Source organism: Phocoena sinus, chromosome 21, assembly GCF_008692025.1.
Source record: "Phocoena sinus isolate mPhoSin1 chromosome 21, mPhoSin1.pri, whole genome shotgun sequence".
NCBI classification, from domain to species: Eukaryota; Metazoa; Chordata; class Mammalia; order Artiodactyla; family Phocoenidae; genus Phocoena; species Phocoena sinus.
This window is the reverse complement of record NC_045783.1, coordinates 22,787,191-23,075,548: the sequence shown is the minus strand read 5'-3', so window position 1 is coordinate 23,075,548 and position 288,358 is coordinate 22,787,191. Positions and strand designations below refer to the sequence as shown.

Below are 288,358 nucleotides of genomic sequence, written 5' to 3'. Positions count from 1 at the left end.
ATCCCTTAAAATATATCTGGTTCCTGCAGGATGGAAGATCCTCTAGGGTCTCTTCTGAAAATATACTGGCTTTTCCTAATCTGGATAGACTAAGGTGAGCTTTTCCAGAAAAGAAGAAATGGGCCACCATCAACCATAGGTTCCAACCTTGAACAAGGACATCTGCACCCCTTCACCACCACTTGAATATCCACCCAACACACCCTCCAAAGAAATAAAAATGCAGCTTGTTTTACTGCATTATATTCCTTAAGTTAAACTCCCTTTGCAGGGCTATAAAGGCAAGTAAAGTATATTCAGAGATGCCACAAACAGAAGCGATAGAAAGTATATTGTTTAGTATTGTTTAGAGGTAAAGACTCTCAATATGTCACACAAAGTGTTTATATTATGTGCACATCAGACTCACTTTCCTGTTTATCTCTATGTGGTAGACTACACCAGTTAAAAGTAGGGCTTTGGAAGCAACTGACAAAGGATTAATCTCCAAAATTTACAAGCAGCTCATGCAGCTCAATAATAAAAAAAAAACAACCCCATCCAAAAATGGGCAGAAGACCTAAATAGACGTTTCTCCAAAGAAGATATACAGAATGCCAACAAACACATGAAAGAATGCTCAACATCATTAATCATTACAGAAATGCAAATCAAAACTACAATGAGATATCATCTCACACCAGTCAGAATGGCCATCATCAAAAAATCTAGAAACAATAAAGGCGGGAGAGGGTGTGGAGAAAAGGGAACCCTCTTGCATTGCTGGTGGGAATGTGAATTGGTTCAGCCACTATGGAGAACAGTATGAAGGGTCCTTAAAAAACTACAAATAGAATTACCATATGACCCAGCAATCCCACTACTGGGCATATACCCTGAGAAAACCAAAATTCAAAAAGAGTCATGTACCAAAATGTTCATTGCAGCTCTATTTACAATAGCCCGGAGATGGAAACAACCTAAGCGCCCATCATCGGATGAATGGATAAAGAAGATGTGGCACATATACACAATGGAATATTACTCAGCCTTAAAAAGAAATAAAATTGAGCTATTTGTAATGAGATGGATAGACCTAGAGTCTGTCATACAGAGTGAAGTAAGTCAGAAAGAAAAAGACAAATACCGTATGCTAACACATATATATGGAATTTAAGGGAAAAAAATGTCATGAAGAACCTAGGGGTAAGACAGGAATAAAGATGCAGACCTACTGGAGAACGGACTTGAGGATATGGGGAGGGGGAAGGGTGAGTTTTGACAGGGCGAGAGAGAGTCATGGACATATACACACTAACAAACGTAGTAAGGTAGATAGCTGGGGGGAAGCAGCCGCAAGGCACAGGGATATTAGCTCGGTGCTTTGTGACAGCCTGGAGGGGTGGGATGGGGAGAGTGGGAGGGAGGGAGACGCAAGAGGGAAGACATATGGGAACATATGTATATGTATAGCTGATTCACTTTGTTATAAAGCAGAAACTAACACACCATTGTAAAGCAATTATACCCCAATAAAGATGTTTAAAAAAAAAAAAAAAAAAAAAGTAGGGCTTTGGAGTCAACCAGACTGGAATCCAATCACTGGTGCTGTTGATAGTTTAATTGGGACTTTGAACTAAGTGTTTAATCTTTTAAGTCTGTATTTTCTTATCCATGGAATAAGGGTAACAATATCTTCCTCATGGAGTTTTGTGAAGTTTAAATGAGAGGATACAGAAAAAATTAACCTGAAGAATGTTACATGACACACACTGAATCAACATTATCTGTTATCATAGTGCACACACTGTGGAAACAAGAGTGCCTGTCCCGTGGGTGAGTAAACATTGCTCAAAGTTTCCAAGGACCCAAACTCTTACAGTCTATCTTTCTGGGTTCTAGAGCCCTTGACTTTTCAGGAGCCAGAAAAGTAACGACTGATTACTTGGTGTCCATCCAATTCCACCCCCGACCCCATCCCACCTCCAATGAATGAGCAAACAGTACATTGTCATAAAGAACTGGATTTTATCATTTAGGGTTTAACTCAGATCACAGGAGAGCTGTCCTTAAGAGAACTCTGAACAATAAAAAGTTGGCTTAACATTTTTTTCTAAAAGCCAAAATAGTCTGGAAAGTTTCGCAGAGAGGGTAAACGTTTGAAAAACTTCCATTTGTCCGGGTAAAAAATTTACAAAGTCCACTAACGTCAGCTGCCAGACCAGCTTCTCCAGACAAAAAGATAGAATCCCAGCTGCAAAAGGTTGCACCAAGTGACTTGAGAGTTCCCAACCACTGTTTCCAGATCATTGTGCTGAAGGTCTCAGGGTCACACAATTTGGAATTTGTTACAGTGATGAACAAAGCGCATTTCCTATATCCCACAGCAGTGAGAAATGTCAGCACATAAGGCACTTCTGTTCAAAACGAACACTTTCCCACCAATACAAGGATAGAGCCATGCAGATTGGCTTAATTCCAGCTCACTTGATATGGTCTGTAAATTCCTCCACTATGTTCCTGAAAGGAGTCTATGAGAATACATGCAGTACCCCACCCCACCCCCGGCTTTTTCCCTTTTCCCCTCACTCCAGCCCTACCATTCCCACCCCACCTCTACCGAATAACATTAACTTAAAAAACAAATAAATAAGGTGCCTCACATTTGTGTGATAAATTTTCCTAAAAGTAGGCTGTATATATTATCTGTACTAATACATATATATATTATTTTTCAGATTCTTTTCCATTATAGGTTATTACAAGATATTGAATACATTTCCCTGTGCTATACAATAGGACCTTGTTGTTTATCTATTTTATATATAGTAGTTTGTATCTGCTAATCCCAGACTTCTAATTTATGTCTTGCCCCACCTCTCCCCCTTCGGTAACCATAAGTTTGTTTTCTATGCCTGTGAGTCTTTCTGTTTTGTAAATAAGTTCATTTATATCATTTTTAAGGTTCCACCTATAAGTGATAGCATATGATATTTGTCTTTCTCTGTCTGACTTACTTCACTTAGTGTGATAATCTCTAGATCCATCCATGTTGCTACAAATGGTATGATTTCATTCTATTTTATGACTGAGTAGTATTCCATTATATATATGTACCACATCTTCTTTATCCATTCATCTGTTGACGGTCTTGTCCAATACTTTTAATGCAAAACAGTACCTGACCAAGTCTTCCTGGCATATATACTTCTTAAGACAAGAGAATGACTGATAACTGTAGCACAGATTAAGGTTATCCAACTGCTTTTGCTCTGCTTTTGATTTCACCTTGTGTTTTTTTAAAATTTCCTAAGCTAATTTTCCTATTAGAAGAAGAAAAAAAAAAAGAATCACTTAGTCACCAGTGCATATGAACTCAATTGTTATTTGTATCCATGTATCAATCAGGATAAATTAGGTTATGCTGCGATAACAAAAACTCTCCAATCTAAGTTTTGTTTATTGCTATCACTTACATGCCCATCATGGGTTCACAGCTATATTCTGCTCATTGTATGATTCAAGGATCTAGAGAGATGAAATTCCCATGACCTGAGTGTTGCCAGTCTCTGCCAGAAGGAAAGAGAGAGAGAGCTGTAGAGGGTCTTGAACCAGCAGTTAAATGCTCCAGCTAGAGTGAAAATTGGTCTGGTTTTCCAGTGACTATCCTGGTTTAACACTGTAAGTTCCACGTCCTGGGAAACCCCTCAGTCTCCAGGAACTGGGATGGTTGGTCACAATCCTGTCCCACAAGTGACATATCATTTCTATTCACAACTCAATGTCTAGAACCAGTCACATCTTCACCCAACCACAAGGTGGGCAGAAAGTAGAATCTGCATATGTGACCAGAAGAGGAAAGAAGAAGAAATATTTGCCAAGGAGGTTAGCATAATCCCTTTCCATAACTTGGTATTCTGATTTATAAGTCACTCTCTCATGATTGTTTTTTCTCTTTGCTTTTGATCATAGGGGAACTTGGCTCTATAAGTAAATTCTGAATTTGCCTCACCGTACTGAATTCTTACCTCTGTGCTGAGTGATGCAGGAGCTGTAGAGATAACTAAGGTCTAAGCCCTGCCCTTAAAGAGTTTAAAATTAATAGGAGAAATAAAACACAAACATAATGACATAAGATGGAAACAGAAGTACATACATAAAAGGGGCTGAGCCATGAAGAGGAAGGAGGGATCACACACAATAAGGAAGACATTCAAAAGAGTAATCCAAGAGGAATTGTATTAACCTTGATAATGTTCACCAGAGATGTAAACATCTAAAAAAAACCAAAACCATAACATCAAGCCCTCTAGGAAATCTTGCTCCATTAATCAAACCCTCCATCAAATCCCCCAGAATGTAAGACTTTAAAAACTGATCCCAAAGGCTAGGCTGGTTACTTAAATGTTATTATCCTGAGCTTCCTATTTTCCACACCCTTGGCAAACCAGAAAAAAACTTTCATTTTTTCGATCAATAAATAGTTATAAATGCTGTGTTGTTCTGCTAGCGTTATTTTCCACATGACACTAGCAGAACAACAGGCTCCGTGTAGGTTTAGGATATCTCTTCCACACTCTAGAATTCTTCAGTAACATCCCCTATGAGTGGAAGTTAGCAGTGCCATGTGCGGGTGTTTTGCCCTGTGATAACTACTCTTAATTAAAATGACTAAGCGCCTAGCAGGCAACTTGCAACTAACAGGGGAGTTGTCATGCTTGTCATCACATCTAACTCACCAGAGAGTCAGAAACAGATCAAAAAGAAACTGATCATTTCTGGCCGCCCCTTCTTCCAGCCAGATTTTGGTCAAGTGATCCTGGGAAATGGTATCTGAAGAGGGGTGAAGCTGACATGCCTTTCTGCACTTTTCTCCAGGATCTCAGGGGGATCTGTCACCCTGATGACTAATACTTGAAAACGTGACCATGGGAATCTGTTTCACAACTTGATTGAGAAAAGGCCAAATACAACATGGTATAGGGACTGTCACTTGTTTGAGGGCCTGGTGTCCCTCAGCAAAAAGGCAGCCAGCAGCACCTGTTCACCTTCTTGTTGGACAGTATCTTTTACTCTCAAGTGGTTATTACAGGAGTCTCCCCTAGTCAGGTCCCCTCCAGAAACACAACAGTGTCAATAAACAGAGTCTCTCAAAGGTCAACTATCTGTTAGGCTGTGCTCCATATACAAGTCTGATTAGTCAAAAGCTTTGGAGGAAATCATTTGTCAACTGAAAAAAAATTCACAACCTAAAAATTGAGACTTATGTTTTATTCAGTGGACTTACTGAGGACTTAAGGCCGGGAGACAGCCTCTCAGATAGCGCTGGGAGACTGTTCTAAAGAGGCGAGGGATGAGCAAGTATATAGGGGAGTTTTTGCAAAACAAACAAGCCAACAAACAAAAACAGGTGGTCAGAACATCAAAAGATTACTACTAATTAAAGAAAACCAGACATCTCAAGTTACTGAATTTAGTGCGTTTCTATGTATGGGAAGATGTAAGAATCTAGGTTTATTGAAATTATTCCTTTGATATTCACCTGAACTATCTAGGGCCAGTATCCTGTTTTTCTCTATCCTGAATCCCCTCAGGGCACACCATTGTGGGTAGCTGCAGAGGCTCAAGGCTTGGTGGCAGGCAACCTGTTTTTCTGTATCTTGAATCCCCCTCAGGGCGCACCATCAGGGGCCACTGCAGTGGCTGATGGTTTGATGGCCTCAACATCCTTTGTTTACTGAAATGGCAGGTGACAATCTTGGTCCACACATCCATTCACAAATACCCCTCAGCTCCCACTAGGTCAGACACATGCTAAGCCTGGGGCACCAAGGTAAGTGAGGTTTGGTCCCTGACATCAGGGATCCCTTCTGACTCACAGGGTAGACAGATAAAAGGAAGTCAGCATAAGGCAGTAAGAGCTACAGTAGCTCCAGGAGCTTGGTCCCAGTGCAGTGCTGGACGGGGAACAGCTTTTGAGCTGGTTCTTCAAGCGTAGGTAGAATTACAACAGAGAAAGGGGGGCCTTCTTGGCAGGCCAAACAGCATGGAGGTGATGGCATGGCATGTTTGAGGAACGGCAAGAAGTTTTGCAAGGTAGGAACATGTTGGGGGAAAGGGGAATGGAGATTTGCTCCTTCCTTCAAACAAAGACCTATTAAGAATTTTATACTTGGCTTTGGGCAACAGAGAACAAGACAAAGTTTAGGCTCTCAAGATTTCTCCTTCTCTTGGAGGAAGAGAGGAAACAAGCAAACAAATGAGAAATGTAAAAGAATTTCAGATAGAGATGAGGGCTAGCAAGAGAACAAAACAGAATGAAGTGATGGAGAGGGAGAAGGACATGCTTTAGAGAGGTGGTCAGAGACAGCCCTGAAATGGGGAGGGGACATCTGGAACCGAATGTGAAGGAGGCAAGTCCAAGGAGAGAGTTTCCAGAGAGAGGGCATGAGCAAATATGGAGATGGTGAGAGGGACACACTTAGCTTCACCCGCTAAGATGATGGCTTAGAAATTCAAGTTTTTATTTCGAATTGATTTTGAAGTTCTATTCAGTCGGAGACCTTTTAACATACCTAAAACTTATGTAAATAATCCCTGACAGAGTTAAACATCAACCTTTTATACCTATGTTCTTCTAAGATGTTTATATTAAGAATTTTCTAAAGAAAGTTGATTTGCACCACCACCTATCCAGTCCCCCAAGAAAGGAGGTCAGGGTTGATCATGTATAATCCAAAGAGGACTAAAAAAGAAAATAATAGCTTCGTATCTAGAGTGGAAGGAATCTTTAAAAGTGGTCTAGTCTAACCCTTCCCCTTCACCCCCATTTCACAGATTGGAAAAAACAAGAATCAAAGCGGGTCACAAACTAAATCAATGGCAGAGCTGGAGCCAGAGAGAAGCCAGGTCTCCGACTTCCAGGTTTAATGCTCTTGCCAGTTTGTTTGTTTGTTTTTCTAAAGAAAAACTCGGGCTTTTAGCCAATAGTCTACACAACTGGACTAAGAAAGGATATTTACCATTCTCATCTATTTCAATTTAAACAGAATCACAAATAAGAGAGGGACAATTACACGAGTCCATCTGTGAACAATCTTGGAGTCTATTGAACCCACCTGTATCTGTCCTTCCCCTGCCCCGACTCCTCCTGTAGGTACTGCAACAGCCCCTGCGATCGAGGGCCTTTACTGTATACTCAACTTCAGACTTGGAAACATCAAACCTAAAATAAATAATTATTCTGCAACGGAGCCGGAGACCTTAACGTGGAAGTGTTCCTTCGTCTCAGTGGAGAATTCTCTCCATTTTTCTTCACGAGAGGATAGTAGCCATTAGAACGTATCTGCCTTGAAGGAGTTGAAAAACCACCCCCAACCTTTCCATATGGAAAAAGAAGAAAATATTTTGCCTTGAGAAACTTCTGGCATTTTCCTTTTCCCAGTTGTGACCTACGCAGCCTGAGGAAAGCCAGTGTCATGCAGACTATTTCGGTACCTCTAATCCCAATGCTGGAAAAAGCACAATTACATCAAGTCAAAGGAGAGAGACTGAACCACAGGTTGTGTTCGAACTGGGTTCCACTGAGTTTTGTGGTGAAAAGGGAGTCCTGCTTCCTACACAGGCTTTGTGGGTTAATTCATAAATGCTACCCTTCCAAGCCCTGGAACTTCCTCCTTGTGATTAAAGTCACCACAAAGTTTCATGATTGAAAAGTCCGCTTTGCCTAGGATTTATTTAGATTTTCCTCTGACACACTGTCGCTGACTCTGCAGCTCCAGTGGGAGTTGTACAAGGAAATTTACCCATAAGTCACAAAGCCAAGCTACTATGACAGGTGGAGGAGAGCCATTTGGCAAATTGTTTGTAAGACACTTTCCTTGTGTTTGTTAAATCCCATTTCCTTGTAAGTCACCTACCAGGAGACCTAGCACACATGGTTTAACCAGTTCTGAAAGTCCCCCCAAAGCTTTCTACATTTATCAAATGCAGACTTAAGAAGGAAGACTTAGATTCTTTCAGTGTTAGGATTCTTAATCGTGGCGTTATGAAAGAGATCCAGGCATTATGAAACAAGCTCAGAACCTTCTAGAACTTCCACTAACTGACGTAACAAAACCAGCCAACTGCCTTCCTTGGAGTTTACAAGAGGTTGAGAAGAAGGGGAAAGAGAATGATACATACACACACAGATGTGTGCACATACCGACATACATACGCACACACACACATACACATGCATGCACACACACACACACACACATACACACACACACACACAAGGTTCTCGCAGACTTAAAGGGCAGAACCAGAGTTCTAAGATGGTCATCCCACAGCACATCATTTCTCCTGGGATGCTTTTTTCTAATGAAAATTAAAAGGCCTCAGGCTCCCATTCCAGCTGATAGTGGGTAGGGAGCAAAAGCCATTAGGCAAAAGTCTCATCAAGCCCAGAAGGGTCTTCAACTAGCCATCCATTTCATTTCAAAGCACAGTTTATAACTCTCTAGTTGTTCTCTTTGGGCCCTGGGACTACGAAACGCTAAAGGACTTTAAATGTGTCTTGGGTTAGAATCTGAGAATTCATAGTCCCTCTTTCTGACTTTGGTTTTCATGGATGACTTAATTAGCTAAGCCCACGTTAAGCCCACGTTGACTCTTCGGGTTTGGAAGAGCACAGCTGAGCTTTACCCCACACCCTACAGCCCAGCCAGCCGCCCCCAAGTGCCTGCCCCCTGCTCCCCTTAGCCTCATCCCCTCCCGATGCCAGGACCGCAGGTGTGGTCCCCTCCCAGGTCCAGCTGCTCTGACAGCTCAGCTGCTGGCGGTGGGAACTGGGGTGTTGACAGCTGTCGTTACCCAGAGCTCCTGCAGAGAGACAGATGCCAGGGGTAGAGACCTACAAAGTAGATACAATGTGTTTTAGCAAACCGATGTGGTGTCACAGGGAGAAGTCACAGAACAGGAGTCTCTGGCCAGAGGTGAATGAGGGGTTCCAGCAGCACCTCCAGAGCTCATCTGTCCCCCGCATTTGGGAGGTTTCCCACCTCTCAGCTCACTCCAACTTTTCATAAATCCCCTCCACTCCAGGCTGATCCTCATGAATCCTTTAGCTCTGGGGAAACAATAGGAAAAGACGCTGGTTATATCCTCAAATACCTACGGGCCCAGCATCTCAGGGGGGAAACGTCTGGCTTAAAATCAGGGACTGTGCACTTTCTTACTCACTTTCTCTACCTTTTCAATGAGGACAGCGGCCACCCCACGTCTCCTGCCTACACTTTTACTACCTCACAACCTTAGCTTTGGAGAAAAAGGATTTGTTTATTTTTAAAGAAAGATATCTATGAATATGATAAATTGGAGGAATTGGGAAGTTTAAAAATTGAACAGTTTTGTTTCACATAAAGTAACCAAGACCTAGACATTTTTATGCTGGCCCCTCAAGATAGCTTGGTGCCCATGATGTGTGGTGAGAAGTTATTTTTCCAGCAGCTGTGTGCACTTGTATAGTTAATTTTTTAATTATCTATGTTGATAAGGACTAGAGATAGTCTGATGACCTGAATCCTGAATTTATTGCATTTGATTGGTGCTCTAACTTATTTTCAAAGCAAATAAATGTCATCCCATTTGCTCCTCTCATCGGTAATCTGAGGAGATCAAGAGACTTAACTGCTCGAACTACCATACGACCCAGTAATCCCACTACTGGGCATAGACCCTGAGAAAACCATAATTCAAAAAGAGTCATGTACCAAAATGTTCATTGCAGCTCTATTTACAATAGCCCGGAGATGGAAACAACCTAAGTGTCCATCATCGGATGAATGGATAAAGAAGATGTGGCACATATATACAATGGAATATTACTCAGCCATAAAAAGAAACGAAATTGAGCTATTTGTAATGAGGTGGATAGACCTAGAGTCTGTCATACAGAGTGAAGTAAGTCAGAGAGAGAAAGACAAATACCATATGCTAACACATATATATGGAATTTAAGGGAAAAAAATGTCATGAAGAACCTAGGGGTAAGACAGGAATAAAGACACAGACCTACTAAAGAATGGACTTGAGGATATGGGGAGGGGGAAGCGTAAGCTGTGACCAAGTGAGAGAGAGGCATGGACATAGATACACTACCAAACGTAAAATAGCTAGCTCGTGGGAAGCAGCCGCATAGCACAGGGAGATGAGCTCGGTGCTTTGTGACCGCCTGGAGGGGTGGGGTAGGGAGGGTGGGAGGGAGGGAGACGCAAGAGGGAAGAGATATGGGAACATATGTATAGGTATAACTGATTCACTTTGTTATAAAGCAGAAGCTAACACACCATTATAAGGCAATTATATGCCAATAAAGATGTAAAAAAAAAAAGAGACTAAACTGAAACCCAGATGTGGTCTGTCTCACAGGAGTGGTATGGACTCAGGTTTTCTGTTTATTCGATGTTTACAGTTTCATTGACCTCCCATGGAGATGCTCCAGGCCACTTTCCCAGCCACAAGGTCAAAGCCCATCTCCATCCATTTACTGGAGCTGCTGAGTGACTTGAAGCAACGCCCCTTGTCAGATCGAAAGAGAGAGTCAATAGATGAGAGAAACAGGAACAAGAAGAAAACAGGGTCTCTCTGGAGGGTCTTCCCCTGGTTCCAAATATGCCTGTCCCTCCCAGCCCTCCCCTCGTCCACCGTGTCCAGCCCCAAATGATCAATTCTCAACGTATCAGGTTTTAAGAGGTAGGACAGAACACTGACTGTCAGAGTAGTGGGTAGACAAGACCAGGTAGTTTACCGATGCGGTAGTCACAGTCGGGAAATCAGAAAGGCTGATCAACACAGGATGCTTCTTCGTTCTTGGAATTTGAAGAGGAAAATTCAGAACACAAAGTGTTCCGCATGCAGAACCGTGACACTATAGGTCCTGGAAAGCAACGTGCATGTTGAGAGAGAAGGGTGGACACAGGAAAAGGAAGCAGAGGATCCATCCAAGGGCCTGTCGCATCTGCCTGCTGTCTGCCCCCCGCCTACCTCACATACTTGGGACCTGGCTGCATGAAAGAATCTTTAGGAAGACAAGTATTTAAATGTGGACCACGAAAGAAAGACACGTTTGCAGTTTATCCAAGGCATTTGCTTCTTTCTTCTTTGCTTTACTCACAATATAATAGGCCTCTGTATTAGTTGGGAAATATACACAAACACAAAGTGTCCCAAAAGAGATGAAATTTGTGATAAGGGATATGGTACATAAGGAATGATGGTACGCCCAGCAATCCCACTTCTGGAGATTTGTTCTACGACACAACCTGACAAGTATACAGATGTACCTTTACATTATTTATAACAGCAAAAAAACTGGAAAAAACTATGGATAAGACATGTTATATCTACAAAACAGAAATAGAGTTACAGATGTAGAAAATGAGCTTATGATTACTAGGAAGGGGGGGGCGTCAGGAATATATTGGGAGATTGGGATTGACTTACACACTCCACTAAATATAAAATAGATAACTAGTAGGGTCTTCCGTGGCAGTCCAGTAGTTAAGACTTCACCTTCCAGTGCAGGGGGTGTGGGTTCGATCCCCAGTCAGGGAGCTAAGATCCCACATGCCTCGTGGCCAAAAAACCAAAACATAAAACAGAAGCAATATTGTAACAAATTCAATAAAGACTTTAAAAATGGTCCACATCAAAAAATAAAAATAGATAACTAATAAGGACCTACTGTATAGCCCAGGGAACTCTACTCAGTACTCTGTAATGGTCTATATGGGAAAAGAACCTAAAAAAGAGTGGATATATGTAAATGTATAACTGATTCACTTTGCTGTACAGCAGAAACTAACACAACATTGTAAAGCACTATATTCCAATAAAATTTTTTTTAAATAAAGACATAAGTTAAATATATTGTAGTATATCCACAGAACAGAATATTGTGGAGCCATTTAAAAACAATAGTGTTAAAAAAATTTTTTATTAATAAAATAAATTTTAAAAATAAAAACAACAGTGGGAAAACAACGACCTTGCAAATTTACATGTTGACATAGTTAGATGTCTCCAACATGTAAGTTTAAAAAGTAATGGCATTTATAGTATGATTCTATGGTCAGGTTTTAAAAAAAAATAGGCACATATGTGTGTGGTTTAATTTTTTCAAAAAAATTTATTTATGTATTATATTTAACCTGAAAAGACTAGAAGAACACACACTGAAATGTTAATGGTAATTATGGGTGGGCGTGGAATTCTTCTTTATCTACAGAATGTCTTTATTGTCAACTTTTTATAATGAAACACATGCACACAGAAAACCAATTTTCATTTGTAGGAAAGCAAAACCTGGGCTTCTGTCCGATGAGTCAGTGGGAGCCCTGACATCTGTGCTCCAGAGCACACGTGTTGTGCAAACCAGCTCATGGGGTGACACGTGTCGGTCCTCCCTGTGTGGCATGTGGCTACTTTCCGATGCCTGGGAGGGAGGAGGCTCCGAGCATTCTGCTACTGTCCCCAGCTGCTTTAGGGGACAGACGTGAAGATTTGTGATTTTGGTCACTCCTCAGAGGAAAATAAAAACAGCAAATGAGTCAGAGACACTGCTACCCACAAGGAAAAATAAAATGAGCCCCCAACCTCAAATACACTCCTCTGAATTTAGATGCTGTATCATTTTCCCCTGGGGTCAAGTTCAAAGTGATGAAAGAGAGATTCTGAAGATAACCTCTGGTTTCAGATGCACAAAGACCAGATAACACAAGGCTTTATTTGAGTTAAAAACAAACAGAAAAGGAGAAAATGTTGTCTTGTGACATTTTATGAGGACATTGCCTTCATTTTCTTTCTGTCCACCCCACGCAGGCTGGCTGGTGGGCTGTGGTAGTTTCGTCGTTTCTCCAGACAAGGACTGGACAGGCAGATAAAACCTCTCCAAGGTGGTAAAGGACTGGGGGGTGATGGAGACACGGAAAAGAAAGATAAACAGGAACAAAACAGGAAGCTAGGAAACTAGTATCCAAGTTGGGTTGGGAGCATTTGTTTTATTCAGCTGAAGAGGCAGTGCTAGGCTCCAATTCTGAAAGCCCCGTGCATCTAAAGCCCACAACTTAATAAGAAAATGGGAAGTCGAGAGGCGACAGAAAATTGGCGTGTGTGTGTAAAACGATGAACTCCATTGGTGTATGGGGTGTAAAGGAGAGTTAAAGAATCATCTAGGATTCCTCACGGAAGGAGGGAAAGAAGGAAATCGAATTGCCCTCCAAATCCTCTGCAACAAAAAAGATTCTCTTTCTGGAAGCAAGGCAAGGGATGAAGAATGCTCCAGGTATGCTCAGGTCAGGCCCTGGAGAGGGCGGGATACCTGGCTGGTAGGGGGTGGATGTTCTGATGTCAGAGGCTTTAATGTGCTTCCGGACAGGACGACATAAAAACCTTTACCTCTGTTAAGTCAGAGAGAGGGTGTGGGAGCCTCTCACCACTCCCAGTTTCATTTCCTGCTATTTCCCCTCCGTATGCCCATACACCACCTTAAGAAACACAGCTTCATCTCTAAATGACTGTCCTGGCCACAGGTCTTATCCAGCTAGCTGACATGATTTTATCAAAAATTTTTAAATCAGTTAAAAAAAAAAAAGTTCTTGAACAAACTGCAACTAACAGTTTATGAAAGCCACACATTTCTACCACCAAATGCTATAGTCCTGGGAAGTATATTTTATTAGCCCCTATTTGGATGGGAAGAGCATGAAGCTCAGAGAAGCTGAGTAGCTTAACCAGGTCACACAGCTTAATAAGGGGTAGAGTTGAGTTGTGAATCTAAGACTTATGTACAGTGGATTCGCCACACATTCTGACATCCTTGGTGGGGTGATAGGGTCTTAAGGTTAGAATCCTAAGAGTGTGAAGTGAAGACTGCCAGTATACAGGTCATAATGATTAGAAAGGCTTCTGAAACCCCCTCCTTGTAACCTAACCATAAAGTCACTTGGGTGGCCAAAATGGAACGGTGGAATCTGTTCTGTTGGGTCCTTCCCAGCAAATGGCACCAGCAGACAAGTTTTGCCATATGAAGGCACAGGAGGTCATTTATTGTGAAATGAACCTATGACACATTATTTCAATTTAGAAGCAGATTTTTTTTAAAGGTAAAGTAATAATTAAAAAGCATTTTAAAGCAGCACTTTATTTCATTTACTGAAAGCTTCTAATAATGTGTCTGGTTCTTAGCTGGGTTAACATTATTATGTAATCTACCCCACAAGGTTCGATGATCATTAATGTGCTGATGAAGAAACTGACCAGCTCAGAGAGGCCATCAGGTACCTTTTAGGAAGGGGCCCAGGGGTGATACCCCCAAATGTAAGCGCTAGATCAGACTCATGACCCATCCAAGAGCAGAAGGCGGACATTTTGCTTGTATTATGAGTAAGGACATTTCACAGGACACCAGGGCCAGGTTGCCGGGCAGCCCCAAAGGCGATAATCCCAAATGTTTCCAGCCATCCTCAATAACCTACTAAAGATCTAGCACTCATGATATACTTGATCTGTTGTGAAATACTTGGACCTTTGATCTTCAGCCACTGAGAGTGGGTTACAGACCCATAGCTGGTGCAGGGACCAGGATTCACAACTCAGCTCTACCCCTTATTAAGCTGCACCAACAGAATTCCCAAAGATGTCAAGGTAACTGACTCAGTTCCAGGTTCTAGTCTGTTAACTTAAGCAGATGGTGAGGTTTTGCGAATTTCACAATGACCCCTCACCACTTGAGCCTCCATTGCCTGCTGTGTGCAAGCAGGGCTGGCCGCTGCCAAGGCCCCGCTTAGATGGCCTGGGAGCCGGTGGTTCCGTGCTCACCCACATCCTCCCAGCCCCAGTGCTGTCAGCCGGTTGGCTCCCGCGACCCCCTCATCATCTGAGTCACCCTCACTCAACATTCTGTCTGTAGGAGGGGGTGGGCCAGACCACCCCCACTATTCAGTCCCGGGGGACACTGGCTCCTTCCCCAGATCAGCCTTCTTTCCTGAAGGCTCTTGGACTTGTCTAAACCATGAGGTAGGAAACCTCATCAAATGCATTATTCCTGGGTAATGGCATCCTCTGAGGGTCTCAGGTCATGGGCGTCTGGAGTAACTTTGACGAAAAACTCTTGGGGAAATATCTTCAAGGAGAATTTCTTGGTCTACCTCTTTTGCTAAATTTCTCTTCTTCTGTTATTTTCTATAAGGGAACATTTCTAAAAGAAGAACATTTTCACTTTTTTTAAACTTAAGTAATTCTCCCACTTCCCCATAAAGCCCACTCTTTGGTATCTCTGCTTTCTTTTTGTATCCTGTCAAGTTTCTCCCTTTTCAGTCTTTGGATGCCTTAAGAGGAAAGGGTAAGGAAGGGGACTAATGTTTAGAAGCTCTTTGTGCTAGTTATTGTGTACACACACACACACACACACTCACACAATGTGCTTATTTTATACACATTTATTTTATCACCTTTAATCCTCACAGCAAACACTTAGAGGGTATTATCATTGCCATTTTACAGACGAGGAAGCTGAATCTTAGAGAGGTTAAGTGACTTGGGTTTGGTCACTGCCCCATTGCTTGTATGGTAATTTCTCTTGAAATACTTCAGTAGAAACAGTATGATATTTGGACAAGATCCGTGTAATGTATACCATGTGGAGCCGTAGCTAAGTGTTCAGGGACACAGCGGGAGCCAACCCTCCAGTGTGGTTAACAGATCAAGTGCCCTAATCAAGAATCAGTACCTTCAGAGGTAGTTATTTAGCACTTAAATTACAGCATGGGACTCTGCACTAAAGATTTTATTAATGAGCATAAGGGATGCTCGAAAGATTTCTTCTGTTTTCTTTTTTTCTTTTTGGCCGTGCCATGTGGCACGTGGGATGTTAGTTCCCTGACCAGGGATACAACCCATGCCCCCTGCAGTGGAAGCGGGGAGTCTTAACCACTGGACCACCAGGGAAGTCCCCTAGAAATATTTCTGTTGATGAAACGAACGGGTGATGTATTCTCAAATATGTCATTGGTTAGAAATATGACACAGCCTCCAGGGCCCTGGCATAAATGAGGTGTAAAAAGTGGGCTTGTCCAGCAGTTTAATGCCAGAATTTAGCCTGAGACTGACTTTCATTGTCACTGGGAACACCTATGGGGAAAAGGACACCAGCCCACTTATCTATTCTCCCTAGAGTCTCACCTTCTTTCCAGGTGGCCCTTGCCATTTGCCCAATGGTCAGCCTGGCTTCAGTGCATCAGCAACAGTCCCCCGATGGGGGAGGGGCAAAGCCAGAATCTGGGACCAAGTCCATCTTCTCCAAAGCCCCCGGCCTCTAGAATGAAAGGACGAAGGTCAGTGAACAAAGAGAACCATTTGAAACCAACGGTTCTGTCAGTCAGCAAATAGGAAAAGAACCCTTTTTATTGACTGAACTGTCTTTAATCTTCAGGATCTTCCATAAAGTGAATCCCTAGAAATCCCCCTTATGACGTAACTTCTTTAAAGGTCAGGCTGAATGGGTATGCCACTTTAAGCCCTAGCAGGAAATAAAGGATGTTCACTTTAAGCGTATGTACTTAGGGCGCCTCATGTAGAATTCAGCGCTGGGCCCATAAAAAAGGGGAGTGCGGTGGGAGGGAGAAACCACAGACACAAGTTTCTCAGTGTTCCTTTTCAAAAGGTCAACTTTATTTTAATTCTGGTGTCCCTGGGCCCAGCCAGGGAAACGTACCCTCCCCTTTCATGCGGTGTAAGACTCCAGGCTGCTGCTGTTTCCAGCAATCAGATTGTCCAGATCGTCAACAAATGCTTATTTTTAGCCCTGGAAGGATGAGAATTTCCCATCCTTCCACCATCCTCTGAAGGCAGTGGGGCCTTGTGTGTGAGTATTATCCACAAGGATATAAAGCAGAAAATCTTTCAGACTTTTTTTTCCATCTACACCGACAGTTGACCGAGAGCATTTCCGAACTGGACCCCAAAAAGGGAACATCGTGAGCAGGAGAATCGCCTCAATAAGAATGAACAGTAAGTTGTAGTCTTTAAAACATTCGTGAGTCTTCAAAACACATGAGCTTGCTGCAAGAGATCGCTGTGAAATTCTCCCTTCCATGCATTTAGAGTGGTGAGACCGGTGGGATCAAGCCTTATGAGCTTGTGATGCTAGAAGCATAGGTTTTGGAGCTGGAAAAGGGGGGTCTTAGAGATTGTCTAATCCAGCATTTTCGTTGTACAGGTGAGGAAACAGGCTTACCTGAGGTCCTATAAACAGCTAGATGCGGAACCAGGATTCAGGAGTTTGGAACCCTAGGTCCTTTTCCCACTATGACGTCCTAGAAACTAAAGTGCCTGTGGCTTCCAGGCCAAGGGACAGAGTTGGGGCATCACAGACAAAAATCTCTAGACCCTTAGATACTAATCTTTCTGCGAGTCACACTAGGGTCAGAGAGCCCAATACACCTCCTCCTCTCCATAATTCTCTTGAATTTCATTCCTGCCTGAAAGGACTTGATGTTTCTAAGACTCGTCATTTAGGGAATATATTTATCCCTGCTTTGGAACAAACCCACTGAAGTAAGGCCACAGTTTCTATCCCTTGTAAAATCAACTTTCCATCCACCGCCAAGTGTTTGGTTTCCTGAAGAGGTGAACGGTCGGAACCCACGGCTGGGGTAAAGGAAAATGTCTCCATCCTCCGGCTTTGCTTGATGCCTTTATGAATGTGTGAGCCTGAAGCAGCAATGGAGAGTGAGAGGGGCAGGGCATCCTACACATGGTGGGTCCCTGGGGATCTCCAGGTGAATTTCTCAATCTTAAACTGGTGGATTCCTGTGCTTAGGCCTACCAGGAACAAAAAAGAAAGAGCTAAAGTATGGGGCTTGGGGGCAAGAGCTAGAACCTAGTTTCTTTTAACTTCACTCTGGAAACTCTTAACCTCCTCATCCTTATCTCCAGACCTTGCCTCTAGACCTTTCTCTCTATCTTACACTGTCCCTTCATCCGCGTACCCTGGTGGGTGTGTCTTCCTAGGAAGCAAGTTTACTGTGGAAGACAGGATAGTCTAAAAGAAAGAGGGCCTAGTGATTTCAACACTCAACAGCGTGTTTACTTCTTTTCATTTATTCACCGTATGTATTCTGAACACCCACCCTGTGCCAGGAACTGAACTTAGCACTGAGGCTCCGGGATAAACAAACCCCTACATTTTCCCTGCTAGCATTCTATCTTATGCCCGGTTGAGCTGACCAGGTATGGGCCTTACTTCTCATCTCTTGAACTAGGCTGGGAGCTTAGGCTGCATATCCCTCTGCCTTCCACCCATTCAGCAAAGACTTACTGATTCTCTACTACGTTCAAACCGCTGTGAGGGTACACAGATGAATCAGGGAGGCATCCTGTCCTCATTGTCTAGGAGGAAAGATGCTCATATAAAAATAGAACACCCATTTGGGTTGTTTCCAGTTTGGGGCTATTATGAGAAAAGCTGCTATGAATATACTTACACAGTTCTTTTTGTGGACATATGTCTTCATTTATCTTGGATAAATATGTTATCGGAAGGTCCATTATCGGGTGAATACATTGTGGTGTCTTCATCTAATGGAATATTACTCAGAAATAAAAAGGAATGAGCTACTGATACTTGCAGCATCATGGAAAAATCCCAAAGACGTTATGATGAGCAAAATAGGCCAGGCACAAAAGAGTTCATTCTGTACGATTCTATTTATGGAAAGTTCTAGATCAGGCGAAACTAATCTATGGTGAGAGAAATGAGGACAGTGGTTGCCTCTGGCAGGGGGGGGATTGACTGGAAAAAATACATGAGAGAAAATTCTATATCTTGTCTGGGGTGGTCGTTACACATACATACACAGTTGCCAAAGCTTACCACACGGTACACTCAAAATCTGTGTACTTTTTATATGTAAATTATACCTCAATAAATATTTAATTTAAAAAAACCCTACAAATCTGCAGAGAGTTCATTCGTATCTGGAATAAACATGGCAAGAGGTTAAATTTGACAGGTGGTTGTTACATATGTGTTTGTCAATTATTGTATTATTTGTGTACTTTTCTGTATGCTAGAAAAATTCACGGTAAGAATATTTTTTAAGTTAAAAAGCAAAAAATAGCTATAGACTAATCAAGCCCCAGGTTAGAAGAGATCTTAGAGTTCATTTAGCCCAACTTCCCATCTTGAACTTGGATCCCCTTAAAACATCCCTTTTAGATGGTCCCCCGCCCCACCACCAGCCTCAACTTGAACGCATTGAGGGAGGGTGTGTACTGCCCCCTGGACATACAGGGGGGAAAGGGAGGGCCCCCCAGGGAGCCCACCCTCCTTAGGAGCAGGTTCATTTGAGAACAACCATCCACTGAGCGCTTAGTATGAGCCGCCCTTGGAGATGCAACAGTAAGCAAAACTGGCCACATTCCTGCAGGTGGCAGAGCTGCAGCCAATAGGTTTGTCAGACTTAAAGTTCTGGTTCTTTCCTCTCTGCTGTACCCTCTCCTTATCTCCCAGTACTGACCTAGCTCCAGGGATCTTGGGTGAGCTGATTTGGAAGAGAGGGGAAGGGTGAGGAGGGAGACAGCTGGCTTGGAGCCTGGCCTGGTGAGGAGTCAGGGCTGGGAGGCCAGGCTGGGTGCTGGGCAGAAGCTGAGAGAACCTCCCTCCTCTTCACCCAGGACACGGGCAAGGTAAAGAGAATGTTCTGGAAACCACAGTCCAAGATATGAAGGCGTTTTCTTCAGGGCCATGTTGAGCATGCAGCAGAGGGATGGGAGTCATTCGATGGCCATCCCAGTGCAGCTGAGGGGCTCTGCTAGCAGCCCCCTCCTCTCTCTGCCGTCACTGGGGAAAGCAGGGCCCTGAGGACCCTGTGAGCCTGACCGGTTCTATGTCAACCTCTCCCTGTGCAGGATCACGTGCAGGGACAGCTGCAGATCACCCTTCCTATCACTCCAAGTTCTAAGGTTGCGAGCAACAGAAAACAGCTCTGGATAATCTAAGGAAGAAAACGAAAGTATTGGAAGATACAGGGTAGTTCCTGGAATAGGAGAAAGAATTGCATAATCAAGCAGGAACAGGACAGGAACCAGGGCCATTTGGGATCTGAGTAACAGAATCATATCGACAGGCCCACTGGAACAAATCCATGCAGCTGATCTCATGTCTGCTCAAGAGAAAGAGGATCTGAGATGTCACCTTGATGTGTCCATCGCAGACAGGCAGCTTGATTGACAATCCCACCACGATTGAGGGAAAGTTTATTTCCCCAGAGGAAAATCACGGAGCTATGGCCAAAAGAGGAAATACTGGGCAGGTGAGATGCTTGGCCTAGTTCCACCGTCATCTGCCACTGGGCAGTTTCCAAGTAACATCATGTTACAGAGCATCATAGCACACTGTGCCCAAAGGCACCAGCCACCGCTCAGCTTCCCCCGAGTCCCCTCCCCTGCAGTCTCCCAGCTTGGACCTCAAATCGTAAGCACAGGAAGTGGATAATGTCGATTCCAGAATGTACCTTGCCCCAAATCCACGTGATGCTCAGAAACATGAGTTTCCCAGGACCCCCCAGCTTGGATTAACCTAAATCAAGTTGAGGGGAGTTTTCCCTGAACGATCAGTGGGATGAGCTTTCTGAGTCACCTCTGTCTCCAGCTGGCCGTGCCCCACACAGGACCTTAGGGAAGTCTTCGGCGTCTTCTGGAGGCCATGATGGGAGCTTATGGGGGCGGAAGAGGCCCTCGGTCCTGCGTCTGGGCAGACTGTCAAGGTGAGCAGGACCGGGAGGCAGGACAAGGCCGGGAGAGGAGGACACAGGAGCCACAGCACACGGGATGAGGGGGTGTCCAGCGGCGCAGGGTCAGCTTAAGGCTGGAATTCTCAAGAAGCTAGTTGACCTCACTCATTCATCTGCTAAAATGGGAACTCTCCGAGCGCAGAGCCTCTCCTTTGTTCTGTTTACAGCTCGGCCTTTGGGGCAGCACCTGGCCCCGCATACTTCGAATACTTCAGGAGACCTGAAGTGTTTGTAGCTTGAATGGGTATCACTCTGTCGCCTTCTTTGCAAAACTAGTTTGGGATCCTCTCCCTCCATGGCTGGGGTGCCTGTGGAGAGGGGCTAGAAAGGCCACTGAAGGCAGCCAAGTGACGGGGCCAGGCAGCCGGCCAGCTGCTCTGCAGGCTCGGGGACGGGATGAGTCAAGAGCTCGGCCTTCGGCCTTCAGCGCTGAGCTGTAGAGGCTGTGACGCGAGCCTGGTGGTCCCTCTGGGCAGCGGCTCACAGCAGAGACGCACGAACAGACGCACGGGAGCCCTGGGCTGAAGCGAGCCGGCCAGAAGGAGAGCAGGACGGTTATGTAAGAGACAGGAGACGGAGGGAGGCGGGGGTCTGAGGTCTGCTACACCGAGCCCTACTCCTGGGCTGCTTTTCTTCCTGCAACCCCAGAGGGTGTGATGAAAAGGAGGGGGAAAACCTTGTGGCTGAAACAGCTACATTCACTGAGCTTGGGAGACAAACTCTCACTTAGCTCAAGCCCCCCAGGCACTGAAAGGGACCCCAACTCCACCCAGCCGGGCTGACGGACCCTAAAGCTGCTGGGTCTCCTTGGAGACGCCCTTCGCATGGGGTCGATCCCATCCCGGCCCCTCCTGCGCGGCCCTGTTTGCCAAGCCTGATATCAATCATCCTTGCTGGTGTTTGGGGTCTGGGGATGGAGTTCCTAACTGCAGCCCCTCTCGGCTTCCTCCCTGCTGCTTCTCCCATGGTCTCTATGCTTAGAAAGGGCCTCCCCTTGGCAATCAACTGTCCAGGGCTAGGAGAGCAGTCGTCAAAGTTGCCCCCCCTGCCTGCTTGGCCCAGCATGGCTCCTCTGGGCCAGTCAAGGAGGCTCACTGCACCCCAAACTCACTCTTGAGCCCCGCTTAGGTGGTCTCTTTGTCCCCCTCTACCTATGCGCACCAGGGCACAGTAAGGAAAAGGGTCCAGAGTAGGACTCTGAAGCCAGCCACCTGGGTCACAGTCCTGGCTCTGCGGCTTGTGAGTTCTCACCAGAGAACCTCCAGAAAGCGCCCTAGGTTCTGCGGGCCTTACTGTCCTCATCTGTAAATTGGGTGTAGTCACAGCTCCCAGCACAAAGGCCCGCTGTGTGGATTCACTGGGTGAGCAGATCACCTGGAACAACTCCTGGCACCAGCAAGTGCTTGATAGATATTTATAATACTTATCACCCCTGTCCTAATCCCGCCTACCCTCCAGGGCCTAACTGGACGTCTCAGGGGGTCTTTTTCTTCTCCAGACTCCTGCAGTACGTCTCATCTGAATCACTCAATATACAGCTTTATATCACATATTGTCAATAGGTTTTGTTCAGGTTACTCATCCACGTGGTTCTCTCCGCCCCTCTGGGAGATGGTGAGTGCCCAGCTCAGTGGAAGGCCTCTTGTGGTTGCCGGTTACATCTAACATCTGCCCACGGTCTCCATGAACTTGGACATTATAGGGGGGGATGATTTCCTACAAACTGATTTTAAAACTCTCTTTACGTTTTTCATATTTAAGTTCAACAACCAAGGAACATTTTTCACGCATCTACGACGTGTTAGGTACCATGGAGACCAAGAACTCCATCAACGCATCTGCCGGGTTTGAGCCACTAACTCTGAGTCAGTGACGCCTCCCTCTGCCCGAGTCCTATCCAGGGCCATCACTCCATCCTGCGGCTTTCTCTGCCTTCACACCCTCCTGCACCTTCTCACGGCATTGCCCTAATCTGGGCCCCTCTGTCTCTTGCCTAGTCTGCTGCAAAAACACCTTGCTAGTCTCCCTGCCCCCAAGCTCTACTCCTAAAACCGTAGAGGTATCTTACCCAAACACAGATGAGATCCTGTCACTGCAAGAGTCAAAAACTCTAAGGGAAGGCTTCCCTGGTGGCGCAGTGGTTGAGAGTCCGCCTGCTGATGCAGGGGACACGGGTTCATGCCCCGGTCCGGGAAGATCCCACGTGCCACAGAGCAGCTGGGCCCGTGAGCCATGGCCACTGAGCCTGCGCGTCCAGAGCCTGTGCTCCGCAACGGGAGAGGCCACAACAATGAGAGGTCCGTGTACCGCAAAAAAAAAAAGGAAAAAAAAAAACCTCTCAGCGTTCCCTGTTGCATAGGGAATACAAGTTCAAATTCCACACCAGGTGGTTACCAAGGTGGGTTACCTCCTTCACAAACTCAGCCCCCAACACCCGTGCTGCACACACTCCAGGCACCCCACACTCACGTCTTGACAACACTCTTCCTTCTGCTGAGAAGAACTTCCTTCCCTGACTCTATGGGACACCAACACCACTGTTCCTTCGAGAACATGGGACGCTGCTTCCCTGAACTTCCCCGCAGTTTGTCCCTGGCTTTTTCTGTACCCGTAGCACTTGGTAAAATCCCGTTAGTGGAATGCTGTCACTTTTTGTGGCTGAATTTCCTCTGCTGGGTGGTGGCTCTAGCTTTGTTAATTTCAAACCTATCCCTAACACGTAGTAGATGATCAAGAAATATGGGATTGGCCTAATGCAAACAGCACCCTAAAGGGACTTACCTCCCATCTTTCTCCGGCCCTTTTCAGTAATGTTGATCGGAAGAGTGGTTTATACTCATGTCTCCAGTTGTGCTCATCTGGTTCTCTCTTGAATCCACTCCAACCAACGGCTTGCCTGCCCTACTTCTCATCAAGGGCCGCAGTGACCTCCAGGCTTTTAAACCCAGGGGTCATATCTCTGTCCTCATCGTCACAGCTGGTCGCCCCTCCATCTCACTGGTGGCTCCTTCTCAGAAGTCTTTGCTAATTCTTCCTGGCCCCTCTGATCTCTTCATGTTGGAGGGTCTTAGAGCTCGGTCCTGGGCCCTCTTGTCTTTTCTATCTACTTTCTATCTTGCTTTCTGGGGTTCCTCGTCCAGAGTCATGGCTTTAAGCACCATCTCTGTGTTGATTACTCCCAAATGTATGACTCTCGCTTAACCTTCTCTCTGGAACATAAGGCTCCGATATCCAACTGTGTATGCCACATCACCTCTTCACCATTCAAACTTGCTAAACTGAAATCCTGATCTACCCACCCGCCCCCAACACCTTCTTCTCCTACCCTCTTCCCCACCTCAGTGAACTGTAACTCCAGCCTTCCGGTTGCTCAGTCCAAACGGCTTAAGTCAACGTTGAGTTCTTTCCTCCTCACCCACCCCACCTCCAATCCATCACCACAGCCAGCTGCTCTGCCTTCAGTGTACGCTCAGAATGCGACCACTTCTCACTACCCTGGCAAGTCTCACCTGGACTATTTCATGGATCCTTAACTGGTCTCCTTGCTTTGGTTTTTGTCCCCATCAATCTATTCTCCACAAGGTGACCTGATTGATCCCATGAAACCCTAAGCCAGACCATGTCACTCTTCCGTGCGAAACTCTCCATGGCTCCCATCTCACTTACAATGGCCTGCAAGGCTCCATGGGATCTGACTCGATGACCTTACTGGCACCATCCCCCCCTCCTTGGTCACTTACTATTCCTTCAGCCTAGAAGGCTTCCCAGAGCATGCTTGGGTCACTCCTCCACCACCTTCAAGTCTTTTGAGATGTCCCTTTCCCAGTGAGGTCTTCCCTGGACACCTGTTACAATATTTGTAATTTACTTTAAAATTCAGTATAGTCAGTGGGGTATTACGTATGTGCCACCTCATTTCAGTTTTAATTCTAGAGACAGTTAACGTGCCATCAGGAATGCGCAGTTCAGGGTGGGGGAGGGGCAAGATGGGGAAGGGGATTCAAAGGTACAAACTACTGGGTATAAAATAAATAAGCTACAAGAGTGTAATGTACAGCACAGGGAATATAGACAATATTTTATAGTACCATGAAATGGAGAATAATCTATAAAAATCTCGAATCACTGTGTTGTATACCTAGAATGAATATAACATTGTAAATCAACTATCCTTCAACTAAAAAAAAAAAAAGGAATGCACAGTCCAGGAATACTCAGCTGGTATTCTCCCAGAAAAGGCCATGCTCTAAGGATGCCGCTCCAAGAGTTTCTGTTACCCCCATCTCAAGCCACAACCAACACTTTTCCGATTAGCGCACTAAATTCAAAAGATAAGTCTTTGTCGGTGAAACTAGCAACAAGTGAAGAACCACAACAAAAGTGAAGGATTGTTTCTTAGTAAAATTAAAATTTTTGGGGGGGTGGGATTGGCTCCAATAATTGGCTGTAATCATTTAGGGACTTAGGCACTCCCCATGCTTACCTAAAAGGGTAAGAATCCAACTAGGCTTGTAACCTGTACCCACCACGAGACACTTGATCCCTACTCTGTCCCATATCCAGATGTTGGTCTGGAGGGATTCATGGTGCACAATCCTGACTAGAGGCACAGAACCTGGGAAATATGAAAGGTCGATGGGAATTCAGAACAGGTTTTATGAACAATTTTAGGCCTGCTTTGCTAGTAAGTATTTGGTTAATAAAAGTCATAAGCAGAATCTGGTTTGAGTTGTACTTTGATTATTTCCTGACAGTGACATTATGGGGGAGTGGCTAACACCCACCTACCTCTAACTTCCCAGCGGCTACCACCGTCTACCAAAAAAAAAAAAAAGCCCTTAGAATTGAGCACATCCAAAATGGCTTAGGTCAAGTTTATAAGAGCTCTTATTTAAAATTTCTACCATCCTCCAATGTTTTGTATCTCTATCCTTGTTTTATTTTTCTCCATGACTTATCAACGTCTAACATATTATATATGTTACTTTTGGGTGTTTATTGTCTTTATCTGTAGATGCTGTAAGTTCCATGAGATCCTTGTCTGTTTTGTTCACTACCGTAACCCAGTGCAAATAACAGTGCCTGGTATAATAATAATGCCTGGGTATCTGTTAAATGAAAGAATGAAAGAAGATGAGGGCATGCTTCACGAGAACAGACAAAATGCTGAAGGAGTTGGAAAGACAAGAGGATTACTTTTGGCTGGAAAATCAAAAAAACATTGACTAGGGTCTTATGATAGAACAAAGACAAGCAGGGCAGTCTAAATGTACAGACGTGAATTTACTGTTTGCCGGGCACAGAACACCACATCCTTGAAGAGAGCTCAGTGAGTCTCCCTGAACTGAAAGTGAAAGGGACAGACATCATGTAGAAAAGTTTTGTCCAAATTTCCAACTGATTCAAAAGTGAAGTTCAAAGTCTCTCTTGAGATGTGTTATGACTCTGCTTTTGCGTCACTCAGGGGTGGGGCAATTCTCAAACAGGTCCAGGGTGGGTTGCCTAAGTCTCTGGTGGGAGTAGGGTGGGGATCAATCACACCAACAGCAGATTCGGGATGTTTGTGCCTAAAGCTCAAAGGCAGGGTCTTTCTTAAAGTGTCTCAGGAGACCCAGGAGAAGGGCATTTGGGGTACAGGGAAGAGTGTGAACCAAAGCACTCAGGAAAGAAACCACAGAGCACGTCCAGGAATGACGGGGAGCAAAGGGGGATTCCAGCCAAAGGATTGACATTGGGAAAGGAGGTGGAGGGTCCACTGCAGACTCCCTGAATGTGGTTGGCAATAGAGAATCATAAACATTTGTCATCAGGAAGGAAGATCAGAGCAGCAGTGTGTAGGGTTCACGGAAGCAGGGAGAGACGGGGCGGGGAGGGGTGGACAAGTTAGGAGGCCGGGGCAGCATCCCAGGCGAGAGGTAGTCAAAGTAGGAAGACTCGGGAACAGTGAGACAGCTGAGCAAGCTGCAGGGAGGCGCTCAGAGAAGAGAGTGGGAGAAGCACAGACGGCTCTGGGAGCGCCCACTGTTGATCTACACCCACTGCCCTGGACACCTCCCATGTGGAAACTCTCCCAGACCCCAGGGCTTGTGGGCCCAGCCAGGAGGCACCCTTGCCACCACAGTGGCAGGCTGGTGGCCTGGAGGGATTAACCTGCTTTGGTTTCGCCGGCTGCTGGGTGTGGGAAGAGGGGAGGGCCGGAAACGCGGATCCCTGCGGCCAGCGGATGGTGGTCGGCTCCAACACGCCGCAGCTGTCGCTCGCGTGAAAAGGGGGGTCACTCTGGGGGTGCAGGGCCTTTCGGTCCAACCAGATAGAGCAACACCCCCATCGAGGAAGTAGGGGTTCAACGGCCAGCATCTAGCCCCACTTGGGAAAGGCCTGACCCGCAGGCCCAGCCAAGGGAAATGAGGATCGGGCAGCAAGACCCCAGGCCCAGGAGAGATGTGGAACAGAGATCAGGAAATCACGGTGAAAGGCCAGGCCCAGGCCACCCAACCAACACCGGGGCTGCCAGCTGGCGGAGGAAGGGCTCTGGACGCACAGCCAGACTTGGCGGAGGGACAGTGGGGCTAAGAGACATCTGTTTCTTCGTGGATAAGCTGGGGGAGGCTGGGACCCGCTCCCCATCCAATATTTCCTTCTCCACCCGGGCAAAACTTCAGGAAGATGCTCGGGCTAGGGAATGGCCAGCACTTGATTAACCTTTGTCTATTTTCAGTTGCACTGGGCAGAAAGGGGGTGCCTCTAAGCACAAAATACCCACATAACCCTCACACAGCTCTCCCGCCAAGCACAACAGACTTGCTTCCCTATGACCTCTTCCCCTCTCTGCACTTTCTGGAGAAGATGGGAATTAGCAGCGCAGGGCAGGAAAAGGCAACAGGGAGACAGGAGAGAACGGGGCCCCCAGCGGGCCAGCTTGTCCCCATGCAAAGCCCTTCGCGGGGCTGGCCTCTCCCCTCTCTCATCATTTCTCTGCCAGAGGGTGCTGCCCCCAGGACCCCCGCCTCTGTGGAGCCACCTGGCAAGCATGGGAGCTGCACTTGGAAGGGATTGATACCAACTGCCCTGCGACGCTCCTTCTGGCTAAGAACCGTCTTCCCTGAATTCAGGGCCGTCCTCCACGTGCTGCCTTCTCTCCCAGCGAGCCTGGCCGCCTCCCCACCTTCTTCCTCTCCTCCACTGCCCTGAGTAGTACCTTCCGGCCCTCTGACAAGCCACAGGTCACCTTCCCCAGCCTGGGAAACTGCTCATCGCTGGAATCTAACAACGGGGGCTTTTGCTTTGGCCCCGGTCCAAGCCTGGAGCCTTCTGATTTCAGTCTGTAGCCACTCTGGCATCTACGCCCTGCCCCCTGCTTGTGTGGGGACAAGTGCCCTTGGAGATGAGGCTCCCTAGCCCATCCCTACCCCTGAACCCAGCCCAGGAGCACAGAGCAGGCTCAGGAAGAGATGAGGGTCCCGGGAGACAGAGAACCTTCCCTGGAGGTTCCAGGATGTACTGAGGTGGGCGTGGAGAGTGGCCCAGCTGGTAACTGCTGACCCGATCAGAAATAAATGCATCTGTCTGCTCTCTGGATGCGATGTCCTTAGCGACCTCAGACAAGGGAATGAGCCAAAAGGAAAGAAAGGCAGGGCATGTGGGTACTGAGTCAGATACCAGGCCAGGCTCTTCTACATCATCTCACTGAATCCACAGGCTTACCCTGAGGTGTGTGTATTTTGTCCCCGTTTCCCAGCAGAGGAAACCAGAGCTCAGAGATATTAAGTAACCCACCTAAGGTCACACAGCTGGAAAGGATCCAGCTGGAGTCCAAGTCCACCTTTGGCTGATTCCAGAACCTACACGGAGCTACCTCCTGCGGAGACAGAGTCAGGAAGATCAAGTTGAGGGGTTCAGGCCTCTTCCTGGGAAGAGTTAACAACAGTTCTGTTACATCACCAAAATTCCCATGTTAACTGCCTAACTCCCAGTACCTCAGAATATGATATATTTGGAGACAAGGGCTTTAATGAGGTAATTAAGTTAAAATGAGGGCATTATAGTGGGTCCTATTCCAGTATGACTGGTGCCCTTATAAGAAGAGGAGATTAGGACACAGACACACAGAGGAAAGGCCATGTGAGGACACAGGGAGAAGGCTGCCATCTGCCCACCAGGGAGAGAGGCCTCAAAAGAAACCATCCCTGCCCACACCCTGATCTCGACTTCTGGCCTCCAGAACTGTGTGGAAATAAATATGCGTTGTTTAAGCCACTCAGTCTGTGGTCCTTTGTTACGGCAGCCCTAGCAGACTAAGATGGTCCCCAGGTACTGAGTGTTTGTTTCCTGGCCCCCACGCAGGGTATTTTACATTGAGTTCTCTTCAGAGTGGAGTCCCACCCACCCAGGAGGTAGGCAGGGAGCTTGGGGAATTTCAGGTGTCCACAGGACTCCTTAGCTAATGGGGTACTTTGGCTACAAAACTCAGCACACGGCCGATGCCTCTGTCAACCATCTTTTCATTTTAATTATCCTGACAGCAGCTATCTCCTCTCAAAACAGGACTTGAAGGAGTACAGGAGGGAGGCAGACAGACAGACCCAAGCTGACCCTGAGGCGCTGACTCGGGGCTGGGGGCGATGCCCGGCACCGACCCCGAGCCTAATGGGAGCAAACACTCTCCTCCTTTGCCAAGATGCTTGGCTCCTGGGCGCCCCCTGACCCTCCCCGTTCCAGCCTGTCAATCAACACCCAGTGAGTGCAGCTGACCTTCCAAAGTGATAGCTAGCTGGAGATGCAACGGCAAGTCAGAAAACCCAGACTGGGGGTGGAAGAAAATCGGTCTCTGAATCTTCTAAGCATTTAATTTGAATACATCCTGTCACGAGTGTATATGAGTGAACACTCACACAAAGGGGGAAGAAGAAAACCCTTTTGAACTGCAAGGGGCCGGGAAGGAAAAAGGGGGTTTTACAAAAATGAGGGGAAGGTTGGAAATGGGTGTTTCAAGAGGAAAAAATAAATGTTAGAAAACATGTGTATATGTATATGTATACAAGCATATATGTATGTGTGTATGTATACACACACACACCTCACCTCTGCAGTGCAAGGTCTTAGGGAATTTAATACGGGAAAAGACCTTTGCCAGGGTCGCCCTACAGGGAAAGTTCAAGCAAAATATTCTTGATTCTTCAGTCAGTTGGAGAGATGGCACAGAAACAGGAAACCTCATAAGACAAAAAAGAACCTCTGTTTTCAGCAGTCTGCAATTTGATAGACTTCAAACTTGATAACTTCTAAGTGGAAATCCTGATCATGTTTAGATAATTATTTAGATATTACATCACATTTAGATATTTCTGTGTCTTTCACAACCCAAAGATTGAAGCTACTGTGAAAGGCACAGAGTCTAATCTCTCGCCTTTCCCTTTAAATCACCAACAAACACCCCAGAAAAGAAGTCTGCTTTAGAACTGCATCTACTGACACGTGTGTAAAATATTTAACAACATGCTTTGCTGACTCCCTTTTTTATTCCCATGTACAGAGCAGAAGGGAAAGCCTCTGGCTGATGTAAAATATTCTAGAAGAGAATATGTTCTGACCACACTTCATTACAAGCATGAAGAATATCCCTTCTGAAAGGAAAAAATACATATGTGGTGTTTATGCCTGGGGCCAGAAAGTGCGTATGTACCCTCCAGCCGGGGTTCTGCTCTGAACAGCCATCCACACACGTAAGCGCATTTCAGCGTGACTGGGTTTGTGAGCCTCGGTTGAGCAGAAGCCGCTCAATTGGTCAGAAGTTCCTGCAGAGAACGTGAGAGGATTAAATCTGCCTGTTCAGGGGAGGATTGGAAAGTGCCTGATGCTCCTGGGCTGTTGGCACCAAGGGGCCCCAGTGGCAGCTGGTTGGGTGGACCAGTCTGAGGCTGAGGGTCTGGATGGGTCTCTCCAGAGGAGCAAGCTAGAGCCCTGGGAACCCCCTGGCAGCAAACATCAAAACCACATCAAAGGAGCAGGAAGTGGTGGCCGGAGAAGCCAGCCACAGTGATGGTGTGCAGAGCAGGTAAACCCTACAAAGTGTGTGAAAGAACGTAGAGAGCACAAGTGGCGCAGAGAGGGTGTGGGAGTGTGGAGCAGGGGGATGGAGGGCTCTTGGCTTTTCTCTGAGCTCAGTCATAGCAATCCATAAGTTAATAAATCTCTGGTCCGGGTATTCTGTGCATAGCTCTGACCTGAGGATTGTAGAAGTTTTGTCAAGGTCCGTGATCAGGTCTGACCGTGTTGCTTGGCAGATGATACAGACAGGGGTTGTAATGTCAATCAGCCGCAATACCTAAGATGACTCAGTTCTGCTACAGAAAATGAGGAAAACTAAGTAGAGAAGTGTGCTGCGGACTGAATGTTTGTGTCCCCTCAAAATTCAGAGGCTGGAGTCCCGACCCCCAAGGTGATGGTATGAGAAGTGGGGTCTTTAGGAGGTGATTGGCTCATGAGGGTGAAGCTCTCAGGAATGGGATTCGTGCCCTTATAAAAGAGACCTCATAAAAAATAAAAACATAAAAAAAAAAAGAGACCTCAGGTAGCTCCCTCGTCCCTTCTGCCATGTGAGGTTACAATAAGTTACCAACAAGGAAACAGGTCCTCACCAGACAGCAGATCTGCTGGAACCTTGGTCTTGGACGTCCCAGCTTCCACAACTGTGAGAAAACAATGTTTGTTGTTTAAGCTGCTTGGTCTATGGTCATTTGTTATAATAGCCCGAATGGACTAAGACAAAGCTTATGAGACATGTGAGCTATAGAAAAATAAACAGAGCATATGAGTACTGAACAGATAAAAAAGGATGAGCCTCAACGAGTTAAACAAAGAATTACCATATGATCTAGCGATTGCATTTGTCGGTATATACCTGAGAAAATTGAAAGCAGGGATTTAACAGACACTGGTATACCAATGGGCACAGCAATAGCTAGAAATGACCCAGATGTTCGTCAGCAGATTATGGATTAAAAAAATGTGGTCTATACATACAATGGAATATTATTCAGTCTTAAAAACTATTGTATGATTCCACTTACATGGATTATTCAGAATAGGCAAATTCATGGAGACATGAACAGAGGAAAGTAGGCTAGAGGTTGCCGGTGGCTGGAGGGAGGTGGGCAATCAGGGGTTAATATTTAATGGCTACAGAGTTTGGGTGGTGTGGAAGTTCTGCAGATGGATGGTGGTAATGGTTACACAACATGGTGAATATATTTAATGCCACTGAACTGTGTGCTTGAAAACGGTTAAAATGGTAAGTTTTATGTATATTTGCCACATTAAAAAAAAAAAGAATGAGACAAGGATGCTACTTATAGACAGAAAAGGATGGAAGGAACAAGTCGTAAGGTATGGATTATGCCACCTCTAGGATGACAGCTATCATTCCTAAATCCATCACCACTGGTGACATCATTTTGGTCTCATTCTGGCTCCACATATGTTTTGCCTAGAAACATAGATAAGACCCACGGCTGTTCAGCAAGCTACTTATTGGCCAGGCACACTCGCCCCTTTCATCTCTCATAGAGCAAGTATGTGTTGGCTCAGACATTTTCCTCTGCTGAGCCTCCTTGTTCAAACTTCAACTCTGGGCTGCATAACCACACCATGAACAGGGACGGCTGTTGCGGCAGAGAACACAGGACATGTGAACTCTGCATTAACTGAGGAAACAAGTAGCGTGGTCCTTTGACTCACTTGCACCCTAACCTGAGTGGTTAACTTACCTCATCTTTTTTTTTTTAATTAATTAATTAATTTAATTTATTTATTTTTGGCTGCGTTGGTTCTTTGTTGCTGCGTGCGAGCTTTCTCTAGTTGTGGCAAGCGGGGGTTACTCTTCATTGCGGTGCATGGACTTCTCATTGCGGTGGCTTCTCTTGTTGTGGAGCACGGGCTCTAGGCACACAGGCTTCAGTAGTTGTGGCACCTGGGCTCAGTAGTTGCGGCTCACGGGCTCTAGAGCGCAGGCTCAGTAGTTGTGGCACCCGGGCTTCGTTGCTCTGTGGCATGTGGGATCTTCCCAGACCAGCGCTTGAACCCGTGTCCCCTGCATTGGCAGGTGGATTCTTAACCACTGCACCACCAGGGAAGCTGTAACCTACCTCATCTTTTCCTCCCCGTTTCTCACTGGGTGTTTTCAACTGATTCAATAAACCGTGTGGTTCAAGCCTGAGAGTCTTTTTGTCCCAAGACCTCTGGGATTGCGTTATGGACTGAATGTGTCCCCACTAAATTCATATGTTGAAACCCTAAACGCCAATGGGATGGTATTTGGAGGTGGAGCCTTTGGAGGGGATAAGGTCATGAGGGTGGAGCCATTATGAATGGGATTAGTGCCTTTATAAGAAGAGAGAGCTTGCTTCCCCTCTCTCTCTCTCTGCTCTGTGCATGTAATGATGTAATGAAAAGATGGCCATTTACAAACCAGGACCAGATCTGCCAGCACCTTAAACTTGGATGGAATTCCCAACCTCCAGAACTGAGAGAAGTAAATGTCTGTTGTTTAAGCCACCCAGTCTATGGTACTTTTGTTATAGCACCTGATAGGACTAAGACAGATAGTTTGACCAGTAGTGGAACTGGAAGCTACCATTGCATCGAGGAAATTTCTCACATAACGCTGGTGAAAAGACAAGCACTGTGCAGGAAACAGTAAGAGATAAATGACAGAAAGGCAGTAAGGACTGGAGAAAACTAGAAGAGGGAAGGATTGCCTTTCTTGATGAAGGGGTCACAGAAAGTTTCAGCGACACAGTGAGATTTGTGCTTGGATAAATGGAGGGAGTTATGGAGACACATCAAAGGGACTGGGAGGACGGGGGATGGAGTGGTCCAGGATAGTGGGAGCAGCAGAAAGGATCCAGGAGCCTTTCAAGTTATGTTGGCTCATAGGAAAACAACTGGGCGAACACCTGGGTTAACAGCTGGGCTCACTGAGCAGCCTGGCCTAAGGACACAAGAACCCACCTGTGCTTCCCTGTGCGCCTGGAGGTTTGCCAATGGCACCTCCATGGAGAGGATGATGTATTGTACAGTGATGTACAATGTAAATCAGAAATGCTGCCTCACAGACATCTCTTAGCTTCTTTAAAAAATATTCTTTAAGAGAAAGGGAGTAAGATTTTGTTGAATAACATTCCCAATAATTAGTCTGTGGGTTAGTAACATTCCCATTGAAAAGATGAGGAAACAGAAAATCAGGACTTACCTAAAGTTCCCCAGCCTCTAAATGGCAAAGCTAACATTGAAACCCACATTTGTCTGGCTCCAAAGCCTGCGTCTTTGCTCATTGCACCAAAAGAAACCTAGGACTAGAGAGGATACAGCTCAGACTCAAGGCAGAGGCAGCCAGATGGGCCTTGAAAAAGGGGCCTGGGTCACCTAGAAGAGAAGACAGACTGTTAGCTTGTTACCTGGTTCAGGACTGTGTTACACAGAGGACACTGGGAGTCTGGGGGGAAAGAGGAATAATACATTAGATTAAAAATGGAGCTGGCTGGGTGCTAATTAGTTAACCTCTAATAAATGGGATAAATAGCAGGATGTAATTAACCACTGCTTAAAGAGGACCCTGGTGTTTCCCTCAGTGAGTAAAACCCCTGTGGATTGTTATGCTAATTCCAGCTGTAAAAGTAGAGTGAGAACAAAATTCTTATCTAGGAAAGAATGAAGCGCATTTAGCTGTATTCCTTTTGCATGTTGATTCTGGATAGCCCAAATAATTTTTTTTTAAAGACAAAAACTGGGGACTTCCCTGGTGGCACAGTGTTTAAGAACCTGCCTGCCAACGCAGGGGACACGGGTTCAATCCTTGGTCCCAGATGATCCCATAGCCGCGGAGCAACTAAGCCCGTGCGCCACAACTACTAAAGCCCGCGCACCTAGAGCCCGGGCTCCGCAAAAAGAGAAGCCACCGCAATGAGAAGCCCGCGCACCGCAACAAAGAGTAGCCCCCGCTCGCCGCGACTAGAGAAAGCCCGCGCGCAGCAATGAAGACCCAACGCAGCCAAAAAAGAAATAAACGAAAAGAAAATAAGTAATAAATAAGTAAGTAATATAAAGACAAAAACTGGATAGCATAGACAAGGGATAGCATACAGAGGGAAATGTACACAATCTGAGGAGCGGCTTCATGGTGCAGGGTGATGGGGGCAGATGTGGGGATGGGGCCCCCTGACAGGAGGGGCTGTCGTTCTGCAGGAGTCATGGCAGCCCACTGAGAAGTGTGAGGTGGAGCCCTTTTGCTCCCCCTCTCCTCTGCTTCTCCTTTTGTTCCTTTGGAGGGCTGATAATCTGAGTATCCCATCCAGCTGGGAGAGTCTGTTCATACCCTGATTTCGGAAACCATTATTTCAACCGATGTGAATTGATCAATCTCTTGAAGTATCAAAGGCATTTTTCTTTTTGCTAAAATAGTTCATTAAATGTGGACATTTTTCATTTCGGAATTGTTGGTTCTTGGCCCCTTCCATCTGCCTGAAAACTCAGAAGTAAGGACTTTAGTTTCTAAAGGACTACAGGGTTTCTAAAGCGACTGATGGACTGAATGGGACTCACTCATTATTCAAGGAAGGCTCAAGCTGAGACTCTGGCACCTCTCTTTGCCCTGCCCAGCATTTGATCAAGCTTCAAGATGGTTATGAAGGGGGTCAGAATATGCCACCCCCAAATATGCCACGTTGGCAGAAGGATTATTGTCAGTTAAAGGCAACTGAGAAACAGATGTGAAAAGAGCTCTCTGCCCTCCCTTCTCATCTGCCTAAAAGCAGGGCATAAATTTCCCCTGTGCAGGTGCCTCCTTCCCCCGTACCAGGAAGAGGAGAATGACCCTTATCACCAGAGACAGAAATGGCACCCAGATGAGTCTGCACAAATAAGTCCTCACTAAATAACCCCTATCTACCATTAGTTTCCCCCATATATTTCCTAGTCACTTTCTCATCATTTATCAGCCCTAGAAGCCCAAACCCCCTTTTCTTTGTCTAATTGCTTCTCTACAATTTATTGCTCTTTATTAAAATGGCATATAAGCCTCCAAGTCTATCCACTTCTTTGGGTTTCTCTTTTTTCTGTGAAGCCCCTGTACATGTAAAAAAAAAAAAGAGAGAGATATTAACATCAATTAAAATTGTATGCCTTTTCTCCTGTTAACCTGGCTTTGTCCGTTTAATTTTCAGGCCCCAACTAACAAACCTAAGAGGATAGAGGGAAGATTTTTGTCCTCTCCTGTACAGTTATGATGAGAATTAACCAACCATTACACAAAAAGACCTCAGTAAGGCCAAGATGTGGAAGCAAAGTATAGTTAAACCATCTGAAAGGCAGGACACACACTGTCTATATTATATTATTGGGCAGGAAGGACTGTGTCCAGGACCCTCTGCAGAATGTATACAGAGACATCAGTGGATAAGATGACCTGGGGTTGTGGTATCAAACAGGCAGCATGACGGTGGTCTTCTATAACTTTGTTTCCTTTACTGTTTCACCAATGAAGAAATAATGCCACCAAGTCCCAGATTTCCTGTGATAGTCTTAATTTCTGGTTGTTTTATTGCTTTCTATAAAAAAAGATTTAGAAAATACATAAATAAATGTGATTTAATGTTTACTTCTAGGTAAGAATTTAAAAATTAAATATATTTATATGTAAATATAAATAATCTCACAATTCCCAAAATCTTTTCTGACCACTTATGCCAATGCTTGCTTTGGACAAGAATTTCACAGCAGGATCCTTGGAAAGGTGATTTAGGTATTTTGTTGTCCTGAGAAAAGAAAATAAGTACATTATTTTCCCTACTTTTTTTTTTTTTCCTTTTGCGGTGCATGGGCCTCTCACTGTTGTGGCCTCTCCCGTTGCGGAGCACAGGATCCGGACGCGCAGGCTCAGCGGCCATGGCTCACGGGCCCAGCCGCTCCGCGGCATGTGGGATCTTCCCGGACCGGGGCACAAACCCGTGTCCCCTGCATCGGCAGGCGGACTCTCAACCACTGCGCCACCAGGGAAGCCCTCCCTACTTTTACAGATGGTAAAATTAAGGTACAGAAAACTGATTTGATGAAGATGACAATGAAAGTTAGAGTCAGGTGCACACTTGGGTCATCTCACATCTAGGTCGGCTCACTGTCCACGGCATACATTTTCTTTTTCTTTCTTTTTTTTTAAGATAGTATATTTTATTATATTTATTTATTTATTTAATTTACTTTTGGCTGCGTCAGGTCTTAGTTGTGGCACGCGGGATCTTCTTTGAGGCATGTGGGATCTTTCGTTGCAGTTCACCGGCTTCTCTCTAGTTGTGGCGTGCAGGCTCCAGGGGCACGTGGGCTCTGTAGTTGTGGTGCGGGCTCTAGTTGAGGCGCGCACTCAGTAGCCCACGGCACGTGGGATCCTAGTATCGTGACCAGGGACCAAAGCCGCATCCCCTGCATTGCAAGGTGGATTCTTTACCACTGGACCACCAGGGAAGTCCCATTGCATAGATTTTCAACAGAGTCTTTGCATCATCTTGGCTCCCTTGCAGCTTCAGACCAAGTGCTCATCTATTTTTAGCAGGGAAACCCACTGGGGAAGAGCGAAGTTAACAAATGAAAGGAAAAGACACAAGGCACAAGGACAGAATGAATGTCAGAGGTGGGATGAAAGCTAAAAAAAAAAAAAAAAAGGACCAAGAGAAATCAAGGATAACATTTAAGTAGATGAAATTCATTTTATTCACAATGGCCTTTTCCTTCCCTAAGGATCCCACAACGCATTTCAATCCCTTCCTTGTCCGAATCCCCCTGGCATTTTGTTTGTTCTTCCCTAAAGACATTGATTAGACTCTGCCCTGCAGTAACCTACAGTGACAATCAAGCCCTAACTAGACCAACCAGATTATAAATTCTTTGAAGGCACAGTGTTTCAGACAAGTTTCCCCCAGAGTTTAACATGTTTGTTGAATATATGAATATGAAAATATTCACAGCTAGAATGACCCCCCCCCAAAAAAACCTCTGAGCTGATTTTTATCTCCTATTTGGAGTATTTGTTTCCAAATTTTGATTTTAAAAACTTGAAGAAGTTTTGTCAAGAGGCTTGGGACATTAGTACTAGACTAAACATAAAGCTACGAACTTTGCTCTCCATGAGCAAAAGAGGGACAGAAAGGAAGCAGTGACTGTTCTGCACACATTGTGGCATTTCAGTGTGCCTAGCTTTGAGGAGGGAGGGGTGGTGGCTGTTTCAGGCTGGCAGAGACCTCTCCTGCTTAGAATCACACAGGGCTGGAAATGAACTAGATCCGACAAATCAACCTGCCCAAACTCTTCATTTTGCACGTGAAGAAACAGACCCAGGGAGACTGTCTTGCCCAGGATCACTAAGCTAGATGCTGGCATATCCTAGACTGAATCGTTTTCAAAATAAAGTACTGAATGAAGCAACATATTAAACCTTTCTGCAGAGTCCCTGGATTAGAAACCTAGCACTTTAAATCATCAGCAAATACTACAGTACAGTGTATAGAAAAATAAATGGAGGCTATGGAACAAATCTATGACAAAGTCAGGACTAAAAAAGCCTTCAGGTTGTGTTTCTGAGGTTGTTTGGTGATGTTCATTCTCACCATTGAAGACTTTCCATTGCTTTTGAGTCCTGACTTGATGAGCAGCGGTGGGCAGGGAAGGACAGACGTTCCTCATTTCCATCTATACCTGTTGCCAAAAACACACAGTATATACAGACTTCTTACCTTGAGGAGCATGAGAGAGCCTCTCAGTTCTTTTAAGCATTCCCACTATGGGGGGAAGCTCCCCAATCAGCTGATCTAAGAAACCTAGCCAACAGCTCCATGCAAAAAGGACCATTCTTGTTCCAGTTGAGAGCAATAAGCAAGGCACCCTCTCTACTCAGGAAAGAGGAATCCACAGGACCTTTCTTTCCATCACCACCTCGATTAATTCATTAATGATTTTTCAGGCAAGTTTTATTCAGGCCCTTGGGAACAGGGCAGTGAGTCAGAGGTTGGCATCAAAACAAGAATAGAAGCCATAGTCCTCTCTGGGGATCCTTACTCTGGGCTTTAAATTCCCAGATCACACAACTTCCTAGTTGGAAATAAGTGTTCTTAAACAAGAACAAGGGTTTTGCCAGGCCTGACAGTGACTAATAAGATCTGTCTGAGGACTGTCTGATGAAAGAGAAGCTGGATTTACATGTCACAGTGAATGCTTAAAGTAGGTTTCCTGCTGAATATAAATAAAATCTCTCTCCTTGGGCAATCCCATCTCAACTCCTGCAGCTATGCCTTCCTTAATTAAATTAACTTTGAAATGACATTCAATGTTTTCCTTCTAAATGCCTTTGTTTTCTCCAAGATCTACTTATTGACAAGCTGTTTCACGAGGTTCCTGTGTAAACTGATTAAGGTCCTTCCCCGCCCCCCCCCCCCCCCGCCCCGCCCCGGCCCCGCTGCATACTCAGTGGAGACAAGTTTTATCACCTCTATAGCCGTTATCGGGTAGCCCTCACATTGTATTCATTTAACTGTGTGGCAAATGGCCCCCATACTTACAATACCAAAAATTAAAATTAAAACAATTATCTAGGGTGCTTACAGAGGACCCGGATAAATACGAAATTTAAATCTCTTTGGCTGAAATTCACACAACTGAAAGCTAATTCCTAACTTGAAGGGGGAGGATTTTTTTCCCCAGTCTTCTTCAAAAATGAGGCATTCGCGTTCGTAACGCAAGCGGCTCTCGGCTTAGCTACGTGAAGTGGGAGCTTCGGCTCCTCTCCAGAGAGCGGGAGCGCAGGCGCGGGCGCGCACACGTGGACACACGCTCACACGCGCCCGCCCACGCCCCCTTCCTTGTGCATTGCCTGCGGGATTTACGGGCTTCGACCGCGGATTACTGTCAGGTGCAGAAAGCAAGTCTTTGTTTGGTGGGCATTTTCCTCCCCCCCACCCCGGATTTGACTGTTATTTACGGGCCACGTGAGCGCCGGGCGGGGGTCAGGCGGGCGGGGAGGCGCCCCCAGCGCTGGGGAGACAAAGGCTAGCAGAGCCCGGCGGGTGCGGCAGGGGGACGTCTCCCAGCTCCTGCGACACGTGCGCAGTTGGCCCGGACCTGCCTCTGACTGAGAGGCTCTTCCACGAGATGTCCAGTTCAAGCCCTTGGAAAGGCAACGGCGTTTTCCTGGAAGCGGGCCTGGCTGCCCAAGAGCGGCCCGGGAAAGCCGGGGATGGTCGGGGCGTGGGAGCCCCTTGGGAAGGGCGCGCTCCTGGTGTACCAGGGAGAGTGAGTCTTTACACGGAGCCTCACGGCCACCTCAGCACGTGAGAAACCAGACAGAGGCCCCCATTGCCCTTGGAGGGAGTACAGACCCCTTCCCAGCGGAGAAGCCAAGCAGCGAGCCTTTGACCGCTGACCGCCCCTCCGCAGTGCCCCGCGCCTCGGTCTGTCCGCAGTGGTGGCCTCCTCCAGGCCCGGGACTAGACTGAGCACGCGCCTCGTGTGCAAAATGTCAGGGGGAGCCCGAAAGTCAGTGGTCGAAATAAATATCCTAATGTAGTACCTTAAACAAAGTTAGTGCCCCCCCTCACGAAAAGAATGCACGATGAACAAAGTAGTAAATTTTAAACAGAGACGGGATCAGTGCATTGCAGAGCCATTTTGGAGCCCGAGGTAAAAAGGAGTATCCCCACGGGAGAGCGGCGCTCCTCGCGGCGCACTCAGCTTGGGCTGGGGGTCCGGGAGCGCGGGCGCAGCGGGAGGGGAGCGCGGGTCGTAGGTTTCGGAAGTGGAGGCCGCCGCCGAGGCCGGGCTGGGGAGTGGAGGGGTGGCCCTGGAGGCCGGAGGTGACATCTCCGGAGAGCCGCTCCGCGGGGAACAAAGGCGGAGCGGAAGGCCAACTCAGGGGAGGGAGGGACCCCGCGGGTTGCGGCCCTTGTTGCCTCTGCAGAGCCAGAGTGGAAGACTCGACCCCGCTGCCAACAAGGCCCGGAGCGAGTCCTGTAATTCCCAGCTCGCTGGTTAATTCAAACTAACAAGACTTGGCAAGATGGGCGAATACTTTTTGGCTTCTGTCGTGACCCCACCGAGGCGCGCACACACCCCCTGCCAAAAGCGGCCTCTGGGAAATGAAATGCATAAGTAAAAACGGGGCCGGGAAAAATGCGAATTGACCTGGAAAAAGCAAGGCAAAGAAACCTGAATCGGCCGTGGAGCGTATTAAATCCTTTACGCGTCAATTTCCCTGGGTCTAGCTTCGCACCAAGTGTGGACCCTAATTGTCATTTCCTGAGAAGACAATTCACACGAGTACAAGACGGGGTGAGGACTTTTCCAAAAGCCGAAAACGTCGGGGTTTTTTTCCCGCATCAGGGTTAAATAAACATCTTTGGGAAGCGTGGAAGGGAGTGGCACTCCCGCCTTCCTTCTTGGGAACAACATTCCGGATTCAATTAATGCCTCCCTCCGAGTCGTAAAGCAGCAGACTCCACACCTCACTCCTATTAACTGGGCTTTGGGGCGGGAGGGTTTTCTCTTTCATCGTCTGGGTTGGGGTTTGCCCACGTTCCTCGGGAAGCTATAAAGCTGATTTAACGGTTTAAGATGAAAATCGATCAGGCTAAGGCAGAAGCTCATGGCTGAGGAATCGCAAGAGAAAAAACGGCTGGCGGGCCGAACGCACTCCGTAAGCCTGGGGCGAGGAGGGCCGGGCCGGCTGGGATGCGGTGCAGGGTTCCCCAGTCCACTTGGGTACGTGGGGGACACCTGCGAGGCTGGTAAGGGGCAAGCACGGAGGTGAAGAGGAATGAAACCTCGAAACCGAGCCCAGGCCTCCGCTAGGCCGGCTTCTCGGCTGGCGGCTTTGTTTTCCGCCCGTCGCCGCCGCCACTACCGCGGCGGGGTGCGATGGCTGCACGGCGACTCGGGTAGGGCTGGACGCGGGCCGCGGAGGCCGGGGAGAGGCGCCGCCAAGCTCCATTCACGAAGTCCGGGCGCTGCGGCTCGCCCGCGGGTCGGAGGCCTCCTCCCTCATCCTCTAGGTCTTGGTTTTATGAATGGGCCTGGCGGCGAGAGCCGCGCGCCCTGTTTACTCCGCTCTTTGTGACGTCGCGTCCCCGTGACTGGGCGCTAGCTGCCGGTACTCCATTCACGCGCCCGGGCGGGCGGAGGGGGTGGGACTAGCGGGGCGAGGGGAGTCGCGAGGGGGCGGGGAGCGAGCGCGGGGGGCGGAGCAGGGCTCGCGACCTAGAATGGAAAGAGGCGGGGCCTCGCGAGGTAGTAATGAATCTGCCCCCTCCCGGGGGAGAGCAGAGGAGCATTAATAAATCCATAAGCCGAGGAGAGGAAACTCTGGCTGGGGCAGACCGCGGAGCTCCGGCAGTTCGTGGGGAACGGCGGCCAGAGCAGCACAACGGGCAAAATACAATAGAGGCGACAACGGAAAGAAGCCCTTGGTCCTCTCCCGTAAACACACTCCCCACACCGCCACCTCCCCCTTGGCACCGTGCTGCCTGGCGCCCGAGGCCGCTCGGACTGCTATGTAACTGCGAGGCTGTGGGAGGAAGGGGACCGGGGAGAAGAGGTTCGGCCGTGGGAGCCCCTAAGGGCCAAGTTTGCGGCCACTTCTGCCCGCGCCCTCCCTTAGCCCCCGCTCGCCCCTTCCTGCAGCCCAGCTGGCCCGGGCGTCCTTCGCCTCCTCGCGTGCCCAGCAGCCGCGGTTCCTGGCGACCATGGTGACGGTGGAGGAGCTGCGGGAGATGGACTGCAGCGTGCTCAAAAGGCTGATGAACCGGGACGAGAACGGTGGCGGCGCGGGCGGCAGCGGCAGCGGCAGCCACGGCGCCCTGGGGCTGCTGAGCGGCGGCAAGTGCCTGCTGCTGGACTGCCGACCGTTCCTGGCGCACAGCGCCGGCTACATTCGAGGCTCAGTCAACGTGCGCTGCAACACCATCGTGCGGCGGCGGGCCAAGGGCTCGGTGAGCCTGGAGCAGATCCTGCCCGCGGAGGAGGAGGTCCGCGCCCGCCTGCGCTCCGGCCTCTATTCAGCCGTCATCGTCTACGACGAGCGCAGCCCGCGCGCCGAGAGCCTCCGCGAGGACAGCACCGTGTCACTGGTGGTGCAGGCGCTGCGACGCAACGCCGAGCGCACGGACATCTGCCTGCTCAAAGGTAAACGCCGGCGCCGGGCGCGAGCTGGAGGGTCGATGCGGCGGGGCTCCGCGGCCTGAACATTAGTGGGCAGGAGAAGAAGTGCCTGGAGGGACTCGTGGCTGCGGGATCCCCCCCGCACACTCCTTTGTGCGTACTGGTGTGTGCGCGTAGTGTGCAAGGATTCTGTGTTTGTGTGCAAGCGCGAGCTCCTGAGGTCCTCAGAGACGGTGAGGGCTCCGTCACCTGAAATTCCGGACCTTTCCTGGCGATTCTGCGATTGTTTACAGCCACTAACGGTCTGGTCTTGCGGGCGAAGCGACTCAGCTGCGTTGCCCACCTTCGAGTCCAGGGAAGTGCTCCCAAGTGCCACGGTGGGGAGGTTAGGCCTGTTGGATTGGCGTGTCCGGGCCCCGCCCTGAGTCCGACCCAGAGATCCCGAGACATGGGGCAGGGGGTGAAGGAGGGTGGGCGCGGGGATGGGATGGGCCCTGCGGGAAACCAGCCCTTCCTAAACGCAAAAACGAAGATCGGCTTGCGGGCCTGATGTGGAGCGATCTGTTCTCTCCTCTCCTGCTGCCCAACTCCGAGCTCCACCTGGAGGATCGCCAACCCCTCCCGCCTCGGGCCATCCCCAGGCTCCGGAGCGGGAGGCGGGAGGTCCGAGTATCTGGGGAACGCAAGGCGGGACGGGGCCTCAAACTGCGACAAGTGCGACCTTTTGTTCAGACTCGACTCTCAGATGGCGGCGCGCGCTTAAGTGCGGAACTCTTGGGGAGGGGAGGTCTTGTCAAATGTGCAAGTCGGAAACTCCGAAAGGGCCGAGGGCTACCCAAGTACCTGGAGGGACGGGGGCGCCGACCGCACCTGCCGGGCGGCGGGCGGCGGGGAGCTGGCGGGTTGCTTGGGGCCTCTTGGGGCCGCGCAGTGCCCCTTCCTCCCGCGCCGCATTCCGCGAGTTCCTTCGCCCGCGGCGGGTCTTGGCCTCCGAAGTCCAGAGGCGTTTCGGACCCGGGCTATCAAAGAGCCACCCCTTTCCCTGTCGGCGCCCCTGGCCCCCCTCCCTCCTGCCCTGCCCTCTCTAGACCCGCTCACTGGAGAGGAAGGGAGATGGGGCGGGAGGCGCGGCGGAAACCTCTCCCCGCCGCCCCTGCCAAAAAGCACAACACTGCCCAGTGCCGGCGGGCCAGGCTTGCCCCCGTGAACAGCGGGGGACTTTGTTCTCGGCAGTTGTTTCCTGGCCATTTGACCTGTCAGCTGCTGGGGAAATGCTGCTGTTGACCTTTGGTTGAACTACTAAGGCGATTTTGCTGATTTTTCTTTCTCTACGAGGGCGGCCTTTGGCACCTCACATTAAACCAAACGCTCCTCCTTTCTCCTCCCAGTGCTTTAAGAGAAAGTGCCAGGAAGAGCCCTGCACCGGAAGGACCGCTAAGCCCGGCGAGCTGGGCGCAGGGGGCCCGGGGCCCCCGCCTGCCCTGGCGCCGAGCTGTGTCGGGAGCCACGCGGCCCCGGACCGGGTAGAGCGCCGGGCTGGGGTCCGGGCTGTTGACGCACGCCTCCTGCACTCCCTTGCATGATGCCGGCGTGCCGGCGCTCATGGGGACGAGGAGAGAAACGTCTCTGGGACCAAAGTCCTTTCGAGTGGCAGGGGCTGGACGGGGTGTTCTCCGTGCCGCGTTGACCTCGATCGCTCCTGATTTGGAGCCCAATCGCGCCGCCTGCCTGCGCGGGCCCTGAACACAGGACCCTTCTCGAGGTAGGGCAGACGCACGTGGGGTCTGGGTTCGTTCTGTTTTGTTTTTCTTCCTGGAAGAAATCCGGAGAGGACCGCCCTAGGGTTTCCGGGCGCGCAGACACTTAGGCCCCGCTCCCGGGGAAACAGATTTTTAAGGCTTCCGCCTCGGGCTCGTGGCACCTCCCTGGTTCCCCCGAATTCCGCCGGGAGACCCCGGAGCCAGACCTGTATGTACCGAGAGCCGCCCTGCGGACCGGCCGCCCGGCGCAAGGCAGATGCTAATGTGAAGGCTGCGTTGGACGGGCAGCCCTTGGGTAAAACGACAGTCCCCTGGCGGTTGGCGAGGTGCCTGGCCCACGGAAAAGGCGTGTTTTATGGGCTGTTTCCTCCCGAGGCCTGCACTGCCTCCTGTTGTCTGACCTGGTGCGGGCAGGGAGGACGGCCCGCTGCCTCTCAAAGTCCGCATCCTCTGAGCCGGAAAGTGTCTAGGCCTGGACCGAGCTTCTCTCTCTCCAGGAACAGGCCCCCCGGGAGGAGCCAGGAGAGGTTCAGCTGGGTTTTTCTGAGCAAAGGGAGCCTGCCTTTGGAAGCAGCCGCCTAAAATTCACAGAGTTTGGGCTGCGGAGGGGGCTCCTTCCAGCTTGTTCTGCAGTGGTGGTAGAACTTCTTTGAGGTTAACTGGGTCCTATTCTATTCAACTTGAGTATTTTCATTTATGTGCTAAGCAGAGGCGGTCTCCACACAGGTCCTGTTTCTTCTCCTTGCCTTCTACTGGAAAGGCATCCCTAATGAGGGCAGAAGGAAATGGGCGTGGTCTGCTCCCCCAGCGCTGCGGGAACGTGCCTCAGGGGGAGGACAGCCATGCCTCCTGCACTCCCATCCCTTGGAGAAGTGGAATGGCAGGAAATGTGGGCTCATGGTCAGGGGGGAGCTGGGGACGGGGAACTAGAGGGAAACGGGGAGACAAGCCCCTTAGATTATCTTTAGTAAATGCCTTAACTGATTAGGGGTTGGGTAATTTTTTTCCCACCGGAGTTGTTCCTTTATTTTGCAGCCAATGGGCCTTCCTGGGCGTCTCATTTCCTGTGCAGTGGTGGGTGTGGAATAAAAGTGGTCAGACATTAAGCCAATGGAAGACTGATTGTTGGTGTCTGCCGTCCTGGAGGGAGAGTAAAAACAGCTGGGCATTTTCAGAAGCTCTGTTACCCTTCCGGGCCACAGACTATCTAATTCTACCAATTAATTGCATTTTTAAAGGCCGATTTTCCCATTCCTGCCACTTTGAGGGCAGGAAGTTGGTTACTCATTGCAGGCAGTTAATAACTAATACTACAGGCAAGAATTCATAGTTAAGAGTAAACTTTACTTTCTATCAATGAAATACTATCTGGCCTTTACATTTCCTAATATTACCCAAGGTTTGCTAAAAGCAGTAACCCAAATCACTACATTTTCTGGTCTTTAGGCTAGTAAAAGCTTCCCATTGGGATAAACTTTTTTAAGCTCATTTTATTTAAAATCCTGTAAGACATTTTTAGGGACAGTTTAGAAAGTTTAGCATTTCAGATTTTATTACAGTACACGTCTCCTTTGAAATCCCTTTCTCGCTCCTCATAGATCCTTGGAATAGGGTTTTAGACAATCGCTCCCACCCCATCCACCCTGGGTCAATAGAGAAAGACAAAAAGAGCATTTTCTTACCCTAACAGAAGTCTTCCTTTACCTCCCACAGTCTCCAAATCAATCAGTCTGTTTTGCAGAAGATGTCAGGTATAAAAACATTATCTTACTTTTCTTTCTATCTAAAATTCGTCTCAGCCCATGACCTTTGTCAGTTCTTATTCAAGTTCTGATTTAAAAGCTGTCCTGGAGCTGTTTTGAGAAACTGGGAAGATCAACTAAATACTCCAACTTCTCCTTCCAGGTTGGAAGTCACCTACCCAGTAGTCCCCAGGCCTGATCATACAGACCTGACATTATGCTTCCTGTGAAAACAGCCACTAAGGCCCGTAATGAATGCTATGGGTGGGGTTCGGGTGACTGTCTTCTGTCTTTTCTTTCTCTGTGTCCATTTGCCCTACCCATCCTCGTTTCCAGGAGGTCAGTGGCATCAAACAGCAGAGTCCTGGGGGATGCTAAGGTTGAACACCTCTTTCACCCAAAGGCAAAAGGACTGGCTTTTCTCCTTGCAAACAGGACACAATGCCCATGACAGCCAAGAATTGTTAGAAATACAAAAAAAAAAAAAGTAGGCCTTAAAGGTAATTCCTAACCCCTAGCCGAAGGCCTTAAAGAATTGTAAGGAATGAAGCAAACTCACTACTCTTTGCATCATTTGAACTGGATGTTTCCAACCAACAAGAGCAACTAAAGACAGGGTGTAGGTGTAAATTGAGAGTGGCAATCTGATTGTCCGTAAGCCTATCACAGCTCCCTTGGGCTTCTCCTGGATGCTTACAGGAAAGGTGGGCTGTCCCCACCAAGGTGGGCTGCACAGAGAACTCAGAGAGGAGAAAGGGTGGCGTTTTTAAAGGGCCAAGAAATTCCTTGAAAAAAATCAGAACATCTGAAAGCAGATAGCTGGTTTCCTTGCTGGGAGGCAGTTCCCATCTAACAAAGAGGAAGTTGGAGAGGAAGAAATGTAGACTCAGCGGAAGGCGGCTTGCTGAACGGAGCAGATAGCACAGAAGGACTCTGGGAGGGGCTGCAAACAAGGTCCAGCCCGAGTGTGGCATCAGGTGTCAGCCCAGCTGGCCCGGGACCAAGGTCTTGACACCAAGCCCCAAGGTGAGAAGCCCATTTAGCTAAACTGGAAATGCTCAGCATTTAGAGGGGCGCTTCCTAGGTCAACACCCGCATCAAGGGAAGTTCTCAAAGCCAAGGGACCTTCGAATGTCCCCAGACTTGCCTGCTGGGCAACATTTGCCTTGTATTGATAAGCTGTCCCAAGAGAGCGAGGCCATGAGCCCTGTCTGTGAACGGGTGATATTCTGAGCGTGGAGAGGGTCACGGGGAAAACCTGGCAGCCACGTTAAGATCCGTGACCATCGTCACCACCAAGAGACAGTCTTTCCCATCACAGACCCCATTAAGAGTCCTATTATGGTGAGACGACCAGCACTACGCCAGCCTGCCCTTTCCCAAGGACTTTCTCCCACATTCACTCCCACCCCTGCATAAGCAGGAGGCCAGCCAGTTTTCAAAGCTACAGTTTCTGTGTGAGAAGATGAAAGGAGCACAGAATGGAACTGTAGATGTAGTTATTCCTCAGGGGAATCAAGTGGAAAATTATAGTCCTTTCCCCCCCGCCCCCCCACAAGACTCTCAAATTTTAAAATGAAGTTGAGAAAATGAGAGCTTTAAGACTAGAAGGTATATTGTTAAATAAGAACATGAGAAAAACGGGTCAAAATTAGTCAGCATGTCTGTTACAGAATTACATGCAATAGGACGTAGGAGAAAACCAGGTGGGAATTCATTGGCGTTTGTGCTGTGAAAATGTGTTCAGAAGATGGAAATATAGGTCTTGAGGCACCTGCTGTCGGTTTGTAGTTTGCAAATGAGTAGTTTGTGAATGTTCAGGATCACAGAATGTTGGAACTTAGAGATGATATGGTCTGGAATCCTTACATTTTGAGGGTGGAAAACAGGACTTAGAGGGAATGTGTTAGCTGGGCTTCCACAGTCGGAGCTGGGACGCGTCCACACCTGTCTGCTTTGTCTACCCTGCACATCTGCAGGGGTCACGGGGTAGAGCGCTCCCCTCCGGGTCTACAGTGGCAATAAGCTTTCCCTCTCATGAGTTTTGGATAAAACTTGGAGATCTAAACCTAGCTCTTACTGGAAGGGCCGAGGCTCTGGTACCTGCACAGATGTGGGCTGGGAAGGGAGGCACAGAGGAGAGGGGGCTGGGGGCAGTCTTCTTCAATCCCACCCACCCTAAGAAATTCAGTTTCATTTCTGCCACGACCCAGTATAGAGCTACTCTATATTCTTCGAGATGATTTGAAATTTTTTTTGAAGTGAAATGATCCGTGTGCTTATTACGTAATTTGAGCTCTTAAAATACATTTTTTCCCAAGAGATGTAAGACGTGAGTGGTACCCTCCAGTAAGCTCATCACCTGGCCAGGTGTCTGTAGCCCCACACTGACGGGGCTAATGCCACACTCGGGCTGGAGTCAAGGTGGTGTGTGGGGGAAGAAGAGCCAGCAAGTGGCTTTAGCTGAAGTCCCTGTGACGGGGACCGTCACTCTGAAAGCACAATGCCATGAAATTACACGCTCTGTAAATGCAGCGCATTCAAGGAGCTTCTATTCTATTTCGTGAAATAGAAAAACGCTGGTCACGACTCCTCCATGACTACCTGGAAAAGCACCGGAAAGAAGCACTTTGGTGAAGTGTCAGCAGTGCTCTGTTCACATCCCTTCTGTTTCTGCGTGAAAACTCTTTCTTCGCGTGATGAACCCAGCAGGCAAGGCCCCTAGAGAAGGCCCACCGGGGAGGCAGCGGTGGGCAAGCAGCAGGGTGGGCTCCTGACGGCCAGCTTCAAAGGGGCTTTCAGGCCCCTTCTGTGGACTGAATGCTGGTCCCGCCCTTACCTGGGGGCTGCCCTGAACCTCCGTTTCCTCTTCTGTAAAACTGGGGCTTGTCACGCCTTCCTCTAGGGCTACTGGTTGGATACCTGTGTGGGAAGAGCCTGACACATAATGAACACTTCCTTTTAAGAGGGTCTGTCATTTTTATGAACACGCATGGAATACCTGGAGGTGGCTTCCTGGCGTGTGGCCTTGTGAGTGGGGTGTGGACTTAATGGCCCCTGACCTGCACTCCTGTGTCTGCACTGCCTCGCCTGCGAGCTCCAGGCCCACCAGGGCACGTTCAGCTCATCCAAGGGCCTGGCCTGAGTGCAGCTGAGTGCAGCACCTCGGCCCCAGAAGGAGATCCTTTGGTGATGGTCCTTGTAACTACCAGCCACAGACCGCCCCCAAAGCTAGCAACGGCTCAGGAGGGAAAACCTTTCCACTGCTGCCACCGAGGGACGCAGCCCTCACCTTGTTCCTGTCCCTTGAACAAATCTGCTTCTTCACTTGGTTCCTTTCTGCCTGTTCTCTGAAAACCCCCCAGAGGGAACAGACTTTTCAGTAATCGTGTTTTCCCACTTTGTTGTAATGGTGCCTTTTCCTGACCGTTGCTGTCTCTCTGTCCTGTTATGAGCAGCCTAGGGGTGACGACAGACAGCCCCCCTCAGGCCGGGTCTGGCCTCTGGGCCACCTGCACCCTCCCCTGCACACCACACCCCCAGGGTCAGCCGCAGGCTCGGAGCCCTCCGAGGGTTCTGCTGGGCCCTCCCTGCCCCGGATTGATTGATGGTTGACCCTGGGAGGTAGCAGATGTCCCTGACTGGGCAGGGCACTCAGGGCTCAGGAAGTGCCCAGCACCTGTTCTTCTGCTGTCTTAATTACCAGCTCTCAAGATGCCTACTGGAAAAAATAAGTAAAGCCCAGGAGGAGAAGGCTGTCCAGGGTCTGAGAAGTTGCCAGGAAAGCCAAAGTCTCCTGTAGGTACCAAAAAAGAAAACCTTCATTGAGCTTCTCCCCAAGGCCCGGTGCAGTGCATTGGCCGTTCCAGTCAGCCCTCACAGGAGACTCCTGGCCTTGGAAGCTTCATCACATTTTACAGATGAGGAGGAGGCTCAGAGAGGTTCATTGACGGCCCCAAGGCTGCACAGCCGATGATTCAACCCAGACCTGTGAGTCTGACTGCAGAGGCGAGGCTCTTCAGGACTTCAGTCTGGTGCCCTGTCGTGTACCTTCTCAGCAGCGAGAACATTCTTCCCACCACTCTGAGGTTCCTTAGCTCCTGCTGCCCTCAGGCCTGCTCTTCCTCCGTGACCTTGGAGCCAGGCCCTGGCCCTCCTGTGACTGTTGGCCTGCCTGTCTAGCTGATGAGCTTTTGGAGGGCACCACTCATGCCTTGCATCTCTTTGAAAAAAATGTATTTTACTAGCTCAAAGTATGTAATAAAGACACGGACCATCTTGCTTAAAAAATTTCAAATCCTGGGCTTCCCTGGTGGCACAGTGGTTGAGAGTCCGCCTGCCGATGCAGGGGACACGGGTTCATGCCCCGGTCCAGGAAGATCCCACATGGCATGGAGCGGCTGGGCCCATGAGCCATGGCCGCTGAGCCTGCACGTCTGGAGCCTGTGCTCCGCAATGGGAGAGGCCACAACAGTGAGAGGCCCGCATAATGCAAAAAAAAAAAAAATTTTCAAATCCTGTAGAAGTCTCTAGAATAACAAGTGATGGCTTTTCATATAGATGATCAACCTCCGTTGGTTGAGTGACCCATTTCTCCTTCCGCTTTCTCCAAAGGGCAGCATCTCCCGAAGTCTCCCATCCCAGGGACTTCAGCTAGAGGCACTTGCTGGCTTTTCTTCCCGCACACACCGCACTTGGGGCAGCGGTGTTTACAGCTTTATAGGGCAAGGGGACAGATGGGGGTGATAACGGGAGGGAGGCCGCTCCTGCAATGAAAAGTCCACTGAGGCCACCAGCACATCTGAAGGCGGGGAGTACTGGCCCCTCTAGCAGGTTTTCCCTCCAGGGAGGCTGGTCATTATGACTCAGCGGGAGCCAGGGCCTGGGACCAGAGAAATATCCATTTATAGCCTGAGGGAGGGAGTGGGGGAAATAGGAGGCCTCCAGTCAGAGAGGAAAAAATGTCTGCCCTGTTTCTGGAAGCCTTAATGATGTGGCAAACATAATTTTCTTTCCTCTCCAAAGCGGAAGTTTCTAGGGTTGGGATTCAGGGCAAGTAATTGACTAACCGTCACATGTTGGAAAATTGCTTTGCACAGTGGTGATCTGGAACAGTGGCACCCACCCTCTCACTTAGTCATAAAGACGTAACGGGCTAGCTGCCTACGTGACCATCAGTTGAGTGGTGGTTCCAGAACCCGCAGACCCTACTGAATTCATTTATAATCCATTTTTGGTCCAACAGAAACTGCAAAAATAAAAATACAAGCAGGGCCAAACCTTGACAATAGATGGTAAGTGTCCCGCAAAGGGAAGTCCCAGAGATCACAAGAAAATCAGAGATACAGGTTGAATGTCTCTCTTCTTGGTGTGTTTCACTGCCTGCCTCTACCTGAATCTCTGCCCGCATCTCTGCCCACGTCCGCCCGGCCAGCCCTTTCCTGAATGGCACTGACACTATTGCAGAGAAGTTGGCCGTTTCTCTCTTTTTACTTAAACGACCTTCCTTCCCTGGAAGACGACCCCACAGAGAACCATTCCAGGGCTTAGCAACTCTCAGGTCAGGAAATCCTCCCTTGCCCCAAACCTGTATGTAGCAAGAGGGATTTATTTAGATTTAAGCCCGTTTGCTCTCATTTTGGCCCCATGTCCATGGAACAGCTGTTCATGGGGCCGTGCAATTGGCATCTGTTCTGTTGCTGAGATCCAGAAGGGCCGATGCCAGGGTAATAGTTTTTTATTCTCTCCCACATTGGAGAACCTCTCTAAAAGAAGGCCTGTAGTTGGGGGATGACAGACATTTTTGTAGGGCCCAGGGGCCAGCTGAAGTGCTCATGGAAACCCCCAGTGGCTATTCCCTCTTTCTTTGTCATCACTGTAAAGAAATTATCCCTTCTTCATCTCCCCTGCACATCCTCCTTTGTGTATCTGCATCCCAATCCGAAGTCTTGTCCCTAAAGCTTTCATTCCCGCTTTCAGGATGCAGTCTTGGCCGAATGTAATCTCTGCATCCCGGGGAAAAAGGGCTCCATAGCCATTCTCTCTGGGCCCACAGCGCCACCCAGTGTCAAATGTAGGTACAACCAGCCGCAGCTTTCCAACAGCTCTCCCCCATCAGGTAGGATTCAAGTTCTTTGTGGTTTCCTGCTGGCTCAGCGACCCCATTAACCTGAATATCTTTCTACTTTACAGGTGGCTATGAGAGGTTTTCCTCCGAGTACCCGGAATTCTGTTCCAAAACCAAGGCCCTGGCCGCCATCCCACCTGCTGTGCCCCCAAGCACGGCCGAGTCCTTGGACCTGGGCTGCAGCTCCTGCGGCACCCCACTGCACGACCAGGTGCGAAGAGGACTGCTTGTCAAAGGCTTTGGATGCAGTGCCTCAATGTGGGGAGAATGTGTTGAGTATCGGGGTGTGATGTTATGTGGAGTCCACTATTCCTTGGACGTCTTCCCCTTCCCTCTCTTATTACCCTCACCTAAGAAAAGAATATAAACGCATATGTCCCTGACTTAGCCTCTAGAGTTCTGTGCAGACAAGCAAGGAAGGAGGCCAGAAGCATGTGGACTGCCCGATTCAAAACAGTTCGGCTGTCCGCCCCCCATACAAGTTAATTGTAAATGCTAAATGGACATAAATGATCAACCAACCCTTCTCCCAAGAAAACCAGCTTATGCCACTACATTTCATACAAGCCCACCTCTTCCAGCCCTTTCCTTTAGATGGAAATGGAGTGAATTTGTGGGGTCCAGCAACTCTGCTCCCCAAATCCGAGATCACTTGTGTTGATCTGACTCAGAAAAGTGTCATTAGTGAAGCCAGCGTTACCTCATTTTGCCAGGATGCCTCCTCTTGTGTGTGAGGTGGACATGGTGTCTGCTTTTCGTCTGCTATTCGGCTGCGTATCCAGCCGAATAAGTGCCTAAGCCGCGTAGCTCTGTGGTAGCGGGTGTAAGCTCTTCGCGTCACAAACAGTGGGGCACGGCCAGCTTCATCTGTCACGGCGGAAGTGGTCTGCCTGAACCAGCAGGTGGGGCCCAGAGTAGAGCAGAGCAGAAAGGCCAGAGCCCATCGCTCCCTGCCGGGGCCCGAGCGGCACACGGGAAACCTGGAGGGGCCGGGTCCATGGGCTGTGTCCCCAGGGCCCGTGAAAGCCCACCTGAGACTGGCTTCCCTCTCCCCACCCCACACGTCCCAGCCCCATGTCCAGTTGCCTTTCACTTAACGACGTTTGCCGGTGGGGGGCGGGGGGCGCTTTGTTTTCCCTCTCTGGTGCAGGGGGGTCCCGTGGAGATCCTTCCCTTCCTCTACCTCGGCAGCGCCTATCACGCAGCCCGGCGAGACATGCTGGACGCCCTGGGGATCACAGCCTTGCTGAACGTCTCCTCTGACTGCCCGAACCACTTTGAAGGACATTACCAGTACAAGTGCATCCCGGTGGAGGACAGCCACAAGGCCGACATCAGCTCCTGGTTCATGGTGGCCATCGAGTACATCGGTAGGCTGGCTCCGGCCAGGGTGCTGGGTCCTCCCAGGCCAGGGTGCTGGGCCCAGGTCTGGCGGAGGGAGGACGGGAGGGAAGAGGGAACCACGTGTAGCTGGTGTGTGGAAGGAGGGACTTAGGAAGGGCCATATCCGGGGGCGGGGGGCTGCCTGTTTCCCCTCTTCCTCAGTAGGAAGGCTTGCCCGTGGGGTGTTGTGCAGGCCCTGGATAGTCTGACGGACCTAGGCAAACAGCAGGTGCTGTTAGCTTACAGAGTCAAGGACCTTTTCCTTGGATGTCCCCAGGTGCCGAGAGGATAAGACTCTGGGGATGGGGAGGGAGACAAAGGGAGGATTGGGTCATTGTTTTTGTTCCTGCAAATGAAAACTCTGCCGTGTGTGCGGGGATTGCTCCAGCTTCAGCTGGCGTATTTCCTAAGCGTAGTACATTTGTTTGCGTAATTCTCCGAAATACTCTAGCGGGGGTGGAACTCTAGAGGCCCTCCCCCCGTGGGTTTCCTCCCTGTGCGGCCTCAGCCTGGGAGGCGCTGTTCCTTCAGGGGTTCAGCCGCAGGCCCCCCTCTTCTCCAGATCTCCCCGCACCCTCGTCCCGGCTGAGGCCGCCTGCAGCCGCCTTCCGGGAACGATGGGGACCTGGGCGCCGCTAACGGCGCGCCGCTCTCTGCCCCAGATGCGGTGAAGGACTGCCGCGGGCGCGTGCTGGTGCACTGCCAGGCCGGCATCTCGCGCTCGGCCACCATCTGCCTGGCCTACCTGATGATGAAGAAGCGCGTGAGGCTCGAGGAGGCCTTCGAGTTCGTGAAGCAGCGGCGGAGCATCATCTCGCCCAACTTCAGCTTCATGGGGCAGCTGCTGCAGTTCGAGTCGCAGGTGCTGGCCACGTCCTGCGCGGTGGAGGCGGCCAGCCCGTCGGGGCCGCTGCGCGAGCGGGGCAAGGCCACTCCCACCCCTACGTCGCAGTTCGTCTTCAGCTTCCCGGTCTCCGTCGGGGGGCACCCGGCGCCCAGCAGCCTGCCCTATCTGCACAGCCCCATCACCACCTCCCCCAGCTGTTAGAGCCTCTCGAATCCTCCCTCCCCTACACCCATCGGCTCTCAGCACGGGTTGGGTGGCGCCCTGTGCGGGCAGCAGGTCGGGACTGGCCCGCAGGGGGCGACAGAGCTCCTTCCATCCATCTCTCTTTGGCCAACCGGGGGGCCAGCTAGAATGGCAATAAGGACTTCGAATACATATTTAACGCAAACAAACACAACACTCCAACTTAGAGCAATAATGTCTTCCTCGGCAGGCAGGGAAGACCTGGGTTTTGGTTTGTGCGTCAGTTTTACTTTTCAGATAGGAATTTCTTACCTCATTTTTTTCAGCAGTAAGGCTTGAAGTTAGGAAACCCGCAGATCCTGGCAAATGTGCCCACCCAGTTCTGTTGAGGGGGATGGGAAGGGAGGGAGGGGAGGGAAAGGGACAAGATAAAAACAGGTTCGCCAGAAGTGCCTGGTTCTGTGTGCTCGGTCCTTTTGTTGTTGTTGTAGTTACAGGATTTTTTTTTTTTTTAAAGAAATCTTTTAGGACATGGTTTTCCTTTCTAAGTCACCACCAACAGGTGAACAATTATGCTTAATAATAAATAAAAGTATTTATTAAGAATTTCCTCAGAGTATGTAAGTACAAAGAGTCTAGTGATGGTGAATTTAGAATATATTTATGTTAACGTGGATCAGCAGAGCACAATAGCATGCAGACGTCAAAGCAGTTAGGAAGTAAGTGGTGTGTACAAGTTCGCATGATCAGCTTGCGTTTGTTACCGCTGAGAAGGAGTCAGGGTGGGGTGGGAGGAGGAAGAAAGGAAGGGACTACTTTTTCATTACAGCCTCCCTCGGTATCTGCCGGGGATTGGTTCCAGCACCCCTTCCCTCCATCGCGGATACCCAAATCCGTGGATGCGTAAATCCGCTGATTCTTGCATCCGCGGATACTGCGTCCGCGCATACTGCATCCGCGAATACGGAGCGTGGAGCGCACTTGGTTCTTGGGCACATGGGCCACTGAAGCGATTTGAAACCACAACAATACAACCGTTTCTGGTGATCAATAACTCACTGTAGCGGTGGAAGCATTTTTCTCATAGACCTGCCTGAGAACTTGTATATCATCTGTGATAAATGCCATATCATATAAGGTGCTCGTAAAAAAAATTGGGCGCAATTCAGCTTTTCCTGCAGTGAATCATTTGGCAAGGCCATTGGGGGAACCCAGCTAAGAGAGATAGACCCGAAATGGATCCTTTTGGAAGTGGAAGCACCATCTTTTTTCTCTTTTACATAAATCAAGAGTTTTTAATTTTAGGGGGTTTGCTTGGAATGAAGTACACCAACAAATTCTTGGGTTCTTAAAATTCGTGGTGTCGGTGAATATTTTTAAAGTGAATAGGTGAATAAAAAGAAGGGAGTGGACACCCCATTTCAGGTCCCTTGGAAGTCTAGGACAGCAAGAGAGAGTGAGTGAAGAGTCGGGCAGACTCTGTGGGGGAGCTGGCTGCTTGGCTTCTGTGACAGGCATCCAGGGCACTTGTGTGCCATCTTAGAATCCTTTCTTGGGATAGTGCCATTTTCAGGGCCCTTTCCAGATGGAGGAATGGCTTTTGGAGAAAGAAGGAGATGGGTTGGGCTTGGGGGGAGGGAGGACGGGACAAACCACGTGTTATTTAATTTGTAGTATCGTGGAACAGTGTTGTTACCCAGTACCAGGTTAGAGGTAATTCCAAACTTGTCTAGAAGCGAGAGCATGCTTTTTGGTTTTGTTTTTTGGGTTCTTTTTAGTCTTCTGAGGATCTAAGTGATGCACATTCCTGCTCACCCATAGATAACTTCAAGCCTCAAGGTTGGAATAGTGTTGGAATGCTCCTTCTTAGCCCCACATCCCAGACAGGACCAGGTTCCTTACATTTCCTTCCACAAACATGAGCCTGTGTTGGCATCATTTGTCCTGCCTTTCCCAAGCCCTGTCTGAAAAAGCGTGGGTTCCCACATGCAGATAGGCCTGCAGGAGGGACTGCTTGAGAGAGGAGGGAAAGTAGCTTTTTACAGAATGAGTGTACATTGGCCAAAACTTGTGTATCCTGCTTTCCCAGACTGGATCCCAACCACACGGTCGGAACCCAGGACCTGCGCCAGACAGGTCTTTTCCCTGCTTTCCAATTCAAGTCTTCTGTCACAGCGTCAAACCACTATTTATAAAGCTATTTTCTTTGTACCCAATAGCAGCCCCAAAACTCTTAGAAATCAAATAGGAAATTGGCTTGATTGGAAACAGGGACTTGGGTCACTATTCCCCCATCAGAAGCCTCTTTGATGACTTGGAATAGCTGTAATGAAGACAGCACCGCAGGGTCTGTCCAAATGGCCAGTGGGTTTCAACAGGTGTCTCCCCATGGAGTGATTTCTGGTGACGCGAAACATGTGTCATGGGTGGAAAGCATTGCCACTTACACCGAATATCAACTGTGCCATTGACAAAGGCAGTAGGCACTCTGGATCTTCCGTAGAGACTGGAGAATGCTGCCGGTTCCCTCCCGGCATCTCTGTGTGACCCAAGTGTGTTCGTGGAGCTTCCCCCGAGCAGTATTCGGCTGAAGCCGCCTGTGAGCCGGTGGCCGGGAGCTCCCAGCCTCAGTCGTGGCCTCCTGAGACCATTTTCCTCAGTTACCCATCCTAGCCCGATTCCAGAGAGTTACCCAAAAGGTTGGGAAGCCATGAGAAAAAATGTAGAATCCACGGGAAGATGGGCAGAGGGAGGTGGGACGGGTGATTCAAATGTGAGGGGAAGGGGCTGTGAGATTGGAGGGGCCGCCAAGCCTTTAGTTGGTAAAGTGGTGGTTCGCCCTGGCTGCCCGTCAGCCTCAGCTGGGGAGCTTTGAAACCCTGCTACCGGGCGATCCCAGACCAAGTACAGCAGGATTTCTGGAGGAGGGACCCAGGCATCAGTAGGTTTCAAAGCTCCCCAGGTGCTTTCCGTGTGTAACCAAGTTTGGGAAGCTACTTTCTGGATGGCAAGGTGCTCTTGGAGCCTGGGTCTTGATAACACGGAGCTGGCTTGTCTGGCAGAAGCCACAGCCAGGGGTTTGTCACTAGTTCAGTGTGGTCTCATGGTCAGTCCCCTCAGCTCTGCTGAGGGGCAAGATGGTTTCTGTCAGGAGCTCAGGGGCCACGTGACCTCCTGAACGAGGGGCCCTTTCAGGCCCCTTGAAAGCCAGCTGATGTGCAGAGCCTTGTTAGGAAACCGAATACAGTGTCTGGATGTCGATGTTCTTCCCTGAAAGTTCCCCTGTCTGTCGAGAAGGATGGAGAGTGCCACCTCTTTGAAGAGGACCCTGCCCTCCCTTAGAGTTTATGAGTCCTAGGAGAAAGAGGCTTCTTCAAGACAGAGCAATGCAATACTTGTAACTTCTGTAAATAGCCCCATCTTTCAGAGTGATGTCATTTCTACATTTGATATGCTTGTTTTTCTGTAGGATGTATATAGTCTAGGGGATTTTTTGTTTGGTTTTGTCTTTTAGATAAGTCAAACATGTCAGTTTTTATTTATTGCTTGAAAAAAAGATCATTTGAAGAAAAATAAATACATTTTCAACCACCTCTGGCTTGGTTTATCCTTTCCTGAAAAATTGTGCTGATATCATGGCTTGGAAGATCTGGGTCATTTGATAATCTTGTGCACTGTGTACCGTCTCCCGTGGAGACAGGCTGGTCAGATCTGTGAGCTCCCTAAACACCACTCAAGGAAGGTGACAGGAGAAGGCAGATAGGAATCTCAAGAACCTGATTTCTCTAGTCAGAGAGACAGGACGAAGTGAAGGATAAGAGACAGATGTCCTTCATCTGAGAGTCTCCTTTGTGCCAAGTACAGGATGGAGTGATAAGGATGGTTCCCAGGTGGGAGAAGTCAATCTTAAACAGCCTAAAGCACAAGTGACTAGGGCTATAACCAAAGACTATACAAGGAGTTACCACACCCTTCCCCATCAATAACAAGGGGGTCCATCCTGGCTCACAGAATCTTAGGAAGTTTTACGGACCTCATGTTCTCTCATACCCTGTAGCATGGAAATAGCAATATGCTTCCAGACAGAAGAAATACATGGGTGAAGATGATATGTCAGTGGTTCCCCAATGCTGATCTGGGCGTTGCTTCTATCAGATTCCATTGGTACAAATTTCCCAAATTGTAAACCAAAATCATATTAGTAAACATGTATGTCCACTGTGTCATTGTTATTTAACATTATTTTAGAAGCACTGGCCAATGCAATTAGCAAGGGAAAGAAATGAGGTATACAGTTTGGAAAGTGTGAGCCCAAATTATCTGCGGATGATATGTATCTGAAAAACACCAGGGAATCAACTGAAAAACTATCAGAAATGAGAGAAATCAGCTAGTGGTTGATTGCAAAATGAACATGAAAAAATCAATAGCTTTCCTATATGAAAATATCAATTAAAAATAAAATAGAAGTAGTAGATCCCATTTACAATATCAGCTTAAAGATAAACTGCCTACAGTAAACTTTACCAGAGATAGGCAAGACCTACCTAGCTGATGGACATGGTAAAGCGCTACCAAGGGGCATAGAAGAACATCTGAAAAAATCTGAAAGACATACTGTGTTCTTGGATGAAAAGACTCAGTATTGAAAAGATTTTATTTCTCCATAAATTAGCCTATGCATTTAATATCATCTCAATCAAAACACCAACAGGATTTGGGAGGAACATGGCAAAATGATCCTGATTTCACCTGAAGAAACAAATATGCAGGAAAATTCAAAAAAAGAAAAGGGAGAGTCACAAGGTTGGGGGGTAAGATTTATATCCTTTTGTACTGGGCATCTATCACTATTGTGATAAAAATAGTTTTAATTTTTTTATAGGAGATTATTTTAAAAATAGAGATTCTTGGGCTCATCTAAGACATTGAGTCAGAGACTACACAAACTCCCCCCCCAAGAGATTCTGACTTACAGCTGGTTTCAGGACTGCCTGATACAGGCTTGACCTCTAGCGTCTCCCTTCCCTTCAATCCCCTGCCGTTATAACAACCCGCAGCCCGTAATTATTCTGATCACATCACTATTACTGTAGCAACTTGCCCAAGGACTTAGTTGTGTATACCAACAACCATTTTCCTTTGCTCAGAAATTTGGAGATTAGAAAGCCGGGAAAGGCTCTGCTGGGTGGTTCTCACTGGGGTCTCTCCTGCGGCCACTGTTGGCTGGGCTGCTGTCACCTGGGGGTTCGGCCAGGCTGACCATCCAAACGGCTCATTCACAGGACTGGCAGCTGATCTGGCTGTCGACTCACAGACTCACAATTCAGTTGTGAATGTCGCTTTGAGCGCCTACATGCACCCTCTCCAGTCGAGCAGTCAGAGTCCATACAAGACGGATGAGAACTCCAGCGAGTATTCCAGCCAGCAAGGTGGACGCTCCACCCCCTTCTAGGGTCTGGTTTCAGAAGTCACAGAGCATCACTTCCTCTCAACTCTATCAGTTGTAGCAGTTTCAAGCCTGCTCAGGTTCAAGGGGAGGCGAGCCAAACCCTGCCTCTGGATGGAAGGAATGTCAAAAATTCATCGTAGTGGGCTTCCCTGGTGGCACAGTGGTTGAGAGTCCGCCTGCCGATGCAGGGGACGCGGGTTCGTGCCCCGGTCCGGGAGGATCCCACATGCCGCGGAGCGGCTGGGCCTGTGAGCCATGGCCACTGAGCCTGCGCGTCCGGAGCCTGTGCTCCGCAACGGGAGAGGCCACAACAGTGAGAGGCCCGCATACCCCCCCCCAAAAAAAAAAATATATATATACGCACACATACACACACAGAGCCATTTTTCAAACCACCACACCAATAAACAGAGAGTTACCTAGGAAACCTGAAAATGCAAATTTCACCCCTAATCCAGAGACATTGGTCATCCAAGACCTCGTCCAAGGACCAAAACACAGCTTTTAACCACTATGCATACTGTCTGCTTATGCTATATTGGCCCCATGTGATCCAGAAAGCATCACAAGATAAACCTAACCTTAGGTAAAAAAATGCTGGAAAGTAGAAAGCTGAAAAAGCACATTCGGAGGAGGAAATAAAGGCAGGAGCATTTGATGTCACCACCGATTTCAGCTCCCCGCCTCTCCCCATTAGCGCTTACGTCAGGTTTGTTCAGGTCCACCTGAGGTGTCTTTCCTGCTGCACAGTGAGTGGCACAGGGACCAAGTGAGCGCACAATATGAACAGTCAGAATTGTTCTGGATCCTCCACGACCAGTGGACAGTACTGAAACCCTGTGTCTGGCGGCCAGGCTGGGACAGGCAGACAAAGGTCTTACCCAGGATCTCTGGGTAAGACTGACGCATCCCCACAAGCCCCTGCTAAGATTCTTTTCCCTGGATCTCTGGAGGCACATAGAGCTACAGGGCTGGGGAGGTTTAGACTGGGATTTTCATCCAAGGATGTTAGAAGCAAGTAACATCTGTCATGTGGGCACACATCTGCTACCTCCCAACAGTGGGTCTTAGATAAGAGCTGAGTTTGACAAGCCAGCTTAGACCTTCTCACCCCATGAACATGAAAGAGCTCTGTCTACAGAGCAAGCCCCACACTAAGTTAGCTTCTTAGCTGCAGGTGAAGAGGGGAAGGTGCAGACTTTGTAGCAGGAGAAAGAATAAGATGAATGTGCTAATCTTGAGGTGTGAGGACCTTACCCAGTGGGGAAAATGTAGTCCAGTAGGTGTCCTGAGATCTGACCAGTTCTCTTCCTGGAAGAGAGAGGCTGGATGGACAAGTTAAAAACAAGGTGAAAGGGACAGTTTCTCCAACACGTACTTTCCTTTAGAGAAAAGTCGTCTCTTACCCTAGAGATTGCGGATTTCATGACTTGTTCCGTAAAGATTTGGTCCAGCCCAAGGACCCAGCGGTTGAAGAAGTGTGCACTTCATTGTGCAGGAATTAGCCAAGGACCCATAGGAGTTCCAGGGAGCTCACTGCTGACAGCACAGACAGAAGAAGAGGGAGCCCTGACGATCTTCTGGAAATGGTGCTGAAGTCTCTCGTGAAAGCAGGGAATCTATTCTTAACCAGAACAGTAGCTGAGGAAACTGGCTCCCCACTAGTTGCCATGGGGAAGTTCAGTGGAAAAGCTCCGGAACTTGACCTTGGAGTTCCAGGCATCTCCATCATAGTGTTCCCAAGCTGACTCTGCATCACCACTTTGGGTGGTTGTACAACTCTTAAATTTAGTAAATTTACTAAACAAACAAAACCTGACTTTTACACTTAAAATGCGTAAATTATACACCAGTAAATTTGTTTAATGATAAATACATGAAAATACACGAATATGAATACATATGTTCACTGCCCCAAACTTCAAAGAACACAAATACATACAAGGAAAAATGGAAGTTCCTCCGTCTCCATATCCCTGCCCTACACCCCACTTTCTTTTACTTTCAGTAACCAAAATGAGCCATTTGGTGTAATTACTTCAAGACTTTTATTTATGCATTTTATAAATGTATGTGTTTGACAGTGCCGATAGCAAAGTTTGCCACCCCTAAATGTCTTTTTGCCATGCAGATTATTTCGAATTGGAAGTAATCAAGGAACAAAAGACTCAGGAAGAAACTTTGAGCTTCCCCTAAAGAATGCAGATAGAGGACCTGTTCCAGGAAGGAAGCATCACCATAGATAACCTAGTAGACAAGGAGGAACTCAGCAAAGTCAGCTTGTTAAAATTCCTGGGTCCCACTGTCTCTGCAGGCCCAGCAAACATTTATTTACCAAACATTTGCTTTTCCATCTCCATATAAATTGCCTTCCTCCCCTCTGAAGTCCCCAATCAGTACCCCCAACATCCTCTTTTATCTTTAGCTGCAGATGGTCTTTAAGGTGAGGGTTTCAGCCATTTTGGTGAGTTACTCAGTTTTCCTGGGTCTCTCCCATGGATACGTGTCATTCAACTTTTGTGTGATTTTCTCCTGTTAATCTATCTCATGTCAATTTAATTCTTAGACCAGCCAGAGTAACGTAGAAAGGTAGAGGAAATTTTCTTCCTCCCTGATAACAGGATACTATTTGAGATGTTAGCTAAGTCAATTATTTTAAATGTTTCAAAGACATTCAAAAAGAATGTACAGTCTCTGCTTTTGGGTACAAAGTTCAAGTTAGTTAAATATGATATTCAACTCCCTGATATTTTCATTTTTATTTTGTCAGTTTCTTAGAGGAATGAATTAAAAATACGAGGAGGATTTGATGCAATCAGAATCATAGTGGAAGATTTTAACAGTTTGTGTTTTCTGTGTTCCGATGTGGCCTTGCATGCATGAAGTCGTGCTTGATACGGCTTCTTGTGGCTTGTAGGTGATGCTTCTTGTTTTCCAGGTAATGTTCCATTCCACTTTGTCTGGAATCAATAATACCATGTCTACATTCGTTTGGTTACCGCTTGTCTGGTATGTCTGTGTATGTCTCCTTTTTATTTTAAGTAACAGTTGGGGATTTATCTTTCAATCATAGAGAACACCTGACCATTAAGTAATAGAAATATGACGGTAGATTTATAGGTTGAATTCTGTAATTAGGCTGAATGTCGATTCTGGATATTTGTTTACAACAATGTAACCCCATTTAAAATATAATCCATGGGCTTCCCTGGTGGCGCAGTGGTTGAGAGTCTGCCTGCCGATGCAGGGGACATGGGTTCGTGCCCCGGTCCTGGAGGATACCGCACGCCATGGAGCGGCTGGGCCCGTGAGCCATGGCCGCTGAGCCTGTGCGTCTGGAGCCTGTGCTCCGCAATGGGAGAGGCCACAACAGTGAGAGACCCGCGTACCACAAAAAAAAAAAAAAAAAAAAAAAAAAAAATATATATATATATATATATATATATATATATATATATATATATTCCATGGCTTTGAAGAGATCCAGCAAGAGAAGCAAAGAGGCATTTCCCCAATCCTCTTCATTTCCATCTCCCAATGGAAAAGATTCTCTTCCAACATTCTGAGCAAATAGGGAAAAATAGCAGAAGCACTGGCAGAATTGCACATTTACAGCTCTGCCATCATCATCACAACCTTTTTCATTTCTGAGATGATTGCTCTTGCTTTTCAGTTTCCAAACAGATTAAAGCAGTTCACTTGGAAATCAGACTCTAAATTTAAAGGAGAGGCCTTGAATTACTGAGCCACATGATTAAAAAACAATATTATCCTTGTTTCAATTTCTTCCCTTCCCACAGTAAAATAGCTTTATCGAAAAATTCAGGGCTTCCGTGGTGGCGCAGTGGTTGAGAGTCCGCCTGCTGATGCAGGGGACACGGGTTCGTGCCCCGGTCCTGGAGGATACCACATGCCATGGAGTGGCTGCGCCCGTGAGCCATGGCCGCTGAGCCTGCGCGTCCGGAGCCTGTGCTCCGCAACAGGAGAGGCCACAGCAGTGAGAGGCCCGCGTACTGCAAAAAAAAAAAAAAAAAAAAAAAAAAAATTCAAACACAATCTAAATATTAGAAAGCAAAAAGTCTTCTGAAATCCTGTGTCTCTGTTACAATCACCCTCAACGTTCCATGACCATCTTTCTATATATATGTGGGTGCATGTATATATACATACATACATATATACATACACATGCTTTCATGTTCTATACTTCTTTGTGGCTTGCAGGTGATGTTTTTCTTTGTTCTATGTTCTAGACAGAAAGACATAAAAAAATATATATATACGCACACATACACACACAGAGTTATTTCTTTCAAAAGTGTCAGCCATATTGTTAAAGAATACTTTCTTTTTACTTAGCTCCCTCCCTCCCTCCACCAGATTCTGCAGACAACCACTGTTAACGATCACGTGTCCTTCCTTATCTTTCCATGCTCATAGAGTTGTATACAATATAATGTATTGTATTATATGGTATAAAGCACATATACCATGTATCTACATGTATAACTACATATAGGGATTTTATTTGGTATTGTTTGCTTTATAAAAACAAGATCCTACGATACACAATTTTCTGCATATTGCTTCCCTCAATGCATTGTGGAAATCCCCTCAAGTCAAATGATAAATGATTTGACTCACTCCTAATTTCTTTATGTAGCTAATTTATTCACACAGATCAGACGTTTTAAAAATATAGACGTGTATATGATAAAATGCCTCCTTCTCAACTATCTCTCAACACCCAGGTTACCCGTGTTTACCAGTGTTACCAGATTTTGACATACTCACCCAGAAGATATTCTGGGAGAATCATTTATGAGTAAGGACATGAAGGTATAGTGTGTTTATATTTATGTAACTTCTCCCCCACCCACTGCTTTTTTACCCAAACACTCACCACCACTTTGTTATAAAAATTCCTGAGTCTTGTCAATCTGAGAGGTAACTTGTGTTAACTTCTTATTATTTTAACTTACATTTCTTTTATTATGAGATTGCACAAGTCCATGACTTTTACCTAATTTGTTTTATCTTACAGATTTTCAGGAACTCTTTCTCTATGAAAGAGATTAGCCCCCTTGTCTAGAGTCTGAATTGCAAATATCTCCCCCAGTTTGTCATTTGTCTTTTGACTATTACTTATAATAGTTTAAAACATATATATCTTTTTGAGTCCCTGCTTTCAATTCTTTTTGTAAACACTCTCCTGTCTTATTTTAAAGAATATTTAGATAGAGAACACAGCTGCTCACCTTGTAGCTTGGTCCCCAGTGCCACGAAGGGAACATCAGTTCTATTTCAATGTCATACACTGAGTGAGTGCCTGGGAGAAGACTTGTCTGGCTAACTGTTCTCTTTTCCTCACGCTTCTCCAGGGTCTGAACTTTGGAGCACTGGTCTACAAAACCGGGTTCTGAGCTCAAAGTGGAGGAAACATAGAGAATATTTGCTTTTTCCCTCTGTCCTCCCCAGTTATATATTTATTTATTCTTTATTTATTTAATTTTGGCTGTGTTGGGTCTTCGTTGCAGTGCGCAGCTTCTCATTTGTGGTGGCTTCCCTTGTTGCGGAGCACAGGCTCTAGGCACGTGGGCTTCAGTAGTTGTGGCACGTGGGCTCAGTAGTTGTGGCTCACGGGCTTAGTCACTCCGCGGCCTATGGGATCTTCCCGGACCAGGGCTCGAACCCGCGTCCCCTGCATTGGCAGGCGGATTCTTAACCACTGCGCCACCAGGAAAGTCCCTCGCCCCAGTTTTAAACTAATTAAAAATACCAAGTTTCTTTAACATATGTTTACACTATTCACCTCCTTGAAGTCAAAGGAGGAATTAGGTCAAAATTAATTAACTATTTTTCTTTATTTAATATTTATTTCTTCATGTGCATCTCTATGTCTTCTCTCTCAACGAAAAGAGAAAGTATGTATGTATACACTTTGACTGTACATGTTTCTATCCTTCTCTCTCTTTCTAAAATGGACTTAAATCTTTTAGAGCAGTTTTGGTTTCACAGCGGAATTGAGCAGAAAGTTCAGAGACTTCTCATACACGCCTGCCCCACACGTGCACAGCCTCCTACTTAACCAGTATCCTCCACCAGAGTGGTCCATTTGTTAGAACTGATGGATGTACGCTGACACGTCACAGTCACTCAAAGCCCACAGTTTATATTAGGGTTCACTCTTGGTGTTGTACATTCTGTTGGTTTTGATAACTGTCTAATGACGTGTATTCACTATTACAGTATCACCAAGGTATTTTCACTGCTCCGAAAACCCTCTGCGCTCACCTACTCATCTCTCTCCCTTCCAAACCTCTGGCAACCACTTTTCTAATTGTCTCCATAGTTTTGCCTCTTCCAAAATGTCATACAGTTGGAATCATACAGACTGTAGCCTTTTCAGATTGGCTTCTTTCACTTAACTTTCAAGTTTCCTTCATGTCTTTTCATGGCTTGATAGCTCATTTCTTTTTAGCGATGAATAAATATTCCACTGTCTGGATATGCCACAGTTTATTTATCCATTCACCTACTGGAGGGCATTTGGTTGCTTTCAAGTTTTGGCAATTGTGAATTAAGCTGCCATAAACATCTATGTGCAGGTTTTGGTGTGGACATAAGTTTTCCACACCTTTGAGTAAATATCAAAGAGCACTTTCGCTGAAGCATATGGTGAGAGTATGTTTAGTTTTGTAAGAAACGGCCTGTCTTCGAAAGTGACTGTACCATCTTGTGTGCCCACCAGCAATGAATGAGCGTTCCTGTTGCTCTACATCCTCACCAGCAATTGGTGTCGTCAGTGTTGCAAATTTTGGCCATTCTAATAGGTGTGTAATGGTATGTCATTTTAAAAATTTGCATTTACCCAATACCACAAGTTAAGCATCTTTTCGTATGCTTATTTGTCATGTGTTCATCTTCTTTGGTGAGCTGTCTGTTCAGGTCTTTGGCCTATTTTTTACTCAGGTTGTTCATTTTCTTGAGTTTTACAAGTTCTTTGTATAGTTTGGATAGCAATGCTTTATCTTTTGCAAATATTTTCTCCCAGTCTGTGGCTTATCTTCTCATTTTCTACCCAGTATGTTTTGCAGAACAGTTTTTAATTTTAATAAAAATTTAGCTTATCAGTTTCCTTCTGTCGTAGATCATGCCTTTAGTGTTGTATTTTAAGAAGTCATTGTGGTCTGGGGGTCCCAGTTCTGATGTAAGGAGCTTGGAAGGTGCTACTCCTAACAACACGTCAAAACCCAGGCTGAAAAACCCACTTTTCTAGGATACGTAAGAGTGGTAAGGACACAGGGGAAACTGCTGTCCCCAGGATTGGAGAATTTGACAGGCGAATACCCAGAATAACAATTTACTGGAGCAGAGACTCACGAGCAGAAACTTCTCTGGGAACCAGTACCGGAAGGAAAACAAGAACTGTAATTGATGAATTGCTGGAGGCTGAATGTGGACAACTCTAAGTTCAAAACTCCAGGGGGACACAGTCATCAGGGTCCACTACAGTTGTGTGAGATTTATTTCCAGGAGCTCAAATAGTAAATATTGGAGAAAAATCTCCTTGTGCTTTGATGCAGTGGGAGAGAGAAAGGAACCATTTTGAAATACACCAGAGCATTCTGTTTTTAGAGAGAACTAGTTAAGCACAGCCTAAATCAGCAGCTGCTCATTGTGTGTCTTGGAGGTCCAGGTCTACTCTCTAGTACCTGGGTTCCAATCCAGCAGAAAACACTATTTAATTCTTACAGCAACTCTCTGAGCTAGTAGTAGCAGGAGACTCATTTTGAAGGTGGGGAGACTGAGGCACCTTGGGAGCTTCCCCAGGTCACATGGTGTGTAAGTGGCAGAGCCAGGCCATGAACTTAGGCAGTCTGAGGGCAGAGGTGGTGTCTTCATCCTACACGGTCTTTCAGCAAACTTGTTGCACTTAACAGACTACCTGGTCGCCTAAGCCTCTCACTGTTAAACTTGTTTTCTCCTAGGACCCCAAGAACACTTGATTTGTGTTATCTTGTATATCTTCCAAATATTCCTATTAAACAACTATTTGGCAGAAAGTATTCCTACTTGGTAGATAGAAAAGTAGAGAACCAGAGTCCCCATAGAATTTCCTGGGAGCTGTGAAGCAATTGAGTGGCCCACGGCAACCATGGCTTCTTGGCAACTCCAGCCTCTTCATACGGCCGCAGATTTGCATCCACGGCATGGTTATCTTTTTTTTTTTTTAAAACCATTAAAAAAAAAGTGAAATATAGTTAATTCACAATGTTGTGTTAAGTTTCAGGTATACAGCAAAGTGATTCAGATATATATTCTTTTTCAGATTATTTTCCATTATAGGTTATGACAAGATATTGAATATAGCTCCCTGTGCTACACAGTAGGTCCTTGTTTATCTATTTTATATATAGTAGTGTGTATCTGTTAATCCCAAACACCTAATTTACCTTATGCTTTGTATCACGTACTCCTGATTTGTGAGCAGAATTATGAAAGTGGAGATGAACAGACTTACTTTTCTAATCAGTCCTTGGCTATGTAAAGTATGCCAAGAATCGTACTAACAAAATGAACATGTCACCTACACATTATCTTACATAAAGACCTTTTACTAGCCCTATAGGGCAGGTGGGGATTGGTCAAATGAAGTCACACACCACCCCCTTCCGCTTCTGCTCGTTCTAGGTCCAGGTCTTCAGAGTAGATGCCAAGCAGCAAATCTGGCAGCCAGGTCCCAACAATGGGAACAGATGACCTCTTATTATTCCCAATAAAATGCCAGGTCCTCCTTCAGCTTGGAGGCCCGCTGTACTGTCTTATGATTATAAAGTAATAGGAAAGTGAACCGTGCCCAATGATAAAGGTTTACAAGTGTTGTTAATAGGGTGTGCTGCCTCTAACACGAGGCCCAACAACCAAGGCAGTATCATCACAGGCAGGTAGTCCGCTCCCTGCCCCCTTCCCCAGTATGATAGGAGGAGGGGGGCAGGGATAGGAGTTTGCTGCCCCTCAAGCTGCCCTGGGAGTCGGTGTTATTCGCTGCGGAGATGTTTCTAAAAGGCAGCTGTGCTTCTCCTGCTAGTGCTGTATTTCAGTGACTCCCATGTGGGCTCAGAGGTGAGGTTAAGGCCCTTCACACAGGTCTCACTAGGAAGATGAGAGGGAGCTGTTATTCGTATTTTCCGACAGTTTTAGGTCATTTGCGTTAAGGTTGGTCAGGTTGAAAGGAACAAACAGGCAAATGAAAACGCTTCAGAGCTAACTGCTACCCACATACAGTAAACTTTAAAAATGCTTTTATTGAATATTAAACAATTACAAGTACTGTAAGTTAGACATTTAGCCAAAGCACAGTTACTGGTTAAATATAATCATAAAGATGCCTTAAATAGAAACCCACCATGCAGGCAGGTTGAATTCCTTGATGCCCTCTTTTGGAAAGTAGAGGATGAGGGGAAAAAAGGTGCCATTCCACGTGAAAGATGGTGAAATCTAGAAGAATTTACATGCTGAAAGCGATTTTCCACAACCAAATCGATAGGGTTGCCAGATTCAGTAAAACAAAACAAAGCAAAGCCAAAACCCCTAGGATGTTCAGTTAAGTTTCAATTTCAGATAAATAATATTTTTTTTGCAGTAAATATATGCCAAATAATGCATGAACCATACTTAAGAGACACAATTATTTGTTTATTTGAAATTCAAATTGAACTGGGTGTCTTGTATTTTATCTGGCAATTCTACAAAAAGACAAATGCAAAAAGGAAAGGAAAGGGGCTTGGGACACCCTGCCACTGGTGGGTCACACAGAGACTACAAATGAAAACACCACCAATGATGAACCAAAGAGTCACTACATTGGTTACGTAAACAGACCAAGATCACAATGAGAAAATACAGTTACTACTCCAAATGCTGTTGCCAGGAAACACTCTAGATTTCCTCAAAGCTGGTTTTGTAATGTGTTTGAGAAACCTTGTTGATAAAAGTACCTTTTTAGTTCGTAGGTATCAGACAAATACTACTACCACATAGACAGGGTGAGCTTGACACAGTGAAAGCAGAGGCAGGTATTCTATGCACATGAAGAGTTTAAATATTCTGTGTAATGAATACAATGGTTATATAGTCAAGGTCATCTTCTAGGTCTAGGCTATTAGCCTTAAAGATTTTGGTTCTTTTCTAATTTTTACGGTTGTGTACTCTAGTTTTTCATCCTGAACCTTGGGAGGGGCCTGGGAGTGTGGGAGAGACACCCCCCTACCAGGGTTTAACTACATTTCTCTGCAAATGCTAGGAATCAACAAGGGGCTTCAAGGGCTGCCTGCAAAAAAGGGCCGACAGATGAAAAATAACCGAACACTCTGCGTTCTAGAGCATGAGAAATCTGTTTGAAAAGATGGGTGGTGGGCTGCGCGTGGAGACGTGAAAGTGTAAGTCGCAAAAGAAAACACGAAAGAACGAAGAGTCAGAATGCAATCATCTCTACTGTGTGAACGTTATTTCAAAGGAGGCACAACCCTCTGGCAGACGTTTAAAACCGGTCACATCGTGAGCACGTTTGGTCTTAGTATATAAAATCTTTAGTTTCCTACTGCTTTTCACTTATCACCGTGGTTTATATTTTTTTTTTTTTGGTTTATATTTTAAAATGATTAAAAATCAGCTTGTGCAACACCCCAATTCTACATGGTATCACTTTATGAGTTGTTGCCAATCCCCACGTGCACAAAACTTAATGGGTTTCAAAATCTTTCTAGCATTTCTCTGAACCAGAAGATTTGGTAGCTGAGGAAGTTCAGATGTAGAGAAATTGGGGTGGATCAATTCTCTCAGCTCCTTTGCACGTAAAGGAGGCTTACTTATGAAACAGACTCTCATTAAGTACGCCTACCAGGTGTGAGATACATGGAGATACACCCAACTCGGTGACACCTTTCACACACTGAGAAATGGAATTACAACTCTGTATTTATTAGGATATAAAAGGTTAAAAAGTTTCTGCCATAGTTAAGGCTTTCTTAAGAAGAAAGAGTGTCTATTAATTTCAGAACTCACAAAGTATCTGAAGAAGCCTCACTTTTTAGGGTGTTTTTTTTTTTTTTTTTTAAATGCATTTCCTTTTCTTGTGCTAGACGTGTCCAGCCAAAGTGCAAATATTATCTTCACAATCACTGTCTTTTCATTTCTCTGTCACTGATTTGACAACAAAGAAGTTTAACTTCAGTCTTTAAGTAAATTTCTGACACATGAAACCCTATCTTTATGTCAGTTTTGAGTGTTGCCTGAATGACTAAAATCTATAGCTCTATGCAAGATAACTGCCCAACAGAAAACACAGAAAAAAGGCTGTTTATCACAGATTATCATACAAATGGGATCTGGACACACTGGGGGAAAGGTGCTTAAAAATACATACCATCTCTGTTTGAAAGCAATTACAGAAATCCAGAAGGTGCACACGTTTTAAAAGGGAGGGTAAGCTGGGATGAAGTGAGAGAGTAGCATGGACACATATACACTACCAAATGTAAAACAGATAGCTAGTGGGAAGCAGCCGCATAGCACAGGGAGATCAGCTCAGTGCTTTGTGTCCACCTAGAGGGGTGGGATAGAGAGGGTGGGAGGGAGACGCAAGAGGGAGGGGATATGGGGATGTATGTATATGTATAGCTGATTCACTTTGTTATAAAGCAGAAACTAATACAACATCGTAAAGCAATTATACTCCAATAAAGATGTTAAAAAAAAAAAAAGGGAGGGTAAGCAGTGGCCAATAACCTTTGTGCAGGTGGGAGACTTACTGAAATAGAGAAAAACATAGACAACTCATTGTATTCTAATGCTGTCTTCCAGCATACACCAAAAGTTTATTTTTTTGTATAAAGGCTATAATAATAGAATATTCATCTATATTACTTTATTTGCCACATTCAGGCATTTCTCTGCATATATCAATGCACTTCGCTATTTTGAGAGCAAAGGGAAATTACTGTAGCCACTAACATCAAGTTCAAACGAGCACAAGGGTGCCATTTCACAAAAACATCCTAATACTGTTTATTCTACTTATGTTACTGAAAAGCTAGAGATTCCAAATTCCAAGAAGGAAAAGGTAAGGAAGAATCCTGGTTGTACTGCTATTATTTTGCATAGAATTAAAACTCTGGGTTCCATGCTGTCATTTGTTGACAAAGTGGCAGAATCTTCCGAGCAGAGCACATGAGGCTTAATACCCAGTTCTAGTTGCGAAGTGGATACAGAGGTACGGTCGCCATATGCAAGACTCAAGATGGAGAAAGGAGGAAAATGAGAGGGGTCAAAGGTAATTGCTGGAGCTAATTATAATTCCAGACTAGCAATCTGGGGAAAAGGGAAGGAGGCCAAGTACAAGGAGAAAGTGTCCAGTCCAGAGCACTTAACTGATGCCAATAGCTAGCAAACTGGGCCATCAGGTCTAGAAGCCCTTTGATGTCAGACCTGTGGTGGAAAAGGTGGAGGCGTCTGGATTCTCTCTTCTATATGGTTTGGGAAACAGAGGGGCCACTCAGGGGAGGCCACACTGGAAGTCCTCACTTGCTAGTGTTTCTATACAGTGTGTACGCAAGAAATTAAGTGCATTTTAGCCTAACTTAAAGCCATGCTTTTGAGTTCCAAAGGGTTTTTCACACTGCTATGGGTGGAAATTCCAAACGCAATCAACTTTTGCTAACTTGAATGCACTCATGATGACCTTTGGTTTTCAAGTTTTGAAAAAATGTATTTGGCTCCTGTGAGACATCAATGAACTCATTCTCTTCAGCAGATGAATAATATGTACACATTCTTTCAAGAACTACTATATACTTGAATCATTACGAGACAAGAAGCACAGCAAATGTCCTCCTTACACACAGTACCTTTACTTGGCACACAGAACATCAGATACGTAACATTGGCGGTTTAAATACTGAACCACAGTTTACCTTCTCAAGTGTAAGGCTGAAGTTTAAAACTGGCACATCCGTTAATCTAGTTAGTATGATGGAAATAACATATAACCACAGTTGGGTAGTGGCTTATCTTTTTAATGAAGCTATAAAGCTTTTGGGATCTATACCATATTAACCCTTTTATTTAACTAAAAATCACAGCTGTGTTTACCATTTTAAACTATATCTAATTGGGGAGGCAAGTAATATACACTTTCACAGCTACTGAAAACTACACAGATGCCAATTCCTTCAACCCACTGTTACACACAGCAAAAAAGAAGGAAGGGAGGAAAAAAGCCCTCAATGGATATCAAACTTGAGAGCTTCATGTGGAATTCTAGTGCTATTAAACAAGTAGCCAAGACACAAACACCCAGCTTGGGTCACTAAAACTTCAATAGAAGCAACAACTGAGGCTAATTCTTGATTTAATTTTGAGGACCCATGCAAGATTCAGCTATAAAACTCAAAACTAGTTCCCGATGTCTAGTTCTAGCATTGGACTCAAGCCAAAAGGAAAGCAAAATGTATATTTTAAGAGCCTATTCTAGAATCTTTGCATGTAACCATTTTATTTTTCCTCAGGAGATTAAATGAGGTCACAGCTTAATCAGCCTGTATTAAAGAACAAACAAGCAAGTTAGTTTTCAGGACTTTAAGTTGAAATGGCAAGTTTGCGTCACACTGTTTTTCCATCACATTTATGTTACTTTTGCTTCGAAGCTGAGTAGACGCATAGCATGTCAAAGTAAGTAAGTTAATGCACTTAATTCAATATTCAGTTAAGGTGAAAAGGGCAAGCGTGAGAACTGTAATGGATAATTTTTTACAAGTAACAATGTGCGCTTGACAAATGTTGAGAGAAAAAGCAAAACAAAGTAGCGACTTCAGGAAGGAACAGTATGGTTACTTCTCCACTTTCATTTAAAAAGTAACTGAAAGAGCTTTGGTTTCCATTTTTGTTCTCCTTGTCTACTAAGAAGTTTGAGAAAATGGTTCAAAAATTTAGTGCAGGGACCTACACAAACTATCGGAAGCACCTCACTCAAAATAAACCCCAAATCTGGAGTAAACAGAAAAGTTCTTGCATCTGTGCCTATCTAGTGACTACACAGGATTTGAATCCCAGCTTTCTAAACTAGAGAAACAATAAGGTAATTGTTTTGAGACTCTAATGCAGTACAATAATTCCACTGAATTTGGAAATAAGGCAGCTAATTTTGGGGGCGACAATTCTGGTGGCGCGGGTTAAGTGGAGAGAAGTCGTGTTTTCTGTGAGGAGCCCTCGTTGTCCTTTTCTGCGGTCCTATTATCGCACCACAGGCCCCTCATGTGTCGTAATGCTGCTTCTCCTGGATTCACAGGCCTCCCTGGCGGTCTCCCCTCTGAACGTCACAACAGCATCACTCAAGCCTCTCGCTGGCTGGGCTCTTCCTGGCCCTCCAGCACCGTCCTGAACACGTCGGAGGCAGGCCTGAGTTGGAAAGTGCGAGTGGCTCTCATTGGCTTCGACTGCTCTGAACTTGGGAGCTCCTAAATCAGGTTGATGTTTGTGCCTTTCCCTTGTAAGACTGGCCAATCAATAAAAGGAAACTGAAACGTGGTGTTTTTCCTTTCCATCTCAGTTTACGTTGATAAGAAGTACAGATACAAAATAAATCAGTGGGAAAAAAAAAAAAGTGGAAACTAAGCCTTGCTCAGCCAGAAGCTTGGGTTACATCACTAGTGATTTTAGTCAGTGTGACTTTGTGCAAAATATCCTCAAGAAGGCTCGGCTCATTTTCAAAGTAACAACAACAACGATAGCAAAAAAAAGTGAACGATGAGTGTTCAGAAAAAACGAAAAATGAACCTGTCATATGTGTATATTTACTATATACACGCGCCATATATAGCAAAGCAAATGTAGTGTGTGAATTGTGAACATTTGGGAAAGTACTGGTTATGTTTTCTTTTTTTCCAAGTCTAGATTGAAGCAATCCTGTCTTAGCAATGGATAACTACAATGAAAATGAGCCTGAGATATGTTAAAAGGCCGCCCCTGTAAACATTTCCTCAAAGGGAACAGTAGCAGTTGAGTATGTATCAGTTACTCATACTATATTCATCACTATCGCAATGCTTTATAAAAGACAAACAGCTTATTTCTAGGCTGTCACGGATTTATAGAATATTGATTTTGTTGAAAACAATCCACTGTCATCCAGTCCCAGGTTTAAATCCAATCTGGCCTTTACCAGTGGGCATTCACTAGGTCTTCTGCTCTGCAGCTGCCGTGGTCTGTGAAGGAGCTTCCGGCTTCATGATCTGGTAGGTGATGAGATACTCTGGGTATGCCTGGAAAGGACAGGAAGCAAAACACATCACCCTCTGGGCAGCTAAAATACTAAAGCCCGACTTAACGTGGAAGCCTCAGAGGCTGTTGATCATAACCCATACTCTACGTACACCCAAGAGCCTACGAAGGTCAGCTAATTCACAGGTGCCTGGACAGTTAGGAGGTCCGCCTCCACATCTGTATATAAACCTGTGTAAATCCTATAATCCTAGAATTGTTATAATGTTATTTCTACTTTTGGATACTGTAAAATGGTTACACTGTATTTATCCCTCACTAGAGAGCCACATGCCATAAACAGGAAAACTCAGGCAAGAAAAAAATCTCTTTCTCACAGCACCTAGCGTAGTGCCATCACATAGCATGTTTCAGGAAAAGTCTGTTACATGACAGAATAGTTCACTGAACTGATTTCAAATTAATCATAGATGATGATGTAACCCACTGAGTGAGGAGGAAGAAAGGCAACGTGTGCTGAGTCACCAGTAACTCAGAGGCAACAGTTTGGAGGTGATTTTTACAAGTTGACTAGTTAAAGACAATTTTTACAGGAAAGAAAATGACTCTGATGAAGAGCCTCCACCCCCTGTACTCCCTCCTCTTCTGTGTCTTCTTTCTTGTAGTAAAACCGAAGGCTCGGTGCTTACCAGTGGGAAGAGCACTTCTTGGTGGGAAGAGGAAGCCTGACCAGGAAGTGGTGACAAACCAGAAATCCCTACAAAGGCAGCTGGAAGGGGGGCAGGGTGAAGCCATGTACACTACCTAGGAACCTGTCACCCCTAACTCTAACATAATGATAAGACTCGACTCAATATTTCAGAGTGGTCTGTGGGTGAAAAATAGTATTCTTTGGTGAGGTAAGTGTTTTGGGGCCCCCAAATAATTTGCTGAATGCTGACCTAGAGAGAGTAAGATAATGGAAAGAATGAAGGATAAAAAAACTGGACTGTTTAATAGTTAAAATGCAGAAATGAACATGTGATAGATTTATTGAATTATTTCTTTATAATTTTACACCTCTGCAGAAACTGTTACATGTCAGGTGCCTCCGCTTTCCTCATTTATAAATGGGAACAGTAACAACACCAAGATTTTTGTGAGGATTAAACAGAGAGATCCTAGAATAGGTTTGGCATAGTAAAAATCTAGTTTGTGTTAGTTAACTATTATTATTCTCATTCATCAAAGACTAGTTCTTCTTGAAGAGGTCTCAGTAAGGATTAAAAAAACAAAAAATGTACATATGTTTTGAAAAGTTATAACTGTTTCTATTCATGTAAGGAACCATTATCACTCATAATATTCTTTTCCAAAATTCCAGTCTGTTTTGGTTTGACTTAAAAACAGCAATGGTTTCCATCTTTAGTACACGTAGTTGGAATAACTAAGACTGACAATCCTCATTACTCCTGACTTTCCAATCCGGAGCGCAATAACTAAATAGTTTGTAGTTTTATTTTATTATAATGTGAACACTGCTTAATTGTTGAAATGGTTTTAAACTGTATTTTAGTTTTTAGTTACAAGGTAGGTTAGCTATCTATTGCTAATTCTAGAGTCGGGTATAAAGAATCTAGGAAGGCTCAAAAACTGGTGGAAAAATGGAAAAAAACTGGTTAATCAACCAGATAGTTTGATGGTCAAGAAAATTATCTATTCATCACCAATACACATATATTGAGCATCTAGTGCATACAAAGCACTCTGGGGTAAGATATGGACCCTGCTGTCAAGAAGTCTCCCATTTGTTTGGGAAGATAAGCCAGACAGAAAAAGAAGAATTTAAAACTAACCCCGGTGAGCATGTGCTAAGTGTCAAAAACGAGTGAGGGGCTTCCCTGGTGGCGCAGTGGTTGAGAGTCCGCCTGCCGATGAAGGGGACGCGGGTTCGGGACACGGGTTCGTGCCCCGGTCCGGGAAGATCTCACATGTCGCGGAGCAGCTGGGCCCGTGAGCCATGGCCGCTGAGCCTGCGCGTCCGGAGCCTGTGCTCCGCAACGGGAGAGGCCACAACAGTGAGAGGCCTGCGTACCACAAAAAAAAAAAAAAAAAAAAAAGAGTGTGAAGCCCACTCCTACTTCCTTTTGTCCCAATGACATTTAATATCTATGATACTTTGTATGATACATCCTTTTGCTTGCAGATATGTTGCTTAAGCAAAGGGATTGGTAATGCAAGCATGTGAATTTTGGTAGTACACTATCTTAGGAGATTCCTAACACATGTAAATTTTAGGCAGATTCTAAGATGCTAATGGTATGAATGACTTACAGGTCCTTATCTCTTGGTTCCTACTGACTAGGCTACTGAATTGCTTCTGTGTACCGACTGAGATAGGAATTAATCACATCAAAGTCCAGAGGGATTTAAGGCAAGGGAATTACTAAACTGCAGTACTAGAAGGGCCCAGGATAGACCAACAAACATGATTTCCTGTCAAGTCTTACTTTAAACCCATGCTGGTTATAAAAGCATAGAGCATATTTTTAAAGTACCTAAAAGAAAAGATTCAACAGCCACTTTTAGTAACTGAATTTCAGAAAATTCTTCTTAACCCAAATCCTCAATGCTACAACTTAAACTCAAATGCTTTCAGTTAATTCTCCACAGAGGTGAAGAAACATGCTCCCTTGAATGATTTTGTGCATTTGAAAATCATCCTACAAATCACTGCGTAGTCTTCTATTCTCCAAGTTACATAACTCTGCATTGTTCATATCATTTCAGTAAAACAGGCCACATGTCTGAAGCGGCCAATGACCAGAGAATACCTCCTCTATTGTCTAATTTAATGTGAAGCTTATAGTACAACGCACAAAAAATTCCTGATACTCTAAGTCCAGTCATATACTAAAATCAGAACTACTTTTCTTTCAAGCACAGTGTAGTTATTTTTCAACACATCTTTTCAATTCCAAAGAAACAAATAATCCCACCAATAATAAATAATACTCCTCGGGGCTTCCCTGGTGGCGCAGTGGTTGAGAATCTGCCTGCCAATGCGGGGGACACGGGTTCGAGCCCTGGTCTGGGAAGATCCCACATGCCGCAGAGCAACTGGGCCCGTGAGCCACAACTACTGAGCCTGCGCGTCTGGAGCTTACGCTCCACAACAAGAGAGGCCGCAACGAGAGAGGCTGCGACAGTGAGAGGCCCGCGCACCGCGATGAAGAGTGGCCCCTGCTCGCTGCAACTAGAGAAAGCCCACGCACAGAAACGAAGACCCAACACAACCAAAAATAAATAAATAATTTTAAAATAAATAAATAAATAAATAAATAATACTCCTCGAACCAACCCTCTGAATAAAACATTTACATATTCTTGAAAGTGTTGATACTAAGGGTGAAAGATGATTTAAGGTATCACTAAGGGGAATGAAAGAAAAGTTACCAAAGGAAAAGTCCACCATAAATCAGGAGAAATTGCTCATGGGCAGCGACTCAATTAGTAGACATTAGAGTAAACACTGTCCATGTGGGAAGCACCTGGATATGGAAGCACAGGTATGCTCCCCTGAAACAAAACAGCTACTACACACATTTCAGTTTTCAAGGTACTTTTTTCTTTCAAATATGATTTGGACCACATCATTCTCTAAAATTCTTTTAGCAAGGGAATCTAAACAAGTTATCAAGTCAAACTACTTAGGAAATGGTTGAAAGATCAGCAAATACTACAAATGTAAACCTATTATTAGTATCCCTTATTATTTCTTTCCACCCAAATGTGAAAGAAATTCTATTTCCCATAGCTAACTTACAAAATCTTGAAAAGTGTATGGTAGAGAAAACTGAAATCACCTATAATCTCAATACCCAGAGATAACCGCTCTTATGTTTTGGTTGATTCTGTGTTTAGCATATACCATGTAAATATACTTTTTAAATCACAGGCACATAAATATACTAACATTCATTTAAATCATTCTCTTTCTGTTGAATATTTAGGTTGTTTAAAATTTTCATTATGATAATCAACACAGCGATGAACCTTCTTGTAGGGTTTTTTTTGGGTGTGATCATCACTGATTATATCTAAAACAAATTTCTAAAAGTGGAATTACTGAGTCAAAGTGAAAGTGTTTTCTCTAGAAGTAGGGAGTTTCTGATTTAAAAAGAAAAATCTGACAAATTTATTCTTTGGTAGTTTTTAAACTTTTATTTGGAAACAACTGCAAAACATATTAAGTTGCAAAAATTAAGCTAGTACCTAAAATACCTGTATACCCTTTACCTACATCCAAATATTGTTAAGGTTTTACTTATCCCATTTGCTTTATCATGTGTACTTCCCCCACCTCTATATATACTAGGCAGACAGACAGAAAGACAGATAGATTCAGTTACGTTTTTCCCTGAGCCATTTGAGAGTAAATAATATACCTCATCATGGTTCTTTATCCCCAAATATGCTAGTATTTACTTCCTAAGAATAGGGATATTCTCTTACATAAATTTTATACTGACATAATACTTTTATCTACCTACTGTTCATATTTCAATTTTATCAGTTGATCTAATAATGGTGTCCTTTCTCTTCTAGTACCAGATCCAATTTGGGGGCAGAATCTGAAGTTAGTTGTCCTGTCTCTTGGGTTTCATTTAATCTGAAAGTTTTCAAAGCCTTTCTCTTTTATAACATTGACATTTTTTGAAGAATCCAGTCTTCCCCTCAATTTTTTTTTAATAGAACATTCTTCATTTTGATTAGACTGAGGTCATACATTCTTGGCTGGAACACTGCATAGATGATTTTGGCTCTTCTCAGAATATGACATCTGGAGGCACACTGTGTGTGTATCTGTCCCTCATTGGTGATGTTAATTCTGATCATCTGGGCAAGGTACTGCCCCCTTTCTCCAAAGTATAATTACTGTGGGTTTCCCCCCGTCCTTTGTAACTAATAAGAAGACCATGCACAATCCTCCTCTCCGTATCAAAATTATCCCCTACATTTAGCATCCATTGATCTAATCTTTACCATGATGGCTGCAAATCTAGTACTCCCTCCTTATCTACCACCTGCCCTTGGCTTTCTACTGTAAGCAGAGCCTTCCTTTCCCCTTCATTTATTTATTTATCTATTTGTTATCAGTATAGAAACATAAATTCGTATTCTTTCCAATGTTTTAAAATTTATTACTGTACTTATTCTGATGTTCAAACTATCCCAGATTTGGCCAGTGGGAGCCACTTCAAGCCAGCTCTGAGTCCTTGTGACATGCTCCCATCATTGCTTTTGAGCACTTCATTACTTTCTGTTATAACAAGATGTTGTTCCGGGCTCATCTTGTTCCTATTCTGCTCCAGCCCTGGAATTAGCTGTTTCTCCAAAGTTCCTTTTAGTGGGGGTTGGTATTGGAGACCAAGATCTGGGCTTTAGGTGTGTTTATTGCTACTGGGGTTTCTTTGCTTTCAGCAGACAGTGCTAAGAAATACATGCACATATATACTCATGCTTACATATATCTCTTACACATATACCTCTTACAAATATACCTATACATACATATTATTTACATGTGTACAAACATACAAATACTAGAAAGCATCAGTTCATATCGATATCTCCAATTTCAGTCCGTCCCTAGCGTCATTCTTACCTTTCCCCTTTCCATATTTATATGTCTTTTCTTCCACAGTGAGAACCCAGCTCCCAAAATTAACACATCAACACATTTACTCATTTGCTCAATCCTAGAATACAGCTAAAAGAGTTTCAATGCTTTGCCCAAACCACCACAATCAACAGATCTACTAAATGAAACCCAGGATTTGTTTGCAATTCTTCCCCTACTCCACACCTGACCCGGCCCAAGATTGTTGGCATATAAGAAAATAGTTTTCATAGTTTACTTGTGTATAGTTAATTTCTTCTTTCTCCTTTTTTAGTTTTCTCTAACAGTGTAGTTAAAGTATCCATTTGAAATTCAATTAAGTTCAGACAAATTGATTTTTGTTTCTAGACAGATTAGTAGGCATTCAGCAGTATTGTGAGAGTTAAGGCCTGGATTGAAAATGATAGAAAGTTTTCCTGTTTGTTGACAATTTTTTCTTGGAGCCTCAAGCATTTGGCAGAATTCAATGTACTGTAGCTTTAAGACTCAGAAAGCTATTCTTCTGTGTAAGTACGCTGATCAACTCATGTGACCAGCCTGTGGCAAGTACCTCACGAAGATCTTTGAATGGCAGCTACTCTTAGCTCTCCATGCCATGCGGAGGCATGAAAGATACAAAGCATTAATTCAGAACAGCAGGCCACAAGAGCTGCACGAGATGCCACACCTTTATTTCTCAGCCACCATCTTGTTTACACTGTATTACCTGGCTGACAGGTGAATGATGGGATCTACGTATAAAGATGATATCAAAGAATTTTGGTATGCTCATTTTGAACTGAATCAACTAATGCTATCAAACTATGTGGTGGATATTTCATGAAATGGCTTTCTTCAACTCTTACGTGGTCTCCGCATTCTGAATCAACCGTTTATGGTAGCTTGGTCATGCTTATTCCAAGAGCACCATACCTGCTCTCCTCTGTAGATGACATATTCAGCATAGGCCAGCCCATTCACACTCGGCCTCCCAATGACGGAGTGATGGCCTGGGGGGGCGTGAGCCATTTTCATGGTGCTGAACTGCAGAAAGGACTTGCCAAGGGTCACTCTACAGAAAAGCATTTGTCTGAAGAAAAAAGGAAAGCAAACTTAGAATGACATAACTGTTAGCTTTACTGATTTTTTCAAAAGCAGTTAATATAAGGCAAGCTAATTTAAATGTCACTTTTGATTTTATGAGTAGGAATAGGATAAGATTTGATATACTGATTTACTATAAGCTGTTAGCAGGCTCAATAGTTATACTTAACATTTAAAGTTTTGGTGTGGTTTAAAAATCAATCATAGAAAACACTTGGCAAGTTTTTGACTAGTGGAAAAAGGACAAATACTAGCAAAAACTGTCTTCTGGAAGGATGCACGTGGCTGGATAGGAAGAAAGTGAAGAAAATAAGCAGATGGCAGCAGCATCTGAAATTAAGATTAGGCTTATTACTCATTATGAAGAAGCAAAAACTGGGATAAGATACGTAATAATAAAAGGGGGTTATATATAAAAATACTTAGCTTAACTGTATGTCTGGAAATTATACTACCTGAGTGAAACATGAATTGGGGCAGCTGTTAAATATTATAGAGGAGAAGAAAGACTGATTGGAAAGAAAGTGTATTACATAAACTAGGGGTTGGCAAAGTATGGGCCAAAATCTAGTCTGCCACCTGTTTTTGTAAATAAAACTTTACTGGAACACATTCTGGAACACATTCCCACACATTGCCACACGTTCATTTACATGTCGACCACGGCTGCTTTTGTACTACAAGGGCAGAGCTGAGTCACTGTGACAGGGATCATACAGCCTGCAAAGCCTAAAAAACTTACTTTGTAGTTCTTTAAAATAAAAGTTTGCAAACCCTTAACAAACATTTTAATAAATATTTTAACTACGCTATAAGATTGGTCACGCTGTTAACTGTAAATACCTGTTATTCAATCAAATAGTTTATTTTTAGTAATGGAGTATGATCTTTGCATTGTGACTCATCAGAGATATTACTTTGAGTAAAAACTGTGCCAGACCCAGTTTAACTGAGTCCTGCCTGGGCTGGCTTTTTTAGTGTGATGCTACTGATGACCCTCTGGGATGCTGGCTGGGCATCAACTGTATCCTCTTGTGGGTCCCAGAGGAAAACATTTGGATCTGCATTAGAAGGAAGCTTTTTGAGCTCTATCTCCACACTGTGGTGGCGCTACAGTGTCACTGGACTCTGCCCGCTCAGCCCGCTGGGCCCACTGCCATGGCTACTCCCAGTGTCCGTATGTCACTCAAAGCTTGACCTGACAGGCCCTCGCTTTCTGACTTTTGCTTCCTGCCCCAGGGTGTCCCTGTTGCTGTGGAGACAAAAGATGCAGGACCTGCCTGGCTGGCCCGCGAGGCTGGTACTAGCTCACGTCTGCTCACCGGCTTGCCTTGTGCCTTGTGTGTGCATCCTGCAGACGCAGCGGCCCCAAGGTGGGACACCAACGCCCTGTGGGGCAAATGCTGACCAGTGCAAGACAGGCGCCAGCACATAAATTCAGCTCTCTTCCCTCATGATGTACTGCTCTGAGATGTAACAGTTCAGACCGTATGAGTCCAGGCCTCATGGACTGAGCAACCGACTGCACTGGTTATGAGACCGTGGCCAGCTCACCGGTGCACCTCCCGGTCTTTGCTCTGCCTCTTTATCCACCTCACTTCCTTCTGTGCCCTCACTCCTGCTTCCCTGAGGTTGCACTTGCCAGGAAAGTGCTAGTTCATAAGCTTTTGCTTCAGGCTCTGTTTTCTAGGAAATCCTGGCCAAGACATAAACATGTGTGCCTAATTTAAATAAGCAACTGTTAGTCCACATCTACGTTCATTTTTACTGTTATTTAGGAGTTAGGTTTGAAGCAACAAAGGGAAATTTCTGCAATTATATATCCCTGGGAATTTTTATGTGTTATTAACCACAGCGACCTTAATAGAAAGAAGTTTTCTTCTGGACATAGGGCATCTGTCTTAGAACTGCTGATGGCTACAATTTTTTTCACAACAAAACTGAGAGAGAGAAGTTTTAAGGTGAACAACTATAATGAATTTCATGGTTATATGGGTCTTTCTGAGGTTTCAACTGGATTACAAGGTATCTTACTAACTTGACTTTGCAAAAATAATGCAGCTGGTTAATCTAAAGAGAAATGCAATAAGTTGCAATCTTTGTACAGCACAATTCTTTTTGTATCTTTTCCAACGACAGGAAAGGGAATGGTATGTTTTTCACTGACTTCTGAGAGTTTATAACATTCTCTCAAATTTCTGAGTTTTAAAATCCCATTTAAAAAGCAAATATTCATTTGTTTACTATTAATTCCAAAGTTATATTCTGAGGTTGGACTTCTAACTAATTATATACCCTGCCTTAAAATATCACTAGCAAAGTCAGCAAATTAAAGGTTCTACTTGTTTATAGAAGTTATGTGCTTTAGTTCAAATGTGACTTTAGTTCAAATGTGACTGGAGCTAGAGGTTCTTTGTTCTCCAGAAATAATTCTCAACCTTGTTCTGAATCTGAAGCAAGGAAATTGGAACCCAGGGAGAAAGCCAAAATGGAGGGAGCTTCACTGTAACCTATGACTAGCTTTTACCGCTGCTGTCAGCTCTGTTGTCACTACTCCTATTGGGGCAGGGGCTGATCAGCTATTCCTATCCAACCCCAAAACAGCCTGACTCATTAGGAGTAAGACTGAGGATGACCTGTGACTTCTGCAGAGCCTGAGAAACCAAGCTGGTTCATGACTTGAGGACAGCAACCATTACACAAAAGACAAGATGCTCACCTGTGACATATGTAACACGACCGGTCTTTGTGCGCGGGGCAGCCTGTTCCTCCCCCAATTCCGTAAACGTACTGGTTGCTTTTAGAAGAGTTTTCAGCAAAATAAATCCCGGCACCAAACATTCCTCCTATATATGCATGTCGCTCATCAAACCCTTTATGAATAATGGCATTAATGAAAGGAGAACCTAAAAATATAAAGACAGAAAGATCAGTTTTGAGCGCTTTTCTAGAATCTCAATTAGCTGCATACTATTTGCACTTGGCAGATTAATACTAATTAATAACGCCTAAATGAAAAGTTTATTTTGTAAGATGGTCTACTTACATAAATTATTATCATGTACTAGAATCTTATCAGGAACCCATAGTGTTCACCGAGCAAGGGTGTTATATGGATTTTGCAGATGGCATGAGATTTTAGATAGCAAAGTACAACGTGGCTTTGAAGATACAGATTATTTTACACCCAGTCCTACTTTAAGCAAAAACAGATAATCTAATAAACTAAAACAATTATGCTAAACTACAACAAAAAGAGTATTTCACTATCTAGATGGTTCACTGTGCAGTTGAAGTTCTGAGACAATTTCAGATAAATTACTTTCACTGTACGTGCCTTGGAAAGCCTGTACTAACATGTAATGCATTAGAAAGCTGGTACCAACATGTAGTTAAAAAAAAATCAGAGCAAACCATTTTTAACACAACACTAATATAGTCAGTAACACAGGCTTTTCACGCTACTGGAGTTTGCAAACGCCCAGAGAGATAATGACTGTCGGGACACTCACCGTGAAATAACATGCGCTCGTTATGGTGGTTGTGATTCTCCTCAGACACCTCCTTCTGTCTGTGACAGAATCGCTCTCTCAACTTCTTGTTGACAACTTTTTGAATCTTTAAGGATGAGGAAGAAAGAAGTGAATTAGCGAAATGTTTATTAATTGGTAGTTTATGATTTAAAATAAGAAGTATGTTTTCCTTTAGGGAGGTTCAATTTTTGTTTTATGTTTTGTTTGCTTAAAACATTATTTAAAAGCGATAAAGTTGCCAGGCCGGTGTAATTCAGTTAATGCGCTGGCTTTCAGTGACATAAGCTTCAGCTACAGTTTTTGTTTGTTATTCTGCACCATACCTAGCTATACCTCAAAATCAACTGAGGACTTGTTGAATTTCGGGATACAGGGGCTTATAAATCTGTACTTTCAAAAAGCTCCCCAGGTAATTCTGATGTGCACTGGTGTAATTTCAATAGGTCCATTAGCCCAAAGGGTTAGCCCAGTTCTCAACTGATTTTATTCATCTTCATGACACCCCTCTGAAAAAAAGCATACGGCAGTCATTTATTCCATGTTATAAATAAGATACTGAGATTAAGAGATACATGCATACTGATATAAACACTGACTCAACTAGATGGAAAATCCAGGCCTTTAATGCTACTTTGAAATAGTGATAACAGAAATTACTGTCAGCTATGGTCCATATTAGTGGGTGAGCTGGGAGTCTTATCGCCATGTTGCCTCACTAGCGCCAGCTGCCCCAGCCTATGTTTGATATTCAGGCAAGCTGTGCAATCCAATTTTCACCCTGAAATTTTAAAAACTTACTCGAATGACATTGTATCTGTTGAAGATGCCACCAGCATTACCACCATCTCTGTGTTCGCGAATTGTACTTTGCATCTATAGAACAAAAGAGAGTAACTTTCTGAAGATACGCCAGTGTGTAATTCTGAAGACATTCCTCCTGTTGTTTTCAAAAGTTCAATTCTATTATACTGTGTCACTGATGAGTCTAAGACTCAGCACAGATTTCAGGAAAAGATAATTAAAAATTTTCATGTACAATTACCTCTTCTTCTACTGACTGATATTCTTTATCTTCTGGAGCAAGATCCAGCAAAATAGTTCCCTGATTAACACAGTGAAAAGTCAAATAAGGATTGGTGCCTGCAGGAAAGAAAAATTAACATATTAAACAAAGGTCCACACTCTTCAGGCTCTATTTTGGGGAACACTTGTCATAAATAATAGATATTTTGGAACAAGTCTAATGTATGTGCAATTTGAACCTAATATATAAGGTTGTATTAAGCAAGTACATCCAAAGACAAGAGAAGTAATGGAGATGTGTTTGGGGATCAATTTGATCTGTTCTTACAGAGGTCCTTGTACATACACACAGCAGGCTCAACAATTATTTGTTGAACTGAACTCAATCATGAACATACATGATGCTGATACAAAAGAAAACACAGTGTGATTACAATGTAGTGTGGTCTAAAATATAAGAATTATCCTCTAAAAGAATTATTATCTGTGAGATGACTTGAAATGGTCACTTATAATAAGTTTAAAATACATTGTTCTTGTTAATTTCATTACCCGTGTTGATTTAGTACAAATAAGCAAGACTCAAGCTCAACATCTGTTAATGTTTAGTTTCATGTCACTCTTGCAATTTTATTACCTCTGCAGACTAAATGACTAATTCAAGTTTTTTCCTTTCTCTTCCTTTGCTTTCCTATAGCGAAAGCACTTCTAACAAACAGAGAACAGGGAGGCACACAAAGGAGAAAGATAGGCGTGTAACAGCGAAGTACAATGGAAAAAGACTGAGCTGACAGTTGTGAGGGAGGGGAAAAGATACAAGATAAGGTAAGAGAGAAAGGTCAGATTATGAAAAGCCATGCTATGAACATCTGATTTTATCCTAAAAGCAACAGTGTTCTATTGAAGGGTTTTAAGCCCTGGAATGATATGATCATATAGTCATTTTGAAAAGTGTCTTCTGGTTACAGTGTAGGGAAGGTACCAGAGGGGTGGCAAAGGTGACTGTCGGAGATAAGCTGGAAGGTGGTTGTGAGAGTCCAGGACAGAGATGACAGCGATAGGGATTAGGTGACAGCAGTGGGAAAGGACAGAAGCACAGATTCCAGAGATATTTAGGATACAAAGTGTTGGGGAAGAGGGAAGAGTGACTCTGATTTCTAGCTAAAGCAACTAGAGGGAGAGCGAGGTCAAGGATGGAGACGGGGAGGCAGGAGGTGCCACCCCAGCTGAGTGCACGAGCTCTGGGGTCAGGCCACCCGAGCAAATGCCAGCCTGGACACTTATCTTGTACCACTAATTTCTGAAATCTATTTATTTTTTAATAGCTTACCTTGTTGTCCACCTAAGAGTCTTTCTACTCCCTTGATTAATTTATGGCGGTGTCCGTATGCATTGATGCCTATTTCTTTCAACTCTTCATGACCCATATCAGCCAACACATCTAGTGTAATCTGAAAAACGAATCAAAATTAATTGCTACATCTTTAACAGTTCCTCAGATGATGAAAACTTTTCCATTTGCCTTCAATGCTATAGCATCCAGTCAAATTAAGAAAATTCTTCTGTTTCCTTTATAAGCATGAACTGATAATCTTCTTAAAGTTGCCCCCATAAACTTATCAGCTTTTTGCTCACTTGAAATACTCCCTAATTTGCTTTCAGTCAATGGAGAATTAAAATGGGAGAAATAATGCTATAGAAGTATAAAATGGTCATTGCTATTTTTCCTTTTGATTATTTAATTCTACCACATTTTGCTTGCCTCAAGATATAAGAGGGAACAACCAGTAGCCTGAAAATGGGGAAATACCAGATCCCAATATCCAGAAGGTAGCAGAGGTGAATGGTAGGGAACGGGAGAGGTGTTCAGCATACTGAAACAGGAGAAGCTTTAGGGAAGTAGCATTTATATAAAAATAAGAAGGAACTTCCTAGAAGTATCCGAGCATGGAAAAGGCTGCTTTAGAAAGTAGTAAGATTTATATCACAAGCATTTAGTTAGATTACAGACCATTTTATATAGAAACTATATAAAGAATTCCAATTTGGAGAAGAAAAAAGAGAGTAGATAGATGGTTTTTAAGGTCTCTTCTAAATTCTCAGATCTAACAATCCCTGAAGCCTAACATACATTCTATTTTTGTACAGAACCAATGGTTTTAAATTTTTGGTTATTCGTCCCTGTAGATGGAGATGATTAGCTGCCACGACTCAAAATTACCAGATTCCTTTGTTGACTAAAAGGAACGGTGACTCTAGCGTCACCCAGTGGCAGTGCTCTGAAGGCACAGGGTGAAGTCCTGGGCGGCCACATTTCTTGAGGGATGAACTGCAATTTTCAGCTCAGAAGAAGCTGGCCCCTCTGACAGCCCAAATACTACTTCACAAGATTAGCCATTGATTTTCTCTTTCCTCTGGAAACGGAGAAATCCTTTGAGAGACACTCTTTTTCCCACTCAAACAAGATATTTTTATCTATCCATAGTTCTCTCTACCTTTATCCTTGCACATAGCATTTTAAAAAACTAACATATTAGGCCTGGAGCTCCGATGGTTTTTATTGTCAAAATGAAATACTATATAATGAGTCCGATCTCCTCAGTGCAAAAAGCATACATCATTCATTCTTGGAAATAATTTACTTTATTGCTCCTAAGTGGCCATTTAAGAAATAATCGCTCCATTGCACAAAATGGGCAGTTCACTTCCAATCACCCAAAGGAAGTTTTCAGCAGAGCTTTTAAAAAGCAACAGTTTTGAAATATGCATCTTTGAGATGGAATAGATCACAACATAATAGGAGTCTTTACATTTTTAGCTAGATGTGATTTTAATATAATTTGGAAACCATGCACAAGGTTTACTATACTGATATTCCATTCTTTTTTCCTTCTAAACTTCACATAAGGTTGACATAAAAACAGGATCTCTTATCTATGTGGTAGCTTCAATTTAAAGAGTCCTTAGCTTTTCTGAATTGATACATATAGTGTATGTCTGAAAGAAGCAGAAACCAGGCCAGCAAAACATAGTATTAGCTTCTAGAGAAGAAATGGAGAACATTTGACACATTTGTTCATTATATATAGCTCCAATCGTGAATGAAATGAATACCTCATTTAATACTCACAATGACTCATGAAATACTACTACTGTCCTTATGAGAAAATTAAGGCACAGTGAAGCCATGAAAATACTACACAGAAGAGCTGAAATGTATTGCCATACTTGTCTTTCCTCTTGCTTATTTTTTCTTAAAAAGGATGACTAAAAAGCTAAAATAACTAAACATTAAATTTAGTTGCTTTGAGTTACGTGGTACCCTATTTGTCCTCATATTTATTGGAATTGGCAACTGGAAAACCTTAAATGACAAGCTAAAGAATTTAGATTTATGTTCACTAATCATTCATTCATACATAGTATATTTAATGAGTACCTTCTGTATGCTAGATATTTCCAAAAAAGTAACTAATTAAACATTTCATTTAATTCTAAAACAACCCACTTCAGCTCAGAAAGGTAAATAAGTGGTCCAAATTGGCAGTAAAAGAGTGGAGCCAGGGAACAAACAGAATCCTACCACTACAGATCATGTTATTTCCTCTACCAAGGAGATAAAAGGTAAACACAAATATTTGGTAAAGCTTGGTAAAGCTTGTTTTCGAGGAACCCCTATGGGAACTCTTAGGAAGATTACTTACTGGCTTGAGGCTACAAGTAGGGGAGGGAACAAAGAAAGGACTAGGAAGGGGATCAGGAAAGGTTCTTAGAAGAAAGTAATAATTCAGCTAAGGAAGAGGACTTAGGCAGAGGAAGAAGGGAAGGGTGTTTAAGACAAATGGAAGACCATGCGCAAAAGGAAAATCAAGTGAGAGACTATAGAACATTTGAGAGACTCTAGTAATAAAGTTCATAATGATTAGCGTATAATGTATATACAGGAATAAAAGAAGGGATGGACAGAGCAGCAGGCTAAAAGCAGATCTAATGGGCTTTACACACCAAGTTAAGACAGTGTCCAAAATGTCCAAGAACACCTTTTCAGCAGAGCAACACAAAGGTGTCTTTCAGGAGGATGGTGGTATGAAGGGCAGATCTGGAAGGGAAAGTGACTGTGAACAAGATGATGACAGGGTGGAGCGGACTGGAAGGGATGAATCGGAGAGCAATTTCAAAGGGACAGATGACAGGGCCTAAATAGAAACGGTTAGAGAAAAAAAAAAGAATGGGGGTAAAGATTATTCCAAAATTCTGAAGCTAAGTGAATATGAGATTATTGTGTTAATAAAAGAAATGGAAATAATTGGAAGTAAAACAGGCTAGTTGGATTTTAGGTATGTTTCTCCAAGATTCAAGGCTTTTATACTGCTAGAAATATTTTTCTGAAAATTATCTTTAAATTAACTCACTTCAAAAAAACACAAAACCCTAACTTAGTTACATCCAGGAAATTATAAGTTTGTTGGGCCACTTATTTATAGTTAGCACACATTAAAACCAAATTATAATCTTTAAAATAAATATTATCCATGTATCAGCTAAGTCATCTTGCACATAAAGCAAATGTCACTTCAAGAGTGTTACTTTAAGAAGGGCTGGCTCTTGTTTCTAAGATTTATTCATTTCCTCTGGGGTGGAGTGAGAAGAATTGGAGTTTTAATGAAAAAGGCCTTTCTTTTACTTGGGCTTAAAAGATTGCAGGCTAGAGTAACAGCAATTAGAACTAACTTTACAATCATGTTCATAATGAATTTCTTGAGTCCATGTCTTTGTCTTTAGATTCTGAAGTAAAAATTTATATGGTTACTTTTCATGAAAATATATATGTGGACCATAAACATGTTCACAAGGAATCTTCCAAGTCACGGCATTTATGTTCCAGGAATTGCAATGTAAATCAAATCAGTCTTTCCCACAGAAAAAGTATTCTAGTCAGGAAGCTATGTTATAGAGGAAGGGCCAAAGTGACACTGGTACTATACTTAACTAACTATAAAGGACATAGGTATATATTATTTAATATAGAACTAGCAAACTATATAAGACAAACAAGTCAAGTTAGTTAAGAGACTTCAGAGAGAATAACTGTGAAGGTAAGAGGTGAGGCTATGATGCTCTGAAGGAAGTTTCCCTGGAACCAGAAATAAAAGAACTATGTTCCCCACTCCACTGAGAGAGAAGAATCTATCAGTAGGAACAGAGGCAATAAGATATTATGTGTCAAAGCATCTCAGGAAAACAGGACGCCTCTGCCTTCAGCTCAATAAACATGAACTAAATGGCTATACATACACCCTAACACTTTCCCTCACCTCACAAATACCTGGCCCTCATCATATATTACCGGACTGACATAGAATGCTAATGGCAGAAAATCCTCTGGGTAAGTTATGTAAAGGGTTACAGAAGGTATTACTCTATAACTAAAGGCTAGTCAAGTAACAATTGTAGTCAAAATAAAACTTTGATTGCTTGAAGACTGGGCCAAAAGACAGTCACACAGAGTTCAACACAATGAATGGTGATATCATTTGTCTGGAGGAAAGAGCTATGCTAGGTAATAGACATTAAATGGAAGAGTCAACATATTGATAAAAAAAAGATACAGAAATTATTCTGGCAAAAGGAAAATCAATGGAACCATTTACTCAGAACAAAACTGAAGTGAAAAAGATAACAATGAAACTGATGAAACCAGGATAAGCTGTCAAAAGGACCAACTGTTAAGACTAAACTATTAAACTATTAAAATCAATAAAGTGAGATAACCAGGCCACAGGAAATCAGTTACTATAAAAGAGAATATATAAAGTAAAACAGAAAAAAGAAAACATAAAATTATGATGCGAACTGACTAAAAGAGTAGAAACTGAACTCTTGAAAAACGGTTAACTGGAATTATTTGAATTAGCGTCTGTTTTTATTAAGCAAAGATATGTGAAATTTCAGTTACTGTGGATATGATTTGGGAAGAAGGGAGATGGCTGGAATATGGCTTTAGCAGAGGATACTGCTTCTAAAACAGCTTTAATACCTTCAAGGGAAGGATAAGGGAAAAGGAGTCTTACTGTTTAGGCTATTCTCATAAGAAATCTCCAAACCAGAGGGTGAATCAATGGCAGGTGCAGCTTAAAGGAAAAGGAAATTATTATAGCAGTTTATGAAGTCCTCCCCACCAGACAGAAGATACAACTGATATTTCATTAAAGTATATTTTAAAGACTGGCACAGAAGCATCTGACTGGGAATTTTAACTATCTGGACTTTTGAAAGTATTATTATATTTTACAGGTCAGGCAAGTGATAGGTTAAATGCCTTAATCAGAATCAAGGTCTTCTTTTAGTCCAGTGCTATTTCTACCCAACTGTTTTGATCATCAAGAGCATTAAAGATCAACTACAATATATAATATGAAGAAATTCAGCTAAAATAAAAAAGACATTAGAAAATCTTAATATCGTAATTGATATGAAAAAGACCTGGAGTTTTTAATTAACTCTAAACTGACTATATGCCTAACAAAGAAATCAGATGGGGCAAAGAGGCCAGTGAAGAATTTGGACACTATATCCACATAAAGAATAACTGAAACAGAAGGTGAATTTATGCTAAATTAGGAGAAACTCTGTAAGGGTGGGTGGGTGGGTGGGTGGTTGGAAGGGTAAATCCACGATAAGTTCACTAGGTCTTAGAAATATAAGAAGGGCTATATTATGTTGTAGTGAGCTGAATGGTGGCCCTCAGAAAGATATGTCCATGTTCTAATCCCCAGAACTTGCAAAGAATCTTTTTTGAAAAACTTTTTTTACATCTTTGCAGATGTAAATTCAGTTAAGGATCTTGAGATAAGGAGATCATCTAGGACTATATGGGGAGGCCTTATACTCAATGCAAGTGTCCTTACAAAAGACACACAAAAGAGAAGACAGACACAGAGAAGGCACGGTGAAGATAGAAGCAGAGATTGGAAGGATGTGGCCAGAAGCCAAAGGGGCCTAGAAGCTGGCAGAGGCATGGGGCAGATTCTCCCCTAGAGCCTCTGTAGGGAGTGCAGCCCTGCCGGCACCTTGATTTTGAACTTCAGGCCTCCAGAACTGTGAGGGAATAAATTTCTGTTGTTTAAGCCACAGATTTGTGGGAAATTGTTATGGCAGCCCTATGAAACTAATGCTAGTCTAATATGTAGACCAGAGGTTAGATTTCTGTGCAAAACAGGGTAAAATGTAAACATAAGATTAATAGATTATACATGGGGCAGATTTGGGTGTACTTTAAATTACAAGCATTTTATCATACCTGCCCAAATTGTAACAAGTTATTGTCCTACATGGATATAAAAAGGGTAATTCCTACATCTGGGAGAATGACTGTGACCTCTAAAGATCTTTCCCATTCTAAGATGCTATGTGTATTAGTAACAGTCAAGTCAAACTCAGGAATTTATTATTTGATAGTTAATGGTAATAAAATCATACAGTGATAAGTTAAAAACTCATTATCCTGTATAAAAACAGAATGACAAACAGAAGGATCTTAATTCATAAACACCCTAATGATGACTTCATACTAAGACCTTCACAGCCATTTCAGATACATCTGAAAATAGGCTAAGTCTATAAGCATATGGCCAAGTTTTGGTTCAGCATTATTTTAGGCTCCACCTAGACAATGGAAACTTCATAAAGAAGCAATTTTTAAAATGTACACTTGCCCAAGAATTATTTTGCTATCCAGTAATGGATAATTGCTTCATGAAGATTTTGCTAAATAGTTAACATAAAAATTTCTCACTAGTTTTAATGGAGTCTAGTCACATTAGTAATAAAATGAGATGAATACTGGCTAACACTTTTTGGAAACAAAATAATGAGGAAAGATTTTGAAAACATTCTTTTGCAGGGGTTTCATGGCCTAAGTTTTGATATGTAATAAAACATATTGAGCCAGACTGCTTATAAAGATACAACAAAATAACAGACTCTAATCATCTGTTAGACAATTTTGGAAAGAAGCATAAAATACTAGATTCCTCTAGCTTTTTCAGAAATTTGTTTTGAGTTTTAAAAGAGCAGCGAAGAAGCAAAAAAAGAAAGAACAAGTGGCAATTAATAACTCTTAATATTAAATTAAAAAGACTCAACTATATATGAGAGCTTACCTGTTCTGTTTCAAAGATGTCCCGAAGGTGTTCAAGACCAAGGCTTTTCAGGAATTGGCTAATATTCATGTCAAGACCAGCAACTAAAACAGACATACATTAAAGTTTTTCAGAAAGAAGTTTATCAATCTAAAGGAAGTTCCAGTATTTATTTAAAGCCGCGGCTCTTTGACACCCTTGGCTGTGCAGATGATTTTACTTCAAGTTACCTCTGAATTTGATGGGGAAATAAATGCAGAGTTTATCTTATCAGTAGTACTTATATTAATTTTATAAAGCATAATATAATGCTTTTAGTGAAATATTTAACAGTGGAATTTAAAAATCCAAATTTATCAGCTATTGTTTCAGCTTTCATTTATCAGCTATTGTTTCAGTTTTCATTTCTTACATAATCTCTCAGTATTTTTCTGATATAATTTCAGTAATAAGACTCACTCAGTTCAATAAGATAATATGGTTGGAAAAGGATATACTGGGATATACATAAGTAAGAACAAAGTAGATGCCAAAGAATTTATTCTACGAAGACATATTTCTTATAAGCTGTTGTGTACATGAAAGCTTACAGACAGGATGTCTTTAAGTGAGGTGTTCAATAATTACCAATAGAAAAGTGAATCTGTTCATTTAAAACCGCAAAACCAATACGCGTTCACAGGTGTACTTGCCTTCTCCTTCCTTCCTTTCTGTGCCTGCTGCGCCATCCCCGGCATTAGACGCTCCTCCTACTGCCAATTCTGCTAAGGGGCCGGCGAGGTTGTCTATGCTGCTAGCAGCAGACAGGCAGGAGGGGGTGGATGCTGGTGAGATCAGAGAGGCACTCACTACAGTAGCCTGAGGTTTAAAACAGGTAGGTAAGGCCTCTGGGGGCATGGCGTCTATCAGCAAAGCTCTGATATCGTCAGCCTAAAAAAATAAATAAACAAAATAAAATAACACAAAAAAATTACGTTTTAAAACAATAAGTTTCTCACTAAGGACAAAATGCTTAGTGAATTTTTTCTTTAATGAATGCTCCATTATTCCCTATTGGGTTTTGATCATTCCTTCCTCCTTCCTTCTCTGATCCACAGCTCCAAAGAGTCCCAGTAGTTTCAATAGGTAGAATGGAGAAACTATACAATTTAAAAAAAAAATTTCATCTTTTGAAGATCTAATGTGCAGCTTGGTGACTACAGTTAATAAGCACTGTAAGTACTTATATAAGTACTGTACTATATTCTTGAAATTTGCTGAGAGTAGATCTTAAGTATTCTCACCGCACACACAGAAAAAAGTTGACTCTGAAAAAAATCCAAGAATGTGAACTATATTGACGCCTAGAAATACTTTTTAACACTAAATGAAAAGTGTGCACACAATTGTTCATACTTATTACACATGTATTCAAAGGACATGTAAATTAACAAAGATTTGAATAGAGTTAAAAAAACAAAGTATTTCATCTTTCATCTAAAAAGGAGCACATTTTAGAATGCTGATTTCAATCATCTCTTCTTTAGAAGGAGTTTCCATACATAGTATGTGTTGCTTATGCTTAACAACTACAATAATTTTTGTTCAGTTATTTAGTGCATACTTAATAATTTAATGTACAATTAAAATCTGGTGAAACTTTAAAGGGACAGCACTTATTTTGGCTAGCTTATTCACGAACTCTACAGTCTGCTAGGCACAACTGTCGTTAGAGTATGTGGGAGATTGTCCCCAAAGAGAGCCAGCTATCCTTTCTTCCATGTACATCTGTGCCCCTCCTTCCATCAGAGGTGGCACCTCCCTTCCCTGGAATCTGGGTTGCCTATGAGTTTCTGTGACCAATAGAATGTAGAGGAAGTGATGTTCTGAGGCTTTTGAGCCAGGCTTTAAAAGGATTGGCAGTTTCTACTTTTTTTCTCTTAGAAGTCATCCTCCCATGCTGTAAAGAAATTCGAACTAGACCACTGAGTGTGAGATACTACGCAGAGAGAGGTACTGTAGGATTTAAGGCCATCTGAGATGCTGCAGCCTCAGCTGAGCTCCCAGCTAAAGGGAGCTGGCAGAACAGCAGAACTGCCTAGCTGAGCCCAGTCAACCCAGAGGACTGTGAGGAATTATAACTGTGAGTGGCACTGTACTAGCCACTCACTTGGTTTTGGTTAAGCTACTAAGTGTTTTGAAAACTGTTACTCAGCAACAGATATATAAAACAGAATGTGGCTTAGAAAAGTTTTTTGGTTAAAAAATTCTAAATTATGTGTCCATACAGTAACTCCCTGATTTCCAGAAAATTCAGGAAAGATGTTTCTTTACTGTGTTTAATTCTGTAGTTAAATATCATTTAACCACAAAAATTTAATTCTTGATTTTGAAACTATTTCTACAGTATATCAGTTTACTTTTCCATCTTCAGAAGAATGATATACTGCTTAGAAGATAATTTTTTCTTTGACTATCTCACCCCCCTCAGGTAAATTACCATGAACATCAGATGCTCTAGAATAATAAGCCAAAGTAGAAGGTGTTAAGATATTTTACGAATACAATCTATATACAAGTTTTTCTATGATTCATGTTTTCCCTCCAAGTTAAGTATGGCAAAAAAAAAATTAACTTACTGCTTAGTTTGCCTTAATAGTTTTAAATTATATAAAAATGAGAACTTAAAAAAATTCATAAGGAAGGAAATTTGTTCTTCTTCCGAGAGATATATGCACCACTAGAGGTAAACCTGTTAAGTCCTGGAATTTACTGTCATTTCTGAAAGTATAACAAGCAAGTCTAAATATTTTGAAATGAGGACTTACCGTTGCTAGATCTAAAGGTGTCTGGCCTTCTTGGTTCTTCATAGTTGGATCTGCACCATGTGCCAGGAGTAGGGCACAAAGCTGTGTCCTGCCTTTTTGGGCTGCTTCGTGAAGAGGAGTAAATGCCCACTTGTCTGTTGCATTTACACATGTGTTGTATTTTATCAGTAACGCTGCGATGTCCACATGCTGAAGAAAAACAAAAGGATGCCAAGAGGTAAGAATGAGATTATTTGGTAAAGCTCCTTCAGGTACACTTGTTTTTATTTAACATTTCATTCCCTCTATATCTCTATTCTCATCCTTAACAGAAGTTTCTTCTATAAAAAAAGAATATTCATTGCACCCCTCCACCTGTATTTTGGACTTCATCTTTTCTTTGCTTCCTCTAAAACATCAATTCCACAATTATTCTGTTACCCTGTAATTCTTCATGGGAGCCTTAAAAATTTTTTTTATTCAGCCTTATATTCAGATCTATCTTAAAAATAAACATATAAGATGAAACTATTACCTGACTCCAAGTTTCCTAATAAGGGGCTAACCTGTCTGTCAAACTTTTCAAACCAGCAACCTATAACCATTGCTTCTCTTTATCTTCCCATTTCTCTTTCTAACCTATTGCAACCTGATCTATTTATTGAAAACACTCATCTCAAAGATTCTCAATGTTCTTTCTTCAGCCTTTGGGAAAGTAACATAACAAAACATTTTACAAAAATTAGTCTGTCGAGCCAAAATGACTTAGTGGGTGGAGGAAATGTCAGCTGCAGACACATTAACTAATAACCTGGGCATGAGGTGATAAGATCCTCAACTGTGATGGTTAGAGAAGAACGGAAAAGAGCTAAATTTGAGAAATTTTGAAGGCAAAAGAATCAGGTTTTAGAAAGACAAATTAACCACAGAGGAAGAAAGATGAAAAAAAGAGTCAAAGGTAACTGCCTTTTTTCTTTTTTAATTTGGTCTAGAAGATTAAGAAAAAAAAAAGGTAGATGGAAGCATTAACAGAAATTGAGTAGCAGAAGTTTAATTAGGAATGAAACTATAAGGAAGGTTCACTTGGGGTATGTGGTTTCTGAGGTACAATATCTAAATAATGATGTTCTGTAAATGGTTTCACACAAAAGGTCAGAGCACAGGTAAGGGGGTAATTTACTTATTCACTTACTCTCTCTTACCGACTCACCCACCAACTAAACATTTGCTGAATACCTATCTGAAGCTGAATTTCATGAGAATGGGAAGAGATGGGGAAAGTCAGGACAGAAGTATCCCAGGATAGAATTTAGGGCATGTTTCTTCAAATTTTCCTTTAAAATTCCTTAATATTTTCTTTGCTCTCTTGAAGACACTCACTTCAAAAAGAATAGGTACTTCTTCTGAGGTAGTATTAAAGTATTTTTTGGTGTTTTTTTAAATATAATACAAATACTTGTTAATTTTAGGAAAACTGATTTCAGAAAACAGAGGAAAATACAAATCAGACAACTTCTAAGAAAGCTTCCATATTTGCTCTGACAATATAAAGACAACAACAACAAAAAAGAGCATAACCAGACTAGGGCTTCTGAGAACAGGCCATGTTTTGTGATCTTTTGGGGATTATGAATGAGGTATATCATGATTATAAAATTGATTCTAACACAAAAGATAAAAATAGGTAACATTTGTAGCACTATCAAAATCACTTAAAACAAAACAGACCCCAGTGATTTATCTCCCTTATTCAAAGGATATATGTTGAAAAGAATAGCTATTTTTGTTCAATTAACCCAAAAGCACGGAGTAATTTCAAGCTTCTCCCCTGTAAGGTTATGGGGTGTTTAAACTAGGTTCCTGATGATTAGTTTTATTCTACTCCATTTGTGTTGGCAGTATAATATAATTTGGTAGACTAATTTGTATAGGCTTCCAAAATTAGATAGTCCAAGGAAAATTATGTGTGTGTGTATAAAATGAATCATATAATGGTATGTATTATTAAACTTTCTTTATATTAAATTTATAGTTTATGCTTAGAGAAACCAATTACGTGCTTATTAAATTTGCTGACAAACATCTGAAACAGCAATAAACAGGAAATATGCTGCTACCCAAGTAGACTAAAAACACAATTCTTTAATCTTTTAAATAGCCACACCACTGGGGCAAAACAAGTAACTGAAATTTAAGGCTGACAAATACAATAAATAAGCTACAGCTCAGTCCTATACGATACATAAGAGCAAAGCATTGAACTAGAAGGTCTAGAAAAGGAATTGAACTCTGCTGGAATGTTTCCAGGGGTCAACTTACTATGGTTTCAAAATTCAGCTGCAACACAAAATGCTTTAAATGACAAATGCAACATAAAAACACTGCAAGGGCCCTAATTTAATTTTAGAAAGTTGGGAAGTAGGGAGAAGAGAAACGTGTTTGGGTTCCAGTTAGAGCAATTTAATTGTACGATAATGTCATGAAATCCCCCTAACATTATACATTTTAGAGAAAGCATTAAAAAATGAAAAATTTGAGAGAGAAAACTCAGCAAATTGATTTACTCTTATGAGATAATAGAAAACTACATGCTGTGTGGTAAATAAATATCAATGCCTTATATCTACTGAAGAGCAAAAAAATTAGTTGTCTTGTGTAGATGTATATTAAAAAATAATATAAGGCATTATAATACAAAAACACTAAACAGGATAATGCACATTACCATTAATATATACTCTCATGAAATCTGTAACTTTTATTTAAACTTCTTAAACTATGTCTTTGTTTCTCCTTTTGGAAAAACTGAAGTGGTAAGTTCTTTCTATGTAAAAAGGCCCAAAGACACACAGAGAGCTGACTGAGCTCTCCAGAGGAAAAAAGGTAAAATATGTATCAAAGGATGATGACCAATAAATAACAGCTTAAGTAACTTTATGTAATTTCAGATATCTCACACAATTATTTTATCTGCAGCTACCAGTCATTATCCACTACTGAAGTCAATTAATCTGTCTGTTTAATACTGATATTGAGCTGGTCAAACATACAGCTAATTCCTAAGGCTGTGAGATGTAAAAGTGACACACAGACCTTATTCTGACCGGCCCAGTATGAGGGCTGTGTGGATCGAGTTATCTCATAATAACTGTATTCCCTTGGATTTGGATAGAATGCACTTTCCACATGCATGGTCTTACCTAATTATCACAATAACCCTGTAAAGACGGTCTCAGCATCTAAGTTTTACTAGTGAGGACAGTGAAGATTAGAAAGATTAAGGCACTTGCTGAAGACTTGTGGGTTATGGAGGAAAAGATTAAAGACTAGATCCCAGAGGTTCAGACTCCAAATTCAGGTCTCCATTTCGCCACATCTGCCTGCATGGTCTTGCTAGACTAAAACACAAGCGCCATTTCCTGACAAGTTGAAAATGGCAGAGAGTATGATATCAGGGAAAAGCTATTTAAGCAGAGATCACTGGGTAACCCTATACCTAAAACTACTCTACCAATAGCCTTATTTTAAATATAGAAGCCTGTATTCCATACAAAGTGCCACCAAAATCTCCTTCACAAAACTATCATTTCAGGGCAGTACATCATATACACCATGCAGCCAGGCCAGTCCAAGCATCATCGATATTAATACTATATAACCAGTGTTCTGCCACCCTAACAGAGCCCTATAATTTCATTAAAATATCCAGCCAAGGCTTATGTGCTATATGAATAAAAAGGGGCTTTGGAAAGACATATGGATTTATATGTCTAGAGATAATGAAAATATAATTATATCCACCCCTTAGCTAAAGTAAGATAAAGTAGCTTAAACATTTTTTATATCATGGTTAACCTTGGTCCTTATTTTAAGTCTACTAATTGAGACTGAGATAAATACAGATTTGATGTGGTTACTGACAACAGGTTATATGATATACAAATTGCATTAGATAAAATTATTTCATAGAGCAGAGATTCTCAATGGAGGGAATGACCTTACCTACTGCCAACTGAAAATCACTATGAGATGTTACTGGGGGTGGGAGGGTGGGTATATGTTGTACATGGTAAAAACATGGTAACCAAAAAAGTCAAGAAACCATCAAAGTAAAGGTTTTAGTGAATAAGAGTACATAGTCATTAGCTCACAGATATTTGATTTTTAAGTTTCCAAGTTTAATACAAGAAGGATTTTTAGAGTGAGTCAAAAAATCCACCCACACACTGAGGCAAAAGTACTTGCTACAAACATACTGTCTAGCTCATTAGCATTCTTTAGTAGAAGGATGGGATGAACCAGGTTGACTGAAACCTCTACCAAATGCCCTCTACACAGCCTGGAGAACTTTCTCTTCATTTTTACCTCCATAAGCTACATTCATTTACAAAGAGCTCAGCAGTAGGGATGTGATAAAAAGCAGGATAACATAAAAAGAGAGAATGAAACTAAAAATGCTCATGATCTTTCTCACTTGGAGTTAGAAGAGGAGAGCAGGAGCTGTGGATAATGGTGAAATAAGTTTATGAAAACGGGACAGCGGGCCTCTGGTCAGGAGGCGGACTGCATTACACTCCCTCAGCTAATGGCAAGATAGTTGCAAGGGAATACGAACAAAGACAAGGCCATCCTGCACTCTACCTTATTATATTTAGCCACAAAAGAGAACCACTATAAATTTTCTTTCTTTCACACTGGTCACAGATTGACACATATGTGTAATAAGTAGAATCTCAACACCTTTCCCATCAGAAGAACGGGAATTAAAAGGTAAAATACTTAAACCTTAAAAATTTAGTTTTACTTTCTTCATCCTCAGTGACAACTATGAAAGCTATGAAAGGAAAAGACTGACAGGACTGAACTTTTCCACATCCACAAAGTATGGGATATACTGGAAACACAGTACATAGATCAACATAGTCTACACAGTTGACAGTTTAGGTTTTATTAGATCAAGTCAAGAAGTATAATTCTACTGCCTACACCTCTCCTCGCTCACTAGTAGATTTATACAGAAGTTAAAAGACACTGATCCCATCAGCTTTATAAACTCTTAACTGATAAACTTTTAACTGAGGCTTAGAGACATGGAGAGAAGGATCATGCTAAGAAAAGTACTGGACATTATTCTCCAAATGATACATATCTATACTTATAACTCAAAGGTAAAAGGATTATACACACACATATATGTAGTATATTAGCAGTAAATATTTAGCATGCCTGGTCTTCAGTAGAAATACATGTAGTACAGTGAAATTGAGAATTTTATATGAAAGAAGGCTAAAAGAAAATTCTAATGATTTTAATAAAGGATTAATTATCTTTGGAAAGATAACCTCAAATACAGAAGTTTCAAGAGGATTTCAGTACTAATAATATATTTATTAAATTTGAATAACTTTCAATTAGCATATATCACACTTGGAAGTAAAATTTTCTTTCTTTCTGTCCAACTTGAAACTAGGTTGTTTGCTTTCCTTGATTATTCCCACTCAGACATGTCATCTCCCTGAAATACTGGTCTTTGAGAGGGGGCATGAGAAGATGCAGATATTCTCATTATGAAGGGCAAGGGAGAAGAGAGTAAAAGAGTATGGGAATCATGGTGATTAGTTTTTACTTATAGTCTGTCAGGCTTTTGCAAATCTGGAACTGTCCTCACCAATAATGATTCCATCTATGAGAGCCCCTAGTATGTACATTCTTGGCACGTGTGCATCTTTACAGTCAAATAGGGATTCTGACAAGCACAAAAGCATTCATCTTCTTCCTGTGTGATTCATCAGACCTAATAGTGGGCCTTGGTGACTTCCAGGCAGTCAGTCAACAAATGTCAAGGCACTGGAATACAACCCTCTTCCTCTTTTCAGGTGATGATTACAGATTACAGTTACAGGGCTTTTTCAAGAATCAATTGCGACTTTCAATGTGGGGTTTTCAGCTAGTCATCTGAACTCTATGAAACCACATACACCAATAGCTCAACCATTTTCTTGAATCTTTCTAAGATGCTGAGGATAAACATAAGCAAAGCATAATTTCCATGCCCTACAGAGGAACCTCCTGGTTTTTCATAGTTTCTAAAATCTACTTAAGGTAGAGTTAAAATTTATTATCTACATCAATAAATATTAACTGAGCAGCCATTACATAACAATTATTGTGCTAGATAATGTGAAGAGACCAAAAAGCTATAAAAAGTAGGTCCTTGGCCAAAAGATAGTTTATGCCTGAGAAGGCTAGAAACACTCTGAATAGTAAGATTAAAATTGTGCTAAATTACGCTGTTGGTTAGATATCTACTTATTGCATGCATGGTATGCATTTAACAAAGTAGTAAATATCAGTGAAGTTTTCTAGACTTTAACTTTAGCATGCTCACCCCATAGGATGCTGCATTGTGAAGAGGAATTAAACCACCTTTGTCTTGGGCATTAACATCTGCTCCATGCTCTAGAAGATATTCAGCTACTTCCAGGTTATTGTAGCCTGCTGTTAGAATGAGAAAAGGCAAATGTCAGCTTAAAAGAAAAAGGAAAATATGTATATAAATGATAAGGACCAGAAAACATTAATACTTTTTGCTTTAAACTACTATCACACAATTAAGTATAAGACATTTACAATAAGAAATTTATATAATTTATAATAAGAAATTATTTAAAATCACATCAATCAAGCATTTTCTGAGTAGCACTCTTCATGCTCAGCATTTCTTTCATCTTCTGGTGAGCTGTATTAGGCATCTAAGAAAGATCATGAGCCTTGGAAGGGCTGGTGATGCTTACCTGCCAAGTGCAGAGGGGTTGAGTTTCTGCCTTGGGTGTCTCGGCAGTTGATATTCTCTGGGGTACAGAGCTTCTGCACTCTTGCCAGGCAGCCCTTCTTGGCAGCATCCAACAAAGCAGCATCTCCTCTCAGTAAGTCCTGAATATCTGTGTCTCCTTCTTTTACCAAATCTAAAGGTGTATTTCCATCTCTGTTCTTTTTAGTCGGATCTGCTCCATGCTACAAAATAACCAAATGGGGTTTGTGTTTTCTGTAGTATCTTTGTTTTGTTTCTTTATTTTTAACTTCACCTTCACTCATCCAAAGAAAGATTATCTATTCTATACACATTGTGAAAAACAGAGGAAATATTTGGTCTTTCTTGCAAAATTCCTACTTAGCAATATACTGGATCAGCTTTCTAACTATCAATACTTCCCAATCAAAGCCCCAAGCCTCAGGATCAACAGTGATGGTGAGTGGGAAAGGCGTCGAGTGTCTTTTACTTTTTGTATCATATACTTTCTCAGACTCCAAGCTGTCTTCAGAAACCACTTTTCCTTTTAATCACGGCCTGGATATTAATGTTGACCAGATTTCAATTATATAGAGATACTCAGTGTTGATGAAGTGAGAAGAGGAAGACACACAGGTGGAAAAAGTACTTAATTCCAAATGGAATCAATAACAAGAAAGTTTGGTAATTTAAAAATATTTCCATTGTAAGTCTTAGAACCTATCATGAAATTAGGTAGAAATGTATTAACAGTTAATTTGATTTTAAAAGTTTAATCATCTATACCTATGAAATAAGGTCAATAAAAGTCAAGAATCTTTATTACAGGCCTGACACAGACTGCTATAGGCCCAATGGAAAAATCTGGAATAACCAACCTAGACAATGAATTCACATTGTCCTAGAAGTTATTTCTTACTAACCAGTGATAATAAAAACGAGTATCAAATACAGTGTTATTCTCAAAACTCATAAGAACATACTTGATCCCATGAAAGTTGCAGGAGAAGAATTTTATATTTAACCAGGACAAGTTTTTCTCTAGTTTAAAAAAAAAAAAAAAAAGAGAAAATGACATAAATACATGTCCAGTCATTTTTCACATCTTTTAATTAATTTCACATCCTTTAATTTAACTTCATATCCTTTAATGTTTAAATAATGCTTAATAATTAGAAATGAGCTTGTTAACAATAATAAAATAGCTAGTAAGAAAAAAAAATCAAACTTGATGGAAAAACTTGGTTCTTCTCGTACAAATGTTTTCTGATATTAATACTGTAAGTATCAGATAAGCAATGCAAACTAATTCAACTCTTTCCAAAACCTACCTTGTTGAACTGTGATGAACTCAACATAATCAAGTCAGTTCAGAAAGGCACTTCAGACATTACTCAAAGCTACGTGAGTATCATGATATCACACTTAAACATCTCCCTAAAATAGAAAATGGAGGCAGTCTCTACAGCACTTACTGCACTGTATTATAGAATAATTTACTCTGATGTAATTTTATGTCCTAACCAAATAATAAATATAATTACTTTATAATTTTAAAAATTACATACTTTTAAAAGGAGCTTGCAGATTTCATATTTTCCTTTAGCTGCTGCTTCATGTAGAGGGGTAAATTTCCATAAGTCTGCCACATTGACAGAAGCCCCATGCCTTACCAAGAGCTCAGCTACTTCATAGTGTCCATATGAACAAGCATTATGAAGAGGCACCAAGCCACTAAACAAAAGAAAATTATTTTAAAGACATACAACAAATCTTTGCATTAAAATGATATGTATACTAAAAATAATTCTCTATGGCATTGATTATACTGAACACTCACTTAAAAAAAAAGTTCTCCTCTGATCTTGAAGATAGCATCATCCATTTCCAAATAAGGATTAACAATTTCAAAAATGTCCCTTTCAATATAAGGACGTTGCTTAGTTTCTTGGTGATGGATATAAATTTCACAGCAATCTTTATTCTTAAAATACATATAGATATACCCATAAAAAAAGGTTCTATTATAATACTTTTAATTCAGGTTTCATCCTGGCAATATAAAGAGCAACACTACAAAGTGATTTCAGGAATAACTAATTAATAATCTGGTTTTATCATCTCTCAGATTTTCTTCCATTTGGGTCTTCCTAGTGAAAACTGTATGCTTGCTTACTTATAAAATACACAATGCAATCTAACTTATTTACTTAGGCAAGTTCAACCTTTTGTTTTTGGCTTTTTTTTTTTAATTGTTAATAATCTGGTAGTGGTTTCTGTGCATAGATTTAAATATTTAGGTGCCAAGCAATGAAAACCCAAAATCCAAGTGATAGAGAAACTTCAGTATTCTGTAAAGAAAATAATGAAATCAACCATAAACTCTAGTCAGATGAGCAAACTATCCTGTGATGACCCTAAGTTCTGATTGGAAGGCAGCTGGCATTCTAAAAGGACAAAGATGTCCCCATAAAAAAGGATGCATCAAAAGGATAAGTTTAAGTTGCACTTAGTACACAGCAAACACAAGGTATCAAATTAGTACCTTTTTACTTAGAGAGATCAGGTTTTTCTGTTTTTGTTTTTAATGTTTTGAGACCAAAAATACTGACTGCTAAAATGGGGCAATAGAGGGACTTCCCTGGCAGTCCGGTGGTTGAGACTCTGCACTTCCAATGCAGGGGGTGCAGATTCAATCCCTGGTCGGGGAACTAAGATACCACGCGGCGTGGCCAAGAATAAAGTGGGGGGGCACTGATGGCAATAGAAACAAATGTTGGTTCCTCTCTAACGCACCATAATACTTTGAAAGAGCTAGTGATAATATTATTAAATATTCATGTCTGATGTGTCCCTTTTAAAAGATAAATAAGCCCAAAATGGTTAACTGAGGTCTAAGTTGTGTGGTTTAATTCTACAGCAGTCTGGTATGTAATTACACAGAAAGGTGCTTATTTATATTTTAAGATGGTATGAAATTAACTCAGGATATGGAAGCTCATTTCAGTTAAAACTTCCTTCTTGCTTTTCTAAAGAGCTTCCACGGCTGCTTTAAACTCTGTCTAGATAAATTAAAACAGTTCAGTAAACTAATAAAAAATAGAGAATATCTGAATGAGTAAAAATAAAATTATGTTTCTATTACTATGACTTTGGGATGGGTGGCTTCTTTTAGGAGGAGATTAAACATTTTTAATAGCAAAAAAAGGGGTGAACAATAAATTACAAACTATATAAACACGTACATAATGCAGTAAAATACTATATATAGGCATTAAAAGGATGAAATGAACTATTAAGTACTGACATGGAAAGACATTCAGCATATACTACTGGGTGAAAAAGGCAAATTGCAAAGCAGACCGTGTGCAGTGACATCATCATTTACATTAAAAGTAAGCTCCACCACAACAGCACACGCACTGCGACAGGTCCTTCAAAACTCCAGACGGTTTCAACAAAATATTGATGCTGTAGTCTCTAGGAGGTGGAGTGAGAGGGACTTTTCACTTTCTATACTATACATTTCCATAATGTTTTAATTTATGCTTTAAACTTAAAAAGAACATGCATTACTTTCTTAATAGGGAAAAAATACCTAAAACTTCAAAAATATAAAGAAAATAAATTTTAAGTATCAAGAAAATGAATCCCAAACAGTGAAATTCTAATGCATACCCTTTGTCTTTGGCATGGACATCGGCACCATGGTGTAGGAGGTACTCCACGACAGACACACGGTTATAGCCTGCCGCAAAGTGTAGGGGTGTAGAATGCCGGCCCTCTAAATCTCTGCAATTCACATTCTGAGGGCTGCAAAGTTGCTTTTATGGCACACACACACAGACAAACACAAGAAGAACGTTAGTATTTATTCATAGAACTCGCTCCAAAATACTGCAGACATCTTGGATAAATTGTATTTTTCTAATGAATATTTCTTTCCAAAGATTAGATAATACAAGTGATGTTTTAAAATCAGCACGATGTTTGGCTTTACAGTGTCTACAAATGTTCCGTTTGCAGAGCTATTTAATCTTTTTCAACATTTCCCGGCCAAAATCTTAATCAAAAAGAAAAACCCATAATAAGGCAAGCATTTCCAAGGCAAATGGTGCCTTCCTTCTTCATAGTTATAAGGCTTTCCTCCCCGAGACTGCCTGTAACAGCCTGTACGCTTGTACCAGCACGCTCTTAGCCACTCTTTGCTCAAATAAGACCAACCCTGGTTGACTGCAGAATTGCCCAGAATTCTTGCCTCCTTTGACGTGGCAAGAAGGCGCTGGGAAAATTACATTAATTCTGTCTGGGCCATCCACTTGGCCCTTTGATCCATCTCAGCAAAGCCATGCAGTCAACAATGTTTTACTTGATCTTTGAGGGGATATTTGTCTAAGTCTACACGTCAGATTGATTCTGATCATATTCTAGTTTCTGGCCTTTTATCTCCTTCAGCTGTATCCTCCAAATCTCTTCTATTTCACCTATTCTTTTGAATATTATCATTTCAGCACAAGCTCAACTGTTTGCTTACAAAGCAGTAGAAGCAAAGTTAGGCCAGAGCGGTTGCATTGCTGATGGTGACAGATGGACTACAATAAAAATATTTGAGGAACAATTTATAAAGAATCCCCTATTTTTTCAGTGAAAGGATTATTATCTATGTGTGAAAACAATCATCATCTCCATTTTACAGATAAATAAACCAAGGCTCAGAGAAGTTAAGTGACATCCTTTTTCATACAGTGGGTAAGGGGTAGAATAAAAACTCAAACCCCACTTTCTTGATTCTTAATCTTTTGATCTTCTTGCTACATCACTGCTTACCTACTTAATTACCCAAACTCAGGGAAGTGATGAGAAAAGAGGTAATTAAAAGAAGGATTCTTAAGTTAAAAAAGCAGAGAAAAACGGTGACATTTTCTAGGCTACAGGTATGATGGCAAGGGCTTTCATATATAGCTCACTGTAATGAGCTATTATAATATAAAAACTCTGAACCTGGTAGATATCTATGGAGATACTGAGGAGGGGCTGGTAGGGTAAAAACAGGGCTTTTCAGGTGGTACAATTTTTATATGACAGAAGGAAGTCTGGGCATAAGGGAGAGACTAAAATCTGAAGAGCCACTGTCATCTGGCCAGGTTATATCTTTTCATGACAACTGAGTCTGTGGCAAATTTTATATATTTTATTAATATATAAATTATAGAATCAAAAAACAAAATTAAACAGAAATAAATACATAAACTAGAAAGAAAGGCTACAAAAATTGACAATAAAGACCTTCTATGGTGTCTTACATGATTGAAGCTGCTTTTCTTGCTGCTTTTATTCTAGTTCTTTATATTCTAAGTTAGCTTGTTTTTTCTTTTGCAGAGAACAGTGGCAAAATGGGGATGAGGTAGGGAATGAAACCCAATTTATTTTATGTTTTTATTAACAAAAAGAAAGCCAATTCAGCTTATTAAATATTTGCTTTTTACTATTTGGAAGTTCTTTATCCTCTATTCTATTTCAATTTCTTTTTGAATGCCAAGGCAATTTTTATATCCTTCCTACCTGCTTCTCAAATACTTTACTCAGCAAACAGCCATTTTTTCTAATAACTAATTTCTAATGCTTTCCAAAGCCTCTAAGGAAGGAAAAGTTTATCATGCTTAATTCTCACTTAATTTGTGCTTTGTTTTCTTCTGCCATTTCTACTCTATTCATAAAAATACAGTTGGCCTTTATTGTGAATGGATTATTTAAGAAACCTGGAAGCTGTGGCATGGTTTCTAATACATACAAGATGTAGGAATTAAAACCTGCACATTAAAAAAATAATAAACTATTAATTTAATTATAATGGGCACACATAGCAATTCTAGCACTGGGGTTATCATGCTGTGATACAGAAAAGGAGTCCTAATCGCTTTTATATTTTAAGATTTTATTAGGATACATTTCAAATGATAAAAGTATTTTTAAGAAAAAAAAATATAATTTCAGATCTAAGAGAAATTTAAAATTTCTCTCTAGTGGCTGTTATGACTGAAATTTACTATTTTCCTTTAAATAACTTAGATGTTAATGTAAGATGGAAGAGAGGTTGGAAGTAGCCACATAATGCAACAAAAATAAAATTTCTAGGCAACAGAGTTTAGAAAGCATTTACTGTCATTTTCAACCAGTATACATCATCGAGAGTACTAAAATTTGTTTGCTAAAAATCACAAAAACCAAGTTTGTTTAATAAGAAACGACAATAAGAAATGAGCAAGATTAGTTTGTAAAAAATAAGCTGGTAAGATTATCAATACCAAATTTGCAATTAGCCTTTCTTTAAAAAAAGGAAAAAAAAATAAAACTACAAGACCAATTCCCAAACAAAAATAAAACTCATACCCCTTTCTGCTATCTTCTTCCACACATGAATGATTATAGAGGGGAAGTGTATGTGTTTTAAAAAGGCATATTCAATACTAGAATATAATTTTATATTTGAAAAAATTCAATCTATAATCATTGTTTCTGCACCACAAGTAAAGGTTGATAAAATTTCCTTGGCAAAAGCAATGACAGAGAAAAGAAGATCCATCTTCTGCATATAGTGAATTCCAAATGGCTGCAGGATCATAAGGATGTTTTCCTAGAGCAAATGTGAGAATCTCTTGGAAAAGGTCAAGAACATTGTTTCAAACTTTACTATTACCTGGGCTTGAACTAGCTTGGGAATTTATGAAAGTGGCCAAAATAACATTTTAATTAATAAAAGTGGAAATAAAAAGAGCATTCATATAACCAGAAGTAAAGTGACTAGAAAGTGGTTTAATGTACGGCACATACTAGGAAAACCTTCACAGTTAAAGATCTCTCCTGTTTATGGATCTACTCTGCTCATCCCTTTTATTGTTTGGATTTGAGTAGTTTCACTTACAAGCCTAAAATGAATTGGTAAGCAAAGGTTCCACAGGGCTACCCAAGACATTGAAGCGCTGCCTTACCTTCACAGTTTCCAAGTCTCCGGCTTTAGATGCTTCTAAGAGCCGATAGTCAACATCAGAAGTGCGTATAGGTGTACTTTCTACATGAAAGAAAGGAAAGAGTGCTGTTGGTTTTTAAGGAATCACAGAGTAGCTAAGGAGGGAAAATTATTTGGTGAATGGAAAGAGAGAGGTTAAGGTGTCAGAAATTTCTAAGATCTAATTTAAGGTTTTATGGTGTCTTACTTCAATCTATATCCACCTTATCATAAGCCAAATTCAAACAAATTTTAGGACACACAAATCCTCTCCATCCCAATTACTCTGTCTTTCAAATTTTATGGTCAAAACTTGGCAAAGGGGAATGGAGAAACATAGGACCATGAGATCAAGGACATCTTTATGATACATTGGTCTTTCAAAGTGTTGGAGCAAAGCTTTGCAATAGATTCTGTTATGTAAACCGAGGGAAGCCACTCAACTTTCAGTACTTAATGTTTAGCCTTTCTTTTTGGTCTCAATTTCTACACTATGAAACAGAAGTAATACTCCTGAAATCAGTGACCTTAGAAAATATAATCAGTGTACAATAAAGGCCTACTAAATACAGAAATTTGTTTAATTCACATTTATGGCTTCAGGGAAATGCAATTTAAAATGTCTTAAGAGGTGTGATACAAATGTTAAGTAGAATATAATTAAAACAGGCTGTTAAGTCTAGAAGTTATGAGGCTAACAAATGAGTTATTCTGATCAATCCAATATTATAAACAAACCAAAAATTCATTACACATTGGCCCAAATAAAAAGATTTTTAAAGAAAACAATGCTTATCACTCAAAGTATGATCATGGACATTAAGTGTGGCTTTTATAATGCACATGTGTACACACACTCATGTAACACAGAAGAACTTAAGTCCAGAAAACCTGGATTTAAACTGGGCTCTATTGTGATGATGGACAAATCATTTGATAGCTCAGTTTTCGCACCTATAAAGTGAGCGCTGGTTGGTTTCCCAGAAATTCTCTTCCAGGCTTAAGATTTCAATATCTTGTGGCCAGAGACACCTTCCTTGAGCCCAGTGTCCAAACGGGAAGATCAAGTGATGCTATAATAAGGTTTCAGATTTCAGAAGAAATACTTCAGCTCTTTCTAAAGTACTTTATTCAGGGAAGTGAGTTTTACAGAGTAAGACAGGGCATTTAATAAAGATTTTTGGAAAGGTCTCTGTATAGTTAGGTCATAATATCTATGAATTTCATTTCTGGATAGTAAATGGATGCTATAAAATATTCATAATAAAGAGGGTATGCTGCGTCTGATGAAGAAAAGAACTACTGCATTATACGTAGGGAAAGCAGCAGACTTCTGATTCCTTGCCTGTAGCCTACTCCATTTTACTCTTTCAGTTTGTTAGGTCATTCTACAGCAGACATAATCCATGGAAAAAATTAAAAGAATGAGAAAGAAGAGTCAATTATATTAAATTTCTTTTGTAACTTCTTATTCATTTTTCAGTAAGCAGACCGTGTTATTTCCTCTGATTTGGGGGCTTTGGAAACTAGTATCTATTTTTGTAACAGTTTTATGTTTGATCGCCCTCAATAAACGAGATACTTAAAGTATATAACACGGTACTAGGTAGGCACTGTAACACTCAGGAAGATTTTATAATTATATTTAAACCAGGAAAGACAAGACAATATCATAATAGCACAGTGAAGTTAAGAATTACAGAAAGCAGAATATAACACATGTAAGAACAATTAATTATAAGATCATTACCATATGAACGATTTGTAATTTTCCCTATTTGATAGATTTCGGAGCAACCGTAATTCCACACTGTTTATAGGAGTTTTAAGTAACCTTTGATCGTAACACCCATAAGTCAGGTTTCCAACTTAACACTAAAAAAATTAAAGAAAATGGTTGCCTCTCTTCATGACACCTACCTCAACCCCACCAAAATAGGCTGATGGGCAGAGCCACAGGCTAAACTGCAAGCAAGGAAAGGCAGGAAAAATATTCAGGCAAAGAAAATACTCCAAAGAGCCACTTAAAACAAGGGGCACAAAGTTTGTCTGTGGAAAGAGTTTATCAGTGGACAGACATGGAAGAGGAAGAACAGAATGCAATGTCTATCTATCTGAACTTACCACTCAGAATCTGCTGCACTGCTTCGTTCCCCATCTGTGCTGCTGTAAAGCCTTGTAAAGAGATGATGGAGGGATCAGAGCCGTAACTCAGTAGCAGGCGGCAGGTCTGCAGGTGACCGGCAAGAGCAGCTCTATGCAAAGCAGTCTGACCAAGGGTGTCCAGTGCATTCATCTGAAAAATCATTGGGTGGGCACATGAGATCGAGCAGCTATTTTTGTCCCCTTTTACACCCTAGCGAATAAATTATGAGAAAAATCAACTGTCAAAGCTTTTTGAAAAATACCACAGACTATTCATTATTAATTCTCGCTTACTGGTTCTAAGAAACACCATCTTCTTAGTTGTCTTTCTCTGACCACCTTATTGAAAATTCTAACATACCCATCCTTTCCCTGAACGACTGTCTTCCTGTCCATCCTCCACTCCCTGCCACTCTCCTCACAACTAGGGGTCTCTGTAAGGTCCCTGAGGGCTGGGACTCTTGCCTGATGTTCACTGCCTGCCACGTCGAAGATGCACATTAAATACCTTTGGATGAATGAGTTCTACCAAACTTGTTCCCGGAATATAAAGACAACAGAATAAGTAAGCAAAGACAGTCAAAGTAATTAATTACATTTCTTTTCTAATTTTAGTAAATGATTATGATAGAATGCCCTAATTGAATTACACATTTAACCAAAAACCTGATTTGAAGATTCAAAGGTTCTATTTTTAAAACTTTGAAGAATTATAAAGGAAGAATAATTTTAAGACTGTTAAGACAATGTTAAACTTTGGAATCATGTTTATAATTTGATCAAAACTACCTAGTCCTAACCTGTTTTCTAGGATACCCCAGTAAAGACTCTACTCCACTCAGACCAAAGTCCATGTTCATTGTACATGTTGCTTCTTTCAGAGAAGCCCTTTGCTCTGCCTTTCTGGATTATGAGATCCAGTGCAAGTCTCACCTTTTCTAAGAAATCTTCCTTGATTACTTGAAGCCTTGCTGATTACTTCCTTTCTGAATACCTATGTCAATTCAGCACTATTTTATAAATTAGAACACAGGGAGAGTGTTTGTTTACCAAGTAAAACCAAGGTTACTGAAATATGGAAAGTACTGTATAGGTTTTCTGGGTCCTCTAGAAAGCTCCCGTTAATGGTACATAGTAAATTCTCAAATATATGCTGGTTGGTTATTCAAAACACTTGGGTACCCCCACCAAACACAAGATTAAGAAAAGAAAGGATTTAAGACAGTCTCCCTGTCTCCAGTTTTTCATTGTTGTAAGGCTGTGACACTTCAGGCAAGGGTTCGAATAATTTTTTTTAAAATTTTATTATTTTTTTATACAGCAGGTTCTTATTAGTCATCAATTTTATACACATCAGTGTATAACATGTCAATCCCAATCGCCCAATTCATCACACCTCTCACCCCCCGCTGCTTTCCCGCCTTGGTGTCCATACGTTTTGTTCTCTACATCTGTCTCAACTTCTGTCCTGCAACCGGTTCATCTGTACCATTTTTCTAGGTTCCACATACATGCGTTAATATATGATATTTGTTTTTCCCTTTCTGACTTACTTCACTTTGTATGACAGTCTCTAGATCCACCCACATCTCAACAAATGACACAGTTTCGTTCCTTTTTATGGCTGAGTAATATTCCATTGTATATATGTACCACATCCTCTTTATCTATTCATCTGTCATGGGGCATTTAGGTTGATTCCATGACCTGGCTATTGTAAACAGTGCTGCAATGAACACTGGGGTGCATGTGTCTTTTTGAATTATGGTTTTCTCTGGGTATATGCCCAATAGTGGGATTGCTAGATCATATGGTAATTCTATTTTTAGTTTTTTAAGGAACCTCCATACTGTTCTCCATAGTGGCTGTATCAATTTACATTCCCACCAACAGTGCAAGAGGTTCCCTTTCCTCCACAACCCTCTCCAGCATTTGTTGTTTGTAGATTTTCTGATGATGCCCATTCTAACTGGTGTGAGGTGATACTCGTAGTTTTGATTTGCATTTCTCTAATAATTAGTGATGTTGAGCAGCTTTTCATGTGCTTCATGGCCATCTGTATGTCTCCTTTGGAGAAATGTCTATTTAGGTCTTCTGCCCATTTTTGGATTGGGTTGTTTGTTTTTCTAATATTGAGCTGCATGAGCTGTTTATATATTTCGGATATTCATCCTTTGTTGATTCGTTTGCAAATATTTTCTCCCATTCTGAGGGTTGTCTTTTCGTCTTGTTTATGGTCTCCTTTGCAGTGCAAAAGCTTTCAAGTTTCATTAGGTCACATTTGTTTATTTTTGTTTTTATTTCCATTACTCTAGGAGGTGGATCAAAAAAGATCTTGATGTGATTTATGTCAAAGAGTGTTCTTCCTATGTTTTCCTCTAAGAGTTTTATAGTGTCCAGTCTTACATTAGGTCTCTAACCCATTTTGAGTTTATTTTTGTGTATGGTGTTCTAATTTCATTCTTTTACATGTAGCTGTCCAGTTTTCCCAGCACCACTTATTGAAGAGACTGCCTTTTCTCCATTGTATATCCTTGCTTCCTTTGTCATAGATTAGTTGACCATAGGTGTGTGGGTTTATCTCTGGGCTTTCTATCTTGTTCCATTGACCTACTTTTCTGTTCCAGTACCATATTGTCTTGATTACTGTAACACTGTAGTATAGTGTGAAGTCAGGGAGTCTGATTCCTTCAGCTCCGTTGTTTTCCCTCAAGAACTGCTTTGGCTATTTGGGGTCTTTAGTGTCTCCATACAAATTTTAAGATTTTTTGTTCTAGTGTCCATAAAAAATGCCATTGGTAATTTGATAGGGATTGCATTGAATCTGTAGATTGCTTTGGGTAGTATAGTCATTTCACAATATTGATTCTTCCAATCCAAGAACATGGTATATCTCTCCATCTGTTGGTATCATGTTTAATTTCTTTCAGCAGTGTCTTATAGTTTTCTGCATACACGTCTTTTGTCTCCCTAGGTAAGTTTATTCCTAGGTATTTTATTCTTTTTGTTGCAATGGTAAATGGGAGTGTTTCCTTAATTTCTCTTTCAGATTTTTCACCATTAGTGTATAGGAATGCAAGAGATTTCTGTGCATTAATTTTGTATCCTGCAACTTTACCAAATTCATTGAATAGCTCTAGTAGTTTTCTGGTGGCATCTTTAGGATTCTCTCTGTATAGTATCATGTCATCTGCAAACAGTGACAGATTTACTTCTTCTTTTCCAATATGTATTCCTTTACTTCTTTTTCTTGATTTTCTTCTCTGATGCTAGGACTTCCAAAACTATGTTGAATAATATTGGTGAGAGTGGACATCCTTGTCTTGTCCCTGATCTTAGAGGAAATGCTTTCAGTTTTTCACCACTGAGAATGATGTTTGCTGTGGGTTTGTCATATATGGCCTTTATTATGTTGAGGTAGGTTCCCTCTATGCCCACTTTCTGGAGAGTTTTTATCATAAATGGGTGTTGAATTGTGTCAAAAGCTTTTTTCTGCATCTATTGAGATGATCATATGGTTTTATTCTTCAGTTTATTAATATGGTGTATCACAATGATTTGCATATACTGAAGAATCCTTGCATCTCTGGGATAAATCCCACTTGATCATGGTGTATGATCCTTTTAATGTGTTGTTGGATTCTGTTTGCTAGTATTTTGTTGAGGATTTTTGCACCTATATTCATGAGTGATATTTGTCTTTAATTTTCTTTTTTTGTAGTATCTTTGTCTGGTTTTGGTATCAGGGTAATGGTGGCCTCATAGAATGAGTTTGGGAGTGTTCCTTCTAAGAGGCTTGTGCAGGTTTCCTGATGGGAGGGACTGGTGGTGGGTAGAGCTGGCTGTTGCTCTGGTGGCCAGAGCTCAGTAAAACTTTAATCTGCTTGACTGCTGATGGGTGGGGCTGGCTTTCCCTCCCTGTTGGTTTTTGGCCTGAGGGAACCCAACACTGGAGCCTACCTGGGCTCTTTGGTGGGGCTAATGGTGGATTCTGGGAGAGCTCCTGTCAAGGAGTACTTCTCAGAACTTCTGCTGCCAGTGTCCTTGTCCCCACGGTGAGCCACAGCCACCCCCCACCTCTGTGGGAGACCCTCCAACAGCAGGTAGGTCTGGTTCAGTTTCCCCTGGGGTCACTGCTCCTTCCCCTGGATCCCGATGCCCTCACTACTTTGTGTGTGCCTCCAAGAGTGGAGTCTCTGTTTCCCCCCAGTCCTGTTGAAGTCCTGCAATCAAATCCCACTAGCCTTCAAAGTCTGATTCTCTAGGAGTTCCTCCTCCTCTTGCCAGACCCCAGGTTGGGAAGCCGTACGTGGGCTCAGAACCTTCACTCCAGTGGGTGGCCTTCTGTGGTATAAGTGTTCTCCAGGCTGTGAGTCACCCACCCAGCAGTTACAGGATTGATTTTACTGCGACTGTGCCCCTCCTACCGGTCTCATTGTGGCTTCTTCTTTCTCTTGTATTTGGGGTATCTTTTTGGTGAGTTCCAGCATCTTCCTATCAATGACTGTCCAGCAGCTAGTTGTGATTCTGGTGTTCTCACAAGAGAGAGCCAATAAATTCTTAATGGTGTTCACAAGATTCACCATGAAATGCTGACAAATTTAATTATATCACATTTGCCAGCAGAAAAATGACTGTTTATACATAAACAACATAAAAGCACAGCCATTAGCATGTATTAATGGAAACACAAGTGGTCAAACTAAACTTCCTTGAATTTTTCTGTGAATGTTTCACAGGAGAAGAACTTCACAGGAGAAGACTTTAAGAACATTCTAATCATTAACATTTTTCTGAAATTGGATAAGACACCCACTAAATTATTCAATACAGTGATGGAAATCCATAATCCAGCTCATTAAATCATGGGAACATGGTTTCAGAACTACTACTCTGAAATACAGATCTTACCAAGTTATTCCTCACCCCAAACTCAGTGACTCTTCAGTGCCTTCACATAAACTTGAATCCCTCAGCGTGTCATTGAAGACCATCTGTCATTTACTTTGATACCACCTCTCCCACTTCTCTTCCCACTATATTTTTCTTCATAATCTGATAGGCCTGCTATGCTCCAGCTTTATTAGATTACCCTGGAGCCCCATTTCTAAAGGTGTTAGTTCTAAAGTCATCGTGAAAGGTAAAATTTGCCTTTGGTCAAGATTATCCTTTAAGATGCCTTAGCAATGCGATGGTAGAGACAGATGTAAAGTTTCTCAGTAAATCCAACACCAGCCAGTTTCACTTCCAGTGTCTAAGCAGATCAACTGAACACCAGACAAAGTACAGACAGTATTTTTAAACATTAACAACACACTATGTGTAAGAAGCAGTTCTCTCTATTAATATGCATGGTGGAACTGAGCGCAATACAGAACACTGCAGATTCACTTCTTCCACCTCTTACTCATTCTGGGACATGCACTCATGGAGTGAAATACTGAGCAAAAACACTACTCACTAATATAAGGAAGGGATGCAACTACCATTTACTAAGCACTTGCTAATATTAGATGCTACATGTAAACTGTAAGCTACTTAAAAGCAGAGACTATGACTTAACCTTAAATGTAACTCTTCCCTCTACCCTAAAGTACAGGAGAGACCAGTGTAACACAAAATTCTTTGCTTTAGTAAATGTATATATTTTTCTTTATGAAATAATTCTTCCCTCAAATTCTAAATAGTTTCATAGCAACAAAAGAATATCCATGGAGTGCTTCATCAGACAACAAGGCTGAAGCACTACAAGAAGTCATAGAAAAGTATCAGCGAATAATGTAATAGAAGCACTCATTCCATGGAAATAAGTAGAATAAAGAAACTAGAGGGACTTCCCTGGGGGTCCAGCAGTTAAGACCTCGCCTTCCAATGCAGGGGGTGCAGGTTCAATCCCTGGTTGGGGAGCTAAGATCCCACATGCCTCGTGGCCAAAAAACCAAAACATAAAACAGAAGCAATACTGTAACAAATTCAATAAAGACTCTTAAAGAATGGCCCACATCAAAAAAAAAAAAACTTAATAAAAAAAAGAAACAGAAAAATTTGGTGAGACTTTGTACAACCCACTTAGAAAGAACGACAATCAATAATAGGGGAATATTTAACAGATATTCTGTAAGGGTTTTTGTGAAGAAGAATTATTCCTCTCTAGAAGCAAATGTCAGAAATTTCTCCAATTCCCTGGTCTCAGGGCTCCGGGCTTTCCCGTCTCAGGTCATAAGATGACTGCGGCAGCTGCGCTCCACCAGTGCCAGGCAGTCTTACCCAAGGACAAAAGGGAAGTTGCCGACATCTATTTTTATTTTTTTATTTTTTTGCGGTACGCGTGCCTCTCACTGTTGTGGCCTCTCCCGTTGCGGAGCACAGGCTCGGACGCACAGGCCCAGCGGCCACGGCTCACAGGCCCAGCCGCTCCGCAGCATGTGGGATCTTCCCGGACCGGGGCACGAACCCATGTCCCCTGCATCGGCAGGCGGTCTCTCAACCACTGCGCCACCAGGGAAGCCCCTCCGACATCTATTTTAAAAGAGAAGAAAGCTTTCTCAGCGAACCTCTCCTTATGGTTGGGGCCAGAGATGGTTTGTGGGCCCATGCCTTTACCAGGCACTAGTAAGGACGAGATGAGATCATCAGAACTGTCTCAGACCCTCAAGCTTCTCTATCTGAACAAAACAGAGCTCTACGGAAGGCCTTGATAAGCTTTGATCTGCGGGCCAGCTCCAACCTACTGGTTTTGTGTGGCCTGCAAGCTAAGAATGGTTTTTACATTTTTAAATGGTTACATTTTAAATGGCTATATAAATACCTACCTAAAATCCTCTATTTTGTCTCTTGGCCCACAAAGCCTAAAATATTTACTATGTGGACTTTTAAGAACACATTTACTGAAAAATGATTACTGGATGGGAAATCGACTCTCTGCTTGAGTCATTACAGATCTTTAAATTGACTCAAAATTGAAAAAAGAAAAATCAAGGTCCCTAACTCCCTCTCATATCTAACTTGATCAACACCCTTAAGGTTCTACCTTTATTTGTTTGTCAGTCATGGGTTAGAATCAGGGCTCTCTATAAAGTGGGCAATCTCATTTTCTCCTCCAAATATTGTGAAGCGGTTCAAGGCACAGAAGTACAGAATGTGTGTGGTAAATTTATTCCTGGAGGGCAGCAGTAACTATGCGATATGACTAGAGATCAGTCCCCGTCCCCCGATTTTTTAAATGAGTCACCTGGCAGGATTTGTGCTGCTGCTCTAGTTCAGTTTCACAGTGAAGAAGGGTGATATATTGGAGCCAGTGTAATTTTATTTTGTTGTGATGCCAGAGAATTGTAGGGAACTCTCATTGTTTAAAGGGAGTTCTCCTAAGTTTGGATTTATTACTCTAATCTCCACCATTCTGTAAGTTACATAAATGGTAAATGACAATAATTCACTCTATTGGTGGAGAAATAACAGGAAAAGATTAAATGACCTGTGCAGGTCATCCATAAAATCAATACTGGAAACACTGAAAAAAAAGGGCCAACTCAAGTACAGAATATAGTCCAGAAGCTAGAATATCTCTTGACACAACACTGTTCTTTGTCCTCTTGGCTTTGATGACTGTGACTCACACTGTGATAATTCTTCACTCAGGCAAAATACTTAGGCTCAACAACATTCAAAATATTCTTTATATACGAGTCAAACTCTTAAAAAAACAGAGAGACAAAACAAATATACAGTCTAGTATTATACATATAATTAAGTGCCTAAATGGTCATTCAAACTGAGCTAACCAAATAAATGACATTGCCGCTCACAAGGAATCTTCTAGGAACTTTCAAGTTATACAGCTATATATATGCATTGCTGTCCATGAGTTTTGTTTTCAACCTAAAAAATTTATTTGACAGATTGATTTTATATACAGAAGCATTAATTTATTCTTCATATTTTAAATAGATACAACTTTAATTCTTAATATATATGTATTATTTGGAATTACCAGCACACTTACTGAAGAAATTCAGGAATGTTGGGACTGATGAAGTCTTTTTTAAGACACAGTTTTATTTTCCTCTATCCCAATCTCCACCACAAGGATATGACAGAGGATGTCTTCAAAGACGCTTAGCATTCAGCACTAAAGAGATCTGTTTTCTCTAAAGTACAGAAACTGCCTCAAATAAGAAAAATGTTATATTTAATGTGTTACACCTCAACTGTGGTAATTAATGGTTAGAACTGGCTTAAGATACAAATTCAGAAGGTGTGAGAAGAATAACAGATGTCTGGCAGTTTTAAAGAAAAACATTCTTTTTTTTGGGTATCTGGAGATAACAAGCTGAGGTATGTATCTTTATTTCTATTTGAATAGTAAGAATGACTTTCCTAAAGAGGATAATTTGATAAAATGATATAAAACCACAATGGTATGTGACCTGAAATGTATAGGACATAAAATTATGATTAAAAAAATGCCAAAAACAGTTTTGGAAACCAGCAAGCAGACCATAAGGAAATGGTTAAGGGGATTCTTTCAAAAATCATTGTGAACAGCCTAGTCTCAACAGCTAACCATGAGGCTCAGTTCATCTCTCGCTTAAACTTCAGCTATCATTGTCCACATCACTCATTCAGTAATTCATCATCAATTGTTCTGTGACATTTCTGTACTTAGGCATGTAGACTCACATTATAATTTTACGTTAACTATGAACATGTGTACATCCCAAACTAAACCTGATTTCGAGTAATCTGAGAGTTGAAAACAGTCTCTATATTATTTTAGCTAGAGTGACAATTTTTTTTTCTGCCCAAATCAGGATACTTTGGAATTAAAAGCAAACAACAGTTAAAAAAAATTAACAGGCATTAATAAAATCTACAAAAGAGGGATGAAGACAGGAATCTGAAACAGGTCTATGCCCTGGTAGACAAAGACTACAACCTAGGGAACAGGTAGGTGGCAGGCATACTGTAATATTTTTAGCTTGAAGGTAAGAAACATTACTCGACATCATCCCTTTTTATAAAAATCTTAAAAAGCTAACTTTGTTGAATACTGCTAAATGATTGCCAACTGTTATACATATACCTTGAGTCTACATTTCTGTAATTGGTTTTCTAAGAGAAAGTAGTTTCCTAGGATGTTATCTATCTTCCTGAAGCAGGATTTGTTCATGCCATCTGCCTATTCAAAATTTCCAGTGGCTCTCCAAGTACCATGAGAACAAACCAAAGCTCTCCAGCTGAGACCAGCAAGATCTTGTTCCAGCATATCTTTTCAGATTTTCACCATCCCCCATGGACTACCTATTACTCCACCTACTGAACTAACTAATCATAACTTCTGACTAAAAAACTCCTTTGCTTTTCAGATTGAGTCATTATTTAAAATGTATTCTTTGTATTTTGTCTATTTCTATATATCTAATTCTTGGACATTCCTAGCTTAAATTCTATTTTCTTCATGGAATTTCTCCATTCTTTCCCCTAGCCTGCCACCACTAACAAGTAATTGGTCTCTCCTCTGAATAGCAATCTACCTGTACTTCCCAACCCGTATAATAGATATTCAAGTAGACTGCGTTAGACAAGACTATTTTTAGATTTTAAGTCCCTTAAGATAAGAATCTTTATCAAATTCAAACTTCCTATATTCCTCATAGTAACAAGTGCAATACCTTGTACACCGGTTGTTTGAAAATGGTTGGTAAATGGAGGGCTCAAAAGAATGACAAATTAGTAAATTCTTATGATAAAGAATACTGTTTTCAACATACTACTCTGTATACTGAACAAACATTAGAGACTATCAAACTATTCTCTAACCAAAAACCATGCATTTCTTCTTTCTCTAGAAATCTGGAGGGAAAAAAGTTAAATGCCTGTGTTGATAGAATTGTTTAATATTGAAAAAAACGGATTCACTTTACCTATAATAAAAGTATAATTTACGTTTTTACAGATATTTACAGGCCATTGTCATCCACAGTGGGATATACACAGTTAAAAGTATCTCCTGTGAGGAATGAAATAAACAAAATAAGCAAAAATTTAATTCGTAGCTAGAATTCTGCTACAGTAATCAATATTTTACTCTAATAGGTTTTTAATCCTTTAATGTGTTATGAACCCACCAGAGTATGGAATCTAAGAAGTTAAATTTTAATTTGAGAAAAATTAAATTTGAGAAACATGAAACTAGATTAATGTTTACTAGCCAAACTTGAGTATTATTATTTGTAAACCTTCAATATTCACATGGAATTTTAAAAGGAACAATCAAGTTCTCTGAAAAGAGGTATATTATATTATAATGGTGCATACTTTCTTCGCTTTCTTAAAGGGGTACTTACCTTGCCCACATGCCCTAACTGTCAGAGAAATAAGTTGCAGAGAGCACAGCTGATTAGACTCGAGGTGCCAATCCCATGGCTGTGCTAAACAAACTAAAGTCTTATTCATACGCTCCCTTTCTCATCCCTGAGACTTGGGAGAGATGGCAGCTGCAGATGGTATATTTTTAAGCCAAAGGCTTATAAAGTAGGGGCTGAAAAGACCATATTTGGGCCATAGAGAAGTAAAACAGAAAAATATAGTCTATAAAAAGAAGAATGAAGCAGATGAACAAAGACTAGCAGAGAAAAGAAAGCCACACAATCTCAGAAACAGAAAGAGAGACAGACACAGAGAGAGAATGGCAGCCAAGGTAACAGTTTCAAAACTTGTTGTTCCAGCCTTTTGCGAATCTCAGCTAGAATTCCTGCAGATTATTTCTTTGGGATTAACCACATGGTTATCTCATAGAAGTAACAAGCAGGCATGTATATAAATAAGTATAAAACAGATTTCTACTTATGTCTAATCTAGAGTCAGTCAATCTAACTGAACAGTAACTAAAATGTCTCTGAGACACTGGCCCCTTTGGACTTTATTTTGATATGATCAAACTTCAGATATTATTTGAACTATAAAAGCTACTTTGGATCTATATCTTTAAAAGCACTTTAACACCTTTGGCCTAATAGAATCTGCTTATCAATCCACCTCTAGAAGAGCATTAATAAAATCCTTAAAATAAGCTAACACATTTCTCCAAAGTGAGCAAAGGTCTTGATCACTCTCAATATGAGAAATAAGCCCATTTAATGCCAATGACTATTGACACAATTTCTTCTGACATACATTATAAATAAATCTGTCAAATTAAGACATACGAACATCAAAAAAAAGTTTTCATGTTTCACACATTTAACAGATGCTCACTAACGACAAAATAGCAGTGCTTTCATGTATGAAAAAAAAGCACTTCTGAATTAAACCTTTTGTATCTGCTGTATTAACAATACCGTATGCAACTGGGGCTTAGGTTGTACTTAATAATGATAGCAAACAAGGCAGTAGCAACAGAATGCAGAATGCCAGGGTACATTAACAATAATAAAGAAAAAAGGATAAAATCTTCATGTCTTTCCCATTTAGGCCTTACAGTAATCTTGCGAAGCAGGGGTTGGTAGAGATAATTATTAATTTTTTAAGATACAGAAGTTTACTCCTATAAAAGTGGATTTCTCAGATAAGTTGGTTAATAACCCCATTTTCTTATAACCATCCTTTCCTTAAGAGTCATTTGTTTTCTGTCCTTTTGCTAAATATTGCCTGCTTGCCTCCCTGGACCCACATCCACCCTCCACCGTGCTCTGTGTCCTGGGAAAATCACGTGTATGGATCACATCAATGGGCTCTTTTGGTCTTAACTTTTCGCTGTATTTGGCCAGTGGGAAGTAATGACAAGGAGACTGGTGGGAAGGAGAAGAGTGAGGAGTATGGATTAGATATAGCCTTTATCAAAGGCTACAGATGCTGTCAGGTGGCCTGCTCTATATAGCTTCCCTGTTCCTTGCCCCTTCAGGCCCAGGATGATGATAGCTCCCACTTGCTGCTGGTACTACCTCATCCCTTGCTGATTTCCTAAACCTTGCCCACACCTTTGTATATAACTCCTTTATTAAACTTTCCTCAAATTACCCACTCTGAGTGTGCTATTTATTGCCAAGACCCTAACTGATACAATTTTCTACCTCTGTATCTTTGGAACACCTCCTTCAAAAGCTACCAAGGCCCTTATGTGAAAATTGCCAAGTTAAATGGATCGTCTACCTTGGTTTCTCTCTGCAGCACTAATCACCTGTTCCTTCTTCACACTCCGTTGCACTCAACAGACACCATGATAAGCCTTTCAGTTCCTCTTCCCACTACTGTTCCACAAACATGAGTAATCCTCAAAGGTTATTCCTTGACTCTCAACTCATCTCTCCATATTCTCTACCAGGAACCTTCCTCATTCCCACAATGTATGATCACTATGTCAATGGCTTCCCAATAGATCTTTCTAATCCTAAGCTCTCTTTCATACTCTAGTGCTGTATTTCCAACCACTAGTTTTATTTAATGTCCCTCTATCATATTAACTCCAAGTACAAAATCATTACCAAGACATAGGACACCAGTATTTCTTTCTAGCTTTCTTACTTCCTTAATTGTACCACCACTTTCTAAGTTTATTCCAGCACCCAATTCATTTCCAACTACCACCATTTTCTAAGTCTATTCCAGCACCCAATTAGTCTTTCCAAATGGCTTTCGTCTTTCTCTTCCTTTTTCATTACTGATGCCCCTAAATTGGTTCAGGATTAGCTTCAAGTTTGGTAACTGCTTTAACTTCCAAACTATTTCCCACAGTATCCAGCTGACAATCTTTATCATTTTACAACTCAATGTTGAGCTAGTGGATCAAAACAAATTATAAAGGGATTATATACATCTCTTAAATAAAATGTAGATAATTAAAGGAAATTAGTATATAAGTTTGAAAAGACACATATAGAAAAAAATACAATGCTCATACTTACTAGCAATCAAAGTATTGTTTGTGTGCCAGGTACTATACAACATACATATATATATAAGCTCATTCAATTTTTACCAAAAAAACAAAACAAACAAAAAAACACCCTTGTAGGGGAGGTATTAATACCCCCATACCACCAATGAGTCAACTGAGGTTCAGAGAAATTAAGTTCACGGTCATAAAACTAGAAAGTGGAAGATTCTAAACTGAAAACTATATCTGTCTATGTTACATACACAACATGCTTAACTTGCTGAGTGAACCTGTACTTTGTATTTATTACCAAGTTTTACACAAAAGAATGCTTTGGCTTATATAAATATTACTAAGTTCTATTTGTCTAAGTAAGACAAGTTAGTTAATGGTATTAGATCTCCCTACCAAATTCTCTGCCTTTTCTGATTTAGTAGCCTTAGCTTGAGAACTAGGTTCATCATGAGGAGGGGAAGACAGCAGAATGGTAGAAGCAGCCTACGAGGGCTGAATCCTAATTTGGGAGTGGGGCTACTTGTTCAGAAGGTGCTTTTAGAATCAAATGGAAACAATGAGTCGTTCGAACATCAAATTGGAACCACAAGTTGCCCAGAAAGAACACTAGGCAAGCAAACATTAGGGCCCAACAGTAGCTAAGTTGGGTCTTTATAGTGAGCTTTTACTAATGCATTAGTCACCAGATAAACTAGCCCTGAGGGACAGCAGTTTGCCTTGGGACCAGGAAATGAGTGAAGGGGAGGATGGAAATTTCTATCTATTGGTTCCTAACCCTGATTAAATATGACTTTTTTTCCCATTTAAAGTGCCTAGTCACAGGAATTCTCAATTTTGTTGAACTGAAGTGGAAGGACTAGGGAAGATATACTAGTCTAAAAGGCATTCTACATCACTAGCAGGGTGGTTAAAAGTATACATGACCCACTGATAAATTGTGACGTTACTGATGAGAATGTACTGCGAACATGAAGGGCAGAAAAAAGATTTAGAACCACAGACCTAGAGTAATGCTGACTAGGATAGGTTATATAAAATAATGTTATTTCTCACTGAACCTTCAGGAAATAAAATGACTCGCGGGAGACAACAAAGAGATACTTGCCCAAAATGAAGGGCATTATTAATGGTTATTCAAGAACATTATAAATGCCATAAGATATTTTTAAAAATAGGTAAATGATAAACATACCATGTTCTTAAGTGTAGCAGAAAGCCTACTTAGCTTATTATTTTGTTTGATAGAACAACAAGACATTATTTATGCAACAGTGCAGTAGTTGTACCCTGAAAATAGGTAATAAATCTGTAGAACTCTGTTCCTTTCATTCCAGCTCATCCTGTTTAATTAAAAACATCAACCGTCCTTTTAAAGCAAAGGATATTCAAACTGTTTTGGATCATGCACCTTAGGAATAAAAAAATGTTTTAAGAACCGTCTCAATATACATTTATGTACATTTGTAAATTATAACCAAGCAGGGCTAAACTAATACATAATAAATATATATAAAATTTATACAAAAAAATTACAAAGGATGGGAAAGAGGTAAAACAATTAAAAATTAAAAAAAATTTTAAATTATTAGTCGTACAAAATATCATTTGGCTCAATTAAAAGAAACTTTAAAAAATCTTATAAAAATTATGTTGTAGATTTGAGGGTCTGATTCTAAGCTCATTTTCAATAGTTGGTCCCATTGGCTAGATTAGCTAAAAAGATTTCACATAGATATGTAGTGCCCCTGGAAAAAGTGCATTGTTAGCAAAGCCTTCTAAATCACAATGTCTATTTTTTAATGTAATTTACTAATTATGCTAAGGTTTTAACTGAATTCTGCTAGTAAAATTGCATTTTTCTTGATTCTTGCAAACTTATTATGAGGTGTTGCATTAAAATATTTTTAATAGGTTCAAAAACTACCTGAACACAAATTTAAAAACAAAACAAAAACTTTAAAACAGGTTAGAAAATCCTGTTGCCCAGTTTTTAAATTATATAGATATGACAGATGGGTGATAAATACACATAATTTTTTGGCAACAAAATCACAAAACAGTGGATATTTTCTAAAAATCTGTTTTCAAAATGTCCTCTTCATTTGTTAAAGTTCCTTTTAAAGAGCAGTTACTTTCTCATTCACTCTAAAATATATAACTTTCACCTTTAAGGTTCTGATTATGTTTCTCTTCAAAAAAAAAAAGTACCTACATACAAGTAATAGTCATTTGTCACCACAGAACTATCAGCAAATTTTGAACTTCCTTATTTTCATTAAAAAAAAAAAAAAAGGCACAACAACTAAGTACGTCAACCTGAAAATCCTGATTCATAAAATAGCCAGATAAGCTTTTTATGCTATAAGATTGTCATGGTCATTCCCTCTGATTTTCAACAACGATATTTATCAAGATTCTACCATTTAGGATAATATCCATAAATCTACTCATGTAAAGTGCAATGTGTCACAAAGTGCTGAAAGTGAGCAGACGAGTGAGTGTACCACGGTCAATCCCCCCCCACACAACTCGTGTTCTTCCTCACGAAACACCTTGGGCTCTGACATGACTCAGACAGGCTGACACATGGACATAATGAGAGTGCCAGCATCAATCTGTGTATGAAATATTAGTACAGTAAGTCCCCTACATATAAACCTTCAAGTTGCGAACTTTCAACGAAGCGAATGTGCGTTCCCATGTCCAATCATGTAAGTTAGTTCACATGTCTGGCATACATTTTTACATGAATGCATCCTCTACAAGTGGTTCTGCTTTTGTATACTTTACAGTACTGGATAGAGTACAGTGGTACAGTATCATTATTTCAAGCCCAGGATGTCTGGAAGCAAGCATAAAAAGCAGTGGTGATGTAGCTGGTACTACCTAAGAAGCGCCAGCTGCTGTGCTGTACTACTGTGCTTTTCAAGGTACTGTACTGTAGGATTAAAAATGTTTTCTTTATTTTTTATGTTTGTTTTTTATGTATTGTTTGTGTGAAAAGGATTATAAACCTATTACAGTACAGCACTATACAGCCGATTGTGTTAGTTGGGTACCTAGGCTAACTCTGTTGGACTTAAGAACAAATTAGACTTGTGAACATGCTCTCGGAACAGAACTTGTTTGTATGTAGAGGACTTACTGTAGATCTTAACTTTTTCATTTGTAAATAAATTACTATTTTAATAAATCAAAATTCTAATATTTTTTTCCTACACCCAATGGCTCATCTTGTATGTTCCATAGAGTGTCTGCACCCTACTTTGGAGACTCCTGCTTTAAAGTATTCACTCTTGAGGATTTAAAAATCTGCAAGTTCAAGTACCTCCGAAAAACAACCAGTTTGCTTCCCTTCAAGCAGATTTTCCTCAAGCAATTTATGGAGTCATGAGTTACAGATAATGTCACACAGACAATGCCAATAAAAATTGTTATTAAAATTTTATTTCTTTATATTAAGGTTATTTGAGAAAATTATTATCATTACCAGTTTGAAGGAACAAATGTTCTTTAAAATAGGTAGCAATATTTTACCTATCACTTACATAAATTACTTTCTGATAAACCGTAATTGATGTTGACTACCAAAATACATCAATTCCAATATTAAGGTGAAACAATATAAAGTTGAAATGTATTTCAAATGATAAGACCATAGCCACCTTTATTGCTTTATAGAAGAATGATAGTAAAGTACAATATAAAACACAGGTAATTATCTCTATTAGTAACAAGATTTAAATCAGCTTTAAAGGAGAGTCTATGAATTCAAATACATGCTAACAGTCCTTTATAAGATTAATTTCTTCGGGAGAATCAGAGAGAATAGGAATAGTCTTAAGTGCAGCTAGCTACTCAATGCCAAGGTTGGCACCTTATCTCAGGCATGAGCCTTACCTTTGCTCCATGTTTATGTAGAACTTCCATGACATCATTGTGGGCCCTTTCTGCTGCAACGTGCAGGGGCGTCATGAAACTATGGAGAGGAGGAAAGGAAAAGGTAATCTCCTAACTTGTACCACACTTTCCCTTTAAGAACTGAGCATCTCCTTCTGCAACTGCACTTACTCTTTATTTTTTTCATTAACATTTGCTCCTTTTCTAAGTAACAATTCTGTCACTTGTTTGCGTTTGGGATGCAGGGAGGCCACAGCACAGTGCTGTAAAGTAAAGAAAACCAAGTTAATAAACTTCTATGTAAAAATAGATTTCTGAATTGAATAGCACCTGCTGACTATTTAAAACACTGTTATCTCAAAACATATATTTTAACATTATGGAGATGATCAAAATTCCTCCTAAATACACTGGGAGTATAAAACATAAGCCTTTAAACCAAGGTGAAATTATGCTCTCAGTTGAGCAGTAAGAGACTTCATTTCTTTTCCTTCAGCCAATAAGTAATTATCCAGTATATATTTACTTGAAGGTATCAGAATACTGCCTCTCCAAAGCTACAGAAATCTATAACTGAATTACTCAATCCTTCAGTAGGCTGTCAGCCACATAAATCAATATTTCTCAAGCTCTTTCCCAGAGGTACTCCTAGCACTACAGGAGAATAAGTCCATGTGCCCAGGGACAGGTAAGAAGGTAACAGACTTGAAGGAGCTTAGAGGGAGAAGTATTCTCAGAAATTTTATGTTTTACCCTCTATTTATACAACTTTTATATTCAACTTCATTTTATATTCATGTTCGTATTAAAACTGAAAAAGTAAGAAAACTACGTACTAATGAACAGAATGAACACTCTAAAAAAGCAGGTCAGGTTCATTCTGTGGCTTTGAGTGTCTCCTGGCAGAAATGCTGTGTAGCTTGAATGTATCTAAACCCCAGCATGAGAGCCATATTCTGAGTATACATACAGTTGGCCTATTTTGGTTTGGTAACTCTTATAATGTTGTTTTTAGCAGGTACTGCCTAGAGTTTGACCCTTTTGTGCCAGATATAAAGAATGTTAACTGAAGCATATTTAGAGGTCTGTGATAGAAGCATCACTTATGCTTAAATTCTGAATTCAGGTATAATCCAACCAGCCCTATACCTGAAACTTAATGTGGTCAATGACAAGGAAAATAGAACAATCTTTCTCAAAGTACATTAGAAGAAAAAACATGAATAGTTTTAGAAATTTGTACAGTCTGGAACAAAAAAATTCCTAAGCATACCATTTTTCTATAATGAATGTAACAATTCTTTGACTACAATTGCTCAAAATGATGATGCAGGTATCTTTGAAAATAATTTAATCGTTGGTAGAAAGCAAATACAGTATTTATCTAGCAACCACAAGAAAAAGAAGATTCTATAGAGAAAAATCACATCTTGCATTTCATGAGAGTACTGGCCACAAAAGTACATTTGTTATAATATGGTTGGGTAAAGACAAAAGTAAAAATAATTTTCAGATTAAGGTTGAGCAAATGTCTATTCTCTCATCCATGAAAGCAATTATCTCCCTAACCAAATTTAAAAATCAATGCAACCAATATTAAAATGCAAATTCCTGGGGCTTCCCTGGTGGTGCAGTGGTTGAGAGTCCGCCTGCCGATGCAGGGGACGCGGGTTCGTGCCTCGGCCCAGGAAGATCCCACATGCCACAGAGCGGCTGAGCCTGTGCGCCTGAAGCCTGTGCTCCGCAACGGTAAACGGTAGACGCCACGGCAGTGAGAGGCCCGTGTACCGCAAAAAAAAAAAAAAAAAAAAAAAAGGAAAATGCAAATTCCTGGCACGTCAGATACTAAAGTTACCTTAATGTTTCTGAAATGAAAATCGTATTTTGCATTTACACTACTATTACAGACCCAAGGAATGGATTAACAATAGGATCTTACCAGTGCAGTTTCATGAGACTGTGGTTGTTTGAAATTAATGATTTCCAAAGCAAGTGTTTTTTTAACTTTCGCTAGGTCTGCTTCTCTGGCTGCTTGTAGTAAAGAATGACCTTTAAATTCATCTGTTAATGAAATAATGGTTGACATATAAATATTTAAAATCTATAAAAATCATTAGCATGATTATAAATAAAGTAGAAAAATTATTAATTTTACACATTCCTCTATTTTAGCAACAGCAACAAATGACAATATGATGATAAAGGTGCAAAGGATGAGGGTGTAGGTCAATGAAAAATTTTGAAATAAGACTATTTTCTACTCGGAGTTCATAAAGATACTCACTCCAGCAAAGTTTTAAAACAAGCAACCTAAATGTTCACCAAATAGAAACCAGTTAAATAATTTGTGAATACTTATACACTGGAATACTTTATAACTCTTAAACAAAAAGATAGGTCTATGTATATACTGACGTGAAAGTATATATTATTAAATGAAAATTCAAGTAGCAAATGAGGAGGACAGGCTGACCCTTTTTTTGGTACTGTTACTACTTCTACTGCCACCATAACTAAATATAACTAATGATATAAAAAAGACATTTAGAGAAATATTCACCAAAATGTTAATAGTGATTATGCCCTGACACAGAGAAGGGAAGAACTGAATTATGTGGGAAGTGCCAGAGTCTGAAAATTTTTCAAAGAACAGTTAATGTTTATTTATTATTTGTATAAGCAAGTAAGAGATTTTTAAAAAGGCATTTCTAAATTAATTGCATAAGTAAGAATCCACCACTCTTACTCATTAAAAGCAAATCATCTTATTTTCTATTTTACAAGGTTGGATTGTATTTTGATATGACTACTTATTAACAAAAAGCTGAACATTGTTCTAAAAAGATATAATGATATGTGACTTAATATGTTACATTAATTCCAGGCCTGCCTTTGCATCTGTCTGGTACTGAATTCTTTTTTTTTTTTTTTTAAAGTAAGATTTTTTTTCTAGGTATTTTCCCATTTCATATAAATATTTGATATTATCAGGCATAAAGTACTGACAGTATCTCTCAGGTTTTTTAACTTTTTATTTTATATTGGAGTATAGCTGATTAACAATGTTGTGATAGCTTCAGGTGCACAGCAAAGCTGAGTCACTTGGCTGAATTCTTTCTCTTTTCCTTTCTCCCTTTCCTTTGAGGGCCCCATGTCACTTTCTGCTCTTCTTCAAAAGACAGGAAGAGGGACTTCCCTGGTGGTCCAGTGGTTAAGAAGCCACCTTCCAATGCAGAGGATGTGGGTTCGATCCCTGGTTGGGGAACTAAGATCCCACATGCTGTGGGGCAACTAAGCCCGCACACCACAACTACAGAGCCCACATGCTCTGGAGCCCACGTGCCACAACTGGAGAGAAGCCCGCATGCTGCAACAAAGAGCCCACCCACTGCAATGAAAGATCCCGCATGCCGCAACTAAGACCCGATACAGCCTAAATAAATTAATTAATTAATCAATTAATTAAAAGGAAGGCAATTTTAAATAGACAGAGACACACACGGAGACACACGTGTGCACATACTCGTGTCTTATCAACTACTACTCGTCACTCAAGGTCTCAATTCAGATACTTGGATAAGCCTTCCTGTTGTTCCCCATTAGGATTCCTTCTTATGAAGTCCTTCGTACATGCCTTTAGCTGTATATCAGAGGACTTATCACACTGTCTTACCTGCTACGGTAGTCCCATCACCTAGCACAGTGCTTGGCACATAGTAGGTGGCCAATAAGTATTTATTGCATGAATGCTGAATATTTATAAAATAAGTCATGGCAGGTTTGGGGAAAAAACATCTTTATATAACCTCTTGTTTAGTGGTACTTTATCACTGCTAAATTCTTCAAAGTACAGGCCTATGAAACTTCAGAAATCCCAATTACCCTGAAAACTTAATATTTATAAAATACCTTAAAATCTCTCTTTCTAAATGCATTTGGAAACAAGAATAAAAGCTACTTTTAGTATTTTCAGCTCCAGTGTGTGCAGAACCCGCACTATTGTGTTCAATCGGCTTCATGAAAATAACAAATAAAAAAGTAAACAAGAAAGAGCAAAAAAAATGTGTGTGTAATGAAAATGCTGTAACCACGCGTATGATCAAAATATTGTTTTTGTTTCCTGTATAATTTTCTTAAAAAGAATTCTGTCATTGTGGTTGCCTAGTATAAAGCAGTGAGCGTGAGGATGAAAACTGGTTAGAAAAGTTCCAACTTTGTTACATCCTTTCCTTCAGATAATTCCTTGGTAGAATCTTATTTAATAAAATAAAGGAGATACTGAGAAGGTCGCAAAGTACTCTAATCAGGGAACTTCTTCCTTTACAAAACTATACAAATTTGGGTTAAATCTTAATGTTTACAGTGGAATCAGGTAGACCAGTGAAATACAACATAAAAACCCATAACAGTACTCATAATTTACAAAATGACTCAAAGGAAAAAAGAAGTCAAATTGGTGACATGGGGATGACGCTGAGCCCAGGGTATAAAACTAAAAGAAAGAAATTAGAAAAAGATGTAAAAAATAAATTTTGAGTTAAGTTAAATTCAATTCAATAAACCTGCTGGGCACACAGCATGCACAATGCACTGTGCTAAGTTGGGGGCAGGCAGATACAGACCCAAGCACAATTACCATCAACACATTTTATTAGGTAACAAGGCATTGTATAGGTGCTAAGAAGACAGAATAATAAAACCAAAGGTCTTTCTAAGAATTTAAACTTCACTGGGGAGACAGAACGACACATAGAAAAATGCACTATATAATGCAAGATAACATATGGCAAGAGTCATATGAGTGGGAGAGAGAATAAATGCACTTCTATAAGGATTCATTGCTAAGACATCTGCCCAGTTATAATCTGGTTTGCGCTGGCCTGTAATCTAGTAGATGTCATCTGTTCCGGTACCAAAATAAGTTTAAATTTCCATTTAAACAAGATCAAAACTGCAAGGAACTCTTCCTGTTTTAACATAAACTAATTTACAATCTGTTTAAACTTAAATGATGTTTTCATTCTGACTATGCCTTTTTCTTAAATTATCATTTAAAGGTTTTCTCAGGTGTTTAAATCTAGTTATCTGATTCTTAGAATACTAGATGTAAGAGAATATCAACCATAGGACAAATTAAAAATTAGGTAGGTAATGCCTACTTTAATTTAAACCTGTAGTGCCTACGTATAGAATTAAATATATCTCAGTATTCGATATGACAACTAAATGTAATGTGGTATCCTGAATGGGATCCTGGAACAGAAAAAGGACTTTCAGTAAAAAAAAATAAGGAAATCTGAATAGAGTACAGCCTTTAATTAATAATGTATCAGTATTGGTTCATTATTTTGACAAATGTACCATATTAATATGTTTATAGGGGAAACTGCATATAGGGTATAAAAGAACTCTCTGTACTATTTTTGTTAAGTTTTATGTAAATCTAAAACTATTCTAAAAGTTTATTTAAAAACATGCATATGTAAACATAGGTAATATGTATCAGTACCTGAGAAGATTACTTCCACCAAATCATAAAAATTATCTTATTTAAATTTGGGCAAGTGATTGCACTTGGGCTATAACACACATAAATAAAAACATGAATGTGCAACTTGCAGGGCTTGGGAAATAGTGAGTACTCCATAATGTTAGATATCATCTATTACTACCAATAGCACAAGAATATAACCTCTGAGCTTAGAGATTTTTTTTCTGGTTTGTACACTGCTATATTTCAAGTTCCCGGAACATAGTAGGTATTCAATAGATGGTTATTGATGGACTCATCATCCTCTTTTATCTTTAAAAAAAAAAGGAGCCTTACTTAACACATGAATTAGAATTAGGCTTCAATAAACACAAAATAAACATAGTATATGTATGTGAGGTTCCTGTAGAATTCAAAAAGAAAAGTAATGATAAGAAAAGAGGATAATAAGCTAGTGAACATGTAAGAAGAGAAGTCTATTATCTAAGTTAGACAAAACAACAGCCCTAATAACAAAAATAAGATATTCTAGTGGAACAGTGGTTAAGATGCCACACTCCCAATGCAGGGGGCCCGGGTTCAATCCCTGGTCAGAGAACTAGATCCCATATGCATGCCACAACTAAAGAGCCCATGTGCTACAACTAAGGAACTGGCGAGCTGGAACTAAGATCTGACGCAACCAAATAAATTAATTAATATTAAAAAAAAGAAAGATGTTACAATTTACAACAAGCGATGTTGACTTCAGGATATAAATACATACAAGTCAATCTTTCCCGGAGCTCAGGCGTTGGAGCCATATCCACGGCACTTTTGCCATGGCAGTTGACTAAAGTGGGATCGGCACCATGACTAAGTAACAAAGAGCAGACCTCTACACGATTCTTGGAAGCAGCCTCATGGAGTGGGGTAAACTGCCAGAGATCCATAGCATTAACACAAGCTCCATGCTGAATTGAGAAAAAAAAAATTAATGGTCACTAATCATTTCACTGGATCAAAAAACTCGCTTATTTGACTGTAAATTTCAGTTATAACTCTGAAATGTCAACAATTGTTTTAATTTCTTTAATTTCAGCTTTTAAAAAATAGTTTAAAATAAGCTGAATAATTAAAAAATTTTAAGGCAATGGTGAACCTTAAAAAAAAACAATTTTATTATCTTAAAAATCTTGGCAAAAAACTCCCATGAAAGCTCATGATGAGTTAAAAAAAAAAGCAAATAATATTCAATATTTTTAATTTCTCTTACCTTTAGTAGCAGTTCTGTGACTTCGTAATGTCCATATGAACATGCATTATGGAGAGGAACAAGTCCACTAAATGGAAAAAGGCCAATTAAAATACTGACATTTCAAAGAACTTAGAGTCATTTATCCAAGAAGTGCTAAGAAACAAAATCTAATAAATCGTAGTACAATTATGTTTAAAATATTTTGAAGTATTAAATAAGAGAATACAAAGCATAACAATGCTCAACCTTTTGTATTTATCTTGTTTTATGTATGTCATTAAATATAATGATAAAAGCACCAATTAGAAAAGCATTTTGATAAAAGGAAGAAGTGCATGTACTAATTGAAAATCGCATGCTTTATACAGTAAGTATATATAGAAAATACATGTTAACTGATAGTGAATTGAAATATTCCTACCATTTTATTTCACTTTCATGGTAATTTCCAGCATAAGAATTCAATATCCAAACCATTACAATTTGCATATCCGAGTTATCATTCTGCATGAGTCAAAGACCCTCTTTTTTGTGGTGTACTTATCTTGAGGACTCACCTATTGTACACCATCTGCTTTCAGACATGCACAAAGGAAAAGAGATTTACAAGAGCATCAGGCATTTGTGCCCCTATACTATGGGAACACCATTCACATGTGGCACAGAACCTGGCGCAGGCAAGAGAGAAAGAGCACCAAAAAGAGCAGATTTTAAATGATGGACTCCTCTTCTGAGAGCTGTCTCAAGTACTGAGCTCTTTCTTCTTGTCTATGTTTCCTGACATGGAGAGGGGCAAAGTGAACAAAAGCCTGCTCCAGGGCTTCTTTTCTTTATGCTGCTTATCAGTGTAATATGAACACTACTTCATCTGGGCAGTCAGGTCAATTATCTTTTAGATATTAAAGTGGCATAATGAGAAATGTTAGCCCATCACATAGGCTAGCAGATCCAACTCACATTTCCCTGGAGGTTAGCTAGGAAAGTGGTACAAAGGTTTCCAAAATGCACCTATTCATAAAATAAATGACATACTGCTTTCTTGGTTCCCAGACAACTCTCTCCCATATCAACCTTCATAAGGACCTTTTAGGTTTTCTCAGTTTAGATGGCCAAGATTTCATCAGGATAAAATCAGAATATTGTATACTTACGTATACTTATGATTTTAGTTTATTAGTAAGAGATGGTCCTTTCATACCTGATAAATAGGATAGTTATGTTACTGGATTATCAGAATTTTTTATTTATCTATCTTTCTAAAGTGTAACTTAAGAGTTGAAAAATAGTAATTGCAATTGAGAGAAACAAATTTTAACTTCAAATAATAGAATACAATAAAATTAAACTAATTTAGGAAATTGTTATGAGAAGAATCCTTAATTAGTAGGAACGTGAAAATGAAGTCAAATCACTCTGAACATTCTTAAAATGCTACACAAGCTTGTAAGGCAATGGGATATAAGATTTTGTCCAGTGCTCAAAAACTTTAGTGTATCAGATGTTGAAAACAAAGAGTAAATATCCATGAATGAAACCATTACAGGAAATAGGCTGATACACGTACCCTTTGTCTTTTGCATGCACATCAGCACCATGCTGGAGAAGAAGCTGAACGATCCGAACTCGGTTGTAGCCCGCTGCTAGATGTAAAGGAGTTGACTAGATAGAAAAGAGAAAGAAAAATGTCGGAATTGACTAGATAGAAAAGAGAAAGAAAAATGTATCTCCCTCTTCAGGTAAATAATTGTTGCTTTGGCATCTAATCTGTATTTATTTATTTAAAGACAATGAGTGTTAACATACACAGAAAATACTGAGGTGAAGTGCCAAAAATTCCTATTTCCTAACTGGATGAGAGACGATTCACTCATCTCAGGAGTAAATTCTAACTTCAGTGCCATTCACCTACTTCTCCTACTGGTTTTTCAAGGCCTTCAGTTATCAAGCCCTACCCTACCTATTCCACATTATTTCTTAATTTCTTTCCATCATGGACCATTCATACTGTTCTGCAAGACATGTCGGGGCTCATATTGCTCATAATTGGAAACATTCTTCTTTACGTTACTTGCATCCTGTCCACCTTTCAAATTCTAACTTTTCAATCCCAATTCTATCATAAAGAGCTAGCTGTCAAAATTTCTCTTTAATAGGAAAAGTTGAAAAGCATCTCTGAAGAATATTTGAAGAAATTCTAGTGGAAACAAAAAAGACGATGGACCGTATTCATTCCATTAGGCTGCTAGCAATGGGTCAGAATTAATTCCCTACCTTGGATACGATGAAATATGTCAAGATAGTATTTAATTCTTCTATTTTATGTACTGCATATGCAGTATAGATAGAGGAGGAAAATAAGTTTCTTCCCAACTAATTTCTGCCACATTTTAATTTGAACCAAGTTATTAAAAGGTGCTCTGCTCACATATAATATGATAATTAAAATAATCAAATGTGTCCTCACCTTTTAAAAAAAATCAGAAATAACATTACTTTAATTAAAAGTTTCTCTGCAACCATAGCAATTTTCCCACCTCTGCTCATTTATTTAAAGTTTCAATACTGTAATGGCTTTTCACACAGGGTCTAATATACTTTAATGTACTACCATGTCTCATGTCTTCTATTTTGGGCCTTGGGATTTAATAAGATTTTCCATTTATTTTCTTCACATGTTTTGATACAATAGAATTACTTAATACTGTGCTATCTATTACTGCTTTCAAGGCACTCCATACATTTTATATGTTCTGACAGTCTCTAAGTTTAGGAACTATTTTTGAGCAATACACAGCTAATAATGAGATCAGGTAGTTTGGAAAAGAGTCCTGAATAGGAAGTCAGGAAACATGATCACAGTCCTGGACTTGTGGAACTCTGAAAGTTATATTACCTACATAGCTCAGCTTCCTCACATGTAAAATGGAGATAAAACCACCCATCCTAGCTATTTCAAAAGTGCATGAAAAGTTTTCTCCCACATATACCCACATACCTTTAAAATGTAAAATGCCACATAAAAACAGATGACTAAAATTTCTGAATCATCAAACAAGCAGCCCATCCAAGTTTCTGCCTTCAGACACCTGTCAAATGTTACTGTAAATGATACCTCTAGGGACTACCAAATTATTTTCAGGGCTTATTTTCCCCATCCTTTAACATTTTAAAGATGTTGTTTCACTATCTTCTGGCTTGCATTGTTTCAGACTAGAAATCTGCCTACATGCTATCTTTACTCCTATGTACATGTGATTTTTGTTCTGGATACATTCATAATTTCTTTTTATCACAGACTTTAAGAAATTTGACTTGTGATGTACCTTGGTACAGTTTTTTTTTTTTTCCTTCTTTTTTTGGTGTATGTGTGTGCTTGGGGCTGGCTGAGCTTCTTCGATCTATTATTTACAGTTTTCATCAAATTTGGAAAACTTTCAGCTATTATTTCTTCAAATATTTTTTCTGCCCTCTCCCTTACCATTCTCTCTTTTGGGGACTCCAATTGTACAGATGTTAGGTTGTTTTCAAAGCTTGTGTTTAAGCTTTGTAAGCAGGACCAGAGCAGCCTTTGTTCTAGGACTAATTTTCCCCTTCTACTGAAGCATTACCCTTTTGAGTACTCTATGATATCTAATGAATTATGAGGTTTGTCCCTTCTGGCTGGTGGCAACAGAAATGATTAAAGTCTCTGTGAGTTGCTAGGATTGTTACCTCTAATCCTTTTGGGTGGTTCCTTTATCAGCCTCAGGTAGTTTCCTCATATCTGTATTAATCAGTACTCAGCTGAAGATAGTAAGGGGATCCTTTGCAGCTCTCTGGAGCTCTCTTCTCTGTGCAGCTCTCCCTTCCCTGGTCCTCCACCTTGCTAACTCTTGCCACCTTGGTCTCCTCAATCTTCTAATTCCATCTTCTCGAGTCAGGGAAACCACTGGGTGCCTCCTGGATTTTCCCTCCCTGCATCAAGGCCTGGAAATTCTTTCTAGGCAGCAACCTGGAGCAATCACAGAACTCACCTTATTTGATTCCTATCACTCAAGGATCACTACTATGTACTGCCTGATGTTCAACTTCTGAAAACCAGTTTCATATATTTTATCCAGTTTTTTTTTTAAATTGTTTCAGGAAGGAAGGTAAATCTAGTTCCTGTCACTCCTTCTTGGCCCACTTTCAGGGCTGAATTTGACTTTAAACTGCAGTTGGGAAGCTTCCTCAAGAGATAGTAACTGCTTTGGATGAATGGTCAATGTGTCAGTAAGCTCTCATAGGACATAGCTGACATTTAATATTATAATGAAAAGGTGACAATTTCATTGCTGATGCACAAAAAGATTTTCTTTTTTCATATTAAGTATCTCTTACAAAATTTTATTTGTATATAGTTGGGTCAATAATAGTATATATTTCTTATTCTTGAAAATAAACTAAGTCCCTAAATGAATGAATACATATACACACACACTAATTGTTCATATAGAAGGCCAAAACAAAAAATTATATCTAGTTTCTGGATTTTAAAAAATCATCATGAGACTAAAAATTATCTATAATGCTTTGAAAATGGTAATATAATTTTTAATCTGTATGATTTTAAAACTTATATAACTCAAATAAACTAGAAGGCTCTGTAATTGAAATAGTAGAAAGTGATAGAAGGCCTGAAAAAGAGCAGTTGTTAAAAAATGAAGTTGAGGAGTGAGTGTCAAAAACTATTAAGAAGGAGAATTGCTAGAATCTGATAATTGATAATAAGTAGTAAGGGATATAGCAGCTTCCAGTTTGGAAATGTCAGTGATAGAGGAAGGAAAAGAAGGAAGAAGGGAGGGAGGGAGAGAGGGAAGAAGAGAAGGAAAGGGAAGGGAAGGGAAGGGAAGGGAAGGGAAGGGAAGGGAAGGGAAGGAAAGGGAACCCAAAGGGAGAGAATGTGAGGTTTGGGTTTATTGTGTTTGAGAGCCTATACGATACCCTAGTGGTAATGGGACTAAGAATGGAGTTTTGGAAAGATCACTCTGGTTACTCAGTAGAGAATAAACTGGAGAGGGAGGGCAAATCTGACGACAGGAAGACCTGAATAGAAGCCTGCAGGACTAATCTAGGAGGGAGATAATGACAGTGTCAGTTAGCAAAATGGTAGCAGCATCTAAGTAGAGGTAGTTGAGCTATGGGAGTGGATGAACTCACAGGGAGAGTGAGTACAGAACAAGCAGGATGAAACTTTCTGAGGAGTCATTCCAATGTGGATGCTAACTGTGCAAACTAAATAGTATCATTGGAAGGCACATAAAAATCTGTGAAATGCCTGCAATAAATTTGAGGAAATGGTATAAAGCAAAAAGAAAAAGTACAAATTGAGAACAAACGATGATTTGAACAAGCTTATACTACTAAGAGTCCAGGAGTTTTTCCTCTAGAAAAAAATTTATCACTAAACATTATATACTAAATGCTATCTTCTGATGCAAAGCAATTAAAATCATGTGATCTAGTGAATGGTTACCACATAGTGCCAACTTTATACCTCAACTACCAAATGGCATAGCAACGATAAGAGTAATTTTCTAAATGCTAGGATAATTAACAGAGTGTAATTTTGGTTTGGAAAAAAAAGGAAAGCAGGCCCATTTGTAAAATACTCACACATGTTACTTGATAATTTTGTGTTGGCTGTAAACTAGCAAACACAAGAATCAAACATTTAAGGCATCACTGTGCACAAGACAGCAGTCACTGTCAGTTTACACACCTCATATTTATTCTTAAAACAGATTTTTTGTTGGGAATACTTTACAAGTCAAACATGTAGAGCGAAAAAAAGAATAAAATAGGGGGTTTCCCTGGTGGCGCAGTGGTTGAGAATCTGCCTGCTACTGCAGGGGACACGGGTTCAAGCCCTGGTCTGGGAAGATCCCACATGCCGTGGAGCAACTAGGCCCGTGAGCCACAACTACTGAGCCTGCGCGTCTGGAGCCTGTGCTCCGCAACAAGAGAGGCCGCGATAGTGAGAGGCCAGCGCACCGCAATGAAGAGTGGCCCCCGCTTGCCACAACTAGAGAAAGCCCTCGCACAGAAACGAAGACCCAACACAGCAAAAATAAATAAATAAACTCCTACCCACAACATCTTCTTTAAAAAAAAAAAAGAATAAAATAAAAAACATGTAGGGTGATAAAGTAGGAAACAACTGCAAATATAAAAACTCTTATCAAAAACCCATCTTAATATTATTCTGCTGTAAGAGAAATGTTATTACTAATATTTTCATATTGTAAAATGTTTACAGAAAAAAGAATCCTTACTTAAATAAATCTCATAATTCAAAGTTTTCTTCTTGGAATCAGGCCATAGGAAACATAAACTTATATATATACATTTATCTTTGATTTTTATGATACAGATTTGCAGCATACAATAATGCATTAACTTACCCTACACATACATGCATAGTTAAAATAGGAACAACTGACAACCTGTTATAAAACTGTGGATGCAACTTTAACAGAAGCGCAGGCAGCACAAAATAAGGAAGTGAGTGGAGGCTTTTAAGCCTTGGGTTTGCATTCCTCCTCTGCAAAATTTACAAGGTATATGGCTTTGGACTAATTTCTTAATGTCTCTGAGCCTTGGTTTCTAATATCTGTAAAATGAGAATTATAATTCCTACCATATAAGGCTATTTCATGCATTATAGATAACTATATAAAGCACCTAATACAGTATCACATTGAGAAAGCTCAACAAATGGTGGTTATTGCTTATTATCACCTTATTAAGTATCTTAGAAGTTACTTCTTAACGGTCATTTATTAGTCCTCATCTTACTTTACCTATCAGCATCCTCTGACATAGCTGAGCACTTCTTCCTTCTTGAAATGTTTTCCCCTTGGTGTCTAGGACACCTAGGTACCCACACTTCTTTTCTGGTTGCTCCTCACTTTCTTGACATTGGAGAACTCCAGGACTGTGTCCTTAGACCTTTTTTCCTCATTATCTACACTCACTCTTTTGGTGATCTCATGCAGTCTTGGGGCTCTAAACAACTTTTATATGCTGACAACTCCTCAATTCTATCTCCAGTTCAGTCTTCTTTGCTGAACTCCAAACTCTCATAATCTAACGTCCTACTTGACATCACCTTATGGATATACAGGAGACACTGCATGCTTATCATGTCCAAAACTGAGCTCTTAGTATTCCCTCCAAAAGCTACTCTGCAGAATTTCCTATTGCTGTTAATGGCAACTCCATCCTTTTAGTTACTCAGGTCAAAAACTTTGATAGTCTTTCTTGATTGTCATCTTTCTCTCACACACTATGCTCACTGCATCAGACTATTTCTGTTGGCTTTATCTCCAAAGTCTCTCCAGAATCCCATCACTTCTCACCACATCTACTATCACTATCCTGGTCTAAGCACCATCCTCTCTCAGCTGATTGGTTGTAACAGCCTCCTTGCTTCCAGCATAATTCTCTGAGAGCCTATGAAACATAGCAGCAGAGTGATCCTGTTAAAATGTTAGATGTTCCGGTCCTCAGCTCAAAATCTTCCAATGGCTCTTCATCTCACTCTAAGTAAAGCTGAAGTCTTTATAATGATCTAGAAGGCCACAGACAATCTCTCATTACTACCTCCAACTTTCTGACCTCATCGTTCACTCTGGTTCACTCCAAACAGCTCAACTGCCACAATTATTAATTTGCTAAAAAAACTAAAGGCCTACAAATAACAAAATATTTTCCCACTTAAATTTAATTTCACACATGACTCCTTAACAAATCCAAACAATGGAAGACAAAGTATTCCTAAGGATTAAATATCAAAGCAAGAAAATTCTATAGATACACAATGCAGCCATCACCTTTGGAAGACCTATATTTTATTATGTGCCTAGAATATCAAAATTTAATTTCCAAATATTTTTTTCCTACTGAGCAAAGAAATCATGAAAACTACGTCTCAAGATTTAAATGTATTATTACATATTCAATCCTTAGGGAATTTTAGCATTTAACACAAAACACACATGGCTATCTCACAAATGACTGCTGGGTACTGGGGAAAGGTTCCTCAGTTTGTTAGTACTGAGAAAGCTTTTGAAGTTAACACAGAGACAGAATATCCCAATCTTGACAGCACTTCTCATCTAAGAAACATAAAATATTATAAAAATTCTTAATTTCTTAAGACTATTATTATTGTTCTATTTTTACAAAGTACAGGCATACCTTAGAAATATTGTGGGTTTTGTTCCAGACCACTGCAATAAAGTGAATATCGCAATAAAGTGAGTCACAAATTTTTTGGTTTCCCAGTGCATACAAAAGTTATATTTACACTATGCTGTAGTCTGTTAAGTGTGTAATAGTGTTATGTCTAAAAAAAGTACATATCTTAGTTAAAAAATACATTATTAAAATGCTAACCATCATCTGAGCCTTCAGCAAGTCGTAGTAGTAACATCAAAGACCACTGATCACAGATCACCATAACAAATAGAATAATGAAAAAGTTTGAAATATTGTGAGAATCACCAAAATGTGACACAGAAACATGAAGTGAGCAAATGCTACTGGAAAAATGGCGCCAACAAACTTGCTCAACGCAGAGTTGCCACAAATCTTCCATCTGTAAAAACAGTGTCTGAGAAGTACACTAAAGCGAAGTGTAAAACGAGGTCTGCCTGTACAAAATTTGGGGCAATCCTTAAACAAGATTTTAAAATGAGATTCCAAAATACCAGTACTCCAGATAAATATCTCCTTTCCTCTTATTCTGTCTTTGGACACTACTTTTGCAACAAAAAGTGGTCACTAAAAAGATTGCCAAAGACAGTCTTAAAACTATTTGCCACAATCTTTTACTGTAACACCTGTCATGAAATCATATAGTTAAATATCTATGTGTCTGTCTCCTCTAATCCACTGTGAGCTCATTGAGAATGAACAGCATATCTTAATTTTACGTTAGAAGGCTTAACACAGTGCCTCATACTAGTAAAAAAAGAAATGAAAGTTATGGTTGGCTTTTGATTTACGTTAATAAAAGAGAACAGGGGATATGAACAATCCAGCTTGGTGAATTTGATTTTGAATTTGTGTGAAAGATTTACACCACATTTCAACACAGTCCTGTGTGATGTTTGAAGCGTTCCCTAGGAAAGAACAAAACCACAACTGAGAAGCCAGGATGTAAGTCATCAGAGAGCTGCCTAACTTCATGATGTGTAGTGTACTGAGGTTTTCTTTAAGATTTCCACTTTGACCTAGATCAAATCCTCCTGAATTTTTCAGATTAGGGTAACCAATTCATCCTGGTTTGCCCGAGACATTCTTAGTCTCAGGAAACCCATGCATCCCAGGCAAACTGGGATGGTTGATCACCCTACTCTAGCTAGGCTTAATGCTGAATGAGTTTCTTGGTTTCCGGAGCTGTCCCAAGTCAGAAAGTAGCGTGTGTGTGTCTGTGTATGTGTGCCCACCTGCAAGGGCACACATGCATTCAGAATAAGACAAGACTTACTACTTTACCAAATCAGGAGAAGAATCATAAAACTTTATCATCTGCTCAGATCTTTCAGTGTTCACCTGAACATCCATGTACTCATCACCCAGATTCAACAATCATTTATTATTAAGACTTTGTTACACTGGTTTCTGTTATCTCTTTTATTTTCCCCACTGAAGTATTCTGGAGCAAATTCAAGACACTACATACTTCTGTAGGTGCCTCTAAAAATTATGGGCAATTTCTTAAAAAATCCCGATATTATTACATCTAATAAAATAGTGGTAAATCTTTGGTATCACCTAATGTCCATGTCAGTATTCAAATTTCCTGTCTGTCTCAAAAACTTTAAAAAGTTCATTTGCCGGATGTCAGGAAGAATACATTTTGTTACTGGGCCGTTATGTTTCCCCAAATCTACGACAGTCTTTGTCCCTCCTTTCTTTCTTTTTCTACAATACTGACAACTCTCCTTCTGCAATTTGCTTTTCTTCTCTTAAAATATTAGCACATAGAGGTCTATCTTATTCTCTGGATAGTATTTCCATTGTGTAGCTGCATCGTAATTATTTAACCATCACCTTATAAATGGACATTTACAAATGTTCCAGCTCTGCTCTGGTTATCTTAACAAAACACATCTCATTCAAACTTATCATTTGGTTAAGATAGATCAGTGTTCCCCTTCTACAAATAAAATACTGTATCTGCCTTTAATACAAAACTCCCAGGAAGATATAATAACTGCATAATCAGAGCTTATTAAATTTCTTTTAGGCACAGAGACATGATTAATCGGCTTGTGAGGTACAGCTAAGAAGTTCTTTGAGACAGTGATACTTAAATCAGAATCAAGCCAAATTAAAAGCTAGAGAATCAATACGGGCATGAGTCCATGGAAATAAATATATCTCATCACTGATGCCTGTCTTTTGAAGAGGTATTTTAAGTAGTACCATAATAAAGATTAGACAGTCTCCTTGAAGTTTCTCAACTCTTGGGCTATTATAATAATAATTTAAAAGAGAAACTATCTGGAGAATGAAAATGGATGAACCAAAGTAGAAATAAAATTTTAAAAAGATACTTTATTCACACCTTCCCCCCAAACTATATCTCTTTTAACTTGTCTCTTCTACAGAGTACACTTTACTAGATCCTCTAATAATAATGACTTCTTTCCCATTATGAGTCTTTTTTTCTGGTCCTGGCATTCTTGGTCAACAGTTCTCTAAAGCACAGTGCCTAGAGCTAAATACACCTAATAATAGATACAGTCCCATCACAGCAGATTAAATCAGGACTAGTTTCATAAATAGACATATTACTCCTACGACCTAACAGTGTTTAACGTATTAATGTTTTGAAGTCATTATCTCTGTAATGGGAGGGAGTTGGGTAACAATAGTACTGGCTTCCTCACAGTGTTATTTTCTGGCTAAAATGAAATAAAACATATAAAAACATTTTGAAAATACCAAGTATTTTATTGAAATAACAGCTAAAATCTACTGTGTACTTTCTATGTATTAACTTGTTTACTTTACACAACTACTACCAGAACTAGAAACTATTATTATCTCCATATAACAAATGAGGAAACTGAGAAACAGGGGGGTTAATACAGCAAGTTAATAGCACAGTCAGAGATCATATGCAGGTAAGTCTGACTTCAGAACTCTCATTCTGCCTTCCTTCCTTTCCTTTGGCTGGGCACTCAGGTTCTGGATAGTATGTTCAGAAATGGATCAGTATGGCTGAGAGGCAGGAAGAATTACTCTTGGTAGGCAGAGATTACTTTGGTAGTTCTGACTCAACTCAGCACTCAGATCAAACCCTATCAATACTGAGAGTGTGACCATACTGTTGGATGAGTGCCCCAGAAAGGTAGGACTTTTTTTTTTTTTTAATTTGAAGTATAGTTGATTTACATTGTTGTGTTAATTTCAGGCATACAGCAAGGTGATTCACATATATATCCTTTTTCAGATTCTTTTCCATTATAGGTTATTACAAGATATTGAATATAGTTCCCTGTGCTATACAGTAGTACGTCCTTGTTGTTTATCTATTTTATATATAGTACTGTTAATCCCACATTCCTAATTTATACCTCCCCTGCCTCTTCACTTTGGTAACCATGAGTTTGTTTTCTATGTCTGTAAGTCTATTTCTGTTTTGTAATTAAGTTCATTTTAGATTCCATTTTTTAGATTCCACATATAATTTGTATCATATGATATTTGTCCTTCTCTGTCTTACTTCACTCTAGGTCCATCCATGTTGCTGCAAATAGCATTATTTCATCCATTTTTATGGCTGAGTAATATTCCACTGTATGTATGTATGTATCTTCTTTATCCATTCATCTATCTGTTGATGGTCATTTAGGTTGCTTCCATGTGCTGGCTATTGTAAATAGTGCTGCTATGAACATTGGGGTATATGTATCTTTTCGATTTAAAGTTTTCATCTTTTCTGGATATATGCCCAGGTGTGGGAATACTGGATCATATGTTAACTCTATTTTTAGTTTTTTAAGAAACCATACTGTTCTCCATAGTGGCTGCACCAACTTACATTTTTTTTTTTTTTTTTTTTTTTTTTTTTTTATGCGTTACGTGGGCCTCTCACTGTTGTGGCCTCTCCCGTTGCGGAGGACAGGCTCCGGACGCGCAGGCTCAGCGGCCATGGCTCACGGGCCCAGCCGCTCCGCGGCATGTGGGATCTTCCCAGACCGGGGCACGAACCCGTGTCCCCTGCATCGGCAGGCGGACTCTCAACCACTGCGCCACCAGGGAAGCCCACCAACTTACATTTTCACCAACAGTGTAGGAGGGTTCCCTAGAAATGTAGGACTTCTTAACAAAAGAAGTTATTTAAAATAATAAGCATGAGGACTTCCATGGTAGCGCAGTGGTTAAGAATCCGTCTGCCAATGCAGGGGACACAGGTTCAAGCCCTGGTCCGGTAAGATTCCACATGCCGCGGAGCAACTAAGCCTGTGTGCCACAACTACTGAAGCCTGCGCGCCTAGAGCCCGTGCTCCGCAACAAAGAGAAGCCACCACAATGAGAAGCCCGCGCACTGCAACAAAGAGTAGTCCCTGCTTGCCGCAACTGGAGGAAGCCCAGGACCAGCAACAGAGACCCAACGCAGCCAAAAAGTAAAATAAATAGGGCTTCCCTGGTGGCGCAGTGGTTGAGAGTCCGCCTGCCGATGCAGGGAACACGGGTTCGTGCCCCGGCCCGGGAGGATCCCACATGCCGCGGAGCGGCTGGGCCCGTGAGCCATGGCCGCTGAGCCTGCGCGTCCGGAGCCTGTGCTCCTCAACGGGAGAGGCCACAACAGTAAAAGGCCCGCATACCGCAAATAATAATAATAATAAGCATAGGGGACATGGAGGAATAACAGAATATTGAAACTGGAGAAGAAAATTTACCTGCTTCTTTCCTAGTGCTGGATTTTTCTATGTATCTCTAACAGTCATTTGGTTTTTTCTTGAACTAAATCCCTCCAATTGATTCAACTGCTTCTTCCAGAATAATTTCTTGACTACCTTCCTGGTCACCCTCTGACTGGTCAATATCCCTCCTTAAATTGTGAAACCCTAAGTTTGGTGCTAAATCCAGATATGGTCTGGCTATGCATTCAAGCAGAGCCAGATGACAACCTGTCAGCATTAGAGTAAAGCTTCCAACATTGCACTGGGAGGTTGGACTAGTTGGCATTTAAGTCCTCTTCCAAATAAAGTTCTGTGAGGTAGAATAATGATTGATATTTTAGTCTCAAAGAGTATGCTTTTCCAAAGTAACATATGTAGTCATCTTTAGGAAGGAAACTAAGGCATTTGAAAATTTGTAGAATTTATGAAATATCTCATAAAACAAAATTTCTGTACTTCAATTGCCTTATATAGTAAAAGTTTATTTTTTAAAATGAGTCTATAAAGGACTATCCTTACTTTAAGTCTTATGCATGGGGAAGAGAAGGATAGCGGAAAGGAAATGAACAGACAATAGAGAGCGGGTAATCCATAGGGTAATTTTGTGAGAGTAAAGCTCTGAATGCCAACTTAATTAAATTTTAACTCAACATTATCATTGTGGAAACTCCAAGGGGATCTTCAACAGCCAGAAATTTGTGTTTCTCTTTTTCAGCCTCAGAATCAGCTGAAGAATTGAAATGTATGCATGAAAATGAGTTTCTAGCGTCCTCTCATAGGGTTAATATGGGAAAGAAAAAGAATGCTTAACACTTTCAGAAGGTGCAACATTAATTTTGCATTGCTTAATGAGAAACAGCTGGCAGACTTTATGGACATCCAATTTCTTGGTCTGACAGTAACCTGATGTCTTATACTTTTCAAAAGAAAAGTTTTCACACTACTCAAACCTCACATGAATTCCTTTTTATAATTAATATTTACAATCTTAGGTTTTCAAATCTAAACATCAAAGATTCTAACTAACGTTCAACAGATAGATGACTTATTCTGGAAGTACAAGGAAACAAGTCCACCAATTGTCATTTAAAGATTATTTATGGGGAAATCATTCCACCTTAGATCCTTGGACAGTCATTTTAACTGTATAAACTAGAGAATGAGAAATTCTGTTATCTGATTTTAGTGTGCTTCAGAGCTCTAGGGCTTGGGAGACATGCTGTTACCTCAAAGTTCCTTCAGTGATCGAGTCCTGACATTTCTGAGTTTGCACATGTGAATTCAGCAGCCAAAGGCGGCCAGGAGCAGAGATCTCTAGCTCTATTCCCTGCGGAAGCCTCCTTACCCAATTCTGATGGGTATTGAACCCTCTCAGACACTAGGAGATTACTTTAGGGGAATTTTTATGGTATTCAGAGTAGGGTATTACCATGTTACTATTGAAAGATTAAAGCATCTTTACAAAAGGAAAATCAACATATGAAGTAATTTATATTTAGTCTATTTCCAAATTTACTAATTTGACTACCCAATATGTATTTCAAATAATTATGCACGGTATTTATAGTGTTATTAAAGTTTTACTATTGATGCCATTCTTAGCAGAGAAAGACATTTTCTTATTAGTCACTGAAAATAGCCTTCTTTTAAAAAGGATATTAAGATTCTTGATACTTTTAGAAATTTCCTTTTATAATTCTAAATTAATTAAGCAAGTGAGAGAATGGATGAATATGCTTCGGAGGTGGGGGAGGGGAGATTTCCTGAACAATTATTATACTTCTTTAAAAAAGAAAAAGAAAGTAGCATACAAAAATAACCAGGTGAGTATGTCTGCCCTTCCAGTTTACATGTTGAAGACCTGACCCTCAACATGATGGGATTTGGAGACAGGGCCTTCAGGAGGTAATTAGGGCTAGATGAGGTCATGAGGGTAGAAGCCCTCATAATGGGATTAGTGCCCTTACAAAGAAGAGAGAGCCAAGAGCTCTCTTTCTCTCTCAGCAAAAAGGCAGCCCTCCACAAGCCAGGAACCCAGTATGGTATGGCAGCCCGAGCTAACTGAGATACCAGGTAACTGGTACACAATGAATTAAGAAATTGTTTATATTGTTTTCACATTATGGCCAAACAACTGTTTCTAATAATACCAATTCAAAGCTACAGATAATATCAGAGTTCTCAAATCCATAATGAACTCTCCACTTTTTGCTGCCTTTCCTTAGGCCAGAAGAGTTTCTGACATCAGACTTCTTTTTGTAACTAAGCAAGCCTTTTTCACATACTAAGGTTCACCCTTTACTAAAAGGATTTAAAAACTTTTTGCGGAATAATCTACTGTCAACTGACATTAACTAAACAGTTTAAGCCAGAGAGACCATAATCAAATCATAATCATTAGAGGGCTATTTTTTTTTTTTTTTTTTTTGGGCGGTACGTGGGCCTCTCACTGTTGTGGCCTCTCCCATCGCAGAGCACAGGCTCCGGATGCGCAGGCTCAGCAGCCATGCATGTGGGATCTTCCCGGACCGGGGCACGAAGACGTGACCCCTGCATTGGCAGGCGGACTCTCAAGCACTGCGCCACCAGGGAAGCCCTAGAGGGCTATTTTAAAATACCTTTATTATGTAATACTTAATAAATAACTATATGTAAATAACACCACTCACAATTCCACTCACTGAAGAACTAGGACATCAACAATAGCATAAAGTGACCTTCTGTGTTTCTACCTGATCTCCTATTCCCTTGCCACTCTGCCAGATGGATGTTTTTCAAGCTACTGCTGCAGCTGTAATCTAACCTACCCTATAAAGTCTGGTATACTTGGAGAGTCAGAAGAAGCACTTTAAACTTCAATTCTTGCAATTTTAAAAGGATATACTGAAATATCACTTTTGTAATTTGGCTTCTAAATCAAATTTTAATAATGAATCATATTCCCAGCAAAATGATTTAGTACTCGCTCCTTTTTTATCCCTCAACTAGTCTAATATTGAAAACTGCAGGAAACTTGTGGTTTTTGGATATGAGTATAGGAGAAACCGAAGTTCAGAGGAGGGTGGCTAAGCTGAGCTTAACTGAATTCCTAAGTTTTACCACCTGCTTTTTAACACAGGTCCCTTCCTACTAAAAATTCTTTTCTCAAAGAGAAAAACAGAACATAGTTGGCATGGGTACTAATTACCCTCACCAGTAGACATGTCATGCTTGACAAAATAGAGACTGTTTTAGTAGTAGTGATTCCCTAATGAAAAATAAAAAAGACATTTTCAGCCCTTATTGTTACACAATGAATATACACATGCATAAAGATTTTATACATTATATCCCAACGTAAGCAGGCAAGAAAACTTGCTCCAAGGGATTTCTGCATTACCGTTAAGACATGCACTGTTCAGCAAGATGTACTTTAAAGAAGTGATTTGATTAGATATATAATTAAACTTAAAGTACTTGAAGAGTTCCCTAATGCACACTTACTGCATTTTGACCTTCTTATAATCCCAAGTAACATCTAAACTATGAGCCAGAAAAGCTGGACACTAAAAAATGGTCTGACATTTTATCTACCAAGATGTGGCAAGAATAGAGGAGGATGATAAAGGCCACTAAAGGCCACAGGGAGCCACGCATGGGCCCTCAGGTAATGCTAACACTTTCTTAAAGGGGAAAAAGGCTGTATATAAACTTTATTCCAGATACCAGGAGTGTTTTATCTGCCGACTCTTACATAATCCAAGTCTGTATTACTTACTCTGATGAAAAATAAGTAACAAAATACATAACAATCTTAAAATGTTAGAGTTGAAAGGTAAATTGAAGCTCATGTGGCCCAAAGCCATCATTTTTTAGGCTAAAAGACTGAGAACTCAGAGATATAATAAAACTTGCCATGATCACATAGCTAGTAATAATTTTAGCTTAAAACTTGGTCTTCTAGCTTCAACTTCCTACTTTTTCCTACAACGCCATGACCCATAAAGATGTGCATAAAATTATTTTTTGCTTTCTGAGGGAAAAAAAATCTTAAATTGTAAGATATAAATACAAAGTAATTGAACATATCAAAAGAAATAAATATGTTTGGTGATTTGTTTAAAAATCTTCACTTAGGGCTTCCCCGGTGGCGCAGTGGTTGAGAGTCTGCCTGCCGATGCAGGGGACACGGGTTTGTGCCCCGGTCCGGGAAGATCCCACATGCCGCGGAGCGGCTGGGCCCGTGAGCCATGGCCGCTGAGCCTGCGCGTCCGGAGCCTGTGCTCCGCAACGGGAGAGGCCACAACGGTGAGAGGCCCGCGTACCGCAAAAAAAAAAAAAAAAAAAATCTTCACTTATTCTTCCAAGCAGCTGTGAGAGAACCATTTTCAGTAATCTGCCTGAGAAATGACGCAAACTTTCTTGACCAATAGACAATATGCATTGAGTTATACTCAATATTTTCTTATAGCAGGGGTATTTCAGTTAGCTATTACTACATAACAAACCACCCCTAAAATCGTAGGTTACCTGGGTGGCTCTTCTGCTCTATGTGGTATGAGCTAGGTGTTAGGACGATTGGTGTCACCTGGAGGCTGGACTGGACACTCAGCTGAGGCTAAAAGTCTAGGACACGTGGAGAGTTAGAGTCATCTAGAGCCTTAACCAAGCTTGGTGGGTCTTTGGCTAGAGGCCTCAGTTCTTCCCCACATGAACTTCTCCATACGGCTGCTTGTGCTTCCTCATGGCATGGCAGCTGGGATCCAAGAAAGAGTATTCCAAAAGCAAGAAACTGCAGCTACCAGGCCAATTCCAAGGGCTAGTCCTAAACCTGGCATGGCATCACTTCTACTTCATTTTATTCATCAAAGCAGTCCCAGGCTTAGTTCACAGTCTGTGTGGGAGGGGATTAGACAAGAGCATAAATAATGAGAGGCCCGGTTCATCGAGGGGTTGTCAAAGTAACAATATGAGGACTGTTAAAATCCTGTTCCAGCAAAATATTTAGAGAAGACTTACACTGAAGGAGGGAGGTGTTAACCAAGAATACTGTATTAGAATATGACAAATTCACATAACCCTAAAATTTAAGTATAAATTGCAAAAACCATTGCATTAATCCTACATATTCTTTGTGCTACACTGGATGTGCTTTATGGAATTCAAATGAATGTTGTGGCATTATTTTCAGCTGGATATTAATGTTTAATAAATATATTCTTAGAAAATGGGCATATGTATCTTATGAACACACTTCTGAATTTATAAGCTGCAAAAATAAACAAATTTAATTTATTAAATGTGATGTGGGGTGGGGAGGAGACAAAGACCAAGTTCCAAGACAATTAATTTGATTGTATGCTTTGTAGATTACCTGGTAACCTACGTTTTATCCAAATGCCACCTGGGACTGAGCTTGGTAATAAAGACAATTTAAGTGGAGAAGTGGGGGATGCAGAAGTACTCAGAAGTATGTATGTGTCCATTCTAAATACGCTCAAAAGCAAAAAATGTAGCAGAGGAGTAGGGATCTAAGTTTCTGAAGTTCTGCTATGTGCTACATTTATCACATTATTTCATTTAATCCTCTCAAATGTCTTGTGGAATGGGTATCATCATCCCCATTTAGTAAAGGATACACTGAAAACTGAAGAGCCATAGTCACACACTTAGAAAGTGGAAGAGCAGAGAACAGAATCCATCTGTTTGGCCTCAAAGCCTATTTGCTCTTTTGACTATCACATAAGTTTTTTATGGTATCTACAAGGCATGGTACTAAATTCTACTTTATTTCTGATTGATCTCTATTAAAAAATAGTTTTTAAACACTTCACTATTCTCCATTTCCAGAGTCTTATTCATTATTAACTATTTTATGGAAGCAAACATTTACACAGTAGAAATCTGACATTTAGAGAAACTCTTCAGTTAATATTTCTAAATTTAAATCATGCTCCTCCAGTTGCCTTTCATCTAAATTTGTGATTTCTTACAGAAGAGCATACATGTCTAAATACTAATGCTTTAAAAATAAAAGAGCAAGAAAAAAAATCTCACCTTAAATCTACACTTTGTATCACAGCAAAAGGAATCATATTTTTTTAGGCACTGGCTTCAATGTCCCGGATTATGTCTTCATCATTCTAACAATTTTGAGCTCCTTGTGAACCAATACCATTAAACACACAGTTATCTCCCATGACACTTAGCACAGTGACCTATACATGGCATGTATTGAGTGCTGACTGAATGAACAAAAGGAGCAGAAAGAAACTACCATAACATCGAATATTTTATAATAAAAACAAAATTCCAACCAACCATTAGTTACTTTCAATATTTGGTGACATACAATTACAGCAATAGTATGCATAGTAAATGCATGCAAAGATACATATTATTTCTATTTAGGAATATGTATAGTAATGCCAAACTCCAACCTATTCCTTGTTATAAGGAGGGCATAAACTTAGGACATTTATTTTGGAAGGGGATAAAGGCAGCCAGGAAAGGGACCTAAAAGAACTCTGAAGAGGGTTGAGTGTTGGAATAATCTGAGATGTATTCAAATACTTATTTTCATTCATTGTAAAAAGGTATCCTTATAAAAATTAGTATTGCAAAACAAGAGACGACCGCCATCTCAAATTTATATAGCAAACAAGACCAGAATATTCGGATAATTGCTAACAAAATGTCTGATCATGATAGAACATGCTGCAAAGAGAGAGCAAAGGACAAGACATCTAAGTTTGAAAATATAGGAATTACAGAAAGGAAGCAATCTGTTTTAAGGACCTGGTCGCTGAAATTCAAAATAAGAAACTATGGAACGCTATGCCTAATCACAATGGGCAGGAGACAGAAGAACAATAAATTATATCTATGCCCCTATGTTTCTAAAGTGGCCAGCATTAGAACAGGTGTGTAATTGTATGAAAGTAGCATTTTAGAACAAAACATTACAAAAAATGTTTCTGCCTTTGCTTTTTAGGGAAAACAACAACACCTGGAAATTTCTAGAGCAGTCAAGCTCTGCTTTGATTTACATGTCAAATAAAAGCAAAATATAACCATGTAAGTTACTTAAAACCTTATTGGTACTTCACTATTTTCAGATTCTACAGGTTATAAAAACAAATGTCTGTGGGAAATAAAAATTTTAACCACTGAGATATTACCTAATGGGATAACCATCAGGTCACAGTACAGAATTAAGAGACTATTTAAATTTACACTGTCACTGTACAAGCCCACGTACCACTTGGAAAAGGAATGCTGACGTCTAAACCCCCCACATATATCTAGGCAATTTCTCCACCCACTAGTTAGTGTATAAGGAACATTGCTTTTCTAAAAACATTACAAAATTGACACTTCCATGGGCTTTTAAAATTTACAAACCAGGAATCATAGTAAAAACAGTGACAGGCAAGGATTCAGTTAAGCACTGATACAGTCATTTAAAAACCTGCTAAAAATGAATTTGATTCTGCACTGTGTTCTAAAATGCAAATTCAAGAAATAAAACTTCATATACCTGACTAATTTATTATACATGTAAAGTACCTGTATCCTCTTGTTTATATACAATCTGACTTCCTAATTCTAGATAAACACATGCTAATGGCCTGGAAAAATACTAAATATATAAGATTGACTTGTAATTCAGCAGCTAGATTTGCTTACACATCCTCTTGATATCAATAGCAAGAAAACAAAAGAGACTGCCATAACTAAAGAATCTTTTCCCAAACTCCATCAGCACCCACAATATCTACCACTTCACGGCTTTACTGCAACTGGCATATCTAATAAGAATTGCTCTGTGCCATAAACAAGGGTAATATCTAAATATGAACATTATTCAATTTTAAACATGAAATTTTATTTGCATTCTGATGAACAATTTTGAATGATTTTTTATGTTATATGCATAGCACCAAAACCTAATAAACGCTTAAGTCTAATTTTCTTTTTCTATCTAATTTGAGAAAATTGATAATCTAAAAAAGTATAGGAGCACATTTTGGAAAATTATTACATTATTTATATGTTGTGAAACCTTCAGTATAATAGTAATATTTGAGACATGTACTTAAAAATGTTCTACACATTAAAATATATAATTCTCCCTTGTGGTACAGTTACTCAAAAATAAACTGATAAAATAATACTAGTAATAATATATAATAACAGAAAATATACAATTCCCCATTCATATACTTCTGAGTTAATTTTCTAACTGGCAAAGAGCACAGATGATTTTTTTCACTCGAAGGATAAAATTATGTTCATCTGGGAGCATATTCGTAGCCTAAGTTTCTGCTACATGCAAAATGCCAGGCTTGGTCCGGTACAAAAGAGAGCTAATAGCCAAGTAGAAGAAAAAGATACGTACGAATAACCACAATTCAAGAACTCTGCGGTAAATGCCATAGAGTAATACAGAAAAGGAGCCATAGGAATTTGAATGAGGAATATGTTAGTTTCAGCTACACGAATAAAGGAAGTGTATCCTCCTTTGGGGAGAAGGAAAAATAAAGAAGTTCTACATATTTGTGTAGGGACTGAAGCAAGGAGAAGAGGTAATTTGTTAATTATCAGTGTTCACACTCCTTAATTATTTTGACTCACTGAGCTAGGAATGGGGCTGTCAAGGTATAAGGGTAAGGATGGGAGAAGGAGGCTGGGATGGAAACTGACTCCTGTTATAGTAATCTCACATAAATTTTGGAATATTAAAATGGCTGTGGAAAACTGAAGTAGGCTGGGCTCTAAAAGAGTTCTGTCTAAAGATATACCTGCATTTACAGATAAGAAGGGTTCTTTCTGCATAGTGATAAAAGTCGCCTTATCTACTAAAAGGATCCAAACAAAATCTGGAACTCAAAGTAACTCAAGGAAGTTAAAACTCCCAAAGCAACTTCAAAATTGAAGGGAAAATGAGCAGTAACCATTTAAAAACATCTCCCCAAAGTCATCAATAGTACCAAGTAAATCTTTGCTAATTTATAGCTTTATATATACATAATTTAACCTACCATGAAAGTACAAGTCTCTCTCCAAATTATCCAGAGAAACTAAACATTCATTAGGCCATGAGAAATAATATACAAGCCATCTTCAATAACAACATATATTTGGAAGTATTCAATTCAATGCCACTATTATATGTGTTTCATTAGAATAGGGAAAAAGTGAAAGGAAAGCTGAATAATTTTAATCTATAAAATTATCACTCAGAGAAAAATGAGTTTTTAAAAGCAAAACAGTTCATTATTTCTAAGGGGTACCATCCATCCTGATACTTTCCACAGTATATTTTCGATATAAATAATTCCAAAGGAATTAATTCTTTCATTATTAGGTACAAGAAATTCCTCAATATCTGCAGTGTAACTTTAAAAATGTTTTAGGTTTTAAAAATATAAAAGCCATCCTTTAACATTAAAAAATTAACCAACATTTTAAAAAAGACTTTATAGTACAAAGTGTTTTGTTTTTCCATATCTATAAGGCAAATCACTGCAAAACTTTGCGGTCAGATACCAAAGCCTATAAAGGATTACATTTTCAGTCTCTATTCAGCAAGAATATGAAGCAGATAATGAAGATACCACTGCATATTTTATATATTACCTTACATTTATGACAACTGTATATTAATACAGAATATTTTTCTCTGCTTTAATACTTTCTTTCAATATATAACGATGAAAACTTAGCCAATAAAAAAAAAAGCAGGGCCGTTACAATAGACCTAAAAAAATCATTAGCATTTTCTCAGCTTTAAATGGAAAAAGTGTTGGTTGCCTAGCAAACAAATTTTCCTCTGCCAAAAAGAAATAAAAATTATATCCTAACCAAGATGGGTAATTAGGATGTAAACAAATATCTCTAATTTCCATTATCATACACAGAAAATAATATGTTGTTATAATTTTAATCGCTAAAAAAGCTGCAGTTCCATTTAACAAATAACTTTCAGTGTCTGACATTTAAGAGAAAAGGCTTAAGATCCATGCTTCACCAGCTCTATGAACATGTCACAGCAGCATTTCATTTTACAGTTAAAAGGTACCAGTAAAATACAGCCATATATATGTATGTATATATACGTGTGTGTGTATATATATGTACATACACATATATATGCCAACTTTAAAATTTTTAACTGTAAAGCAAAAAGAAATCACTGAAGGGGAGTATTATATTTTAAATGACTTACCTTTCGCCCATCACTTGCATGGCAATTCACATTTAGAGGAGTCAGTAAAGCCATTAGTTTTTCTTCATTACCACTCCTACAAAAAGGTAGTAAGTCAATTCCTATAAAATTATAGCGCTTCTTATGAATGTTTATGGATATTTTTTACAAGAGAGTAGAAAATGATATGGGCTTGCTTTGATTTCTTTAATATGGTTCTGAATGAATCTCTTTTGCTTTATTCAATTCAATCAATATATTCCTAATAATTCCTGTTAATCATCATCCAGTGGTATATCATAGATAAGGTAGCTTTCTACATTTTTGTTTTATGTATCTGCATAAAGTCACCTTCTTAATTACAAACAAACTTTACTCTGATAAGTGATCTAAAACACTGGAGTTAAAAACATATAAAATGCTGTAAAAAGCTAATCAATTAAATTATAAATGAACAAGAACAAAAGAAAATGGGTGAGAATTTTAACATTTACTTCATGCCCCTCATTCAAGCTTGGCTAGAAAAATTTCCAGAGAAAAATAAAGATATAGGTTTTTAAATACTCCAAGAATATCATTCGAAAAGCTCGGCAACTCGGGTTTGCAGTTACCTTAAGAAATGTTCCAAATAAAATTAACCTTACAATCATCACCATATTGAAAGACAGTCTCATTTAATACACTAATCGTGCAAAATAAAGTATACAAAGATTTAGTATAAGGTCTTACCCGCATTATCGTATAAAATCCAAGCAAGACAATAACATGTTATAATTTTTATAATCCTCCACCTGCCCTCCTCCTTTTCTCTCTTAAATGCATTATACTCACTTAAAATGAATGGAATCACTTACCTAGCAGCTTCTAGGAGTTCGTCTTTCTTGTATTCACCTAGATGATTGCAAAATATCATGCTGTTAGCATTTGGCAGAAGACAGATTAAGAAATGCAGTAGGCAGCAAATAGAGAATTAAATAGAAAAGAACAGAAAAAGAGAGTCCACACCCCGCTGGGTGATGGAGCCGTGACGTTAGCCAGCTTGTGAAGGCAGCATCACCAGTGCCTTGGAGACGGGCAGCAAATTGACGCAGCTTCTTGTCCAATCCTCAGATGAAATAGCTTTCTTCAGACGACCAATGAATGCTAAATCTCGTGTCCAGAAACACATTCCCTCTGATAACAGCATGCCAGTTGAAGACAATGTCCCCTCCCCCCTTTTCTATTCAGGCTGTCACAGTATACTTGTGAAGCATAATACATTCTGAGACAAAAGCAAAATAATGTGGCTCTTTAAAGGTACAAATTACTAATCTTCAAAAAACCTCAGTTTTATTTGTAATGACATGGAAAGTTTTGTCAAAAAAAACCACATTAATTACCATTGCTGAGCTTTACAGCAGAAGAAAAAAAATATCAGGATCAAGAAGCCTTTGCCTCGATAGGGTAGGTCTGTAGACTAGAAATACGTGAACTACGTACCAAATGCTATGAACCCCTTGGAGGCAGTGCTCTAAAAACCAAAACAGTGAATACATTCCTAAATGACAATAATATTCTAACGTGCTGCAACCTACACTTTATACAAATTCAATACCAAAGTTTAACAACAATGAATCTTAAAAATATTTTTTAAAAGGAGACTGGGGTCTCTGAGAATAAGCAAACATCCAACTGTTAAGATGTGAATAATTTTTCTCCATTCCATTTTTTAATATATCACAGACTGAAAATAGGTATATAATTTAGAATCTTCAATACAAATTTCTTAGGGCATTCAAGAACTAACAAACAAGTCTTTGCAAGCACAACTGAAGGAATTTTAGTAATATAGAGTGTGCTCACTGAATAAATAAAAGGAACAGCCAGGACCATGATTCAGCTATAATATGCTGACTCAGTTTGCTATATCACTAAAGAAATAATTATACAAAATGTCTAAGCAAGTAATTATGTGAAGGCAAATATTAAGTATACAAACAAAAAATAAAATTTTAGATGAAAATGTTATAATTCTATTAAGAAATAAGCTTAAACTACTTTAAAAAATCTTATCACTTATAAATATGGATTTCTTTGCATTTTGTTTATTTTGCTACAGAATGCAGAATATTGATACAAATTTTTTTTTTTTTTTTTTGCGGTACGTGGGCCTCTCACTGTTGTGGCCTCTCCCGTTGCGGAGCACAGGCTCTGGACGCGCAGGCTCAGTGGCCATGGGTCACCGGCCCAGCCGCTCCGCGGCATGTGGGATCTTCCCGGACCGGGGCACGAACCCGTGTCCCCTGCATCGCAGGCGGACTCTCAACCACTGAGCCACCAGGGAAGCCCTGATGCAAATATTTTAAGGACGTCTCAGGACCATCAAGCACATGTTTAAATTCTATAACCCTTCATTAGCAAATATTTCTTTAAACTTTTGTCTTGATTCTTAGATTAAGATTTTATTAAATCTAGAAACTGTAAGCAGTTATTTTCAAATAAGGAAAAAATTGTTAAATATCTAGTCTCTCCTAAGGGAATTTTACATACCAATAAAGTCACGGGCTCAACAATATACATGGATAAGCTAGAATGCATGCTTCATGATAAGAGTCTGTCTTTCTAATTTCCCATGTATTGTATTCCAGATTCTTTAACTGATTGACAGTTTAAGATTTACATTATTCTAATCCCCCACAAATAAGGTTCTTGTCTTCCCAAAACCAAAGACCTACCTTTATTAAATATTTTAGGTGGCAATATGGAAGTGAATGAGTCAGTTTAAGAATCTCCTTCTGAGAAAATGGTATGACCCATACCCTCAAACGCCTTAAGAATCAAGAGCAAAATAAGTGAAATTATGCGATAATCTATAAAAGTCATTCATTTAGTCAGTCAGCAAACAATTATAGGCCAGATTCAAAACCAAAAAAAGAAACTATCATCTCTAAACTCAAGGAATAATAGTCTATTAAACAAGACAAACAAGTAAACAAATGATGAGAGTAGGAAATGAGTCTTATGCTATGAAGAATTTAAAGGCTAGTCTAAGTAGGATTAATAAGAGGCAGGATAATTGTAGTTCAAGGAAGGTTTCCTGGAAGAAGGAAAACTTGTGCAGAGTTTTTAAAGGAAGAACAGGTGATCCTCCGGTGAAGAAGGGTGAGGGAGAAGGAAGCAACCAAAGTAAAAGAAATGAGAGGGGCAATGGCTGCTCAGTAAACCTGAAACAAAGCACATTTGCAGGGGAATGGGTAAGAATGAGGCAGAGAAGAAATAGATCACATGAATGGCACTCTAAGAAGTTTGAACTTTATTTTGAAAACAATGAGGAAATACTGAAATATGTTAACAAGTAGAGTGCAAAGTATATTTAAAGATCTATACGTTTTGTGATTATTTAAAATATTCCCATATTCTACTCCAGTGAACTTTTCTTGGGGAGGAAAGTGGCCCAAACGGGGTAAAGGGAGGTGAAGACAATCAATTCTGACACAGTCTATATTTTGGTGTAAGTATACATTTCCTGATATACAGTAATCATACTGAAATTGAGATCTGAAAGCAGCTACTACTGAAATTGAAGTCATAGTGAAACATGACTTCAGTAAGCTAGGAAATAAAACTGCAAAGTATTTGGCATCTCCAAAGTTCACATCAGTCTACATACATAAGCTTCTCATCAAGTATAGCTTATTGATATTTTCTCCAAAGGGCACTTTTTGAAAAAAAAAAAAGTTATTCCCTCATGGATAAACTGATAATAAACCAAAGCTTTCAAAAGGAAACATGTAAGTGCACCCAACAGTGTCAGACGGAGGTATTACAAATGACTTTCTACTTTCACTGTTAGAGTTCCTAGTACTTATTCAGCTTTTCTGCAATACATTCCAACATCCACTATCTGGTGCCCGAGGACCACAATCCATAAACATTCAAAGCTATTTTTCAAATGCTACATCGCAGAAATAAGTAGCGTAATGAACTTAGAGTCCCTCACACACTCTGACAACAAATCCGAGCTGCTTACTTAACAGTGAAACCCCTAGTTCTATTTCATTTCAGCTGTGAATCTGAAAATATTCTGGCTGAGACTCTGGTGCTCTGTGGAGCATTTATATTCTTTAATAACATACAGATAAAGGCTAGCAATAGATCAGCCAGAAAGGAAACTAGGCAATTATAGTCAAGATAATAGCAGCCAGAAACGGAGAAAACAGATGGCTTAAAATATTTTTCTTTGATTAGAATAAAATAAGTGGGGCTAAAAAAACAAAATAAGCAAGCCACAAAGTTTACTTTCCAAAATCTGAACTGTTTTTATTAGTAAACTAAGTATTGATAGGATGCATGTAAAGGTAAATACACACACACACACACACACACACATACACACACACACACACAGTTGGGGGGCAGAGATATGAGTTAATGTGTTAAAAAGTATCAATATGTTATCAGAAAGAAGGTTAAAAATGAAAGTTAAAAAATAAAGGTTAAAAATAAAGCTCCCCTTTGTATTTCTCTGAGGTAGTTAGAAACAACTTCTCTTTCACTTACTATGAAGGCAAAATTACTTTTTGAATAAAAATGAAGAAAACCTGAATCAATAAATAGACGTCATAATTTTTGACTTATCTCAATTTCAACATCTTAAGGGGCTTTCGTTCTTTTCTTTAGCAACTGACAGGATCAAAGCAGACTAAGTTTTCTAAAAATGAGTCATTTGGTTTTGTTGAGATGGAACAACATGGAAAAATTATGAACACAGAATCATAAATTCTTAAAGCAATAAAGGACTAAAAAAGAATTTTGACCTTTCTTTTTTCTACTTTGAAACCATGCATAATACATGCCTATCAGTAACATCTCTTGTTATATGCAGTGAGGGGGGGGTGTAACTTGAAAGTCACCTTTCTCCTGTCACCTCATCCCCAATTTCAGAATAGCTTTCCTAAGGGATCATCAACATATTATTTACAGTTAATGAAACTGACACCAAGACAATTAAATGAATTGCCTAAGGTTTCACTGAGTATTATTCACTATCTGTCAAGCCCTGAAAAAAGGCCAACGTGAGCAGAAACTAACCGAATCTGCGTTTTGGAAGAATCGATGTAAACAAAAGAGTAACACAACAATAATAGTAATAAAACAATTTTAAAAACAATGACAACAACTAGCTTTAAACAGGTTGAACATATTTATATAACATAAGCCAAATATTTCCATCAAAACTACTTTAAAGCAGGGAACTTTCACATGAGCTTGTAAACATGGGCCAAAAAAAAAAAAAAGTTTTACCTTCTAGTTTGTTTTAACATTTTGGACCAAGGGAATAGGTAGGAATGAAGACAATGTATTCCAGGTCTATTAAAATGACCAATACATTTTGCATTTCCCACAGCATGTGTTAATTCCTCATGCTTTAGGTATCTCAAGGTAAGAGCTACGTAAAGACTTCAATCAAGAATCTCAATTATCAAGTTTAGGGACCCTTTTGTTGCTGAGGGCTAAGTAGTACCATGAATTGCTAATTCTCATATAGATACTTTCTCATCAAGCTGCCAACAAATACAAGAGATGAACTGATTCTTGTAACTAAACTGACAGCCAATATGGGGAATAAAATATTAATTTGGGTGACATAATCCATGTGTTTTCACGAATAGATTTGATACTTTAGAAACAGCCACGTAGTTGTGGAAGGAATTTCACTGAAGCACCAGGAAATAATCTGATCTCAAGATGTTAAACTAGGTCTTCCACCAAAAGCAATTTTCAGACAGGCTGGTATCTACTATATGTACACATGGCCCCAGGAATGATCTGCATCCTCTCTCTGAAATTATTTTTTGAATTATTTGAATTATTTATTTCAATTGTCAATTGAATTATTATTTCGTTCTCTGAAATCTTTCATAAATATTTTCAGGACAATGTTGGGAAAAAATTACAAAGTATTAAGAGTCCTCTATGCCTTCTTCCAACTTCTGAATCCTATCAACCTTCCCACTCATTCTGATTCTGGCTTCAAAGTCCTCCACAGCATTAGAGAAGTCTAGAATCACGATCAAACTAAACGCTCCACATCGATTCTAAACAAGGAATAATTGGGGGCTTTAAAATGTTAGGCTTGAATAGAGTATTTTCCTGGTGGAGATCCTTCCTATCTTCTGCTCCCTACAACTCTGACCTTTCTAATTCGCTAACATTAACCCTGTGCTGCAGTACTAACGTAAACTCCAAGCTGGCTGTCCGGTACAGTGCAGCTTGGGAAGAACTTTCCAGTTCTTTAGAGAAATGGAGGTGTTCCACACCTCCTGCCCTGCAGGGCAGCTGAAAATCAATTTTCGAAGATAAAAGGCCCCCAAATGCAACTATATTATCTTATAATATTTAAACGATAAAAATTATAATGTATTACATGTTAACAAAAAAACCTAAACCAAGGTCCTAAAACATTAAAAAACACAAAATTACACGCAGACATAACAAAGGCTCTGCAAAAAAACCATATAATGCAGTCAATAAATGATTGTTACCAACCAGTTTCTTTGTATGCAGTAGTATGTCTTCACTTAGCCCCAGTGACATCTTAGATAGGCATCCCATTTATGGACACTTAAGTGGGGTTTCAAATAATTTATACCTGCTTCTGACATTCTGTCAATTGTATTTGGAATGTAACTCAAGACTTTTCATGGATTTGTTTGTTTGTTTGTTAAAAACGGAAGTATTAAAATCTGGGACATAACTACAAACACACACTGGCCAAAAAAATGTTGTATTATAATATATATGCATTCTCTAAAGTTTGGTATTAAAAACCAGGAGAGGTATTCCTAATGCACATTGTTAACCAATGAGACATTCTGCAAACTGTGCCTGTACTTTAAAAGACCTTTTGATATGTCACAAAGAAAATAAGAAGGGAGGGAGGGAGGGAGGGAAGGTAGGAAGGAAGGAAGGAGATCTCCTTCTAAGCATGTCAGATTGTGATGCCATGTATGGTGTGGTATCTGGGTGCTTGGAATGCCCACCACTGCTTAAGCCATCAACTATCTGTGTAAATGGCTGGTCAGGGCTGAGAGAACTGGGATATTGATTCTTTACTATCACAATGTTTGCTGTCCAAAAATGGTCTGGTAAAGTAAAATCGTATTTGATCTGAAACAGGCCAATAGTTTTACATTCTTTGCTCTATATCAGGGATCCTTCTTCTATAGCAATCAACCCACAATTTCGTATGTGCCAATTCAAAATCCCCAAAGCTCTAAAAATTCATTTGGCAGCAAAACTTGACTCACCTGGTATACATAGCTATCATATACATTAATGTTTGATTATAGGGTTAAGCCCAGACTCCTCTGGGATATTTTATGATATAGTACATGTGCTGTGTCTTTTAATATTTTATTTACTCACTGAAGTACAATTTACATACATTAAAATTCAACCTTTTCAAATGTACAGTTCTATGAATTTTGACAAACTTATACAGCTGTGTAGCCACTATCTCAAAATTTGAACATCTCCATCACCCAAAATGTTCCCTCAGGCCCCTCTGTAATCAATCTATCCCAACCCAATAGCAACTGCTAATCTAATCTCTTTCTCTGTAGTTTTACTTTTTATAGAATGTCATATAAATGGAATCACAGGATATGTAGACTTTTAAGTATGGCTTCTTTTTCTTAGTATAAATGCTTTTGAGATTCATTCATGTTTTGGACTACCAATATTTGTTCTTTTTGATTATCAAGCAGTATTCCATTATATGAATGCACCTGAATTTGCTTATCCATTCACCAGTTGATCAACATGTGGGCTGTTTCCAGCTTTTGGTGATTATGAATAAAGCTACTGTAAAAATTCAGACAGGATTTTGTATGGACCTATGTCTTCATTTCCTTTGGGCAAATACTTAGGTGTGTGGGTGCTGGGATGTACAGTAAATGTATGTTTAACTTTATAAGAAACTGACAAATCACATCTCTTTTAAAATTTGAAAAATTCTTTATTCTGGAATATAATCACACCACCTACAGAAAGGAAAAAGAACAAAAGAGAAAAAGTTGACTAATGAGAAATATGACAGTGCTGTACTGCTAGAAATCCCAATCTTGCCTCTTTTTGGGGGCAATTCACCTAAAAACTGAACTAATTTGCACAGCTTTTAGTTCTTCATTTCTCACTTGTTCTGTCTTCTGTACTTTTTTTGAAATAGGGAGAATATACAAATTTAATCTCTTCATTCAAGGAACTGTTTTGTATGTAGTACCTGCGATCTTAGAGCTACGAGAATACATGAACAAAGCATATTTTGATTTATAGGAACCATACTGTTATCTGTGAAAAGGAAATTACTTTCCTGCAGTCCTTGCTCTTATCAGGATGCTCAGCCCCTCAATGCATCAGCCTACTGAGGGCCAGACGTTTGGTGAGACACCTATTTGGGATAGTCAGACCTCTGCCTTCTTACACCAAATATAAGGAATTAAGGAAACTAAGGCTAATGCAGAAGTACAAGTGACTACTTTTTGAATGATGTAAGAACTGTCTTGTCTTCACTGTAATTACTGTATATGATTGCATTTTATTCTTTGTATATTTTGTCCTGTTTACAAAGTCTCTGAAAGATGTAGTAACTTTGCAGTTTTGGTCTTTTCAGGAAGCACCAATTATGATTTACTTCTTTAAGCTGCAAATGCTTAGTTTTTTCTTATATTTCCCCCAAAGTATCACTAAATCTCTTATTCAGGGTTAGAGCTAATTAAACTTAGTGAAGTCTGAGTAATGGTATTTTATCCTGGGCATAATCTTTCTCATTCAAACTCTCTCTCTCTCTTTTAATGCCACTCATTTATTAGTTCTCCTTTGAATAACATCATTTATTTATTTAACAAATATATATTCACTATCTATAATATGCCAAGTATAACACAGCTACTACTACTGTATCATGTACTGAATCTTGAATTAGTAGGACAAAAGTGATGGACAGAGCTAGAACACGAGGAACGGTATCAAATCCATAGAATATATTATTCATTTAGCACGTTGCAAAGCACAGCTGTCACTGATGGAAGTATATCACACGTGTAAACATTATCTGTCAGGTATGTTAAGGAAAAGATGTTGAGGACCACTTTCAGAAGATGACAGAGCTAAGCACTATGTCCTTAAAGCTTTGAGATATTTACCAGACAGTGAGAGAGAGACTGAGGCATTGAGTGTGTGTATGTCTGTGTTAATAAAAGATTTAGATCAGGTAAATAATAGTTCCTAACTTTGGGGGGGGGGTCACAAAGCACTTTAAGGAGCTAATGAAAGCAGCATTAGACCCTCTCCGTAGGGAGAAAATTCTTTGCACATATGAAGATAAACTCAAATTTTTGCCTACAGTTTTAAGAGTTTTTACAGAATCTATGGGGTCTATGAAGTTATTACAGGTTAAGAACTGCTGTTAAAAAAAAAAGTACCTCTGACTTACACTCATTGATTCTAAATATAATCTTAAGGCAAGCTTGGCAAGATAAACTAGTATGATATCCTTATTTTATACATGACTCAGTTAAGACCCAAAATAAGTAAATAACTTGCCTAAAAATTTAAAACTATACAGTGGCAAAGCTAGGACAAGAATCCACGTCCTTTGCCAGTATTTTTTTTTTTTTTTTTGCGGTACACGGGCCTCTCACTGCTGTGGCCTCTTCCGTTGCAGAGCACAGGCTCCGGACGCGCAGGCTCAGCGGCCATGGCTCACGGGTCCAGCCGCTCCGCGGCATGTGGGATCTTCCCGGACCGGGGCACAAACCCGTGTCCCCTGCATCAGCAGGCGGACTCTCAACCACTGCGTCACCAGGGAAGCCCAGGTTGTAGAGTTTAACATGATTTTGTAAGGTATAGAAACTCTTCGTTTACTTTTCTTTCTTTTTGAGCAGGGGAGTAAACTAAGTAAAGCTGAACTTAACCTGGTAGCTCAATGAACTAAGACCTGGAGACACTGGGGATTAGTTACAGGGTATTGTAGCAAGACGGTGAGAAGAAAAGTACGTAAATGGTGGCAGTAAGAATGGAAAGAATGTCAAGTAGAGAGAAGGCACTGAATGCATCACAATGCAGCAGAGCTTATATTTGATGTGTTAGTTTTATGTGTCACCTGGGATATCATGCTATAAATGGTAAAATTTTAAATATTTACATCTCAATCTTAGATTAATACTTCACCCAATAATCTTTCTGAACATGCTCACAGTAGCAACACTTTGCTAATTCAGCTTCTGCTTAATGGATATATTACCACAGACTCAGACTTCATATACTGAGAATGTCCATTAAATTACAATAATCTATTTAAATAATATAGCTAATTTATTTAATTATTAATTTAGATGTTGAAACTACAGTCTTTGATTCTTGCACAGCCAATTTCAAGACAGACATTGAGAGTTCATAGTTCACCTAGGAGGCATTTCAGACATATTAAAGAAAATGTTCTCCAAGAGAAGTAGTTTTAGAAAAAATAAAAGACTATAAGAGAGGTACTGATGTATAATGTCTAGAAGGCCAGTTTGCTCCTTTCCTGAGCATAATATTAGCTTAAAAAAAAATCCAATACAGATGAGCATTCACTTAATTTACTTAACTACTTTCTTATTATAAAGTTACTATAATGGGCTAGTGTACTAACATGATAACTACTAATTTTGACTTTCTTCTTAGACTTTTATCTTCTTTTCTTATTTTGTTCAACTGAGAAGGAGATATATGAAGAAGTTTATTATTTCAGAAAAATATGGAGGAAAGATTTTAAAGTTGAGGAAATGAAGAGGACATATTTGCAATTTTTGGGGAAAAATTATTCCGTAGTATTTTGCTTTGGGAAATTGTTTCAAGTCTGTCTAAATGTAAATCAGGAAAAACATCTTTATTTGAAGTAGCAAACCGGAGAAACAGAAGTAGATGTTCAATTTCAGATAATCTTAAAATTACATATCTTACTGGGATGTATTTTCCTATGTATAGAAGCAGGAAGCCACATGTCAACTGTACCTTTTCATTTTCTTATCTGGAATATATTTAACCCCATCCCTTAGTATCAGTTTTATTGTCTAGTTCCATTTTTATTTTAAATACCTAGCAAAACAGGACAGCAACAATTCTATCAGAAACATGTATAAGATAATTATATATCAATAATGAAATCTGTGTCAACAGATTTGACATGTGTCATGTCTTTTGTGTGTGCTAATATGAATTTCTTAGCAGAAATTAGATTTATGTCAATGCTTGATATTATCTTTTCAGTAGATGGTTATTCAGAACTTCCTTGTTCCTCTTATATTTCAGAAAGCTGCTTGGATTAACTGTGATATATATCACTTCATGCATACAACCCTGCCACGTTGTTCAAAACATTAATCTGTTTTCCATGGTTAGGTTTTAGTTTTGTACTATCCATAACTTTATTGTAGAAACTGCCTATGAGAGACATTTACTATCATTTCTAAACAAGGTGACCAAAGACAGAGATTGCAGGTATTACATATGAAAGTTCCTTGAATGAAGAGATGAAATCTGTATACTAATTTTAATAACAAACAAAAATTAATTTTTTGAAATAATTTTAATATAAATACTTCACATCAAACATTAAGAAACATTTCTGATGAAAAAAACTGGTTTTGAATATTTTGGTACTTTTACTCTTTGATGGGCTTATTTTTGCCCCCATAAATTTATCAACTACCTTCATATAAAAATTATCACTTAGCCTTATTTAAAAGCTACAACCATAAAAATTAATTCTCTTGGAAAAGTCAAGGGCTAAATCACTCTAGATAGCCAAATTTTCAACATACTGCTAATTTAGCATTTTAATTCTCCTGCTCTTGAGGGAATTTCTTTCTGAAATACATTAAACAGTTCTATGCATTCAAAAATGGATTATTCAAAATATAATTTAACATTTCTTGACAAATCAGGGGCAATTATTTTGAACCTAGACCAGACTGTACAATAATACAGCAAAGCTCTCTGGGCCTATTGAGATGTGCCGATCCAAAATGGCTCTGGAATGCTATGCATTTTATTATTTTTTTCATGTGTAATTTATTTTTCTCTTTTCCATTGTGCTAATGAATAATCTCTTTATTTATTTCCTTTTAGTTTAGAGTATCTAAAAATGCTGTCTAGTAGAAACATAATTCAAAGCACATATGTAATTAAAAATTTTCTATTAGCCATGTTAAAAAAAAGGTAAATGGAGGACACTAATTTTAATATTTTATTTCATCCAATATATCTAAAATATTATCATTTCAACATGTGGCACTAGGCCTGTTTCACACGTCCAATAGCCATCTGTGGCCAGTAGCTACTGTACTGGACAGTGCGCATCTAAAACTATCATGAGCTGGAAGGTTACAAAACTTGGTAAACGCTGTCACTATGGAGGAGCAAATTCCCTCTGAGTGATGTAAGGACTCTCCTAGGTATAAGGAACTCCCGATTCAGAGCATGACTTCTGGACATTTATTTGGTAGGGGTGGAGTGATGCATGGGAGAGAGAAGAAAAGGGAAAGGGAAGTGGAAGAATAAGAGAGAAGGAGAGCAGTAAAAACAGATATAAATGAGGTTGGGAGCGGGAAAGAATCCAATAATGAAGCAGGTGAGAAGACTGGAAACTCAGAGGTGATACCTAAGAAATATTGAGCATTAATGACCAGAATAATGCAAAAATGAGGCTTTTCTTAGTAGGTAATCTAGGTCTCTCAAAGATGTATGCAATAATGATGAGAATGCATAGGTATTAAGGACTGAAGAAGCCCTGCAACATACTACAGTATCCAGAGAAAGGGACCAGTATGGTTAATGATGATTCATGGGTATAGCACAGCTTTTAATAAGGCTACCTCATTTAATAAGGCTACCTCATTCAAATGCAAATGCAAAGAAGTGACTAAGAATATGCTTAGACAGTATATCAAATACACCACTCATCACTTTTACTGAATCTTGTAGAGATGAACAACTGTATCAAAAGAAATACAGACCATTTCTAGTGACTCTGAAAGTCCTGGGCAAAAGACCAAAGGACTTGGTAAATTCATCATTTCTTCCTGCTGAATAACTTAAGAGAAACGGAAATTTGGAAAAAAAGAGCTGGCTATCTAGATAACATGGAGGAACAAAATCTGGTCTTGAGGAACCTGACCATCTTAAGATACAGAATGATGGCAGTTGATGGCAAGCATTACAAGAAGAACATAAAGAATTAGGATAAATACAGTATCCTGCTATTAGAGTAAAAACAAAAAGTCAACTGTTCAAATATATAAGTCAAGAAAGACTAAAAACTGGCTTAAGATGAGCCCAAATTCAACTACTCTGTAGCTGGTTTGACAGGAAACTCAATGAATCAATGTGACAAATTTACAAAAAAACACATGGAAACTTATGTTGTATCAGCAGAATTTTACCAAAAAAAGGTGGGCTTTCCTGGTGGCACAGTGTTTAAGAATCCACCTGCCAATGCAGGAGGCATGGGTTCAAGCCCTAGCCTGGGAAGATCCCACATGCCACAGAGCAACTAGGCCTATGCACCATAACTACTGAGACTGCGCTCTAGAGCCCAAGAGCCACAACTACTGAGCCCATGGGCCGCAACTACTGAAGCCCATGCGCCTAGAGCCTGTGCTCTGCAACAAAAGAAGCCACCGCAATGAGAAGCCCGCGCACCACAACGAAGAGTAGCCCCCGTTCGCCGCAACTAGAGAAAGCCCGTACACAGCAACGAAGACCCAATGCAGCAAAAAATAAATTAAATATTTAAAAAAACTGGGTGAGGGGGCTATTTGGCTTACAGTATAAAAGACTAAGGTGGTAGAGGTGATGGTTACAGTTATACAAAGGGTCCTGTCTACTCTTGTCTGTATTTCAGAGGAGGCTCTCCAAAAGAAAAATGCTTAGCCATATACAATGTAGTTCCAAAAAGAAGTTACTGTATTTGGCTTAATTAATGGGAGAAATATTTCTAACCATTTAAGTTATTCAACAATGGACTGATTATGGCTGAAAGTTCATAGGGAAAAGTGTATTAATGGCATGTTGGAATTAAAAAAAAAAAAAAAAGACTGGGCTTCCCTGGTGGCGCAGTGGTTGAGAGTCCGCCTGCCGATGCAGGGGACACGGGTTCGTGCCCCGGTTTGGGAAGGTCCCACATGCCGCGGAGCGGCTGGGCCCGTGAGCCATGGCCGCTGAGCCTGCGCGTCCGGAGCCTGTGCTCCGCAACGGGAGAGGCCACAGCAGTGAGAGGCCCGCGCACAGAAAAAAAAAAAAAAAAGACTGAACAGACTTAAAAGGAGAAGGTAAAATGCTCTAATTGAGTCTGGATGGTATATTACTGCTGTCTTTAATCTTTTTTCTTCCTCTAACTTCATGACTTTCATCACAAAGATCGGGGTGGTTTGTGCATATGTCCACTGGGGGCACGTGACCTGGGCCTGGCTTGGGAATCACTGGTAAGTCATATCAAGGAGCATTACCATTTGTGCCAGATATTTTGAATAAATCCTGGGTCAGCTACTATCTAGCCTCGTGAGTTTGACCAAATCATTTAACCTTCCTCTGAGCTTCTTGTTTCTTATTGTAAAATGAGAAAGATAAAGCTTATCTTATGGGTTGCTCTGAGGGTCAGGGATAATATAAATAAAACACACAACAATGCTTTCCTTACAGTAGACCTCCAAGACAAGATAATGATGATGACGATGATGGTAAGAATAATGCTTTTCAAATTTTAAAGCAATTGCTTTACTAACAATTGTTTATTATTTCCCCCTGAAATCATCAGGGAGATAGGACCTCTTTTTCATTAGCATCAGTGAAAGAATTTTGATTGAAAACAACATTTAAGGGATCTGAGAGAACAGATTTCTCCATACCCCAGTAACTTTCTCCATAATGAAACAGCTTTAATATAATGAAAAGGGGGGGGCATTTTATCTCACTGTCCTAAACACTTTGCTGGGTCCTTAGAAAGCTGTAATCACAACATGAGCAGAAAGCTATAAAAACTGACGTACAACATTAATCAAGTAGTGGAAAAAATAGAAGGTTTTAAATAATTTCCAAGAAAAAGTGAAAGCTATTCAGAGAATGATAGTTAGAAAAACAACGCAGTGAACTCTCCCTTCTCTTCCATATCCCAAAGAGATAGAATCATACTGAGACTGATAGAACCTTACAAAGAGTAAATCTCATTTCCTCATTAGAGAGAAAACTTAATTCCAAAAGAAAGATGGATATTTCGGTAGTAAGCTCCTATCATACAGATATTTGATGTTCTGTAATAAACTAATTGGTAACTTACTGACTTCTAAAAGCAGGCTTCAAGTATATCCATGTGTCAATAATGATAAGCCATATTGAAAAATATGCATTTGTTACTATATTTCATACGTGTTTTGTTTTTTGTTAATTTTTAACTTTAGATTTACTTTATATTATATATAATGATTTCATAAAATACATATCAATTTTGACATATTTTTACCTATCTACCACAGAAATGTACCAACTCTGCAATGTAGCAATCCTTATGAAATGTGACTAAAGGTTAATATGCACATAGTATTTTAAAGCATGAGGTTTGAGGTAAATTAAAGATAAAATCAATCTAACATTAGTACTATGTTAAATATTGAGGATGTGCAAGTCAGTCCTGCTGATAATGACTGTTTCCAACAGGACACGGACAAGGCCACATAAAACAATGTTTTTCTACAAGGCTGTACCACTGCTATAAAAATGATGGGCAATCCTTTCTTCTGAGTTACTGCTGGTTTCTTTTATTTTCTTTTATAAATTTATTTATTTATTTATTTATCTATCTTTGGCTGCGTTGAGTCTTCGTTGCAGTGCCCAGGCTCTCTCCAGGTGCGGCGAGCGGGGGCCACTCCTCGCCACAGTGCGCAGGCTTCTCATTGCGGTAGCTTCTCTTGCCGCGGAGCACGGGCTCCAGGCACGCGGGCCTCAGCAGTTGTGGCACGTGGGCTCAGTAGTTGTGGCTCACGGGCTCTAGAGCGCAGGCTCAGTAGTTGTGGCGCATGGGACCAGCTGCTCTGCGGCATGTGGGATCTTCCCAGACCAGGGCTCGAACCTGTGTCCCCTGCATTTGCAGGCAGATTCTTAACCACTGTGCCACCAGGGAACCCCTACTGCTGGGTTCTTAATAATGACATCACCAACCTGAGCTCAGAATCAGTGCGGTTAGTTTATTGATTACCCATGCCTGTGTGTGTGTGTGTGTGAGTGTGTGTGTGTGTGTGTGTGTGAGCGTATGTGTGCGCGCACGCGCGCGTAGGCGTATATGCCCCCAGTGTATCAGCTAAACACTAAATAAAGCACGGAAATCTATGATTTGTGGATTGGAGCTATACATTTCCTTTTCCTTTTTTCTTGCTTCTTTAGCAGCAAGATATTAATTAGTATCTTAGAAAAATTAAAGAAAGGGCACATTTGAAACTCAAATCAGCAACTACCTATTACCATCTTCAGGAGAAGGTTCCAAGGTTATACATGCTCTAACTTTAAAAAACAACTAGCAAACCAGTGTGTGCACACAGGCAAACTCACTTTTACCCTCATTCTAGACAGTAACTTACTGTGTTCAAGTTCTGAATAATGATTCTGATTCTGAATAATGATTCTTGATGCCTCCTGATGGATTCAGAAGAAAGTGCTATCAATTCGGTAGAATGATACTGTTCTTGCTGAGAACAAGCTAGAGAAGAATTGTATTTTTTTTTTCCTTTTGCTTAGTTTGCTTATTGCATTTATTTCCTGCCATGCTTACAGATGACCCAGAAGTAACTGGGGAGTGAAACTGAATAAGATCATTTGGTTTTAGTCTAGGCCATATTCTTTTGACACTACTGATCAAAAGTACAGAAAAACAAAATATTCTAAATGGAAAAATACATAAAAATGTTAGATAGAAAATACTAAGTCTCAGAAGTGGACAGAGAACAACCCAGGTGCAGTAAATGCTGAGTTCTTGGCTTTAGTAATTCCTGCAGAGAATCAACTGCACCTTCCTCTGTGCTCCATAACACTTTATATATTGTATGGAAAATAATTTGTGGGTCTGTCTTCCTTCCCTAACTTGAGCCCCTTGAAGTCAGGGACCATACTTTACACTCTTTCTCATAACTCCGTAAGTGCTCAATGTATTTTAAAAAAGAGGAACACCTAACCCACGTTCCCATCCCTGGAGATGCCTATGTTTCCTAAAAGGAATGTGTTATCCAGAGGAAGCTCCACTGCAACAGAGGAGTCTACTGTATCTAAGTTTAGAACTAAAAATGAAAGTATTATGAGGTTACATAGGAAACCCCTGAAAAAAACCAATAGAACAGGATTAGGATACAGATTTAGAAAATTGCATTATAAATAAATCAGAATGAGCAAACACAAAATCTGATGTGGCAACATGAAATTGTTGAATGAAAATGTTGTGCTTTTAATTCAGCCCAAAAAAATTATTATAAGCATATACATATAACAGTACTTTCCAGTAAAAGTTTGGCTGGCTATTACTTTTTAGCTTTTTTTCGAACATATCTTTTATTCCTGAAAGCAAGGCAAATAGTTTTGAGGAGAGAGCTATTTGAATTAGTATAAGAAAATAAATAAATAGCAATAGTAAACTAATCAAGCATTTAGTCATTTATGTTATGCAAAGAACTTACTTTTCTCTCTCTAGGAGAATACTGGGCTTATGAATGGTAGGCCTTTATAAGGCTGAATAAAACTCCATTTTATGAATATACCATATTTCGTTTATCCACTCATTTCTTGATGGACACTTGAGTTGCCCCCACCTTTTGGCTATAATAATGCTACTATGAACATGAGTGTACAAATATTCCTTTGAGTCTCTGCTTCAGTTCTTTTGAATACATACCCAGAAGTTGAACTGTTGAATCATAGTCATTCTATTTTTATTTTTGAGGAAACTCCATACTGTTTTTCACAGTCACTGCATCATTTACTTCCCCACCAATAGTGCACAAGGGTTCCAATTTCTCCACATTCTCGTTAATATTTATTTTTTCTCTTTCATTTTTTAAAAAATAGTAGCTATCCTAATGGGTGTGAAGTGGTATTACCGTAAATTTCTTTTATGTTTCTTTTCAAGACTATGTCTAATGCAAACATTTTTTAATAAAAACCGACTTCCCAAGATTCTGTAAATGACTTAAAAATATGGTAAAAAGCAAACCTATCGAAATTTCTCATATTAAGTTATGCTTAATAAAGCTGATTTTGGTTTTTACTTGACCTGTGTTTTCATTTCACTGACTTAAAATTTATATAAAAATAAATTTGATAAAATATTCATTTTTTACTATTATGGGAGTATAGTATAATCAGCTGCTTTATGACAATAGGGTATAAAGAAGTATAGTAATTGTGTACTTCTAGCAGGCTGCTAGTGATAGTAGTCCTCCAAAAGAGGTAAAAACAATACATTTTATGTATTTTGATTTGAGTTTACATACATTTTTATGAGACACTAAAGTATGTACATTTATTTAGTCATATTTTCTTTACAGTTATAAACCAAGGTTTATATATGCTAGAAAGAGATAGCATGTTTTTACTAAAGGTACCATTATACATTTTAAATAGAGTTTAAAATATCTCCAGAAATGACCTGATGAGAAATTAGAGCTAAAAAAATGAAAGAAAACAAATGGTATTCAATATTCTAAACTAAAATAAACTGAGTCTTATTTCAAGGACAACATTAAAAAACTTTTTATACATAAAGGGAACAAACAGTCTGACAAATTACAGGCTATGATAGTTCATGACTAGTGGTGTTTATGAAAGATGACATTATTCTGACCCACCCACCACCATCTCAAATTATTTGTCCCCAGCCCAAATAGCATACAGACACAAATGAACCTTAAGTAATGTTTGTAGAAATCTTGGTGTGACAAAAGTAGATAATTACTTCAAATAATTTAACATTTCTAATTTGTGATTATGTAATAATACATCCATTTTGGAGAAAGCTATAGTTAAGGGTAACTAGCACCATTCAAATACTGAAAGTGATTCTTCCCACATAAGCTCTCATTCTGTGCTAGCAAAAAATACTATGTATTCATTTTGAGTAAATGTGGGCTTAATTGATAGAACCAGCCATTTGTATAAAGGCTTCTGCAAACAATTACCCAAGAATCGTGACAAGGACTACCTAAGAGTGAGTTAGTATAAAATTTCAGTAAGTTATTTTCAGCTTCTTGACAGCCTAATGTTTTCTCATCTTGATAATCTTAGAAGACTTAAGGCAAACATTTCTATATGCAGTTTGTAAAGAAATATCTGTAGCCATTTGGAAGTGTTAAAAATTTTAAATCCCGGCGGCCCACTGATTTGCCTTGGAATATAAGAAGACTTGGCAAGGTTATTTGTTGAAGAGTGAAACTAAGAAACACTTTAAGATTCATTCTCTAAGATTCATTCTCTTTGTGTGAGATGAAGACCTATAGTTTTCATGACATAGACTGAACTGAGAAACTTTCACATCTTACTGAAAATGACTTGTGGAGATAGATATATCCTGGGGCAGATGTTGGAACTAACAGTAATTCCAGAAGTTCTTTTAGGAAAGGCACATACTATATCATCATAACTGGCCATCAGGTGGTTCTGTGTAAATCATTATGACTGAGTTACAAAGTAAATGTCTCTCTCAGTCTCTCCCTGTCTCTTTTTCTCTGACACACACACACATACACACAAATGCATTCTCGGTAAGAGTTTATTTTATAAATTCTGTAGCACTAGAGTTCTTGTGAATAAGTTCCAAAAATTTAGCCCTTGTCAAGATATTAGGCAAAGGTAACCAGAATTCCATACCCTACACAAAGTTAACAAATTTTCAAGCATTTTCTTTTTCCTTCAGTTGAAACATGGTAAAAAATGAGTATAATCTATAAAGGAAAGAGGTTTATAAATAAATCAGACTCACTGTTATTAACACGTGAAAATATAACAATGGCTCAGTTTGAAATTTCCTAGAGGGCAGAGACAGTGTCTTATTTATCCTTATATACTTAACAGCTATCAAAATGTCTGAACATGTAAGTACTAACAAACACGCTGAATTGAATATATATACACAAAAAGTTAAAGCATTCGACTTTTAAGTGTTAGGGGAATAATTTGTACCTTAAGAAGTATCTTTAAGGAAAGTGTCGATGCCCTCCAGCCAAAGACCACTAGGAACACAGCTATTCGTTGAAACAAGCTGGGACGTTACTTGTTACAGTGAGGGAGAGAACACAGGCCATGGGGAACGTAGGCACCTCGGTAAGAGTATGTTAGAATCCATTATAGCTTTTGAGCTTAGTTAAGAGATTTCAGGGGAGGATATAAGGAAGCAAAGGTTTGTTCTAGATTGTATTAGAAAATGGGGGCAATTCTATGGCTGGGTAAAAAAGCCACTGTCACTTATATTAGCCAGTTGAAGAAGATGTTTGCTATGTTGTGAGTTCACAATGACCTTGTTTTTGTCTGCGGCCTAGATGTGTCACAACAGTTCCCATTTATAAGGTGTTATTTTCTTTCTCAAAAAGAACATTTAATTGATAATGAAAAAATTATTTCTACTGATTATCTGAGCAAAAATTTACAAGTGAAAAAAATAATAAACTTGTCTTTGGGAACTCTTACTGTGCCAAATTTAATTGCCTATCATTGCCATCCATAAAACCAATAGATTATTGAATGTAATGGCGGCAGTGATTTAGTTCCTTTCCAATATTATAGTCTAACTAAAAATGTTCAAGGGGTGAACGATTCTCCAATAAATAATTCAAATAATATAGCCAGGTATTTAAGGATAAACCTAACCTTGGCAAGATCAAGATGTAGGAATACCAAAATTACCAGAGAGATATTTTGGTGTATTCCCTGCATAAGTACTCTTCAGCTAAAGAATTCAGATGTAGTAGGAAAGATTTACAGAGGTCTACAGTGCTTTTCTGCAATTATCCTTTGTTGAATACATAAAGAGCACATCTCCCACTGCTCTTGATCTTTCCTAATTGTGTTGGGACATCAAGCTTTATAGAGTTTACTGGAAGACATATGTGTAAATGAGTGTCTTAAGGAAAATGAATGAAAAATTCTAAGTATAGGGACTGCAATTACTCAAAGAAGTCCTTCTGCTTGAGCACCTTCTTCAGTTCAAGCCCTTAAGCAGTAGACTCATAACACAAAGCAAAATTCCCTAATTATGACACTAAGAACTCACCATAGTTTCTGAGGAATAGCCTCAGTGGTTAATTAAGCTCACTTAATTAAATCAGGTAAATACAAAAGTTATTGAACTTCATTAAACACATAAAACATAATAAATACATGTTATCCTACATCATTAAAAGATATAAGGTCTTTCATTGAAAAATACTTAGTAAAACCCAGATAGCCAAACAAGTAAGGAATTAGTGAACAAGATTATACAGTAGAATGAAAAAAAAATCTACTATGTAATAAATACATTGTAAAGTGATCATATATACTTTCATCATTTCAATTGAAAAAATACATTTCATTTCTTTTAGCCCACAGAGAAATGATTGGTCAAAATCAAAAGAAAGCTGCTCTCACATCCTACCAATAAAAACTTTTCATAAGCTGTTCTTCTTATGTTTAAACAACTTACAGTTTGTAAATGTGGGTTACTTGAAAGCTTAACTGATTTTCAGACCAATTAAAGATAGGTCTATTTTAAAAAATAGACTAGTGTTCCTGAATTTTAACCTTGAAGAATCTATAAAGTAGCATTCTGATTTGCTTTAAATAACAACATTGAGAACATTTACACAATTGACTTTACTCACTTTATTCTCTACGAGTAAAATTTTCAGGACATAGCTACCTCATTTCCATCCTTTAATAGGTTTATAGAAAGTTTGCAATCATTCATTCCTTTACATGTTCTTTAGCTCTGTGATCTGGGCACCAATTTTACAATGTATGTACATTCACTTCCTATTTTTTCTATTCCAAAAAATATGCCATTCTCCTTTCTGCTCTTATAGCTTCTAACACATTTAAAAGACCTTTCTACTTCACATTTTCAAATACTTCTTAGGAAAGACTATCTTTACTTTCATTCTTTGGTCAAATCATTTTTAAAAAGAGCATCTCAACTTTTGTTAACCATTTTTCTCTGAAAAGCATCACATAAGGACCTAAAGAAAAAAAGTATGTTGAATAATGTCTGCCATTTTCTTTTCTTTCAGAAACAAAATATATAAACTATCATTCAGTAACATTATTCTTTTGTTCTTAAAAAAAAAGTAATCATGTAAAATGTATGTGTGTGTCTGTATGATCACGGCTATTTTCTTCTCCAGGAGATTAGATCTTTAGGTCCAAAACCCGCAATAATTCAAAGTACTACCCACAACATTTAAGCATGATATTTGGCCCAAAGTGTACTTTAAGTAATGGAGACAGTAAGTAACATTGACACTGAGAGCCATGATTAAGGTAAATGTAGGGAAATATAAAAGGATCCAAGAACTTTCTATGAAGTCCTAGTCCTTTAAGTGTCAAATGTTCTCTGGTTAAGAATTAAAATATCAAGAAGAGTATGTATAAAAATATACCCTTAAGAGAAAGAAATGAGTAAAATCACAAACTTCTGGTATGATGGTACTAAGCATAAAGCATTTAAATATTGCTTCCATTCTTAATCGAATTTCTTTTCCTTCTACATTCTTGGCTAGCCTTTTCTTCTATAAACCATCATTAATATTATCATTTGGTAGGTTTTTCTTTCTGTTTTACAAAGAGTATGGGCAAGCAGTTATTTTTCCTTATTAAGTTTTAAAAATGAAAGAAGACTTATTTTGCAAACAAGTTCACAAAATCGGTCGCTCTTCTGGAGAATAGGATACTCTCCCATGTCTGTTATTGCCACTGGCATTCTAATAACTTCTTAAAAACAAGAGTCATTTTTATGTCTTGTCATAAGCAATATATCATTCATTTTGCATTCATTTCAGTGCAATGGAGGATAATAGAATAATGGGAAAACAACATATGGGAAGATTAGAACATCAATAGAGAAAAAAAAGATTCTTCTTCACTCACCTGGGCCCTATTTCCAAACACTGAAGCCAAATACATATAACTAGAATTATAAGGAGCAATGAATTTTTCCCCACAAAGAAAAAAACATGAGGGAAAGGACATAAATAAAAACTCATACACAGAATGTTACCCACCTCAGAAAGAAAAGAGATACAAACTGGAGGTGACGAGTTCTGATAATCCACAAATCAAAGGACAGCCTATTTGTAAAGCATTCCTTATCTAGTACTGTCTAATTAATCTCCTAATAACTACTTCTTTTAAAAGAAATTCCCACATATAAAAAACAGTACTCATTATTATTTCTGATTATATTTCCCCCTTTCATTCAGAAACACTTGAGCACATAATTCACTGTATTTCTCTCCATGCCCTGTCAGGCTATCAATTCAGATGACTTTCAATGTCCACATCAAAAGAAATCTAGCAATTCTAAAACTGTCAGAGGCTGATTATCAAACACATAATTTTAAGATACTCTAAGTTATTGACATTCTAAGTAAACCTGACCCTTTCCCTGAGAAAAGAAAATACTGTTCACCCACCTATCACAGTCAGAAGCACAAGAAGGCTAATCTGATTAAAAAGCTTCCTAGGAAATAGTTAGTACCCACCTTGTGCCCACTAAGGTCATGTATCCTCAAAGAACCAGAGTGAATATACTCTCACCCAAACAGGAACATTGAGTCTATTGTGGTCTTGCGGGGGCGGGGGCGAGGGCGGAAGAGAAAGACGAAAGGGTACGGATATTTGTTTCAAAACAATCTCAACAAATTTAATGCCCAAGAGTTTCCTTCAGAACAAGACAGAAAACAAGGAAAGTTAACAATTCTAACAATGCCCATAAGATGGTGTTCTGATCTAAAACAAGGAAACTTCATCCACAGAAAAGAAACAAGCATTTAATTTTGATGCAGTAATAAACAGAAAAGGACACCAATGTAGCTAGAAGTAAAATGTAAAGAGGGGACTTCCCTGGTGGTCCAGTGGTTAAGAATCCACCTTCCAATACAGGGGGCGCGGGTTCGATCCCCGGTTGGGTAACTAAGATCCCACATGCCGCGCAGTGCAGCCAAAAGATTTAAGAAAAAAAAAAAAAAAGTAAAATGTAAAGAAAAAAAAAAGATTGAGCTTTTCCTAAGCATTAGTAATTCAAAAAATGAGACTATATGAGGATGAAAAGTAGAAAAAAATAGTACAGGGTGACCGTATAATTTATTAACCAAACTGTCACATTTTTTTTTGCCCAGAGTGATAATTTTTAAAATCTTTTCATTTGAAATAATTTCCAACACAGAGAAAAACTGCAAAATAGGTACAGAGAATTCCTATATACTCTTTGCCCAGACTTACCAATTTTTAATATTTTGTCCATGTTCTTTATATCCTCTCTCTCTTTCCCCTCTATATCTCTACGTATGTATGTAGAAGCAATAAATAATTTTCTAAACCATTTCAGAAGGTTGCAATACATCATGTCTCTTTGCCTTTTATTACTTCAGTGTTTATTTCCTAGAAACGTGGTATTTTCTTACGCAAGCACTGTATAGTAAGTAAATTCAGGAAATTTAACATTAGTACAATACTTTTATCTAATAGAGTGTACATATTCCAATTTTGTTATTGTTCCAATAATATCCTTTATAGCATTTTCCCCCTCCAGTCCAGGATCATGTATTTTGCATTTAGTTGTCATGTCTCTTTAATCTCTTTTAATTTGAAATAATTCCTCAGCCTTTGTCTTTCATGACACTGACATTTTTGAAAAATACAGGCCAATTATTTTGTAGAATGCACCTAAATTTGTGTTTGTCTAATGTCTCCCGGTGAGATTTAGTTATGCATCCCTGGCTAGAATACAACATGAGAGATGTTGTGTCCTTCTCAGGTATTACATCTGACAGCATGCAAGGTTTATCTGACTCTCACTGATTATATTAATTTTGCTTCCCCAGTAAAGGTATTATCAGATTTCTCCACTGTACAGTTACTGTTTTCCCCAAGTAATAATCCATCTATCGACAGCCACACTCAGAACCACGCAAACATCCTGCTCCTCATCGGATCTGGTCCTTGAGATTTAGCATCCACTAAGGATTCTTGTCTTAGCCAGTCTACTGTGATGGTTGCAAATGGTGATTTTCCAATTTCAACAGTTCCTCCACATTTATCAATGCGCATTCTAACAGTGAGAAAGAACGCTCCCCACTCACTCATTTATTATCACTGTATGAACATATCTATTCCTGTTTTATCTAATGGGTTATAATCCATTACTCTCATTATTTATTTTGATGGTCAAACTGTCCTAGATTTGCTCAGTGGGAGCCCCTTCAAGATGTCCTTCTGACAAGCCCCTATGTCCTTTAGAAATGCCCCCGTTATTTTTTTGAGCACTTCCTTACTTTCTAGCATAATAAGATATTCCAGGCTCATCTAATACCTTCCCCAATCTAGTCCTGAGATCAGTTATTTTTTTTTCAAATAACTCTTAACTCATTTACTCCCAACACATTTACTCAATCTTACAATACACCTAAAACAGGTTCAGAATTACTATACCATATTATTGCAAAACAACTTAATAGAAGGAAGTGAGGGTTTGTTTGAAATTGCCCTTTTTACCCCATTCTAGACTGAAGGTATAAAGTCAAAGAACTGTGCTCAAAAGTTACTTAGACTAGTTCTTCTTTATTTCCTTTAGTGTGGTTATTTATTTGAAATGCAGGTGGTTCAATAGTTTCTGTTTGCTCAATGCTTTAGAATGCAATTTTGAGGCAAAAAATGAGAGTTGAATTTGCATTAAACAGTATAAACTGTAAAAATTTCATTGTTATTTTAGTATGAAATCTGTCATCTTTCTACTTACCAAAGGTCTAATTACAAGTTTCAACTATTAATATCATTAAGTTCTCTCAGGATATAAACAATAATAACACATAAAACTGTCACTAACGATCTACTCAAAGCCTTTTCAAAGATTTTAATGTAGAATTTGATTACTTTTGAACATACAAGCCAATGCTGATCTCCCCTTTTCCATAAGATTTATAAAATGAGTCAACCTTTGAAGCATGCATCATTGCCATTTCAGATGCCCTTTTATAATAACTACATCTGCATTCTACAGTTAGATTCATGTTGAAAATTCTTAAAAACTTGTCACCTTTTTCTTAAAAAAAAAAACAAAACACACACAACCAACACTGCTAGATTTTGTTTTAGTACTATTTTGGAAAAGTCTTTTGAAACTGAAGAAGTAAGATGAAAAATCAAAAACAGAAAAAGGAAAAAAATTAAATAAGAACAGGCTTACCAATATAAAACTTAAAATTTTGTAGGTTGGAATGAATGAGATATTTTAAAGCAGAAGACAGATTTATCTTTTAATTTATTTATCCATAAAATATGGCTTTACCATAAAATAATTACCAATGGCTTCTTTCTCATCAGTCTATTTTATGACCCCTAAGCAAATAAGTGAAAATACACCCTCCAAGATCATATCACACTGGAGCAGGAGTGTTCTCAGTCTTGGATGGTTCTCAATCTTTTGTCTACCCTAAAACACCCTAAAATGGCTCTTGACTGTGACAATGTCATGGCTGGGGGTGGGGACAGAGGTCAGCCGTGGAATATCCCTTTTGACACCCTTCAGAAGCACAAGAGGATTCTTGCTATATAAAAATTATAGGTGTTTAATAATGTTATGGAAACTGCTTTATGAACTAGCTAAGTGTTAAAATGAAACATCTGAAATCAACACATTGATAGACAGGAGGTTTCTAATACTCAGCAAAAACATCTAACACAATAATAGCCTCATAAGAATCAACAGAATCAAAAGCCATTTTCGTTAAAAGATCAAATTAATAATGGCCTCATATAACTGTATGGAAATTTAGAAAAGCTCATGAGTATGTATATACTGCTTCATGGAGGAGAAAAATAATAGTATTACGGTATCCTGGAAGGCACAAGGAGACTATTTCAAAAAGGAAATTATACTGAATGCTGCTGAGAGGCTGCACAAGGAAGTGACCACTGTGTGTGTGGGAGGAATATACATAGATGATGGAGTTTACTGATAAACTTGGGGAGAAAAAAGAAAATATTTCAGTACAGTGGTTAGGAACAAAAAGTGGACCAGGTAAGTTTAGTTTAGAATAAGAAGTAAGAAAACAGACAGAACCCACGAGCAAACTCTTTATGCTCTGCAGGGAAAGCAGAAAAATGGGTGCCTAGAGAGTGATGCGGCGATCAAGAGAAAACAATTTTGTTTTTACTTTATTTTTTAAAGTGGGAGCTATTAGAATCTGCCTATATGCAAATGGATATAAGCCAATAGGGAGAACATAATTGCAGGTCCTTGAGTAAGTGAGATGGGATAGGATCCAGAGCAAAATCAGAAGAGGGCTGACCTTAGCCAGAAGCAGCATGCTTCTTTCATTGTAGTAAGAAGGAATGCAGAGTATCTGAGTACAGATGTAGCTAGGCTGGTGGAAATGGTCATAGCACTAACTTCTTATTTGATGGCACCTATTTTTTCAATGAAATATAAGAAGCTCTTTCTAAACATACTCACAAATATTTGAACTATCAGCTAGTCTATTTCAAATATCCTAAATAAATTTAAAAGTTAAGTACACGTATACTGTTATTATGCTAGATCTGAGCTTTTCATGTATTTTGGACCCACCCCTTTTTCTTCCTTCTACTTCTTTCTCCTTCATTCTACTTTCACTTCATTCTCAGGCCTGAATTACTACAATTTGCTCCAGGGCAGTTTCCTTACTTCCCATCTTTCCTTATATTAATATATTTAATGAATGTATGTCTAATTCATTTTCCTGAATTAGAAACACAACAAACATCTTCTGTTCCACCAAACAGAATAACTATGCCCTCTTTTCTTCATCAAGCTAAATTAGACATGTGAAGACTTGGGGATGGGCAGTGGGAGAGGAGGGAGACAAGGGAATCAACACCTCTTAGAGGAGCAGAATTCTACCACACCCTCCTAATCATACTGATGCAGATCTATGGCTCATCTGGTCTTAATAACCTACCGCTAAAGGAAATTCCTCATGGAATTTGGGAAACTGGGAAACTGCGGCTTCGAAACGCAAAGTAACTTTCCAGTCTACACAACTGGTAGGCAGCAGAAGTGACATTCCAATGCAGATATTCTTGATTCCAAAAATTCGTGTAACTGTGCTATATAGCCAGTGTTGCAGTCTTGCAGTACGGCCACGAACCTGCTGCTAGTGATAGCTTTTCCTCCGTAAAGTGGGGAAAGGGTTAGGAAGAGCACAGTGCCTCCTAGGTCACCACCATCCTAGTCCAAAGCTTTGAGAAACTGCTCCCTAAGCAAATATGTATACACAGCTCATTCGCTTCTTCCTACCAGTTAGCACATGTTCCTCATTGATATCTGCTTAAACAGCACGTTGGAAGGTAGGAAAATGTAGGTGTAAGGCAAGTTCTGCTAGAAAACACCAGGCACAAAAGTGGGTGTCTGTTCAAAGAAGGTTTTTGTTTTAGGTCAACCTATATTTTTTTGCACCATCACACCCTGCTCCAGTTTCCTCAGCCTTATGAATGAGTAAGGTAAAGCAGGGACACTGACAAAGCTGGAGTACAGCAGGAAAAGATGGTATTCTGCAAAAATTCCATCAGTAAACTCTCCAACACTAAGTTAGTTACTTTAATTACAAAGCCTCTTTAATCCTAAATAATTACCAATTACTCCCTTTACTCCACTATTCAGGGACACCTCATTTTTTAAATAATAAAGCCTCATGCCATGTGTTTCAATGACTTTTTAAATTTTCAGAAAAATAATTCTCCTACGTTAGATAAACTAGGAAAATACTGGCTACTGGGCTATTCCAACCTTAGGGCTGAGCCAGAGTAAATGGAAATAATGAACAGCACAGAAAGAAGATCATGAAGGAGGGGACTATGGGCTTATCTACCAGTTACCAACTGATAAAGCAGCAAGCTGTTGATAACTTTTACTTTTAGTCACAATTATTTCAGCTGTAAATGCTAAAATCATAATTTTGCTTTTTATTCACCTATAAAAAGCTAATGCATTAAACAATTAAGTTCTCTGCAGTACTATGTGACTAGTACTGAGAGTCCAATCATACCCCTCATAACTCACAGTTGCTTAAATATAGGTTTCTGATCAGCAGGTAGATTTAGAGAAATAAGCATGCCACCGAAACACCTATTGTTCATGTAGTTACACTCAATGCTTAAATCCTCAGAGTATACATATGAGAAATGACTGATTCCAAATAGTAATAACTGATCAAAAGTAGTTTCAAGACTACTTCTAGGAAAATGGAGTAGATGTACTTTTCTGTACTCTTCCCACTAAGTACACCTAAAAAACCTAGACATCATATGTAAAATATATATAAGAAGACTCTCAATGGTGGACAGAAGAAGGCAGACCAGTTAAGGACCTTGGTACCCAAGGAATGACTCATGGTGGTGAGTTCTCAAGTCCTTTTTGCCCCATATATACAGACTTAAGAGCTGAAGAAGCTGACAACTCAGAAAATGCCAACAGGTGCAGACAAACAAAAGCCTGTTCTCTCAAGCCAAAGGGCCAGGAAAGGGAAAGTCTGGCATGACAGAAAACCTTTAGACAATAACTGCCTCTTCCAGTCAAATACTACAAAAAACAAAAACAACCCAGAAAAACAAAAACAAAAAAACTGTGGCTCTACCCCTACTCATGAAGCAAAGGCCTGTGATGAGTCTAAATTTGCAAGCTCACTAGGAAACAAGTCTTTATCTCTGCCAGGTAACAATTAGCCCCTCCTCACCACAGTGTTGGTGGAGACCACAGACTGCCACAAGCTTTCACTACAGCCCAATGGTAACGAAGTCACCCCTCTTCTCCTCCTGTGATGTCAGTCAAGGCCATGTGGGGAAAAGATCAGCAAGGATAGAGAAGAACTCAATAACACCATCAACGAACAGGATGGAAGAGACATTTATAGAACGCTCCATCCAACAACAGCCAAAACACATTCTTTTTACATGCCCATTTAACATATACCAACATAGACCACATTCTGGGCCATAAAACAAAAATTTTTTAATGAAAAGAACTGAAAACATAACAAGTGTTGTCTAACCACAATCAAATCAAACTAGAAGGTATATCAAAAAGGTAATAGAAAAACCTCCAAACACTTAGATTCTAAACAACATACATCTACTAAATATTTAACCATGGGTTAAAGAGAAAGTATTTAACCATGGGTTAAAGAGAAAGTCTCGAGAATTAAAAAAGAATATATTGAACTGAATGAAAATAAAAATAGAATGTATCAAAATTTGTGGAATACAGCCAAAGTCGTACTTAGAGGGAAATTTATAGCACTAAATGCATATATCAGAAAAGAGGAAAAGTCTCAAATCAATTTTCTAAACTACCACTCCAAGAAAAAGAGTGAAATAAGCCCAAAGTAAGCAGAAGGAAATAATAAACATAAGAACAGAAATCAACATTACTGAAAAAAAAAATCAATAAAACAATGACTTAGTTCTTTGAAAAGGGTCAATAATACTGACAAACTTCTAGGAAACACTAGTAACACAGAAGAGAAAACACAAATTACCAGTTATCAGGAATGCAACAGAGGCTATCACTACAGATTCTGCAGACATTAAAAGGTATCTAACAAAAGAAAACTACAAACAACTCTACACACAGAAATCTGACAGCTTAGATGAAATTCCTTGAAAGACATAAGCTACCAAAACTCACACAAGGAAAAAATATATAACCTAATTAGCCCTGTACCTATTAGAGATACTGAATGAATAATAATCTTCCAAAAAATAAAGTACCAGGCCCAGATGGTTTCACTGGTAAATTCTACCAAACATTTATAAAAGAAATAATTTCTTCTAGAAAACAATCTCATCCGGAAAATAAAAGCAGATGGGACACTTCCTAATTCATTCTATGAAGCCAGCATTACCTTAATACCAAAATAAAGACATTACAAGTAGGGAAAACTACAGAATGGGTATTTCTGGTGATGGAAATGTTTTGTACCTTGAGTGCATCAATGTCAATATTCTGGTTGTGATACCATACTACAGTTTTGCAAGATGTTACCACTAAGGAAAAATAATAAAGAGGGTACTGGGAACCTCCCTGTATTATTTCTTACAACTGCATGTGAACCTACAATTATGTCAAAATGAAAGTTTAATGAAAATTTCATTAACCCTTACAATACTAAAGCATTAATGAATTCTAATGTCACACGTTCTATTTAAGAAAGCAAATGTTAACAGTAATTATTATAAGAAAATTTTAAAGAACCATTTAAAACAGTAATTTGGCTGTAGTTGAAGCTCTAATATAAATTGCAATGAAAATGCTATAAGGTTGCTACAGTTTACTAGGGAAAATGACAGTTGTTCTCAGAGTACACACTAACAAGATATTATGCTTCACAAATATGTCATTTTTGATGAGTTAAATGATCATGCTGGTTTTAATGATCATTAAAGTAGGCCTGCTGGCTTTAATTACACAAAAGGTTGATGGGAAGAGGGTGAAATACTAGAATTCTGGGTTATCTAAACAGAAAATTTCTATTCTCTCCCATTCCATATATTTATGTCTAACTATCTTATCTGTAACTCATTTAAGGCGTACACACTTAAAACTATTTGAGCTGCCTCTTATTCATTATGAATTGAATAGTTCAAACATTTTGATTATTATATCTTTCCTTATAGCTTCTGATAAATGCAATATTTATAAATGGAATGGAATATTTATAAGTGGAATACTTCTTGCCATATCAATAAACAAAGGATGTCACAGTCATCAAGGATTGCAACCCTCCAACATGAGCCGGTGAGCCCTGAGGAAACTCAGAGCTGAAAAGAATACCTGCCATCTAGCAGCCATCAGACTGCAGCCACTCCCTGCAGTGAGCCCTGAGAAAACTCGGTTTGTGAAAATACAGGATACTGGCCCCAGAAAGCTGAGGTGCATATCAAAGGAATGACTTCAGTGAGCCCAGACTCTTGCATCTTCCCATACATAGAAAAGCGCTAAATTCCTTAACTTGAGATATCTGGTTTTCTTTAATTGAAGATAATCTTTTGACTACCCGTCCTTTTGTTGCAAAACTCTTATATATCCTGGCTCCGCCCCTCATTTCCTTGGAGCAGTTTCTCAGAGTCATCTGAGAGCTATCTCTCAGAGTTATCTCCCAGGCTGTAGTCCTCATTTTGCCCCAAATAAAAATTAACTCATAACTCTCACATTATGCATTTTTTAAGTCAACACGACACTTCTAAATACTGTTTTCTCAATATTTCAAATGAATGTTTTTCAAGCCTGCTGCCTAGAGAGCAAAGACTTAAGAACATAATTTATAAAGTTGGATAAATCAATTTATTATCCAAGTAAGTCATTTTCTTATAATAATACAATGATAAATCTTGCAGGTAATATTAATCAGGTAAATTTTCTTCTTTTTGAAACGAACAGTCTTTAAGCTAAGAAAGTAGAGAAACATTATATTAATGGATTGAATTTAAGCCCTGAATTTATGGGTCAGCCCAATTTTTCAAACGTGTTTTATACCACATCCTTCTAAATGAATGAGTGGGTTAAAAAATCTGATTCTGCATATATAAGAATACTGAACTCTAGAGCCAAACTGCTTGAGTTCAGATCCCAAAAATTTCCCTTAAGGACTGTGAACTTGTAAAAGTAACCTAACTTCTGGTGTAAAAAAAGGTACAGTGATAGTATCTATCTCCTAGTGTTATGAGGATTCAATGCCCTTAGAACAGGTCTTGGCTTACAGAAGCATTCAGGAGTTGTCAGCTGCTATTATTATTACTGTATTTTACATAAAGCTAACTTCTAAAAAAAAACTTTGCCTTGCTGCAAGTAACCTAAAAGACAATTCAATAAAAACTACTAAATGAACTGAACAGGTGCTAAAAAGAAGAAATGAACTAGCTTCAGGTTAACCTTTGACCTGTTTGTTCAAGATGCAAATAACATTTTAAAATTTAAATCATGGTGACCTATGTCAGATATGGTCATTTTAAAAAGGTACTACTTTTATATTCCTCTCCTAAGTCCTTTTCATATTTTTAAGGTTTCAAAAAAGTATTTCAATCACTTTTAATAACGAACTCTTAATTTTCCTGCTCATGTCCAAAATTATAGACAGATCAAACCATTAATAAAATTTTCTTAACAATTAGTTAAGGGATTAACATTTTCAACACATCTTTAAAATGAGTGTTCACACTGTTTTATTTCAATGACAATTTTTAACTTTCTTGCTCTAATACTAAAGGGAATGTTTTTTTAAATCAGGAATTCATGTTAAACAATAATTTTCACCTAATAAAACTGAAGTGGAAAAACATATAGCTTTTCTTTAAAAGTAAGGGATTTCCTTTCATGGTTTGTTTTCTAGGAGGTACACTGTACTATCAGACTTCCTAATAACTGATAAAAATAATTACTTAAGTTCAAATTAAGGACGTGAGAAATCTGTCTTCAGTCATGGAGGCTGATAGTAAAAATGTACTACACATGAAAGGCAATATGCTCCCCTCTAGTACAGCTGATGTGCAAAACAGCCCATTAACAGAACAATAACCAAAAGAAGAGTAAAAATTAGGCCTTGGTTTGAAGTCTGATGTGACATCTGGAAGTCTGATGTGACAGCTGCAGGAAGTTTGATCTTTCCAGAATTGGAATATTTTCAAGCAAAGGAACTAACCAAGAAATCTGTTGAAAAAAGGCTCAATAGATACCTTACCCATCACACCAATTAAAAAAAAAGAAAAACTTTAATGCACTGTGTTTTAAGAGGTATACATGACTATAAGCAATTCAAAACCGTTTTTAAGAAGCAGAAAATTTACTAGAGCTAATCAATGAATTTGGTAAAGTAGCAGGATACAAAATTAATGCACAGAAATCTCTGGCATTCCTATATACTAATGATGAAAAATCTGAAAGTGAAATCAAGAAAACACTCCCATTTACCATTGCAACAAAAAGAATAAAATATCTAGGAATAAACCTACCTAAGGAGACGAAAGACCTGTATGCAGAAAATTATAAGACACTGATGAAAGAAATTAAAGATGATACAAATAGATGGAGAGATATACCATGTTCTTGGATGGGAAGAATCAACATTGTGAAAATGACTCTACTACCCAAAGCAATCTACAGATTCAATGCAATCCCTATCAAACTACCACTGGCATTTTTCACACAACTAGAACAAAAAATTTCGCAATTTGTATGGAAACACAAAAGACCCCGAATAGCCAAAGCAATCTTGAGAACGAAAAAAGGAGCTGGAGGAATCAGGCTCCCTGACTTCAGACTATATTACAAAGCAACAGTAATCAAGACAGTATGGTACTGGCACAAAAACAGAAAGATAGATCAGTGGAACAGGATAGAAAGCCCAGAGATAAACCCACGCACATATGGACACCTTATCTTTGATAAAGGAGGCAGGAATGTACAGTGGAGAAAGGACAGCCTCTTCAATAAATGGTGCTGGGAAAACTGGACAGGTACATGTAAAAGTATGAGATTAGATCACTCCCTAACACCATACACAAAAATAAGCTCAAAATGGATTAAAGACCTAAATGTAAGGCCAGAAACTATCAAACTCTTAGAAGAAAACATAGGAAGAACACTCTATGACATAAATCACAGCAAGATCCTTTCTGACCCACCTCCTAGAGTAATGGAAATAAAAACAAAAATAAACAAATGGGACCTAATGAAACTTCAAAGCTTTTGCACAGCAAAGGAAACCATAACCAAGACCAAAAGACAACCCTCAGAATGGGAGAAAACATTTGCAAATGAAGCAACTGACAAAGGATTAATCTCCAAATTTTACAAGCAGCTCATGCAGCTCAATAACAAAAAAACAAACAACCCCATCCAAAAATGGGCAGAAGACCTAAATAGACATTTCTCCAAAGAAGATATACAGAATGCCAACAAACACATGAAAGAATGCTCAACATCATTAATCATTAGAGAAATGCAAATCAAAACTACAATGAGATATCATCTCACACCAGTCAGAATGGCCATCATCAAAAAATCTAGAAACAATAAATGCTGGAGAGGGTGTGGAGAAAAGGGGACACTCTTGCACTGCTGGTGGGAATGTGAATTGGTTCAGCCACTGTGGAGAACAGTATGGAGGTTCCTTAAAAAACTACAAATAGAATTACCATATGACCCAGCAATCCCACTACTGGGCATATACCCTGAGAAAACCAAAATTCAAAAAGAGTCATGTACCAAAATGTTCATTGCAGCTCTATTTACAATAGCCCGGAGATGGAAACAACCTAAGCGCCCATCATCGGATGAATGGATAAAGAAGATGTGGCACATATACACAATGGAATATTACTCAGCCTTAAAAAGAAATGAAATTGGGCTTCCCTGGTGGCGCAGTGGTTGAGAGTCCGTCTGCCGATGCAGGGGACGCAGGTTCGTGCCCCGGTCTGGGAGGATCCCACATGCTGCGGAGCGGCTGGGCCCGTGAGCCATGGCCGCTGAGCCTGCGCGTCCGGAGCCTGTGCTCCGCAGTGGGAGAGGCCACAGCAGTGGGAGGCCCACGTACCGCAAAAAAAAAAAAAGAAATGAAATTGAGCTATTTGTAATGAGATGGATAGACCTAGAGTCTGTCATACAGAGTGAAGTAAGTCAGAAAGAAAAAGACAAATACCGTATGCTAACACATATATATGGAATTTAAGGGGAAAAAATGTCATGAAGAACCTAGGGGTAAGACAGGAATAAAGACGCAGACCTGCTGGAGAACGGACTTGAGGATATGGGGAGGGGGAAGGGTGAGTTTTGACAGGGCGAGAGAGAGTCATGGACATATACACACTAACAAACGTAGTAAGGTAGATAGCTGGGGGGAAGCAGCCGCAAGGCACAGGGATATTAGCTCGGTGCTTTGTGACAGCCTGGAGGGGTGGGATGGGGAGAGTGGGAGGGAGGGAGACGCAAGAGGGAAGACATATGGGAACATATGTATATGTATAGCTGATTCACTTTGTTATAAAGCAGAAACTAACACACCATTGTAAAGCAATTATACCCCAATAAAGATGTTTAAAAAAAAAAAAAAAAAGAAGCAGAAAATTTAATAAGACTCTTACAATATGGCATGAGAGTGAAACAATTAATAGCTATTGAGTACTTGTAGGACCTGGAAAATATGCTGCCCTCAGTGACCAGTAATCAGAGCCTAGATGTCCTTATTTATTCAATTGTTTCATGGACTCATCCAAGTTCTGGGCACAAGGAAGCGAGCAAGAGAGACAAAAGCCCAAATCCTTGTGAAGCTTGCATTCTATTGGGGCAAAAAATTAACAACAACAAACTAATGCAATTTCATATATCCATAAAGAAAATAAGTAATAAATCCATAAGGAAAATGAAGTAAGCTAATGGGATTGAGAACAAGAAGGCTTCTCTGAGGAGTGAACATTTGAGTGGAGATTTGACTGATGACCCATGTGAAGTTCTGGGGCACTGTCCCAGTTTTAGTAAAGAGCACGTGTTGGTCCAGACACAGAAAGGGGATTCATCTGTGTGAGGAGCAGCAAGCATACAGCTGTAGCTGAAGCAAAGAGCTCACGGGAGAACACAGTACAGGACAAGATCAGAGATATGCAAGGCAGGGGCCCGATCATGGTCGGCTAGGGTTAAAGTCTGGATTTTATTCAGGGGTAATGAGAATATATTAATGAATTTTCTAATCACAGCACTGATTTATGCTTTAGAAAGACCACTCCAGCTATAGTGGAGGCAGAGAGACCCATTATGAAGCTACCGCTGTCATGAAAGAAAGACGAAAGGCGTGCACAAGGGCTAGAGCAGTGAAGCTGGTAAGAAATGGTTGGACTGGGGATTTGAAAGTATGGTAGACCTGAATTACTGATAGGTTGCTTTCGAAACGTGAGAAGAAGAAAGGAATCCTAAATTTTGGCTTAAGCAAAACCTAGCAGTCAAACCTACCGAGGCAGGGTCCAGATCATTTAAGTCTTCGCTGATCATGCTGAAGGTTTTCATTTTATCTGAAAAGCAGTAGGAAGCAGTAAAGAAGAAGAACAACAACAAAAAAGAGATAGGATTCCAGATATATCTTGCTGATTTAACACACCAGGCTCAGCAAGCACATACCAGACCCCTCAACATTGCCTCTAGCCTGAGCCACAGCGGATTCCTTCTAGAAAGGGAGCCAGCCCATCAATCACAGATTAGAATTTCCTCAGAAGTGCAATGAATCCAGACAAAAGTTTATTCCTGAGAAACCCTGGCGCAAATATATCCCTCTCCCTTATTCCCCTATCCCTAAATGTACTAGGAAACTGCTGGGATGAATTACCTTGGCAACCTCGTGACCATCTAAACTCACTCACTTTACATCCCTGTCATCCTCGGTTCTGCCAGCGATAACTCTCCTTTGGCCATCTATCCTTTACCAAACTCTCAGCCTCAATCTGCTGTCACCTCTTCTTATGACCCAACTTCCCACTGCACCTCACAGAATCCCCTTTACATGATCAACAAATACTCCTACATCCTTATCCTCTTCAATGAACACTCCCTTTGTCAACCACCTTTAATTTACATGTAGCTCTGGCAAAGTAATACCACATGCAGCACAGCCCTTTAAAAAGGAAGCTCCTCATTCACCAAATCTTCACATACTTCATTCAGGAATAGAGAGATACATGTGTGTGGATGCTAAGTCTGAATATGGTAAAGAAGCATAATTCCAATGGAATTGACAAAATAACTCTAAATTCACAAGGAAGAATAAAGGATGAAAACACTGTACCTAAATGGTAAATACTAGAGGATTAGTTCAAAAAACTAAAATATATCCATAGAAGGATACCACGAAATTTATAAATTCATGTTGCAGAAAAATACTTAGCACCTTCTGGGAATATTCATATAACTAAATTAAAAAAAAGATTTTTAAGCAATATGTGTAATGTATAAGGCTGATTTGATTAAAGAGAAAGAAGAATGTGGGGTGTGTATACTAAGAAAAAAAGGTTATAAATAAAATACACCAGAATGTTCTCTGTAGGTGGTAGAATAATGAGTAATTTTTTCTTTTTTGTACTTTTCCTATTTTCCCTAATTTCTAAAAGAAATGTATTTTTTATACCTAGAAAAAAAGGTCAAAATAAGTAAGTTTTTAAAAATCCATAATCATAACACACCGAAACTGCTCTTCAATGAAATTTACAAGGCTTGTTTAGGCTTTTCCTATCCTTGTTTCCTAAAAAACAAAAAATAAACAAACAAAACCACCTCTAAGTCCTTCAGTTGACTGCCCAGAACTTCAGTCATTAACCAAAACCAAACAAAAAACCCTCAAGATCTCTTCTAAGCAAATCATTCACTTAATAATTCAACAAAGAGTTTAATGAGTCTTTCCAATTGATTATTCTCTTTAAAATACCTAAGTGCACTATTCAAAGCAGATGGCTATATGCTGGGCTCCCTTAACTGTAAGACTAAGGGTATGTTGTTGTTTTATACAGCTCTGTAAAACCTCATGCATTCTTTATGCGGAAGAGGGTATTAGTCATTTATTTATTTTAAAATATTAGGTAAGAGAGATTTTCACTTTATTAATTTCCTTTAAGGAGTATACATATATCTATACATAATTTTAGCCAATGCACAAAAGCAGTAACATAAAAAATTTTGGAAGTCATCTTTGGCAATTAAATTCCCAAAGACAAAAAAAATAAAGAACAGAAACTTCACCCTCAAGGTTAAGTAATGGTACTACAACTACATCTGGCATAAAAATAGTGACACATCATCTAGAATAATCTCTAATAACTCTAAATTAAGACTTTCAAAAGATTCTCTTTTTATCACTGCTCAATCTTTTAAATTTAACTTTGGAAATAATACTTCCACCATAATTCCATCAGAATGGAATTCTTTCCATCGGAAAGAACTGCTTAGAAGAGAACCTGCATGGGCAGAAAAACATTTTGGAATATATTTCACTGCATTATATAACACGAGTGTGTAAATATCATTAGCTTATATTTTCCACTAGAATGTTTTTCTTTTAAATCATATCTGAAAAGTTGTATGTCATTTCCAAGAGAGCATATTTGTGAAAAAAACAATTAATGAGCTCAGTATTATGACCAAGAAGAATTTAATATCTTCCTATCTAAGCCAAATACAGTGCTAGATGCTTTTCCGGGGAAGTTTAACAGACATGGTATCTGTCCTCCAGGAAGATTTGGTCTCTATGAGTTATTCTGCCAGATTTCTTTCCCAAACTAACAGCCAGTACAACCTCCCCTGAAATTCACTTCCACTTAGAAGATAGCTTCTTGCTGTTCATAACTTATATTCAAACTTTGTCTTTAAAAAAAGTGAAAGTGGATCTAAAGCAGTGCTGCATTAAATGAACAAATCTAACAAATGGACAAGGCAGGTGTTGAGGATTGAAGAGAAGGAAAGGTCAGATAGAGGACACAGATACAGAGACAGTCTTGGTCAGCATTTATAATATCCCTCTAGTACTATGAATTTTCTCCTTTGGTCAGAGACCACTCCAAGGCTGCAATCATTGCCCGGGGCTTTGCTAAAGGAAGAGACTGAAAGGCTGCAGAACCTAAACAGCAGCCCTGAGGCTACAGACTTTAATTTCATTATTTAAAACTTTATAATTATATTTAAATTTCCTCTTTACACTGGTTTAAAATAGCTTTATTCCTCTAGTGTATGTTATCATGATTCAGCAACCAAATCACCTAAACTCTTATTAATTTAGATAAATCAGATTACTCTGATTTATCTGAGATTATGTTAATTTTAACACTGAGGGAAGTTGTCTTTCCATGCAGAGTAATTAAGCAAAATTCCACATATTTTCAAAGCTTTCTGTATATAGATATTTTCCATTCACCTCAGAATCTTTGTTAAAAATGGACTCAAAAGTGAATAAAAGATTTATTTTCTTCAAACCTGGACAAATTTAAAAGGAAGCTAAAAGTCATTTACTTTCATACAACCTAAAACAATACTATGAGTACTGCAGTGACAGAGGCTCCAAATTATAAATGTCAGTTAAGTAAAAGAAGGCAAAGGCAGCAGAACTCAGATGCTGAGAATAAAAACAAAAATAGATCCAATGCAGCATTCTGCGAATGAAGATCAGTGAAAACGGTTGCTCAGTATCACATCACTTATAGCATTATTTCCTATGTTGTTATTGAGAGAGTCTTTCTATTCCAGCATGTCCTTTGTTGGTTCCTGACATTTGCCTTAATAAAACCAATACTTAAGCCAAAATTTTTTCACTATCTGAAGAAAGAAGGTAATCCACTGCCTCAGTTAAAAAGTACTTTGCTATCATGGTAAAAGGGAGAAGATAATGATAAAAATATAAACAGAGTGGCAAGGGAGGAGCGGCATCATATTTTATTTAACCATTGATGTAAGCAATAAGGCAGCAGGTTGTCTTTCCGATCAAAACTACTTTTATAAAGTAATACAAATGCCCTTGCTTGCTCAATAGTGAAGGTCTTCAAAAGAATCAACTGAGAAGATGAGGTACAGGAAATTACAATCCAAACCATAAAAAAAAAAGTCCAAAGCATGAATAATTATATTATCATTTAATGCTGTAATTCTCAGAAATTCTGAGTATAATAAGCAATCCTATTGCTTATGCTTATGCCAGTATAGCGATTAACGAAAACAGTTAATATAACAAATCAATAATAGAGATAATGGCATATATATTTGTTGAGCTTTTATCAGTAAAAGAAAATAAAATTCAGACCATAAAGATTTTATAAAAGCAAGCAAATAGATCCAATAGCTAGTAGATAAAATAATCGGGCAGCTCTGTTTTCTTACCTGTAAGGACAGCTTTTGCTGAAGGATCCGCCAGGTCCAGGGCTGATTTCCCATCAGTGTTCCGAATGTTTGGATCAGCTCCGTGCTGCAGCAGCACTGTGCAGGGAAAGCAGAAACAGTATCTTACCTCAGAGATACAAAGATTATTTACTGGTAAGTGCCGCCTCGGCATGGTGTAGGCATAAACATACATTGCACAATTTTTTCTCTTTCAAGAAAAAAAAAGAAAGAAAGAAAAAGAAAAAAAAGCTCTGCAGCAAAGGATCCTCTCTAGAGTAAAGCGAAGTTGGCAACTTGTGGTACAGTATAATCACATGACTTAACATCATAAACACGAAACTAGAAAAATCCTGCAACAGACAGTTTGGGTTTGCCTCCTTCAGGCAGAAGGATGGGGAGCTGTATGCTCGCTGCCTCGCGCTGTGAAATCCTCTCACTATGAGCCTGCCCTGTCTTTACTACCACTGTGGCTGCTTGTTGCTGCTGCTGCTTCACTGCTGAATTTTTCACTGCTGAATTTCCCACCGCTTCCTCGCCTTGGAACAGCTGTAATACTGTGCAAGCCTTTTAGTGCTCACTGCTTACATGTATGGAAACGCATCAGAACATACTGGCTTGCTTCCAAGAAGTTTACCAGACACAGTAACGCATGCAACTCTGGTTCCCTGCAGCCGAGCTGCAAGAAAGGAACTGCCTTCCACAATAATTTTGGCCATCAAAAATTTTTAGAATCAGAAATTCAATCACTATGATATATGCTGAGGAATGAATGTTACACATGCTATATTGGGTAAAAAGTAGCTACAGAGAATTTTGAGATGTGTAGGCTTCCAAAAGAGAGAATCACTGTTTAAGTAAAATCCAGATATAATTTATTAATCTAAAACATTTCTCAACTACATCTGGTATGTGTGTGTATAGGGGCAGGGTGGGGATGGTGGTGAGGGGAGGGCGGGTGTTGCTATAACACTACCCAACCAATGGTTAAACTAATAAATATATTAAAAACTAGTCTAATAAGCAAAGTTCAATTACAAGTTATTCTAACAGTTCAAATCTAACACTTTGTGTACTCCTGGAGAGAACAGGAGTTGTTACCATTTACCAATATTCTATAGCATAAATTTAAAACAAAGCAGAAATATTAAATTCAAATAAATGGTTAAAGACATGTTATATATAATGACTGTTGATGTGTCCCAGATTTTCATTCATTAACAGTCCCATGCTAAAGTACATACATTCTTTAGGAATATTTGGAAGGCAAGCCTCATTATTAATAAGTATAGAGCTTTATAAAGCTCTTCTTCTCCCTTTAATACATAAGCCATCTAGTCGATGGCTTTATTATAAGGTACAAAGGAATAGCTTTATCTAGAATTGGGACGCAGCTGCTGGGACAGCGTGCATCAGCATCTCTTGCACTAAATCCCGGATACTTTCAGACTTGGGATAACAAAAACTAGCCATGGCTTGAAAAGATGCAGTGAGATTTTGCTAAGACTTTCACTCTTGACTGTAAGCAATGAACATAATTCTTTTCCAGATGTTTATAAAGTGACAAAAGTAGCACAAAATAGCAAGTACCATAATGTGAAACTGTAGTTATTCTTTCATCATAATGAATAAGCTTTCACAACAATATATATATTTTTTATTCCAGGAAGAAATCCCAACATGAAGATTTGGCTTGTAAAGGGTCTTTATCATGAAGCAAGCTCATGTATCAAATGTAAAGATGACAGCTATCGCTATATCTTTATTTAGATGCTGAGTGATCACATGCAAAAAGTAGGAAAACAAAGAAATGACAGCTACCATGAAAATCTGAGTTTTTTTATCGCATACTTCGAGAACTTCAGAACCTACTTTAAACAAGAAGTATAAGAACGTAGTTTAACAATCCTTGATGATAATATGGTGGGAGCTTTTACTTTGCAGCTTAATGCGTGGTAGAGGCAAAACATAGAAAGCCTTATTGTTCCTCCAAAAGTCACCTAAAGTCTCAGCCTTACCTATTATATCTTTGCTATTTTGCAACAGAAATCTGCCATTACAGCTTAGTTGCAGTTTTGCTTTGTTTTAGTTGACTTTGAAAGGAGTTATCTTTTCACTAGAAATATCTGTTTTCTAAACATTTTTGAGTCATATGCATCTCATTCATTGGACCTGAACACACAGAAACATCACTGCAGAGTTATGTAGCAACAGGGAAGAAGCTGAATTTTCCAAACCAGATGCTGATAACAAAATCCACATTAGAAAATAATCGAACCATTTTAATTCACCAGATATGGGTAAAAAAACCCACAAAACTCAGTAGAGCTAAGAGTTTTAGGAGCAATAAAGGTATCCATAACTAGACCACAAGGGATCTAAACTTACCTAACCTTTTATAAAAGGGCAGCACTGGGGAGATTAAATGGGAACAAAAAATAGCATCAAAAGTACTAAGCACAGAGCCTGACAATACATATCAGCTAATACTAATATTTAAAGCACATTTTAAAATGTATTTGTACTCTCAACTTTACCACTAACTACTAATTCATTGCTTTGTCCTAGAGCCAAACCTTCAGATCTTAACTTTTTCTGTAAAGGGCCAGAGAGAAAATACATTAGGCTTTGTAGACCATATGGTCTCTGTCTCAGCTATTCAGCCTTGCCTCAACCCCATCATTACAGAGGAAAAGCAGCCACAGACAATACTTAAAGGCATGTGTGTGACTCTGTTTCAATAAAACTTTATTAAAATTTGAATTCTGTATAATTCTCATATATAAGAAAATATTGTTATTATTGTATATTTTAAAAATCATTTAAAATGTAAGAACAATTCTTAGCTTACAGGACATACAAAAAACAAGGGGTGAGCTGGATTTGGCCCATGGTCATAGTCTGCCAACCTCGACCTTGGGCAGGAATAGATAAAGTGTGGGCAGTAATAGACATAGTGTGGTCCATGGACTGTTCTAGTCCTCGAACTCTCTGTAATCCATCGACATTGAGATAACCACAGAAATTAAGAGGAAACATTTAAAACTGTGTGTGTCATTTTAAAATTACTTTTTCCAGTACCTCATCTTTATTGTAGTTTACAGAGTTATCGGCCTGCCATGCATTGGGGAAGGAAAAAAACTGGTCCCTGACCAGACAAGGTTGAGAAGCACTAAGCCAGTTCCCAGGTCTATAAAGTGAAGGACCTGGACTAGATAAATGATTTCTATGTATCTAGAATAGGCCTCAAATCCCTGATAATGCTTTAGAGTTACAGTCTAAGCATTAAGATCTAAAATCTTAAAAAAGAAAGATTTGCCTCAAACAGACCCTTTTCCTTCCCTACGCTTTTAATCAAAATGGAAAAAAAATTTATTTATCCTAACACTTGATTTAACAAAAACAAAATTAATAGTTGAGTCCATGATCAAAGTTGTAGGGTACATACTAAAAAGTACCAAACTACTTCTTGAGCAATTCCTCAAGTCAAATTTGTTTCGTACTATTCCCTATGAAGATCTGTGTGATACTATTTTCTAATACCAGAAGAACAGCACATACATAGGGCAAGGATAACAACCATGGCTTTCAAGACAGTCAGTCTGTACTTGAAGTAGTGACATGTAGGACTCTCAATGCTGGATGCTTCAAAAGTTGCTTTCAAAGTTCTGTGCTACCAAAAGGAATAATAAAATATGACTACAGATACATAATACAATTAGAAATTCATCTTGTAACAGATTCTTCTTCAAAAGTAGCACAAATGTCTGAAGCAAAGTTCCCAGAATATACAATCAATATACAAACTAAGGTTTGAAAGAAAAACAAGGAAACTAAAATCTGAGTAATATTCAGTAAGTAAATTCGAGACTACTGTGGACGGACATTCAAAATCTCCTTGTATTATCTTTAACCAATTAGGGCATTATCAAACCTCAAATCCCAAATGTCTAGGCTCTATAACTCAAACCCATTTATCTCCTTTGGAAGTTATAAGGGTGGAGAAAATATAGCAGCTAGCGTAATAACAGAGAGTTAAACCCAAGGTAAGATCAGAATATTCAAAATGACATTTTCAAAAAAGCTATGGCAAGAAGGACATGTGATTTTCCTATTTCTGGTGCAAACATTCAGCTACAGCGAGCCAGATTCAGGGAGCATGCCTTCAGTCTGTGACCAATGCAGGAGAGACTGAAATCGATTCATTTAATTCCTCAAAACTATTAAATTTAAGCATTCATATCATTTTAGAAAATATTTCTACACGTATGTGAAGCCTCATCTTATCAAATTCCTAGAAAAATATCAAGTGCTATTATGATAAATTATATTTAAGTACAGGCACTAATAACTGATTTAAGAAGATAGAAGAAATAGAAACAATGTGAATTTTCCAAGCTAAAAATGTAGCAAGGCGTTTCGGTAAATTACGAAAAAGCATTTAAGTATAGTTTTCACTTTTAATGGCAGAAACCCTCCTATTAAGACATGGTAAATTCTTTGTTATGTGAATTTAGAGCTACATTAAAGGTCTAAAACTGTTCCTCACAATGAACAGACACTCAATTTTAAAAGAAGTTATGTTTATGTTAAAATGTTTTGCAAGTATTTCATAGTCATCTTACTCTTTTTTTTTTTTTTTTTGCAGTACGCGGGCCTCTCACTGTTGTGGCCTCTCCCGTTGCAGAGCACAGGCTCCCGACACGCAGGCTCAGCGGTCATGGCTCAGGGGCCCAGCCTCTCCGCGGCATGTGGGATCCTCCCGGACCGGGCATGAACCCATGTCCCCTGCATCAGCAGGCGAACCCTCAACCACTGCGCCACCAGGGAAGCCCCATCTTACTCTTTTAATTAGAGTATAGAAATACTCATTTGACTGAGTTTCTAAAATTAAATCACACAAAGCACCAAGTTTAGCAAATAAAATTTTTAATTTTGGAGCAAAATACTAAGAGACCGAATTTTAGCTAGCTATAATCGTCAATGCATAAGACAAAAGATATACAAACTTCTAATATATGAAAAGATGCTCAATATCATTATTCAAAAGAAAATGCAAATTTATAAAATGGGCAATGACCCATCTTTTATTATTAATGGTATTCCATATTAATGAGCATGTACTAAACTGGAACTCTCATCCATTGCTGGTGGGCCTGTAAAGTGGTATGTAACTACTCTGAAAATCAATTTGGCAATTATTATAAAGGTAAATATACACTACTGTATGTTCTAACATCCTACTTTTAGATATTTATCCAAGAGTTAAAGAAATATGTCCATACAAAACACCTGCACATGAAAATTTCATGTTTATTTAGAAAAGCAAAAAAACGAAAAACATCTCAATATTCATCAACAGGTAAAAGGATAAGCAAATTGTAGCATATCCATACAAAAGAATACTACTAAGCAATAAAAAGAAATAAACTATTGACTCATACTAGAGGGATGAAATCTCTACAACATGCTGAGCAAAAGGAGCCATACAGCAAAGAACATATTTCTAGAACAGAAAACTAATCTACAGTGACAGAAAACAGATCAATTGTTCCCTGGGGATGGTGGAGAGGAAGAGAAAACTGACTGCAAATGGACACCAAAGAACTTTTTAGAGTGATAAAACTGCTCTATTAAATTGTGGTAGTGGTTACATGGGCGTATACATTTGTCAAAACTTGTCAATATATATACTTAAAATGGATGCATTTTATTTCATTATCTCAAACTAATTTTATGTTGTAATTCAATAAAGCTGATTTTTTAAAAGCTCAATAGAGGGGTTTACTCGCAGATTAGATAAACCTGAAGAGAAATTTATTGTCCTGGAAAACATGTCAACAGATCCAAGAATGCTGCAAGGAGAAATAATCATGGATAAAGGATGGAGTGAGAAGGTCTAATATGTTGTAATCAGTCTTAAAAGAAACACATACATATTTGAAGAGATAATGCCTAAGATTTTCCCATAACTAATAAGAGACACAAATTTATAAGTTCAAGAAGCTCAAACAGGATAAACTCAATGATACAGAAAAAAATAGTACACATATAAATTAGGAACTACTATAAAAAATAGTTGATAATTCAAAACAAAGCAATAAGTTTTAGAGTAATACGTCAGAGGTAAATAATTTGTGAACCTATCCTAACTATAGTGTATGTTATACTATATAGCAGATGTTAAGCAATGATTTAACTATAAATCTGTTTCCATGTATATTTGCAAAAAATGATATTTTTACAAGTGTAAAAACACCATATTCCTATTCTTGGGATAAATTTAATTTAGGTAACATCAATTAAATTATGTTATACCTTAAAAATTACTTTAAAATAAATGTTAATAGCTTTAAATACATTCCTACAAACACTACTCTAGAACCAAGATATATAAGGTCTGACTAGGCAAATCAAAGAAAACTCTTTGATATAAATTTAATATTTATTTTCATCTGCAAAATTTTTTTAAAAAAATATTTTATTTCCTCTTTATATTTTTTAGAATTCTCTTCCTTTATTAAGATCCATCTTCTTACCAGCACTTTCCACCCCCAAATAAACTATTTAAATCCTTCAAATTCTAACATTCATAGGAGATAAATACTGGTTCTACATATCAAATTAAATTTGGGACTCAGAAAGAATGATCAGTTCTATTCCCTGTCAACATACTCAGGCTAATCAGTAAGTTTCTCTCAACATAAACTAGACTCATGTTGATTTTTTTGATGCTCAGTGGTATCTTTTCACTGAATGAGTAGTGACATTCACTGAGTGAAGTAGGCTTCTTTCATCTTAATTAATATCCTTTGGAAAAACCTCTGAGAACCTCATAATATAATGCCTAGCCTAATGTGACCCTACTTATAAAGCTCTTCTGAAATGGAGATTTAAGAGCAGGTATTCTGGTATATAATGAACAGAGATCCAAGCAAGCTGGAGAAAAGTTCTGAAGTAATGGTTGTGTGGTCTTAGCTTGGCCTGTTAGCCATAAATTAAGATGATTAAGTGATCTTCTAGTGCCTAGAGCTACACTGTCCAATATAGTAGCCACCATCCATATGTAAGTATTGAGTCTTTGAAATGTGGCTAGTGAGACTGATGATCTGAATTATTAATTATATTTTATTTTAATTATTTAATTTTAATTAATTTAAATATTAAGTTGATACATGACACACTGGTACATGATTCAGTTATTGGAAAACGTTTAATATGTTTTGAACACCTTAGATATGTGAATCTACTGTTTCAACTGTAAATTTTATTAAATCTAAATACAGATCAAGTATTACTGATGAAAAGTTTGCTTGAATTGAGATGTGCTTTAAGTAGAAGATATACACTAGATTTCAGAAACCAGTTGAAAAAAATATAAAATTTTTCATTAATAATGCTTTTTAATGTTATATACCATTTTTAAAGGTTATTTCCCATTTACAGTCATTACAAAATATTGGCTCTATTCCCCAGGTTGTACAATACATCCTGGAGCCTATCTTACACCCAACAGTTTGCACCTCCCACTGCCCTACCCCTATATTGCCCCTCCCCTACCTCCCCACTGGTAATCACTATTACGTTCTCTATATCTGTGAGTCTGCCTCTTTTTTTGATATATTCACTAGTTTGTTGTATTTTTTATATTTCCATATATAAGTGATACAGTATTTGTCTTTCTCTGACTTATTTCCCTTAGCATAATAATGTTCTATACTCATATGTTGAAATAATATTTTGTATATGCTGCTTTAAGTAATATATTATTAAATTAATATCACCTGTTTCTTTTTAATGTGGCTATTAGAAAAATTTTAATTACATTCATGTCTGGCATTATGTATCTACCGAACAGCACTACTCTAGAGCAGAGTGAACTACTGACATTTTGGACCAGATAATTATTTACTGCAGGTGTAGGGTGATGGCTCCACCATGGTGCCCTGGAGACTCTGCAAGTATCCTCACATGCTAAGCAAAGACTTGAATCACAGTTCATCTGTGTCTTGGTGCAAATGCCTTGTGACCTCTGGAAATGAAAGATGAGAGACTTGCAAGGAGCTACTGTGAGGCCATCTTCCACTCACCTCTCTACCTTCCCTCATCACTTCCCACTTCTGATGAGGTAGGGTAGGGGGCTTTCTTCATCTCCCCTTCTATTGGCTCTTCAGCAACAGAGGATCCCACAACTTGTGCTGCAGTCATTCAGCCCTTCTCCTCTCAGTGTCATCCTTTTTGCTGTATAGTACAAGGACCACAAGGAGCTGGCACTTGTGGCATCGTTTCTCGTCAAATTAGTCAGGCCCTGGCTTTGGCCTTGGCTTGGGTTGCAACGTGAACTTGCAACAATAGGGAGTAGCCCTGGGCATTGAAAGATGATAACAGCACCCCTGACCTCTACCCAATTGATGTAAACAGCCCTGCTGTGACAACCAAAAATGTCTCTAGATATTGCTAAATATCTCCTCAATGGGCAAAACTGCTCCTGGCTAAAACCACACCTACTCCCCGCACTCACACACACACACACACACACACACACACACACACACGAACTTTTGTGAGGTGGAATACATGAAGATCTATGCTTCTCCCCTCTCAACACTTTTACATATTGGGTTACTGCATTAGATTTCATTTGAAGGAAGATTTCTGTGGTTTAATAACATAATAGGAAATAAACAAATAGTAAATCAATAAAATAGTAACTAGTAAATGTTTTTAAAAACAGTAAATAATAGTAAAAGGTAAATAATAAAAATGATGCTGTGACTTATGAATATATCTTTGAGTACTGACTTTATCAATTAGAGGGCTTTTTCTTTTAAATTACAAGGGAGAAAAAACTACTTTAACTGGCTTAAACAACACGAAAATTTATTGAAGAATAGAGGCATCTCATCAAAAGCAAAGGCAGAAACATGTCCCCAAATTTATCCTGCTGCTGCCTATCCCTGTCTCCCAGCTTTATTGCCATCACCCTCGGCTACAGACAATACATATACTTGTACTATCTGAACCTTAATTCCAAACTCTCATTAAAGAGAATTTGCTCCAGCTTGCCTCAAATCTGGTTCTGGACTTCAAAAGCTTGGCCAGAGAAGCTGGAAGAGGCAATAAAAACAATGGTGATGGGGAAAGAGGCGTTAGTTCTAGAGTACATGGGCGGATCTCAATGGGCATCTACAGCAATAACAGATCTTAAATTTAAAGTATTATGTAGATATGGCTATACATGGTAAATGAATCTTTACAAAAATGTCTCTATTTTACATATTTCTACAGTGTTTTAATGTTTATTACAAATATATATTATTTTTATAATGAGACAGATATTTCTCCTCAGACAAAAATGATCTTTACACATGCTGTTTAAGTATGTTTGCCAAAACAATACTTCTCTTAAAGCTGCTCTTTAAAGTAATTAATTTGTAACCAATGGAGAAATAAAAATTGGGCAGTTCTTATCAAGCAAACAACATTAAATATGGTGTAGCATTAAATAAACAATTCCAATATAAAATAAATACATTAATTTAGAATCTGTGATAATGCTGAGACTGTAGAAATAAGTCTAAAGTAAAATAGTCAAGAAGTAATTTTCTATTGTGTAAAAGTCCAGGTTTTTAACCATACTTTTTTTAGTCTTTGCCTTTCATACAAAAGTCACCAAAAATTCAGAATTCTGTCAACAACTGGGACTAGCATACTTGTGATACATAATTTTACCTCAAGGAACTATCTGTCTTTATGTGCCTTTGAACTTAGGAAAAAAATGTATTCTTATTTTTTCCTGGTGAGGGACATGGAAAAAAGTTACCAATGGGTTTCCATCTAATGAGGCACATAAAGGCAGATAGTTCATTGAGCTAAAGTAAGTTCAAAAAAATCAAATTCTCTCCTAAGTCTGCTGCACTTACTAATGGCAAAACACCACAGTTAACAGTTGGTCCTCTGGAACCAGACTGAATGGGTTAGAATCTCAGTTCCTCCACCTCCTAGTTCTGGGACCCCAGGAAGCGACATCACCTCTCTGTACTTCCATTTCCGCACCAGTAAATCAGGAGATAATAACAGTACCTACTCATGGGGTTATTAGGAGGACAAAACAAATACGTATTTGAGGAGCTCTTAGAACAGTGGCTAACATATAGTACACATGTGCATGTAAGAATTTTTTTAAAGACGTTAGAAAATATTTAATTACTCAAAAAAGCTAATCCAAGTAAATCAAATTTTACTGAATTTACATAAGACTAGCTCTTTATGATCAAACTTTGGCATGAAATGTTATAATAATAAAAGAATCCTCCAATTAAATTTTGCTCCCATTATCAAGATTTCCTATAAACAGAGAAGACCAAGAATTTTTGAAAAGGTCCGTTACATATGGAGTAACTTAGGTATAGATTATTCTGTATGTGTATATAGCAGATTCTTATATCCAATTCAATTATATCCTTTTTTCAATAAGGAGTTAAGGCAGGCCCCAATACATCTGGGAAATCAGCATTATCTGCTTACACAAACCACAATTTATTATAAGATAAAGCAGGCAGTAGAACAAATATAAGAATGATTATAACAAAGCATATCTCCTTTCTACCTGGAAACCCTAGAGAATCAAATCTAAAAGAAAGCCCTGTCTAGGAGTCAGACAAACCTGGGTTTGAGAATACTGCTCTCTACTTAGCAATTGTCTGGCCTGCGTCAAGTGACTTCACCTCTGTCAATTTCAATTTCCTCTTTCACTACCTTCCTCCAAGGATTGCGGCCATAATTGAGACAATATATATAAACCTAGCTTGGTTCTTAGCACACAATAGGGACTCAATAAACACCCTATCCCTTCAATCAGGACCTTTTCATCTGCCTTTCAAAAATAGAATCCCGTGCACAGAGTGCTAAAAAAATACCAGTTGGATTAAAATAAAGGCAAACTGGTAACAGCCCTAGGAACAATGAATTCGTTTGTACCCAATTATTGTTTTATACTTCCTTGTACTTAGGGGAAGATTACTTTTTCTAATACTTGACTAGAGTCATGTAAATAAAACACTAATAAGTAACAAAGTAGATATTATAGTCTGACCACGTAAGTTTATAACAGGATGACAGAATTTTTACAGTTCTAGGGACAGCAACCACATGCAAAAGGTGCTTCCCAATCTCTCTGAGAGAAGTTTCACCCACCTTTCTGAGTCCACACCTAAATTGTTAAGAGCCGAGTAAGGCCTCAAGGACTTACTAGCATTTCCAGGCAAATTCCCCCACTATAAAATATTAAGACCAATTCAGTTTTAGTGCTACAGTTTTAGTGATACAAGGTTTAAAGTCACATGTTTGAAAACATTTTTCACAAGGAACACAGGGTTGAGCCAGTACCATAATATTCTGATTCTGCTTTGAATTTTAGTTTCTTAAGAAATAATATCACAACTATTATTTCCCTATGTCTCTAAGAATTCAAAGGATTGGAACCTCAATATACTGTTGTACTTTCAACCTGAAGGAGGCAAAGAACATAACCGTTAAGTTTTCATTCTTTGGGAAATATATCAAATAATTTTTTTAATGTAGCTTGTTTTCGATAAATTATCCTATGAGTGATATTCTTAATGACAGTATTCAATGTCTGAGCTCCTTTCCCCCACAGTGAGGAGGAAAAGAATGCCTTTTTCTTTTAACAGAGTTCCTCCTTTGCTCTTTCCCTTCGCTCATTCCTAGAGGGCTGCAATTTTCAGAAACAGCAATTATGATGCCCTCTAGCAACTTGAAGAACTATTTACTCATAATTAATTTGCCTTTAAAAAATTATCATTGTTCACATCTCTTTGCATTTGTCAAGCTTTCATACGCTTTTTACTTAGTCACAGCAAATCACTAGAACTTCATACTCCTGCTATTGAAGTATTTGTGGGGAAAATGTTTATGTTACGATAATTTTCCATTATCCTACCTGCAACGTCTCTGCTAAGTTAAAGGGCATAAACTGCCATTTTAAAAAAGGTTTCATGTCTTATCAAATCATAATTCAAGTTTACAAAGTAACAATGAATATGAAACAAAGGACATAAACTAATTCACATTGAAGGCAACAAAGAGCCACATATCTGTCATTACGTTTTTACCGAGTGTCAGAATATAGAAATGATCTCTGAGAACACCTTATGCTGCCACCCAAGGGAAAAGAGAGTGGAAGGAAACAAGCACTTGCCGAGACTCTACCTGCTTTATTATTTCATTTAACTTTCCATAACAACCTGATGCAGGAGGTCTGATGCCCACCTTATAAGTGAGAAATTGAGGCTCAAAGCAACTAAATTCTTTGTGGTAAAGGGGAATTCATACTTAATTCTAAAGCCAAGCATTTAATTTCTACCTTATAATTCTACACAAGTAGAAGCCAAGATCACACCAGAACTGTAACTCAAGCTTTCTTTCCTTCATGTGAATTCTAAAGGGCACATCTATGTATCTGTCCTAAATACCTTCCTCCAGCGACCAATGTCCTCTTCCTAACCCCATCCAACAACCCCCTGTAGGAAAGCAGGCAACCAGACTCTGCAGTAACACCAAGGCAGCCAGGGTTCCATTTTAGGAGACCCACTAGAATACTTCCTTCTCTTGTTCCCACCATCCTCATACTCAAGTACAATAGATTCTTTCAAAAGATCAATGCTCAAAATTGTGCCCCCCCAAGGCAAAATGAAATATATGCCCTCTATCTGTAACCATGATTATTTGTACCACAACAAATATAGAAATTTTCAGGCTTGACACAAAATAAACATATATTTGGACACACTGTGGGATTTCTTAATGTCTTATTTGTACTGTCATACCTGAGGGCAGAATATGAAACAACTCACAATAAGGTTACATTCTTAATCCTGGATTCTGTTTACAGATGAAAAGTCTAACACCCACCCCCATCTAAAAAAAGAGAATTAGCAGATTTAAATAACTGAAGAACTAAAGCAACAAAAATACATCACATTTTTTTAAAGCCTGAAACTGCAATTATTATACGTAACAACTTTCTAGTTTGGTCAGCTGAAAATGGGGAGTGAGAAGGACTCCATGAGTCTTTATCTCCAATCTGGGCCTGCCTCTGAAATCTCAGTTACCAGGGAACTGTAAAAAGCAAGGACACAGTTTTAATATACATGTGTTTCAGATAACACGATAACCATGTAAAGAGAACCCACTGGTTACATGAGCCATTTGCCTCAAATACCACTTTCATACAACACCAAACTTAAGCCACGCATCTCACTGAAATCCATAGACTGTTTTGGACAATCATGTTTAATCTAAAAGTAAGTGCAAACATATAATTAATTAATTTAACAGACAGTCTTGAGTAGTAAGCAAAGCATTACATCACTTTTTAAAATGTATGAGGTGTTTTTTTGGTTGTTCTTTTGTTCTTGTTACTTGACCTTTTTCCCCCTAATTTAAGCATCTTTGATATTTTCTTAAGTGCTTAGGAGAATAAAGACATTCATTCTGGGAATTTTAATAAAATACAGTGAACAAATATCAAACTCTATATAAATATATCAATATATATTTAACACCATTAACCAGAATGCCTACTAAAGTAATCCCAAATATATCAGGTAAATGCATAAACACTCTAACCAGGGATTATTTCAGAAGGGAAAAACTGCTATCATTTTTGGCTCTTCTCCTTTTTAAGGATACAAGTATGGAATTTTGCCTTTTTTTTTTTTTTTTTTTACTTTTTATGAAAATGCTACATTGAGACTTGTTTAAAAGATCCCAATTCAGTTTTTATATGGAAAAGTAATGTTAAAAATGCCAAAGGGAGGGCTTCCCTGGTGGCGCAGTGGTTGAGAGTCCACCTGCCGATGCAGGGGACATGGGTTCATGCCCCAGTCCGGGAAGATGCCACGTGTTGCGGAGCAGCTGGGCCCATGAGCCATGGCCGCTGAGCCTGTGCGTCCAGAGCCTGTGACAGGTCTGGAGCCTGTGGTCCGTAACAGGAGAGGCCACAACAGTGAGAGGCCCGCGTACCGCAAAAGAAAAAACAAAATGCCAAAGGGAAGTATTCTGTCAGGAAAAGGGAAGAGAGAGAATAATGAAACAAAAGCAAGTGAAACAAATTCTCAAGACTTCACTGAATTTTCAATGAATTTTTACAAAGAGTAAGGAAGGTGTGGGAAATGACTTTTCTTAACCTAGCTCATTTATGGATGGCATATGGATAGATAATGTGACAGACTAAATCAAGAGCCCTAATAGAGTACTCCAGCAGCTACATTTCTTTGATTCTTATTAAGAAGCTCTAGCTTTCCAGTAGTTTATCCTAAAGTAATCAGGGTTTACATATGTAATTAATGAAAATGATAGTCTCTATAGTACTGTTTATAAAATAGTGAAAAATCAGAAATATTCTAAATGGCCTAATATAGGTGAATGATTTTAAAAGTGGTTATTTCTATATAATTCTTGACTGCCTTTAAAAATGAGATTAGAGGGCTTCCCTGGTGGTGCAGTGGTTGAGAGTCTGCCTGCCGATGCAGGGGACATGGGTTCGTGCCCCGGTCCAGGAAGATCCCACATGCCGCGGAGCGACTGGGCCCGTGAGCCGTGGCCACTGAGCCTGCGCGTCCAGAGCCTGTGCTCCGCAACGGGAGAGGCCACAACAGTGAGAGGCCCGCGTACCGCAAAAAAAAAAAAAAAAAAAAAAATGAGATTAGACAAAAATATTCACTAATAATGAAATATGGTCATAACACAAAGTGAAAAAATTAGAAAACAGCATGCGTGGAATGATCTCATTTTTATGTAGAAAGGACTATGGACACAGGTACACTGACTATAACAGCCCTATCCAATAGAACTTTCTACAATGATGGCAATTTCAATATCTACACATTCTGATAAGATAACCAATAGCCAGATATGGTTATTAAGCACTTGAAATGTGGCTAGTACAACTGAGGAATTAAATTTTTAACATTTTAACCGATTTTCATTTACTGGCTACATAAATCTAAATGGACAGAAAATGAGGTGTGACAATTATTATCAGTGTACTTGCTTATTTTTTTTAAATGAACATCTATTACTTTTAATATTACTGTTAAGACAAAACCCAGAAAGCTGTTAATCTTCAATGTATTATATTTGAAATAACAAAAGACAAGAATGTACCAGAAGCAGTCCCACCCTTCTCTCCCCCCACCCTCAATCCCATGCCACTCCCAAGTTCCAGGACTTTTCATGGAAGTGATCAGGTAATTTAGTAAAGGAGAAAGATTTATATGATCTAAAGAGAAACACGAGTGTGTAGATAAGGTAATTTAAAATAGAGTTTGAACAAGGAAAGTAAATATATCTTTCTAGATAAAAGATACATAAAATAGAGTTGCCTGGAAATTATGAAAGAGATACTACTTTAGGAGTGAGTTATAATAATAAAAACAGTTTAAGCTTTAGTAAATAGATTATCTTAAGATTTTGTTTTTGTTTTTGTTTTTAAAGCAAGGTAAAATTACCACTTTAAATTTGTTAAATATTAGATGATCTAAAAAGCTGAACTAAGAATAAAGAAGGATTTGTTTGGCACATTTAAAGAATGAAATTAGTTTTTTATTCTTAAAATACACTCAAATCTCACTAAGCAGAGAGAACTTTCTGTTCTTAGTCAAGAAAACATTTCTTATTATAACAACTTTATATCAGCTCTACAGACTGTGGCAAAGTAACAGCTTTCTTCACTAGTAAAATGGTAGGTAATTTGAATCATCTGCTTCATGCATAGGTTATAAATATTAGTGAAATTGTTTGGTTAGGTACTTTGGGCTGCCTCAAGGGAAAACACTGTATTATGTATCATGTAACCAAAGCAATTTTTGGTAAATGCACCAACATCACCTTTTTCTTTCTTCTCCCTCCCTGTCTCAACTCTTCAGTTCATGACAGGAGAACTCATGGGTTTAATCTACAAGTAACAACAAAAAGTGTATGACTGCCCATTCCTTACAAAAAATCCATAACCAGAAGTCAATGCATGCTCAGAACCAATAGTCAACAACCCATCCTTAATGAAGAATGACGATTTGACAAATGGTAGATTATCTACACATAATTTATATCTGACTATACGTTTTATATTTGTATATAAATATAGGATTATCTGACATGCTGCAAATTCACATAACTTTAAAATAAAAGAATCTCAAAATACCACCTAATCAAGAAGTAGAGGGCTTCCCTGGTGGCGCAGTGGTTGAGAGTCCGCCTGCCGATGCAGGGGACGCGGGTTCGTGCCCTGGTCCGGGAGGATCCCACATGCCGCGAAACGGCTGGACCCGTGAGCCATGGCCGCTGAGCCTGCGCGTCCGGAGCCTGTGCTCCGCAACGGGAGAGGCCACAACAGTGAGAGGCCCGCGTACCGCAAAAAAAAAAAAAAAAAAACAAAAGGAGTAGAAAATTACTCAACTTCCTTTTCCACATTAACACAAAGTAATGCAAAAAAGCCAGAGAGAACCTAGCCATCTTCCTGTGAATTGCTCTGTTATTCCACACACATTTCTTGAGTATACAATTAGATACCAGCTATAGGCAACAAGAATACAAGAATAAATGAGACAATTATTGTTAGTTCCTTACCACAGAAGACTAACAATAGGATCAGCCAAGAAGAACCAAGTACAATCTCAGCAGAATACCAAAGGTGCACATAACAAGACACTGATTGGAAGCATGCTCAAATTGACACCTTACCTGATTCAGTTTAAGAGACTGTCACTTGACCCTACAGCTGCATTGGAAAGCAAATATATTTTGATTACAACAATTTTAGTTTAATTCATCACTATGCACATACCACTTGTATATGCTAATTATTAAGTAGGAAAGCATTTTGAACTGTGTTTATGACCCTGATTCACTTGGGGATCAGCTCCAAGATATTTTTCCCTGTGATGGCAACCAAACAAGTCATTCTTCGTAACCATTTCTTTATTGTTTACTTAGGAATTCAATTTCATAAATAGAGTGTAGTCAGTCAGGGTAGTCTAGGTTACGGCCAGTAACAATGTTCTCCATAACCTCAAAGGCTTATTAGTAAAATAAGTTCATTCCTTGCTTCTGCTACAAGTTGGAAAGTGATGGCAGGGGAGTTCCCTCACTCATAGACCCAGGTTGAATAGGACTCTATGTGAAAATGTGATCCCTAAATAACAAAGGTAGGAAAAAATAAAATATGGTAAACGGTACTCTGGTCCTTAAAACTTGTGCTCCGAAGTTTATATTTGGCTCCCAACTCACATTTTGTAGGGAAAAAAAAAAAGGAAAGGAAATATACTATTGAGTGGACAGATAGCTACTCTATTCCGAGATGCCAATGAGAACTAGAGGTTAAGACTACACCAGAACTATAAAGACTGTCTTTGAACTACTTAAACTGCTTATAATTCCTGTCTCAATATTGCGGGAATATGAAAAACTATTACCAAAGCCAGTGACATGAAGAAACAGCTCAAAGAACATCTGTGTGTGTCTTTTGATCTCAGAAGAGCCAAGGGATAGCACAAACCAAAAAAAAAAAAGTTTAAGTATTACAAATTAATGTCTTCCTTCACAGAAAGATTTCATGCAACAAGTTATTAAAAATAACCTATTTCCCTAGATTCTAGAAATATACTTCCAAATAGTAGGGGCAAACAATGTTATCACAGAAATAACCATGCATATTTTGGATAATTATTTTCTAATTAAACAAGATCCACCTGACTTTTAAATCTTAAAAATGAGCCACATAATACATTCAATTTTTCATTATGGGGTAGCCAATTCTTTCATTTTAATTTTTAAAAGTGTATCCTAAGTTATCATAAAGCACTTCAAGCAGAGACCCTTAAACCAAAACCTGCTTTCCTGAATTTCTGCAATGTATTGATAATTAAAACTATAATCTTATTTCACTATAAACTGTGTTTAACCTAAGAATAATTGTCTATTAGATACCTCACCTTATTATTCCAGTGCTGGGAAGACACCAAATACTTTTTCTCTTTTAACTGACAAATTGGACTTCAACCAACATTGAAAACTTTTGCTTGCCTGAAGACACCATTAAGAAAATGAAAGGCAAGACTGGGAGAAAGGATTCACAATATATAAATCCAACACAGGTCTATATCCGTAACACAAAAAAGAATTCTCAAAACTCGGGAATAATAAGGAAAAAAAGTCAAAAGATCTGAACAGAGACCTCACAAAAGAATACACATAAATGATCAATATGTACATAAAAATATGCTCAACACATTCAGCCATCAGGGAAATGCAGCTTCTTGTAAAATTCAACACACACTTATCATCCCACCCAGCAATCCCACCCCTAGGCATGTTACTAATAAGTCTTATATCTTACTTGTTTTATCCTTCTGTGGAAACATCATTAATCATCCACTCAAACTTATTTCCTTTTCTTACTACTTAAAAAAATCCAATTTTATTTGGGAAGCAAGGTGCCCAGATGTAGGGGATAAATCATGATTGGTCCTAATTCTGATAATCTCATTCCTGTTTGCCAGTGGTTACTGCAGGGGGTGAACACGTAACCTACTTCTGAAAAATGGGCTCTTAAGAGGAAGTTTTCTGGGAAAGATTTTTCTTCTTAAAAAAAAATCTTAAGCAGAGAATGCCCTTTTTTTACCTCCTCCTTTCCTGCTTTGGATGTTGATGTGAGAATATGATGCTTGGTGCTTGAAACCAAGAGGGAAAAGCTAACATGTTTGCCTATTTAGATTGTTGAAACTCCTGAGTCAATCCTAAAACCTCGTGCAGACTTTCTATCATGTGAGTCAATAAGATTTTATTGTTTAAGCGATTATTGTTGAGGTATTCTGTTATTTGCAACTAAAAGCATCCCAGATAATACACATCCTACTCCATTTCAAGAAAAAGGGCAAAAGACATGAAGAGGCATTTTACCAAAGAGGAGATATAGATGGCAATAAGCATGTGAAACATCACTAGCCATTAGGGAAGTATAAATTAAAACGCTGTTGAGCTATTAGGACAGCTAAAATAAAAGATAGTGACAATACCAAATCCTGGCAAGGATGCAGAGAAACTAGATCTCTCATACATTGCTGTTAGGAATGAAAAATCATGTAACACACTGGAAAATACTATGACAGTTTCTTTAAAAAGCTAAACAAATACTTACTGTATTACTCAGCAATCACACTGCAGAGCATTTATCTAGAGAAAAGAAAACTCATCTCCACATAAAAACCTGTAAACAAATGTTCACAGGAGCTTTATTTGTTATAACCAAAAAGTAGAAACAACCAAAATGTTCTTCAATTGGTGAATGGCTAAACTATGGTACATCAACACCATGGCATAATAATCAGCAATTTAAAAAAAAATCTGGAAGGTCAAGTGAAAAAAAAAAAAAAGCCAATCTCAAAAAATTATATACTGTATGATTCTATTTATATAAAATTCTCAAAATGGTAAAATTATACACATGAGAACATATTAGTGGTTGCCAGGGGTTAAGGATGTGGGATGGGGGGTAGGTCATTATAAAAGTAGGCTATAAATAAGTAGAATGAGGGGGATCTTTGGGGGAGTCTGATAACATGTTCTGTATCTTGACTGCAGTAGTAGTTACATGAATCTCAACGTGTGATTAATGGCATAGAACTATACACACTGTACCAACACTAGTTTCCTATTTCTGATACTGTATTATGATTCCATAAGATGTAACCACTGGGAAAAACTGGGTGAAGGATAGATACATGGATCTTCTTGTACTATTTTTGCAACTTCCTATGAATCTATATTTCAAAATAAATGTTAAAAATACATAATAGGGCTTCCCTGGTGGCGCAGTGGTTGAGAGTCCGCCTGCCGATGCAGGGGACACGGGTCCGTGCCCCGGTCCGGGAGGATCCCACATGCCGCGGAGCGGCTGGGCCCGTGAGCCATGGCCGCTGAGCCTGCGCGTCCGGAGCCTGTGCTCCGCAACGGGAGAGGCCACAACAGTGAGAGGCCCGCGTACCGCAAAAAAACAAAAACAAAAACAATATATAATAAATGCCTCTTATTATGTAAAGAGTTAAATATAATAAAGCAATATGATATTTTAAGATCTGTGGTTTACTGGGAAACACAGCAATCTAGCAAGGGCAACACAACAATCTAGCCAAGACAACATACAGGAGGCTTTCTTAGTTTTATTGACCCATTATGCAAAGATTTATAGATTCAGTTGTATGAGAAATAGATGAGAAATGTATTTTCTATTTAATTTAATAAATATTTTATAATTCTGTGAATATTCTGTATTATTTAGACCTTAGACTCTATAGTATACAATTGATGGTTTCCTAGACCATCCTAGCCTGGTTTCCTAGACCACCCTAGCCAATGTCAACTCATAAAAGCTTAACTTCAACTCCCACCCAAATATCAAACACACTTATGTCCTTATAATGAGTCCCACACAATCTTATTGATCATCATCAACAAAATGGTGACCAATTCTACTATGATCAGTGGAACTGAAGATAAAGTGTGATGTGCTAACTTATGACGTGTAAAGCCTTTTGAATCCACAACTGGATGAAACAAATCTACATCTCCAAAGCACACAACATCAGCAAAGACATGCTCCTTTGCAATTTTTAATGGATAAAGTAAGACATCAGTAGTTTTCAGTGGAAAAAAAAATGGTTTGATCACTTCAAGAGGAGAATCTATAATATCAGAATCACAATCATCAATAAAAATATTTTAAAAAATTAAATTTTAATTAATTTTAATTACTTAAAAGTTCTTTGGTCAATAAAGAATGCCTATGCTTGCCTGTGGGAGATTTAGGAAAACAAAGTATATAGTTTAGATACAAATATCACTGCACTCAGAATTAGAAAGGCCTCATTCTGCCTGTGCAAGAAAATGACCCAAAAGGAATATTTATAATATAGCTTTATATTAAGAGTTTGGTTTTATATTCTAATGTTTATAGAAGTATATATTTATATTTTTAGTTATGGAATGAATTTTAGTATTTTTATGGTAGGAAATGGGTTGTCTGAAACTGAACCTCAACTGACACTCAAAAAACCAATAAATGAACTTAGATAAAAGGAGCATTTTCATTATATACTTTTGGGAAGTGGATTTAGGAGGAGGAGAGGAATATTAATTTCAATAAGATATTAAAAGCACTGATAGAATGAAAAATTCAGAGAGGTACAGGTAGGAAAATAGAACACTGAAGCCTAAAAGGGATAATATTCCAAGAAGGTGAAAACTGTATAAAATTCTGTAACTAATGACAGAAAAATCCAATGGATATGACAAAGTGAAGCAAGAAAGGATGAAAGTAGGGAAGTTGAAGGTCTAGAAGATTAGGTAAGAATACATGTCAAGTTCAATAACTGTTATCACTTAGTAACTTATCACAAGTAACTTAAGATGTTTAGTGGTCAGAGAATATGTGGTAAGTTCAAGCTTTTTGGGTTACTTTTATGAAATGACTTAGTCTAGGACATGGCTGTTTTAGTGAGAGACATAGGAGGAAATGGGTAAATCAAGTGAAAATGGAAGATGTCAAAGATCAAAAAGGACAGGGTGTCCAAAAGGTCACATCAATGGATGAAGTGACAAAGGATAATGAGAGAGAATGGGATAAAGAAGTTTTGTCAGGCAATGCAATAATTTGAGGAACACTAAAAAATATATTTGAGGCTGGAAGAGATGGCTATGAAGAGGGAGAAAATCTTAATAACGGCACCGCCTCTGTATCTTTAAAAATGACATATGTATTTGAGTTTTATCATAAAAATATCTGACTAAACAAATGGATGCCATTCAGGAAGACAACAATTATGTAAATCAACCTGCCACAGGCTAAACGAACATCCACCACCTTAAGTTTCAAGGAGATGATACACTCAGGAGAAATTATGCTTGTTCTCTAGAAGCTTGTTTCAGATTCAAAATGAAAGAGTTTATAAAATATAGCAAAATCAAAAAATATATATACTTAGATACATATAAAATAGACATGCTGATTGAATACAATTTCATATAATCACAATACTTAAAATCGTTGAAAATTTCAATTTTGTTTGAAATTGCTTTTTCTCTAGACTATGGCACATGTTGAAAATATTAAGCCTTGAACTACTGTATTCAAACCACTCAGAGCTTTTCCAGTGCTAATAAAATAGCTGGTGTTCAATTTTAGTAACATAAAGAAAGAGGTTTTGCCTTAGTACTACATGACTTTCCTTGAATCAACCTAAAACCTCCAAATATGTCATCCAGTTCAGTTAGAACTTATACTTTATAATGGTTCTCATTGACGCTAGGATGGAAAACTTGCAGTCTTTTAAAGAGACTGTAAATTAACTAAATTTGATAACAGTAATCCATCAAAATTTAGTTCCACACCAGTGGACATTTGCCTCACATTTGGAGAGTTAATGTTGCGAAACTTGTTCTTAACCAACTTTAGATTTCCATCTCTCTACTTCCCCTTGGTGGAAAAGAATTGTTTCTAAGAATAAGTAATAAAGCCTTCTTTATTTATTCTCTGGGAACACTATTTCCACTGCAATAAAAAACAAGGAAAAAGTTACCCTTCTTCCTTGTGTAAACCTTCATTTTAAATGTTACACCTGTCAGGCTGATAGTACAATTTAGATATCAACAAATAATACTTACCAATACATACATCGATCTTTCCTTTAATAGCAGCTTCATGCAGAGGGGTATAGTTCCAGTTATCCCTGGCATTTGGATCAGCTCCTTGGCACAGTAACAGACTCACAACCTCAGCATGGCCAAAAGAACAGGCATTATGAAGCGGGATGAGACCGCCATCATCACGAGCATGGACATTAGCACCCATCTGCAGTAAGTGTTCTACGACATCCTTCCTTCCAAAACCTAAAACGGAAGAGGGAAAATATTTTATACTGTAAGTCAATTTTGTAAAAAGAACCATTAGAATTCCTTTAACAATATCAACAAATACGAACAACTGAAGTACTGTGTTCTATAGCAAAAAGGTTAAAAAAAAAAAGTTGCCATTCAAATGGATTCTCTCATCTCACAGAACTTAGAACTAAGAAAGCTCTTCCCTTAATTTGCTCAGTTCCTTCAAAAAACATTTCTTCAACATCTATTATGTGCTGGGCAACTGTGCTAGAAATGTAAAATGAATGAGGCAAGATTCCTGTCCAAGGCATTCACTTTCCCCTCATGCTTCACAAGACAAAATCGTATGTATAAAATCCATCTCTACGTTTTAATAAAGGTTATTTAAATACCAATGACAACCAAATCTAAGCCAAATCACAACAGTCAACATTACACTAGGGCAACTGGAGAAGAACATATGGAAACCAGAAATATGTGGTGATAGTTTGGTTACAAGATATTTGAAAAGGAAGAAATAAAGATAATGCCATAACATCTATCTTGGGACTGGTAGCCAAACTAAATGAATGGGTAGTTAGGTGAAACAATTCAAGCTTGGATTTACTGAGTTGGAGGAAATTTTATGACAAACAAGTGAGAATGCAGGCATTTGGAAATACAGAGCCAGAACACTGGTGAAAAGTATCACAATTTTCAGACAGAAAAATGGTGGGGGGTTGTCGGAAGAGCTAGAAAAAAATCTAAAGCACTGTAAGGACTAGGCAAGCACTGAGAAAGGTAAGGAAAACCAAGAAAACACACCATTATGGAAGTCAAAGGGCAACAACACTATGCAAAGTCCAGCATGATGAGCATTTAGTGAGATCAATGGAGAATGGAAAAGAACAGTTATTTTGACAATTTTAAAGTCATTATAGTACTGTGATGAAGTTACAAGCTACATTGCAATGGGTTAAAAAAAAAGGAAACTGAAAATATTAGTATTTTTATCTTTACAGCTTAATACTGTCATTTATGATCCTTTCTTTCCTACTTTAAATTTAACTAGAACTTAACTGGCTAGGTATCACTACCTCCATGCTATTCCTTACCATGCAATGCTGTTAGAAAATGACATCTTAAATAAAACTGAAAAGCAATAAGGGTCCTATCTTCCTTTATTTTATGCATATATAAACTAAATAAATGAGAACTATGTGGAAAATAGAAGGAAAACAAAAAAGGTTTCTTTCAACGTTATGTCCTCCACACTATCTTTAGAAATCCACTCATTCCAGGAAAGCAGGCTCTAAGAAAAAGTCTTCAAAGTAAAAGATATGTTTCCACAGATATTTATCAGAATTAGGTTTCCACAGAAAATATTCTTCAAATTAAGTTGAAAATTTGGGGTGAAAAGAAGTCAATTTCATATTAGTAACTGGAACACCAAAAGTATAGGGTACATGCTAATGTAACTATCACCATCCTGCTGTTTCTTTATTATCTGCCGAACTTAACAGATATTACATTCTGTTTAATTCTCTGACTTCAATGTGCCTCCTGCCTCTACTGTCACAGACCTACTCTCCCACTGGGCCATAGGTGCTTTCTTTACCCATGAAGATTTAGTGATTTTCCTGCTTTATAGATCTGAGTAAAGCCTGAGTGCAAACACACCCTCATCAGTGTATTAACAGTGTTTGAGAACTAATTTCCTTTCTTCACTAATAAATAAAGATAAAATAAGATACTTCTTAATGTATCAATTGGTACTTTAAAAAATACACGTTATAACTTTGAAGCAAAATAGCAAAGAGTGTGTTTACTTTTTACTAAAACTTTTACATCTAAAATATAAAACAAAACAAAACAAAACAAAAATGCTTGGTATCAGCAAGGAAGTGGTGAAATGGAACTGTGCTCACATACTGATAATGTGAATAAAAACTGGTATGACATTTTAGAAAAAATGTAGCATTATCATGAATAGGCTTAAACAAATATACTCTCTGACTCAACAATACCTCTTTTCAAACTTTATCATTTAAAAATGATTCATATATGAACAAATATTTTGCATCAAGAATATTTATATAACATATTAGAGTGATGTGGCCACAAGCTAAGGAATGCTGGCATCCACCAGGAATACTCAAGGAACAGATTCTCCTAGAGCCTGGTAGGGAGCACAGACCTGCCAACACCTAGATTTTGGCCCAGTGATACTGATTTTGGATTGACAGCCTCCAGAACTGTGACAGAAAAGAATTTCTTTTAAAGCCATAGAGTTTGTGGTAATTTGATACAGCAGCCACAGGAAACTTATACAGGTAGTTTAGAACAAATTATTCCTAAAGTCTATTTTGTTTTAAGTGTTAGAATCATACAATTTGCTTTGTAAAGTGGAGAGAAAGTAAGGGATAAATACTTCCATGCAATAGTTTGGCTACCCCTATTGTATGTTTTTTCTTTCTTTTAAAATAGAAGTGAAGGAAATTAAATATTACAAATCCAAAGTTATCTATGGGAGGGAACAAATAGTATTATATTAACTTATTTTGCAGAGAACTAAATTTTGCTGTGTTATTATAAGTAATTTTATGGCCAACTTCTTTTGTAGGTACTTGTAGACCATATTTAGCTACATCTAAACAAATTGGAAAATGGTGAGAATAAACATAAAGAGAGTCATCTTCAGAGTAGTTTTTGGAGTTCTATGCTCATTCCCTGAATCTTTGGTGGCAAGGAAATTCTTCATTTGGTGCTATGTTGGGGCCTGTGAATCCTTATGAAGTGATCTTGTGGAGTCATGTGGAGGAATGTGAATGCATTTGGTCCCAGACATAATTGTAGATAGAAGTCATACACCAGGATATGCCACTTTTAACAGTTTCACTAGAATTTTGTGTTATGATAGGAACTTGCAGGCACATTAATGTTGGTGTACAAATGTAACATGTATTTTCCCCTCCTTTTAGATTTACTTGTATGTGTAATACTGGGTCTAAAATTATTGTATTAAAACAGTATAAATTGAATGCCTACTAAACAAATAAAAATAATATTTATCATAACATTATTTATAGAAAATCATGGAAATTAGATGTCCAACAATAAAGACTCTGTTAAGTGAATGATGAAGTGATGGTTTTTGATATAATACCATCCTGTATTAAAAGGATGCTAGAACGCTGTGAATGTACTTAATGTCACTGAGTCATATACTTTAAAATGGCTAAAATGGTATTTTATTTTTAAATTGCTTAAAATAAACAAAATTTTAACATTTTAAAATTCATATATTTTACCACAATGAAAAAAAATCACCAAAAAAGGTATAGACCATACACACACACACACACACACACACACACACAAAACAGGATATTACAGAAAATTCAACAACATAGATTTTTTTTAGATCAGTCTTTTAGATTAAAAATATATAAAACAAAATATAGGAGAAAATATATATATATATTTGATACATAGATGGGTAGAAAAAGAGACTAAATCACTAAGCAGTAGAAGTATGGAATATTTTTATTTTTGATTATCTGTTTTCTTAATTATTATATAAAAACATAATTTTGTATAAAATATATGTGGGTGTACACATATAAGTTTATAAAAGAAGGTGGAGGTGAACAGTCAAAACCAGTAAAGATACATTTTATATGGCAATTATGACATAAACTCTTCTAATTTGATTTTGTATTAAAATACATTATTAAATCAGAGGTTTTGTTATCTATGAAACAAATAAGTCCCCTATGTAAAGTACTGTAATTTAGAAAACCACACATAAAAAGTTTATCAAAACATATACTCTACCTGTACTGTTAAGCACAAATCATAATTGGTCACTCGCCATTCTATCCATGTTGAATGCATATGCATTATTTTTCACACATAAAGAGAATTCGTTATCTCTGATGGTTATATAAGGCCTTTGTTTCATAACCAAGGTTTGTAGTCATAATTATCTCTATAATTGATTTGTTTATTTGGGTCTAAAGAACCAAAGTAAAAATAATAATTAGGGTCAGTTCAAAGAACTACATAGAATTTGAAGTAACGTATCAATAACTAACTCAAAGAAACAGTCCCTAAGTGAAAGCATTACAGACATACTGCAGACAAGATTTTCAGCGTCCTAGCTCATCAAGCTAGCACACATTTAAAAAAGTTAAGTCACAGCTTTTAAAAGGAATGTTGCTACATACATATATATATATATATATATATTTATTTATGGTTCAGTATTATGAAGTACAAAAGGAAAACCAATGAACCATCTCCCTCCGATCCAAAGGTTGTTAAAAATTAAGACAGAGTAATACTCTGATTTTTACCAACAAAACAGTATGTGCTATAACACTTCCAATCTGAGAGTTGTACAACAGGTATAATTTAGCTTTTACAGAAAAATTCTTTTTGCTTAAAGTACATGCCCTATTCTTGACAACAATAAAAATAACAATAATAATGGTTAAGTATCTAACATTTAGTAAGCTCTTATGTGTGTCAAGAAGTATGCCAAATGCTTGACAAACATTGGCTCCTGTGATAACACCCTGTGAGAGATACCATTACCCTCATTTTACTGTTGAAGAATTCTTTCCCTCAGTCCTGATATGTGTGAACTGTACTTCCAAACACACATCTCAAATCTGCCTACTCCCCAGTGCCACCAGCTTGGTTTCAAGTTCCACAATCTCTTGTCTAGACTTCAGCACATAACCTGTTTGTCTCTCTACTGTCACAGCTGCTGCCCGACAATTCATGCTTAACAGAGCAGACAGAGTGATCTTTTCAAGGCACATATCAGATTAGGTCACTTCCCTACTTAAAATCCTGCAATGGATTCCAATAACACACATAAAATATTACTAAAATCTCCTTATGACATAACAAGGCACTATGTGAGCTGGCCACTCTCACCTCTCCCATCTCATTGAGCTTTACTAACCCTGTCTTCCATTTTTGTTCCCTGGATATGACAAACTTATTTCAGTCTAGAGGACTCTGCAATTGCTGTGTGCTCTGCCTGAAGACCTTGTACCCAGATCTTCACATGCCTAGCTCCTTCTGTCATCCAATTCTCAGCCAAAAGGTAACAACTAGGAGAGACTTTGACTGACTACTCAATTTCAATTCACCCACAAACGCACACACATTCTTCCGTCATTGTTTTCAACATGAGTTTTTTGTTTTGTTTTGTTGTGTTTTGCAGTACGCGGGCCTCTCACTGTCGTGGCCTCTCCCATTGCGGAGCACAGGCTCCAGACGTGCAGGCTCAGCGGCCATGGCTCACGGGCCTAGTCGCTCCGCGGCATGTGGGATCTTCCCAGACTGGGGCACGAACCCGTGTCCCCTGCATCGGCAGATGGATTCTCAACCACTGCGCCACCAGGGAAGCCCCTCAACATGAGTTCTTTACATATTTTGGATATTAACCTCTTACCAGAAATATCATTTGCAAATATTTTCTTTCATTGAGTAGTTTGCCTTTTCATTTTGTTGATGGTTTCCTTTGCCATGAAGAGGCTTTTTAGTTTGATGTAGTCCCACTTGTTTATTTTTGCTTTTGGTGTCAGAGTCAAAAAATCATCACCAAGACTTATGTCAAGGAGATTACCACCTATGTTTTCTTCTAGGAGTTTTATGGTTTCAGGTCTTACCTTCAGGTCTTTAATCCATTTTGAGTTAATTTTTGTGTATGGTGTAAGACAATGGTCCAGTTTCATTCTTTTCCATGTAGCTGTCCAATTTTCCCAATCTCATTTATTGAAGAGACTGTCCTATCCTCGTTGTATATTATTGGCTCCTGTCATAAATTAATTGACCATATATGTATGGGTTTATTTCTGGGCTCTCTATTCTGTCCATTGAGCTATGTGTCTGTTTTTATGCCAATACCATACTGTTTTAATTACTTTAGCTTTGTAATGTAGTTTGAAATCAGGGCATGTGATGCCTTCAGCTTTGTTCCTCTTTCTCAAGACTGCTTTGGCTATTTGGAGTCTTTTGCGTGATTCCATACAAATTTGAAAATTGTTTGTTCTATTTCTGTGAAAAATACCATTGGAATTCTTATAGGGGTTGCATGGAATCTATATATTGCTTTGAACAGTATAGACATTCTAACAACTTTAATTCTTTCAATCCATGAGCACAGAATACCTTTCCATTTATTTGTTTTCTTCAGTTTCTTTCATTAATGTCTTACAGTTTTCAATATACAGGTCTTTCAACCCCCCTGGTTAAATTTATTCCTAGGTATTTTATTCTTTTTGATACAATTGTAAATCGGATTGTTTTCCTAATTTCTCTTTCTGATAGTTCATTATTAGTGCAAAGAAAGGCTATAGATTTTTATGTATTGATTTTATGCCCTGCAACTTTATTGAATTTTCTTATTCTAAAGCTTTTTGATGGAGCCTTTAGGATTTTCTATATATAATATGCCATCTGCAAATTGTGACAATTTTACTTCTTCCTTTTTAATTTGGATGACTTCTAGTTCTTTTTCTTGTCTAAGTGCTCTGGCTAGGACTTCTAATGTTATGTTGAATAAAAGTGGCAAGAGTGGACATCCTTGTATTGTTCCTGATCTTAAAGGAAAAGCTTTCATCTTTTCACCACTGAGTACGACGTTAGCTGTGAGCTTGTTATATATGGCCTCTATTATGTTGAGTTATGTTCCCTCTATACCCACTTTGTTGACTGTTTATCATAAATGGATTTGAATTTTGTCAAATGCTTTTTCTAATTATCCCCTTTTCTTGCTGGCAAACAGAAATTCTATTTTGCTCAGGAATTGGACAGACAATATATGCTAAGAGAAGGCAATCCTTTCCCCAGTCCAGGGAGTGACTCCTGATTACTCTAAGCCGGAAAGGTGATTTCATTCCTCTCCGTCAGTGACTGGCAATGAGACAGCAGGGAAAATCTAGAAACTTCTGAAAAGATTTTTCTCCCCATTAAGAGAAGGTGTATGAAGGAAGAGGGTCCCTTTCTCTTTTCTCTTTTCTCCTTTCCTCTCTATTTTTAGAAAATTTCTCATAAAAGGTGGTGACATCTGAAGCCACTGAAATGATAAGAAGGTCAAGGGAATTATGAAAATAATGGCACAGATCCTTCCTATGCTCATAAGGTACTGGACCAACTCTTGAACTTCCTACCTCTAGACTTGTCAAGCAGGAAATAAATGTCCTTACGCTTTAAGTTTCTGTTGGTTGAGTTCTGGAATATCTATAGCTGAATCCATGCAAATTGATACAAACATCTGTTCATGTATTTACTGACAATTTAGGTTTCATCTGTCAACTATCAGACAGATATCTTGGCCCAATTTTTCATTTGTCTTTTTTTTATTGTTTTGTAGGAGTTCTTTATATATTCTGAACACCAATCTTGTGTTGGTTATATGCATTATAAATATATTTTCTGTGTTTATGGCTTGTCTTTATTTTTTTTTATTTTATTTTTTTTATGGCTTGTCTTTAAACGTTGTTTACATTGTGTTTGATTTCAGACAAGTTTTAAGCTTAAACAATCTTTCCCTACATACATAGGAAGCATGGTTTGTGCTTCCTATGTGATCTTTAAAGTATCTTTCCTATTCACATACTTTCCTATATTTTCTTTTAGATTACTTTTATAATCTTGCTTCTCACATTTAGATCTTGTAAGTATGGTGTGAGTTAAAGATCTAATTTTATTTTTTTCCGTATCTTTTCTTTTCCATCAGTTTGTTTGTTCAACAGTTTAACTTCAAAATAAGCCTAGATATTGAGTAGGGCAATGTCAATCCACTCTGTTCCTCTTAAAAAATTATATTGGCTATTACTGTTTTTTGATGTTCAATATAAATATCTTCAAGTTCCATGAAGAAGCCTGTTGGAAATTATTTTCTTTAAAAGCTTACTGATTGGGCTTCCCTGGTGGCGCAGTGGTTGAGAGTCCGCCTGCCGATGCAGGGGACGCGGGTTCGTGCCCCGGACCGGGAGGATCCCACATGCCGCGGAGCGGCTGGGCCCGTGAGCCATGGCCGCTGAGCCTGCGCGTCCGGAGCCTGTGCTCCGCAACGGGAGAGGCCACAACAGTGAGAGGCCCGTGTACCACAAAAAATTAAAAAAAAAAAAAAAAAAGCTTACTGATTAGAATTAATTCTGAAAAGTTGAAAATTTTAAGTACTGAGTCTTCTAATCCATATGTATGATATACCTCTCCTTCAATTGAGGTCTCTTATGTTCTTCTATTTTTCTCCATTAATACCCTATGCATATCTGTCAAGGATTATTGGGTATTTTAAGGTTTTCATTGCTTTGGGGATGGAAGGGGCAGTGGTGCATTAGGAAAGGTCAGTAAAACCAGATCACGCAGAACCTCTGAGTCATAAGTAACAGAGTCTGAATTTCAGCAGGGCAAGCGAAGTAGCAATAAAAAGTTCACACTGATGAATTCTTCTTCCCTAACCAAACTAAGTAATAGGAACCTCTTGTAAATTTCAGCACATTCTTTCCCCTAAGCAGTAGGAGAAACAATTACATTATTTCACATACTCAAAGAAATTTTAAAATATACTATGTGGAAAGCATTGTGCTGGCACTGGAGGAAAACCTAAATTCATTACACATTACCTAAACCCAATATACGTACCAAGTTTCTTATTCTAATGTTAAGAGTTTCAATTAAAACCACTCAAAAATGTTTCAATATCAAATGTAAGGTCATTGGTATCTATTCACTAGATCTGAGTTCATAGAGACAGTAATTTGTTTCAGTAGTGTTCAGCATTTTAAACTGCCTAAACTTAAAGCTTCAAAGGAACAACCTTGGGCAATATTAAATCTTGTAAATAACAACAATGCATTCTAAAATTTAATAAAAGGAGAAAAACCTAAACTGTTTGGAGTATTAAAAAGTGACGTTTTAATTTATAGTAGCAAAGTCATAGCTTAAAGACTCTTTCGACCTAATTGGACTGTCAGCAAAGTCACAAGCACTATATATCATTTGAACTGCTAAATTCATTGACTTATACTTATAAAACCAATGAAAAAATTTATACTGCATCTCTCACATATACTTATTTATAATTTTTTTCCTTAAGTGCAAAAAAATTATACTCAAAAGACACTCAAAGTAACAATAAAATAAGTTTGGGACTGTCTAGCAAAATAACTCATGAACTTTATATATATATATATATATATATATATATATAAAATATCTATTTTCCTGACAGAAGACATAACATAAAGTAAGTTGGGAAAGATAAAAAGTTACTTGATGACAGATGAGACGTGTTCACTGTTCTCTCAAAAAACATTAGGAAAAACTTGAACCTAAAATATCAGAATAGCCTGGTTACTTTCTTAAGTATACCAAACCACCTCCACCCCCATAAAAGCATTAAAAAAAAAAAACAATGACAATAAAATTACTTTCAATGAAACAAATTTCAGCCATGACACATTTATGCAATAGCTGTAAGGTTCCTAAAGTAACTTTTCTTTCCCAGCTAACAAAGTCATCATTCAGCAATTTAATACCAGTAGTTCTAGATATCCGTGAGCATCTCTAAAGGTCCATTAAACACAGTAACTTATAACTGTACTGAATTAAAACTTAATAAATGATGTTGGGAAAACTGGACAGCTACATGCAAAAGAATCAAACTGAACTACTTTCTCACACTATATACAAAAATAAATTCAAAACTGATTAAACACTTAAATGTAAGACCTGAAACCATAAAGCTGCTAGAAGAAAACACAGGCAGTACGCTCTCTGACATCAGTCTTAGCAATAGGGATGTGTCTCCTCAGGGAAGAGAAACAGAAGCAAAAGTAAACAAATGAGACTACATCAGACTACAAATTTTTGCACAATGAAGGGAACTATCAACAAAATGAAAAGGCCATCTACTGAATGGGAGAAGATATTTGCAAATGATGTATCTGATAAGGGGTTAATATCTAAAATATACAAAAAACTCATACAACTCAACATTAAAAAAACAAACAACCCAATTTTACAAATGGGCAGAGGACCTGAACAGACATTTTTCCAAAGAAGACATACAGATGGCCAAGAAACACATTAAAAGTTGTTCAACATCCCTATTCATCAGGAAAATGCAAATCAAAACTACTATGAGCTATTAGCTCACACCTGTTGGAATGGCTATCATCAAAAAGACAACAAATAACAAGTGTTAGTGAGGATGTGGAGAAAAGGGAACTGTTGTGTAGCGCTGGTAGGAATGTAAACTGGTGTAGCCAATATGGAAAACAGTATGGAGGTTCCTCAAAAAAACTACCATATGATCCAGCAATTCCACTCCTGGGTATTTTTCTGAAGAAAACAAAAACACTAAATCAGAAAGATATATGCACCACTATGTTCATTGCAGCATATTCACAATAGCCAAGACATGGAAGCAACCTAAGTGTCCATCAACAGATGAATGGATAAAGAAGGTATTATACACATACATACACACACACACACACACACACACACACACACACACACACACAGAGGAATATTACTGTGCCATAAGAAAAGAAGAAAATCTTGCCATTTGTGACATGGATGGATGTAGAAAGTATTATGCTAAGTGAAATAAGTCAGACAGAGAAAGACGAATATCGTTATGATTTCACTTACATGTAATGTAAAAAACAAAACAAATGAACAAATATAACAAAACAGAAACAGAGTCACAGATACAGAGAACAAACAGGTGGTTGCCAGAGGAGAAGGGAGTTGGGGGATGAGGGAAATTAAGAGATACAAATTTCCAGGTACAAAATAAATGAATCATAGGGATGAAACGTACAGCATAGGGAATACAGTCAATAACAATGTAATATCTTTGTATAGTGACAAATGATAACTGATTATTTTGTAATGTATAGAAATATCGAATCACTATGTTGTGTACCAGGAACTAATATAATGTCATGAGTCAATTGTATTTAAAAAGTAAACAAGGACTTCCCTGGTGGCACAGTGGTTAAGAATCCGCCTGCCAATGCAGGGGACGCAGGTTTGAGCCCTGGTCCCGGAAGATCCCACATGCCGCTGAGCAACTAATAAGCCCGTGCTCCACAACTACTGAAGCCCGCACACCTAGAGCCTGTGCTCAGCAACAAGAGAAGCCACCGCAATGAGAAGCCCGCACACCGCAATGAAGAGCAGCCCCCTCTCGCGGCAACTAGAGAAAGCCCGTGCGCAGCACGAAAACCCAATGCGGCCAAAAATAAATAAATAAATAAATAAATACATAAATAAATAAATAAATTTAAATTAATAAATATTTTTAAAAGTAAACAAACTCATAGTAAAAGAGATCAGATTTGTGGTTATCAGAGACGGTGGGGGGGTGGCAGGAGGGGGAGCTGGATGAAAATCGTCAAAAGGTACAAGTTCTAGTTACAAGATAAATAAGTACTAGGGATGTAATGTACAACAGGACAAACAGAATTAACACTGCTCTATGTTATACATGAAGAGAGTAAATCCTAAGCATTCTCATCCAAGGAAAAAATATTTGTTTCTTTTCCTTTTATTTTTTATCTATATGAGATGACAGATATTCACTAAACTTATTGTGGTACTCATTTCATGATGTACGTAAATCAATCATTATGCTGTACATCTGAAACTATACAGTGCTATATGTCAATTATATCTCAATAAAACTGGAAGAAAAATAATTTGAATCACACCTGTATCTTGGCTGATGTGCAGAAGGCAGCCTCAAAATTAGGAGTACCTAGCAGAGCAGACCCCTCTCAACATGATGGGTAATTCTATTAACTTTTTTGTACAGGCCTATCTTCTAGTCTTTTAAAGTTTTTAGTTTTACTACTTTTTATGAAGGAAATTATATGCCCCAGAATTATGTTCTAAGCTGGGAGTTGGGGAAAGTCTTGAAAGTCTTGTGATATATTCTTTAAAATGTCAAAGGTTTTCTATACACTGGGTTAAATTTATGCAGTCCAATATACACAGAACTGTAGGTACCTAATAATAGATTTCTGCTTACTTTATAAGAAATGTTCTATGACAAAGAAACATGCATTTTCTACTTAACATTAGTCATAATTGCTTCCTCTTCTAACTCTATTAGCCTTTAAATAAAGAACTATTTTACACTTCATTAGATCAGAAGTCATGGTTAAGACTTATAAGAGTATATTCCGTTATTTCTAAAATAACAGTTTAGAAAACAAACTACAAAATGACTTCTATAAAGCAATGATGTTGCATATATTTTTCATTTATCAAAGGTGGACTCTGACCAATTAATTTTTCCATTTTATAGAACCTGATTTAGAAAGGAAAACACTTATACTCAGATAAAAGTATTTCATTAGCAAACACAGTTAAAAATGTGTTTTTTCCAAAAACATTGGGAAATCACCAGAAGCAAAAGGGTACAAGACAAATCCCAGATTCCAGCTTAAAAAAACAAAACAAACAAAAAAACACTGTAAGAAATGATTCCTCCTTGGGAAGAAAAAAAAAAAATGGTTGGGTGCCATTGTGGGAAGAAACATGAGCTTAATTGCAGAAGATCAGTTATCCTGGACAGAAGACAGGCCAGAGGAAAGTGATCTGTGTCCTTTTCACTCCTCAACATTATCACATTGTCCCCTGTGCTGTGGAATATGAAAGCAGTATCTACAGCACACCTCTAGCCAAAAGAGAAGGGGTAACATCAAGGTAAAATACTGGAACTTGGCTGAGGTGGGAAGCAAAGTACAGGTGGACTCCCAATTAGGCAATTACACGACAGTGATAGCACTCACCTCGTGTAATTGCTCAGTGAAATCCTCAACAACTACGATGTAACCACCATCCAGAGCCTCTCTACCCTGAGGCATGTCCCTATTTGCCTCAGACCACGTGGAGAACCAAAACCTAGAACACAGGTTTTTCACCAGTCCTAAACCGGACCCCCATCAAAACTCATCCTCCCAAACAAATGCAATATTGGCCCAAACAGTTGTTAGTTCCTAGGGAATATAAGCTCACAGCAGAAAATAATAAGATGTCTGAGGAGTGCAAGTACCATGAAAGAGCAAATAAAAGCAGAATTAACAGACCAAAAAAAAACATTTAAAATTGGCATATTAAATGTTGCTAGAGAAAAACTGGAGAATACTGAAAACACGAGAACAAAAATCTACCAAGTAAAACCAACTGGAAATATTATCATGAAAAATATAACAGGAGAAATAAAGAATACAATAAATTGACTGAATAATAATAGAAACAAAGGAGAAATTCCTGAGGAAAAACTGGTAGAAGAACTTAGCAAAAAAATTCTGAAAGGGATAAACAGAAGCAGAGAATGAGAAAAAACAGGTAAGACAGAGGATTGGAAGAGAGGAAAGATATACGTAGAAATAATGACAGGATGTCTCATAATTAAACGAAAATGTAAAATTTCAGATTAATAAGGGTTCATGAAGTACCAAAGAGAATGAACACAAAAATGCAAATTCCTAGACTACTCCAGACCAACTGAATGACAAACCTGGGAGTGTGGCCTAGCAACCTGTTTTAACAAAGCCTTCCTGGTGACTCTGATGCAAAGTTTGAGAACCATAGCTCTAGTGCTTCTGGAAGTTTATAATCCTCTGAAAATTACATGTAAATTTTGCTATTTAAGTATATGTTTCTGGGGAAAATGTCCATACCTAGTATCAGATTCTCAAAAGAATGTTAACAAAATTAATATCTATTTGTATTAGCTCCACAGTTTTCAAAGTGTGTTCCATGGTCCCCTGGTGATCCCTGAGACACTTTCTGGGGGTCTGAGAAGTCAAAACCATTTACAAAATAATATTAAGATGATTTTAGCTTTCTTACTGTCAAGACAGTTATAGTGCAAGATCTTATAACATCATGTGTTGGACATTTGGAAAATGTACTCATGGTGCTCATGATGGTGCAAAAGCAATGGTAGGTGAAACTGCTGGCATCTTGGCATGAACCAAAACAGTGGCAGCAAACTATACATTGTATTCCGTAGAGCTGACATATATGGACATATATTAGTCATTGAATTTTTCACCACCAGGCCCTCACAGTTTAAAAAAAAAAAAAAGCCACCAGTTTCACTTAAGAATGTCCTTCATGAAAATGTAAATATTAATTTTATTAAATTCCAACCCCTCAGTATGTATCTTTTTTAATATTCTTGTGGCAAAATAAGAAATACACATTAAGCACTTCTGCTACACACCAAAGTATGGTTGTCTTGAGGAACAACACTTATGAGACCATTTGAGCTCCATCTGACCTGTGTATTTGGTAAACATTTTCTCAAGAATGAACAAAGTGAGCCTGTCACCTCAAGGAAAACAACAAACAGTATTTGCTCCCAATGATAAAATGTGAGCTTTCAAGCAAAAAATGAGAATTTTTTAAAACTTGCATCTGCCACCATGAGCTTAAAAGTTTCTCGATACTTAAATGTGTATAGCTATAAAATCCATTTATATAAGATAGACCAATGGATTTCATTTCATACATAACAGAGTATGAAAAATTTATTGATATGGCTTCAGATTCCACATTGCAACTAACCTTTAAGACTACTTGTCAAGTCTGGGTGTAGTATCAAACAAAAAAATCTATGATTATCTGAAAATGCTATTAAAATATTCCTTCCTTTCCAACTACATATCTGTTTAAAGCAGGATTTTCTAAATATACTTCAATATATGTAATAAAGCACAACAAATGGCATGCAGAAGCAGATGAGAATTTGCCTGTCTTCTATTAAGTCAGACATTAACGTGACTAGCAAAGTGTAAAGTAATGCCTCTCTTCTCATTAATCTTTGTTTTAGGAAACAGTTACTTTTCATTGAAAGTGTGATTTACTCTAACACAGAATAGAATTTTTTATTTTCTCAGTTTTAAGTCCTAATATAAATCTCCATCAATATAATATATATAAACAAAAACTCTTTCAATTATTTTTATGAGTGTAAAAGAGTCCTGAGATCAAAAGTTTGAGAACTACTGCATTTTGACTATAAATTTTTGCAAGGGCAGGAACTGATGCCATTCCATCATTTTGCTCCTTACAGCACTTACATTTATTGAGTTGTCATTGAACCACTATAAAACCTTAGGATTCATGCCAGATTCCTGAAAAAAGACCAAAGGGGGGAAACACACTATGAAATTGTCTCAATGACTGTTAATTAAACAAGCTGCATGAAGTTCTTTTGAATTTCCATAAACACCTCATGAATACTTAGTTTCATACTGCCAAAGAAGGAGGACAGTGACTCTCAAAAATGTGAATTAACAAAAGAGATGAAAGGGTATCCTCAACGTAGCACTGCTAAATATGCTACTTTCCATATTTCATGTTGGTAATATTAAGAAATGAGTTCTCTCTAAGGACAATGGAGAGACCATAATGCACACTATGATAGACATCCATCCCCATTTTAAAAATTTTAATTGTGGTAAAATACCTTTAACATAAAATTTACCATCTTAACCATTTTAAACTATCAGTTCAGGGGCATTAAACTTTCAAATTGTTGTGACTCCCATATGCTTTATTTACTGTTCAAAATGGTTTTTTTCTTGACTGCTTCCATGAATCAAAGCATACAGCAGCTTATCTTTGAGATTTTTTAACAAATTTAAGTAGTTTTTTAAAGAAAGGAATTGCTAAGATATCCTTCTTCCATTAAACTACGAGGTTCTTCGAAGATTACTTCCAATCACACTTTTTATGTTTAATTAGCAACTGATCGATCAGAGTCCAATATTCTATTAATCACAAATGTTCCAACAGCCTACTTACTAAAAGCATGGTCTCGATCTAATCCTAGTCATGTTTTAAGAGAGCATCTATATGCAGTTTTGCTTTATTTTAAATGTCTAGGAAAAAAGCTAGGGGAAAAGATGCCAAAATGACTATTATTAGCTGCACTGGGGTAGTGAGATGATGAACTACTTTCTACTGAACTTTCCAAAATGTGTACAATTACTTATATTTTCAGAAAACAAATTTAAGAAGGCAATAACAAACTGTCAAATAATAAAATGACTCAAAGAGTTGATTTCTTACTGCTACCAACTTTCTATTTGAGTAGGATTACCCAAACAATTTTAGGACACTCAGATAGGGGTTTAAATCTGGCTCCATCACTTAACAGCTATGTGACCTTAGACAAGACACCTGAGTCTCGGTTTCTTCATCTGTAAAACAGAGTTAAAACCTATCTCGTGTGATTGCTGTAAGGATTAAATAACACAGGGAAAGTGCAAAATTCACTTGAAAGCTTTTTTGTTGTTATTTTTATTAGCTTTTACTATTATTTAGCAACAATATCAATACTAAATTTATTCGTTTATATGCCAACAGAGCAGTAAAAGCACTTTGATGACAAAGAACTAGACTAATATATAAGAATTACCATTTATACATTTAAGAAAGACAATATCAGAAATCAGAAGTGTTAACTTACAAAGTTCATCTGCTCAAATATTTATAGAGCACGTACCACGAGCATTCCACTAAACTGAACACTGAACTTCTCCTTTTACCTCAAATTTATCTGCTTTCATAAAATTCTAACAAGGTAACAGCTACACTTTCCTAATGTTAAATTGTGTGGACCTTTTTTGGGGGGGGAAGGGCAACCAAGTTTTTGATAGCTTGCTAAAAGTTTTTTAATTAGTCTGAAAGGTTTTTTTGTTTCTTTCTTTCCAAAAGAGAACATTTTCCTGCAAAGACAAAAGCATAGCTTGGCATCTCTTCTCAAGATACTAGAAAAAAATAGCTAAAATGTAGCTATCAACTGTAATCCCATGTCATTTCTTTCTTAAAAACCCATTTTCCATTGTCAACATGAGAACAACCTGAGTTTTGGAAATGGAGAACTGTATATCTTATTTATTAACAAGATGGATGAGAACATCAAAATGGTTTCTATGGTTGGTCGATAGACCAGAATGAAGGCATCTGATCTTTATGGCTCATAATATACATACATATATCCTAGTTTTTCCAAAGCATTATAGCTGGGCATCAGAAGGTTTAGGTTATTTTTAAACCATACCTGATGATACAGGGACCTTGGCTTCAAAGATCTGGTCAATCAGTAAATTTAAAACAATTTTTTTTTTCAGTTTGTAGTTAATAAAGATTGTCTGCTTCATGTTTTTTTAAATCTACCGCAATGAAAAAAGTTGCAAGTCCACACAAACAAACCAACAAACATCTGCCACCAACCATTAGTTTAGTGTTCTACTGAAAAGACAAAAGGGAGAGGAAAATTTACATCACTTTATCTCCCCTTTTTCTACAATTAAAACAAAAATGACAAATCTTAACTGAATAGGGAGCTGTCACATTCCCAAAAAAGTCTCAAAAAAAAAGGTTTACGCTCACACTACTTTAATTTTATACACAGATTCCTGAACCAACAGGCAAAACAAGTTTCCACCTGACAAAGAACCCAGAAATTCACTGCAGGGAAAAGCAATCCTGAATATCTGATGAAGCCTTAAAAGGAAAACCCAGTAGGCACACAAAAACAAAACACTCATAACTTTCCTCAATCACTCAAAATCAAATGATTTTTAGAAAATGAACCTCAAAGTTATCTTGAGCACCTAGGCTTTAGTATAAATCCCCAGAACACCGACACTACTCAGTTCTTATTATGAATCCACATTGATGATACAGGTATTAGGCCCCCCAAGATCAGAGCTACATCCCACATTTCTGAGTGTTCCTGTCAGAAGAATAAACATAGACCAAAGTAACTTCAAGTACCCTGACATACAGGAAAAATAAGAATTTAAGAGGGTCTTGTGTCTTCAATCGTATCTCACACATATTTTACAATCAACTACCAGAAACACTTCTTTGTCCATAAAGCAAAAGCAGGCTATTAAATACATTTAAGAATAAGCTACTGGGCTTCCCTGGTGGCGCAGTGGTTGAAAGTCCACCTGCTGATGCAGGGGACATGGGTTCGTGCCCCGGTCCGGGAAGATCCCACATGCCACGGAGTGGCTGGGCCCGTAGGCCATGGCCGCTGAGCCTGCGCGTCCGCGCTCCGCAATGGGAGAGGCCACAACAGTGAGAGGCCCGCATACCGCAAAAAAAAAAGAATAAGCTACTCTAGTGTTTTCAACTGCATTTCATCGCAAGACTCATGATGATGCTGATTCCTTCCTAAAACCTAACACTAAAATAAAATACATTTTCTTTGCATGATTTACATTCCTTGACCACTTTTCTTCTCCTGGGCTCTAAGCTTAAGATACCATTTTTTAAAAACATATTTACGCTCACAACTTGGTCCTTAAAGATATGTATTCTATTCTCCAGATATATTTCTCTGGCCTTTTAACTGCCAAAGAATCACATCTGGTTTGGAAGGAAGGCACACCTAGCCTGCGATCTATTCAGTTCCTTGGGAACAAAAGGGATGCCCCAGGGGAGGAAAAAAAGGCAGGTAACTAAACTTCTTGTTATTAAAACTTCTATGTAAACAGACTATGAGGAAGACATCTTAACTATAAAATGCCCTTAGCACAATGTCTCTGGTAAAGGCTCTCTAGAAAGTGGCATGTAGGCTATATAAACTAAGATATAAAATGATGTTTCATAATTTAAATGCTACTACTGTAAGAGATGATCCTGCAAACCTTTCTGTGAGACTTCATCTATTCTAGGTCAGACCTGCATGTCCAACATGAGGAGGAAGGACAAGGGGAGTTACCCTCAACATCTCAGACCTCTATTTTTATCCTTGAAATTACTTAGCAATTAATTTCTATAAAAATGAGCGGTAGAAAAAAAATGAGGTCAAATCCCATGTAAAGTTCTTATAAGAAGAATTTGAGCAGAAAAGCATCCCTATAGACAATATACTAGAAGAAAATGCCCAAAAAAGACAAAATTATGCTCTACTATTTCAATATTAGCTAAAAGACAATGTGCAAATGATGTAAGATATGAAAAACTAGCATATGTGAATTAGAAATAAGATGACAGAACTCAGAAAATAATTCAAAATAAAAGGTTATTCCAGAAGTAAAGACTAAACAAGAAGGAAAACAAAAATGAAAAAAAAAATACCACAGACAATGTCTTATGACAGGGATCAGTGAACTACAACACTTGTGCCAAATATGGCCACTACCTATTTTTATAAATAAAGTTTTATTGGAATATAACAATACCCATTCATTTATGTATTGTCTATGGATACTTTCATGGCACAAAAGCAGAGCTGACCAGTTGACACAGTTTAAAGAGAGACCACAGAGGGCATGAAGCCTAAAATATTTACTGTCTGGCCATATATAGAAAAACTTTCCTAACTCCTGCCTTATGAGAAATGAAAGGTAAAAGGGGAAGACCTAAATAGACATTTCTCCAAAGAAGATATACAGATTGCCAACAAACACATGAAAGAATGCTCAACATCACTAATCATTAGAGAAATGCAAATCAAAACTACAATGAGGTATCACCTCACACTGGTCAGAATGGGTATCATCAAAAAATCTACAAGCAGGGCTTCCCTGGTGGTGCAACGGTTGAGAGTCCACCTGCCGATGCAGCGGACATGGGCTCATGCCCCAGTCCGGGAAGATCCCACATGCTGCAGAGCAGCTAGGCCCGTGAGCCATGGCCGCTGAGCCTGTGCGTCCAGAGCCTGTGCTCCGCAATGGGAGAGGCCACAACAGTGAGAGGCCCGCATACCGCAAAAAAAAAAAAAAAAAATCTACAAGCAATAAATGCTGGAGAGGGTGTGGAAAAAAGGGAACCCTCTTGCACTGTTGGTGGGAATGTAAATTGATACAGCCACTATGCAGAACAGTATGGAGGTTCCTTACAAAACTAAAAATAGAACTACCATACAACCCAGCAATCCCACTACTGGGCATATACCCTGAGAAAACCACAATTCAAAAAGAGTCATGTACCACAATGTTCACTGCAGCTCTATTTACAATAGCCAGGACGTGGAAACAACCTAAGTGTCCATCGACAGATGAATGGATAAAGAAGATGTGACACATATATACAATGGAATATTACTCAGCCATAAAAAGAAATGAAATTGAGTTATTTGTAGTGAGGTGGATGGACCTAGCATCTGTCATACAGAGTGAAGTAAGTCAGAAAGAGAAAAACAAGTATCATATGCTAACACATATATATGGAATCTAAAAAAAAAAAAAAAGGTTCTGATGAACCTAGGGCCAGGACAGGAATAAAGACGCAGACGTAGAGAATGGGCTTGAGGACACAGGGAGGGGGATGGGTAAGCTGGGTCAAAGTGAGAGAGTAGCATTGACCTATATACACTACCAAATGTAAAACAGATAGTTAGAGGGAAGCAGCTGCATAGCACAGGGAGATGAGCTCGGTGCTTTGTGACCACCTAGAGGGGTGGGATAGGGAGAGTGGGAGGGAGAACACAAGAGGGAGGGGATATGGGGATATATGCATACATACAGCTGATTCACTTTGTTATAAAGCAGAAACTAACACACCATTGTAAAGCAATTATACTCCAATAAAGATATTAAAAATAAAATAGTATAATCAAGGACCTTGCCAGACAATAGAAAGTACAGAAAGATTCCCACTCTAGGACTGAAGCATTCTGACTCACTTTTTTACCCACTGATGGGCAACAGTTTAGAGGACATAGTGGTTTTTTTTTTTTTTTTTTACTAGAAACTACATTTGTGCAGTGAAGTGGGGGGAGGGACAAGCATGGACATGCTGAAAAAAATCAGGAGAAAAAGAAGTGAGTCAGGCAACCTCTACATAGTTAAATGTGTGTTGATGTAGAAACCACTCAAATCAAAAGAAAGCATAAAACTGCCCTACATATTTTGCTGGTTTTGGTACTGAAGAACCTCATATTACATGTCCTAATTCAAGTCATATGTTAATTAATGTTAACCATTAAAGTTAACCAGGAAGCCTATTTCAAAATTTCTTCAATTTAAAGTAAATACTGTGAAATTTCAGAATTCAATGCTTCGTTAAACCTTTTTTTTTTTTTTAAATAAAGACATCATCTGAACTTTTCTTTAAAAAGAGACGTCATCAGGGGGATTCCCTGGTGGCGCAGTGGTTGGGAGTCCGCCTGCCAATGCAAGGGACACGGGTTCGTGCCCCGGTCCGGGAAGATCCCACATCCCGCGGAGCGGCTGGGCCCGTGAGCCACGGCCGCTGAGCCTGTGCGTACAGAGCCTGTGCTCCGCAACGGGAGAGGCCACAACAGTAAAAGGCCCGCGTATAACAAAAATATGTCACTACTAGGAACTGAACTCAGGAGATATATCGTTCTAAATTAATACTATTTCTAAAGCTTTCACTACCATCCTTTGAACAATAGAAAACCAGGGTCAAGAATCTTAATTGTAGAAGAAAAAGTCTTATATAAACTCGTTAACAATAAAAGACTGGATCATTTTGATATGGCTATCTTAAGAAGGTATTAGAAATAGTACTTTCAGAACCTGTATCAACAGTGGAAACAGTATGCTTCTAGTTGTGGATACGGTGATTCCATTATTAATACTGTCTCTAAGCCACATTTTAAACTAATAATTATCACAATCCACAGTGAGATAGAAAGGATTCTTAATTCTGCTGCTGGAAAGAATTATGGTTAAAAAAAAAGCATAAGGATTTAAATATGAGTATGAGTTCATACCACTTCAGAGGGTCTTAAAAATGGTTTCATTTCACTCTATAGAACTACACTTATATTTATATGGAAATAAAGGCATTAATTAACGTTCTTCCTTCCCATCTTTGCTTGGCTAGCTTGGACTCATCCTTTAAATCCCTGTTTTAAACAATCTCTTTAGAAAGACTTCTTCTTTAAATGATCTAAAATCAGGACAAGAGTCCTTACTGCCTGCTCCAAAAGAGAGTATAGTGTACTTTTCCTGTCACTCTAGGTTATACACTTTGTGGGGTTTTGTTGTTGTTGTTATTTAATTTCCGCCCCCCCCCCACCCCGACTGAAGCTCCGTAAGGGTAAGGAATACCTGCCACTTGAAAACTGTGTCAGTGTTTAACACCAACCTATGATAAGTAATAAAAGATTCGTGCAACAAAAGAACTACAATTTTTAAACCTTTCCATCCAAGGGACTGTACCAATTTCCTATCTTTAAAACAGCTCTTCCATGACATTCAGTGACTAGCATTCTAACCAACTAATAGTCAACTGAGAATTACTTTTAATTATCCAGGCTACACATGATGGAGAAGACTAGATTTAACAAAGCTTTAATGCTTTAATGCTAGGAACACAAACATGAAAGCATGGTAAATTGACTACAGAGTGTTGTGCATTTAGACCATGGAGAGTTCTACTGTTTTTGTTCTTTTTTCCACACTGCACTAAAAAAAATTATTTTTTTTCCTCTAAAAAAGCCAGTTCAAGATTAGGTTCTCGTAACTACAACATAATTACAGGGCTGTTTTACTGTTTATCTTCTAGCTTATCTGGGTACACATAAAACTAAAACAGAATATAAAGTAACTATTGTGGCAAACAGAAGATGTGATTTGGGAGATAAGCACTATTTTATGTGTGACTAATCCTAAATAAGTACATTATTACCCAAATTAATATAACTAGCTATCACCTGTTAGTGATTACTTGTAATGCAATATTGTGAGAAATGACAAGATCTGTGAAACAATGTGTTAAAATAGTCAAATATGGAATAAAGTCTGCAAAAGCAAAAGGTCTCGTTTCATTCATTATAGATCTATCATTTGGCCTAAAGAAAAAGAAATGATTTTTCATCTAAAATAAGCAACACCGTGAGCATGCATCTACTTAAATGGAAGCCTGTTTATGACTCAATTCACTACATTCCTAACAGTAGTGGCTACATTTCAAGAATGGACCCAGCCATCTAATAATGATTTCCTGTAAGTGTTTCTCATATTGTTGATCATGACTCATTAATGGGATCACAAACAGCATTTGTAAGAAAGGAAATGGAATAGGATATAAAATATCAGAGTGCAACACATGTAGCAAGGGATAGAATTGTTTCCTGAAATTTTGACTCAGTTTGTGTGTGGGTGACAATATACTGCTAAGTATGGGCTGCAAAAAATAAAATGTGTGAACACTATTCCTGGAGTATATGCCCCCAATTACTTCTTCCCCCCAAACACTGCCAAAGTAGAAACTCCATCAAAATTACTCACAAAAAAGAAAAGTGACCTTAAACTTGGTATGTTATAATTGTTTAAACTTGATTTCACAAACTCTAAAATCAAAGTTTAAATCCAGGTTCCACTACTTCTAGTGAACGTGGGCTTATTTAAGCAGTATGTGCTCCACTTGTGTCATCTATAAAATGAAGATAAAAATATTTTCCAAGTTGTGGTAAAAATAATGTATTTAGTAAGTTTAACATATGCTTTACCATTAACAGAAAAAACTGAAGGAGAAACTTAGCAGAAGTAATCTTCAGGGTATTACCTCTGATGTTTGTGTGTGTGCGTGGTGCTTTTTCATTGTATATATTTCTATACTACATTAATTTTACAATGTACATACAACATATACATTTTTAATGTAGCGTTTCTAATGTATATAACATTACCTTTATTTTTTTTAATTTATAAAATTATTTATTTATTGGCTGAGTTGGGTCTTTGTTGCTGTGCGCGGGCTTTCTCTATTTGCAGAGAGAGGGCGCTGCTCTTTATTGCGGCGCGCGGGCTTCTCACTGCGGTGGCTTCTCTTGTTGAGGAGCATGGGCTCTAGGCGTGCGGGCTCAGTAGTTGTGGCCCGCAGGCTCTAGAGGGCAGTCGCATGGGCTTAGTTGCTCCACAGCATGTGGAATCTTCCCAGACCAGGGCTCAAACCCGTGTCCCCTGCATTGGCAGGCAGATTCTTAACCACTGCGCCACCAGGGAAAGCCCTACCTTTATTTTTTAAAATATCAATAGTAGGTATCTAGGCAGTGAGATTATGGTCCTTTTTGTTTTATATTTCTCTGTATTTTATAAAAATATGTTATGTGTTTTTAAAAGAAAATAGTCAACTACTTGCTCAAAAAAAAAAAAAAAGACAAAAGTGTGTAGTGCTCCAGCGTTTAGGAATTAGCATTCTGGGGGGAGAACTTACGCGCCAGATGCTTCTCACTAAATCCTCACACAACCTCAGTATATCACTTTTGCCCAAGAGAAAATGGAGGCAATTGAGATAAGGTAAATTGTCTGTTACAAAACTAACAAACAGCAGTGTCCATAACTTCAAAGCCTATATTTCTTCCGCCATCACATAATGCATCCAAATAGTCTTCTCCAGTTGTTTCATACAGGCACCTTTCGATCTACCCAACTGGACTGTAAACTCCTTGCAAAAGGGGGGAAAGTTTCACTAACTTCATTTATGTCTCTCATTGGCCCACTAAGAAGACTACGATAGCTACTTCTACACTTGTCGAGTTACATTAAACTTCTTTTGGTCTATACTGTCCTCCTGGGACCTACTCTTGCAAAAACGAAATAAACTAGCAAACAAACGACAAAACTACTCTAAGACTGTTCAGATCTAACTTTATTCCTGCACGCTCGTAACTGAAAAAGTTTAAGTATACCCATATCCTGAGTACCAGTAAAGGAGTTTGGGGATGAGTACAAGGATCACTGTGCAAACACCAGAAAGAATGGATTCACACGTTCCCCTACCACGCCCCCCGTTACCCAGGCACCACCTAAAGAAAGGAACCTCAAGTCTTCCCGAGAAGTGTTGAAGAACCATAACCACGCCCCCATTGTTCCATCATAATAACTTGTTTTCTTTCCCGACCCGGACCCCCGTCCCCAACACCAAAACCCTTAATAAACAATTCAAAGTCTCTGACCTGCAGCGAAGTGCAGGGGAGAAGACTTCCGGCCGGCCATGTCCTTAGCATTCACGTTTGCCGCGTCCACCAGCCTCTTTACCCGGGACACGTCCCCATTGCGACAGGCCTCCAACAGTTCCCGGAGGGCCCCGCTCACTGCTGGGACCCCTGGCCCAGGTCCTGCTGCCCCAGGTCCCAATGTTGCTGTGGTGCTAACTCCGGCCGCCTCGGGGCTCTCCGACAAGCTCGATCCGGGGGAGGATGGAGAGGAAGATAAGGAAGAAGTCGGGGAAGAAGAGGACGACGGTGAATTGTTACTGCCACCGCCGGCTGGGCTGGGAGCGACCCCGACGGCAGATGAGGCAGGAAGAGCCGGGACCACGGGAGCGGCGGCGACGGTACAGACTGTGCTCGTGGTACTGCAACAGCTGGTACTGTCAACCGGGTCCGGGGATCGGGGCCTGTCGGGCGGATCCCGACTGCCATCCCCCTCCGGCAGCGCTAGGCCGTGCCGCGGGGAGGCGAAGGGGGCCAGGCCACCCACCGTAGGGGAGGCTGGCGTGGTCCCCGGGGCCAGGCCGGGGCTGAGTGGGGGGGGAGGTGGCGGCGGCGGCGCCGAAGCCCCTGGGGCGGGCTGGAGCTGTTGTTGATGATGGTGGTGATGATGCTGAGAGCGACGCGACGCCGCCATCTTCGGACTCCCCCAGCACTGTCACTGCGGCAACGGCCCCACCGCCCGCCCTCACTTCCGACTGCTGGACCAATTAGCACCCAGCGCACAGGAAATGATGCTGGGAGCGGTGGGCGGGGTCAGAGAGTGGGCGGGAAGTATTGGGAGCTCCGAGAACCGCCGCGGAAGGGGGCGTCGCCCTGTAGCTGAGGGGCGGGCTTTGTGACTCCTTGGCGGGCTGGCCGGGGAGATTTGAAAGCTGGAGCCATCCTAGGCTTAAACGGGAAGCTTTTCCTGCCTTTCTCACTTTTCAGCCTGCTTACCTTGCCCTGTTCCGTTCAGTTGCCAGGTCTTCTTCAGTCTTCCTTTTCTTGCTCCAGAGCCTGCTATTGAGGTGGAACTCTGTGCAAGGTATGTGTCGTTTATCAAATATCAAGTGCCCTTGTCTGATAAATGGACTAGTTAGTATCTACCTCACAGAATTGTTAGCGGGATTAAATGAGCTAACATATACAGAGTGCTCCGTACGTTAATAAAACACAACTATAATTAGCCCATTGGTAAATTTTATTTGAAATGCAGACTTTTTCCCCTCCCCGTCCCCCCCCCCCCCAGTTAATCCCTTGGTCTCTCTATCCCTTCTCTATGAGAGTTCTCACTTTATGTATTGTACTTCGTTAATATCCCATTTTAAAATAGTGGTTCGGATTGCCAGGATTGAAATTCAAGCTCTGTCGTGAATGAGCTGGGTAAATTTGGACAAACTATTTAACCTCTCTGTGTCTCAGGTTCCCCTCTGCAAAATGGAATTAATAGTTCAATAAATGTTAACTATTAAAATTGTGGTTTTTTCTATTCTATTATCTCTGTACTTTTATTTCTCACCTTAAGCTTGACCCAAATAATTACGAATATGTTCCTTTCTTTTGAATTCTTTTTAGCTGAACTTCTCATGTCTGTTCCTCTCATCCCTCCTCCCTCCCTCTCCCAAACTAAGATGAAAAACTGACTGCTCTACATCCATCACTCACCTTCAGAAGCCATTCTTCAGCAATTACTTTATCTCTTTTTCCTCTGCCTATACCTACTTTTTTTGTCTACCATCAAAAGAAATGTACCAATGAATGAGATAATCTCAGTAAGGTCTGCATTTCCTGCCTCCTGTTTAATAGTAAACTAGGTATTTTGGAAATTTAGACAAACAACATTATTCCAAGAGAGTGGACACAAATGGAGCTTCTGTGTCTAAAGAAAAACCCAAGATTTAGATGGGTCAAGTAGAAATTTTGCTTCGCAAAATACCAAACTATGTGATAAATTTTTCTTTCACATGTTCATTATGAAATATAAGTGTGATGCTAATATTCCTATCCACATAAATAGGTAAGTTTCTTTAGGACTACCATCTAAATACAACAAGGTCAGGAACATAATATTATGAGTGATATTTATTGTCATCTAGTCTGGGGTTGCAGATTATAACTCTAACATTATCCATGTGTTTTATAAATTTGTGCTATTGTTCACATATTGACAAATGTGTGGCTGGATAGGAAGACTCCATCGGTGTAACTAAAATCTGTCCACAACACACATTCTCCTGGTTTTGAATCATAATGCACAACAGAGGGTGGCATTGAGGCGTGGGGGTGAATCAACATGATGCATTAGATGCCCATAACTCACCTTGTGCCCCTTGACTATGACCTTCTCCCTGAATGGGAAACATAGGAATTATCTCACTGGGTACCCTGATGGATCACAAGAAGTAGTGATGGACCCTCATAGATCACAAGAAGTAGTGATGTTCACCCGAATTCAAAATGCATCTAGCATGTCTGTTTATCAGTACAAAATAAATTTTAAAGTTTCTGCTGGTTGAGATAAAAAGGCTGAATTGCCTGAAACTATTCTACTGGTAAACTGTGTCTGAAAATGCATTCAATCAATTGGAAATTGCTTTTTTCCCCTCCACTGGAAAGTAGTAAAAGTACTTAACATTAAGTATTTATAAGGTTTGGGTTTATATGGACTAACATTGAGCTCTAAACATGAAAAAGCAGATACCATTACCTGATCTTTTATAGCTAAACAATTCCATGAGGGATGCACTGTACCCTCGGGAAAAGAGCAAAGCTTATAGTAAAACAAACCTGGGATTGAATCACATCTCTAATGATTACTAGTTGGCTAGTCTTGGTAGATATGCTTCAGCTCTGTCATTCTAAAATTCTGATTTTACTGTAGCATTGTCGTGAGGATTAAAAGTCCTGGGTGTTTTGTAAGCACACCTTGATTGTTAGTTTCATGCTCTAACGTGTCATACATAAAGTGTTAATAGCCACTATCGGTAGCTGTCTCCTCACAACTTCCTTTACGACAAAGATAATGACTAGAAATAAATAGCCACTATTTTACATGTAACAGGAATCTTAGGCAGAGAAAAATCAGGTTGAATTGTTTCTTCATCTGAAAATTCAAGATTCCATACGGGCCTTGTTTCCAATAATTGTTGCAGATCAAATTTGTGTAGCATCTTACCATTTTCAAAAATGTTTTCAGAAAAATCATGTCCGAGTGGTATAAAAATGTGAGCACATAGCACTGTCTTAAGCCATGTTGTTGATACAAAGGAAAGAGCCACCAACTCAAAGGTCACTCACCTTCTGGACCGTGTTGTGATGTTTGTTTTTCCCCCAAAGGACACACTTTGTAAATCACACAATCGTGAACTTGTGCAGTGTCCATATTTCAATTAGACTTGGTGTGTTTATTCCATTCATATGCTTCCCAGTAATCTGCTCCACATTCACGTTCACTGGTAGTGGCTCCAATCTGCTAAGTCCACTTATTGTTTGATGCTCTGTGCAATGCCTCTTCTGCAACCACAGCCCAAGCTAAAGCTATAGTTTGGCTGAGGCAGTGCCATTTCCTCACCTGGGCCTTAGAAAAAGATAATGTTATCCTTATGTCATTTAATGCCCATGATGCCAAAGGGCCAGATATTTCTATGAAGATATTACTACTAAGCTAAGAGAATTTTTAGCTGAAGTTTCATCCAGAAACCCAGGAGAATCTTTTTTTGTAAAGCTATAGGTGGGCAATAATTCCAACAGCTGCAATCATGCCAACCACATTGTATCAGAGAAAATTTTATTTAAAAAGCAAAGCAACTATTACAAGGCAGGAAAATTACAGTAATTTAAAGATCCCCTATATATTAGTTTATTAGCATCCCCCCCCTTGGAAATTTTCAGTAGCTTTATATCTTTTACACAGCAGGGTCCTCTGCATGTTGCTCACAAGACATCCGTAGTCTGCCCTTTTGATAACTTGGCTTTTCTCCGAGTATGGTCTGTACACTTGGGAGGAGTATTGAGTTGAGCCAGGAGTGTTAGTTCCAGGCAGAGAGGCAATATAAATGTAAGACAGTAGTTAAGAATGTGGATTCTGCATTTAGACTGCTTGGATATGAATTCTAGCTTTGTCACTGGCTAGCTGTGTGTGATTAAAGGATGGCCCACCCTATGTTCTAACAGGGATAAATAAAAACCTACTTGCTGTACTTTAAAAATGGTAAACTAGCTTTCCCACCCAAAGCATTTCTTGTAAACAATTTTTCCACAAGTAATTAAAATCGTACATATATATCTCATTAAGGGTTAGCATGTGGCTTCCTCACTCAAAAAAGATAAATACCTGGTCATAAACAAGTTTAGAAAAGTTCCCAAGTTCATAAACATGTTTAGAAAAGTTCCCAAAAGTTCTGGAATATACTGATGAGGAATGATATAACTAGCCAATAATGCATATGTAATGATGTAATATGAAATGATGGCTTACGAAACTTTGCATGTAGCCAATCAGAATAGGGCTGATGCCGCTGCTAACCAATAGATTGTGAGGCACACCTGGAGGGCTCAGCCTCCCCAGTCAGAACACAGGGCCAGCCAGCCAAGCCTTGTTGAGTGTTGATTCCTGCGACTGTCAGGGGTTGCAGGCTCCCACATAGTGTTGGTGAGCCATCTCCTACCTCCAGTGGAGATTGGAGCAAAGAACTCTGGGAGCAGAGATCACCAGACCTACTGGCTGGAAATAAGTGGCAGCCGAGGGAGCGAGAGGCACTAGTCCATCCCAGAACAGGATTCCACCCGCTTCTCCAGGCGCTGACTCCTCTTGCCTGCTGGCATCGTTGGCTTGTTGAAGGAAATAAATGAGTGAAACCTGTTTGAGTTAAATGGTGTGTGTGTGTGTGTGTGTGCAGTTTCTCTTGTTGCGCATTCTTTCATATCGTCTTTGTTTTGAAGATGTTGCTCAAAATAAAACATTGAATAATCCAGAAGTTATTCAACCTCTGTAAACCCATCTGCAAGGTGGGGATATTAAGAGTTGTGAGAAATAAATGAGTTAATATATGCCACGTGCTTAGAACAGCTTCTGGCACATGCTAAATGCTATGTAAATGTCAACCATTATTATCAAAAACTGGAGAAGGCCTCTGGTATGGGACATTAAAGGCTACCTGGGAGACAGCACTGGTTTTGCCTGTCTAATAACAAACTGGTTCCTTTTCACCCAATAATGTTGATATGCAGCCTCTCGTACATACTTCTTTTTTCACAGTGTCTTAAAGGAAGGTCTAATAATCTTGGGAACCGGAAGGAGAAAGGCAGCTATTCCCTCCTGGCTGTAGTCATGATGTGTGTGCTGGGTGCAGTGGCGGGTGGAGACTCTGCAAAGAAGGGATGCTCAGCCTGGAACTTTGCGCATCTCTCCCTCAAAACGTTCTGTCCACAGTACTGAGAAACCACAGTGGCTATAGTGTGGGAGTCCACCATAGCCCCCTCAAGGGAAACCAACACAGCCATGGTTCCTGAGGTCAGTGACACATGGATGTCTGCAGAAATCTCCCACGGAAGTTGAGCTTACCACCATAAGTCACCAAATACATGAGAGGGGCCTACAGCATGAGAGAGAAAATGCAAACCCAACAAATGAAAGGCCCTGTATCAGAGAAAACATAATAGAACAATCCAACATTCATTTTTATATCCAAATAATAGTGCCCCAAAGATGGCCATGCCCTAATCCCTGGGATCTGTGAATATGTTACCTTACATGGCAAAGTGGATTCAAGGTTGCAGATAGAATTAAGACTGCTAATCAGCTGACCTTAAAATAGGGAGATTTTCTGAAAAGACAATATAAGGAATGGGAGAAAATATTTGCATAGGATGTGACTGACAAGGGATTAATTTCCAGAGTATACGAACAGCTTATAAAGCTCAATATAAAAAAAAAACAACCCAATCAAAAAATGGGCAGAAGATGTAAATAGACATTTCTCCAAAGAATACATATAGATGGGCAACAGGCACATGGAAAGATGCTCAACATTGCTAATTATTAGAGAAATGCAAATCAAAACTACAATGAGGTATCACCTCACACTGCTCAGAATGGCCATCATCAAAAAGTCTACAAATAATAAGTGCTGGCGAGGGTTTAGGGAAAAGGGAACCCTCCATTATTGGTGGGAGTGTAAACTGGTGCAGCCACTATGGAGAACAGTATGGAGGTTCCTTAAAAAACTAAAAATGGAGTTACCATATGATCCAGCAATCCCACTCCTGCACATATATCCAGGAAAGATGAAAACTCTAATTCAGGAAGATACATGCACCCGAATGTTCATAGCAGCACCATTTACAATAGCCAAGACATGGAAGCCACCTAAATGTCCATTGACAGAGGAATGGATAAAGAAGATGTACACGCGTCCGGAGCCTGTGCTTCGCGACGGGAGAGGCCACAACAGTGAGAGGCCCGTGTACCACAAAAAAAAAAAAAAAAAAAAAAAAAAGAAGATGTACATATATGTAATGGGACATTACTCGGCCATAAAAAAGAAAGGAATAATGCCATTTGCAGCAACATGGATGGACCTAGAGATTATCATACTAAGTGAAGTAAGTCAGACAAAGACCAATATCATATGATATCACTTATATGTGGAATCTAAAAAACTGATACAAATGAACTTATTTACAAAACAGAAATAGACTCACAGACATAGAAAAGAAGCTTATGGTTACCAAAGGGGAAAAGGGGAAGGGAAAAGTTAGAAGTTTGGGATTAACAGTTACACACTGCTATATATGAAACAGATAAATAAGGATTTACCGTATAATGTAGGGAACTATATTCAATACCTTGTAATAACCTATAATGGAAAATAATCTGAAAAAATGTATATGTTATATAACTGAATCATTTTGCTGTACACCTGAAACATAAATCGGCTATATTTCAATTAAAAAATAAATAGGGAGATCTTCCTGGATTATGTGGATGGCCTAATGTTATCACAGGAGTTCCTAAAAGTGCAAAAGGGTGGCAGAGAAGGAGATTGCAGTGATACAATGTGAGAAGGACTCAAGCAGCCATTGCTAGCTTTGAAGATGACGGTAGGGAGCCACAAGCCAAGGAATGTGGGCAGCAGCTAGAAGGTGAAGATGAGGAAACAAATTCTCCCTTAGAGCCTTCAGAAAACAGTGCAGCCCTGCCAACGCCTTGATTTGAGCCCAGTGAGACCCCTGCCAGATTTATGGCTTGCAGAACTATAAAATAATAAATTGGCATCATTTTAAGCTACTAATATGTAATAATTTGTTACAGCCGCAATAGAATCTAGAGGGCATTGGAAAATCAGATGGTATGAAGCCCCTTGCCTATTTTTCCACATGACAATAGGCTGAAGTTTCATAGTTGCTGCTACTTGGTATCGCCAGAGGGCAATTGTTCTCTACCATTCCTTTTGTTGATTTACATCTAGATGACTTTACTCAATAAAGACCTGGCTCCTATAGGCACGGGAGTGTTTTCTAAGTGCCAGGTGCCATACCAGGAAGTGATTACCAAAATGAATTAGACATGGCCCTCAACACTGAGTGTTTATGGTCTAGTGGGGGAGATAATGTCAACACGATGTGAGTGCTCCAAGGCCAGTACATACAGGGTGCTCTGGAAACACAAAGCAGCCTGTAACCCAGCCGTGGGTGAGCACTCAAGGAGGGGATGGTGCCATGTCTCAAATAATAAGATCCTAGCTTCAAATAGCAGCAGTATCACTGTCACTATACGGTACTCACTACATATCACATGTACATGACCTATAGTGCGTTATGTCTTAAGTGCCTTATCTTCATTAATTCATTTAATCTTCCCAGTAACTCTACTGTTATTAAATGCATTTCACAGATGATAAAAGTGAGGAACTGAAAACTTAGGTTGCTTGCCCAAGGTCACAGGACACTTAATAGTGTGGAGTCACCATTTGAAGCAAGGTGTTTTGGCTCTGGCGCCTGGGCTTTTAACACCTACCCTCTACTACCTTCTATAATAACTCCAGGACTTTTGCTTGGATGCCAGGAGTGAAATTAATGCCTTTGCACACAGTGAGACCCAAGTCTCTTCTGGAGCTTTATCTTGCCCTGATTTGCAGAGATACTAGTTCTCTTCAAAGCTAAAATAACTCCCTTTAGCCCCAGTGTTTTCACTGGAAAAGTTTCTAAGAAATGGCTGTGCTTTAAGGAGGCATAGGAAGTAGCCAGACAGGTAGATGAAGGAAGAACAAGGGAATCCTTGCCCTCTTCTTTTCTCTGTGTGTATGTACTTCCTGGGTAATTCCATCCATACCCACGATGCAAATAACACTCATCAGGTAGTCACTTTTTTTTTTTTTCTACGGTACGTGGGCCTCTCAGTGTTGTGGCCTCTCCCGCTGTGGAGCACAGGCTCTGGACACACAGGCTCAGCGGCCATGGCTCACAGGCCCAGCCGCTCCACGGCACGTGGGATCCTCCCGGACTGGGGCACGAACCTGCATCAACAGGCCGACTCTCAACCACTGTGCCACCAGGGAAGCCAGGTAGTCACTTTTTATTGAGACTTTTAAGGTATGTCAGGTTAGTTTTAGCAATCATTAAGCTCAACCACAGTGAATGAAGCAGATTTTATCAGGTTAACCAAATTCTTCAATGTCATCTATCCATCCATTTGGTCATTCATCAAATATTTTTGTGTGCGTACCAAGTGCCAGGCACAGTTCTACATTCTGAGATTATAGCAGTGAACAAAACAAAACTTCTTGCTCTTGTGAAACTCATATATCCACCCAAGAGTCATAGACAATCAGCAAATAGGTAAAACCTATAGCCTGTAGGATGGTGATAAACAATGCTACAGAAAAAATGAGAGCTGGGGAAAAGGGTGATGGAAGTAAGGGTTGTAATTTAAAGGAGCAAGCATGGGTATATCTGGGGGAAATGTGTTCCAGGGGAAGGCAACAAAAAATACAAAGGCCCTGGGACAGAAGATAGTTGGCTTATTCAGGGAACACCAAGGAAGTTCATGTAGCTGGAGCAGAACGAATGAGGAGGTGAAAAGAAATAGAGTCGAAGAATAACAGAAGATCAGATTGTATTATAAAGTCATAGCAGAGCTGTATTGTAAGTGAGATGTTGGGCACTGAAGGGTTTTGAGCAGAAGAATGGCATTATCTGACCTCTATTTCTAAAAGCTTACTCTAACTGCTGTATTGAAAACAGATTCTAGGGTGGAAGAGGCCATTAAAATGTAAGATGATGGTGACAAGAAAAGAAGTAAGAATGACTCCAAGGGTTTACCTGAGCAGCTGGAAAAAAAAAAAAAGTTGCCATTTATTACTTGGGGAACAGTTAAGGGAGAAGATGAGGAGTTTGTTTTTGGACTTGTTAAGTTTAAACTTGTTATTAGGCATTCAAGTGTAGATAGTTGGGTATATGAGTCTGGAGTTCAGAGGAGAAGTCAGAATGAAGATATAAACAAGCGAGTCATCAGCATATAGACAATTTCTAAAACCATAAAACTAGATGAGATCACCAAATGAGTCACTATAGCTAGAGAAGAAGTCCAGGGACCGAGCCTTGAGGCATTCCAATTCCACTGCTGAGAGGAGCAGGCAACGGAATAAAACTAGTAGAATGCGATATTCTCGACACCAATGAAGGAAGTGATTCAAGGAGGAGAATAGTAGATCAAATTAGAGACCTCAGTTCTTCACCCCTCCCTGTGTCCACGCTCTTTGCCATATGACTTTGTAAATACTCCCCTTAAAGATAGAGCATATTCAGCCCTTTGATTTTGAGCTCAAAGACATGATTTTTTTGGCCAACAGAATGATGGTGGAGGTGCCCATGCCAGTTCTGAGTCTGGACCTTAGAGGCATCCTGTGTTTGCACTTGCCCTCTTACAGTCTATCATCAACAGGAGAGAAACGACCTAGTTAACACTCTGGTCCAAGAAAGATTAGAAACTTATGGAACAGATCAGAACCCATCCTGCCACTTGGAGCCCACCCAGCCCAGTTGAGCCAAGCCTACATCAAAAAACCCCTCGTGTGACCCACAGATGAATAAGCAAAAATGTCTTAAACTACTGAGTTTTGGGGTGGTTTTTTACAGAGCACTTTTATAGCAATAGTTGACTGATAACAAGGAAAACAAGGAGATCATAAACTGTCAAATACGACTGATAGGACAAGTAAAATCAGGACTGAGAACTGACCATGAGATTTAACTACGTGGAAGTTACTGGCAACCCTGAAGAGCTGTTTTGTTGAAGTGTTGAGGTGATAGCTTGAATGGAGTAGGTTCAATAGCGTGTGGGAAAAGAGGGATTGAAGAAAACTAGTAAAGGGAATTTTTAAAATAAACTTTAGTGCAAAGGGAAGGAGAGAAATAAAGTAGCAACTGGAGCGAGGAGTGATGTTGAGAGGGCTTTTTTTTAATACTAAAAAAGAATGTATATATGTGTATAACTGAGTCACTTTGCTGTACACAGAGACTAGCACAACATTGTAGATCAACTATACTTCAGTTAAAAATTAATAATAAAAAAGAAAGGGCCTTTGTTTATAGATGTACTTTTATTTTCATATTTGTTTTCTATTTTATCATGTTTTTATTAATGAATAAATACTATTTATATCGTTTTATAGAATGTTTGCAAATGTTTTCAGATATTCCATTAAAGTAGTTAAAATATCATTGTGACTTATTCTACCCAATTTCAAACATTTAGAATATCATATTTGCCAATATCCTCTTTTTTTAATAATAGTTCTATTGAGATACACTTCATATACATTCGATTCACCCCTTTAAAGTGTACACACCGGGACTTCCCTGGTGGCACAGTGGTTAAGAATCCACCTGCCAATGCAGGGGACATGGGTTCGAGCCCTGGTCCGGGAAGATCTCACATGCCGCAGAGCAACTAAGCCCGTGCACCACAACTACTGAACCCACATGCCACAGCTACTGAAGCCTGCACGCCTAGAGCCCGTGCTCCACAACAAGAGAAGCCACTGCACCGTAACGAAGAGTAGCCCCCGCTCACTGCAACTAGAGAAAGCCCACATGCAGCAACGAAGACCCAGCACAGCCAAAAATAAATTGAATAAATAAATAAATAAAAATACTGACGGAATTTAAAAAAAAAGTGTACATACCAATGAGTTTTAGTATATTCAGAGTTGTGTAACCATTGCCACAATCCCTTTTAGAACGTTTCCAGTAACCCCAAAAGAAACCTCATGCCCATTATCAGTCACTTAAAAGGGAAATTTTGTTTGTTTGTTTGTTTGTTTTGCGATACGCGGGGCTCTCACTGTTGTGGCTTCTCCCGTTGTGGAGCACAGGCTCCGGACGCGCAGGCTCAGCGGCTGTGGCTCACGGGCCCAGCTGCTCCGCGGCATGTGGGATCTTCCCGGACCAGGGCACGAACCCGCGTCCCCTGCATCGGCAGGCGGACTCTCAACCACTGCGCCACCAAGGAAGCCCAAAAGGGAAGTTTTTAAGATGGGAAAAATAAAAGCACATTTTCATGCTGATAAGAAGAATCTAGTAGAGAGGGGGTAATTCATGATGCAGTAGATAGAGGGGAGAATTTCTGGGGCAATATGTCCTCAAGTAGGTAAAAGGGATCAAATCTAGAGGACAATAACTGACAGCTCATCCTTAGTATCACAAAAAGGCAGAGTGTATGGGCACAGAAGCAGTACATGGCTATACATGGTGGGAGATTGAGAAAGCCTCTTGATCGCTTCTTCTTTCTTAGTGAAATAGAAAACAGAGAAGAAAGACTGTCTTTGTTTTTCCTTGCATCTCACTGGCCCCAGCTGGGTCACATGCCCATTTCTAAATTAATCCCTGTTGCCAGGAGAAATCCGTGCATTGATTGACTTGGGCTTGTGCTCCTGAACCAACCAACTCTAAGGAAGTTGGGCTTGAGCTAATCATGACCCCCTCCGGGGATCAGTTCGCCAAATGGCATGGCTCATGTTGAATGGGAGAAGGTGAAATGGACACTGTGGAGTCACAAAAATGTCCTCCTCACTTTTCACAATCACAATTCATAGCACAGGCTGACCTCAAAGCCCTAGGCAGAGTGTACTAGTTTCCTACGGCTGCTGTCATAAATTTCCGCAAACCTAGTGGCTTAAAACAACACAAATTTATTCTCTTACGGTTCTGGGGTGAGACATTTGCAATCCGTGGCACTGGGCTAAAGTCAAGGAGTCAACAATGCTGGTTTCTTCTGGGGACTCTGAGGACACAATGTTTATTTGAGTTTTTCAGCTTCTAGTAGCTGCCATTATTCTTTGAGAGACAGAAGGTGATGTCATGATGGAAGCAGAAATTGGAGTGATGTGCTTTGGAGGTGAGGGGGTCACAAGTCAGTCTCGCTACGACTCCTCTTGCTTCACTCTTAGAAGGACCGTTGTGATTACATCAGACCCACCCAGATAATCCAGGGTAATCTCCCCATCACAAAATCCCTAATTTAATCATATATACAAAGTCTCTTTTGCCATATAAGGTCACATTCATGGGTTCTGGATTTAGGATGTGGGAATATCTGGGGAGCCATTATTCAGCCTACTACAATGAGAGTGCCAAAGAGCCCCTCATCTGAAGAGGAGAGAGAGGCTGCCCTAAGGGGCAGATTTGGGTTAATTTACCACATGGAAGGAGCGGGAGAAGACAAAGCATCATATTCAGTCAGAGGACTGCGATGGGGTTAACACTGTCCTTCCTCAGGGGCATATCAACTTCCTAGCTTCCTATGATAATTGTGTCCACAGAGATCTAGATTGCCTTTCTTTTCCATGAGACATCACACTGGCCCATCACATTGAGGATAGTATTCTGATTGGACCTAGTGAGCAGGAGTTTGTAATGACTGTGGGCTTATTATTAAGACATTTGCCTGTCAGAGGATCGGAAATAAATCCGAAATTCAGGGGTCTTCTGCCTCTGAAGGGGCATGACAAGATATCCCTCCTAAGGTGAAGGATAAGTTGTTGCATCTGACCCTCCTACAATCAGAAAAGAGGCACGACGCCTAGTGGGTCTCTTTGGATTTTGGAGAAGACATATTCCTCAGAGCGTATGACTCCAGCCTATTTACTGAGTGACCCCCAAAGCTGCTGGTTTGGTCCAAAACAAGAGGAGGCGCTACAACAAGTCCACGATGATGTGCAAACTGCTCTGCCACACAAGCCAGCAGGTCTAATGGTGCTTGAAGTGACAGTGGCAGATAAGGACACTGTTTGGAACCTTTGGCAGCCTCTATATGTGAATCCCAGCACAAACCCTCAGGATTTTGGAGCAAAGTCCTGCCATTCTTTGTGGATAATTATTCTCCTTTTGAGAGACTGGCTTGCTACTGGGTCTTAGAGAGACTGGCTGCTTATGCATGGCTCACCAATTTACCATGTGACCTGAACTGCCCATCGTGAACTGAATGTTGTCTGACCCACAGAGCCATAAAGTTGCACAGCACACTCTGTAATCGAATGGAGCTAGTATATAGGAGATCGGGCTTGAGCAGGCCCTGAAGGCACAAGTAAGTTACACGAGGAATTGGCCCAAGTGCCCATGGCTGCCACTCTTACATTATTTTCTCCCAGCCCGCATCTATGGCCTTGTGGGGAGTTCCCTAATGAAGAGAAAACGTCTGCCTGATTTACAGACGGTTCTGCACAATATTCAGGCACCACAATATGCAAGAGCACTGCAACCCCTTTCTTAGTGGTAAAGGGAAATCCTTCTGTTAACGAAAACTTTGAGGAGTGCACCTGCTTGGCCATTTTGCTTGGAAAAAGAAATGGCCAGATGTGCAATTACATACCAATTCATGGACTGTGGCCAGTGGTTGGCAGGAGTATGATTGGAAAATTAGTGACAAAGAAGTCTTGAGAAGAGGTAGATACAGATAGACCTCTCTAAGTGGGTAAAAAACGTGAAGATATTTGTGTCCCATGTCAATACTCACCAACTGGTGGGATTTTAATAATCACGAGGATGGGATGACACGTTCCGTGGATACCAGTCAGCCTTTCCCCCAGCCCCTCTTGTCATCATCCAATGGACCATGAACAAAGTGGCCATGATGGTAGCGATGGAGGTTATGCCTGGGCTCAGCAGCATAGACTTCCACTCTCCAATGCTGACCAGGCTATAGTCACTGCTGAGGGCCCAGTTTGTCAACAGCAGACACCAAAACCAAGTCCCCAATATGGCACCAACCTGACGTGATCAGCCAGCTACCTGGTGGCAAGTTGATTACACTGGATCACTTCTATCAGGAAATGGGCAATGTTTTGTTCCTACTGGAATAGATACACTAGATATGAATTTGCCTTTCCTGCATGCAATGCTTCTGCCAAAACTACTGTCTGTGGACTTACAGGCTGCCTTATCCACTGTCATAGTATAAGCATTGCTTCTGATCAGGGAGCTCATTTCACACTAAATGAAGTGTGGTAATAGACCCACGCTCATGGAATTCACTGGTCTTACCAGGTTTCCCATTGACCTAAAACATGTGGCTTGGTAGAACTGTGGAATGGCCTTTTGAAGAGAGTCAGATATAAGCACAAGTTAGGTGGCAATACTTGCAGTGTTGGGCAGTGTTCTCTGGGAGGATGTTTATGCTCTAATTCATCATCCAATATATGGTGCTGTTTCTCTGATAGTCAGGATTCATGAATCCAGGAACCAAGGGCTGACTGAATCACTTTCCTATACACCTGAAACTAACACAACATTGTTAATCAACTATACTCCAATATAAAATAATTTTCAAAAAAAGCAGTAGTAGGGCTGCAATGATTGTTGTTGACTGATCTCTATCTGACAAGTTGGTGGCTGGGTCATATAGATTGTTAAATGTTTTGAATATCACCCCTGCATATGGGTCCTCACCCGCATTGGGTTGCACATATGTACAACTCTACCATGTTGAAAGCTTCATGGAATCACACCTTCAATAATAGTAGTTCTGTTATTTTGTACGACACTGAAAATCTCACAGATATCCAACAAATACCAATCAGCCAGTTAGGTGCACTGTGTATTCATGCAATACCATCATTGATCACCAAGATCTTGTTATAAATGGTGAGTGGTATTAATGGCATTAAAATCATTGAAGGAGCTGCCCCTGGGCTTCCAGGGTCCCTTGTGCTTCTAGAGGGAGATAGAATGCAGCATAGTTGGTTTCACTCTGTGAGCAGGGTGCCCAGAATCATATCACAATCTCCCTTGGGAGAGCTCCATGCCAACCCAAGGGCACCTGAGGAGAAGTTCTTACGAACACCAGTGATCTGTATCTTGATCAAGTGTCATCTCAGCACCTAACTTGGACAGAACATTTGAACATAGGCTGGTGGTTACAGCACTGCCATTTGGATTTATATCTCAAGCGCACATACTCATAAAGGAATCTATTCTATTATCACAAAAGTTTTTCTTGGATTCCATTTCTAGTTTTTTAGAAAAAAAGCAGAGAAAGAAAATGGATAAAATGTGACTAATGTGGGTAATTATCTTTACAATTCTCTCCAATACAGTACTCTCAAGTTCTTTTTATCGTTTTTCTTTCGGCCCTCTGAGAAACAAATCTCTCTGGCAATTTTAACTTACTGAAAATCTTTAGATGTCAGCCAACCCTTTCTAAAGAGCGAGAGAATCCTTACAGCTTTTCTCAAGCAAAATAAGAGGTGCTCAACTTTAATCATACAAAGCTTTTATTGATTTGGCTGACAATATCTTAAGCCTTGATTAATATTGGAAACTCATAATCATCACTATTCAGACTTGGAGAAGTGGAGGAGACCCAAAAAGGTCAGCTACCAAGGGTGGCCATCATTAGGGGAGGGGGAGGTGCTCCAAAGTGACAGAGACATGGATTAAGATAGGGAACCCAGTGGCTCTTGGTTGCTGTTGAGAATACACAGGGTGCTTATTGGTCATGTGAAATCAAAGCAGATGTAGGTAATCAGAAGGTAAGAGTTTATTAAACGAACTTCTTTCACAGCGTCTACTGCCATCATATAACAAGAATGATATCAATAGCATCCATTATCAAGTACCTGCTACATTGCTTCTCAAAGTGTTGTTAAGAAGTGGAGCCTATGCAGCACCCGTGGAACCCCCTTAGAATCCACTACCCTCAGTTGTCTGGCTTGAAAGTCTGTGTTCTTATTTTATTTCCTATTTTACTTTCCTTGAATGCCTGGCTTCTCCATTGCCAGGGATATTAGGATATTACTGAATCAGGTACACAGACTCTTTCCCACTATGATTTATTACAATCAAGTACCACAGGAAACAAGTGTGTAAGAGGATAGTTGGAAAAAATACCTTTCAGACAACCACATCTCACTATTATTTCCCTTTTGTAACACAGACTTGGCTTTATCCATCTACAACAATAAAATATGGTCACATATTTATACCCATATTTATATCCTTTCACTTGCCAGATGATTAAGAAGTCCAGACTTTCCCTAGGTGTCTCCTCTCCAAATATTCTCTAGAACTCCCAGGGGTGCTTATGACTGTTAATGAGTCAGTTCTTCCTGCCTGCTGCTTCCTGCTGGGAGGGTGAGAACTCAGAAATGTTGTTAAGATCAGACTTTACTGTCCTTTGATGCTAAGAATGCCTGGTCTGTTTGTCTTGGATGTCTCCAGCTGTGGCTTTGCACCTTATATAAGTGGAATTATACAGTCTTTGTCCTTTCATGGCTGGCTTATTTCGTTTAGCATAATATGTTCAAGGTTCATGCATGTTGTAGCTTGTATCAGAATTTAATTCCTTTTTTTTTTTTTTTTGTGGTACGCGGGCCTCTCACTGTTGTGGCCTCTCCCGTTGAGGAGCACAAGCTCCGGACACGCAGGCTCAGCAGCCATGGCTCACGGGCCCAGCCGCTCCACGGCATGTGGGATCTTCCCGGACCAGGGCACGAACCCGTGTCCCCTGCATCGGCAGGCGGACTCTCAACCACTGCGCCACCAGGGAAGCCCAGAATTTAATTCCTTTTTAAGGCTAAGTAGTATTCCACTGTAGGTATAGAACACATTTTATTTATTCATCCATCTGTTGATGGACATTTGGGTCATTCCCACCTTTTGGCTACTGTGGATAATGCTGCTATGAACATTGAGGTACAAGTATCTGTTTGAGTTCCTGCTTTCAATTTCTTTGGCTATATAACTAGAAGTGGAATTGCTGGATCATTTGGTAATTCTGTTTAACTTTTTGAGGAACTTCCATATCACTTTCCAGAGTGGCTGCCCCATTTTATATTCCCACCAGCAACATGCAAGAGTTCCAACTCATCCACATCCTCACCAAATCTTGCTGTTTTCCATTGTGTTTTTTAAAAAATAATTTCCATGTCCATTCTAATGGGTGGGAAGTGGTATTTCACTGTGGTTTTGATTTGCATTTCCCTAATGACTAACCTTCCATGAGTCCCAAGCCTACTGATGGTAGTGCCCTTGGTTAGGAATGCCTGCAACACCCACTGGGCACACATTACTCCCAGCAACCTCCATAGACATTTCCCCACTGGGGCCCCTACTTACGACTGGGCCAGCTCTTACAGACATACTTCAGCAAAAACCGTCAGAGAACGCTGAGGAACATACTTTTAACTCACAAGTCCTGGAGGATATACAGCACACCCAAGGGCCACAGTGAGGTCATGGATAAAGAGAGAGAGAGAGAGCTCAGACCTGGGGCTCTGCCTTTATTAGGATCTGAGAGTGAGGTGTCTAGAGTTTCTTGGGCTCACTCTTTATTGGCTAATTGAAAGGATAAGAGCAGGAATCGTAGCACAAGAAGGGAGCAGTGGGGTCCCCCAAGGGGATAACTCAATCAGTTCTCTTGATTACCTTGGGCTTTCCAAAAGGGGACCTTCTTGTGTGAGGACAGCCTAGTCCCTTATCTGGTTGTTTTGCTAGTTGCTGTGTTATACACCTGGCAATATGTTTATTCAGAATAGTTGTCTTTTGAAATGAATGCCTCAGGAATTGAAAGTCAAGCACTTACACTACAGCTAGTGATATTGAGTATCTTTTCATGTGCTTATTGACATTTGCATATACGTACTGTATATCTATCTACCTATCTATCTATCTACCTGTCTCTCTGTCTATCAGAAATGCCTATTCAAGTCCTTTGCCTATTTTTGAATTGGGTCGTTTGTTTTTGTTGTTGTTGAATAATTTGCATTTTTAACAAATTCCCAGGTGATGATGACCTGAGAATCACACTTTGATAATTGTTTTAGATTATATATGTCAAGAGATGGAATGCCAGCCTCATCTGTGATACAGAAGACAGATAAAATTTGCTTGGTATATGGTTTTAATCACTTCTTAGGTATCAGCCTTTTGATAATTCATCATCTATGGCTTTCCTGGGATTCTGATATATTACCTTGTTCCCCATGTAGCCACGGTGGATGTCAGGGCAGCCCTGAAATTAAAAAGTCCCATTACTATGTCACCCAACACCTTCAACCCCCTAGAGATCGTACCTGGGTGTGTTATAATGTCATGCGAATACGCATCTTACTAAAGCTGCACCTGAAAGGATGTTACTACTGACCTGAAGATTTAGGAAACTCTTGTTTATGCATCATCATGAAGGCTCAAAACTCCTAATAAGTAGGAGTCATTTTATACATGCGGTTTTTTCTTTTTCTTTTTTTTAAGACTAATTATCTTAAAGAACCATTGCTTATTAGACTGAGTTAGAGGAATTATCATTGGCCACGTGAATATGTGTAATTACCATGATTTATTTTGTCAAGTACTGAACATAAGTAAATTTCCTACACTTTTATTGAATTTGAGAAGTTAATTAGTATGACTATTAAGAAAAACCCAGAGATCATTATACATGAAATATTTCCTTATAATTCTAATAAATTGATCTCAAAACCTATTAGGCTTGAAATTTCATTCAATTGTCCCTAAACATTTCTCCCTTTGGTTAATGGATCTCTGTACTTATCCTTCTCACTAAAAATATTCTAGATCTATTTAAAAGATTTATAATAGTTCTTGCTGGACATACATAATTAAGTTTGTTTTCTGTGAAAATCAGTGGAAATGTCCTTTGCAATTAGTGGAAAAGTATAATTTGTCTTATTATCGTTACTTAGCATTTTTGTAGCACTTCTTATTCCCCAAGTACTATATAATCACTAGTTCCTCTTGAGCTGTTTTTATGTTATTCATTATAATGTCCTTTTGATACACTATGTGATTTACTTGTGTTACGCCTTGTGTTAGGGAGAAAGGGAATAAGATGGGCTCTTGTAATACCCTGGGTTGGGGGATCCCCAAGACCACCCCCAGGTTTAATGATTCACTAGGAAGACTCACAGAACTCAATATCTAGTCATACTCACAACTATGACTTATTACAGCAAAAGGATGCAAAGCCAAATCAGCAGAGGAAAAAGGAATATGGGATAAAGTCTGGGGGAAAGCAATCTTCCAAGGGTCCTCTCCCAGTGGAGTTGCACAGGATGTGCTTAATTCCCCCAACAGCAAGTTGTGAAGACACTTGCAAGGAGAAAAGGGAACACTCTTGCACTGTTGGTGGGAATGTAAATTGATACAGCCACTATGGAGAACAGTATGGAGGTTCCTTAAAAAACTAAAAATAGAACTACCATGTGACCCAGCAATCCCACTACTGGGCAAATACCCAGAGAAAACCATAATTCAAAAAGACACCTGGGGCTTCCCTGGTGGCGCAGTGGTTGAGAGTCCACCTGCCGACGCAGGGGACGTGGGTTCGTGCCCCGGTCCGGGAGGATCCCACATGCCGTGGAGCGGCTGGGCCCGTGAGCCATGGCCGCTGAGCCTGCACGTCCGGAGCCTGTGCTCTGCAACAGGAGAGGCCACAACAGTGAGAGGCCCACATACAGAAAAAAAAAAAAAGACACCTGCACCCCAATGTTCATTGCAGCACTATTTACAATAGCCAGGTCATGGAAGCAACCTAAATGCTCATCGACAGATGAATGGATAAAGAAGATGTGGTACGTATATACAATGGAATATTACTCAGCCGTAAAAAGGAACAAAATTGAGTCATTTGTTGAGACGTGAATGGATCTCGAGACTGTCATACAGAATGAAGTAAGTCAGAAAGAGAAAAACAAATATTGTGTATTAACGCATGTATGTGGAACCTAGAAAAATGGTACAGATGAACCTGTTTGCAGGGCAGAAGTTGAGACACAGATGTAGAGAACAAACGTATGGACACCAAGGGGGGAAAACCACGGTGGGGTGGGGATGATTGTGTGCTGAATTGGGCAATTGGGATTGACATGTATACACTGATGTGTATAAAATTGATGACTAATAAGAACCTGCAGTATAAAAAAACAAACAAACAAAAAAAGACACTTGCGAAATGCTGTCTACCAGGGGAGCTCATTAGAGACTCCATGCCCAAGGCTTTTTTTGGGAGCTGGTCACAAACACAGCCTCTGCCTGGCATGTACCATATGTCCAGACTCCCAGAAGGAAAGCAGGTGTTCCGATTGTGATGGCTATCTTCCTGGGTGTCTAGCCTACTGGCCCACCCTGCAGATTTTTGACTTGCCAGCCTTTCCATAATCGTGTGAGCAAATTCCTTAAAATCTCTCTCTCTCTATATCTCTATCTCTATGTATGTATCTATCTATACAGTAACAGGGAAAAAAGCATAGGGAATGCTGTAGCTTGTTTATGGTTTTAAATGTAACAAGAGTGTTCCTCCAGCCCTGTGGACCCCAGAAATACCCTTTCCCCCAGTTTATGAACAAGGTATATATGCACAAAGATCCATCAAAGAGACCAGAAAACCTTTCCAATCTATCTTAAACCTCAGACTGCGTTACCCCAGTAAAGAAGTTAGTGTCAAAAAACACTGATCCACTTTTGTAGTCCTCAGATGTGTGCTGCTTGCAGTTTCTGTCCTGTGATTTTTCAGCAGATAACATAACTTTCTTTTTTAACTTCCCAGGAAATGCCATGCTTGAAAGTGCCTTGAGCTGTGAAGCATGACAAGAACTAGCACCCAAGAACTCGTCAGAATAAAAACGGTCTGACAGCAGCTACTCCGGGGAATCGCCCCTCTCCTGCAAGCCATCAACGTGAAGATGCTCCTGGGATGGAGAGACGGCAACTTTCCAGGCATAACCAGTGTTTTCAGAATCTGTACTTGTTTACTCGGTAGGTCCAGATAAAGGGCAGACATGGATGGGCAGGGGGAAAACATACGTTTTACTTCTTTGCCATCTCAGGCTTTCATTTTTTTCCTCATTATTTTGACAGTGTCTTACCTAGTTTCCCTGGATCTTCTCTCCCCTCCCCATTTTCATTTTATTTCATATCTTGGTATAAGATTTGTTTCTATAAACGTGAATCTAGTCATATTGCGTCACTGAGTCCCAACTCACTCTCTGCATTCCACTGAATAAACTCTCAAGTCCTTGGCATTGCATTGAGAGAACGTCACAGTGTGGCCTGAATTTATTCTCCCAGCCTCATTTCTAGCCACCTCCCTATCAAGGGTGAGTCAGTCATTCCCCTTTGACCCTTAAATCTAAGAATTTACCAGATTTTAAAGCTCTGTGGTTTTGTAAGATCCACTATCAGTAAGATGCATTTTTTTCAAGGAAACTTTGTATTGAAATATGCAAACAAATAAGCGCACAAACCTTAAGTGTATAGCTTGATTAATTTTCTAAACAAACATATACCATCATTCAAATGAAGAGACAGACCATCACCAACACCCCTATTAGTCTCTTCAGACCCTCTCCCACTCACTCCCTGCTCACTACCTTCTATCACTTGTGATTCGTTTTTCCAGTCTTCAACTCTACGTAAATTATGTTCTCTTTTGTATCTAGCTTCTTTTGTTCAGCATAGATTTATGAGGTTTATCTGTGTTAGCATATGTAACAATAGCTGGTTTATTCTCATTGTTGTACTGTGTTCCGATTTATCCATTTTGTTTTGATGGACATGAGGTTGTTTTCATTTTGGGACTATTAGGAATAGCGCTAATCTCGATATTCTTGTGTATGTGTTTTGGTGGCTGCTTGTGTGTATTACAGCTGGATGTGAACCTAGGAGTAGGATTACTGGGCCATGGAGTACGTGTATCCTTAACTTTAGTAGATACAGCAAACAGTTTACTGTGGTGGTTGTGCTAATTTATATTCCCAGCAGCAATAAATGAGTGTTTGCCCACAACCTCACCAACACTTGGTTATGCAGTCCTTTTTCATGTTAACCATTTTGGTGAATGGGTAGTGCTATCTCATTGTGGTTTTAATTTGTGTTCCCTGGTGACTGTTGATGTTGAGAAACTTTTTATATGTTTATTGGCCATTTTGATTTTTGTTTTTTATGAAGTGTATATTCAAATCCTTTGCTCACTTTTTTCCTATGCTCACTTTTTTCCTATTGATTTTAGGAGTTATTTATATATACCGAGTTTTACATCCTAGATACAGGAAATTTTATACACACACGCGTGTATGTTTATCTCATTTTGTGTCTTGCCTTTTCACTTTCAATGTTATTTTTTGATGGGCACAAATTCTTAATTTTACTGAAGTCCAGTATGTTCATTTTTCTTTTCTTTATGGTCAGTGTTTTTTGTGACCTGTTGAAAAATCTGCTTGCTCCATTTGTGAAGATATTCTCCCAGCTAGAAGCATTATTGTTTTGCCTTTTATATTTAAATCTGAAATCATCTAGACTTGATTTTTTTAATACGATGTGAGGCAGGAATAACAGTATGGTTTTCCATATGGAATCCAATTGACCCCATTTATTGAAAAATCCATCTTTTCCTCTGTTGTACTGCAGTGTCACCTTTGTCATAAATCCTGTTGCTGTATTTGCTGATTGTCGATTTCTGGATTCTGTATTTGCTTCCATCAGTCTATTTATCTATGCTTGGGCCAATACTTGTCTTAATTACTACAGCTTTATAGTGTCTTGGTGTTTAGTAGTGTAAGTCCTCCAGCTTTGTTCTTCAAGGTTGTCTTGGCTATTCCTTTATTCCTCTAAATTTTAGAGTCAATTTGTCAGTTTTCACAGAAATAAAACTTCTGGGATTTGATTGGTATTTCATTGAATCTATATATCTATTTGTGTGAGAATTTCTGTTTTTATAATATCAAATTTTTAAATTGGTGCATATGGTTTATTCATTTATTTGGGGCCACTTTAATTTTTGTACAAGAGCCTTACAGTTTTCTGTAAGAGGTCCTGGCCAGCATATTGTTTAGGATTTTAGAATCGATGCTCATGAGAGATACCATCCTGTAGTTTTTCTTTCTTGTAATGTCATTGTTAAGTTATGCTGGCCTCATAAAATGAGTTGGAAAGGGCTTCTGCCCTTACGTGCTATGAAAGATTTTGTTAAGACTGTTGTTACTCCATGCTTAAATACATTTGGATGAACTTAACTAACAAGGCCATCTAGCCTAGCCTGGTGTTTTCCTTGTAAGAGAGTTTTAAACTGAGTATTTAATTTATTTAATAGATATACATTTAAAATTTTTAATTTATCTTTCTCTTATTAAATTGTGTTTCTCTTTGTACATTTTGTCTAAATTGTCAATTTGTTGACATGTTATTCACAATATCTTAGCAGTTTTTAGCATCTATTTAATCCATAGTAATGTCCCTTTTCTATTTGCAATATTCACAATTTGTGTCTTGTCTCTCTTTTTCTTATCAGTTGTGCTCAATGTCTATCACATTTAAATGTCTTTTCAAAGAACCAACTTTTGATGTTGTTGATTTTCTTTGTTTTATATTTTCTATTTCACTCATCTCCCCTTTCTGTTATTTCTTTTCTTCTACGTTATTTGAATGTGTTTTAAAAAATTGCTTGTGATGGATACTAGGAAGATATGCATTTAAGATACTTTCTCTATAATGATGATAGGTTGCATTATACCATTTGCCTTTCTCCTCATTGTCTTTTGTAGAACCAAAAGCATGAGTTTTCAAATGAGGATCCCCGAAGAAATGAAGTATGAAAACCTTATTTTTTTAGAGGGCAGCTTCTATAATGTAGAGCTGTGGCCACAATTATAACTGTTAATGGAACAACTCGAAATGTTGCCCAATGGTCTGGATAGTAGAGTTCATCTCTCATGCACCCAACTTACTATATAGTAGGAAGTGACTTATATAAAGAAGAATTAAATACTACTGGGCAGTGGCCTTGGACAGTATGTCATGTTTCATCTCCTTTCGAGATTAATCTAGCAATAGAACTGCATTAGTTTCCTAGGCCTGCCTTGACAAAGTACCACAAACTAGGTGACTTGGAAAAATAGCCATTTACTGTCTCACAGTTCTGGAGGCTGGACGTCCTAAATCAAGACCTTGGCAGGACTGTGCACCCTCTGAAACCTATAGGGATATGTTCCCTCCCTGTCTCTTCCTAGCCTCTGGTGGTTTGGTTTGCTGGCAATCTTTGGTGGGTCTTGGCTTGTAGATGCATCACTCCAAACTTCTGTCCTCACACGGCCTTCTTCCCTCTTTGCATGTCTGTCTCTGTATTCAAATTTCCTTTTTTTGTAAGGACACCAGTCATATTGGATTAGGGTCCACCCTAATCACCTCATTTTAACTTGATTACCATTACAAAGACCCTGTTTCCAAATGTCATAATCTGAGGGACTGGGGGTTAGGACTCCAACATAGCTTTTTTAAGTGACAGAATTCAGCCCACAACAAGAACAATTTCAGTGCTGGTTGAGAAGCCTCCACAGGTGGACAAATGGAAAGCCAGGCAATGGAGAGGGAAAGGAAAAATATCCCATGGACAGGCAGGTAAAGCACTCTCCTTGAATATCGTTCCAGTGATTGAAGTGCTGCTTTACAGGTTCATCAGCCTTCTTGGGCAATACTATTTCCAGCATTTGACCCCATTTGTTTTAGTCCTTGGAGTGAACATCTAATCACATGTAGCTCCCATAGGGACAAAACAAATTGGTCCCAGGACTTGGCTCTATCACTGATAGGAAACCTAGCTTAACATTGTGAGGCCAAATCGTATGAATTGCTTTCAAACCTATGCATGCTAAATTAAATCTGTATTTTCAAGATGGCAGTCACCTTAGGCGAAAAGGACGTTTTTAGAGAATGCTCGGAAGGTTCGGAAGCTCGCGTGTGCCCTTCTAGACGACGTTGAAGCTTCTCTCTGGCACCTCTTACCTTTCAGAGATGCAGGACCTACTCTGCTCCTGGGATCCTCTGTGGTTGTCTGCAGTGTTTCTTTCTAAATTGCATTTCAGCAGTATCACCCTCCAGGCAGCATCAATAGATTGTTAAGAACAGAAAGCAGAGGGGCAAATGAACTACTAAGAACAGCTACGTTCCTGGGTCAGTTAAATCCAACTCGGCATCCTTAGTGCTTCTGTAATGCGATAATACCGATGATCTACCTCACAGCGATGTTGTGAGAAATAATAAATTAATGACTGTAAAGCACTCTGAAAATAGAAAGGGCCCAATAAAAGCTTGTAATTATTAACGCTAATCATTTGCAAGCGACCTAGAAATTACTGTTAAGTTATCGCACACTTCTTGTCATCCATTCTTTTCTTGTAAGTTTTGGACTTCCGGCCCCAAATTCTGTGTTGAGAGAGATTATATGTTGCTACACTGCAGAAACTTAGAAGCAACACTAACCCTGCATCTCTTGTCTCTAAAATTTTCTCTTCCCTATGGTTGAAATTGGATATAAATGCTTGATATTTATTCATTCACTCATTCATCCATCCATCCATCCAACCGTTATTGATTGAGCATTGCAGGCACAGAACTGGATTCTGGGGATACAAAGATGAAAAAAAAATACACATGGTACCTATTCCCTCGGAGTTTATAGTTTTAGAGACAGAAATAAAATAGCCTGGCAATTGTAAAGAATGTACAGAGTGTACTAAGATGGAAATAGCAGAGGATGCTAGGAGGGGGCAAATGACCCCACATGGGAGCTGAAACATACAGCCAGGGACTGGATTGATAGGATATGGTTGAACTGGAACACCATGCCTCACCCTTAAAGGTCACCCTGTTCCCTTCCATCACACTTTCCTAAAAGAACTGTACTTATGGATGAACTTTCCCACCACCTTATTTCTCCAGGCAGCAATTCATCAATGTCCTTTGTCCTTCCTCTCTTTAAAAAAATGAATGCAAGAGGCAGATCTTTTACCAAACCGAGGAGGACTTACCCTATCTCCCCAGCTACCCAGGGGGCAGAATGAATAACTCATAACCAACCACCAGAAAGACGTGCAATAATCTGTTAGATTTCCATGTCTGCTGGACCTTGAACATTTTCTGTGAGGAGTACGGAGCCCCTCGTGCAGGTTCATCTTTATCCCAGGACTAACAATGACCCCGGTTAGGGGAATATCCTAGTCAGGGCTTGAGGTTATTAGTCCTGCTATCCTCAATACCTCCCTGCCCTGGTACCCTGATCTCTCCTCCTTCCTGTGTCTCGGTGGTTAAGGTTGTAATTAATTTTCCAGTTCCTTGGAGGCAGGATGTATCCCTCGTTCTCTCTACACTGGGGTTTCCATCTTGCACCTCAGCCCTTCTCTGTGACTGGAGGGTTCCACCACCCACCTCCCCAGTCACAGCCCCTTTTCTGATGATTTCTATCCCACAGCAATAGGTGCTCGACTATGGCTTTCTGTCCTTTCCCGACTCAGCCTTGGACTTGTTTTGAATGGTTTGTTAATGGTACTTGAATCTGGCCTGTTCACCCCTTCCTTACCTCCCCGCCTTCCACAAATATTTATTGAGTCCCTCCTCTGATCTCCACACAGTGCTTAACCCTGGGGACACAAATGTTTAAAGTAACATTCATCCCAACACAACTTTTTTTTTTTTTTGGCTGCATTGGGTCTTCGTTGCTGTGCGCAGGCTTTCTCTAGTCGCGGCGAGAGGGGGCTACTGTTCGTTGCAGTCCGTAGACTTCTCTTGTTGCAGAGCATGGGCTCTAGGCACGCAGGCTTCAGTAGAGAAGTTGTGGCTCGCAAGCTCTAGAGCGCAGGCTCAGTAGTTGTGGCGCACGGGCTTAGTTGCTCCACGGCATGTGGGATCTTCCTGGACCAGGGCTCGAACCCATGTCCCCTGCATTGGCAGGTGGATTCTTAACCACTGCACCACCAAGGAAGTGCCACACAGCTTTCTTTAGAGTCACCAAGTACTGGGAGGACCCTTGCAGCTTCTCAGCCTACTAGGGTGGAAGGCATTTAAAAATAAGTTCAACTAAGGCCAGGGTTTGAAGCTGTCACTTCAGAAAGTGACTGCTCCCTGGGTACTCACCAGACCAGCAGGCTGCTGACTCTGACCAGCTTGGATCTCTCTGTTCTGACTTTGGGCTCATTCAGTGTCCTCTCAACTTTGCTCAGCAATCGTCTTTCTCCTGTGAGTACAGTCTGACCCAATAAATGGCCATTCTTTCCGCTCCACACGTCCTCTAATTCCTGTAATTGCTCCTGGACTCTATAACGGGCTTTGATTGTAACCATGAATCGTTTTTCTGTGTTTGGTTTTCCCAAAGCCCCAAGAGAAGTGCTTTACTCTGCGATTTCTTGGATTTGACCTGTTGGGCCAATGTTTTAGGAGCTCAGTCAAGTATGTGGATACCAGCACCCATGGATCCTCATCTTCCTGCCTGGACTCCTACCAGCTGGACCCATTCTCCTGCTCCCACTGGAACGTGGTTTTAGCAGAGAGGGGAGAGTGCAATGATTTCTTGCTTGAGAGTTGCTTCACGTAGTGGGAAGCCCAGGCTTGGAGCCATCATGGCATCAACTGGATGTCTCAAATCTCCATAAGGTTCATTTTTGTTTACTTAAGGTTGCACCCTGTTATTATCATCATTAAATACACTTCTGAACTAGACGCAGGAAAAAAGACACAATGGGTTAAAATCAACCAAGATTAGCAAATTCAAGGGAAGAGTATGGTTTTAGGTATTTTCTTTAATTCAGATCACTCAGAATAAAGTACCCTAATCGTACTTTGTAAATATCTGTTTATTCTACAGATAAATATATATAACAAGTATACAATAGATACAAAGAATTGAATGCTCTGTGTCCTGTCTTGTATAATTTAGGAATCAACCTCTAGGTCTAGGTCGGCTGTGTCCCTCATTGCCTATTTTCTAAACTCCAGGATTTGGAGAGAATCACTATTTTTTTTTAAAGTGCTTGTTAAGGAAAGCTTGTAAGGCTATAGTTTAGTACAATTATGATGTTAGATTCTGGGACTGCTAACCTGGCAGTCCTATGACCCCAAAGGATAAATTAATTTAAAGTAGATAAAGAAGAACTACAATTATTACCTTTTGTAGGGCCAAGGAGTGCTTGTTAGGAACAAAGTGTGTGATCGAATGCTAATGATGGTTCTGCAGGCTGAGCGTTTCTGAATACTTTTGGTGCACAGATCGCTCCTGGTGGATGTAACTCTTTCTCGTGAAATTTGCTCCTTGGGGAAGTGTAAAAGAAAAGTATGTCTTTCTTAGGTCTGTTGTTCAGAGAAAAATGGCACTGCTTTTATATAATGAGGAATAAGGTAGGAGAGGGATATGGCTATATCACATTATCTCCATTTTGTCATTCTGTGTTGGGGATGGCATAGAGCCAGTGCATCTGAACATCATTATAGAACATGGTTGCTATTAATCAAGTACATTGCAATGTTTTTTTCTTTAATTTTTAAAAATTTTGTAAGTTTTTATTTTATATTAGAGTTCAGTCGATTAACAATGTTGTGTTAGTTTCAGGTGTGCAGCAAAGTGATTCAGTTATACGTATACATGGATCTATTCTTTTCCCATTTAGGTTGTTACATAATATTGAGCAGAGTTCTCTGTGTTATACAGTAGGTCCTCGTTGGTTATCCATTTTAAATATAGCGGGGTGTACTTGTCATCCCAAGCTCCCTAACTATCCCTCCCCCCTTATTTTTTGGATATAAATCTTCAGATGACATAGCAAGAATATATCCTCTTCAATTGTCACCAAAGGAGGACAGAACCCCAGTTCCTCAACTGTTCTAGACAGAGCCGGGACTCTGTGCCTCTTTTTCGAGTACCCTGAGGTTAAGTGGGATGATGTTTCTTGGAAAAGCAAGTGATGAAATATTGTAACAAAACAATCATTATACTCTGGATTTGTGAAACTTACAAAAATAGCTTTAGATGCTTCCATGTGTTTTTTTTTCTTTTTTAAAAAAACTTAGAAATATTTTCCATTCATGCCTCTATATGCTAGAATAAAAATTATATGATCCTACATTATGGGGTTGCTCACTCTAAGGTACTGCTCTACTGAGAGAAGCCAACCTTTCTGAATGCTTAACCCTGGGCCTGGAATCTGTAGTTCATAGGTTTTGGTAAATTCCTGGCCACTGCCTTGCTTCAGGTGGACGTAGACGAGTACTTTCACCTCCTTGGACTTTTATTGGTGTCTCCAAGAAGTGAGGGTTGATATAGAAAAAGTCATCCAATTGCTCGGCTAGCGCTCTTCCCTGTGCAATGTGGCATTCAGTGCCCCAAGAGTCCTACGTGGACCTTCACCCAAGTTGTGAGGGAAGTTGGTGGTGAGGGAATGCAAAAGATGCTGGTGGATATAACGACCAAGAATCTGCCCATCTTTGCCTTCTGCACCTGCACATAGGGTACCCCAGCCTCCTCCACATGCCTCTAGCCTGAGATAGGAGTCGACATCTGGGGTTCTAGGTTACTTTGGTGGAAACGGCCACCAAAGTAGCCCCCCTCTAGACTCGGTCATGCATTAGATTGTTGTGCCCTGGGCACGTGCCCAGGTAATTAACTGGAACGGTTGCTTTGCCCTGTGATCTTTAACACACCAAGATTTGTGGTCATCTCTGAGACTGCATTGCAAAGTCAAGGCCATGTCCAGTCACTCTTGAGATCTCAGCAGATCTCTTTTTCCCAACCTCTTTTCTTCATCCTATTGTTTCATTCTTTATTCCTTTGAAAGTGAGGCTTCAACAAAATGCTCATCTCAGAAAGAAATCAATGAAAAGACCTAATAAATTCATAACTTCACACCTAAAAGGCTACACAATTGTGCGTGATTTTGAAAGCCAGGTCTTTATATTTGCATGTGCTAAAAGAAACCTCTCAGACATACAGAATAAAATCCCCTATATTTCTCATTCTTTCTCAACTCCTTCTACCTTTTAGAATAACAAACTAAAGGATTTTAGGATAAAAAGAAATGTTCAGTATGCTGCCAAGAATGGACAACACCAGCTCACATCTTAAATACCATGAATTTTCTTCTCTACTCATATCTGTCCTTCGATTCACACTCACAGTATGTTAAGCTCTGAATTTCATCATAACGCACCACAGCATTACAGGTCTAATCCTCACCACTAAATCAGAGTCCTGAACTGATTCAACAAGTTGAAGGGACTCAGCATAGGTGGATTTGCTGCTGAATACCTTGCTTTGATCTCTCTAAGGATCTGAAGTTAGCATACTTGCCTTTGGGTGTCTGCCAGTCTTTTATTTGAAAAATCCAAACAAAGATATCTCCCCTCGACAGTGTATACCTTAGGGAGACTTCCAGACAACATCCCAAAAGACAGAGCTGCCAAGAGATAGCAAACAACGTTCAATAAATAGAACCTGTTTGGGTGAATGCCTTCCGGTGTTGTATGTTTTGGTGCAGCTTTCCCAGTCAGTTAATAATTGAAGGACTGGGACTTCCCTGGTGGCGCAGTGGTTAAGAATCTGCCTGCCAATGCAGGGGACATGGGTTCAATCCCTGGTCCGGGAAGATGCCACGTGCCACGGAGCAACTAAGCCTGTACACCACAACTACTGAGCCTGCACTCTAGAGCCCGCGAACCACAACTACTGAGCCTGAGAGCCACAACTACTGAAGCCTGCATGCTCTAGGGCCTGCGTGCCGCAGCTACTGAGCTCATGTGCTGCAACTAATGAAGCCTGTGCATGCCTAGAGCCTGTGCTCTGCAACAAGAGAAGCCACTGCAAGGAGAAGCCCGCGCACCGCAATAAAGAGTAGCTCCCGCTCACCACAACTAGAGAAAGCCCGCACGCAGCAACGAAGACCCAACGCAGCCAAAAATAAATAAATAATTAAAAAATAATTGATGAACTATTTGAACATATTGAGGTACAAATATACAACTTTAATTGGAAAAACTCTTATTTATCCTTATTCTCCTTCCCTCCCCCATTATGGTATTCTAATGGTGTCCTTCAAAAGTAATTCCAGGGTTTAAGAAGGCATTTTTTTCTTTTTAAAAAGAGGCACTAAAAAATAGTTTTTCCTATCGTGATGGATCCTGCACACTCTCCAAGGAACTCCTCAGAGTTGATAATATCAGGTATTTTAAAGTTACTCTACTAAAAGAGAGTGGATGGAAACATTTTTAGAAAAATAATTATTTATAAAGCAATGTCTCTAATTGGACAGACAAGTGAGAGGATGAATGACTTGGCTGTTATTTTCTTGGCGGATGGGGGGCTTTTTCCAGTGTTCTGGAAAGTTCAGCCCAAATCTCTCCTTATTCTGGGATGGGGCTGGCCACAGCTGTGGAAGCAACAGAGACTCCCTTTGTTCCTGAGACCGGACATTAGCTGTTAGAGCAGACAAGCCTCCACTGTTCCCATCAGGCGTGCAAAGGAAAAGCCTGGTGCAGAGCTGTGGGGATAAAAGCAGGAGAGCCAAGTTTTAATTAATCAACAAAGTCATCAGATAGGGTACAAGGTGGTTTGCAACAGTACCTAGCATACAACAATGCAGAAAATAAGCAAGGAAATCAAGAAGATTCGTGGGTGAAAGAGAAAGGAAATGAAGGGGAGGATTAAGATGAAACTAGACGGGAAGTTGGTACCCAAAACACAGCTATAAAGCCCAGGATGCATAAAGAGGGCAGGATGATCTGTTACACTTAAAACCAGAGCAAGCCTGGTCTCGTGGGCTGCAAAGCTCTCCTCCAACTTCTGACTACAAAGAAGTTCCTCTAGCAGCTTTTATCTGAAATATCTGCAACCTCATTCCTGCATCAAACACAGTGATCACATTTTCTGTGGTTATTTGGTTTAATGCCGTCGGTGTAGACAGAAGAGAGATCACATTCTCTGAAGTTAAATTTGTGGGACAGAGCTTTCTCTCTGAGACTCAACAACAATCTACCTCTGTGTTCTTCTTCTTCTTCTCTCCTGCCTCTCTCTTTAGCTCTCCACAGAAGAGGGAGGAAAAAGAAAAGGAAATAAATATTAAATTTTTCTTACTGTATATGTTAAGTGCTGGGTTAGGAGATTTGCATATGTTATTTCATGTAGTTCTCACAATAAACCTATAATGGAAGTACTATTTCTCGCATTTTATAGATGGGGAAAGAGGCCCCCATACCAGAGGTTTAAAAATTTACCCGATGCTGGTATGTGTTAGAAGCGTGATTTGGACCCACAGCTGGACTTTGATGATAAATCAAATATAGCTATAATTTCTGCTCAAATCAATCAATCACCAAGATCTTTCCAAGATCTTCCTTGTGTCCAGCTCTGGAGATATTCTATAACTCCACCAAATTCCCCCATTTATTTGCTAACTCTCAGCCTGGGGAGAAAAGGCAGGAGAAAATATCTGTGCATTAAAGAGGAGTGAAAGGGGGCTTCCCTGGTGGCGCAGTTGTTGAGAGTCCGCCTGCCGATGCAGGGGACACAGGTTCGTGCCCCGGTCCGCGAAGATCCCACATGCCGCAGAGCGGCTGGGCCTGTGAGCCATGGCCGCTGAGCCTGTGCGTCTGGAACCTGTGCTCCGTGACGGGAGAGGCCACAGCAGTGAGAGGCCCGCGTACCGCAAAAAAAAAAAAAAGAGGAGTGAAAGGGATTTGATGTTTTTTATATTCCAATGATGTTTCATTTTTCTACTTTATTTTTTTTTCTGATCATCCACCCTTAAGCAATATATCTTCCAGGATATTAAAAATGAGCAGAAAACTATTTTTTTTCAGCTACTCTTTATCTAAGCAAGGCATAGCTAGCTAGAGGTAATTTCAGTCCATTTTGGAGAACAGACTGCCTGCCTTGGCATGTTTTTATTCCTAATACTGTCAGGCTGTAGATGAATCCAGGACAAAGCGTCTTCATTGTATTATATGGGAGAGAAACGGTCAAAGTCATCTTAACTTTGTAATGAATAGCATTTGTCAGAGTGAATATTTGGCTCCTGGGAGCTTAAAGGAGAAACAGGACTAAAGTGCTTTAATAGTCCAGAGACTAGCACAGTGAAATGAATTTATTGCTTTTAGGAGAGTCCCCAGTGGACAGCACATAATGAAACTCGCTATCTGATGAGGCCGCCTTGGTGTAGGAGACCCGCCTTGGTGTAGGCAGGTAGAGCAGCATACTGAACACCGGCTCCCAGGAACCTGAGGTGACCCTCACACCTGCCCCAGAGGTGGTGGATTCCTCTGCTGTCCGGGTGAATTGATATGCAGAATAAATGTTGAAAGCTCTTAGTAGGGGTGGGGGGTGGGGGTATGGTCACGGGCCTATCACAACTGCTGCCCCAACACCATCCATTTTCAGGGTTGGTTGTCCAGATATTAGACAGATTGGACACCAGCAGGACACTAACAGCCCGACTGTACCTGGATTAGCTATAAAATGAATCACACCAATTTGTGACCAGCAGGGAGTGTTTTTAACAAAGCCAGAGGCCCAGGTAAGCTCTCAGGATACTGAATAACAAAGTAAATGAATTGGGCACCTCTGACCTCCAAGCACAAAGCCTCTCATTGGACAGAGAAAAACTGACAGAGAAAGAAGGACCAACAACTATTGGAAGAGGTGGGAGTGGGAGGTTAATGCTTTTTGATGCTGAAGAAAAAAATTGTAGGAAGGGGCTTCCAGTTTTGCCAAAGAATAAAAGGTTAAAACATTTCCACAGCCTCTAAGGTGAAGAGGAACCCAAGAGACTCACATAGAACAAACAATTTCAAAACTAAGAAAACAGGAGTGGAAGGAGAGAAATGCAAACATCTATCTAGATGTAACTCCAATGAGTAGCAACTGAGGGGGAGACAAATCCATTTATCACTTCTTCCTCATCACTAAAAGGCATATCTTAAAGATTTTATTTCATTATTCACTCCATTTATGTATGTGTAATATTAAATCATTTCATTATATTTTCCTATATTCCACTGTATTGAATGTTGTCTAAGAACAGAGACCATATTAATGTAGGGGAGAGGAGTGCAAATTGGTGCAATCACTTTGGAAAACAGTTTGATATTACCTCCTAAAGTCGAACCTTTTTAATGCCCTAATACCTAGCAATTCTACTCATAGACAAATAGCCAAGATACATTCCTGCACATATATAGCAGGGGATACATATAAGAATGTTCGTAACATTGAAACCTGGGACCGAATGTCTATAACTGAAGGGAACAAATAAATGGTAGATTCACATAATGGAATATTATATAGTAATCAAACAAATGAACCACAGCAATTTTGCAACAGTATGGATAAATCTCTGCAAATAATATTAAGTGGGAAAAACGAAGACTGGCCAAAATGAATATACCCTTTTTACAAAGTTAAAAGCAATTTAAAAAATATTTTTAAAGGACTGTATGGATATACAAAGAACACGTACACATATGAAAGCAGGGAATGATGGCCATGGAATTCAGGGTGGTGTGGAATGGGCTGGGGAGACGATGTAGTCAGATATGGGTTTTCAAGACTCTGGCTTTTATTTTGGGTGGTGGATTTACAGGTGTTTAATACAAATGACTAAATAATGAATAAACAGAAATGGGTCAACCATGGGCCAATAATGAGAGTGTGACCAAGGATTACAGAAAATCCAATTCTGGCCACCTGAGAGCCAAAGGGATGAAAGAGAAAAATAAGAATAAATTATGCTGATCCTAGAACGCTTCATTTAGTACTTGCTGTTTAACGGAATTTCATAACCATGATGATGGAATAAAAGATTTGAATCTAATTAGGCTTCTTGGTAATAGGGTTACTCATAATTAGTACTCCAAACAGACTGATTCTCATATGTTGGTCCAAGTCTTTGAGTCTTGACTCAAGCATTGGCATAATTTATGTGAAGAAATTATTTTTTTCTAAATATTCCAACATTTATTTTTTTCAACATTTTATGAAAATTTCAAATTTATAGCAACATTGCAAGAATTTTACAATGAACATCGTATACCTACATTCTACCATTAACATTTTACTCTACTTATTTTATCAGGTACCCATCTACCCTTCTATCCATCTATCAACCTATCTCAGTTTTTTGTTGCATTTCAAAGTAAATTGCAAATATCAGCATACTTCTCCACAAATACTTCAGCATTCATATCTTTAACTAGTTTCAACATTTATTTTCTTTTCTCATTTACAAGGGGCTATAGATAAAAAAAAATCAGGCATTTTGAGTGAGAAAGAAAAGTGAGTGTCAAGTAGATTTGAAACAGAAAGCAATAAAAAAGAATGTGGTCTTTAAAAATGCTCTTAAAATAGGGCTTCCCTGGTGGCGCAGTGGTTGAGAGTCCACCTGCCGATGCAGGGGATGCGGGTTCGTGCCCCGGCCGGGAAGATCCCATATGCTGCGGAGCGGCTAGGCCCGTGAGCCATGGCCGCTGAGCCTGTGCGTCCGGAGCCTGTGCTCCGCAACGGGAGAGGCCATAGCAGTGAGAGGCCCACGTACTGCAAAAAAAAAAAAAAATGCTCTTTAATAAGGGAGCTCCAGCACCTCAGGAGCAGCGTGACCAGGGAAAAGAACACTGTTCTGTTGGCGGAGCGGGACAAGTTGATCCTTAAACGTGGCCCAAGGGAAACACAGTCCAGGCCCGGGCAGCACAAAGGTAAATACACCTGCAGAACTGTTGACAGGCAGAATCAAATCCCCACACTCTGAATGGCCCCACGTCATTTTATGTGGCCTCTACAGTAGGAGCACTTACAGCCTTCCTGGAGCATTGCCTTCAGCTTTTGTTTCTGAGCTGAACTGGATGTGATCCTTCAAGTAGGAGAAGCCCGAACACAAAGACTCTTACAAGCAAATGTGGCAGACTTTGGAAGGGCATTTTTTACCCCAATACACTATCACTATTATCTGATAAAGGAAGCAAAGATCACTACAGCTATCACTGCCCCTGATCAGGGCCCTCCTGCCAGGTACTTCCAGGAGGTTGAAGGGACCTCTGTTCCATACTCTTTAAACTCCAGTTCAGAAGAGACTATTGATTGAGTTACTATCATCCCACTTTAGCCCATGGCATAGGCCTGCCACCTTCCACCAAATAATTCCTCGCTTGGCTCGGTTCTACCAAAGCCATCTAGGAAGTCCAGTTCTTGGTTTTGGGGGCTGTTATCAGAGGGCTCCAATTAAAACACACGTAACTTAACGAGCATAGACGTTAACTTGGATGGAAGAAAAACATTAGTACGCTTAGTCTATAAGATTAGCAATCAATCATTTAGAAGGGGGCAATGCTTTAAGACATGAGTCAGAAAACTATGGTTGGCATGTCAAATCCAGCCCTCAGCCTGCTTTTGTAAACAAAATTTTATTGGAACTCAGCCATGCTCATTATTTTACCTATTGTCTGTGGCTCTTTCACGGCCAAAAGCAGTGTGCAGTAGTTGCAACAGAGACCATATGACTTTGCAAAGCCTAAAAATACTTACTCACCGGCCCTTTACAGAAAAAGTTTGCAGGCCCATGGGTTGAATGCAGTGGCTTTCAGGGAAGGTACATTTTGATGGAGTGGATAGAGATCCATGAAGGCTTTTAGACAGTCCTACGGAGTCCCCTATGGATGTGTGTTCCTTTCCACACTTACACTTCATCAACCAAAGAAACTCTGCTCCAATTTCCTTTACACTTTGGGTTTTGGTATAGTGTTCATTTGAACAGAGTTCTACAGCTTTCAAAAGCTTAAAAACGAAACAAAACACTGTCTACAGCAATGATTCTCAACTCTGGCTGTATGATAGCATTGTCTGGGGGCCTTAAAACAAATACCAGCAATCTGTTCTAGAACTGAAGTAAAAACAAACTCCCCAGGTGATTCTGCTGTACATCCAGGTTGGAAAATCACTGGTATAGGGAACAAGGTCAATTCCAGGTGAGGTGCCCCTGCAGAGGCCTTGAACAGTGAATGGGGTGGATGAGAGCATTGAAAAACTGTCAGAGGGAGACCCAACGGGGTAAGAGAGACACAAAATATAGGAGTTGAATCCGGACTCTCATAGGTCAAAGTCTGTTAAAGTTGATGAGTAGCTAACAGTTGTATCTTAGTCTACGGTGCAAATTGGCTTATTATATTCCCTCCAGGCCACTTAAACCAGGATGGCTGCAGTTAAAAGGTGCAGTTCAGGAACATATTTAACGTTGGCCTGGATGTAAAAGCATAACCTAACCAGAATTTTAAAATACGTGATGCTACCACACACTGTCCTGTACCTGGTCCTGTCCTCAGGGCCTTGTGAGAGGTCATTTCAGATATCGGAGTAGATGATAAAATGGCATCGAGGAAGAAAAATAGGACAAAAGATAATACCTTGGTTTCCACTGGTAGGAACTTAGGCTACATTCTTATTCTCATGTGAGATTTTCTCTAGCATGTTCTCTAGTGATACTCTGGAATTTTCCCCAGGGCCTTTGAAGCTCAGAAAGTCAGATACACACAAGGGAGGGGAGGAGTGTGGAGGGGCTGGGTTAGCATGTTCCTATGGGGCAGAGGTGGTGACTTCTAAAGGCTTCTCTGGTAAGAAGCATCTCTGATTCTACAAACAAGCAACCAGGAACAAGGCACTCAGGGATCTCATTCATAGTTGAGGGGAGAGGTTTTTCCTTCCCTTCTGAGAATTGTGATGTAAGTGAACTGACCCCCTACACAGTTCCTACCCCTGCCTACTGGGACCCACAGTTCCCAAATACAGGGCAGGAAAGACAAACAAGACTCTGAAATACTTGTGAAGACATTCCTTTTTTTTTTTTTTTTGAGGTGTAATTGACATATAATATCATATTAGTTTCAGGAGTACAACATAATGAATTGATATTTATATACATTGAGAAATGATCACCACAGTAAGTCTAGTGAACATCCATTACCATGCATAGATACTAAATTTTTTTTCTTGTGATGAGAACTTTAAGATCTGTTCCCTTAGCAACTTTCAAATATGCAATACACCTATTGTTAACAACAGTCACCATGCTGTACATTATCTCCCCAGGACTTGTTTATTTTATAACTGGAAGCTTGAACCTTTTGACCCCCTTCACCCATTTCAACGCCCCTCACTGGAAGAGATTCTTTTTGAAAGCCCACAGAGTGTGCTTGGAGAGAGGGGATGCGAAGGGGAGGGGAGGGGATTGGGTGGGTGTACACACAAGTAAGAGGGACAGCAACACAGCCCTAAAAGTGCATTCTTCACGGCCCTTTTAGACCTGAAAGTTTTATTTTCAGAAGTTGTTTCTTGCCCTAGGATGCCTTCCATCCTCCAATACATGGAAAATTTTACC

General features: G+C 39.6%; 2 protein-coding genes across 4 annotated transcripts; one reads left to right on the top strand and one right to left on the bottom strand.

The window, feature by feature from the left end:
• Positions 1-42,190: 42,190 nt before the first annotated feature.
• DUSP4 (dual specificity phosphatase 4) lies at positions 42,191-57,491 on the top strand. 2 transcript variants are annotated; one of them, XM_032618536.1, is made up of 5 exons: positions 42,191-42,326; positions 42,531-43,031; positions 52,702-52,847; positions 53,787-54,006; positions 54,682-57,491. In XM_032618536.1, exons 2-5 carry the CDS (start codon positions 42,593-42,595, stop codon positions 55,065-55,067), a joined length of 1,191 nt encoding a protein of 396 aa, XP_032474427.1. In that variant the 5' UTR covers positions 42,191-42,326; positions 42,531-42,592; the 3' UTR covers positions 55,068-57,491. The 2 variants fall into 2 exon arrangements, with proteins under 2 accessions (XP_032474427.1, XP_032474426.1); XM_032618535.1 differs by lacking the exons at positions 42,191-42,326; positions 42,531-43,031 and adding an exon at positions 44,859-45,062.
• Positions 57,492-69,784: 12,293 nt separating this feature from the next.
• Positions 69,785-250,478, bottom strand: TNKS (tankyrase). 2 transcript variants are annotated; one of them, XR_004347856.1, is made up of 27 exons: positions 249,660-250,478; positions 224,510-224,734; positions 201,773-201,868; positions 161,454-161,490; positions 160,621-160,696; positions 139,031-139,125; positions 137,485-137,551; positions 136,996-137,182; positions 132,678-132,799; positions 130,910-131,001; positions 130,739-130,817; positions 113,929-114,100; positions 111,788-111,867; positions 108,477-108,622; positions 106,367-106,532; positions 104,803-105,022; positions 104,397-104,506; positions 98,030-98,218; positions 95,915-96,152; positions 95,244-95,326; positions 88,412-88,532; positions 87,101-87,160; positions 86,857-86,931; positions 86,038-86,143; positions 85,245-85,431; positions 82,355-82,511; positions 69,785-75,821 (listed from the first exon to the last, which is right to left on the bottom strand). XR_004347856.1 is itself a non-coding variant. In XM_032618357.1 (27 exons), exons 1-27 carry the CDS (start codon positions 250,330-250,332, stop codon positions 75,735-75,737), a joined length of 3,984 nt encoding a protein of 1,327 aa, XP_032474248.1. In that variant the 5' UTR covers positions 250,333-250,360; the 3' UTR covers positions 69,785-75,734. The 2 variants fall into 2 exon arrangements, 1 of the variants encoding a protein (XP_032474248.1); XM_032618357.1 differs by having other exon boundaries at positions 87,101-87,198; positions 249,660-250,360.
• Between the last annotated feature and the right edge of the window lie 37,880 nt (positions 250,479-288,358).

Bases quoted from the DNA above. Each gene is read 5' to 3' on its own strand.
- DUSP4 (XM_032618536.1), top strand. From the start codon at position 42,593: ATGGTGACGGTGGAGGAGCTGCGGGAGATGGACTGCAGCGTGCTCAAA. The intron at 43,032-52,701 runs GTAAACGCCGGC...TCTACTTTACAG, and splicing joins GGACATCTGCCTGCTCAAAG to GTGGCTATGAGAGGTTTTCC. The intron at 54,007-54,681 runs GTAGGCTGGCTC...TCTCTGCCCCAG, and splicing joins GGTGGCCATCGAGTACATCG to ATGCGGTGAAGGACTGCCGC.
- TNKS (XM_032618357.1), bottom strand. From the start codon at position 250,332: ATGGCGGCGTCGCGTCGCTCTCAGCATCATCACCACCATCATCAACAA. The intron at 224,735-249,659 runs GTCAGAGACTTT...CTTCCGTTTTAG, and splicing joins TCCCCTGCACTTCGCTGCAG to GTTTTGGAAGGAAGGATGTC. The intron at 105,023-106,366 runs GTATGTAATTTT...GTTATTTTGTAG, and splicing joins TCTGCAAGCTCCTTTTAAAA to CATGGAGCAGATCCGACTAA.